Below are 212,108 nucleotides of genomic sequence, written 5' to 3' on the forward strand. Positions count from 1 at the left end.
CCTTGAAAGGTAGTTTTTAAAACAGTCAAAGGTGGTTTGCAGGCATTTTATATCCTTCCCCTTTCCTTATCCTAGTCATCCATTAGTAACATTAATAACATTTCCCCTCCTTCTCTTAGATTCACTCTTTTAAAGCACACTCATACCCTTTCCTCACTGATTAAAATAATACAGATCTTAATGAAGCAATTCAAGACCGAGTCTCATATGTTTTCAGCTAAACTAATGAGGAGTCATGATGGAATTTCACACATGTACACAGCAGAAAGAAATTTCTAATAATAATAATAATAAATTAAATAATTTCTAAAAATAATAATTTTCTAGTTGGCAGGCTAGGTGAAGGAGGAAGCTCTTCCTTCTCCCATGAAATGACAAGATTTTGGCAGTCACTTACAGGGAAAGCTGCTCTGGCCCCTTATAATGACTTAAGTTCTTTTAAACATAATATCCTTCTTAGCTGGTTAGAACATTATCTGAGAGATTTAACCAGAAATAACTGTGTCCTTTGGATCCACAGAATCTAGGCTCCTTGAAAAAGCTTGTTTCCTTGGACTACATAGCCTTGACCACCTCAAAACACCACCCTCCAAAGCAACTGAAAAGAAATGACTCTGTCCTGCCTTATTCAGCCCTGGGCTGATGCATGCAAATTCCACCTGAAGTTTCAACCCACTCTGACAGAATGTAGCTAACATTCTAGATCATTCCTGCTGCTAAACCATTTCAGAACTTAACACAATTCTTAACACAAGTTCTTCTTCACAATTCTTCTTCACTGTGTTGTAGTATTAGTCCTCAGTACCCACCATTTGCCCTTGCCTTGCACAGAGTTTTACACATTTTTCAATAAATATCTGTCACATAAATGAATGAATAAAAGACTCCCAATCTCGGTGCTCCATATGCATCCAGTGTCCCTACTTTTGCCCCATTCTCTGAGAAACTCAATCATCACCAATGTCTGAGTTTCTCATCCCTGGTGTTTGTCCTCAGGCACCATCTGGATGGCTCCTATACTTGAAGCTCACAGTATTTCTGTCCTGTCCTGAACTGAAAGCACTCACCCTGGAATTCTAGTCACATTTCAGAGAACACTTTCCTGTCTTTCACAATCACTCCTCCAGAGTTTAATCTTGCTATCTGGAACACAACTTCGGGTACATTTTCCAGAAACCATTCCCTAGAATGACCTTGAGCCATATTTTAAGGTTCAAACCCTTAGATTCTACTCTCTCTACCAGATCTCTTAGTCTCTACCTGCCCCCTCCCAATATACATTGTCATTGTCCAGTGTCTGATTAAACAGGTGGTTCTTTTCTATTTTTATATAGAAGGATCAGACAGATTTCAAATATATTGGTTTCTACAACCACCTTTAGCAATACATTCTAGTACATCTAGTAATATAAAACATTTAGATTTGGGGGAAGGGAAGCATCATCTAGATCATACCAACATTTGGCTATCTCATCTCCTATCTCAAGCTGTTAAGTATCTTATTAATACAATATCTCCTATTATGTGTCAGGTTCTCTGGTAGATTTAGGAGGTACAGATTTCAATTCAAATACTATCTATAAAAAAATACTATCTATATACTGATAATATCACAAAGGTATATTTTTTATCTTCTATGATAAAAGGCCAAATTAGGTACATTATACACAAGAACTAGGAGAAAAATAAAAGCATTCCATAGTGTCAAGGGAGCACAGGTAATGACTCTGTTTAAAATAAATAATTTTTCTGAAGGTAAGTAAATAATTAACAGCTAAAGAATCACCTACTCTTTAAGAACCTTTATTCTCCCAATTCTTGCTCCTATCTGATGGAATCAGATAGCTTATCTGATGCAAATTAAGTAGTGCCCTTTTTAAAACTCTAAAGCAGTAGCTACAATCTACATGTCATAGACTTTTGACCAATAATCTCACTTTTGGAATTCTATTTTAAAAAAATCAACATAATCTATGTCAAGGGGCTTACTACCTATGTTTTCTTCTGGGAATTTTATGGTTTCAGGGGCTACATTCAAGTATTTAATCTATTTAAATTAATTTTTGAATATGGTATAAGATACTGGTCCAGTTTCATTCTTTTGCATGTGTCTGTCCAATTTTCTCAATATCATCTATTGAAAAGACTATTCTTCTCCATTATTTACTCTTGGCTCATTTGTCATAAATTAATTGGGTTTATTTCTGTGTTCTTTATTCTGTTTCATTCATCTATATGATCTTTATGTCTGTTTTTTGGCCAAATACCATACAGTTTTAATTACTATAGCTTTTTAATGGATTTTTTAATAGGATTTTAAATAGCTTTTTAATAGGATTTTAATGGATTTTTAATGTAGTTTGAATTCAGAGTATGAAATACTTCCAGCTTTGTTCTTTCTCAAGATTGCTTTGGCTATATGGGGCCTCTTATGGCTTCATATAAATTTTAGGATTGTTTATTATACTTCTGTGAAAAAAATGCCACTAGAATTTTGATAGGAATTGCTTTGAGTCTGTAGATTACTTTGAGTAGTATATGCACATTTTAACAGTGTAGTTCTTCCAACCCATGAGCATAAAATATATTTCCATTTATTTGTATCTTCTTCAATTTCTTTCATTAATGTCTAGTAGTTTTCAATACACAGGCCTTTCACATCTTTGGTTAAACTTATTCCTAGGTCTTTTATTCCTTTTGATGCAGTTGTAAATGAGATTATTTTCTTAACTTCTCTTTCTAATAGCTCATTATTAGTGTGTAGAAATGCAACAGACTTGTGTATTGATTTTGCATCCTGCAACTTTACTGATTCATTGATTCATTTTTTTCATTTTGGTAATGTGGTGCCTCACAGTGACTGATTTGCAGATGTTGAACTACCCCTGCATCCCTGGAATAAATTCCATTTGATCACAGCGTATGATCCTTTTAATGTATTGTTGAGTTTGGCTTCCTAATATTTTACTGAGGATTTCTGAATCTAGTTCATCAGGGATATTGGCATTTCATTTTCTTAACTTGTGGCATCCTTGTTTTGATCATAGTATCAGAGTAATGCTGGCCTTATAAAATGGGTTTGGAAGAGTTATCTCCTTTATTATTTTTGTGAAGCATTTGTAAACACTGGATCGATTGGTAATAAACCATCTTTGAATGTTTGGTAGAACTCACCAATGATGCTGTCTGATCCCAGACTCTTGTTTTTTTGTTTGTTTGTTTATTTTTGTTTTTGTTTTTTTGGAGGTTTTTAAATTTGATTTAATCTCTATACTAGCAATTGATCTGTTGAGATTTTAGCCTTGTTAGATTTGTGTGTCTCTAGGGATTTATCCATTGCTTTTAGGTGTCCAATGTTAGCATATAATTGTTCATAGTAGACTCTTATGATCCTTTCTGTTTCTTATGGTATCCACTGTAAATCTCTTTCATTTCTTATTTTACTTATTTTAGTCACCTATCTTTTTTTTTCTTCATGAGTCTAGCTAAAGGCTTGTCAATTTTATCTTGTTTCAAAGAACCAGCTCTTTACCTTCATTGATCTTTTCTATTGTCTTTTTAGTCTCTATTTCATTCATTTTTGCCCCTAATCTGTGTTACTTCCTTCCTTTTACTAACTTTGGGTCTCATTTATTCTTTTTCTAGTTCCTTGAGTATACTTCAAATTAGCTTGTTTGAGAATTCTCTTGTTCCTTGAGGTAGGCATTTATTGCTATGAACCTCCCTCTTAAGACTGCTTTTGGTGCATCCCATAAACTTTGGTATGTTGTATTTCCATTTTTCATTTGTCTCAAGGTATTTTTTCTTTCTCTTTGATTTCTTCTTTGACCCATCAGTTGTCCAGTAGCATGTTGTTTAACTTCGACATATTTGTGAATTTTCCAGTTTAATCTTTAGTTTCATAACATTGTGGTTGGAAAAAATGGTAGGATATCAGTCCTCTTATATTTATAATTACCTATTTTATAAATGTTCCTTGTATACTTGAGAAGAAAGTGTATTTTGTTGCATTTGAATGTTCTATATATATCCAAGTCCATTTAGTCTAACATGCCATTTGAGACTGATGTTTCCTTATTGATTTTCTGTCTGAATTGATGTAAGTAGAGTATTCAAGTTCCCTACTATTATTGTATTGTTGTCTATAACACACTTTAGGTCTGTTCACACTTGCTACATCTCTTCAGGTGCTCCTACATTGGGTGTATAAATATTTACAAATGCTATATCACATTTTTGGACTGACCCCTTTATCATGATATAATTCCCTTCATTGTCTCTTACTACAGCCTTTGTTTTCGAGTCTTTTTGTCTAAGTATATTTATTTTTGGTTTCCATTTACAAGGAGTATCTTTTCCCATCACTCCACTTTCAGAGTGTGTGTCCTTTATCTAAAGTGAGTCTCTTGTAGGTATCATATAGATGAGTCTTGTATTTTTACCCATTCAGCTACTCTATGTCTTTTGATTAGAGAATTTGGTCCATCTACATTTAAAGTAATTATTGATGGCTATGTACTTTCCAATAATGTTTATCCTTTTATATGTGTTCTTTTTACTAGCAGTGCCCTTCGTTTTCAGCTTAACAAAGCCCCTTTAACATTTCTTTTAAGGCCAGTTTAGTGGTGATGAACTCCTTTAGCTCTGGCTTGTCTGGAAAATTCTTTATCTGTTCTCACATCTGAATGATAATTTTGCCAGATGGAGTATTCTTGATCAGTTTCTTTTTTTGTTAGTACTTTTAATATATCATGCCATTCTCTTCTAGCCTACAAAGCTTCTGCTGAAAAATCTGCTAGTAATCTTATGGGAGTTCCCTTATACATAAAAAGTTGTTTTTAATATTCTCTCCTTGTTTTTAAATTTTGGCATTTTAATTAGAATGTGTCTGATGTGAGTCTCTTCTCATTTCAGACATGTTTTTCAAACAATATGAAAGATTATCATATTCCATTGTTTTGTGATAAACGTTTACAATCAGAGGAAGGAAATGTTATATTCAAAAAGAAAAAAAAAAACAGGGGTGCCTGGGTGGCTCAGTCAGTAAGTGTCCAACTCTGCTCAGGTCATGATCTCAGGATCCCCATGTCTAGCTCTGAGCTTGGTATGGAGTCTGCTTAAGATTCTCCCTCCCTCTCCCTCTGCCCCTCCCTACCCTGTGCATTCTCTCTCTCTCACAAATAAATAATCTTTTAAAATATATATATATATATATATATATATAAGTAAATTTTAAAAAGAGAAAAAAAAAAACAGGGGCACCTAGGTGGCACAGATGGTTAAGCATCCAATTCTTGGTTTCTGCTCAAGAAACCCCCTTGACAGGCTCTGCACTCCACATAGAACTGCTTGGGATTCTCTCTTCCTCTCCCTCTGCCCCCACCTCTCAAAAATAAATAAATCAATCTTGAAAAAAAGAAAAAATATTCCATCCTCAGAATAAATATTTGCCACAATAAATCTACTAAAAAATAATTACACATGCACACAATTCTGAGAATGATTTGAACAACACTACCATGAACTTAGAATCTTCCAACATGATTATTCTGAAAGTGACTCTTTAATATGGGATTTTGGGATCTTTCTGGGATGTACAGTAATGACTGATTAATAAATATTTAGGAATTTATTTAAATAAAAATCAGCCTATATCAAAGATGTTAGAAAACTTTCATTGAAATGAGGGGCATATAAGTTGTGTCAACATGTGAGCAATCATAAGCCATCAGATTCAGGATTAAGGCCAGCTTGAAGAAACCCAAGATTCCTAGGCCTTGTCCTGGTCAAAATTGTTATCATTGAACACAGAAAAAGAATGAGGGAATTCAAATTCCATTCACTTTTAGGCACTATTACAATAATACCTAGTTTAAAAGCTTTCTTACAGCATTTATATCATGATTTCATAAGTTGAAATGATTCATAAATTGAAGAATTTGATTTCATAAATTGAAAAAAGGGTAACAAACAGAAAGTAAAAGCATACAAGGAAATGTATTTGACTCAGCAGTATTTGACAATGTGATTGCCCAGAAAAATCCACTACGTATTTTTAATTATGCCCATAACTTGCTTGCCCACATATTTCTCCTGAAACTGTGTGACAAAAGTTTGTGTATTGTCACTTCTCTAGAATTGTATTTGTTGCTAACTGTAGTTTCATTTACTTGAATATAGCTTGATTTATATGTTCTTGTGTTTAAGACAGTTGAATAAGACTTCAAATAAGCATACTATAAAACCCTTCAGTAAAGAGATTTGTTTTTCTAAGTAGCATTTGGCCTTTACCTAAAATTGCAATCAATCACACCTGGAAAAATGCATCTATACATCTATATTTTAAGTGTAACTTTCCATTATTTTACCTTAATGTATATTTCAGAATCTAAAGCAAAGAAGATGTACAACTTTCCCTGGAAAAATAAGCCACCTGTTTTGCTTTATATGTGAATTTTCCCCTTAAAATGTTTAAGCATGTATGGATAATTGAGGGACTTTTTAAATGATTTTCTACTTAAAATTACCCCCCCAAAATATGCTAAGCAATAAAAATTCAATGTCAAAGGCATAAAATAATATGCAGCTTGCTAGTTAGATCCCATATACAATACCAAAAATTACCAGATCAAAGCTTAACGACACTACAATGTTCACCACAATAAAAGTACTAGGGAAGATGGGTTGAGGAGGCTTCCTTGGAAGTAATTCCAGTAATTAAATAACTTTTGTATTATTCAATGGAGCCAATGCTATTCAAAACTAAAGTATTTTACCAAATTTATTGATCATACCTTTGTTTTGCAGAATATAAGCACTGAAAATAAACAAATACTGCTTTTAAAAGAAATGGGCTTAATTATACTGAGCTAAACATCTAGAGTAATATTGTTAACAATGGCTGAGATATCTGGTATCTTAATTAAAATTCCACAAAATCTAGCAAAGCTAAGGAGCTTTCTTTCTCTAGGAAGCTAAAGAAAATATATAATTCTATCTTTTGGCTAGCTCCTAAATGCCAACTCTCTTTTTGTGAGATTATGAGATATACACAAGATGTATTGGATAACACCCTGTCAAAACTCATCCCCCTTTTTTCATTTTGTTACCTCAATCCCTCTCAGGGGTAGCCTGTCCGAGTTCTTAAAAGTGCCCCTGTAGGATGGATTTTGGCCCATTCTGTTTGCCCTGGCTGATCCCTTCACCACCCCTATACATCCTCATCTTACCTACTTAACATGAGGACATACAGATCCAAATATAAGTGTATATAGCATATTTACCTGTTTCTTATTTTCCACAGTCTGATTTTTCTATTCTTTTAATTTTCAAATTTATTTCTATTTCTGACTTTTTGCATTCAAAGCCTCTCTTTTATCTTGGACAGCTGAAATGTATACACCATTTACTGATAATGTCTAAGACTTGTTTCTTAATAAGTTATTCTGAAACATTTTTATGTACGTATTTATTTATTATTTATTTTAGAAAGAGTGGAGGAGAGAGAAGAGAGAAGCAGCCTCCCCACTGAGTGTAGAGCCCAACACAGGGCTCAATCTCACAACCCCGAGTTCACAATGTGAAAAGGTGATGGAGAAAATCACTCAACCAGAGTGACCAGACTCAATTTAAGTTCCTTCCCACTAACTCCAGACATCCCTCCGTGGAGTCCATTAATAATCCTCTGCAATTTTCACATCTTCTGTTCTCTCTTCAAATTATACCACCTCCTGCCTGTTCTCATACTTATCTGAATGAAAAAATAGAAAGATTCAGAAAAGAACTTGTGCAAACTGCCCCTACTATATTTACCTATCTACCAGCATCTGTGTTCCATAAACTCTGTCTTCCGAAATGAACTGCCCAACTGCTATCAATGGCCAAACCCTACACTTATAAATTATGTGCATGCCCCACCCCAAAGATGATATTTCTCCAGCAATTCTTCCCTTTCTTTTCTGAAACTATTTTGTCTATTTGGTTATTTCTATCACCATACAAACTTGCTGTATTTCCCACCTTCATTTTTTTCTCCCACCTTAAAAACCCTAAAAAACATAATCTGTTTGTTCTGGCTTTAGTCACTAGCTACATCTCTATTTCTCTTGTCCCCTTAAGCAAAACTCCTGGAAATTCTTGTCTATACTTAGTGTCTCCAAAGTTTCTCCACTCCTTTTTCTCTTATAGCACTCCAGTCAGTCCATTGCCCTGTACACTCCAACAAAATTTATCTTTGACCTCCACAATGATAAGTCCAAAGAATAATTTTCTTTCATCTTCTATTTGAACTATAAACAGCGTTACACACTGTCTATCCTTCCTTTCTTCCCAAAACTCTTTCTTCATTTGACCTACAAAAACATCACATTCTCTAGTTCTCCTTCTATATCCCAGGGCGTTATAAAGTCACCATTTTCATCATTATAGGAGCATTACTAGATCACCATTTTCTATTATTTGATACTTCTGTTATTTTCTATTTTTTTATTTTTTATAAGATTTTATTTATTTATTCATGAGAGACACACACAGAGAGAGAGAGAGAGAGAGGCAGAGACATAGGCAGAGGGAGAAGCAGGCTCCATACAGGAAACCCAAAGTGGGACTCGATCTTGAGATTCCAGGATCATGCCCTGAGCCAAATGCTCAACCGCTGAGCCACCCAGGAGTTCCTATTTTCTATTATCTTTAAAACTCTAGGCAAGTCAATAAAACATAATAAAGAAATAAGAAGTACAGATATATAACTGGAGAAAGCAAAATTATTGTAATATACAGAGAAATTATCTACCTAAAATCTTAGGTACCCAAAAACAACTTTAACACAAAACGTGCAGGTTCTAAATGAAGAAAACTATAAAATATCAGTGAGAAATATGAATGATATCATGATAAAATACAAAGACATAATTGTAGAAACTTAAAATGGGAAGTGAATAGCTTATAGGAGGCTAGAGACTGCTTATGAAACCCTTAGTTACTAAAATAGATACCATGGTTCTGGATTAGAAACCTAAGTATCATAGAAATATCAATCTTGATGAAGTCCCAATAGTTCATTTTTGCTTTTCTTTCTTTTGCCTTCGTGGATGTATCTTGCAAAAAGTTACTGTGGCCGAGTTCAAAAAGGGTGTTGCCTGTGTTCTTCTCCAGGATTTTGATGGAATCTTGTCTCACATTTAGATCTTCCATCCATTTTGAGTTTATCTTTGTGTATGGTGAAAGAGAGTGGTCTAGTTTCATTCTTCTGCATGTGGATGTCCAATTTTCCCAGCACCATTTATTGAAGAGACTGTCTTTCTTCCAATGGATAGTCTTTCCTCCTTTATCGAATATTAGTTGCCCATAAAGTTCAGGGTCCACTTCTGGGTTCTTTATTCTGTTCCACTGATCTATGTGTCTGTTTTTGTGCCAGTACCACACTGTCTTGATGACCACAGCTTTGTAGTACAACCTGAAATCTGGCATTGTGATGCCCCCAGATATGGTTTTCTTTTTTAAAATTCCCCTGGCTATTCGGGGTCTTTTCTGATTCCACACAAATCTTAAAATAATTTGTTCTAACTCTCTGAAGAAAGTCCATGGTATTTTGATAGGGATTGCATTAAACGTGTATATTGCCCTGGGTAACATTGACATTTTCACAATATTAATTCTGCCAATCCATGAGCATGGAATATTTTTAACAGATTAATCTACATATTTAATAAAATTCAAATAAAAATTTCAAGAAGATCTTTTCTACAAGTGGTTCTCAAGTTTACCAAGAAGCTGTGACAATCAAAACAAGAGAAAAACTGTGGAAACAGTAGGAAAACGGGAAATCCAAATAGGTTCCAAAGTTTAATTAGTAATGTACCAATGTCAATCATACAATGGACATGAACACAGAATCACAAGAGAAATCAAAGTGTTGTTTTATTATTTTTTTAAGTTTTTATTTAAATTTTATTTAAATTCTAGTTAGTTAACACACTGTGTGATATTAGATTCAGGTATACAATATAGTGATACAACCCTTCCATACATCAGCCTGTGCTCTCATCACAAGTGCACTCCTTAATCCCTATCACCTATTGTACCTATTCTCCCAATAGCCTCCCCTCTGGTAACCATCAATTTGTTTTCTATTGTTAAGAGTCTCTTTCTTGGTTTGCCTCCCTCTCTCTTTTTTTCCCCCTTTATTCATTTGTTTTATTTCTTAAATTCCACATACGAGTGAAATCATAAGTATTTGTTTGTCTCTGACTGACTTATTTCACTTACCATAATACACTCTAGCTCCACCCATGTCATTGTTGTTGCAAATGGCAAGAGATTCATTCTTTTTAATATATGAGTAATATTCCAGTGTGTGGATGTATAGACCACCTCTTCTTTATCCATTCATCAGTGGATGAGTACTTGGGCTGTTTCTATAATTTGACTATTATAAGATAATGATGCTATTAACATCAGGGTGCATATATCCCATTGAATTAGTATTTTATAATTTTATTTTCTTTATATTTTTCTCTGTTCTCTAAAGTTTCTCTAATTTTCTTATAATTAGGACAGGAATGGAAATTTTGACACTGAGAAAACAATGAATGTAATACACAGAGTAATATACAAATTTTTTAACGCATCAAGATTTTTTTTAATATTTAAAATTTAAGAAACCAAACAAATGAACATAGGGGGAAAAAGAGAGAGAGAGAGAGAGAGAGAGAGGCAAATCATAAAGCCGACTCTTAACTTTAGAGAACATAGAGTTGCCAGGGGGTGGTCAGAGGGGGGATGGGTTATAGACTTAATGGGGATTAAGGAAGGCACTTGTGCTAAAGACCAGGTGTTATATGTAAGTGATAATCACTAAATTTTACACCCAAAACTAATATTACACTGTATGTTAACTAATTGGAATTTAAATAAAAACTTGAATAAATAAATATATAAATAAAACATGACAAGAAATTTTAATGTTGTCTGATATTTTGATATTCCATAGAAGATGATAAAATAGATTGCCATATTAATTCTGAGAACATTTGAAAACAAGAAAACATGCTGGGCTATTTGGCATATTCTCATTTTAGGAGTGAACCAATCAATAATTATATAGTTTCTGGGTCTTTAGTCTCCTATTTCAGTTGACCCAAATCTGTGGTTGGTAACTTCAGATCTTTCCCTAGGCCCTCAATTATTTCCTGAGGCTGCTGGGGTGCTCACGCCACTGAGACTTTTTAGGGCTGGAGATGGCTGTATCAGGTCCAGTATTACTGGAGATTCCAACTTGCTCCACGGAGTTCCTAGTTCAATAAGACTTTTGTCCTCAAACATACAATAGTAGAAATTTGCACAATCATCCTCATAAACATGAGAAAATTGCTACTGGGTTTTCAGAAATAAGTGACAATTTTCAGACTTTTTTTGGACAGGGAGACAAAAGTTTCACAAAATACCACTTAGCTTTACTGTGAAGTAAATATTCTGATGTTTTCTACTTTTTTCTATTTCTTTTTTTTAACCCATTAAATTGATTTCCTGTCCTTCCAGTGAACCCTGATCATAAGGGTAAAAACTCTGAAGAGAATATATGGAGAATGCTAGCTGACCAAAAAAAAAAAAAAAGCAAATAAAATGTTCACAGTCAGGTGTTTAGAAATGGAGCACAAGACAAATCTATGGAGAATGGTTATTCATCAGGATTAGTTCCTTTATGCAGAGTTTTTAGAAGTGTGGATTTAAAAAAGTAGCAAAGATGGTTTTAGCAACTAACATTAAATATTAGAGTGAGGCAGCTATTCTTTTGTTCATTTAATTCTTTTTGATTATCATGTACAGAAACCCACAGTTGTCGATTCTTGCTAGAAAATACTTGGTAAAACGTATTTGGGTTTTTTTTTATTTTGCTTTAAAGATTTTATTTAATTATTTGAGAGAGAGAATGCATGAACAGTGGGGTGTGGGTGGGGGGCCAAAGGGAGAAGCAGACTCCCTGCTGAGCAGGGAGCCTGAGGACTCAGGGCTCTAACCCAGGACCCTGGGATCATGACCAAAGCAGAAGGCAGACACTTAACCAATTGAGCCACACAGGCAACCCAAAAGTATTTGTTTTTTTAAATTGATCAAATAAGCACATGGAACAACAATAAAACTGCAAATATTTATATGGCCTTGCCACATGCCAAGAACTGTTCTAAACCCTTTCCACATATTTTATTTCATCTTCATTATAATTTCATGAGGTAAGTAAAACTAATATCCCCATTCTATAGATTTAAAAACTGAGATGGAGAGAAATTAAGTAGCATGTTCAAGGTCACATAGCTAGTAAGCGGCAGAAGGAGGCAATCGAGTCTATACCCTTTAACTGCCATTCTGTGATTTACAGTGTCCAAAAGGATAAATGGTACAAAGGATCCCTTCTGCTCCACTCTGAGCCATCTACCCACACTTTTCTCCCCACAAGATACAACCACTATCACTAGTTTCTTAACAAGGCTTCCAGAGATATTCTATACATATAATAAATAATAGTATATAAATAATATATACAATAAACAATAATACATAAAATATATACATACAATATATAAAACAAATGTTTTTATAAAATATATAAAAATCTGTATGTATAGGTTTATATTACAAATGAATCTTTTTTTTTCTTTTTAGAAAGAGAAAGAGAGCGTGAGGTGAGAAGGGGAAAGGGGCAGAGGGAGAGAGAGAATCTCAAGCAGGCTCAATGCTCAGCACTGAGCCTGACACAGGGCTCCATCTAACAACCCTGAGATCATGACCTGAGCCAAAATCAAGAGTTGGATGCTGACTCGACTAAGCCACACAGGTGCCCTTACAAATGAATCTTTTTTCATATAACAATCTACTTGACATAAAATCTTCCACAGAGTTTTAACAGTTCCGTTATATTCTATTGTGTAGATGTACCATCACATTTTACTAATCGCTATCAATAAGCATTTATTTTATACTAATCTTTTGCTATGTCAAACAGTGCTTCAATAGATAACGAGGACATAGGTCATCTGGTGTAGTCATAAACAAATCTCCAGTCTATATTCATAGAAGTTACATTTGGTGGGTAAAAGGATATGGGCATTTTTTATGCTTATTTTAACAAAGAGTGAGTATGCCTCAGAATTAGAGCCTTTCACAAGCCAAAGTAGCTAGCCAGACTTTAATAACACTTCTTTTATTTTCATTGCTTTCACTTTTAAGTAAAGTTACCAAGGATTTATGATTAGTGATATTAGCTTTCCATTTATGAAAATTATATAAACTTTCTTTAGTGAAAAAATAAGTTTTAAAAATATTTTATCATATAAATATGAAGGTGGTACATGAAAGTGGTCCTTGGACCATTTATAACAGAAACCCAAAAAAGGCAAAGGCAGGGGAGAGGAGTGAATATTTATCTTAAAATGCAACCAGATTCACTTAATATTTTTAAATATTTTCATGATGATAAGAACAAGTACCTCTTCTTTGGGTAAGTATCAAGTGGCTGACAGTCATTCTTTACAACTGGTTTTGGCAACTTGAACATTTTTCACAATGACAGGTCCTCAGATGCTTCTGCATGGTGATCTCACTCCCACACCTAGATTATACTGACCTCTTGATCTACCTCATGCCAACTCTTTCCATCTCCTTCACTTCAACACCTAGTAAAAGATACTCCATAAATGTTGACTACCTCATATGTTTCAAGTTTTCTACAGCTGACTGCATGATCAATTTCTATCCATTTACATGTTTCATAGATTTTTACAGAGATTGCTGGTCCTATAATTTGTCTACCACTTTCAGTTTGCCAAAAGGCTCAAGTTCAACTGTGCTGCCAGATCTAATAAACCTTTTCTATGTTTAAGGTACCCTTAGGATCCAATACTTTCTCTTTCTTACATAGGTCTTTTGAAAAATAATACATGATTCCACAAAGCATTTTAAACAGAGTCTTGCCCTGTGGATCCACAGAAGTTCTAGATAAGAAGCTCACCTACAAAAAAATAAAAATACATACCTAAGCAGTTCCTTGATTCTTTCATAAAGTATGCCCTTTAGTAATATCAAAAAGTCTCACTGTGAACTTCAAATTGCGTTGGTCTTGAAATTTGTTTCCAAGTTATATTCTAGATTGGGTATTCTGTTGCCACATATTCCTATATTAAATCATTAGCCAAATCTACTTATAGAAACTTCTGATCTTTGTCCCAAAGACCACTTTTTCAAATCCCAGCTTGAAAACATTTACTTATACAAACCATGCACTGTGAACTCAAAACCATACCATTTCCAAGTAACCTTTGTTTTCTTTTTATGTTCCCATAAAGACTAAGGTTTAAAATTTTGTAGGAGTCCAAAAATTGTTCAAGTTATTCTAAGTGCAAAGTAACACTGCTATTTTTTTATGGCACTGGGGAAATGCCACCATAATTGTTAATTCTAATCCACGAACTATTATTTTTCAATAGCACCTCGATTCTTATTCAAATTTTATATTGAATATATTATGTTTGCCGTTGGACAAAAATAAAATATTGGCAGAATTATTAACCTTAAGGCTAATAATACCAACCTCGAGGTCGACAATCCACCAAAGAAACATAAACTACAAACTCTCCAGAGAAAGAGGTTCTTTAAAATTACCACATAATTTCATTTCAGTGTGTCACATCAGGTTTCAGTTTTATTCCAAATATCTCCTAATACAACCTATGTGTGTGTGTCTTTTCTTTTCAATCACTTTGCAAATAAATAGAAGTATCCTTTTAATAATTCTTCAAATCTCCTTTAATTTTATTTAAAATACTAGGACACATACCAGACTTTCTTTTTCTTGTCAAATAATGCATATCCTGCATGCCCTTTTGACAGTGATAGTCAGTTCTTTACCTTATTCTTAAGATTGCTTATTGAAGAAATTCATCAAAATAAAATTCTTCCCATTGTACTTACCAGAATGGATCTGGACTGGTGGGGTCACTCATTTTGTTTTTCAGGTTTTTAAAAAAGATTGTATTCATTTATTCATGAGAGACACAGAAAGAGAGAGATGCAGAGACATAGGCAGAGGGAGAAGCAGGCTCCATGCAAGAAGCCCAAAGCAGGACTTGATCCCAGAACCCCAGAATCACGCCCTGCGTCAAAGGTAGACGCTCAACTACTGAGTCACTCACGCATCCCCCAAGTCACTCATTTTGTAATAGCAATTGCAGCTACCACTTCCTGAGCACTTGCTATGTGGCTGGTGCTATTATAAACAGAGAAACATAGACTATTTTCTATAAACATTGCAGTGTCCCCTGATATGAATAATATTATTGTCTCCAGTTGTGGATAAAGGAAACTGAAGATTTGAAAGTAGCATATTTTCCCAATGGTACATACCACATTTGAAGCTGAACTGGGAGTCAGGCCCAGAGCTGTCAGGCCAAACCCTTAAATGCCATGGTTATTCACACTGCCACACTAATTAAAATGGATCCTATATTCGACTTATATTTGGTCTCCCAGTAGGTGAGGGAAAAAACCTTTATTCCAAGGTTACATGTTACAAAATTAATATGAATCAATCAGTAAAGTACAGGTAGATATTATTGATTTAAAAGGAGATAACTGTTTTTAATAAATAACATATCCCTTAATTCTGGAAAAAAACTAAAATATATCCTTTCCAACAATTAGCCAGGATTGTTTATACTTTTATCTAAATTAATTTATTCTTCACTTAATTCCATTGCTTGCTGATTCATTTTCAATTTTGAACCTCACTATGATCTTTATATATTTTTTTCTTTTTGCCCTCTTAAGTCTATGTCAGACATTCATGGTGCAGTAATGCAGAATTTCATTCCAAATAGAGATGGATTTTCACACATATTATGACTGTTTGCCTTTCTCTATGTACACACATACACATAGGCTGTACATAAAATTCTTTTTATGATACTAAAAAATGGTTTATCCAGAATTACATCCTCTACAATTTGAAAGCTTTTAGATACCATTTTGTATTTGCAGAGTATCTTAATTGTTTTTAGTGGCTTTTCAAAACAAGACACTACAGCACAAATGACTTTTTTGCCAAGGGGCACCTGGAGTTAGAGGCAGAATTGGCACTGAAACTCTGTCTATTAAATCACAACTCCCCCCATCTGTTCCTTAATCCACCCAGCAGCATGGACGCCCAAAGGTTTAAATAAACAGGAGAACTAGGCATTCATCAATGGGATAAATTTCTCACTTATCTTTCCTCTTTGAATATGGCTCATTATCACTGCTGTATTATACTGTTACTCATATAAAAACATATGCAACTAAATTACAACTGCATTAATTTTAGATACTACCTGGAAGTGAAACATATAGTAGAATATGATACTAGAACAATATGTTGGTTTGGATAGCCTCTCTTCAAATGCATTTTGGTTTTGGTCTGCAGTGTGAAAAAGGAATGTAACAGAGATTGAAAAGGTATTTGTTTTGGGTGGGTTTTTTTTTTTTTCAAAAATTTTTTATAGATGTCATAAAAGGATAGCAGGCATTGGTATAGTTGGGTTTACTAAGTTTTTCTTTTAATTGTGCTAATATTTAGCTATCAAAGACTTTACGTAAAAATGGATTTCCAGATCTTTTTACTCATAAGGTCCCATTATAGTAGGCACCCAAAAAGCACATGGCTGAATATCGTTATCCCTACCAGACCGAGGCTGTACCTCCAGTGTACCCCCATCTTCCCTCACCTGCTTCACTGATTTAGATTGCCAGACTAATTTGCATTGAACATGGAATCTGTGGCTTTGGAAGAACTTAATAAGCTCTGACAGGTAGCATAGGAAACGTGACTCATAGTCACGTTTTCAACATAGTGAAAAATAGTGAGTCTGGTGAGAGATAAAGTCATTACAAAATCTCCATGAAATCTGTTATTCAAAATGCCCAGGCCCAGACTACTAGATGGATCTAAAAACATGATCCATGAAAGTCCTGAGAGGACTAGATTTCCCCAAACCTAGATGCTCCCTTCAAAAGTATCAAAAACAAGATAAACTAAGAAATCATTAAAAATTTAGTAACTTGGCATGTCAGATTGTCTTTGCAATAAGGACTGAAAATCCTTGACTAAAATTGTTAGCCTGTGATTCAGTCATTTTAATACCTAAGGCAACTGTAAAATGCATCTATTCTTAAAAGTCCCCTGGGCCAAAGGTGGCTGCTGTAGAAAATACAGACTCCAACAGAAAATACAGACTCCAAGAAATAGAAGAAAATTCCTAAATCTAAGCCCAAACCAGATTATGTCAAGACAGTTCCTCCAAGTAAATGAGAAAAACAAAAAGAAAATACCCCTCCACAAAAATCTCATTTTTTAAATACTATTTGTGAAATAAGAAATATTCATAAGAAATAACGTCCTGGTGTCTTCTATAAATACAATCCTGTCTTAAATCCCAACATGACGCAAAACTGTCAAGACTGAATAAAATTTGACCTAATTAGAAGAGTGGCTTTTCATCATGTTGGCACTGATTAAGGGCTTAGTTTACATTTAGGGAATGCCCCGCCTTCAAATGGCATAGCCATTAATCTGTTCTATGGTGCTGACAGAAATGCTCAGTCATAACTCATTGTCAGGTATTTTTACCTCATGCAAGAACTTGCTCTCATGAGCAATTACAATCTAATTAAAGTCATTAATGTTTACTCCTTTGGGAAATACAGTTATTCATAGAGATCAGAATCTTTTATGTTTTTCCATCTACTCTACAATTTATTTTTTGTTTCTTACTTCTGAGAGTCTTCAGGAGTTATTCTCCTGTCACCCTAAAATAGAAACGTACCCTGTGGCAATGTTTTCAATATAGCTATTTGCAGTTAAATTGAATAAAAAATGAATAATGTGTTTATTAAGAGTATCAGGAGTGGAGATGCAACTTTTCTCATTATGTTATATTACTGTTTCTGCTGAGCTACAAGATATTAATAATTTTATAACATAAATAGTAGATTAAGTTTTGAAAAGTTATAACATCTACAGGCACATACCTGGATAGGAAATTCTTCCACACAGTGGCAATATCCTTTAAATCAAAGTAAAATATAAATATGGTACAGACTTTTAAAATTTTATTTTCCTGGGAAGTGTTTTCATTTTTTAAAACAAAACTGCATTTTTATATTGATATTATAATATTGCTATGATCACATTCTCCAATATATCTAGAGGTCCTTAACCAAATAACATATGCATTAGAAAAGACAAGATAAAGAAATAGTTTTATGCTGTTAACTTGGCATTGCACAAGCCATATACTCTATTTCAAAAGACAAATAAGCTTAAATATTAATGGACAATAATGACTTACACCTTTTTGCAGGGACTTTGTCAGGCACTGGTTAAATACTTTGTATCACCTCATTAGATCCTCATACCTCATTCATTTTATCTTCTTTTAACAGAAGAGGAAACTGAGGTACAGAAGGTTAAGCAATTTGCCAAAAGGTAACCAGCCAGTAAATGATGGAGCCAGGATACAAACCTATCGATTTGACTCCAGTGTTGGACTTTTGCTGTCTTTTCCTGTGCTTACTGTCTCTTAAATATAGGACTTCTTCTTTTCAAAGTAGTAGTCACTCACATGGTATCTATGCATTTCAAACTCTCCTGCTATCCTTTCAATGTTTCTGTGACATTATTGCAAAGTAGATTTTTTTTTTAAGTCTATGTCAGGGGCACTTGGGTGGCTCAATCAGCTGAGTATCTGAATCGGTTTCAGCTCAGGTCATGATCTCAGGATCATGAGATTGAGCCCCACACTGGGCTCTGGGCTCACTGTGGAGTCGGCTTGAGATTCTCTCTCTCTCCCTCTCTCTGTCCTCCCTTTACTTATGTGCTCAAGCTCTCTCTCTCTAAAATAAATACGTAAGTCTTAAAAAAATTTTTTTTAAATGTCTATGCCAGACACCAGGCTACTTAACAAATTGCATGGATCTAGGCTTCTCATCGAAACTCTCTAAGCCTCAGTTTCTTCATCTGCAAAATGGTACCTATTTCACAGAACTATTTGAATTAAATAAGGAATACAGTAAAAGCATTTAGCTGAGCGGTACCTGGCTTGGAGCAATCACTTGATAAAGGCTGACTATTCCTATTACTATAGTTTTAATGTTCAACAAAGGGAGGACATGCATAGGATGCTCTGTTAAGGAACCAAGACATTTCCCTACATCATTAAGCCAAACACAATTTCATATTTAATACACAGCTTTGTTGGTTTTAGTTTGGGGGTTTTTATTTCCATAATGTGAAAATGCTCCAGGAAATAACCAATGATCTAATTGATGGATTTGCAGATATTGCTGATAGGTTAAGAATACAAATTAAATAATAGGAAAGTGTGACTTTTAAGCTAAATTTTTAAATGATATTTTAAATGGTATATAACATGAATGACAGTGAATGAGAAAAATATGTAAGAATTAACTTCCAGTGTTTTTATTTCCTTCAGCACTCTTTGTTAAGGCCAACAAACAATTCTTAAACAACAGTATCTTGAAATAACATTCTTATGTGTATCCTGCTTATTCGTATGAGAAATAATTTTTGAGGATAATTTGCTCCAAACTTACCATCCCTTTGTTTGTGAGTGTTGTTAGTGTTAGTGGTGTCCAAATTTTTAATTACCCTAAAGACAAAGACCACTTTAACCAAGTGAGGTACAATACAATAGAATGATTTTTAACGGGTAGAATTCCTGGGGAGCTACTGAAGTTTATATTTCAGGGCTCTTCTTTTGCATGGGACTCTTCTAGAACCCTGAGATGTTGAGTTGGGGATACATTTAGTTTGAAATTCCTGGGAGTTATTTATGTGGTTTGCAGTAACTTTTCTGTATAGTTATGTTATTACTGGCTATCCTGACCCACAAATGAATCCCAAAAGATTCCTACTGACCACTATAGTGAATTGTTTTGTTATGGTAAGATACCATAAATATGGTATCAGGCACTGGAGTTACATGTATTGTAGAGAAGCATTGTTTTGTTATGGTAAGATACCATAAATATGGTATCAGGCACTGGAGTTACATGTATTGTAGAGAAGAAACAAGATTGCAAATATTTGGAGCCAAAAGCTAGATTGGAAAATTATTATAAAGATATGTTAGTAGTTCATTAACAAAAATATTGTTTCTATGGATCTGGGTGATGTTTTAGGGGTTTTTCCAACTTTTCTAAATTTTCAACTTGCTACTTTTTTCAACTTTTAAATAAAAGTGGACTCATGCCTAATTCTGCATTTCTAATTTTATGTTCTTTTATATAAAAGAGCCCTAAACTACAATAGGCTTCAGAATCAAGTCCTGGACCTACCAGAACTGTGTAGGAAAGAAAGCTGTGTAAAAAAAAGCTGTGTAACAGAAAGCTTATTAACCTATTTCCACACTTCTCCCTGATACAGTCACCTACAGTGTCAAACGAAATATTTCACACTACAAAAAAAGCAAGCCTTCTATGAAAACAGGAAAGATACAAATAGGAGAGTATCAGAACCAAGCAAAATTAAGTAATCTTTAAAAATCCTCAATTATTATTTTTCCCATATCATTGTCATGTTCTATATCTATGTTAATTTCATCATTTCATTCACATAGTCAAAGCATGCAATGGTTTTACCTCAGTTAAGATCTAAGTATGAAAGATATTAATTGTATTTTAGATTCAATCCTTTTGGAATATATCTACTAGATGAGAGGAAAGTTTGGTAAAATGTAACCTTGATAAAGGCACAAAACAATACCTACCCACACATCAATATAAATATAAACATTTCTTTGATTTTTCAATTCTAGAAAGATCAAAGTAAGAAAGGCTCTCATCCAGAATCTTTCAAAAGAGTTCAATCATTCCTGGAAAGGATTCCCCAAGTCTAGAATAGTCTTTACCCTTTATTTATTTTTTTAGAAGATTTTATTTATTTATTTATGAGAGACACAAAGAGAGAAGCAGAGACCTCGGCAAAGAGAGAAGCAGAGACATCGGCAGAGAGAGAAGCAGACTCCCCGCAGGAGGCCCAATGTGGGACTTGATCCTCAGACTGCTCAACCCTGAGCCGAAGACAGACGCTCAACCGCTGAGCCACCCAGGCTTCCCAACAGTAGCCTTTATTTAAAGGCTACCCTAAAATTTCATCTTAAAGGTTTGGTCAATTTTTGGAGGGGCCCTATAATCTCCAATATGCCCAGTGGATCCCTATCAACAAACACTTGTGTGAACATCTATTGACCACTTTGTTCAAGGCATCATGAAGCTACCTAAAAGCCCATCCTGATTTTACAGCAAAATTTTAACTGATTTTAGAGCAAGTGAAATGACTGTGGGTTTTTAAGTGCCAAATGAAATGTGCTGAGATGTCACTGAATCAGTAGATGATATACCTATGTCACTGACTCCTGGGGTTGAGGGTTATACATAGTGTGGAATTCAGCTTGATGAAAAGACTGCAATTTAATGGCTGCAATAAGCAAAACACCTTTATGCCCATTAAGTTTGATGTTTATTTAAACTCTATCACAATTTTTTAAGTATTCTTGAAAGGTTATGTATCCTGGTATTTGGCAATTGGGGGTATTAGTCTTAAATTTTGTCATAAGACCATTTTTCCCAGGAAATTTGCTGTATGAGTATATTAGAATAGTATAGTATTCTAGCTCCACCAAGTGACGGCTTTGTATAATTGCTACATTGTTGCTGTTCATCTGCTAATGTCTGAGGGGGGTGCTAAGGAAAGAATACTTTCTACATACAACCTGCTCATTCCCCTGGTCACACTCGAAGAGATTTTTCTCTATTTATTCATGGTTCCAAAAGAAACTTGCATTTGAACTTCTAAAATTCTATCCTTCACTCTGTCCTCCTAAAATATACAGTGTGAAATAGAAAATCATTTAATAACAGAACTTTTTGAAAGTCATTATTTTACATTCCATCCTGAGTTTATGATTACAGTTGTTGAAGAAAAGTTGCATGCAACTTTTTCTTATTCTTGTTCTCCCCAAATATTTGTGTTTTACAAATTAAAATCTATATAACTCAGAGTAGCCATGTTGGGGGTGGAGATTACTTAAGATAATAAAATAAAATAAAATAAAATAAAATAGTTAAAATGGCAAAGATTATGTGTACTTTACACCAATAAAAAAAAATTTTAGGGGCGCTTGGGTGGCTCAGTGGTTGAGCATCTGCCTTTGGCTCAAGGTGTGATCCCGGTCTTGGGATCAAGTCCCACATCGGGCTATCTGAGGGGAGCCTGCTTCTCCCTCTGCCTGTGTATCTGCCTCTCTCTCTCTCTCTTTCTCTCTCTCTCTGTGTCTTTCATGAATAAATAAATAAAATCTTTAAAAATTTTTACACTGCATATAAGAAAGTATAATGAATATTTTGAAACTGTAATTTTTGAAGAGTAATAATTTCTCTAGCTAAAATTCCTGTTCCCTTTTTTGTCATATAAAAGGATATATTGTATTTCTATTAAGAAAAGTAATGCATGATCATTATTCAAAATAAATAATATAGAAATACATTTTTGAAAGAAAACAAAAGAATTTAGAAACCATTCATAAATTCTCCACCAAATGTAACCAAAATTACATTCTAGTTGGTAACAGGTTATTTGTTGTACATATATTCATATAAGTTTCTAGAAGGTACAAAAATAATATCAATATAATACAGCTATTTTCAAGCTTTGTTTTTTCTTTTTTTAAGCTTTTTTTTCTTAATAAAGGTTATTATGTATAATACCATTTGATATAGATGCATAGTTGTCCAAAATATGAACATATTATCTTTTGTATATCCAGTGTCCAATTGTTCAACATTGTTACTGCTGCCAATATTTCCTCTGTAACAGAAAACTATAAATATACAATTGTGCAAGGTATAGCTATGTTAGTATCAGATAATCTTGTAGCAAAAAAGCATTATTATAAAAAAGAATCACAACTTCATAATTAAAAGGGTTACTTCACCAAAATGATATCAAGATTTTCAACATGTACACATCAAAAGCACAGCGTTAAATTTAAAAGAAGAAGTCAACAGGGGTACCTGGGTAGCTCAGTAGGTTAAGCATATAAGTCTTGGTGTAAGCTCAGGTCGTGATCTCAGCGTTATGATCTCAGGGTCATGAGATGGAGCCCCGCATCAGGCTCCCTGCTCAGCAAGGTGTCTGCTTGAGATTCTCTTTGCCACCCTCCCCCTGCTTGCTTGGTCTCTCTCTAAAATAAATAAGTCTTTAAAAAACTGACCACTTGCTACCTATAAAGCAAAATTCAACAAAATTTTAATAATTTTAATTTAATAATGTAATTTTAAACTGACAATTACAAAGAATTTTTTAAATGTCTGTGGAAATGAAGAAATTTTCTATACAATTCAGGCTAAAAGAAAACATCAAAATGACAATTAAAGTAAACACAGAACTGAATTATAAAGAAAATAATACCTATGCAAATTGTATTATTTAGTTTGTTAGAAAAGAAGAAAAGTTTAAAATTAATTCATTGAGCTTTCAACTTAAGATGTTAGAAAGGAACAAAACAACAAAAGTTAAAAAGATGGGAATAAAATAATAAAATAAGATAAAAATTAATTTAGTAGGGTAAAATAAATTAGAGAAAGAGGATCAGTGAACTAAAAGTTGGCTCTTGGAAAATATTAATAAAATTGACAAACTTCTAACAGATTGATGAAGAATAAAAGAGAGAAGCCGTCCCCAAAAATGTTAAGAATGAAAAAGTAGACATCATTACAGATGCATCAGTACAGAGATTAAAAAGAGATTATTATGAATAACTTTATCCTACTAAATACAAATATTTAAATAAAGGGCACAAACTCCATTACATACATAATATTTATGTACATATATATACATATACACCCACATAATCACATATATATGTATAAAACTTTACCCATCTAAATCTAAGAAAAACTTTTAAAACCAACAAGTTTGTGGGCAGCCTGGGTGGCTCAGTGGTTTAGCGCCGCCTTCAGCCCAGGGCGTGATCCTGGAGACCTGGGATTGAGTCCCAGGTCAGGATCCCTGCATGGAGCCTGCTTCTCCCTCTACCTATGTCTCTGCCTCTCTCTCTCTGCGTCTCTCATGAATAAATAAATAAAATCTTTTAAAAAATCGTTATTTAAAAAAGAGAGTCAACAATGCACAATATTTACACACACACACACACACACACAGGCCTATATAACAGGTGAGTTATGACCAAAAATCTAAATATTTCTTGGTTTGATCTCATACAAATTCTTATAGAGACTGAAAAACGGTATACTCCCTACTCACTTTATGAGGCTAGTATATCTTTTATATCAAAGGCAGGGTAGAAGAAAGGGCAATACCACTAATGAGCTTAGATTAAAGCTTAGACTAAAAACACTGGCAATCTAAATCTAGCAATTAATTTAAAAGATAATACCACATGACCAGGCTGTGCTTCCTCCCAAAAATGTTTAAGCTTGGTTTCAGATTAAAAAGCTATTAATATGGCAGCCCCAGTGGCTCAGCAGTTTAGTGCCACCTTCAGCCCGAGGTGTAATCCTGGAGATCCAGGAGTCCCACGTTGGGCTCCCTGCGTGGAGCCTGCTTCTCCCTCTGCCTGTGTCTCTGCCTCTCTCTCTCTCTCTCTCTCTCTCTCTGTGTGTGTGTGTGTGTCTATCGTGAATAAATAAATAAAACCTTTCTTTTAAAAGCTATTAATAAAAATCACTGTATTACTATTTAAGGAGGAAAGATCACATAATTATCTCAATAGTATTTAAAAAAGCATTAAGTCATTCACTCAATAAGTATATATTACTGCTTACTATATGTTCCAGGCAGTTCTAGGTGCTGGGAAAAAAATCTCTGCCTCTGTGAGGTTTCTATTTCCCTGAACAAACAAATGAGATACACAGTACAGCAGATGGTGTTATATGCTATGGAGAAAAATTAAGCAAGGAAGGGCATTGTGGGAAGCCCAAGAGAGGTAGGAAGTTGAAATTTTATGTAAGATATTCAGGAAAGGCCCCACTGAGAAGGTGGCATCTAAAAAGACCTGAAGGAAGTGAGAGATCTGTCTGGAACAGAGTGAAGGAGGGACATTGAAGGAGTTGGTATCAGGTGACAGAGTATACATCAGAGAGTAGGAAATGAGATCAAATTGCACAGGGCATTGTCAGGACTTTGGCTCTTACTGCCAGGGAGATGAGATGCCATTAAAAGAAGTAAAGCAAAAACAACAACAACAAAGGGACAAGATGTGATTATACTTTGACAGGATCATTCTGACAACTGTAGCAGAATAGATTGCTGGAGGAAAGTATGAATGCAGGGTGACTAGTTAAGATGCTACAGCAAAAATCCAGGCAAGAAATGACAGGGATTGGACCAGGATGGGAATACTGAGCGAATGAGAAGATACTGAGTTCTGAATATATTTTGAATGTAGAGACAACCTCTTTTGCTGACAGATTGAGTACAAGGTCTGAGAAAAAGAGGATCCAAAGATGAATTCCAAAAGTGTGACCCGCACAACTAAGAAAAGTTAGCATTAATTTATAATTGAGTGCTTTAAATTAAAAAAGAAAAAGAAAGAGAACCCTTTTACCAAAGTACAAAAATAAAATGTCATTGCATTAAAAAAAAAAAAAAAAGCTTTAGGGCAATCAAGGGTTGGGGGAGGAATAGAAAAGAAAATAAACCCCCTTACCTGACTAAAGAATTGCATACATTCGGGATCCCTAGGTGGCGCAGCGGTTTGGCGCCTGCCTTCGGCCTAGGGCGCGATCCTGGAGACCCGGGATCGAATCCCACATCGGGCTCCCAGTGCATGGAGCCTGCTTCTCCCTCTGCCTGTGTCTCTGCCTCTCTCTCTCTCTGTGACTATCATAAATAAATTAAAAAAAAAATTAAAAAAAAAAAAAAAAAAGAATTGCATACATTCAACCTCCTAAACCAAGTAGGGAAATGAGGATCTATGTAAATGCCAAGTTGACCACCAACTCTCCATTATGCCAACTCCACATCAGTTCCCCTGTTCTTGACTGAGAAATGGGTTGCCTTCCAAACATTTTAAGTCCATTTTTTGTACCTCGGGATACATTATTCTCATAGAAAAAATGTTAAAGACAGTGTATTACAGCCCACAGAAGTCCTCTTAACCCATACTATAGATGAATTATATTGTTATTAATAGGCCCACAGAATCTAATCATCAATGACAGTATTGTGTCTCAGGGAAAACTGAAGCCACTTCCACCCCAAACACCGTAGTGCTTATTTCCTCTTAATACAGCTCTAGGAAAGCGAAGGTAAATTTCCCCCTGCCTGCTATCCAAAGCCACAGGGGTGAGATTCCAATTGGCCTATAAACAGCAGAAAGAAAATTTAGGAAATAAAAAACATCCTATAATCCTAGACCTCCCCAACTCCCTCCCCCAATAACATCTCCACATAGTCTCAGACATAACCAGTGACAGCAAGGAAGAGCCCAGAGCAGACCTGGAAGCCACAGAGAGCAGAACTTTTGAACCACTCCCAGCATGCTTTGTGAAGAGCACTTATGGCAGCCAGGCCTAGGAATGGATCCTTTGGTCAAGGTTCCTGTCTAAGATAAGTTTTTGAGTTTTGTATTCAAGAGCTGTCTGAAACTGTAACAAATAAATAATATCAATAGGAGGTGAGGGGATAATAAGACAATCCCTTCCCTGAGGCAGAAGAAACCAGGAATACATTATTGGGCCAGAGAGGCCCATTGGCCTGTCATTCAGAGCACAGGATTGTGGGTAAATGGACTTCCTATACATGCTCTACAACACCCTCGGGAGACAAACGGGTGACAGGCACAGTTCTTCCCATTTTTCATGAAGAGGAAATGAAGCCCAGAAAGTGTAAATGGCAGACTTCCAAAAAGCTTTTCAAATAATAAGAAGCAAACCTTCCAAAGTTGGCCACTTCTCCGTCTAGGTAAAAAGTCCTGCATCAAATACAAGCATTTCCTGTCGAGACTTGCTGAAAAGTCTTCTGGGATTTGTTGATGAAGCATTTCTCAGGTCTCATGGGGGGAAAAAGTTGCAATTCATAATTGTGACATTTTGCAAATGTTTCAACCTTCTGCATAGCTAATTATGCTTCCTAGGGCTTTTCCTAGATTTTTCTTGACTATTTGAATTAGTGATGAATTACTTGGCATATTTCTTCTGATTACACTTGAAATTAAATCTTCTTATTTCTAGTGGGTTTTTCTCCCCTCTATTTCTTTTCTAATTATCTGGACTACTCAGAAAGAATATTGATATCTACTCTCATTTCTCACAAATACATGTTATAAAATTTTTAGGCATACATGTCAGACTTACCAAATTCATCTTCCAACTCTAAAAAGATATTCTTGTAGTCTACTTTATGTTCAAATTATCTTTATGAATTACATTTTATTATGCAAGTTCATCTTTCCATTAAAAACAGAACTTCTCAGAAATCTTTTTGGGTTGAAAGATGTAATGGGTTTTGAAATATAACTTTTAAAAAAAAAGATAGACGCACAACACAGAAAAGATAAAGAGAAAAAAATGGACAGGATAGTAACAATAGATGCCTCTTACTCTGCAGTTATTTAAGCCATAAGAAATTCTTGTTACACTTTTATCTGGCATCTCAGTTGAAGTTCTTCTTTAAGGCATTCAGCATGCCAGCCTTCTTGGAACTTTTCCTTCTTCTAATGAAAAGAGTAATGTACACTTCAGAAAAGCTCATTTTTTAAAAAAATTCATTTCTGAAAACAGAAGATGCCATTTCTGACTTCATTTGAAGTCCAATGTAAAGCCCTTAATGCTCACTGTCTCCCTGGATAATTAGAGAGAAAGAAAAATTAAAAACAACACAATGCCAAAGAAGAATAGTAAGAAAGACTGGCCATTTTCTCTGTTTGAGATATGGTTTCCTATGTCTCTGCTGTCATTTGGAATGCGTGAACCATGCTGGTAAGTAGATGAAAAAGCCCTAGGTGGTCTCACAATCACAATGGTCAGCAACAGGACAATGGAGAAGGGAGAATAAGCCAGAACAAGAAACAAAGAAAGGGACTAAAGACAAAATAGACTTCTTTCTTTTCATTAATCACAAGAGCCTTTGCTTCTTTCTTTCCTGTGACACACAATCTCCCCCCAAAATCTGAAAATGATACCTAAAAATAAAAAGTGTATTTTAGTCTGGAGCCATTTAATCATCAACCAGAGGACTAGTCAACCATGGAAACAGGGGCAGGGGCCAGGAGGACGAGAAGCAGCTGGTTTTGTTCCCCTTTAGGGAGAAGGGCAGCTGCTGTTACAGATACTTTCAAGACAAGGAGCAGCCACTGCATGAGAATGGATGACCCCAAACAGAATTGTAGAGGGGTTCTGCTACATACCAATGACTGAGGAGAAAAAAGTTTAAGTTCTGTAAGGCTTCTGTTTGCAATGTTATTATTTCAATATATAATTCAGATCTTTTATTCTCTCAGTTTCTCTACCACTGTTCTTTTAATATAATAGTGTTATATATGAATATATAACTATGTAAATATGTATATCCTAGTGATGGGAGAACAGAGGACTAGCTGAGGACAAAGCACACTGACAAGTCCTTGAGGGAGAGTGACATTCCTCTACAGACTCAACTGTTCATACTTTGCTAAGGGCAGAAGGCAATCTTAGCCCAACCCCCAGGACCTGTAAGCCTACTTTAACATATAAAAATTCCTTTAGAAATTTCTTTTATCTCTAAAACCCCAAGATACTTGTTAGCAATTATCCTCCAAGCACATGGCCCACCGATACACATCTGAAGGGTCTCATGACTCAGGTTTTATTAAAGGTAATAAGTGACATTTTCCCAACAATAACTAGGCCGTCAAGGTCCTGAAAACCTTGCTTCCAAAATTCCTTGGGGAGTACCCTATCCTCAAACCCCTCCCAACTCCGAGGTATATAATCAGCCACCCCTCAGAGGCCTGGGGCAGCAGCTCTTCCTGCCCACAGGTCCTGTCCCTGTGATTTAATAAAACCACCATTTTGCACCAAAGAGGTTTCAAGAATTCTTTCTCGGTCATTGGCTCCAGACCTCACCTATATTCCAAAACTTCATCAGAAACTGTTTGAAATCAAAAACTTTCAGAGATATAACCATGTCAAAGAATATTTATTTATGTGACAAGATGGACACAGTATATTGCCAAGTTAAAAACACCAAGAGCTTATCACTGTCTACAAAACAGTATGCCACAGTATGTTACTATTTTAATTAAAATTATATATTCATTCCTTCCTTCATCAAATATTTATTGACAATCTACCATATACCAATCACTGTTATACTCAAAAAGATCCTTTGGCCTGTAAGAGTTTACATTCTAGAAGGTAGGGGAAGCAAGGGAGGTAGAAGAGAAGGAAAGCAAGCCTGGCAACAAACAACAGATGTAATAAAATAATATGTTCTGCTATATGTTAAAAAAAAATCCTAAGTTCTTGAAGAAATGCAGTGTGGAGCAGGCTAAGGGGAACTGGAAGTGGTGGGCTTAAGGAAATGTGGAGGTGGGCTTCAGTTTTAAATAGGGTTGTCAGGCAGGGCTAGTTTGAGAGTGTGAAATCTGAGCAAAGACTGGAAGGAGAATGGTATTTAGGGAGAGGGTCCCACTTGGAAAAGAGCTAAAACAAAGGCCTAAAGGTAGAGTATGTCTGGTGTACATGAACAATAGTAATGAGGTGAGTGTGGCTCAAGTAGAGGGAACCTGTAGAAGAAAAGGAAGTCAGGAGTGGCTCAGTTATTTGAGCATCTGCCTTCAATTCAGATCATGATAGGAGGGTCCCACGATGGAGACTCACATTGGGCTCCCTGCTCAGCAAGGAATCTGTTTCTCCTTCTTCCTCTGCCTGCTGCTCTGCCTACTTATGCTCTCTCTCTGTCAAATAAATAAATAAAATCTTTAAAGAAGAAGAAGAAGAAAAGGAAGAGAGTACTAAGATGGGGGCAGATGATGTGAGTCCTCCTAAAACAGGTAATACAATTTAGTTGACCCTTGAACAACATGGGTTTGAACTATAGGATCCACTTAATCCTCAAAAAAATATAGTACAGTATGTATAAATATAGTACAATAAATATAGTATAGTACTGTAAATGGATTTTCCTTATGATTTTCTTAACATTTTCCTTTTTCTAGCTTACGTTATGTAAGACTACAGTGTATGATACACAGAACATAAAAAATATGTGTGGATTGACTATGTTATCGGTATGGCTTCCTTCCAGTCAAGAGTAGCTTATTAGTAAAGATTTGGGGAATTCAAAAGTTATAAATGAACTCTTGTCTGTGTCAGGATTGGGGATAAAAGATGTCAACGCCCCGAACCCCTGAGTTGTTCAAGGGTCAACTGTATTATTTTCTCCATATAAATGCCAAAATAGTGTAAGCCAAAAAGGTTAATTTTTTTTGATGGATAGGATTACAAATATTGTATATTTTCTTTGTGCTTTTCTTTTGTTTCTAGTTTTATTGAGATATAATTGATATGCATTAGTGTATAAATTTAAGGTATACAACATAATGGGTTCTTACATTATGAAATGATTATCACAGTAAGTTAACTTCCATCTTCTCATATAAAGAAAAAGAGAAAAGAAGTTTCCTTGTGATAAGAACTCTTAGGATCTACTCTCCTAACTTTGCTATATACTGGGATGCCTGGGTGGCTCAGTGGTTGGACGTCTGCCTTTGGCTCAGGGCATGATCCTGGGATCCAGGATCAAGTCCCACATCAGGTTCCTTGCATGGAGACTGCTTCTCCCTCTGCTTATGTCTCTGCCTCCCTCTCTCTGTGTCTCTCATGAATAAATAAATAAAACCTTAAAAAAAAAACTTGCTATATACCATACAGCAGCATTAACTATAGTCATCATGCTGCACATTACACCCATAGTATTTATTTATCTTAAGACTACAAGGTTGTACTTTCTGACCACCTTCCTACAACTGTGCTTTTCTGTGTACTGGTTTCACCGCTGGAAAAAAATTTATTATAGGAACCCACTTTAATAAGACCTTTGAAGAAATTCAAGATATCTTAACCCCTCATTCTTTGTCACAGCTGTGAGCAAGGTACACCTATGGAATTCAGAGCTCCCCTTGGCTATGAGTGCACACCCTGCAAGCCACAGTCTCCCTCCCCACAGCAAGAAAGATAAAAGAAAATCAACAGCCTCAAGCAGCCCAATGATCAAAGTGACATATCACTGCTTGTTAGAGTCAGCCTGTCCAGGGGTTTGATATGATAGGTCCAGGGCCCCATCTAGACCTGTGAGTCCCACCTGAACAATTTCCACCTTAGCCACTCATATCTATGAACACTGACTGAGCACCAGTGATATAATCTCTGCCACTGTGCATTTAAAATTTAGGAGAGTTTGGCAAAAATCTCTACAATCTATTGGCTAAGCCTACAATGACTAATATATAATAGGGGATATAGTGAAGGTAAATAGAGGTTGTCCCCAGAATAGCCAGAGTATGTCAAAGGATGAGAATGTCTTCCAGGAGGGGCATGCCTAAAGTCAATCTTAGAGGATAAATGGGACTGAACCAGCAGGGTGAGTCCGATAAGACAGTTTCTGCAAAAGCATAAGACATACACACAGTGCTTCCCAGATATTAATGTGAACATAAATCACTGGAAGAACTTGTTAAAATACAAGTTTTGATTCAGGAGGTGTGGTAGGGCCTGAAATTCTGCATTTACAACAAACTCAGGTATGCCAACACTGATGGTAGGAAGACCACATTTGCTGGACAGAAAACAACATTTTGAGTATCCAGGGGCTAAGCAGTCTGTTTCCAAGCTTAACTGCACACTGAAATCACCCGGAAACTTTTTAAAAGTACTGATGCCTGGCTCCACCTCAGACATGCTGATATAATAGGTATGGGATGCCCAGATTTACAACCTGGGGATTAGGATTTTTTAAATCTCCCCCTGGTGGTCCTAATATGCAACAACACTTGGCATTCATCTATAGATGACTGAAAACTGGTCCTAAATTAATAATCTTTTTGAAGATGGGAGGGACTTATTAAATTGTTCTCTCAATTTTTTTTATATATCAAAAGCTTTCCACCATGAAAAGTTTACATCTATATTTGCACCATCTTCATCACCACCTCAATGGCCTAAGCAACCACCAGTTCTTACATGGATTATTGAAAATGCTCCTTAATTGCCTCCAAACCCCTCTCTAATGGGCTCTGCCCCATTTCCATCTATTATCCACAAAGCAGCAGAGATCTCCAGTTAGGTGAGTTCACATTGCTCCACTGCTCAAAACTTCCAATGACTTCCCATCTCACTCATGGGAAAAACCGAAGACTTCACAACGGACCATAATCTGCTCCATTTCCATAATCCGCTACATAATCCATCCCTACTCCCATTTCTTCTTACTCCTTTGATCTTATTTCCTATTTACTTCTCTGTTCTAAACATATAAGTCTTCTTACTTTTTCTTTAAACCATGAGGCACATTCCCTCACTTTCTTCACAATGTTGTTCCCTGCACTTGGGACACTCTGCCAACAGATATCTGCAAACCCTGTGCTTACCTCCTTCAGGTCTTCATTCAAATGCCATTTCCTCTGTGGGACTTCCCTGACTTCTCTATTTTCATGGTAAAATCTTCCCTCTAGCACTTCTTTCCCTGTTTTATTTTTCATACATACCTGTCGTGAGCTATGTAATACTTGTTTTACATATTAATTCTGTTATTTCTGTCTCCACTTAGGGCCTTCTATCCTGACCTACCATGGCCAACTAGAATGTTAGCTCCACAAAGACAGTGATCTTTGTGTGTTTCGTTCACCCTCTGAATTCCAAGCCCCTTACACTTGTTGCCTGGTAGATGACTGGTGTTCTATAAATATTTGCTGACAGAATGAATGTTTCAACCAATCAACTAACATTTGTCCTGGCCATCTTGGATAAGAGACTTCTACTCCATATAAAGTACTTTCTACAGTGTGCCACAATATTGATAAATGGTAGCTCTTTTTATAACACATATTTCCCCATAGCAGACTTTGGCAAACTTTTTTATCTATATGGCCAGCCTTTCCATAGGAGTCATACAATCTCTGTTACAACTGTTCAAATCTGCCATTGTAGCACAAGAGGAGCCATATACTACAGACAAGCTAAAGGGCATGGTTATGTACCAGTAAAACTTTATTTATAGGTATGGCCCACAGGCTCTAATGTGCCAATCCCTACCTTATATCAGAACTTCCCAGTTTTGTTACTGAAGTATATATAAAAAGATTGCCTATCTCATGCCAAGCAATGCAACCAAAAGCAGAAGAAATTTCTCAAAATAGATTAATTTCAAAACAATAAAAGACAGATATAATCAATTTACTCAAGATTTATTAAGGCACATAGATGATCCTAGAGAGTATTATGCTAAGCGAAATAAGTCAGAGAAAGACAAACATCATATAATTTCACTCATATGTGGAATTTAATAAATAAAGCAGATGAACAGGGGAAGAGAAAGAAGAATAAAATAAGATAAAAACACAGAAGGAGGCGAACCATAAAAGAACAAACTGAAGGTTGCTGGAAAGGAAGTGGGTGGGAAAGATCGGCTAAATGGGTGATGGGCATTAAGGAAGGCAGTTGTTGGGATGAAGCACTGGGGGTTATATGTAAGTGATGAACTACTAAATTCTACTCCTGAAACCAATACTATAGTATATGTTAACTAGCTTGAATTTAAATTTAAAAAATAAAGACTTACTAAGGCCATTTTGCCATAATTTAATAGCACTTTGTATTTCTTAGAAACAGTGGTGCAAGGGGCACCTGAATGGCTCAGTCAGTTAAGTGTCTGATGCTTGGTTTCAATTTAGATCATGATCTCATGGATCATAGGATCGAGCCCTGCATGAGGATCCATGCTCAGCAGGACATCTGCTTAAAGATTCTCTCCTCTGCCTCTTCCCCCGCTCTCTATCTCTGTCTGTCTGTCTGTCTCTCTCTATATCTCTCTCAAATAAATAAATAAATCTTTACAAAAAACACAGTAGTGCATCTAACAGTTGATAAGTTTTGATGAAATATGATAAATTCTTTTCTGCTTGAAATACCTAGAAGAATTACTATTTCCAGCACCTTGACTAACATAATGCATTTATCTAATCTGCTTAGATGAATTTTCTCATATTCTATCTATAGCATTCCTGATATCAGTAAATTAACTAGGATAGATAACTTGCTTTTTTGAAACAAGGTTAATTCCTAAGAGCTTCTTAATTGTTAGTACAATTCTTAATATAGTTATTTTAAGTTATCTTATTTATCAAGTTTATAATCTTTTCCAGATAGTGAGCAAATTTAGATTATCTGTTTTATGGAATAGTTTTATCTATTTATTTTTTTCAATCAGGTCTCTTTGCCCATCTGTAGTTTTCTTATTTCCCTCTAGGCTGACCATTAGTGGCTCAGTGATCTAAAATGCAGCTTCTTTCTTTCTTTCTTTCTTTCTTTCTTTCTTTCTTTCTTTCTTTCTTTCTTTCTTTCTTTCTAAGATTTTATTCATTTATTTGAGAGAGCATGGCGGAGAGGAGGTGGGAGCAGAGGGAGAGGGAGAAGCAAACCTTCAGCTGATCAAGGAGCCCAATCTGGGGCTTGATCCCTGGGATCATGACCGGAGCCAAAGGCAGCAGCTCAACTGATTGAGCTACCCAGGCACCCCTAAAACGCAGCTTCTTTCAGTATTAGGAAAATGTACCCTTTATCAATAAGAAACCAGATTCACTTAGGATATCAAAGCATACCACATGCAGGAATAGCCGATAAAATAGTCTGCCCATAGAAATCCAGACTGAGAGGAAAAGGAGCCAGAATTTGCACAGGAAAGCAGAACAATGGATGGGAAACTAACTCAAAACAGGCTTTCTACAGAGAAGAAGCCAGATGGGCAAGGTGCAATGTCCACAGGCAAAATGAAAGTAACTGCATCACCATTTCCAATTAGATCCATCTTCCAATGTATTCAGTCTGTCTTCAGCTGGGACCAACTACTGTTCAATCTGTCCACTGAGTTTATAATGTAACTGTATTTTTCACTTCTAAAAGTTCTGTTTGATTGCATTTGCTTCTTTTTTTTCTAATCTTCTTGGACTTTTTCATGGTGTCTACTTTTTTCTCATGATTTTGATTCTGGTTACATCCTTAACTGTTTTAAGCACAGTTATTTTATCTTTACTGTTCAGTAGTTGTCTTACCTGAAGTTCTTGACAGGATATATGTACACTGACTCTCAGTGATGGTATATTGTTTTCTTATGCGCTTTGTAATTTTGTATTGTGAATTCTTCAGGATGCTTCAGGATGCAATTGGTGGAAATCTTGCACAATCTGGATTGACAGTATTTCTCCAAAGAGATTTTATATTTACTTTGCCAAATGCTCAGGGTTTTCACATACTCAAGCCACTCTTACCTTAATTTATTGGCCCAGAGTTTCTAAAACTTGGCAACTAGGAATATTTTAATCCCAACTGTGGGTAAGGATAGGGATATAGTTATTAATTTTCATCAAAGACTTTTTCTATCTAAAATCTATATGAAGACATATAAGTGCCCTTCAGACACGATTCTGCACCATGAGTAGACAGTTTTTCTAGTATGAATCTTCAAAGGCCCCAGCTTTCTATGGTATCTCAAATGCAATCTTTAAATTCATAAAACCCCAAGACATTATCTTCTATTTCTGTGTAGGCACTAATATCTAAACCTCTATGTGACAGAGACAAGGATTCCATCGCTCTTTCTCAATCCCACTGCCCAGGCTGTCAAAGCACGAACCAGTGTGGTTTGGCTCTAGTTTTCAGTTTGTACTTCATTTTTTTGCTTATTGGGAATTTCCTTAATGCTTTCTCATTCAGTTACATATTTTAAAATGATATTGTCTTATATTTTATCTAGCATATGTGAGTGTTTTACAGCAGAAAGCTTTCCAGATAATCTAGTTTGTCATACTGCCAGAAATAGAAGTAGCAAATGGTAGCATCATGCCATAAAGATTAGTGGGATATGTTAAAACTAAGCATCTCAAACCTGAAGAAAAACCATTACAATTATTCAGAGATTGATAAAGTCATGCAACACTAATATAGAATTTTACAAAGTGTCATAAAATGTGGTAATAAATATTTAGAAGCTTCTTTTGAGGTTTCTCATTTTAAAGCAAAGGTAAAAGGCACAGCCACACCCAGTGGGGAAATACTTATTCTTTCTGTTACAGCTAAAATGGCTGAAACATAACAAATCAAAAAGCATGTAGAGAAACCTAAAATGCATATTTTTGTCAGCAAATATTGTTGAATGATATATGGAAAGCATTATAGAAGAGTGAAGAAACAAATGTTGGAACAAATTACCTAGTGTTGAAGGTTTGCTATATACTTGGATGAAACGCTGATACCTCTAACACATTTCAGCTATGGTATTTTCTGGATTCTGTTTCCAATAATAAAACATATGAGGGGCTTTTGTGTGTGTGAGCTACCAAAAAAAAGGACCAAATAACATTTTCCCTCAATAATAAATAACTTCTAAATTATGACGTCTACACTATTTTAGGCAACTATCTGAATCAGAATTTTTTTAGTTCCCCAAAAATGGTATAAAGTACTGCACATGAAATGCATTCCCTCTATCATTCACAGGCAAGCTATTGCAACAAAGCTTTCAAAGAAGCTTTATGAAATCAAAGTGCTACAGGATAGGGGCTCCAAGGTGGCTCAGTCAGTTAAGCATCCATCTCTTGATTTCAGCTCAGGTCATGATCTCAGGGTCGTGAAATTAAAACCCCTATGTGGGGCTCCATGCCCCAGCATGGAGCCTGCTTAGGATTCTCTCTCTTTCTCCCTCTCCCCTACCTGCTCATGCACATGCGCACTTGCTCTCTCTCTCTCTCTCTCTCTCTCTCAAAAAAAAAAAAAAGAAAGAAAAGTGGGCAGCCCGGGTGGCTCAGCGGTTTAGTGCCGCCTTCAGCCCAGGGTTTGATCCTGGGGACCCAGGATCGAGTCCCACATCAGGCTTCCGGCATGGAGCCTGCTTCTCCCTCTGCCTGCTTCTGCCTCTGCCTGTGACTCTGCCTCTCTCTGTTTTTCAAATGAATAAATAAAATATTTTTTAAAAAAAGAAAAAGAAAAGTGCTATAGGATACCATAGGGAACCTTAGCTTTCAACACAAGATACTTAAAAATGTAAGGGATTCTGTACATCTTTATAGAACGTAACTTTCTTAGATCAGATTCCCTGGGAAAAAAATTTTCCTGGAGAGTGCCCTCAAGATCAACCATGGGGTAAGTACAGAAGGCAAGATTGAACAGAGGGAGAAATTAAATTTAGATGGTTATCACAATGTCCTCAACCAATCCCATGGGGAGCTCTGGCATTGGGTTGGCACTCTAGTTTTCTTACACCTTGCAGTAGACTGTCTGAGCCTTTATATCAAGCACTGACCAGTCTTTAGATGAGAGCTGCCCCATGGGAAGGGGTGATACATCTTTCCACTGAGTGCAATGCCTAGAGAATGACCTCTCAGCCACCAACATAGTGGAAACATAGCAGTGCATCACAGCATCCAGTAAAGCAATCAAACAGAGAATTGCAGGTGAGACTGGCAAAATCCTTAAGAGTTGACTGACTAAAAGATGAGTTCTTCATTTTTCTCTAACAACAAAAAAATCAAGTGATTCAAATGTGCTGACAGTTGATGGACATGAGAATTCTACATACCACAAAATATTCAATTTAACAATAAAGTGAGAAAATAAACTACTTTTTGAAAGACATTTATGCTACAGAGAGAGCTTTATGAAAGCAGAAGTTTGGAAGTGTTTCCATTATTACATGCTATTGTTACCAAAACTTATATAGCCCATCAAAACTCTAATACATGCACACTTAAGAAACTTGGAAAACTATTTTAACTTGTTAAAATTTTTCAATAGTTTCAGTACATATTAAACATACATATTATTTTTTTGAATTATAAACCTTCCATAGGTAAACATTTCCTTTTTTTTAACAAAAATATTTATGTAAATTTGTATTAGTTTTGAAAGATGAGTATCACAGTTTGTAAAGCATAATCAAAGATACACTCTTTGTATTTGAGTTTATATACTGTTGGAAGAACTTTTTCAACCATGACAGCCATTAAAAATCAAGTATCTAAATAAATGGAAAACATAGGTTTTTAAATTTCTACATCACACATTTTGAAATTAGAGTAAAGCATCTGATCACACAAAGATGTGAGGCATAAAATTATGGTCTTAACCCAGAACCAGAATAATTCATTGGCTCAAGGTTTCTGGGCTCCACAATGCCCATGTTAAAAAATGCTCAATCTCTTCTTTCTAGCATTCAGCTCATAAACTGTGGCTGGTTTCCCTAACTATCACTTAGCACAGTGTCCTCCAACTCTTTATCTTCATGTATCACCATTAGTAGAAACATTTTTGTGCATGGACCTCCATTTATTTGCTTATAAATTATATACACATGCTACTCTTCTGACAAATTATCTATATTATGTAACACACACAAAAATAGAAATTAAAAAAGATCCTCTTGCCCCAAATGCATAAATTATGAGGAAATATCAGGTGACCTCAAATGAAGACACTGCAATGTCAGTAGCATTTACTCTTCAAAAATGTCAAGTTCGTGAAAGACAAAGCTTTAGAAATTTTTCCAAGCTAGAGTAACAACTAAATGCATACATGATTCTGGACTGGATCTTGGACCCTTAAGGAAATTTTGGAGGAACTAGGCAAACTTTGAGTGGGATTTATACATTAGATGGTAATATTAGATAAATGTCAATTCCATGATTTTGATTATTGCATAGTAAATATACTCTAACTATTAAGGTTTTCCAGGGCATCATGTATGCATCATATTTTCAAGTAGTTCAGAAAAAAACAAAGCCCACGGTAATATGCATGTGTACATATCTGTGTGTTTGTGTGCGTGTGCGGAGATAGAGTAAGAGAATGCAAAAATGCTAACGATTAGAAAATCTTGATAAAAGCCATACAGAAGGGACACCTGGGTGGCTCAGTTGGTTGAACGTCTGCCTTTGACTCAGGCCACGATCCTAGGATCCTGGGATCAAGCCCCATGTCAGGCTCCCTGCTCAGTGAGGAGCCTGCTTCTCCCTCTCTCACTCTCCCTGTTTTTGCTCTCTGTCAAATAAATAAATAAAATCTTTTTTAAAAATCCAGACAGAGGTCTATGGATCTTTCTACTGCTTTTGCAACTTTTCAGTAAATTTAGAATTCTTTCAAAACCAGATAGGTTAAAAATTAATATAAAGAAAAGAAAGAATCCTCTAAAAAGATGATACAAAAATAGAAACTAGTTTTAAAATAGTCCATCTAGGGATGCCTGGGTAGCTCAGTGGTTGAGTGTCTGCCTTCAGCTCAGGGCATGATCCTGGGGTTCTGGGATCGAGTCCCACATCAGGCTCCCCACAGGGAGCCTGCTTCTCCCTCTCCCTATGTCTCTGCCTCTCTCTCTGTGTGTGTCTCTCATGAATAAATAAATAAAATCTTTTTTAAAAATAAAATAATAGTAGCTTTTTAATATGAGAATATTTAAGATTTTGAGTATTTGTCCCATCCTTTTTATGAAACTGCTCCAGAAGAAAACCTTCAGTGATCTTTTTACTAGTAAAAAAAAAAAGAAAGAAAATTCTAAATTGTAAAAACACATGCTCTTAAAAGATTCAATTTAGTAATTTAAAAGTAACAAGTAACTTTTTACTGGTTAGCATTTAATGCCTGAGAATTAATGAATCATAAGCAATTTGACAAATATATTCAATATCTATTCATAACTACTCAAAAGGTTTAACTTATTTCATTTAAGATAATGTTACAAAACAAAATATAAATTATGTCCTAGTGGACACTCAAAATCTTGGTTCTTACCATTTTTTACATTCCTGGTTCTCTCTCTTCCCTGTTAGTATTAAAATGGAGTGACATCTTCAGAGTATCCAAGATTTGAAACATTACACAAGAGGAAGTGATAGTTTTAGCTGCAAAAAAAACTGTTTTTCCTTAGACCTTCTCCTCATTCTGATCCCCATCCTTATTCTAATTCCTAAACAATGGTAAAATGGTTCTTTAGCAGCCAGTGTCACATAATAATCACCTGTTGATTCTTTCATCATGCTACTGGCTGACTCGCAAAGGGGAGCCTTCCATCCAGAAATATAGAGGGGTGGGAGGATGGTACACTGACTAAAGAAAAGTACATGAAGAATGAATATATAATTACTTTAATCATACAAACACCCAAAATGCATGTAAAGAAAGATGGTATTTTCATTCGAGAATTTATATTTCACCAGCATGTAATATAAGTTGCAGTAAGGGTTGTGTAATTTTGAAGTAAGTTTCCTTTGCAGCATTGCATTGCAGCATGCCTCCCCACAGCACAACACTCAAACACAGAAAGCCATCTAATGTAGGTACTTATAAACAGCCCATCTTCCCCAAAAGTCTGTCTCAAATCTACTGTATACAGGATGTTGCTGGGTACTGTGTTCTATACACCAGAATTCGCTGAAAGAAAGCAATGTGCAAGAAGTCAGCCTGCCCATGCACGAGTAATGAACTATCAGCATTATCCATGAATACTTAACCACAGACCAAAGTTCCTTTGGGAATCTCTCACAGATGTGGACAAACTAAAAATCTTCAGCGCAAAAGAGCCACTTTTGCTGAAGATAGAAAAGCCTCATTATTATGAACAAGCAATATGATTTGACTAAGATTGTTACACTTTTCACATTATCAATTTGCATAATTTTCCACTTGCAAAATGATAACAAGAAAGTCAAAGATTGTTGTCAATGATTATGTTTCCCCTGACATAAGAACTTGGTGATATAAAAAGACAAAGAAGTAGGCTACAATGTTTAATCAAGAACCTGGCCAGAATTGCTGTGATTGTATAGGTGTCAAGACATCGCATATGAAATTAGAAGATATCAGCTATATGATATAGCAGAATATAGAAAATGTGAATTTTTTAAAGATTTATTTATTTGAGAGAGAGGGAATGCGAGTGCAATTTGGGAAGGGGGGAGGGGCGGAGGAGAGAGAATCTCAAGCAGAGTCCCTGCTGAGTGTGGAGCCTGATGCGGGGCTTGATCCCAGGACTCTGAGATCATGACCTGAGCTGAAACCAAGAGCTGGAGGCTTAACCGACTGAGTCACTCAGGTGCCCCTAAAATTTGAACTCTTTATTCCAATAGCAAAAGGGTGGGAAAAGTACAAAACCCGCAGACTATTCCTTATGCTTACTAATGCTCTTGAGCCAAAGACCAGTGCAAACACCTATAGTTGAAAAAGCTGGATTTCTTGACTTGTTGCAGGAATGGAGAACACACCTATGGGGAACCACAGGTCAGCTCCCTGAAAGGTATTATTAGAAAGGCTTTATTATAGAATTTAGGCTTGTGTTAGTTAAGTGATATGGGGGAGAGTTCACAAAAGCAAAGTTACTCTGGATTGGATGTTATCAGGATGTGGGTAATTCATGATTGGGCATCTCTATAACTCTAATGTAGAAGCTAAGAAGAATGGAATGATACCAAGGCTGTTGTTGGTAAAGCAGCAGCAACCATTCCCAGCAGCCAGGATATGGGAGATATTTGGTTGTTTTTGTGGTTTAGATATTGTTCATGTTTTCCCCTGTGCTTAAACATGATTACTAAGTGGTCTTGTTTTTGTCTGGATCCACCATAGGCACAGAGTGGTCTTGTCAACGGTTGTTTGTGTTCCACAGAATGCCAGGGCCTCGCTGTGTGTTCCAGGGCTATTCTAGCTATCCAGATCTGCTTCTCTCTTTCTCACACTGACAAAATATGTAAATGCTCCAGGAAAACTTCTGGGAATACTCAGTGCTCAAGTTTGGGATGACTTTTAAATAAAAATATATCCTAGTATTCACAAGGGATATACTAGGCAAATGTACTGTGGAATAATAAATTATGAAATAGAAAATAGTTCAAGAGGTCATTGGATTCATCTTCTTGCCTCCAGGATGGATTTCTCCATCCTACTTTAAAAGCTCCTCATTTAAAAATCACACAGCTTCTATTTGGCAGGTCTATAACTATAACAAGTAATCCCAAATTCTCCCTCATTAAATTGTAAGATGATTTCTTCTTTCCTTCTCTGTGGAGATAGAAGACAATCAGCCAATATCCTCTTCACTCTAAAAATAAAACCTTTGCCTTTCCTTCTCTGACAAAAGTAGCCTTTTTTCCCAAGGGAGCTATTATAAATATCTCAAATTGGTCTATGGCGCTCTTCCTCTGCTGCCACCACCTCAGTGTATGCCCCTATCATGTCTTAACTGGAACACTACAGTAGCTTCCTAACAGGTCTCTCTTCTTCATTCTGGCACTGTTCCCCACCTCCTTCCACACTGTTGCCAGAGTGATCTCTGAGTTCATTTCACTAATGTACATTGGCCTCCCCATTTTTTTAAAGGCAAAATCCCAACTCCTTAATTTCACCCAGAAGGCCCTGCCTTACTGGCCTTCATCCACATCACAATCACATTCTGAGACATTGATTCTTCTCTGTATTCCAGCCACACTAAACATCTTTTTAGTCCTGGGAAACCCATGGTCCTCCAACCTCAAGGCCCTAACACATGCTCTTCCTGAAGTGCTCCTTTTTTCCCCCTACTTTACCCAACTAACTTCTATTTATCCTTCAGATCTCATTTTAAACACCCTGACAACCACCCCTAGATTAGACCAGATCCCCTTATTAGCTGCATTCTTAGCATCCTGCACTTCATCTAGCATGTATCACAATCATAATTCACTAACCAGACATGAGTTGCTTATTTGACTCCATAAGAGCAGAGACAATCCCTATCTTATTCACCTCCATTTCCTTGGGGCATGTTGGCACACTGCCTTTACTGGAGAAGCATTCGATAAATACTTGTTAAACAAATAAAAAACATAATAACTTATGAGCTGAGTCCTCTTTAATTTCTATACATCATTTTTAAAACTAGAAAAAGCACTCAAAAGTGATCTAACATTCTGAATACAGCAATGGAATTACATCTAGGATCCCAAAGGTCCAATTCCTATTAGAAATAATACAGTCCCTTCATGCTATTGGATGATTGGCATATTGACCAGCTCAGTCCACCAATGATTTAAGAAAATAAAGTACTTTATCCTTTTACTGACCATAAGTCAAGTTACCATGTCCAAGTCCGTAGTCTGGTAAAGCTATTACCTAGTTACTCATTAGTCTGTCTGTGAGGATTCTCCAATTTCTCTTAACTATATTAATAATTAAAGTATCATTACCATTATTGATTATGATATTAGATTCTCTTCACATGTAAGCAGTTTAGTTAATTAACAATCATTAAGAATCATTATCTTCATTTTATAGAGAAGAAACTGAGGTCACATAGATAGATGAAGCTAGGATTCAAATCCAGGTATGTTTCATTAAAATAAGCCTCTACCAACCAGGAGTCTTCTTCAGTAGTGAAGGGAGATCCTGACACTCACCTGAGTCTGACAGGCCTTCTTCCCAAGGCCACCCATAATCGAGCAGGTAAGTGTTAATCTAATTCAGTGTGTGCAGAATCCCTTGCTTTCACAATTGCACTTTCCTGACTGCCCACGGACTGCTACCTGGGAGCGTTTGCTGCCATATTCTCATCACCTTATCCTGCCAAACACTGAGCTAGGTCTGTGATTGTTGTGACTTTTGGACATTGCACTTGGAACTTTCTGGCTCTCCTAGCCTGCATCGACCTCACAGCAGCTTAAGTCCCATCTTACTAGACACTAGCCTAGGTCTGGCTTTCCAATCTTCCCATAGAACCCAACATTACAAAGGTTCCAGCAACCTGCGTAGCAAATGCATTTCCAAAGAGAATTGTGTGTGGGTATTTATGTATATGTTTGTGTGTGAGTGGGGGAAGGTAGAAGCTGATTGAAATTCTCATTGAGAAAATAAAATACACAAATGATACAATATTTAAACAAATAACAATACTCCAATGTCAAAATACAGGATTCAGAGAAGATACACCATGCACAGTCAGGATGGGAATAGATAAATAGTGATGAGACAGATTCTTTAGGAGGATTGAGAAAGAAAAGTGTGACTTTACACAGATAAGGAGCTGGATTACAAAGAATCTTGAGTGCCCTAAGCATGTGTTTCCTGAGCTTAAAGTATTTGTGTAAACTTACCACATCTATCAACTACCTGTACTGCTTTTTTATAAGTTTATTTATTTTTAAGTAACATCTACCCCCAATGTGGGGCTTGAACTCACAACCCCAGGATCAGGGCTTGAACTCACGACCCCAGGATCAAAAATTGCATCCTCTCCTCACTGAGCCAGTCAGGTGCTCCAGCATTGCTTAATATTTTTCTTTAAACTGATTCATTTTTTCTATTGAAATAAATTTATTTCAAAAAGAACTTTATGCTATATTACTTTTATATCACTATGAATGCTAGTTGTATTTTTCAAAATACACCGTGTGCTCACAGTATGACGACTAAGATTGTCCAAGCATGTACTGAAGTACTACTGAAAACCATCTCACATACCAACAGCAGTATGTTAGACACATTTGGAGAGAAACCCACTCAAACACTTGTAGTTGATCAACAAATGCATGACTCTTCCAGGCAACAATGTTATACATTTTCCTCCTTCCTCCTCCCCAACAACACCTCCTCCATACCCCTCTCATTTCAGCCTTCTTAAAAGAAAAGTATGGACTCCCTCTCTCCAATTTCTCTTCTTCACGTTCTCTTAAACAACACTCCAATCAGGCTTTCACCTCTACCACTCCACCATCTAAAGCACCATTGCTTGTCAGTATTTTCTACCTTACTGGACACTACCCAGCTTTCTTTGATTTCCCCTTTCTCCCCAATGTCAGGGAGTCCTTGGGCTCAGTCTTATAAATTCCCTTGGTGATCTTATCTCAGCCATATGACTTTAAATATATTAAGCACAGTACATATACTGATGACTCCCATATTTCATCTCCAGGTCGGCTCTCTCTCCTGAGCCCCAAGTGTGTACAGTGCCCACCTAACATCTATACTTGGATATGTGGTAAATCTGTCACATTTAACACATTTAATGATCAGTTCCCAACTCCCAATCTTTGCCTTCATATCTGCTCTACTCACAAGTCTTTCCATCTCAGTTGATGGCAACTCCATCCAGAATCCTATCATTTCCTACCCAAATCTCTGCTCCTATCCTGGTCTAATCCTTCATCACCTCTGTTCTCAATACTGCAATTCCCTTCTGCCCTGCTTCCTTCTACTGTATAATTTCAACACAAAAGCCCTTTTTTTTTTAACAAAAAAAAAATACATTAGATCATACCACTTATCTGTTCAAAATCCTTAGCAGTTTCCCATTTCCCTCAAGTGAAAAAACAAAATCTTCACAATGGCCTACAGAGTATCAGACAACCTGGTTCCTTACTCCTCTGACCTCCCTTCCCCTTTCTTGCTCTTCCTTGCTTACATTGCTCTAGTGCGTGCATTTCACACACTGTCATAGTCCTCAAAGGCTATGATCATATCCATTTTGAAGATGGAAAAAAAAAAAAAACTAGAACTCAGAGAAGTTCCTTGGCCAAGGTCAACACCAAGTGCTAAAATCAGAATTTAGTCTTATTTCACTCCAAACATGCCTCTCAAGGATACCATGCAGTCTTACATAAACCTTTATTCTTCTAAAATGGGCCTAAAATAGGCCTGGAATTTTATTTATGATAAAGACAACGTTTCACATCAGTAGCTAAGTGGTGCTGGGACAATTGAACATCTATCTGCTAAGAAAATTAAGCTAGATCTCTTCCTCACCTCTTATACCAAATTTAATTCCAAATAGAAAAAAGATTTTACTATTAAAATGAATTCCAAAAACTTCCAGAACAAATCACAAGTAAATAATTTATAATATTAGAAAGTAAAAGGAACAAAACCCCAGAATCATAAAAAAGAAAGATTAGTAAATCTAGAACAAACTTTTAAAAACTGCTACATGACAAAATACTATAAACAAAGTCAAAGACAAATAAATAATGGGAAAAAATATTTGTAATGCATATATCAAAGAGCTAATTTCCTCAATTTACTAAGGGCTGGTACAAACTTTAAAAAGAAGAAAAAGATAATCTACTTTAAAACAATTGTTTTAAAAGTACATGAAAATATGCCCAACCTCACTTGAAATTAAAGAAATGCAATTTAAATCAGCAAGGAGATATCATTTTTCACCCAGCAGGAAAGAAAATGATTCTGATTCTGTTAGCTGCTATCTGGCCTTAAAAAAAAAAAAAAAAGTCATTAGCTGCTACTCATTAGTTCCTACTCATCCTCAAAAAGTAGGTTTGAGAGTTAAATCCACTTTGGCTCTAGTCCTTGCTTTAAAATATCAATATCCAAAATGTAAACCACCCCCTCAACAACATTTCAGGATACCATCCATCCCTTAATACTTGTACTGCATGGCCCATGACCTGGTCTCATATCCTTTGTCCACTTCCCTTCTACAAAACCTACTACACCTGTTGAACACCTGGTGATTCATAATCAACAAACTCCCTATAATCTCAGCCTGGCCCACAATCCCTCCTCTATCTACCACCTTGACTTAGTTGAAATTGGACTTCCCCAAGGGTACTGCTGGCTGGCCCTATAGCCCTCTTGGGTTACCGTAGATTATCCTCTGACAATCCAGACTATTGTTCCTCTCATTTCTTCCTGTTTTTCCTTTTTTAGGTCATTCCCCGTCATTCACCTGTGACTTGGCACATGACTCACCTCCAAGCTCTGCCATAAATAAATGCTGGGGGAGCTCACTGTCCACATAGGCAATCAATCGAATAACTGACCTCAGAGGTCCCTAACTTCTTCATAACTTTATCCTAGCTACCTACTCCCATGGTGATACTTTGAACTTTTTCATTTCCTTCAATTGCTTCATTTCAAAAATCTCTGTTTCAAACAACCCAGGCTCTTTTAACAACCTCTCCTTCCAATTAGCATTATTAACTTTAAGTTTATAAATGTCTCCATTTTCTATCCGTCCTAACAACTCACCTTTTTTTTTAACTTCCTTACTTAATTTCTCCATCTATTTCACTTAGCATAATACTTTCTAGGTACATGCATATTATTGCAAATGGCAAGATCATATTCATTTTTATAGCTGAGTTACATCCCATTTTATTATATATATAATACCTATTATATATATATGTGTGTGTGTGTGTGTCTGTGTGTGTGCACACACACACACAACACACACACTTACCCATATATCACCTATGCCATTTAGGTGACTTTCATAATTTGGCTATTGTAAATAATGTTGCAATTAACATAGGGGTGCATATGTTTTCAAATTAGTGTTTTCATTTTCTTTGGGTAAAAATATCCAGTAGTAGAATTACTGGATCATATGGTATTTCTATTTTTAATTTTGGGGGGAAACTATATACTGTTTTCACAGTGGCTGCTCCAATTTACAGTCCTGTCAACAATGCATAAGGATCTCCTTAATTCCATATCTTTGTCACCACTTATTTCTTGTCTTTGTGAAAGTAGTGCCATTGTGACAGGTGTAACATGGTATGTCATCGTGGGTTTGATTTTCATTTTCCCAGGGATTAGTGATGTTGAGCACCTTTTCATGTGTCTGTTGGCTGTGTGCCTTCTTTGGGAAAACATCTATTCAGGGGTGTTTAGTCAGTTAAGTATTCAACTCCTGATCTTAACTCAGGTCTTGATCTCAGGGTTGTGAGTTCAAGCCCTATGTTGGCATCCACACTGGGCATGGAGCCTACTTAAAACAAAACAGAAAAATGTCTATTCAGGTTCCCTGCCCATTTTTAAATTGGATTATTTGGGGTTTTTACTGTTCAGTTGTATATGTTCTTTATATATTTTGGATATTAGTCTCGTCAGATATATCATTTGAAATATCTTTTCCCATTTGTTTTGTTGGTGGTTTCCTTCACTGTGCAAAAGCTTTTTTAGTTTGATGTAGTCCCTCTTGTCTATTTTTGTTTTTGTTGCCTTTGCTCTTGGTGTCAAATCCCAAAAATTATCACCAACACCACTGTCAAGGGGCCTCACTGCTTATGTTTTCTGCCAGGAGTTTCATGGTTCCAGGTCTTACATTGAAGTCTTTTCTTTCTTTCTTTTTTTTTTTTAACAAATCAAACTTTTATGATATGGAATTGGCTGCACAGTATCTAAATAGAAAGTAATGTGGGAGAAACAGTCTGCCACCCAGCATGCATGTAAGAATCTGGGGGGAAGAAGAAAGTAGACTGATGTGTAACAGCATCAAGGAGCAGGGTGATGTGAGCAGCCAGATCTAGGGGACTAGAAGCCATTAGCCTTTGGAGTCCCTGGAGCTGGAGGAGGGCTGTCCCCAGCTTCCTATTTCTCTCACAGAAGGCACTGCCCTCAAGTTGGGAGGGGGCTGAGGACTGGGAGAAGGATGGGTAATAGGGCATCCTTTGCCCCTCCTCTATTGGGGGAAGAGAGACCATGACATACTTCTGGACAATACCAGGGACCAAAGGAAGGTGGGGGTGCAATTGTGGCCATGGAGATCAGTAGTATAACAGTGGGCTGCACACTGGGGATAGTGGTGGTGACAGGAGAGGTAGTGCTAGAACCTGCACCAGAAGATGAACAGCTGAGGGATAAGACCTATTGGGTATAAGAGTCATGGAGGACAATGACATTATCCTAAACTTGGTTAGAGGAGGGGAAGAGTAAGATGGAGCAGCAGTTCACAGACACACCTGTGTCTGGATGGGCAGTATGGTGGCACCGGAACCTTTAGCAAAACAGAGGTCCTAGGACCAAGCTGAGGGGCCCGTAAGAGGTCATTGTGGACCAATGATGAGGGGTGATCAGAGCAGTCCTGCTGACCTACTGAGCCTGTAGAGCAACCTGGCCAGAGCTCTGCCACATGGGAGGAAAGGAGGAGTCCAGGGCCCCAAATTCTGCCCCACAGGAATCCTAATTATCAGATGTGGGAGCAGCTGGTACTAAGGCATAGTGTTTCAGGAGGAGGCCCTGCATGTGGTCAACTCAGATGCAGTTGATGTTGCTCAGCACAGGGCCATCCAGGACACTGCAGAGCCACTTCACTTCCTGCTGTAGTCATGGTAGAATCAGAATCTTAATCACATCGTGTCCCAGCTCTGCCAAGCCTGAAATGGAGCCACCATGAGTTATCCACAAGTCTTCTCAGTCCACCTAGCTCTTGGTGAAGGTCATAGTGACCTGGGACTGGATGTTGTTAGTAGTTGTGCAGAAATGTCTACAGATCTGGGCTATGAGGCAGGTGGCAAATCACCCAAGGATTGTCCACATCTGACTGCAGGCCCAGATGTCTGCCTGAAAGGCAGGTCCTCACAGCTGGAATCAATTCATGTGTGGAGTTTTCTAAATCCAGTGTGGGGTTATCCTTCAGTACCATCACCATGCACATTGGAAAGATGAGCAGATTTTGGAAACGTCTGCTCCCTTTCCAAATATAAATCTCAGTCTCAAACTGTACACTCTAGTACTGCTGTAGAGACATACAATTATTTCCTAGTTCATATAATCTTGGGTTTTATATATACATACACACACACACACATATACACATATATAAATACCTGATGCCAGATTTTTTCATAAATACTTCAGCTACTGTAAATATTGTCTCTGAATCATTTTAGAAAATCAACACAATGTATTAAAATCAAGTGTTGGGAAATTTCATGGTCTCACAACTTTTATTTTGGAGTTGCGCTATTATTACATTTTATTTAACTCTGGACTACAGATCAATTATACTTAGTAGTTCCTAAGGCTTCATAAAGTAATTTTTCAAACTTTAAAGAAAAAAGCAAGCCAGTTACAGAGCCACAGGGGTCATGAACTCTGACCTTGCATTGACAAAAACAATAACAATCTTTCCTCACAACCCCGGGGTGCTCACAGCCATCTCCTATGCCCTCTGCCCCACAACCATCCCCTATGCCCTCTGCCCCCTGGCCCACAGCCTTATCAGCCCACCACCCTAGGCTCCTGCCACCAGCCAAATGCCTGGGAGCTGGGCCTCTTGTGCCCTACCCTCTGCCTAGGGCCTCCACAGACACCTTACCTGCTTCTAGGCCACTTGGGTGCCAAATCTCGAGTTTCTCTGGTGATTTCGCTTCCCAGGCAGCTACAAATTTGGGGAGACTGGTTCAGTGCAGGGTGGCTGAGGCACTGCACACAGATCTCTTGCAGGAATTTCCGGCATGAGAAATTCAGGCCGTCCAGGTGCACCCAGGTAACCTCCGCTCACTCTGCTGTAGCCTGGCCTCAGTGTGCTCAGGTTGCTACAGACCAGCAGACAGAAAATCCAGATAGTCACCGTGGTGGTAGATACCTCTGGATTCTGAAAGCACCATTCCAGATGGAGCTGGGACTGAGAAGGGGATCCCAGCTTTCCTGGAGACATCCAGTGCCAGGTAGCTCATTCTCACCACCTGGGATAACCTCATCCTTGGCAGGATCCAAATCATAAGGGACTCTGCTTCTGCAGAGCATTTCCTCTGGAAGGCCCACATACTGCGGCCCCAGGGGGTGGAGTACTATATGGTCTGTGGCCACAAAGCTCCTGGTTGTTGCTATGGATGGAGATGTCAGTTGTGAAGAATGCAAAATGTATTCAAAAGAGGTACAAGGAAAATTTGAGCTACATCTGTCAAAGCAACCAAGACTGTATCATCAATAAGCATCACCAGCACAGCTGTCAGTTTTGTTGAATAAAAAAATGCTTAGAGACGGGTATGGAAATGTAATCTATACAGTGAGAACAGAAGCCCTTTGGGGGTTAGGGGGCATTTAATGTGCAATGGGAGAAACCAAGCAATTGTGCTGCTTTAACTAAGAAACTTGAAATCATCCAGGAGCCTTTGATATATGCCAGGATGGTGTAGTTCTCCTGACCATGTATTCTAAACCTGAGACAAGCAAGGGGGCTCTGGGCATACTAGCAAATATAGTAACCTCCTTTGTAGACCTATATAAACCCCTTAACAATGGTAATGCTTTGGAAACACCATGGGAGAACCAGTCTGAAAGTGAGATTCTTTCAGCATTTGATATGTTAGCAAAAGCACTAATACCACAGACAGCTTCATGTCTCCAAGCCTAGCAGGGAGGACAGACACCAGTGGAGGATCCATGGAGCATCCATGTTATCACTGGAGACCAGTCCCCACCCACCATTGAGGTCAAAGGCTTCCTCCTTTTAGACACTTAGAACACATGTAAGCTCATAATGATACGAGTACCTCAACATGGGCTACATCTGCAAGTCTACATCACACTTGCTTTTCCTCCCCATGCATCACCCCAGGCCAATCCCAGCAGTTCAGACACTTGGTCAGGGATGCAACGCCAGCCTCAAGCTGTCCTGTTGGAATGAGCTCTTCACCCTTGGCCTGACCCAGTGTGCTCAGGTTTAAGTCTCTCCAATATCCTGGCAGCTACCATCAACCACCTGTAGAACTGCATCAATGAAGATAAACTTTCTGGTTACTGGATAAAGCAAGTCAAGGAGCACATCTGGAAGCATCAGTAGGACTTCTATTAACAGTAGGGTGAAGCTGAACATAGACAGCGGTGAGTATGCACACCTTAAAGCTACAGTTCTCTTTAGTCCTGACCATCCAGGTTTGACCAGCACAAACCAGACTGAAAAAGTCCAAGAAAAAATAGAGATAGACTTACAAGACTATGTTCAGAAACCCTACTCAGAAGACACCTTCTGAGTGGCCCAGATTCTCATATATCCGCTGGCCACAGGCTATCAGCTCCAACAGTAACAGAACTTAATTTATTTCATTTTATTTATTTGTTTATTTATTTTTACTGGCCTCATTGTCAATATTTTGATAGCATAATTCCCTACATCCTCAAGATGGAGATGACAGAGTATAATGACCAGATCACCAGAGCCAGTCTCTGGTGCACTGCACACACCTGCTGAGGAACAAAAGAATCTTCCTATTTTTTTTTTAAGATTTTACTTATTTACTCATGAGAGACACAGAGGAGGAGGCAGAGACATAAGCAGAGGGAGAAGCAGGCTCCCTGCGGGGAGCCCGATGCAGGACTCAATCCAGGGCCCTGGGATCACGCCCTGAGGTGAAGGTAGATGCTCAACACTCAACCGCTAAGCCACCCAGGCATCCAACCTATTTCTTATTTTTAAAGACAAGAATTACCTATACCCACAGAATGCTCTTAATTCATCTGGCAATACTTGTTATGTTGTCCTTTTATAGAGGAAAAAAATTTTTTTTCAAAAAGTGACAACCACTAATTGGGCAAAAAGAGGAAAAATAGCAATTTCTAAAGATTACTAATTTTAATCAAAAGTTTTATTGACATAATTTTAGATTCACATGCAGTTCCAAGAAATGATACAAAGATCCCTGTACACTTTGCTCAATTTGCCATAGTGGTAACATTTTATAATACTATAGTATTATATCACACCAAGATATTGACGATACAATCCACCAATCTTAATAAGATTCCCTCAGTTTTATTTGTACTCATCTGCTGTGTGTGTAGGTGTGTATATGTGTATTAAACTCTGTATTTTTACCTGTGTAGGTTTATGTATCCACCAAAGTCAAGATAAACCACAGGGACTTAAATATAAGAACTAAAACTATAAAACTCTTAGAAGAAAACATTGGTGTAAATCTTCGTGACCTTGAATGAGGCAATGGTTTCTTAGATATGACAATAAAAGCACAAACACCAGTGGAAGAAAGAAAAGAAAGAAATTAAAAACGTTTGTACTTCAATGTATACCTTTAAGAAAGCAAAAAGACAACCTACATAGTGGGAAGACATTTTTATATATCATGTATCTGATAAAAAGAATTTATTCTAAAATACACCTTGGTGGCTCAGTGATTGAGCAGAGCCTCTACCTTTGGCTAATGTTGTGATCCACGGGGGGGGGGGGGGGGGGACCTGGGATCAAGTTCCACATCAGCCTCCCTGCAGGGAGCCTGCTTCTCCCTCTGCCTGTGTCTCTGTTTCTCTCTCCCTGTGTCTCTCATGAATAAATAAATAAAATCATTAAAAATAAAGAACTCTTACAACTCAATAACAGAAACAACCCATTTTTTTTTAACGGACAAATGATCTCAATAGACATTTCTCTAAAGAAGACATAAAAATGGCCAATAAACACATGGGAAAATGCTCAATATCATTAACACATCAGAGAAATGCAAATTAAAAGTAACTGAGATACCATGTCACACCTGTTAGGATGGCTAGAATCAAAGAGAAAGATAGTAACAAATGTCATGAGAATGTAGATAAATCTGAACCCTCATATTCTACTAGCAGGAATGTAAAATGGTGTGGCTGCTTCAAAAAGCAGGCTGGCAGTTCCTCAAATGGGTAAATGTGAAGTTACCATATGACCCAGCAGTTGTACTCTTAGGTATAGATCCTAATAGAAACAAATGAAATAGAAACAAATGCCCACACACAAAAAAATTTTACATAAATGTTCATAGCAGAATTACTCATAATAGCCAAAAAGCAGGAAGGACCTAAATCCAACTTATGAATGGATAAATAAATGTGGCATATCTATACAATAGCATATTACTTAGCAATAAAAAGGAATGAAGAATGCATTTGTGCTACATCTTAGGTGAATCTTGAAATCATGATGCTAAGTGAAAGAAGCCAGTCACAAAAGACCATATATTATATGATTCCGTTTACATGAAATATGCAAAATAGGCAAACATATTGAAACAGAAAATAGATTAGGGATTGCCTAGGGCTGAGGAAGGCGGTTGGGAGAAATGGGGAATGACTTCTAGCAGTTATGTTTCTTTTTGGAGTGAAAATCCTTTAAAATTGTGACAATGGTTCCAAGTGTCTGTGAATAGACTAAAAACCATTGATTTGTATACTGTAAATGGGTAAATTGTATGGTGTGTAAATCATAACTCAATAAAGCTCTTATTTTTTAACAGGGAAAAAAAGTAAATCTCAAGTGTCTTTCATGTTGCAACTTTATTTATTTATTTATTTTGAAGATTTTATTCATTCATTTATGAGAGACACACAGAGAGAGGCAGAGACACAGGCAGGGGGAGAAGCAGGCTCCATCGAGTGAGCCCAATGTGGGACTCGATCAGAGGTCTCCAGGTTCACACCCTGGGCTGAAGGCGGAGCTAAACTGCTGAGCCACCCAGGCTGCCCCATGCTGCAATTTTATAAGCATACTCACCTTCTTCCCAACCCACTCTCTATCCCTATTTCTATTCAGTGACAATCAGGAATCTGCCTTCTATTTCTAAAATTTTGTTATTTCAAAACTGTTACATAAATGGAATCATACAGTATGTAACCTTTAGGTATTGACTTTTTCCACTCAACATAATTCTTCAGAGATTCATCTAAATTGTTGCATGTATTAAGGTTCCTTTATTTGTTACCCTTGGTATAGGTATACCACAATTTGTTTAACCATTCACCATTTGAAGGACATCTGCAATGATTCCAGGTTTGGGTTGCTACAAATAAAGCTTCTATGAATATTTATATACAAGTCTTTGTGTAAACATAAGTTTTCAATTCTCTGGGGGGAAATGCCCAAGAGCACAATAGCTGAATTATACAATAATCACATATTTCATTTTTTAAGAACTTACCTAACTTTTTTCCAGAGTGGCTGTATCATTTTACATTCCTACCATTTTACATTCCTAATTTGGATCATTTATACATGATTGGATCATTTATACTGATTTATCCACATCCTCACCAGAATTTGGTGTTGCCATTATTTTTTTTATTTTACTCTTGCTGATAGGTGTAGAGTTGAAATTTCATTGTGATCTTAATTTGCATTTCTTTGATGGCTAATTCTGTTAAACATCTTTTCATGTGCTTTTCTGCCATTGGTTTATCCTCTTCAGTGAAATAAATGTCTGTGCATGTCTTTTGCTTATTTTCTAATTAGGTTGTTTTTTACTACTGAGTTTCAACATTCTTTATATAATCAAGATGTAGCTCTTTATTGGATTGGTGTTGTATTGTTTTCCTATAGCTGCTGTAACAGATCAACACAAAGGGAGTGTCTTAAGACAATAGAACTCTGTTTCTCCCCCGGTTCTAGAGGCTAGAAGTCGAAAATCAGTGTATTAGCAGGATTAAATTACCTCTGGAATAAAAGACTTTCTTTGCCTCTTCCAGCTTCTAGTGGCTGTTAGCACTCCTAAATTTACCGTCACCTCTCTCTCTCTGCTCAATCTTCCCATCTCCTTCTTCCTCTGTGTGTTTGCCTGGTGGCTGCATCACTCCACTCTCTACTACCATCTTCACATCATCTTTCTTTCTTTGTGTATTTGTCAAATCACTGTATCTCTCTTATAAAGCTTCTTGTAATGACATTTAGGGCCCACCTGGGTAACCAAAAATAATCTCCTTATCTCAAAATCTTTAGCTTAATTAATTAGGTGTTCATTATACAAGAAAATTACCCCTTTTCTTGTCAAATTCTATGTATTTTGAAAACATTAATTAATAAAAGTTTTTTTAAAAGATTTTATTTATTTATTCATTTGAGAGAGAGAGTGTGTGTAAGCAAGAGCATGAGCAGGAGGGAGAGTCAGAGGGAGAGAGAGAAGCAGACTCCCTGCTGAGCAGGGTGGTGGATGCAGGATCCATCCCAGGACCCTGGGGTCATGACCTGAGCCAAAGGCAGACGCTTAACCCACTGAGCTAACCAGGTACCTCTAATAAAAGTTTTAAAGGAAAAAAAAAAAAAAAAAGACCCTTTTTCCAATTAACATTTACAAGTTCCAGTGATCGGACTTGGTATTTTTAAGTACCCATTTTTCAACCTACTGCAAGTGGTTTGCAAACATTTTCTCCCAGTCAGTAACTTGTCTCTTTATCCTCTTAACAGGACCTTTCACAGAGCAATTTTTTTTTTTCATTTGAATAAGATACAATAGATGGCTTTTTCCTTTCATGGATCATGTTTTTGGTGTCCAGTAGTTTACCTTTTTTTAAGATGGCCTACCTGAAAAGCATATAGGTGAGACTCAACTATTTCACAGGGCTCGCTGAAGAGCCATGTTTGTAATCCAAGACAGTTATTGTAGGAGTAAATGTAGGCTGAAATGGAAGTTAAAGCAAATTTATTTGTGGCTTTTTTATATGTAAAGACTTTGATGGCAAGAAGGCGTACTAACACAAATAAAGCTATAGTTTGAAAGGCAAAAGACAATTAACTAAAGGGGACTGAACCCAGCCAACCTGTTCTAGCATACTGTAGCAAAGGAGTTAGAATCAAACTGAATCTTGAAAAACAAACTAATAGAGTAATTCTAGATTAGATCATGAACCTGAGAAAAAATAAAGCTATAAAAAACATTATTGCACCAATTGATGAAATACATATTGTAGGCTTGAAAATATTGTATCAATGTAAAATTTTCTTATTTTGCTCACTGTACTGAGATTATGCAAGAGAATATTCCTTTTTCCTAGGAGAGATATGTAAGGTTTTTAGCAACAGGAGCACAGTGTCTCCTACTTACTTTCAAATTGAATAGATCTGTTCCCAGGTAGAGATAGAAAGGTAGATCATGCTCCAGAAAGGAGATTACAATCTAAGTGGTCAAGAGAGTGGATTGCCTAAGGAGACCAGTTGTTCCAGAATTGGTCATTTAGAGCAGTGGTCCTCAGACTGGACTGTATGTTAGAATCTGCCTCTTAGGTAAGGTAAAATTTATCTTCCCTCAGTGCACATTTCCATTCTCCCAACCTGGCAAAGTTAGCCAACCACTGTCAGATGAGATAATTCACTAATGTTCTGTAAATGAGGTAATTTGCTAGTAAAATCTACAAGTGCCTAGAGTAAATCATATTTCATTTTTATTATAACTCCATACTAAATTGTAATCAAAATTTGATGCTATCAATAAACACTGCATTTCTATCTAAGCAAAATAATATTTAAAAGACAAGAATGCTGGAAAACTAGTAAATTGAAATTTTTTCTATTGTTTCACTTTGCACAAGAAGCTGATAATTTCATATGTAACTAGACATGCTAATATAATAGCACTGCCATAGATAATCTAAGAAATAATTAGTTTGGAATATTATAAGTATGTGCACATCTCTTGACTATTCTAGAAACCTCATTCTACTTGTTGTACCTCCTTCACTATAGGCCTCTTTCTCAGTCATCAGCCCCTTTTTACTTTGATACATAGTGCCATTTTACAGCAAAACTTGCCTTCTCTTAGTGTACATTGCCAGTCTAGTCTTTAAGTATACCCAAGAAAGATCCTATTTGAAGAAAGTTGTTTATGAAAGAAATTATACAATAACATCAAATGGAATTGAGATTTCCAAGGATAAACACAAATGTGTCAAAATAGAGTATCAAATGTAGACACTTGAGAATATTTGTATAATAGAAATGAATGTTGAATAAACATGCTTCTAGTCAAAATGAATAGAGTATGTATGATTCAGGAAGTTTTTTTTAATGACAAGAAAAACTGTATGAGAGTTTCAACCTCTATTTAATTTCACTTAAAAACTGGAGTGAGAATGTATTGGAAGAAGGTTGCAACTGAAATTTCAGAGTTTTAGGTCTTTTCATGCAATTTCAGAATAATCTTTCTGATTCTGTTCTCTTTAGCCCTCCTTTGCACCAGAATAATTAGCCATACAGCTCTGTAATGGGTGGTTAAATTAGGTGAAGTCATTAATAAGGTGAGGCAGGAACATATTGTCGGAAGAGAAATACAAGAAACCACTTCAAGAAACTGTGAAACTGGGATGCCTGGGTGGCTCTGTGGTTGAGTGTCTGCCTTCAGCTCAGGGTGTGATCCCAGAGTCCTGGGATCTTGAATCCCACATTGGGCTCGCCACAGGGAGCCTGCCTCTCCGTCTGCCTATGTCTCTGCCTCTCTCTGTGTCTCTCTTGAATAAATAAATAAAATCTTTAAAAAAAAAAAAAAAACCTGTGAAACTTTCAATAAATCATGCCTCCAAAATCTAGAACTTGAACGAGATTGAACAAAACAAATTTTAGTTAAACTTCAACATTCTTACTATTTCTATAATACTTATAACTGTTTTACTGATCTATCAGTTCTTCCATTACATCAACACATAACACAAAAGCAAAATTAGCCATCAAATAACATAACATTAGTGATTTGTGTTTATAAGATAAAGCTTTAATGAAAATGACACATGTCTGGCAGGTACGTATCCCCTCTCCTATGGCATGCCTATGACATTCATAACAAATTGACAATGATATTATTTCCCCTCAGTATAATACTAACTCAGAATCCTTCTCAATACAAAGTTCAGACAGTCGTTGCTTCATTCATTCATTCATTCATGAAGCAAAGATTTATTCTGTGCCTCTTCCAGGATCCAATATTAAACAAGACAGACACAGCCCCTGTCATGATAGAGTTTACACATTTTAGGGAAGAGAGACATCAAAATAAGTAATTATGGCATGATGTAAAGTGACATGAAAGATGGCCATTTCTGCTATACCTGGTTTAGGATTTACATTTTTCATAAGCTAGAAGCCTAAGACAATGTGTCATGAAACTTACATAGTTCCCTATACAAGGACTTCCACTCATATTAGATATTATTGTAAAAGGGAGGTTTGAAATGTTTATTAAAACTGTACATATTACTACTCCAATAATAGAGTGGTTCTATTATGAAGAGGAAAGAAGGGATGTTAGGTAGGCAACAGCAGTCTCTGCCTTAGTATTTAAAAATACATTTGTTCTTTAAGGCCCCTGGGTGGTTCAGTCACTTAGGTATCTAACTCTTGATTTTGGCTCAGATCATGATCTCAGGGTTCTGAGAACGAGCCCTTCAAGGGCTTCATGCTGGGCATGGAACCCACTTAAGATTCTCTCTCTACCCCTCCCTGCCCCCACCTCACCACTCTCTCTCAAAAAAAATTGTTCTGTGAATGAATGAAATCTTTATTAAAGTCGCTCCATTGTTTCAATTTCCTCAACTAAAAATTTTTTTTAAGATTTTATTTATTTATTTATTTATTTATTTATTTTAGAGAGAGAAGGAATGAGAGTGAGAGAGTGGGGAGGGAAAAGTAGAGGGAAAGACTCAAGCAGACTCCAGGCTGAGTTCAGAGCCCAATGTAGGGGTTAACCGCATGACCCTGAGATCATGACCCTATCCAAAACCAAGAGTTGGTCACTTAATCAACTGTGCCACCCAGGTGTCCCAACATTCATTTTCTAACTCACATTTTACAATATTAATTTCCTTTTTATCTTAGGTCATTAGCATTCTTAGTTATTACCTAATTGTTATATAACTTTACATAGGTGTATACCTTGTTTTCCTAAATAAAGTCCTATGTATACCTTTTTCTCTTTATTTATAGATTATCAGTGCGCTATAAATTATTTTACTTAATAAGAGTGTTAGTCTGTTTAGGCTGCTATAACAAAATATCACTGTCCTAGTGGCTTACAAACAACAGATTTTTATTTCTCACAGTTCTAGAGGCTGAGAAGTCAAGGATCATGGTGCTGCCAGATTTGGTTTTTAATGAGGGCTCCCTGGTTCACAGCCAGTGACTTCTCCCTGTGTCCTCAATGGTGGAAGGGGCCAGGGAGTTCTGTGGAATCTCTTTTATAAAAACATTAACAACCCCATTCATGAGGGCTCTGCCTCTGTGACCTAAATACCTTCCAAAGGCCCCACCTCTTAACACATTCCCACTGGGAATTAGGATTTCAAACTTAAGAATATGGGAAGAACACAAACACTCAAACTGTAAGCAATTCCCAATATTCGAAGGAATAATATACATCAGAAAAAAAAGAAGGGAAATAACCCCTTTCTATTGTGACAATTAATTACTACATATCTCAAATTGTTTTTAGTGTGCTCCTACCATGGATTTTTAAAAGTAAATCAACATTAGTGAAAATAAAAATCAGGAACGTCTAGATAAGTCTAGCTAATCATAACCCTATTAAACATATTTTAAAAAGGTGGAATTTGCATACATGACAAAGTAAAGGGATAGAAAAATATATTCCACACAAATGGAAACCAAAAGAAAGTGAAGGTATCTATACTTAATTCAGACAAAATAAAGTTTAAGCAAAAACAAGAGACAAAAGGTCATTATATAATGAAAAAGATGTCAGTTCATTAAGAGGACATAACAATTGCAAATATAAATGTATCCAACATTGGAATACCTAAATATATTCAACAAACGCTAATACATTGAAGGTATTAATAGGCAACAATTAATAACTGGGGGTGGGTGGGGGAGGTTTAATACCACACTTTCAACAGTGGATGATAATCCAGATAGAAAATCAAAAAAGAAACATAGGACTTGAACTATATTTTCAATGGACCTAACAGACATACAGAACATTCCATCCAACAGCAGCAGAACACACATTCTTCCCAAGCACATCATGGAATATTCTCTAGAATAGACTATTTCTTAAGTCACAAATCAAGTCTTAGCAAATTTACAAAGACTGAAGTCATACCAAGTATCTTTTCCAACCACAATGGTATGAAATTAGAAATCAACAGTAGGAGGAAAGCTAGAAAATTCACAAATATGTAAAAATTAAAGCAATCCTGAACAACCAATGGATTAAAATGAACTCAGAAGGGAAATCAGGAAAAAAAAAAAAAAAAAAAGGGAAATCAGGACACCTGGCTGCCTCAGCTGGTAGAACATATGATCCTTAATATTGGTGTTGGAAACTCGAGTCCCATGTTGGGTGTAGAGATTACTTAAAAAATAAAAAATAAATAAAATAAATATTTAAAAACTCTTTAAAAAAAGGAAAATCAAAAAAATATCTTGAAACATATAGAAATGGAAATACAACATACTGAAACTTATGGCACTCAGCAAAAGTAGTGCTAAGAGGGAAGTTTATGGCAATAAATGCCTATAAGAAAAGAGAAGAAAGAAAGAAAGAAAGAAAGAAAGAAAGAAAGAAAGAAAGAAAGAAAGATAGATTTCAAATAATTAAGTTTAAACATAGAAAAAGAACTAAGCCAAAGTCACTCTGAAATTAACAAAAGTTACCTATGCTTCTAACTCTGAAATTTTCCCTCTTTGGTGGATCAGAGTCCCCCAGGCTCAGCCATTTTATTCTTCCACGCCCTATAAAAAAGACTTAATCTAAAGTTTGACCATTATCAAAATAAGAACGGGCAAGGCACCTTCCAAAGTCAGAACCTTCAAGACCTTGCTCAAGGCCAGCTACACAATTTGTACAGACCAATACAAAATGAAAATGTGGGGCTCCATGTTCAAAATGTAAGATGAAAGTGCAATTAAAGGTACTGGAATACAAAGCTTTTCCCTTTTTTCCATGGTTTCTCTCTCAATTTATCATTGTGTTTTATTCATTTGACATTTAATGCCATTCTAAGTAAAAGCGAACTTCAAATTTCAAACATTAGCATGAATTGTACCATTCATCTTTATATTGTACAACACTAGTTTTAAATGCAAACATAATGGCATTTAACTTAAATGTGCACAATCACCAAAATCACATAATTCACATCTTAATAGCTCTTGCCTGCATATGTATTTCATTCTTACCAGAACAGTAGAAAAGCTGCACGAGACTAAACTGTTTTTAGTTTTTATGTATGTACATTCTATCAACACTTTCAACCTTCAGCTTACTTATAGGATGGACTGAAAAGAAAAGGAATTAGGTTGTCCTGTTTTTTTCTTTCTATGTCATCATTTTCAGTGTTAGTTGTTAGAAAATAATTATGTTCTTCATTTACGTTTTATAGAACACCATTGCCATTCTGTGTTTGAAGCAAGTTTTGGTTCAAATGAAAAGCATGGTTTCTGAGTGCTGTTAGTCCCCCATATACCAAGATAAAGAGGTACTGACAGGGAACCTGAGCACTGCATTTCAGAGGACTCAAAACACATTGCTAAGAGAAAATTCAGAGAGCTTTACTTGATATGAATATTTTACCGAGCAAGAGACAAACTGAATCGGCAGACTTCAAACCAAAAGTGTTTTGAAGCTCAACTGTCAGCAGTTACAACTCAATTCATAAGGCATGAATGAGGGGGTACTTTGTGTGTGTGTATGTGACTGGTTACTAGAAACTTACATTTTTTATAAAGTATAACTGCTAAGCTTACTTGTTTGTAGCTGATTGTCCAGGAAGCTGAGAGGTAACACTAACATGAAGAAAGCTTAAGTTTTATTTAAGCATCTTGGGGGAATCAAGATAAGCATTAAAGACTCTTGAGACAATAGAATATATAAGGGATATAAACAATATCCTAACAACAGGATAATACCAAGTGTTTGGAAAAATACTTCCAAAAGCTTAAATACTTGTCAGCAGCTACTGACTTATCAGGTGATCTTTATGAGAACAAAAATTACATGAACTTGAATGATCAGTACTGAAATCCTGGTTCGTGATCTTCAAAAGACCATGAAAACAACACGGTGACCAAGAGTAATGCTAAAGTGTCCATTCATCCAAACTTAACCAACTATAAAGATCAACTGGGTTACAATTAGATTCAAATTTTACTTTTCCAAGTCAGTCTGCATTTTGAGGGGGATAAAATGTAATCGGGTTTCAATTTCCCCCAAGTTATTTACATAAGCATAACATGATTTATTAATAAAAATACATATTCTTTCTTGTTCAGCTAGTAAATAACCTAAGGCTATGTGGTTCTCTAATATAATGCTGGCTAAAAATTTTATAGATTTTTGTTGTAACTGTAGAGATTTTGTAGTAGATAAGGTCTCTTCTAATAAGGTTCAACTGCAATCTTTCATTGATGTCTTTTCCAATAAACCAAGTCTCTAGATTTTAATATATGGACCCATTGTCTCCTTTTGGAAGTGGATCTCAGAAAACTTTTTGGATTGGTGGAAATAAGTATCTGAATATTGCATTTGTGTCTTACAATAATGAATCATGGCATGACTATTCAGGACAGGATAAGTAAGATGATGTCTCACTTCAAGAGACAGTATTGCAAGTAGGAGTTTCTTCTAAGTAGAACTATTGCTATATAGTGTGAGCAATCAGGTATTTAATAAGAGATACTTCTATGGAAACAAAAGAAAAACAAAGGTTAATAGAGCAAATTACAAGCTAGTTTAAAAATTAGTTTCTGGTCTAAAGAGCAGTCAGTGAAGAATATTTCTAGACTTGAGCTGGAAGCATCTCTACATGGTGGATTGAAGATGGCAGTTTCAATCTGATGGATTTTCCTGGTTTGCAACTTTAATGTCTATGACGTCAAGGTGTTTTGGTGAACTCTCTAAGTGGCCTATACAGAGACAGGTATGAAGACTGTACATATATGATCTGTTGTGGTGATACCTCTGAAGCTTTGCATGTTTTCCTTTGTTTTTTATTTTGTTTTGTTTAACATTCCAAGTTATTCTTTCTATCTTTATTGATTTCAAGATTTGACAGAGAAAACTCTTTGGGGACCAGGACAACAGCAATCATATCACATTATTTTAAAAACTTCAAGTTTCAAAAGCAAATTTTTTTTTAAAAAAATACAATTTTGAAAAAAGTAGAGTTTTGACTTGAGTTAGATACAGGGATTAAAAATAGCACACACTTCAAGGTCACATGGTCTACAAATGGTGGAAATACCTTTTCAGAGTAGTTTTATTGGTATATATTTTTAAAATATTCAGAAAGGCTCAACCTCAAGCAGTCATAAACATAAGCAAAAGTGATTTAACTCTTAAATATTCAGAAAACCTCTCTGTCCACACAAGTTAAATTACATTTTCACATATGTACATACATACAGACATACATACAGATTTGTTTGTGGTAGCTAAAATCTGCTATTCCAGCCCACATGTAGTTGTCCCCCTTTATAGGGCATGGAGAAAAGGGTAGTTTTGGGTTTTAGTGATTCTAAGTCACAGGTGTAGGAGAGAATTGGAAATGTGAGTTTGAAGAGTTTTGGCCAGATATGAGGACACAAACTAGAAGAATCAGAAGAATTCAGGGTACAATACAGCTTACAGGTTAATAAGAAAACCTCAGAGACAGTGAGCAGAAATAGAATTGGGCACACTATAGTTTTCTATTGAAATGGGCACACTATAGTTTTCTATTGAAATACAATTTTTTTTCTCTATAGTCACCCCATTTTTACTAAAGACAATTACAGCAACTGAGTTGTTTGTGAAATAATCTCATTAAATTTGGCCTAGTCATTTACACAAGTGCAGGAAGAATAGTGATTTTATGCACATTTAAAAACATTAAATTTCAGTTAAAGTTTTGCTGATGATCCAACGGGCTTCATTGACTCCATAAAGTCAAGTTTAGCTTCTTAAAACTATCTGGTAGTAATCAATGTCAGGTTAGGTTAAGAGGTGTGAAAGTTCAGTGAGACCCAGAATGAATATACAAGTTTAAAGATAAAATCATTGAGACTTTGAAATAGAATAGAGAGCCCAGAAATAAACCCATGAAAATCTGGTTAATTAATCTTTGACAAAGGAGGCAAGAATATACAACAGGAAAAAGACAGTCCTTCCAACAAATGTTGGGGAAACTGGACAGCTACATGCAAAAGAATGAAACTGGACCACTTTCTTCCACCATACACAAAAAAATAAACTTAAAATGAATTAAAGACCTCCATGTGAAACCTGAAACCATAAAAATCCTGAAAGGAAAGGTAATTTTTCTGACATAAGCCATAGCAATATCTTTCTGGATATGTCTCCTGAGGCAAGGGAAACAAAAGCAAAAATAAACTATTGGGACTACATCAAAATAAAATGCTTCTGCACAGCAAAGGAAACAATCAACAAAACTGAAACTACTGAATGGAAGAAGATATTTGTAAATGACATATCTGATAAAGGGTTAGTATCCAAAATATATAAAGAAATTATACAACTCAATACCAAAAAACCCCCAAATAACTCAATTTAAAAAACGGGTAGACATTTCTCCAAAGAAGAAATATAAATGGCTCACAGACAGATGAAAAGATGCTCAACATCACTCATCACCAGGGAAATGCAAATCAAAACCACAATGAGATATCACTTCACACCTGTCAGACAGCTAAAACAAAAAACTCAAGAAACAAGTCTTAGCAAGGTTCTGGAGAAAAAGGAACCCCTGTGCACTGTTGGTGGAAATGCAAACTGGTACAGCCATTGTGGAAAACAATATGGAGATTCCTCAAAAAATTAAAAATAGAACTATCGTATGATCCAGTAATTCAAAAGACATATGCATCCCTATGTTTATTGCAGCATTATTTACAATAGCCAGATTATGGAAGCAGTCAAGTGTCCATCTATAGATGAATGGATAAAGAGAAAAATACACAAACACACACACATGCACACACACACAAACACAGTAGGATATTAGTCATTAAAAAAAGAATGAAAACTTGCCGTTTGCATCAACATGGGTGGATCTACAAAGTGTAAAGCTAAGTGAAATAAGCTAGTCAGAGAAAGACAAATACCATATGATTTCACTCATATGTGGAATTTAAGAAACAAAACAATGAACAGAGAAAATGAACAAAGAAAAAAAGAAACAAACCAAGAAACAGACTGTTAACTATAGAGAATAAACTGGTTGTCTACCAGTGGGAGTGAGTGAAATAGATGAAAAGGATTAAGAGTACATTTATCACATTACTCAATGTACAAAAACGTTGAATCACTATATTGTATACCTGAAACTAACATAATGCTGTAGGTCAACTATATTGGAATTAAAATCTTTTAAAAATTGTTAAGAATTTCAAGAATTTCAGTAAACCAGGTTATGAAGCCCTTCTCAGCACAGAGCTCCAAGTATAAAGTATGTGTGCCATGGAAGCCATTTAGCAAATCTCCTGAACACGATATGGCAATGGGGCAACAAGAGACAAGATGGTCACATATACTGCATGTTATCTCATTTGTTCATGTGCATGTTCCATTGTCTTTTCAGACTTCACTTACAAATCACAAGCTCAAAGATACATTATTAAGCATTTCAAAATGGCAAGAGCAGAACATTAAACCAAGTGCAAGACTTTTCTGAGCATAGGTCACATGCTCAGAAAGCCAGCCCTGCTCTCACTTTCCAATTCATAACCTCTGGCCTCAAGCAATGTAAAAAATTTAAAAATTAAAAAAATTTTCTGATCCTTTTTTATCTTCTCAAATGACTGTCAAATTTAATCATAAATATCCCAAACTGCAATGAGTTTTATCATCTTTTCAAATCAAACAAGCGAACAACTGGACACACAATTTATATTACCTCTTAATTTTTCCCATGTTAGAGGTATCTGAGTGGCTCAGCCAGTTAAGCAGCTGCCTTTGGATCAGGTCATGATCCCAGGGGCCTGGGATGAAGCCCCATCTTGGGCTCCTGGCTTAGTAGAGAAGTCTGCTTCTTCCTCTCCCTCTGCTCCTACTCATCTGTGCTTGCTCTCTGTCTCTCTCTCTCATCACTCTCTCAAATAAATAAAATCTTACAAAAACACATTTTTTGTATCTTAAGTGTCTTTTTGTATTCTTTCTGAGTAGTGTTGAAAGGCAACATCACCTACCATATTAGGTACCTTCTTCATGGACTACTCTATTGCCTATAACTCAAGTCCATTTTATAAAAGTCACACATTAACTCACCATTGTGTGTTCCATTAGAAAAATATTTCTCAACCAGGAATTACCAGAAAGACTTAGGGTGGGGCAAGGGGAGTCATCAATGAAGGCTGTCATGTTATGAGTGCTAGGATTTTTCTGAAAAGAAAACCATACCTTCAGCAAATGTGTAAACGGGTCCATAATCCTCCACGCCTCCAAAATTTTAAGAAGCACTTCCCTGGATTCTCTTATTTTATAAAACTTTAATGTATAGGATTTGTCAATATAATTCTACATCATTCAGTATATTATCCTGTTTTCCAAAGTTCTGGCACCTCTAGTAATTTTATAAGCAGAACCAGACACTTTGATTCTACTTTTGTATTTTTTAGGATTTCATTTCTAAAATTTTCTTTACATTTCTAGCATTTAAAAGATTTTAAGTATTGTCAAATATATTTTGATTATATCTTAACGTACAGCACTTCACACAATTCATGATTTTAAATACAAATTAAATCACATCTGAATTTCTAAGCCTAAATCTATTGTGATAGTGACACTGCAACTGTTTGAAAATTACTGAAAAGCATGTCATTTTCTTGAAATGAACTTAGTGTAAAGGCAGCAAAGAGGTCCTTATAAGGAATGTCTGAATCTGACTTGGTCACCAGTATTAGGCAAAGTTGGCAAAACCTAGCAGAACACATCAGTAGGTTCTGTAAATGTCCCGTGAAGCTAGAACATCACCAGTGGAAGACCATCAATGAAGGTACTGTCACAGCAGTTAGAATCATCAACACCAATACTGTACAAAGTGTGCGATGTATGTCTGAAAATGAGACATTCCAATTTTTTGCAGAGCAAAAATCTCCACGATGACACCAGTGGAGACAGGCAGAACCCCACTAGTACAGTGAGGTCAGGAAACTCTAGCACCCCATCGATAGCTAACTGGTTCCTGAACAGCAAAGTTTGCTCCTGAATATGTTGCCCCTGTGACAGAATTCCAGAGAGCAACAGACATGAAGACCCACAATGGAACCAGAATCCAAACCAGCTCATTGGCTCTAAAGGGGTGGCAGTTATGCCAAACATACAGCTCTGAAACAAACCTCTGCATATTCTTTTTAAGAGAGCCGGAGATGGGGATCCCTGGGTGGCTCAGCGGTTTAGCACCTGCCTTCGGCTCAGGGCGTGATCCTGGAGTCCTGGGATCGAGTCCCACATCGGCTCCCTGCGTGAAGCCTGCTTCTCCCTCTGCCTGTGTCTCTGCCTCTCTCTCTCTCTCTCTTTCTGCGTCTCTCATGAATAAATAAATAAAATCTTAAAAAAATAATAATAATAAGAGAGCCAGAGTCAAGGGGGGGGAGGGGCAGAGACAGAGAGAGAATGAGAATCCCAGGCTGACTCCACCTGCTCAGCGCAGAGCCCCAGGCTGGAGCTCTTTCACACAACCTGAGATTGTGACCCAAGTCAAAATCAAGAGTTCTCAGCTTAACCAACTATGCCATCCGGGCACTCCACACCTCTGCATATTCTTTAGATAAGTGAGCCTAGCAAGTCTTTTGGACCACCTCAACTGATACGCATGAACTGCAACTTCTTGGTTAAGATGCCTTGCAATGTTTCTCATTTCTGGCTACAAATTTTCCACTGTGGCCAGGATGTCCTCCTGCTGGTAGGTCCATGACTGCCTGACTCTGCTGTGCAGGGTTATGACCGTGACGCCCGCAGACCTACCAGGGCAGTGTGCAAACCGAGTAGCATCTCCTCCCCACCCTGCACCTGTGCCAATCTTGCCAGGGCCACTGCCCACACCTACAGAACAGAGTGATTAATGTCATCAGTTGAGGTTGGTGTAAGTGGCAGGCCCCATACCCTGAGCTGCAGTGCAAGCAGCAGCTGTACTGTACCTACCACTAAGCCTTTCTTGATGCTTCTGCACATATAAGCCACACCCCAGGAATAATGGAAGTGATCCCGCTCATAACACTTGGAGAACAAGTTGTTGGCTAAAGACAGATGTTCTGATCTCTTCCATCAAGCCAAGAAGGCATGAGGGTGAGGTCTAGACAAGACTGAGGATGTGGGGGCACCTGGGTGGCTCAGCTACTTAGCATCTGCCTTTGGCCCAGGGTGTGATCTCGGGGTCCTGGCATCGAGTCCCACATTGGGCTCCCTGCATGGAGCCTGCTTCTCCCTCTGCCTATGTTTCTGCCTCTGTCTCTCTTGTGAATAAATGAATGAATGAATGAATGAATAAATAAATAAATAAAATCCTTTAAATAAAGAATAAGGATGTAAATGTTATCTAAAAAACAAATTTCATGATGAATTGAATGCCTAAATTCAGAACAACTGCTTACATTTCATTTACGCATTCTTTTATTGTCTCGGTGAATACTTACTAATGGCAAATTGCTAAGTAGATGCTGAATATTTAACTACATACAGGCACATATAGTTTCTACCTTTATGCAAATTGAATAAACAGACAATGAATGATAAGTCAAGGCCACAAGGGGTACGAAAGGAAAAGTAGGAAAAGTGCGTGCACGGCACCAAGGATGAACAAAGCAGGCTGATTAAGGAGGCTTTAGGGGCAGATAAGGCTTTCTGGAAAAATTTCACCTCTACAATAAGACCTGCAGCATGAATACGACGAAGGCAACCCCGGTAAAGGAAAGACTGCTCTTGACAAACAAACAAACAAACAAACAAACAAACAAACAAAAAACCCAGCATGGGCAAAAAGTAGCAAGACGAGTTACAAGGCAATGAAATTCAGAAGTGAAAGTAGAAACCATAGGGCTCTCTAAAGCCCAAAGATCTTTGGGAGTTTGAACTCGATCTTAAACGCAGTGAAGAGCCACTTAAGAGTTTCGCACTCCATCATATTTGCTTTATCAAAATATCACTCTGTGAGGAACAAAAGGGAGTGGAGGCTGCGGTCAGAGTAGGTACCGCTACAGTTCACAGAAAGGGAGGAGGAATCCGGCCGGATTGGGGTATGGAAAATTGTGGGGTTTGCACGTGAAAAAAAAAAAAAAAAAGTTAAAAGGCAGAACTGACCGGACGGGTGATCGACGGGGCATGGAAAGGCTGGGGGAGAGTTTAAAAATCAATAAGGAAAATTTCCCAGGCTGCTGAGGCGGTCAGTAGCCATGTGGATGCTCGCGCTGAAGAGCCACAGGCAGCCAGACGAAGAACCCGGCGCTGAATATTTCAGGTATCTGGAACTTCCCTAATAACGTCCCGTTAATCCGAAATTCGCTTCCTACTTTGGCTTTCATATCCCTCCCAGATGCCTCTCTTCAGCAGGCCGACCGCTTCGGCGGGCAAACCACTCTGGAGATTCTCCTCACAAGAGGGAGCCCGCGAGCACGATCTCCAAGACGGGGAAACCGCAAAACTAAAGTGAACAGGAAGCTCGTCGAACGCTCCGAAATACCCACCCTTCACGATCTCCCGGCGGCTCCGCCCCTAAAAGCCAACGACTGCGCGCAGAAAAGCGCCCCCAGGCCGACGCGCTGACTGGAGACTCCGCCCTCCAGAGGCCGGGGAGCTGCAGACGCCGGATGTGGAGGCTCGGGTCGGGTCACGTGGGCAGCCCGGCGGGGCGGGGCGGGGCGGGGCGGGGCTCTGCCGCGTCCCTGGCGGCGCCGGCGCCTCACGTGACCGCCCGTCCGCCGCCCAATGGGGGAGCGCGGCGGAGAATTTCGAATGTGCTCGCGTTAGCTGGCGGGCGACCCGCTGGCGGAGCCTAGGGCTGGAGGGTCCGAAGCTCGGGATACCCCGGCAGGACGGCCTCGCGGAACTCTGGGATGCAAGGAGGGCGACAGCTGCGGCACAGGTGGTGACCAAGGTACTGTTTGGGACGTACCTGCGGGAGGAGGATTTCCGGGCCTTCTCCGGGCGACACCCCCACGTCCGCTTCGCGGGAGCCTCTCCGAGAAAGAGGAGGCCGCGGGTCTTCCAGGTGTGGAACGGGGGTGTTGTGGCCCCCGTGCCTCTTCCTCCAGGGATCTCTCTGTCGTTCTGAGTTCGGTGTGGGGGCCGTGGAGTCGGGTTGACCCGGTGCCTTTCTCTGCTCACCCACCCGGCCTGAGCCTTCCCACGCCCCCGTTTACTCTGGTTAAATACACGGGTACGCTAACTTTCCGCCTTGCAGGATTTTGTGGATTCGGTGATGTGTAGAGGCATCCATGGCACCTCCAAAAGCCGCGCTTAACGTAAGGGCACACAAACTGGCAGCTCTTTGTGCGGCGCGATTCCGTCGGTGTCCTTGTTTTGCTGTTTCGGTCACCCTTGATCGCTGCCCTACCTGGCTGCCGCGTTCCGCAGCAGGAATGCTGAAAGAATGATGGCGGAGATCAAATATTCTAGCTTCTTCTGAATCTAGACCCCTCACCCGAATACAGACGGACTCGTCCTGCGCTGTGACCTGTTTCATGCGTTGTCTCCACCGTACCCCATGTTAATGGGCTAGACAGGGAACTTTGGGTACACCAAATCTCTTCTGTGATTTTAAGTTGCTTGAAGGGAATCACGAAAGATATTTAGGTAAGGCTTTGCTAAACTAACTTGATCGGTCACTTAATCTGTATGGCTATCAAACATCTCCGATTAGAACTTCAAAAACTCCATTGTGGGGACGCCTGGGTGGCTCAGTGGTTGAGCATCTGCCTTTGGCCCAAGTCGTGATCCTGGGATCGAGTCCCGCATCAGGCCACCCGGGAGCCTGCTTCTCCCTCAGCCTATGTCTCTGCCTCTCTCTCAGTCTCTAATGAATTAAAAAAAAAAAAAAAAGAAGAAGAAAGAAAAGAGAAAGAGAGAAAGAAAGAAGAAAGAAAGAAAGAAAGAAAGAAAGAAAGAAAGAAAGAAAGAAAGAAAGAAAGAAAGAAAGATTCCATTGTGATACATTGTTTTGTACAACTTAACGTTAGTGCTTTAAAAAAAATAGTTGTGCTTGCTTTACCAGAAACATCTCAGTATGTGTTGTGCCTCCACTGTCAGAAAATAATAAATGAGATCTACATATCTATAGTTAATACCTCCAGACACTGTATAGAGGAAATTAAGTAAGGTCTGGAGAAGATATCTGAGAAAAGATAAGGTACAGTAAAATATTTGACTAACTTAGAGGAGATGGAGGTATCTTTTGTAGTGAAAATTGTGTATATGGTTGTAGGAAATAAGAATTTTATTCTTATAAACTGTAAGAATAAGAATTTTATTCTTATAAACTGTATTGCCGCTTTCCTTTTGTAATTTTAAGATCTGCAGAGTGCAATCTAGGTTAAAAGATGCTCATGAAAAGTAGTTTGATAGGCTTAGTAGCAGAATATTGAACCAAATCTGACTTGCAGCATTGAAAAATTTAAGTATATTCATGTATTAGCATATGACACTATCAGCACTTGTTTTGCCACTTTTAACAGTATGTAGAACAACCATTATTTAATGGATTGTTTGCTATATTCATGACTTACTAGGAGCTAACAGACCTGAGTTTTAAAAATAAACTTTGAGAAAACTAGCATGTTCCCCTGCCTCAGTTCCTATTCTTTCTAGCTCTATAATTGTTATGATAGCCTATTAAAACTGTATATAGTGCTACATAGTTTAAAAACCTGAAGATCACCTTGACTTTCTTGAGTGTGTGCATATCTTAAGTGTTGGGTTAAAAGAGCATGGAAGAAAGTTAATCAAGTGAGGGAAGAACTGGAAAACAAAGCCCACATATATCATTACCTCTAAATTAATGCTGTAAGTCTAGTAAATACTAAAACAGTAAATGTTGGTCATAAACATGGTCTGTAGGAAACATAACAACATCAAAATAGAATACTAAATATTTCCCATAATGCCTACTATATAGTAAGCCCCACGGGATATTTGTTAATACATAGTGGCATATTACAGAGTCTTTGAGTTGAAATGCACATTTATTAACCTTCCCTATAAAGTACCTGAGGAGGATAATATTATGCCAAAATATTAATGAGATTTAAAAGCTGCAAAATGTAAGTTATTACCAGGTTAGCCACCTTCTTTAAGCTAATTCTACAGTTATTAAGTCTGTTTAATCCATTTTACAAACAGCCTGTGTTTTCAGTCTTGTTTTGTATTTGATATTATCTCTTAGAAAAATTAAATGCTTTTTATTGTTTTAAGTTCCTAGGTAGAAGATGGCCAAGGAAAGGTGCCTTAAAAAGTCCTTTCAAGATAGTCTTGAAGACATAAAGAGACGGATGAAAGAGAAAAGGAATAAAAATTTGGCAGAGATTGGCAAACGAAAGTCTTTTATAGCTGCGCCATGCCAAATAATCTGTAAGAGATTTTCGTGTGCTTTTGCATCACTTTTTAAGTTTGGATTTAATACATAATAAAAAAATTTTTTTATTCTCTTTTAGCCAACGCTTCTACACTGCTAAAAAACTACCAAGACAACAACAGAATGTTAGTTTTAGCTTTGGAAAATGAAAAGTCTAAAGTGAGAGAAGCCCAAGATATCATCTTGCAACTGAGAAGAGAATGTTATTATCTCACGTGTCAGCTGTATGCATTAAAAGAAAAACTGACTTCACAACAAACAGAAGAAACTTCTCAGGTATTTTCATTACAAAGACTGAAGTTCTTAGGAAAAAGTGTGACAGCCATGAGTTGATAGATCAATTAATTATGTTTGATTTAAATTAATTACTGATAGCTCTGTTAGTAGAGAATTGATCAAAACCTCTTTCTTCAGTGCCTCAGCACAGCTCTTGTTTGTGGCCAGTTAAAGAAAACTTCAAGCACATATGTGATTGAGGCTTGAGCTTGTATAACTTGGTTCTGAAAGTAGGTAGCAAGACAAAGTACAGAAGAATGAGGTTAACCTGTTGCACTGCTAGTCCCTTCAACTGTTCAGCTAAGTGAGTCAAAGATAGCTAAAGGTCTAAAAGCTTGATGTAGACCAGAAGTTTTAATCAGTGGTATAAATCTTATCTCTTCTATGTAGTTTTGTTATATCTAGTGAGGTTTTATAAGAACTCCCTTACTTTGGGAGGGAAGAATTGAAGTGCTCTCTTGGAGAGTCATTTTTACCTACTAGTTGGTTAAGGAAAAGTATACATTAACTCTGTATTAACAGAAAGTTTACTTTGTTTCTGGGTGGTCATCTGTTTGCTATGCTAGTAAAGACATTTGTATGGATACTTAGGCCAGGAAACCAGAGAAGAAGGCCAGACCATAGTGATTAGGGGAAGGTTATAGACTCAGGAAGGGAATTAGTCAGCTCTCTGCTGCCAGGGGGAGTCAGTGAAAGAGTTCTTGCTTCCCTGCAACTAACATGATTCCATATTTTGTCTATCATATAGAGAATATACATACATATATACAATATATGCATATAGAGTGTAGCAAAGAATTGTCTATAAAGATTTGATATAATTGCTTTTTCTTCATGTGAGGGTTAGCTTGCTTATAAAGGTTGGTTGTGTTTTTTTTTCCTTCAGAATATAATCTTTCCTGATTTTTTTTCTTTTCCTTGTTCGGTCAACTAGTGAGGGAAAAAAAAATCTCTCCAGAGACATTTGAATCTTCCTTTTCCCTTTCCTAAGTTTTTGGTGAAATCATATATAGAATAGTGAAAAATGAGTACCCGAACAGTAGGAAAAAAATTGTTATTGCAGGCATTTTGACATTTACAATGATTTTTGAGTATTCATTAAACCATATTATTAGTTGCTGGGCAAAAGTGTCCTTAGCATTTAAGATATCAAAGTTTGTTTTCTGCCATATAGTTGCTACATGTGTCACTCCTTTTCAACCATCATTCTATACTCATGCTTCCGTGTTTATCAAGTCAATTTATCAGTGATGGAAAAGCTTAAAATGCTTTGATAAGAATATTTTTCTTGCCTATCAATAGTTAACTTAGTTTATAAGGATTAATCACAACATAATTTTTTTTTTTAAGATTTTATTTATTCATGAGAGACAGAGAGAGAGGCAGAGACACAGGCAAAGGGAGAAGCAGGCTCCATGCAGGGAACCCGACGTGGGACTTGTCACGCCCTGGGCCAAAGGCAAGCGCTAAACTGCTGAGCCCCTCACGGATCCCTACAACATAATTTCTAATAGCTTTTTATTCCCTAGCTTTTATAATGAATCATTTTAGTAACTTGTTATTAAATTATATTATTCTGTAATGAAATAGTCTCCTTTATTTATCTTTAGCAATAATACTACTTAAATTTAGAATATTTAGCTATACTGAAAATAAATTTAAGACTTTTTTAGATTGTATTTATTTATTAGAGAGACACAGAATGAGCAAGGCTCAGGGCTAGATCCCAGGATTCTGGGACCATGACCTGAACTGAAGGCAGACACTTAACCGAGCGATCCAGATGCCCCTAAATTTAAGACTTTTAACAGGATTAAATTTCTAGTTGTTTTGTTTCTCTTGAATAGTTTTAAAGTTTTAACCTATCATAATACCAGCATCTTATATATGCATCAAATCAAAAAAAACAGGGGCACCTGGGTGGCTCAGTCAGCTGGGCATCTGTCTTTGGCTCAGGTCATGATCCCAGAGTCAAGCCCTGCATTTGGCTCCCTGCTCACCAGGGGTCTGCTATGCCCTCTCCCTTAACCCCTACCACCTGCTAGTGCATGCTTTCTCTCTCTCTCAAATAAATAAAATCTTTTTTAAAAAATTTTCAAAAAACAACTGAACTGAATTAGAATGACCTCTATGGAATTTGTCTGGAGCTTTCACCTTCCTAATACAAATCGACAAATCTGCCTATGTCTACCCTGTGTTCTTCATCTTCCCTCCTGTCACAGTGGTAGAAGAGCCTCTGCTCCTATTGAAGGCTGAGCCCTCCCCTGTGCTTCAGATTCCCTTTTTCTCATCTCTAGGACTTTCCTCTAGAAAGTTTGTGCTCTTTCAACATGTATTTCCCTCTTGGCTGAATCATTCTAGCTATCATACAGATGTGCTTTAGTATCTCTTGCCTTAAGAAGAAAAGAAAATAAATAAAACCTCTCCTGGTTTCATATCCCTTAACTCCTCATTTCTCTGCTTCCCTTTACAGCAGATGTGTAAAAGAAGAAATACTGGTTAAAACAACTTTCACCTTCTAGGGTCTTTTTAAATCTTCTGTCCCTTGTAGTTCTCAACTGCATATACCAGGCTTCTAGAAACTAGTAGTGAAATGAACCAACTGGATGGGAGTAGCCACGGATAGGGCTTGTTTTCCAAAGAAGAGCGTTGTTTAGCGAAATTCTAAGCCTCCTTAAGCGTGTTGTGAAGCTATTCAAGAAGTAACTCCCCAAGTTTTGTGAGTGGAAATGTAGTGCTCAAGTCACATTCTGCTTTAAGAGGTTGTAACAAATACAAACCAAATTTAAAAAAAAAAAAAAAGGCAAAGAGAACAGCACTTATTATCTTCATTTCTTCAGTTTCTATTTACATTTGAACTCACTCTTGTATCCCCATCATTCTATGGTCATTGTCCAGGTGCCCACAAACCCCAATTTTTGTGACCAAATTTACTGGCCATTTCTCTTTCTTCTTGACCTTGTATTAATAAACAACATACTTTGATCTCTTGCCTTTCTTACTATCATACTCTCCTAAGTTGTCCTGCTTTTCTGACTATTCCCTGTCGGTCTGTTTTGCTCAGTTCTTTACCTTCAAATGTCATTTGTCCTAGCTAGACCTATCTTTTCCTCCCATGGCTTTAAATACTGTCTGCTGATGACCTCCAATTTATAGCTCAAGACTTACAAAGGCACACACACATGACTAGTCTTTGATATATTCACCTAAATATTTATAAAGGATTTCAAACATATTTTGTATGAAGCCCAACTCTATTTTCCCTCTCCCAAAAATATTGTGTAATTCTGCCTCTCTGTAAGTCTTATCTCATAAAACAACCTATCCATTTGTTCAAGTAAAAATAGAGAGGCGGGGATCCCTGGGTGGCTCAGCGGTTTAGTGCCTGCCTTCGGCCCAGGGCCTGATCCTGGAGTCCTGAGATCGAGTCCCACGTTGGGCTCCCTGCATGGAGCCTGCTTCTCCCGCTGCCTGTGTCTCTGCACCTCTCTCTGTCTCTCTCTGTCTCTCTCTCTCTGTGTCTTTCATGAATAAATAAATAAAAATCTTTAAAAATAAATAAAACTAAAGAGGCTTCCCTCTCCCTCACTGTCCCCACCTCCATCTCTGTTCACTCTCAGCACACTTTGGTCTTTCAACACCTTCCACTGGGCTTCACCTCTATAGTCATAGGACTGAAGTCCTATCTAATATGCATGTCTTACTAGATTTACTACAATGACTTCCTCACTCTTTCTGCTCTTGGTCCCTTTCAATCCCCATGTTTCACACAGTGGCCAGACTGGTCTTTTTAAAACTTAGATCATTTTACTTCTTGCTTAACATTTAAGTGACTTCCCATCACACTTAGACTATAATCCAAACTTGTAACTCTCAAGGCCTCTGCATGCACATCCCCTACCATTCTTATTAAGAAAGGTCATAGATGACTCTAGCCACAATGGCCTTTCTTTTCTAAACACAGCAAGGTTTTTCCTACATCATGACTTTTGTATTTGCTGTTTCCTCTGCTTTTTCTTTCCCTGCTTTTTCAATGACTGGCTCCTTTGCATTCTTTACATTTCAGATGAAAGTCATGCTAAGAGAACCCTCCAACTTCAAGTACTCTGTCACTTCAACTCTGAGTATTTCCTGATTAGCACTTTATCAATATCTGAAATTATTTATGTTTCTCTTTCCTTTTGTCTTAAATTTTTCTCTCCCTACACTATAATGTAAGCTTTAAGAGGGTTAGACTTAAATCTATTTTTTAGCTAAATCTATTTTTTAGCTGCTGTAGGTCTAGTTCTGAGAACAACACCCAGCACCACAGTAGACTGCTCATCCATTTTTATTGTTGAATAAATGAATGCTTTGTTATGAGTATTTCAATTATACCAATGTTTTCTTTGTTTTAATATATTAACAGAACCGAGAAGTATGTCCCTCTGGAATGGACTCCAATAATGACAACAGCCTTGGGGATTTATCTGTGAAGGATTTACCGTTAGTATCAAATTCATTATTATGATTACTAATTACAAAAAAAGAATTAATTCTGTGATACATTTATGAAAGAAAATTTGCATCGTATAGATTCTGGTGTTTGGAGTCTGATGTTTTTCTCTACTAAAAATGCTTTTTAAAAAATTTGGTACGTTGATACTCTGTTACATATAGCCAAGCCAAACCTTTCTTATATTTTACTTTTTTGAGTCTAGGAATAAGCTAGTTATGTAAATATAACTGAGTTTTTTCAGTTATATTTTTCTTGTGTCATGTTTTAATTCTAAGAAGGATTGGTTATTCATATGACCATATTTTGCCAGTACTACAAATAATGTGGTTTAGAAATGAAATAAAACATCATGTTTAACACAGCTATCACCCTGTCTTGCTAATCCGGTTCATTCCTAAATAAGGTCAGACCCCCATATACTCTCTTCCCCTTCTCTTGGATCAAGTATACTTTGTTTAGAATTACTGAGATATAATTGCATACAGTAAAATGCACAAATCTTAATTACACAGTTTGATGAGTTTGACTAATACATACACCTGTGGAACCAAAATTTCAATTATGACATAGAGCACTCCTCCTTCTTGCTGGGTTTTCTCAGTTTCAGAATCATTGACATTTTAGGCCAGATCATTCTTTGTTGTGGAGGGCTATCCTAAGCATTGTGGGACATTTAGCAGCATCCTGGGCCTAAGCCACTAAGCGTCAGTGGCACTTCCCTCCCCCAGTTATGAGAACCAAAAATATCTCCAGATAGTACCATGCATCCATGTAATTATCCCCAATTAAAACTACTGCCAGATGCCATCTCCTCCTGTCCCTTTCAAGTCTGTGCCCTCCTCTTCACAAAAGTAATCACTAAGACGACTTCCATCCCCATATTAATTTTAATCATGAATTGTTTTAAAACTACTGAACTGTAAGACCTGACAAAATATTTATGTAATGATCAAAAAGGAAGATGGGGTAATTTACTTCTTATAAGATTCCCGAAGTTGTTACTAATTAGTTACCTTAACTCTATTACCTAAACCTATATTTAATTTTTGATGTTTAGAGAAACATTCTGTATAATAAACAAAGAATAAAATTAGAATGAAACAGCCAGTAATAGTATGAAAGCATAAAGGAAATTCTTTCATGAGCCAAAGAGGGAGAAGATTTTTAAAGAAAATAAGTAGTATTAATTTCAGAGGGGTCAGTAGTTAGGCACCATTAAAGATACATACTACCAAGAGATTAAAAAAAGAAAAAAAAAAGAATCAACAGCTCAGCTAATGATGAAGCAGGCTGCTAAAGAGTTGAGGAATCAAATTGCATTTCTGTAATATATTTTGTAAGTCAGTACTGATTGGCTGTTTCTCCAGCTAAATGAAATGAGGAGTTATGGCATGTCTTCATTGATAGGCAGTTCTTCCAGTGGGAGTTGAATGTCATTCATAACAAACCAGCCTCTGTATCAGCTTAATTTTTTGTTGTTGTTTTCTTTGATAATACTGAACAGATACACTGATTTAGAATTATGAAATGATACTAAAGAAAGAGAAAAGCTTAATTTTAAGAAAATCTTAAATTTTTTTTATTATATTGTTAAGTAAATTTCTATTTTTCATTGGCTAGACAAGTTCCTCTTCAGGAAGCTCACCTTCCAGAACAAGGAGAATCATTCCAAATAGAAGGTAATTCAAATAAAAATTAAAAATATTGTTAAGGGCAAGATGAGATCTTTGTGAACAAGTAACATAGTTAAATTTCTCTAATTTTTTTCTTTTTAACTTTTAAACTTTGTTTATCTGGCATTCTTCTGCTCAAAGTAAATCTGTTTATTTTACATGGACTAATGACAGTTTTAAAATACATCCATTCAGGGATCCCTGGGTGGCTCAGCGGTTTAGCGCCTGCCTTTGGCCTAGGGCGCGATCCTGGAGTCCCGGGATCGAGTCCCACGTCAGGCTCCCGGCATGGAGCCTGCTTCTCCCTCCTCCTGTTCTCTGCCTCTCTCTCTCTCTTTCTATGTCTATCATAAATAAATTAATAAATCTTTAAAAAAAAATACATCCATTCATTTTGCCAAATCTATAATCAGTTATAAACGGCTGGAATTTACTGAGCCCTACTATGTGCCAAGCTCCTGTGTTAGCTATTTTATATACACTTTTTCACTTGACCCTCACAACAACCTCAGAAAGTAAGTGCTGTTGGTCCCATTTTATGTAGACCCAAAGAAGTAAAGTATCTCACAAGAAGTAGCCCAAATGGTAAAAACTAATGTTTAAACTCAAAGCTGATCTCCAAAGCCATCGCATTCTTTCTACTTCTAAATTGACATGTCCCTGTTCTCAAATATCAGTCCTCTCTATTTGAACTAAGCTTTGAAGAAGGAATAGCATTTGAATAAGCAGAACCAAAGATCCTCACTTTTCCTAAAAATGCAGATTATATTTCTTACCTGAAGGGCTTTGCAATTATCTCAATCTTACTCATTTTTCGAAGAACACTTTAGCTCCCACTTTCTCAGTATGCTTGTTCTACTTTAGAATATGAGATTCTTTCCCACTGAATCCTATATACATAGATACATATAGCCTATTAGTTTTTCTTTAAACCAGGAACATAGAGAGACCCCATTTAGAATATTTTTGAAGGTTATATAAGATTCTTTCACAAGTCAAGTAGAAACCATTAATTGAGCATTGCAAAATAAATGGAGTATTAAGTTCCCCAGATTTGTATTTTACTTACAGCAAATGTGGAAGAACTATAGAATGACTTTTTATTAATTCCATTTTTAAGTTTTGAGTTCTAAGATTACTAAAACGTAAAACGTTTTCTCATGTATTTTTTAATTCTCAGAGCAAATACTTGTTTCTCAACATAGCCTGGAATTTGATTTGGATTCAGAGGAAGATAAATCTACTTACGACAATGCTTTACCTAGAACGGTATCTGTCCGTCGAAGTTTAAAGAAACATTTTAACAATCTATGTCAGTTCAATGCCTTGGATGGTTTTGAAATCAGTCATTTCTCACAGCAGCCCTCTGAATCTGAAAGAATTAGATGTGAAGACCCACTAGTAAACATGCACATATCTGAAAATGTGGAACAAAGTGTTTGTCAATGGAATAAGGATCAAATTAACTTATCACCAAAGCTGACAGACCCAGGAAGACCTAATAAAACAAAAGAAAACATTTTACAACATAAATTTGAACAAGCTAAAAATAAGCATAGAGGTGCACAAGGAAGAAAAGAGGAGAAAAGAAAAGCTAACAGAAGGAGAAAATCAAAATCTGGATCAAAGTATAAAGGGAGCAAAAGTGAAAATAAAAAGACTGTTTCCAAAAAAAAATTGGATGAATCTGTCACTTCCAATGATGCTTACAATTTTAATTTGGTAGAAGGTATTCATCTCACCCCTTTCCGGCAAAAAATGAACAGTGATTCTAACAGAGAAGAAAACAATAAGGAATTTGAAGTGAGCATCTATGAATCAAGTGATTCAGGAGATGATTCTGATGACCTTTATTTGCCCACTTGCAAGTACAGTCAAGATCTCTCCAGTGAACCAGATAGCCCACTTGCCAGGTCTCGACCTAAAAGAGCACAAAAATACAGAAATGAAAAAGAGATGGAGGATTCTAAGCTTACAGAAACTCCTATCAGTAAGTGATCTACTTGTTCGCTTGCATGTTTAATATTTATAATAAATGATCACTCCTGATGCTTATATGCTATACTTACCATCTGTTTCTCTGGGGGAGGTTAGAGACTTGCCATCTGTCTCTTTGGGGGAAGTTACAGTTTGATTAAACAATGGGGGCTTGGGGGTGGAAATCGCAATTGTATGGCTATGACCTGCTTTAAGCTAATTTAAATCTTCTTTAAGAAAAATACTACTTGTTACAGAGAAAGCATTTTTACTTTCAGTAAATGAAGGCTTCCAAGGTAAGGAAAAACTTTTTAGTGGAGCTAGATCGAATTAAAACATCTTTTATACACTTATCTGAAACAGGCCCTTGAAAATGAAAACAAATTTGAATCCAGTAACCTGTCATTTTAATGGCTTTGTTTTATATTCAATATAACAGGAACTATGATTTTAAATTGATTCATTCTAGTTAATGAAAGGTGACCAAACTTTTTACTCAATGGGCTTCCTATTCTTCTCTAAGACATTTGTAAGACATCTAAAAACTATTGCTTAGAAAAATCTTGTTTTTATTAGTTTTATCAAAAGTAGGTATGGTTCAAAAAGTTGATATAGGGATCCCTGGGTGGCGCAGCGGTTTAGCGCCTGCCTTGGGCCCAGGGCGCGATCGTGGAGACCCAGGATCGGATCCCACGTCGGGCTCCCAGTGCATGGAGCCTGCTTCTCCCTCTGCCTGTGTCTCTGCCTCTCTCTCACACTGTGTGCCTATCATAAATAAATAAAAATTTAAAAAAAAAAGAAACAAAAAGTTGATATAGCCTACATCTGGCCACAAAGATTCTCATCTGGGAAATTTAGTTAGTGTATAGAACTAATACATATAGGTTGTAGCATTCCCAAAACATTATAATGCTATTTCATTTGATACTCAGAAAAATTCTATGAAGTGTATCATCATGTTTGTATAGTTTATAAGAGATCTTAAAGCCTAAAAAAATTTTATTTATTTTTTTTTAAAGATTTTATTCATTTATTCATGAGAGACACAGAGAGAGAGGCAGAGACACAGGACGAGGGAGAAGCAGGCTCCATGCAGGGAGCCCCACTGGGTCTCCAGGATCACGCCCTGGACCGAAGGTGGCGCTAAACCACTGAGCCACCTGGGCTGCCCAAAGCCTAAAAAATTTTAAATGACTTTCCAAGGTCAACCAGTTAGGCAGTGGTAGTAGGCAAATACATTTTTTTAAATATGCTATTATGTTACAGTAAATCAAACAAGATTGGCAAAAGGTTGGTAATTACTGAAGGTGGGGAACTGGGGTTTCCTTATATTGTTGTCTCTGTATTTGTGTATTCTTGAAATTTTACACAGTAAGTTTAAAAAAAAAATAACATTCTGATATAGTATTACTGAGAGTTTAATCCCCAGATCATCAGCATCACCACTGCATTGAAACTTCTTAAATATGCAGAATCTCAAGACATACCCTTGAATCAGATTCTGCATCTTTTTAACAAGTGCTCTGGGGGAATTTATATATACAAAATTTTGAGAAGCATTGTTCTAGAATATAACCATGGATTGGATGTTGCTTAGCCATATTTTCCAATCTAAAAATTGGAATAATTAGTGTAATATAATACATTTATGTGGGGTCAGAAGAAAGACAGAATTTGAAACCTAGATAACCCTGGAGAACATGGTTGCTAAATATAGGCATTTACAGTTATAATTTAGTTTGTCTTGGACAATTTGCCTTTTAAAACTGTTTGAAGAGATTGTCTTGCATTGTCCTTCTATGTGCTGGGTGCGTACCTGTCACCCAATATAGATACAGCTTCAAATTAGAAAATTTGGATGCTTAAGATAGGAAAAACATTGGTTAACTTTTTAACATGTTAGCTTTACCAGAGGGAACCCATTTCCTGCTGGTCTCCACAGAGGCTATGATAAAGAATTCTCATGGATTTAATAAAGTTTAAGTGGCTTTTTAAGACTATAGGAAGCCACCTGATAAATGTTGATATTGATGATTCTGTGGAGCAAGGTGGAACTAAAATGAAATTCCATAATTTAAATTTAAATTTTAAATTTTAATTCTTCTTTATCCTTAAAAAATTATAATTTTTTAAAAAGAATTTTAAGTTTAGTAATCTGTTGCATCAGTTCTTTACATCTACAGTAATATTTAGGTGTTACTGGGATGAAAAAATGATAAATAGATCAAAAAATCTGTACAATAAAATGCTGGATTCTGCATATGTTTAGGATATGTAATTGCACACAATTTTAGTTCCTGTGTTTCTTTTTTCTTTCATTTGGAACCATGTTCAATAAAAGCTGTTTTCGTAGGTGCACTACCTGAAACTCACTGCTCAACTCATTTTAGCCTGAAGGATATCACCAATGTCCCCTTATATCCTGAAGCAAAAATCAGAAAACTTTCTCTTTCTCCAAAAATGAAAGAAAGCCCAGCAGTGTCTCTGCCAAAGCGCAGGTGTGCAGTCAGTATGAACTATAAGGAACCCACACTCGCTTCGTAAGTATCTGATTTGTGGAACCCACTCTTAATGGTACATGGTGAGGGGAGTAATATTTGGAGCTTTGTTCAAGAGTGAGTCTTATTGAAATATAAAATTTTGATTAAAAAGTGAAGTGGGAAGATTAGCACTGGCATATTTTACAATAACTTTATATGAAGAGTGAGTTAGTATTGAGATGCTTCTAATTATGCCTAAGAGTTCTTTTTATCCTTATAGGAAACTGAGAAGAGGAGACCCTTTTACAGATTTGTGTTTCTTGAATTCTCCTATTTTCAAACAGAGAAAGGATTCCAGACGCAGTTCTAAAAAAAAAGTATGAAGCAAATACAGTGAAGTGTTTGTTGGATGCTGTTTAAATTCATCCTATACCATATTGCTCCATCTCTCCAATAGAGAGTCTCTAAGATAGTACACAATAGGGTTCAACCATTGCCATGGAATGTTCTGTGACCGAACTCTAGACCACGAAAATCTCAAAACAATACTTCAAATGTGATGCTTTTTCTTCATACCACTAATACATTTGGTTTATTTTTTTTTTTAAAAGAAAAATTTTTTTCTTTTAAATATAAATAACTGGGCCTAATCCTTATTTCTTAAACTGCCTAAAACTCTTCATTTTACTCAAAATGTATCTTCTGCAAAAATTTTAGAAATGAAAATCAAATTAAGATGTTTTCGTTATAAGCTTCTGGTGTCTTTATTTTTGCCTTTAGTGGGAATTAATTAGAATGAATGATTTTTGAAGACAAACCAAGGATCTTTTGAAACTCTTTATATAATATTTGAATAAAATAAATCCTTGACATGCATAGTACGGTATACCTTAAGTTGTTTGTAGATCCCTGATATCACTGTTGTATTTAAAATTACAAATAAAATAGGAGATCATTATTATAGAATTGATGGTTGTTTAGGCTCAGTAACTGGGTAAGTGACTAGCTCTGAACATCAAGCTCTTATGTGTACATTGTTCAGTGATACCTCAGCAAAATCCCAAATTGTTATGTCTTGGACTTAAAGAATAGTTCCTTAATTAGTGGCTACCATATTGGGATAAGTGCAGTTGCAGAACATTTCCATCACCACAGAAAGCTCTCTATTGGGTGATTCCAAATGTGTACGTTTAATATTTCTGTATTCTTGCTGTAGTGTTTACCCATACACTGTTAAAAATTGCTTTGCATTTTAACATTTTACATGAATGTTACACTGTATATATTTATTTTGCAGCTTTTAATTCACCACTGTTTTTGAGATTTATCCATGTTGGCAGATGTAGATCATTCTCATCATTGTATAGTATTATGTAAATAAACTAGATTTATTCTTCTGAGAGACAATTTGCTTCCACTTTTTCATAATTACAAATTAGTGCTGTGGTGAATATTCTACATTCTTGCACACATGTGAATAAGTTTCCATGGAGTTGGTACCTAGAAGGGGAATTGCTCCCTAAAGTGGTTGTACCAATTCACCTGACACTAGAAGTGTATCACCCTATCAGCAATTTATAAGTTCCGGTTTCCTCACACATTATCACTCAGTACTATCGGACATTGAAATTACCTAAAGTAATGAATGTGAAATGGATTCTCTTTGTTTTACTTGCTTATGAGATGTTATTTCATTGAGTTAATTACTTGGAGAATTCAAATGTTTTATTAGTCACTTAACCTTCTATGAATTGCTTATTGTGTAATTCGCCCACTTTTCAATTAAAAATGTCTTTTTCTTAATAGAATGGATTCTTTATATATTATAGCTAGTATTCCTTGTTTTTATTTACACGGGCTTTAACTATGTTTCCACTTTATTTTTACCTTTTTTATGTTTTTTGATGTTCAGGAATTTTAAATATTAATGTTCTCTATCACCTTTTCCCTTAAGGTTTTTCTCTAAAATTTGTAGTTTTTCTTATTCATGTAGGTCTTTAAACCTTATGGTATTTTGTCAGATGAGGATCTGATTTTATTTCATTTTCCATGAGAATAGCCCAATTGTCCCAGCACTATTCATGGACTAATCTATCTTGCTGTCTTTGACATACATCGAGGTTTCTTTCTCTTGGTTTCTTTGTCTAGCTATGGGCTGGGTACTGTATAGTCACGTTTTTTTGTTGTTGTTGTTTATATACATTAAGTGTATAGTTCAGTAATATGTACATTCACATTGTTGTGCAGTCATCACCATTATCCATTTCCAGAACTTTTTCATCATCCCCAACTGAAACCCTGTACCCATTAAATAACTTCCATTTACTCCACCCCCACCGTCCCTAGTAATTACTGTTCTACTTTCTATCTCTATAAATGATTGTTCCAGGGACTTTATATAAATGGAATTATACAATCCTTGTCCTTTTGTGTCTGCTTATTGCATTTAGCATAATGTTTAATCTATGTCCGCACCTAACAGAATTTAATTCCTTTTCAAGTTCTCAGGTACTAGAATACTGAGTAGTATTCCATTGGGTATATATACCACATTTTATGTATCCGTGGACATTTGGGTTGTTTCTGCTTTTTGTCTACTAGAAATAATACTGCAATGAATATATGAGTATCTATGTACATAGATCTGTTTGAGTTCCTGCTTTTAATTCTTTTGAATATATATATCCAGAAGTGGAATTGTTGATCATATAGTTATTCTATATTTTGATGAAGCAACATTTTGTGTTCCAGGGTGGCTGCACCATTTTATATTCCCACCAGCAATGCACAGGGGTTCCAATTTTTCCATATATTTTTTTAAGATTTTATTTATTCATGAGAGACACAGAAAGAGAAAGGCAGAGGAAGAAGCAGGCTCTATACAGGGAGCCCAATGTGCAACACGATCCCGGCACTCTAGGATCATGCCCTGAGTTGAAGGCAGATGCGCTTAACTGCTGAGCCACCCAGGTGTCCCCAATTTTTCCATATTCTTGATAATACTTGTTTTGTGTTTTCTCATAATACCCAAATGGTGTGAGGTGGTATCTTATTGTGGTCTGACCCTAATAACTAATGATGTTAAGTGTCATTTCATGTGTTTATTGTCCATTTGTATACCTTCAGCAAAATGTCTATTCAAGTAGTATGCCTGCCTTTGAATTGGGTGGTTTTTGTTGTTGAATCTTAGGAGTTCCTTAAATGTTCTAGATATTAATCCCTTATTAGATATGTGATATGCAAATGTTTTCCCCATTATGTGGTTTGCCTTTTTATTTTTGCAGTGTCCTTTGATGCACAAAAGTTTTCAATTTTGATTAAGTCCAGTTTATCAGTATTTCCTTATGTTGTCTTTGCTTTTGTCTACCCATGAAATCATTGCCAAATCCAGTGTCACGAAGTTTTTCTTCTATTTTTTTCTTGAAAGACCATTTGTTTTTAAAGAGGTGGAATTGGTTTGCTAATATTTTGCTTAGGATTTTTTATACCTATGATCACAAATAAAATTTGCCTATATCCTTTCCCTTATATATTTTTGGTAGCAAGGCCATACTAGCCTCATAAATTAGTTGAGAACCTTCTATTTTTCCTGTATGGAACAAATTGTTACCTATTCAGGTTCAGTGAAACGCTATTAAAACTATCCTGTGTTTTGTGGGCAAGTTTTTGTATTATTTTTTTAAATAAGTTTCCTAATTCTTGATTCTATTTCATTAAATTACCTTTTCCTTAGGAATTGCGTATTTATCTGTTCTGTTTAATGGCATGTTACATATTTTTTAAAGTGGAGATTTCTACTGTTGTTATTGAGTGCTGCTTTTTTTGGTAATACATCAAAAAATTATTTGTACAGTGTTGATTCTTTGGTATTTGTTAAATCTTTTCTAACTAGTAAGTTGTCAGATTTTACAAATGTTTAACGGTGTGTGCTAGAAAAAATATAAATTCTTTAATTGTTGAAAATAGTGTATAACATTTTCAAGTTTTTTTATAGCCTTAGCAATTTTGTCTCGTTTCATCATTTGCTAAAAAAAACATAAGATCTTCCACAAAATTTCTGGATTTTATTTTGTTTTCTAGAATAGTTTCTAAAACTATTCCTTTTATTACTGTTGTAATCTTTTTCCCTCATAATGCTTGTTGTAACGTCTGATATAGGTAAGGCAACTTATATATGGTTAATATTTGCCTATATATAGTTAATATTAGTATACTGTATCATTTTTCTTTCCATTTCTTTAAGCCTTCCTATGTTAATGTTTTAGATATAACTAATTAAAGACCACGTTACTCAATTTTGGTTTTGGTCCAAAGTGAGTTGTAATTTTTTACCTAGCAAATCCAGTCCATTTCAGTTTATTGTGATAACTGCTATAATTTATTTCTATCAATTTTCTTTATGCTTTCTATTCTGCCTTTTTTCTTCTTTATTATTTATTATTGGATTCGTGCATTGTCTTTATTTCTGCTTTTATTAAGTGGTTATCCTGAAATGGTTTAATTTGTACACTTGACTTTCCAAAGTCCAAGTTTCTGAAGCATCTCTTTTATAAGTTATTTTGATGAGGGTCAAATTCTTTTTTCTAGAAATGAATTTAATTTTTCCCTCACTCTTGTTGATGTAAATTGACAGTTACTTATCCCAACATTTCATTTTCTTATGGTCTTAATTTTACTGTTGAGAAGTCTTGTCTAATTTTTGCTCATATTTTGTTAATATATCCTAAGCATTTCATATTGACTTATTATAAGTGTATTTTAAAGATTATTTTCCACTTGTTTGTTGCTAATTTATGGATATACAATTGATTTTCATATATAGACCTTGCTAAAATCACTCACTAGTTTATCTTTTTTTGTAGATCCTTTGAACTTTTTTATGTACATGACCTTATAGTCTAGAAATACAGTTCACTTCTAACTTGTATACCCTTTCTTGCCTTACTGCACTCACTAGAACCTCTGCTATGTTGAATAGAAGTGATGAGAGCAGACACCTTTGCCTTGATCTCAACCTTCGAAGCATTTGGTCTTTCAGCATTACTGTGATGTTGGCTGTAAGTTTTTATAGATAACCTTTGTCATATTGAGGAAGTTTCCTTTCATTCTTTGTTTGCTGTTTTTCTGTTAAATTATGAATTACTGTTGAACTTTGTCGAATGCTTTATCTGCATCTATTGAGATGAACCTGTTTTTTCCTCCTTTATGCTGTTCATACAGTTAATTACATTAATCAGTTTTCAGTGTTAAATCCACCTTGACTTAATCAAAAGTACCCCACTTGGTCATGATCTCTTAAAATTTTTATATACTGCTGAGTTTCATTTGCTAATATTTTGTTAAAGATCTTTGCATCTGGGCAGCCCGAGTGGCTCAGCAGGTTAGTGCTGCCTTCAGCCCAGGGCGTGATCCTGGAGACCCTGGATTGAGTCCCAGGTCAGGCTCCCTGCATGGAGCCTGCTTCTCCCTCTGCCCGAGTCTCTGCCTCTCTCTCTTTCTGGGGGTCTCTCATGAATAAATAAATAAATAAAATCTTTAAAAAAAAAATATCTTTACATCTGTGTGTATGAGGGTTAGACCAAAGTTTCTCTTACAATTTTTTTTTCCTGGCTTCAATATCAGGATAACAATATTGATCTCATAAAATGATTTCAGAAGTCTTCCCACATCTTTTCGAAAGAGTTTGTGTTAAGATTAATACTCCTTTTTCCTTATACCTGAGACCTGTATATTCTATTGTATTATACGTGTTTTGTATGATACTGTGTATTGCATGTTTATGTTCATTATACTTCAATTTCTTTTTTAATGTTAAAAATATAGGAGGAATGTTGAGTTTACCACAAAACAAGCTACAGCTGTACAAGTGAGTGTGTTGAGTAGAACCGTGCTGGCACACTGAATTAATAGCATTGTATGGAGGGGAAAATATGAATTAGAACTTGATCACAAAATCTATATAAACCATGTGTGTATTCTCTTCAACTCTTTAAAATAATCAACATTAACCAAACTTAAGCACTTTCTTATAGCCCTTTGCTTATTCTGTTGCTGGACTGCTCTGTTGGGGGAAAAGGGCAGATTTTCTGTTCTTAGATATTTTAAGCATAAATAGGATACCCATCTCTTAACTGTAGAAAGTGGGTGGTTAACAAAGAGCAAATAACAGAGACCAATGAATTTTAGAAAGGTGATATGCAGAAAGTGCATATGCATGAACATGTGCATGACTTTGAGAAGGTCCCTACCTTCCAACAAATTCTCCAAGGGATTTCTCTTAAAGAACTTCAAACCTTCATCAGTTAAAACTGACAACCTTCGATTCAGCTTAGATTATACATACACACGTATATATACAAATTAGACATGTAGTTTCTCATCTTTTTAAACTAATTCTACCAAGGTTGTATTGGACTTCCCAATAACAAGGAAGAGTAGGAACACTGCCTTTTGGTTTCCTTGCTTTTCTCTGCCTTGTTGAAATATACTACTTTCTAATAAACGCAGAGAAAATCTCTAGCTTTGTTAGCTTTTTTCCACAAAAAAAGTAAAGATACTCCCATAAAAAAACCAAGGCATAAATAAACTACATTAGAAAGCTTTTCATGACACTTATGGGTGTTCTCTCACCTCCTCTCAGCATCTTCTCTACTTTGTTGAAGCCCTCCCTCCAAAGTATCATTTCTACTTTGCTAAGAGGAGATTGCTAATTAATGAGGGCTGGAACAGACCAGTCCAGTACAATATGGAAAAGACCACAGGCTGCCTTCCACAACCCTGCCTTATATAGCTCTTAGAATCTCTTAAAATAGTGAGGTTGGTCTGAAGAATATCAGCTAAAAGCAGTGATACGTTATTAACCTGTCCAGAGTGCCTCAGTCTGATCTTGTTTCTACTTCTTAGGTTTCATAATTCTAAATTTCACTTCTAGGTAATATGAAAACCTCCAAGTCTTCTTTTCACTATTCTAATGAATACAACCAGTTTTTACATGTGTTGAATAATACAACTTTATAGCAATGTTTTATATGAATATACGGGAATGGAGTGGAAAGGAGACATATTCTACAATCCAGATGTTTACATTTCTTAGAAGGAGGGACATCACCCTGTGGCTTCCCTCTGCCTTATTTATCCCTCCCCTGTAAGGGACTTACCTAATTGAGTTACATTTAGGCCCTGGACTGCCCTGTATGGCTGCTCCCTCACCTGTGCCTCTTCAGAGTGGGCCTTCCTTCAGAGAGCACCATTGTTGTTGGCTATGCACTAAATTTAATGGCAAAGGCCCTGCCCTTGGAGGGGAAGTTGACAGGGGTGCAAAGCTATTGGTGAGCCAATCACATTCATCGGTTCCATATTAGTCCCATTTCCCACAGATATATAAGCCATATTCTCCAATGTCCATTTTATTATTAATAAAGATATTTTTGCCATCATATGCCTTATTCTTTTGACTTCTCACTTGGTTCAGGATTCAGAAAGAAAAAGTATTCTTTGGTGGGTTCTCTCATACTCCCAACAGGATACAGTATTCCTTCATGCAGTCAGCATTTTGAATGACATTATAAGCTCTTTATGAAATATGTAAGAATCAGCTGTATTTCTTATGTCTTCATTGATCTATTTCACAGATGCACAGTAGAAAAACTGGGAAAAAACTTTAATTTCTAAACCAATAACACTCTTCTTTCACTGGGATTTTTTTTTGTTTAATGAATGACAGTGGGCAAGATGCACAGTGGACCACCCAAAAAACACAGACACACTCAAGTGTCTCATGAACTTTTCTCACTGGTGGGGCTGTGAATTCTTATGAAACTTCTAACAAGCGCAACAATTCTAAACATCTTCAACAAGACGCCTAAAATCTAAGAATTATGGACATAGTCGATGGTCATCAACCAGATCATACACTTGCCCTGTTAAATTTAATGGGCTAGAAGAAGAAAACACAACACCAAACTGAGAGCTTTTTAAAATATAATTTAAAACTATGTTGTACCAGTACAATATATTAATTTTACAAATGTAAAATTTTATCCGCTGTTAAAGCATTTGCAAAAACCACACATCCTACTTCAGCTTTATTGCACAATATCTATAAGAAAATATTAATTTTTAAATTAGAAAACATAAAAATGCTTTCAATATAGAAGAGACAATCTGATTTTAAAGACAATACTCTATAAGAATGTCTACCCAGAAAATAACAAACTTTCACAGGATACCAAGCTGGACAGATGCTTCAGCAGATTCAGTACAAAGCACTGTTTAAAACCAGTCCAAGATACTTAATCCAAACTGTATCATCATTCTTCATTAGAAATCTAGATGCCACTCAGGGTGGTTTCTTATACTTAAAAAAGTTGAGGCAATTTTCAGTGTGAGCATTCTGAATATCTCTTACATCTTAAAAACATAATACTTCCCACTTAACAGCCATTTGCAGATTTTCTTCCTTCTTGCAGATTATCTCTGGCAACTGTTTTTAACAACTATTAAATGATCATTTTAATTCATTTATGCTGATAGAAAACATCAAGTTAAATATACTTTTAAAACCTAGTCCTTTACAAAAATCAGTTTATAAATTTGTATCATAAAAATTAGTGTCAAAGACCATCAAAATGGCCTTCATTTGTTTGATATTAGTTGGTTCTCCCAGAGTTGGGATGGCAGATGTCCCACTTTTCTATGTAGTGTTAATCAGGAAATAAACCCAAGCACTAAGCCGGAATCCCAAGACCAGTTAATAAGGTTGCATGATGGACTTTAGTGGGATATTACCCTGGGTCTGTCTTCCAATGTAGGTGTTAAAATACTGACAGCAAATTTTGGTGATTTAATTCACCTCAGACAATGAATATAATCTGGAGATGGAAAAGGAAAAATGTTCACTTAATACATTATCAGTGGGGTTGTGTATATCATAGAAAAGGAGAAAAAAATCCTTATTCGTTAGAACAAGGATTCACCAAATTTGATACATATGTAGATTATGCATCTTTTCTTATTAAAGCATGTTGATTCAATCTCAAGTGTTTTTAAACATATGCCTCTGTGCATCAGGAGATTGCCTTTTGGAACTTATGGCCTGCATAAGCAAAGTCAAATATAATATTACACATTTGTGTACAGAAAATAATTATTAAAATAGTGGTTATGTGCTCACAAGTTTATTGTAAGTAGACAGAATTATCAAAAACCCAGATGCTTATAAAAAAGTTTGCATTATTTAGAATTTCTTCCTTAGGAATCAAGGCAGTTGCTTTTCCGGAACTGCATTTTTCAGAACTGCTCAAAGCACCTCATCTAGATGAGTGTTTTTAAAAATATATATATAAAATGTCTACAATGAGACTTCAAACATCACATATTTCACCTTTTACAGGCTTTATCATGTATCCCTTCCTTAAAGTCCTTCAGAATAAAATAAAAATAAACTCTCACATTCCATTAGAAAAAAATGGAAACATTCATGGTCTGAAAGGTTTCTGCATTCCCCCAAATCTTGGTACTATGTGCAATTTCCTCATACACAGGTTTTGAGGAAACCCCTGATCATCTATTATTGAATATTCAGCTAATGGACATGCCATAGAAAATTTACATTAATAGTAGTAAATAGATTAAAATCTATTCCATAAAATAAAAATGTTCTATGACTTCACTTTAAATACATATCTGAAAAGCTAAGAGGTTTTTTTGTTTGTTTTTCGAAAGTGCTAATTATTACATTTACAAGTATCTTCAATACATCATGTCCAATTCTTTATAAAACTAAACAACCTTGCTTTAGGCACACTGCTTGATGAGTTTCTAAGAAGCAGAGGGGGAAAAAATTACTTGTCAATTAATCCAGCTTCCTTAATTTTACTGAAGAAGAATTTCTCCAGGATATTGGCACATTTGTAGTATTCACTCTCAGGGGGGTTGTACTCTTTGCAATTGGTAAAGACTCGCTGTAAGTCTGCCATGAATAATTTCTTAGACACGTAGTACCTATTCTTGAGCCGTTCACTCATGGTTTTCAGATCTGCACAGGAAAAAAAAATATTAGCAATCTTTGACTCCTTTTTAAACACCAGTTGACAAAAGGGAGACAGGGAGAGAAATGTATGTCATCAGTTTGGCTACATTTTTACCATCCCAATGCCCTCCCTTAGGAGACGTTCATAGGATCAAGGCAACAGTTCTTAAATCTTATGTTGTTTCTGTTGTGAAGGCTTCTTGTGTAAAATCACAGCATTTTCACATTGAAGGGACCATTATTAGTCATCTGGCCCAATCCCCTATTCAGCACAAGGAAGCTAAGTAGATTAGCAGCGAAAAGTATAAACTGAGCACTGTTAGCTATTCATTCAGAATTATACAGAAGAGGCTCTATCCACACGGAGTACAGCAGGTGGAACATTTGTCTGAATCGTTTCATTACTTAAATCCAAACAATAAGACTGAGTTTGTTTCATTAAATTCACAGTTTTGGTGCTGTAGAGACAGAACTAAAGTAGAAAAACTGATCATAAATAAGTCTACAGATAAAACAGTATTCTTGCATATGAAATAGTTCAAATGAATTTAGTTTCATGCTCTGTCCATGAAATAAGAATCACAGGCAGTAAAAAAAAAAAAAAAAAAAAAAAAAAAAAAATCACAAACAATTTATTTTCTAAAGCAAGTAAGCCTTGAGAGACTATTATAAAAATATTTCCCCAGTATATTTATTTGCTTTAAGTTGTTTTACAAATGAAAACAGTACTTTATCTAAACTTGTAAGAATATTCTGGAGCTTGTTTACTCCTCACTCTTAGAACTGATTTAAAGAATTCCATAAAGATTAAAAAATGTTAACATTTGGGTGTGCCTGGGTGGCTCAGTTAAGTGTCCAACTCTTGAATCCAGCTCAGGTCATGATCTCAGGGTTATAGGATTGAGCACTACGTCAGGTTCTGCGCTGAGGGTGGAGCCTGTTTGAGATTCATTCTCTCTCTCTCTCTCTCTCTTTTCCCCTCTGCACCTCCCCCCATGTGCACACACTCTCCCTCTCCTCTCTCATATGAACAGGGGCACCTGGGTGGCTCAGTTGTTATGTCACCACCTCTTGGTTTCAGCTCAGGTCATGATCTCAGAGTCCTGGGATGGAGCTCTGTATCAGGCTTCCCGCTCAGCCGGGGTCTATTTCTCTCTTGCTCCCTCACCCTCAGCTTCTCCTCTGGCTCTAGTTCTCTATATCTCTCTCAAATAAATAAATAAATCTTTTTTAAAAATTATAAATAAAATCTTAAAAAAGAAGATACTAACATTCATTTAGTTATTGGTCCCTACCTGTCTCTAAGTCTGGTTCTGTCATTAAAAATTATATTAACTGTGCATGGAAAAATAAGTCAAAATTACTAAAGAAACACCTCTACCAATAACCCCAATTCCCACTATATTATCAAATTTTCTAGAAGGAAAGAAACTTACTAAATACATCAGGGTCATCTGTTAGTGAAATATATAAATTTATGTGCAACATCCAAAAATGGGGAGAATTCATTTACATCAAAATCTTAAATCTACCATAAAACACCAAAGAAAAAATGGGAAATGTGTACTTTTGCCTTTGACTAAAGCTTCTCTTGGGTAGTGGTATGCCATCACATCTGTAAGTACAACTTTTAATTATCTTTCTTCTCTAACTACAACAGTTTGGAAGGTGAGATAAATTGGCAAGTGTTAAGATACTTTATAAAGGCTCAGCAAATAACCCACTAGATGTCTCACCTCACTGTGAATGAGAATAAGATGTCTTCTTATAAAATGAAAAAAAGAGCAATGAAATTAATTGTGCCTCTCCAGGTAAAGTTAGATATTTACCTTACCACCTACATGCCTACCACTTAAGATATGCTGTCCAATATATAAAGAGCTATATAACCAAAAGGGGAAAAAAAGAATAAATACAAAGATGTTTATCCAAAAGCTTTCAAGCTATTAACCGGAAGAGAGGAAGTAAGAGCTGAGGAGAGCCTAAAATATAGCAGAAACAAAATGAGAGTCATATAAGTTTTTGGATCTTTCAGAATAATTACAATCTATTCTGCATATTGCATATTTCCTTTCTATATTTCTATTCTATTAAGTTACAAATAACATCCTTCTCCTCTAGCTTTATTGGAGGGCTTAGCTGATCAAATGACATGGGTTTAAAAAGGTGATTAATTATCAGTGATACCACGTATGTCTCCATAAAACTATTCTACTCATTAAATTATTCTACCTTCATCCCTCCCACCAACCCAGGAGTTCTGGATAAACAGGAAAACCCTGTGTAGCAATCCATGCATGGTAAGAAGACAAGCTTGGGCTAAACTATTCAGACAATGTTCTGAATGAGATTCCCCAAATGACACAAGTTAGACCTCATTCATATGGGAGAAAAAGAGTTTTTGAGAGCACAAGAAAAAGAGAAGAAAAATATTTTAGAAAAAGCTGAGAAGGCAATAATGGAGGAAAGTAAAATTACTGTTTTGTCAATCTTGTTCTCAAAAACATGACTATCGTAAGGGCAAGACTACACATTTCACTCAGCAGCACCTAAAGGCACCCAAAGAAAAATATTATTGCTCCCCTAAACAGCACCGTCCACTGTTTTAATTAACTATGTCTAGAACACACCTCAGTCCACCACTGGTCTTGTTCAAAGGGGCTGACATTCCCCTCATGAGCATTCAGCTATGCACATAGGTGGTATCCAACTGGAGAGGCTCATACTCTTCCCAGGCTGGACCAAGCAAAACACTTCCAGAAAGCAGGCTGAGAGTAGGCGATGACAGACAAGACCTTCTGGACCTACCTTTGCAGGTCTTCACAGTGTACATGAGCAGGGCTGAAAGCTAGTTATTCTCCCCAGAATCATACAACCTCCTATGAGAGTTTCATTAAGAGAAGCTGAGACGGTCCAGGGGATGAGGATGCAAAGGTCAGTTAACTTAAGTTTGGAAATGGGCATAAAGAGTTTTAACACATTTTTTACATGATACAAAACACTGAGGGCCATGTGACTGGCTCAGTCAGCAGGACCTGCAACCCTTGATCTCTCAGGGCTGTGAGTTCGAGCGACTGTTTTGGGTATAGAAACTACTTAAAAATAAAACCTTTAAGAAAGGAAAAAGAGAAAAGAAAATTCCCCAAACTCTCTTCCATTCCGAATTCTAGACTCACTCAACCCTCACACTTCAGTTTTCATAACTGAAATAAAGAGAAGGCAGAGAGAAAAGAGAAAAGCATATGGGTGTGGGTCCACTTTATGGAGTACAGACTACCAAAACCATTATAATGACTCTATAGAACATTCATGTGAAAATTAATGCTATCGAAAACACCTACAAATAACTCTCTTATCAGGGAGCTAAAGTATCCCTTTTGTTCTTCCTTTCAGATTTTAAAACCTTCTTAGTACCAAGAACAGACTACAAGTAGAAAAGGAACAGAAGACACAGGCTGTCTCCAAAATAATGGCCACACCACTGACTGAAAACATTTCAGCTAGTTGTCTGTCATCTACACAATGCCGAACTAGTTTAATCGGATGCTCAATTACTTCAATTAATCACTTTAGCATGGGTCGGCACAGCAGCAAATTCCACAACTCTACATTTCTAAAGGAATTTTTTGTTTGTCTGGTATTGGATGTGGAACAAAGCTTTTAAAGGGAGTATAAATAGTGACACTAATAGTATCCATCAAGAGCATGGAAAATCGAGAACCGAGTTACTAGACTTTCTCCCTCCACTAGTACAGCAGGCAAGCAGCTTAATCCAACTTTGTTTGTATCGCTTTTAAAGACCCTCAAAGGGCTCAAAATACATCAGGACGATAACCTAAAGTCTTCCATTTGCAACCCATCAGGTAGAACAGAAACAAAGTTCTGTCCAAACAGCCGGCTTCACATCTCGTGCTGCGTGCAGTTCCCCACCTGGGCTGTCTGCCTCCAGTGCTGTCGCTGTCGGCTGCAGGCACATCTAAACAACACAGCCACCCACCTGTCCTTTATGACTCTGCTATATACCACTGCCCCTCAGTGGGTGCAGGAATCCCACCACCCAGCACACACCCTACCCTACAACAGAAGAGCACCAATCAACCTCAGCAACATTTTGTCCCCCACACCGCCATCCAGAGAGTGTTACATCTATACTTAGAAAAGGTTAATGGCATTACCCATGGGGAACCTTATAACTTCATAATATCCCGGAGCTTCTGTTCTCTTCACAGGTTCCATGAAGGGCCAAGCGCTTTGATGGCTCTTGAGTAAAGAAAAAAGTAAGGTATCTAATATGGAAATTCCATGTGGGAAATCATTTCAAAAATATCTGCATGAAGTGAATGAAAAGAAAACACCCACCTTCACCTGCTGGAGGATGCTCTTGAGAGTGCTGTAAAGCTGGTCAGGGTCTTTGGGCTCTTTACTTGAAAGGAAAGAGTAACAACAGGGAACAATGATTAGTTTTTTGCCCTCTTGCCAGGGGATTCCTATTCCGCTTATTTTTACAAAAACCTAAAATGGGAACCATCCCAGAATTTTTTAACGAAAACTGAAACGTAGCAAGTGCTGTAATGGGTGATTACATGCAGCTTGCCCACTTCCTCTAAGGTGCTGAGAGGAAAGAAAAATCACTTCCCTTCATGTCCTCTCACCCATCTTACTTACCTTTTCTCTTTTCCACTCGGCTTCCAGCCTGTCTCTCCTATATATCAACGAAATTAAACACTAAATGAGAACTGCTTTTGGTCAAGAGAATAACAAAATACTTATCAAAAATAAGATAAATTATAGGCATGCCTCAGTAAAAGTCTATTTCTGGGAAGAGACAGAAATCAACTGCAATTAGTTACTTCCTTCTACAGTTAGCAGCGTGAAACATTTCCAAGACGGCCAACAGCACTTTCTGTTAGTGTTTTTTAAAGCAGGAACTCCCAACTTTTCAGAGGAAAGCATAAAAAAACAAAGACATCCAGGACTGGGGGTGTATGTATATTTTAAACTCTAAATCAACATTTTTTGCTAATCACCAGGTGAAAGAATTAAACCGTTATTTTTAGGTTAGGACAAACTTTGTCCCGGTCTCTGTTTTATTTGGCAAAGACCCTATTTTAATAGAAGATGGCTTAGTGCAGCAGAAAGAAAACACAGCCTAAGTCCAATCGACCTGGACTTGATTTCTTGCTCTCTCCTTAAAAGCTAATTTATTGGGGCAGCCCCAGTGGCTCAGCGGTTTGGCGCCGCCGTCAGCCCAAGGCCTGATCCTGGAGACCCAGGATCGAGTCCCGCGTGGGGCTCCCTGCATGGAGCCTGCTTCTCCCTCTGCCTGTGTCTCTGCCTTTCCCTCTCTCTCTCTCTCTCTCTCTCTCTCTCTGTCTCTCATGCATAAATAAAAGTCTTAAAAAAAAAAAGCAAGCAGAAACTTTAAAAAAAAAATGCTAATTTATCCTAGATAAGTTACTTAACAATTCACCTCTATAATTTATCAACCTATAAGGCAGAACTCTAAAGATTAGATGCCGTCATTCCTTTTGAGAAGAGTGGATGTATGTAAAAAACTAAACAGAAGAATGCCTCGCACACATAGGCATTCAGCAATATGACAGCTATTCTGCCCTTAACAGGGATAATATAGGGGAAGTGAAATTTCTAGGTCTAGAAGTAAAAGTAAGATCTGTTATAGGGTAGCTATCATATTGAAGGAATATCACTTGCCCAAATAGGGTCTTATTTTTTTTCTGGAGAACTGTAGTGTGTTTGGTTTTGTGTCGTGTATTAAATCTTCAATATACTAGAAGATCCCGGATTTGAAATGGAAGTGTGGCTACTCAATAGCTTTCAAAAACAGCTATATTACATATTTTCATCAAAGAAGATTCATCTCTAACACTCACAGGTAAGAACCCTTGGGGAAACTACTCGAAAATAAGGAACTCCAAACAAATGATATGTTTTCCAATCATCTTTTTTCGAAATGTGGAGAGAGTAATCTGGCCAAGCAGGGGCCTGTGCAGGCTGCAACGATGACAGCGATGAGCAAGGATGCAAACAGTAACAGGTTTGCAGAGTAGCATGCCTCTGCTTCTCATTCTGACAGCTGCAGGCCATGTGCTCTTTGAGGTCAAAGGACTTAACCATTCTGCAACTCAATTTCCCCATTTGTAAAAGTGGACTTCCCCCCAGGCTATACATAGCCATCTCTGAAAAAAATGATGGATATTAACAGCTATGAGACGGGGTCATCTATGTTCTCCTTGATTTGTTTGCACTGAGTAGAGAAAAGACAAAGGGAAAGCACATCCTCCCTTCTTAAGACTACAAACACCACAGATGGAGACAGGCAAGGCAAAAAGCTCTCCAAATCGCTGCACCCAGGCAATTGTTTCAAACACATCTCATGGCATCACCAAAAGACTTTGCTTCGAACAAAAGGTCTGTACGTACTAATTCCAGGAATGCTTTCTATTGGGATCTGTCGAACTCCATCTTTGAAACAGGAAAGTCCAGGGTATACTTTTCGAATCTGGGCTTGTTTTCTTTCTATCAGCTTTTTAATGATCTGTAAAGCACAGGAAGAGAACACGTTTATAGTGACAGAGTCTGTGGCCATGGATGAAGTCAGTCAACCCAAGAAGTCTTAGTCTCCTAAATAAAGTCTTCATTCAAGACACAAAAAGGGCGAAAGAGTGAAAGCTACTGAACAGGTAAGGTATGAAAACGTTGCTATGGGTCGCCCCCTCTAGTGGCATTTACACAACCGCCTTTGAATACTTGTCCCCAGCCATCAAAGAAGCCAATATTGAGAGGACACACTGCCCTTAGGGCACACTGTCCTCTTTACCACAGAAGCCAGTTACTGTGCCCTGTCTTCTCTGGGGAACAGCAAAGCGGCCCTGTGCATCAGCTACCCAGCCCAGCCCCGGCCCCAGGATCTCTTCACATTCCCCAACTGGGAACTAACTGTTCCCTTTTGGATTAGAAAGCACACATTATTATTTAAAAATTCCAAGGCATGAGCCCTAACCCATACTGTTTACATCAAAAAAGCAGCTCCAAATTGTTGAGGCAACACAACTCCTGGTGTAAGCAGCCAGGATGGATTAAGGATTTTGGAGAGGTGTTTGTTTTGTACAATAATTCCTAATGTACTGAGGTTAACTATTTCCAAAACAGTGCAGTTTCCCATTTAAAAAAAAAGAAAATAATTAAAAATAGCTATCCAGAGATTAACGGTCATAACTGCATTTTAGAAAAGAAAAAACAAAACAAGAGAATGAAAGAGAGAGAGAGAGAAAAAAAAAAAACAGACCATAAGAGACTCTTAACAGTAGAAAATACACTGAGGGTTGATGGAGGTGGTGGTAAGGGGGTGGGTTAGATGAGGGATGGGCGGACACCTTAAAGAGGACACCTGTTATGAGCACTGGGTATTGTATGTAAATGACAAATCACTAAATTCTATTCCCGAAATCAATATTACACTATATGTGAACTAATGAGAATTTAAATACAAATCTGAAGAGAGGAAAAAAAAAAAAAAAAAACCACTCGGTAGCAGTCCCTAATTGAATGTGCAAAGGAAAACAAAAATTCCAATTCCTAACAGCTTGATCTCAAACGTATCATCATTGGTAAAGGCTCCAGCATGAATGCATTTTAATCCTAACAATTAAACAAAGAGCTTCCTAAAGTGAATGGGACTAGTAAAAGTATATTCCTGGTAAATCTAGTTTACTGCTGTGCAACAGAAATATAATGCAATCTGTTTATATAATTTTAAATGTTCCTGTAGCCACATTTTTTAAAGTAAAAAGTAACCGGTAAAATTGGATCTTAACAACACACTTTTATTTAATCCATTATGTCCAAAATATTCTTGCTGCACCATATAATCTATAGAAAAAAATGTGTATTTTACATTCTTTGATTCCTAACAAATCTTCAAAATCAGAGTATATTTTATATGTAAGTGCATCTCAATTTCAACTAGCCACATATCAAGTGCTCAAAAGCCATATATAGCTAGTGGCTGTCACTTTGGACAGGACAGATCTAAATGGATGTTCTCCCTTTGTCTATTTGAGTCTAAGTCTTTTTATTTTTTTCAAAAAAGATTTTATTTGGGGGGGGCACCTGGGTTAAGTCGGTTAAGCAACCCCCCCTCCTGATTTCAGTTCAGGTAGTGAATTCAGAGTTGTGGGATCCAGCCCCGCAAGGCATCCAGCTCAATGGAGAATCTGCTTGAGTTTCTCTAACCCTGCCCCCTCCTCCACTAGCACACATGCACACTCTCTCTTTAAAAAAAAAAAAAAAAAAATTAATCGGAAAAAAAAGAAAAATATTTTTAAGTAATGTCTACACCCAATGTGGGGCTTGAACTGACAACTCCAAGATCAAGAATTGGATGCTCTTCTGACTGAGCTGGCCAGGCACCCCTCCCCAGTCTAAGTCTTTTGGAAAGAGAATCCCAATGGTAGTCTCTTAATTAAACACCTTTAGAAAATATAATTTTGAATATAATTGTAAAACTTTTTCTCTTTATCAGGGATTTTTCTCAGATGTGATAACCCACCCCAATGGCTTCCATAAACCTTGTGAAGCACCTTGAAAGTGAAGGGATCCTGGTGAATGACTCATAATGACGTCTTAACCCCTCTGTGCCTCACACAGTTGCTCTGGAGAAAGGGGACACTTTACTTCTGTTTCAGTCTTTTATCTTTACTTCCTTCGAAAATGTGTCCACTTCTCCACCATGTCATCATCTTTCTTCAGATCCTTCTCCTGTATCATCCCTTCAGTTTTAGTCTTCCCAAACAGAAGATCTGGGGGGACTCCCCCATCTTTAATATGCTACCAAGTCTTAGCAGGTGTTCTTACAAAGAAATCACATTGGCTGGCCTCACGATTACTTTGGATCCTCCGAATCCAATCCCTTGTTGTCTCACGCTTGGATGAAGATTTGAGAAGTATCCCCTCCCAGCACTCCCCGCCCCACCCCACCCCCGCTCCCACATATATACACTCAATTCCACCGGCTCATGACCTACTCACACTTTCTCATATAGTGGCTTTTATTACCAGCACACCTATGATCCTAACTGCCCATGAATCTACTTATGTTGGATTCTGAATCTTCGCCCATGCTGCTGAGATTTAGCAGGCTTACTACAGTTCAAAACATATTTCCCATGAAGACACCTCTAATGAAGCTAGGCCCCTATGGAACCCACTCTCCCCTTGGAGTCAACACTCACAAAGTGGCCCTCAACTCCCTGCTCCCCTGTCCAACTGTACTAGCTTTCTCTCTCCATCTCTACTAGCCACAACCACAACTTACTCTGCTCTTGCATGCTTTCAGGGGCCAGGAAAGCCCTCCATATACAAATAACTTATTTGTTACTATCATTAGTCCCTGTCTTTGGCAAGGGGGTTTTCAAAAGTTGGAATAAAGACCCTTGTGATAATCATTTGAATTCTGTGGAAGAAGATCCTACACAATATTTTATTATGGTGACTTCAGGTTTCTTTGAAAAAAACTAGGTTCACAGGTAGCTCCCAGCCTCCATCATCCACTCAGGGGTGGGTGTTAAGAATGGAGGCAAACAGGGAAGGTGAGGAGAGAGGGAGATGAGATCCAAGAGGAGAGGAGAAAGAGGAAGGGGAGGAAGCATTATCTTCTAAACAACTGACTGCTTTTGCTAGCTATTTGTGGCTTCCCCCTGTACGTGGTAAGAGCTAACAGATCTGGACTAGGCGAATCTGCAGGGGAATCCTGCTGTCTGCTTCCACCAAAGATGCATGGGTGCTGTCAGAGGAGGAAGGAGGGAAGGGCAGCTGACTGCCTGGTGATGGCTCTAGTTGGCCAGCAGCCCCTCAAGCTGAACACAGAGCTGTTGAATACAGACCTGCTCATTAAACTCCAGAGAACAATGAAGAAAGCTAGCTCTTCAGAAGGAGACAGAGAAAGGAGCCTGCTGTGCTTTTATTAACTCTCCAAGTACCCTATTTGGAATTCTCTCTAAGGCTGGCATCTCTGAGCAAGACACAACAAAGGTTGTTTTTATTTTCTATTACCCCCCCCCTCAAAAAAAAAGGCTTTCACTCACATTCATAAGAACAAGCCTGGCCTTCCCCTCTTCCCCTTTAAGAAAAAGGGAAATATTTATTGAGCACCTACTATGCACCAGACCCTGTGTATGGAGTTTTATGCCTGTTATGACAATGATGTCTGACAAACAACTAAGAATTGGGATTAAGGGACATTAGTAGAAACCAGAAAACAAAGATGGGTTGAAGACAGATGTCTTTTTTCAGTTATTTGCTAGGGAAAAAGGACACTAGAATGAATAACGAGGTATAAAGTGGAATTGATGAGGGATGTCACAGCCTCAAAGCCCATTGCTGAACTCCAACAAACTAGGGGTAGCAAGAAGGTGATCCTGGGCTTAACATAAAATTCATTCATTTAATAAACAGCCTCTGCACCCTCCCCAATTATGCTCTTTTTATGGTCTTTTCTTCTGTCTTAGACAAATGTAAAATTACCATGTTGTCATATCTATCAACCTGTCCTCTCACTGTTCCTCTTTTTGTTTATATGCATAAAAGACCTCACCCCAAAATCAGATAACAAGTCACTGAATTCCTAGAAATACAGGCCTTCAGAAGTTGCAATGTTAAAAGCAGACATGAATAAACCGTGAGATAAATACCTACATAAGAGGATAAATAACAAAAATCAAGTAAGTGGAACAAACTCGTGCTAGAGAAGTTCAAAGGAGAAACTGAACACAGGCCGCAGCGTTCCAATTTGTGTGTGTGTTGGGAGAGTGAGGGGAGTAATGTATTAAGACCAGGCTTAAAGCATCAGTAATGACTTTTAGAGACGAGTTTAGATAAGCCAAGAGGGAAATTTGGGAAGGGTCGATGAGGCTAGAGTGTAAAAGGTCTTGAAGGTACAGGTAAGATATCCTCACATTTTGTGTTTTACACAAATTTAACAAGTGTTGACCCTTTTAGGAATGGTGCCTAGAGAGGAAACAGATCAAGGATACCATCAAAGAAGAAATCTATACAAACCACAGCAAACTGAAATTATGATATGCAGTAGAGCCATCCACACACAGCCCAGAGATGCACAACTCACCCAAAGAAGACTGGCCTGCATGGAAAGGAAGAGGAGTTGGTCACATGTTTACCTCCTTTTGCTTCTTAATGATGACAGAAAATTCTGTGTATGGGATCCGGGGATTTAGCTCACATCCCATTAAAGTGGCCCCTTCATAATCCTTGATGTAGCCAACATATTTGGTTTTAGGTATTTTAATTTCTTTGGAGAAACCCTGCAAAGCAAATAAACTCATTCATAATGGCTGTTGTGCATCAAATTTCTACTGCGTGTAAACCATATGGTAGGCAGCAAAGTACACTTCTTTCAAGTTGTCATCATACCATTCTGGAAAGGATTAACATGAAACCCCTCTGTGGAGTTCAGAAACATTAAAATCAAACTGTGCAAACAGGAAGACATTAAAATAATCCTAGTAAATCACAAGTTATACTAAATGATTTTTAACAGAATTAATATAAGATTGAGTTTTATATTAAACTGCACAATTTGGGCAGCCCCAGCGGCTCAGTGGTTTAGCGCCACCTTCAGCCCAGGGCCTGATCCTGGAGACCCGGGATCAAGTCCCATGTCCGGCTCCCTGCGTGGAGCCTGCTTCTCCCTCTGCCTGTGTCTCTGCCTGTGTCTCTGCCTGTCTCTCTCTCTCTCTCTAATAAATAAAAAAAAAATCTTAATAAAATAAAATAAATAATAAACTGCACAATTTCTCCCAAACTAGGAAGGGGACCCCAGGATTCTCAACAAATCAAAACTGATCTAAGTTCTGAAAGAAAAGCTTATCAAAAAAATATAATAATTAGGGGTGCCTGGCTGGTTCAGTCAGTATAGCATTCAACTCTCTCTCTCCCTTTTTTTTTTTTTTTTTAAGATTTTATTTATTTGAGAGAGCAAGAGAGTGCGAGAGAGAGAGCAGGGTCAGGGGCAGAGGGAGAGAGAAACTCAAGCAGACTCCATACTGAGCACAAAGCCTGATGTGGGACTTGATCTCTTGATCTCATGACCCTGAATTCACAACCTAAGCTGCTTAACTAACTGAACCTCCCAGGCATCCCAGAGCATAATACTCTTGATCTTAGGGTTGTGAGTTGGAGCCCCACTTTAAGTATGGAAATTACTTAAAAATAAAATCTTAAAAAAAAAAAAAAAAAAAAAAAATATATATATATATATATATATATATATAATAATTAGAACTTTGATGTTGAAGAAATGAAACCCCTACTGTATAGGCAAAAACTTCTAGACCATCATAATGTATAGTTGTGTCAGTAACATTTACTTGCAATATATTCATTTATATACTTTAATCTGCAATAACCTGGTGCTGTAGGGCATATATTCATATATTTATAATATAAACATAATTTTCCTTATAGTACCTATTTCAGTTCTTTACAGTAAGTTATTTTGGAATCCAGAACTATCATCAGCAGTTTCCTGCCTCCCTTTCAGCAAAAACTGATTTTCCAAGCAATCATTGCCATCATCCTCAAAGAGGACTACAGACAAGTTATTTAAGAACCATAACCAATTTCTTATTTTTTTAACTTAAATTCAATTTGCCAACATATAGTATAATACCCAGTGCTCATCCCATCAAGTCATGACTGATTTTCAAGCTTCACAAGACATTTGCAGTCTAAGAAAGCTGACACTCAAAACTTCAGTTGACAATCCCAATGAGTTCTCCCTAATGAGTTTTATTATAAAAGTCAGAGACACATCCCAAAGAATGAGAAGAAAACAAATAGGAGATTAACTATCTGATATCAGAGGAGGAAAAACTCTCCAGTCACATAAAACTTATTAAAAAAAAAGATAATAGATTTTATGTAATGAAATCTTTAAAAATCTGTACACCAAAAGTCATAGCAATGTTGAAACAACTGACAAATGGGAGAAAAATCATAAAAGGTTGATATCCTCATATACAAAGAGTTCTCATAAATCAATGTTGTATACTTATAATGTACACTTAATATAAGAAACACCCGAATGTCCTAAAACTGTAGTATTGGTTTAATGAATTATTTTCTAATTATACCATAAAACTTCAGAGAACCATCAAAAATTATATAAATGATAATCAGAAAGTTATTAAATTACATATAATATGAGCCAAGCTTTATATTTATATATACGTATAATATACATATATATATATACACACACACACATGAACACACACATAGAACAATTGTTAGAAGGGTATATATATCAAAACATTAACAGTAAATCTCTATGGGTGGTAGAAGTACAAGTGATTTTTCTTCATTCTGCATTACTGTGTCTTCCAAAATTTCTACAATAATTTTACTTTTGTAGTTAGAAAACGAAATGAAAATGTTTAGGAACTATAAAGCACTATTTAAAAAAAAAATGCAGCTGGGGCCACCTGAGTGGCTCAGTGGTTGAGTGTCTGCCTTTGGCTCAGGTCATGATCCTGGGGTCCTGGGATCAAGTCTCACATCGGGCTCCCCACAGGAAGCCTGCTTCTCCTTCTGCCTATGTCTCTGCCTCTCTCTCTCTGTGTCTCTCATGAATACATAAATAAAATCTTTATTAAAAAATATGCAGCCAGAGAATAAGCATTAAAAAGTTGAGCTGAAAACTTCTGGTAAGAAAGGACAAAGACAGCCAAGCTCCTAGCCTGCTGCATGCTGCCAAAGGACTGTCAGGAGCCCTTTATAAACTTCAGAATTTTCTTTCTGCTGTCATAAATGGAAGCTTTCCAGAGACTGAATCTATTTCTCTCATTCATGAAGAACTCTACCCACCTAGCCCGGGAACTTCTCCTTAGTCTGGGGATACCACGTTTTAGAATTCCAGAATGCAGTATTATACTTCATTTATAGATGACATTCATTCATTCACTCAAAAAATATGTATTTAGTATTTACTATGTACTGGTCATACCCTTTACTACAATCTGAAGCTTACTCTTAAGGATTAAAAAATAAATGTATGTCCTTTTAAGTAGAAAATTCTAGGGGAAATACTTATTTGGATGAAGGCTAACCTAAGTACATATTAAGAAAAGAAATGACAGAACAGGGCTGCACAGTGAAAAACTTACCTGTTTCTTGAAATAACCAATAGCATATTCATCTGCATATGTAAGGAAGTTCAGGATATCATGTTTTATATGATATTCTTTCAAGTGATTCATCAGGTGTGTTCCATAGCCCTATGTAGAAGTTAGTATACAGATAAATATATTAGGTTCTGGAGAAAAGACATTCTTACAAATTCACTGGGAAATGTTGGCAAATTTAGGAGTTGGTACTTTGATATATTTTACCAATATAACACTAACACCCTTTCTTGCATTCCTGAACTTTGAAAATGACCTACAAAACCAAAAAATTCAAAATCCTTGAATTGAGATAATAATCATCATCTTAAAATACAAGTTTCTGGTTCTTTGAAAATAACACACCAAGGCTATAAGCTGCTGGTTCAATCCTAAAGAGCATGTGCTGAATATTAATAAAGAAGTTTAGGGAGTTAATATTGATTATGATTTCTGCTTATCTTTAAAGTATTTGAGAACTGAGATGCAAAGAGCAATATAAATGAAAAGTGCTAATCCTTATTAGAATATTAACTAACCTAAGTGTTTCCTGAATGTGTATACAACACTAGCAACCCTTCCAAGGAAATGTATCATTATCACATACACAGGATTTTCATCTTTGTCTTATCAGGCTTTTCCAAGCAAGGTCAAAGAAATCCAGAATCTCTGAGTGAGCCAGAAGATATAAGGAAATAAGACAGTGAACAATATTAAATAAATTAATGGCTGAAATATGAAAAAAATGCAAGTACCAGGTTTTTTAGTGACATACAAAGGTTAGAGAAAATCTATAAATTTAAAGTGATTGTTTTAGAACCTCTTTAAAAGAGGTAAAAGTATATTCAAACAGCCAGACACAAATACCTTCATACAAATATTTTAGAATTTGGTGACAACTTTTCTAAAGAACTCAAATGTGCTTACAGGTATGATCTCATGGAACTGCAGTAGACAGGGGGAGAAGGATTTGTTCTCACTATCCCATGTGATGCTAGAAGTCTTCTGCCATCTATACTGAAAAGGTGAGCTGTTAGAATCCTCCAGTAAGGTGATCCCTTGGTCTTTAGATAGACCAGTTCATTTTCAGGGATTGTTATGGTTGAAAAATCATTCCTAAAGTTTATCTGAGGTCTGACCCCTTGTTATTCCTACTAATTGACCTTATTCTACTCTTAGAGTAACAAAGACTCATTCCTGCTCTTAACAACTCTTCAAGCCCTTTAAGACTATACTCTCTAATGCCCATTCCTACCTCCCAAACCCTAAGTGAAATAGAGGTTTCAGCTGTTTCTTAAAGGCATGATTGGAAGACCCCTTATTAATCTAATCACTCTTTTCAGGGCTTTATCTGGTGTAACAATGCCCTTCAAAAGCATGGAAGGACTAGACATAATAATAATTAGGGGATGGTCGGCCTGGTAAATAGGAGAACAGTATTAACAGCTCATTATTCTAGAAGCTATTCTTCCATTGATGTTACCCAAGGACATTTTAGCTTTTCCCAAACATTTCACAATACTAATATATTCTTAGTTTCAATAAAACTTGGATAAAAAGAGGAACAAAATGTCTCTCTTCTTGAGGATATGGTAAAATGGGAAAAATAAACATATAAATACATAATAACAGTATAGAGCTGTGCTGTTAAATATGGTAGCCAGTAGCCACATCTGGTTTTTGAGCAATGGAAATGTGACCAGCTAAACAGAGATGTACTAGAGTGTATAAAATACACATCAGGGGGAAAAAATAAAATAAAAACACCTCAGTAACATTTTATCCTTATTACATGTTGAAATGACAATATTTTGGACATATCAGGTTAAATAAAAAATATCAAAATTAATTTCACCTATTTATTTTTACTTTTTAAAATATGGCTACTAGAAAATGTGGCTTGCATTTGAGACTCAAGATATATTTCTATTGTGTAGCATTGGTGTAGAGTGATGTATTTGTACTTATAATGCAAAAAAGTACAAGTCGGCTAAGCACCTGACTCTTGATTTCAGCTCAGGTCATGATCTGAGAGTTGTTAAGCTTCAGCCCCATGAGAGGCTACACACTGGGTGTGGAGCCTGCTTAAGATTCTCTCTCTCTACTTCTGCACTTACCTCTTTCTTAAAAAAAAAAAAAATACAGAAAAAGGCTTTAAGATAACTAAGAGGGGGAAGGAGGAGGGTATAGAAGGAAAATAACAAGTTTAAGCTAGGCCTTAAGAGTTTGTCCAATGGAAAACAAGGTAAGAAGATAGATTGGAAATCTAAATGTATAGAAAAATAAACCTATACATAAGTATTATAAAAAGATACAGAAAAGTGTATTTATAATGTAAGGATACAAAAAGGCTTCCTTAAAAATTACAAAATGCAAAAGCATAAAGGAAAAAACTGATTATTATGTAGATTACTTCAAATTTTAAAACTCCTTAAAGATATTATAAACAATTTAAAATACTATAAACAAAAAACAAATGACAAATTGAGAGGGCACAACTGTTAACACATATTACAAAGATTTAATATCTTCTATGAGATCAGTACAAAAATGGAAAGACATCCTAAAAGAAAAATTGTCAAAGGCGGAAACAGACAGTAAATATAACCAACAAAAATACATAAAATGCTCGACCTCAACAGTAATTAGAGCTCTCCATCAAAAGATGTGATATTTCACTCAACCTTATGCAACCATCTTTAAGGTTGATGGTACCCGGGATGCCTGGGTGGCTCAGCAGTTGAGTGTCTGCCTTTGGCTCAGGGCATAATTGCATCCTGGGATCAAGTCCCGTATCGGGCTTCCCACAGGGAGGCTGCTTCTCCCTCTGCCTGTGTCTCTGTGTGTCTCTCATGAAAAAATAAGTAAAATCTTAAAAAAAAAAAAAAAAAGTTGATGGTACCCAGTGAGTTTCAGTAAAGTCAGGAAACAGTACCCTCCAAAATCACTGGTGAAAATGTAAATTGGTAAACCCATGAGAAGGGTAATCTGGAAATATTTTTTTACATTTAGACCAGTCATATTCAATCCTGCAGCAATTTCACTTCTCAGTGTCCAGAAAAACATTTCCAAAGAGATCACTGTTTTGTGACAGAAAACAACTATAAATTAGCATAAATATCTTCAACAGGAGATGATTGTATAAATTATGGTACTTCCATATTATGAAATATTATAGAAAAAGCATAAAATAGCTCTACATCAGGAGTATCTAATAGAAATTTCTGCACTGATGGAAATGTTCTTTATCTCTGCTATCCAACATGGTGGCCATATTGGAAGGGAGAGTGAAATTTTTGTTTTACCTGAAAATGTATTTATCAGTGTAAATGAAAATGATTTTTAAAGAAAATGAAAAAAATCGAAAAAAGGGAAGTTGGAGAGAACTGCATGTGCATAGAAGAGCATTATCTAGGAATTATTAAGAAAAGTGCCTTCTGGGGAGCCTGGGTAACTCAATTGGTTAAGCATCTGACTTTTTTTCTTCAAGTTTTATTTACTTTTTTAAAAGATTTTACTTATTTATTCATGAGAGACACAGAGTGAGGCAGAGACAGGCAAAGGGAGAAGCAGGCTCCCATGGGGATCTTGATGTGGGACTCCATCATAGGACCCTGGGATCTCAATCTGAGCCAAAGGCAGATACTCAGCCACTGAGCCACCCAGGTGCCCCTCACTTATTTAGAGAGAAAAGAAAGAGCAGGTGGAGGGGGCAGAGCAAGAGGGAGAGAGAGACTCTCAGATTCCATGCTGAGCACAGAGCCCAACACGGGCTCGATCTCACAACCCTGGGACCATGACCTGAGCCAAATTCTAAGTGTCGGACTTTGACTAAACCACCCAGACGCCCTCCAACTCTTGACTTCCACTCAGGTGATATCTCAGGGTTGTGGGATCAAGCCCAGCATCAGCACGTGCTGGGGGTGGAGCCTGCTTAAGAGTCTCTCTCTCCTTCTGCCCGTCTTCTGTCTCTAAAAAGGTTAAAAAAAGAAGGAAGGAAGGAAGGAAGGAAGGAAGGAAGGAAGGAAGGAAGGAAGGAAGGGAGGGAGGGAGGGAGGGAGGGAGGGAGGGAGGGAGGGAGGGAGGGAGGGAGGAAAGAAAGAAAGAAAGAAAGAAAGAAAGAAAGAAAGAAAGAAAGAAAGAAAGAAAGAAAGAAAGAAAGAAAGAAAGAAAGACCTTTTGACTAAACTCACTGTAACAGAGACATGGTTCATGGAAGGGAGCTAGGTTTTGTTCCATTTTGTAAGGAGTTAACAGATTATAAATTTTCTACCCTCTGCCCACAATCCAATGATTTTTCTAAGAACAATGGTTCTTTTGTAAATAGCTTCTCAAAACCTGCATGAGATATTTTGCATCATTGGCCACTAATTTGTCACTCTCCACAGAAATTTTGCAGATTCTATTCACTTGAGAGTACAGTCTATATCCTTTAACTTGAATCCTCTATCTAGTATGAGGGCAGTAGTGGTAACTTAAATATTTGCTTGGTTAAAGAGACATTAGAAATATTAAGATTATTATATGCAAATGTTTAGATTTTCACCTAGAAACATTTTTCTTTCTATGCCTTCAGTTCTTCTTTTTTTTTTTTTTTTTTCTTTTTTAAAACATTTTTTGCGGGTAGGAAGCATAAAAGGGGGGAAGAGAGGAACAGAGGGAGAGGCAGAAGACTGCCCACTGAGCAGCAAGCCAGATGGAGGGCTGGATCCCAGGACCCAGAGATCCTGACCTGAGAAGGCAGATGCTCAACTGACTGAACCACACCCCTCCCTTATATTTTTTTCTTTTTGTTTTTTAAAGTAGGCTCCACACCCAGTGTGAACCCAATGTAAGACTTGAACTCAATGACTCTGAGACCAAGACCTGAACTGAAATCAAGAGTCAAGTGTTCAAACGACTAAGCAACTCAAGCACTCCCTATATACCTTTATTTTTAACTATCCCCAAAGGGTTTCTTTTCTAAATCCATCTAGCAACTTCAATGTTTATTTAAATTTTTTTTACGATATTGGGGTGCCTGGGTGGCTCAGTGGGAAGTCTGCTTGTCCCTCTCTCTCTGCTCCTCCTCATGCTTGCTCTCAAATAAATAAAATCTTTAAAAAATAAAAAATATTTATTATAATATATAAATATTAGTTATGTAACTTTAAATTTATATAATTTCAAATCCAAATAGTTCTTAGATAACAAGCTAATTCTAAAACCAGGTGATGAGTTTTTCAAGTAAATTCTGAAATGTTATCTTGTGTGTGCTTTGAGCAAGAAAATTCACATACAAACTTCTTTAAAGCATTCACAGGAATTTATACATAAGCCTGCCTCTCTAAAATAAGTGGATAGAAATTCTAAAGCAACATTTAGGCATGATTTTTAACATATTAAATAAAAATATAAAACCTCCACTTATGAGTTTGACGTTTTTTCCAAATAGGTACCACCAGCACTGGCTTTCATCAAACTTAACCATTCCATTCAGTTGTGAAAGACTAATCTTCATTTTCTAGAACTACAGTTTCAAATCATTTACAAAAACGTAGCTTTTTTCTAGTTCTTCCTACTGAGTTTGTAATGTTTGGCCACCTTCCTGCAAGTCTTTAGAAAATTACATGGTTTGGGAGAAAAAAAAAAAGAAAATTGCCCTTCTGGGAAGTAATAAGACAAAGCAACCAATTCATATTAAATACCTTTAGTTTTCCTCTGGTATCCCTAAAAGTGTCCAAGTCAACCTTAATCAACCTCTCCAAACAAGGTGCTTGGTGTAGCTTTCTCTGAAAACAAAAATTTTGCAACCTTTTTCTGAAATTATAAACCAAGGACATATTTTCCAGCTCCCTCTCCCTATGAAAAGCCAAACAAATTTTCCTTTTAAGCAAGTTTCTAAAGTCTGGACACTTGAATTGTTTTTCACTTTGGCTAGGGAAAAATAAGAAAGTGATAAGCATAGCAACAGCACCATCTAAAGACACACTGTCAGAATTTCTTGTAAAAATGCCAGACATCAGTTTCAAGCAAGTCTGGGCTCTCACCTTCCCCAGTCAGAATGACAGACGTATGACTGATGGATTTTGTTTATCCTTGGATGCTTAGTACTATGAGTCAAAGACAAAAAGCCCCATTTGTGCTTTGTGAAAAGAAATCACAACAGCTATAATAGGCATCGTGAGTAGGGTAAAAGCTATTAATGAAAACAGAAGTGCCGGCAGCACTGGCTGTAGCCCTCAAGCAAAGAATGATTCCTTCCAGTGACTTACTATTACTTTTTATAAATGACACTGCTTCATTGCAGCTGGAGAAAGCAACCACATCCCCAGACCTGTACTGCCCAATATGAGAACCACTGGCCACATGTGCCCAGTGAGCACCAGAAATGTGGCTAGTCCAAATTGAAATGCGCTGTATTGTTAAATACACCCCACATTCTAGAGACTTAATACAAAACAAAGAATATAAAATGTCTCATTAGTAATTCTCTGTGACATCAAGTACCTATTGTTATAGTGGCACCACTTTGGTTACTGGTAAAATAAAATGTTTTCAAAACTAATTTTGCCCATTGCCTTTTTTCTTTCTTTCTTTTTTTTTTTTTTTTAAACATAGCTACTAGAAAACTTAAAATTACACACATGGCTCACATTTGCAGGTGACATTGTATTTCATTAGGTAACGGGGCCTTAGACCTTCCGGTCATTTTTCTCAGCAGCTATCTAATCCTGAGCTACTAATCTTTCTACCATTTGCCCTAGTTTTGCATGATACTGTTTAGAGTTCCCAAAATACCAAATGAATAATAGTTTAACCAGACATTTCCTGGTTCCACTTTCCTAAAAGGCAGCAGAGCAGAACACAACTACACTAGACCAGAGGTCTTTCTGCCAACAGGGAGTCTACAGTTTATGCCAGTCATACTGCAACACCAACTGCAGTTTCAATAAAACAGCCTACCTCCTGGGGAGGAAGGGACCAGTGCCAAGGACAATTGGAAAGGTAAATTAGCCATGAGCGCGTGCACACACAGACACAGACACAGACACACACACACACACACACACCAAAACACCCTCACATTCCAAATCCTGCATGGATACTTCTAAATTTTAGTCATAAATTTATTCAAATTTTTCATGACTCCCTTTATAGAATTTCTTTAGCCCTTGACCCCCTTTAGGGACAAAGTCATAAGACATTTTTCTTAAGCGTAAGACACCTATATCATGTAACCTGCATCACACCATATCCTTTCTCATGGTTCAGTGTCACTAGCTGGTGTGTGTACATGTATGCATATGTAAATTAAGCAACAGTGAGATTTCTTTTCAAACCTCCCTTCACTTGTCATTGACTATACTTTAGTTACATTTGGGGCTGTGTGGTGTCCTTGTGCCCAACCTGACCTATTGGGATGTGGAACCGTTTGTTCTCTTCACACAGATACACAGACATTTGCAGCAAGAGGATTCTTCTCACAAAGTCCTGAACTCCACCTCAAACCTTCTACAGACATGGCAAAGACAGATCTGACTAAGCTCTATGCACTAAAGTGAGAAGCACCACATTCTGCTTTTCTTCTGACACCTTGGGTTACCCTTACCTTGACTTGCTCATTTGAGGTTACAGCACAGAAAACAATCTCTGTGAATCCTTGGGATGGGAACATACGGAAACAGATACCACCAATGACACGGCCATCTTTAATTAGGGCAAGGGTTTTGTGTTTCCTGAAAGAACAAGATTATGGCAAAGTTTTACACCTATTTCAGTTACATTAAAATACTTTTTGGAGTGTTCCTTATCAACCAAACAGGAAAGGAGGAGAATGTCCTTATTGAGTTTCTATGGAAGCCTCCTCTATCTAGACACTATCTCAGTAGAACATTCTTAATGTAGACTTTTTAGAGCAAGCTTGCCTGGGCAAGATTTCATTTATCAGGGCGTTCAGCAGAACAAAATGTCAGCCACCTAAGAAGGGTCTGAGGTTTATAAAGAACAAAATATGTGTTGAGATTCTGACTGGTACTGGAATGGCAGTACACCCACTGCCAAGGGACCCACAAGGGAGGGAAAGCACTGCCACAGACAAATGTGGCTTTATGGACATGGACATATGTTTCTGAAGGGTTTACTCTGATTCAAAAATATTACAGAAACATTATGGAAGAGAATACAAAATCCACACGTATAATTTGCTGAAACCTCCAATATAGAATCCTGTCAGAACTTCTGTCTAAAGTGACCAAAGGAATCACAGTCCACATAGGCTGCTAGGCTATATATGTTAAAATACATTCAATTAGAGAACTTTAGGTTTTCTGTTGTTTGAGTTTTGTTTAAAGCAATGGATTTTCAAATGTAACTATCTGATACCCCAATAAATTTCCCCAAAGTTAAGACCCAGCAACAGTGATACCTAGTTAAGATACCAAAATCAAGAATATTTTGACTTTGAAAAAGGACAACTTTTTGCTGTTTATACTTCTTCACTGCTATAATGAAAGAACCATAGGTCACCAGCAACATAAAATACAAAGTTTCATTATTATTAACAAAAAAGTATATGAATTGTTGAAATATTAATCTTACTGCTTTTGGTCATGGCAATTATCTTGATGTAGCTCTGTATTCCCCAGTGTGCCAAGATGCAGCAAGATTTGGTAGCTGACTCAGGCTGGCTTCCATTATCTGAGTGGTTCCTCCTTCATTTAAAAGGGAAATAAGAAAGAAGAGCCAAATACCACTTACGGGTCAAAGACAAGCCGTGTGATGTACTCTTTTGGCATCCGGGGCAGCTGGTGTGAGAACACGTTCTGTAGACCTACTAGCCACATTAGAATCTTCTTGTTGGGTTTCTGGTTCAGGGAATTGCCGACCACATGAAATTCAATCACACCCCTGCGCTCCTCCAGCCTTGCTGCCTCATCCCTGGCTGAATGCGCTGACAAGAAATTGGTCTGTGATGTAGGAGACAGGAAAAAAATTACATAGAACTCTTCTCTTAAGACAACGGGGATAGGACATCTCCATGCTTCTCTTATTTGTTCTAATTAAGATACACATTTGTGGAGTTTCGGGGACCTGAATAACACACAAGTTACAAAAACAAAATGGCAAAGGGAGGTAAAGCATTTTGAAAGATTAGAGTATTAGAATTACATGTGTACATGGATATATGGTATAGATTAAGAGTCATCAAACCTTCCTGGAAAGTGCTACATAATACATATAAGGACTCTGTGGCAACTAGTCAACACAGTTGTAGTATGAAAGCAGACACAGACATACATGAATGAATGGGGGGGCGCCTGGGTGATTCAGTCAGTTAATCACAATCTGACTCTTGATTTCAGCTCAGGTCATGATCTCAGGACCGTGAGATCAAACCACATGTGGGGTTCCGTGTTCAGCAGGGAGTCTGCTTGGGGATTCTCTCCCTCCACTTGTGCAAGCATGTATGAATGCATGAATGAAGTAGTGCTCCAATAAAATATTATTTATAAGAGGAATAGGGCAGACCAGATTTGGCCTGTGTGCTAACCACCTCTGGTTTGAAGGAATCCCATCTGGTTGAACTTTACACGACCCTCAGGATGACAGATCCCCAAAATTCTCATTACAGTCCCAATAGTGGCAGTCACATTTATAGTGTTGGTACCTCTTTTTGGAGGGCAGTTTTCTTTCCGAAGTATCTGCAGACCAACTCTCAACCACAGCTGGCAGCACAACATTTTGCCAGCACTTAATGCTCCCCATCCTATTTAATCCATCCAGGGGTATATAGGTAAATGTTCAATAAATAGTTCCTCAGGGAAGAAAAGCCCCAAATGGTAGCACCTGCTCATCCCGTTGGTCTACAGCTGGCTGATCAGGTGACCAGGTGCCACTGTGGTCAATTTCAAGCTACCAACACATTTAACAACTCGCTCACAAAACTCTTGAAAATTTAACAACTGCCTTGTGCACACCTGTACAAGCCAACTCCAGTACACTATAAAATTCACTCAACAAATTTTGAAATGTGTGATAACATCCTCACTTTGCAGATGAAAAACCTGAGCTAAACTAATCTGTAAGGTTACTAAATCCTTGAAAGACAAGTACGCAAAAGATATTATTGCCTAGATCCCAGGACTGGATATCTAGCAGGAAATGGGAAAAATAATCATCTTACAATGAGATCTTTCTCTTAAAACAGTCCAGTTCTTTAAATTATCCTCAGTACCATAAAATGAGTATCTCAGGAAACATGACAAATTAAAAAATGATGTAGCAATGCCATGCTAAAAAAATTTTGAAAGATATTTTACAAAATAATCTCCAAGCCATTTCTTCATTTCCTGAAAGCTGTCAGAAATATCTTTTTGTTTTTTCCTAAAGTAGCTCCAAGCCCAGAGTGGAGCCCAACACAGGGCTTGAACTCATGACCCTGAGATCAACAAGAGTGGGAAACTTAACCGATTGAGACATTCAGGTGCCCCAGAAACATCTTAAATTGCCTTGCCCCTGGATGCAATGCAATAACAGCAGAACTTTTTAGCAAAACTGGTTTACTTAATCCAATCATGAGTAAATAAACAAATTCAAAAAGGGGTCCTTATGCAAAACCAGTGAGCAGGATTCTTCAACAATGGCACTACCATTTAAAAAAAAAAAAAGGACTGAGGAACTATTCTAGAATAAAGGAGACTAAAGAAATGAAGAGAAAGGTGTAAATGTAATTCATGATCCCTGGCTGACTCTTCAATAATAGCAACAAATGTTCTAAGGACAAACAAATACATGGTTCTTTGGGGAAATGAGATGTGGACTCTTAATATATTAGGCCAGGGGTCAGCAAACTTTCTTATAAAGGAGCCAGATAACAAGTATTTTAGGTTTTGCAGGTCATACATCACCTGTCTTAATTATTCAAATCTGCTCTTGTAGTGTAAAACAGACATAGAAAATATACGTTTAAATAATACTTTCTTTATGGAGTGCCTGGTGGCTCAGTGGTTGAGCGTCTGACTTTGACTCGGGATGTGATCCTAGGATCCGGGATCAAGTCCTGCATCGGGCTCCCTGTGGGGAGCCAGCTTCTCTATCTGTCTATGTCTCTGCCTCTTTCTCTGTGTGTGTGTCTCTCATGAATAAATAAATCTTAAAAAAAAAAAAAAAAATACTTTCTTTACAAAAACAGCCAGTTGGCCAGATTTGGCCTGTAGGCTATAGTTTGTCAATCTATATGTCAGAAAACATAACCTAGCTAAATTTTCTGATTGTGGCAACTACACTGTGGTAATGTAAAAGAATAGTCTTCATATTAAGAAATACAGGTAAAAATAGGGGTGAAATGTTGTGACACTATACTGAATTCTGAAATGGTTCCAAATGGTTCATAGGAGACACAGACAGAGGGAATATATGTGTGACATGTTAACAACTGGTGAATCCAAATTAAATATGGATCTCTATCATGAAATGTTTCTAACATTTATGAAAATTTAAATATTTCCAGATAAAAAGCTGAAGTGGGAATGCCCACAATTGTGTGAGATTATTAGTTTGTTTCCTTGATGTGTTATTCATCAAGGGGAATCACCTTTCTACTAGCTTGTTTTGCCCTCCATACATTGACCACCTGGTTAAATGCAAACCAGGATAGCAAAACCTGCTATCTCCCATAACACCCCCATTTCCAACAATTGAAATGACCGCGGAATACAGAAGGGGTCTACCAGCTGGCTGCTCTGGTTTACCCTGCTGACCTCTGGTCCAAGCATTGCTGCAGGGTCTGTGATGGTAGACATAACCTCGTCAATTAATTCCATTGGAATATCCCCCATAACTCGAGGTTTCTTGGCCTCCTCCAAGGCATGAGAGTCATTCATTTTCCTCTTTTCTCCTGTGATGATCAAAATAAAAGGGCAAACAATGGATGATCTTAAACACAAAGCAGTTAATACATGCCAACTAATCCAACTAATTTTCTATGAACATTGATGGGCATGGAAGTCAACTTTCCATTTACCCAGGGAAGAGGTGGCAGTGCAAGATGGGAAAGAGAAGGGTGGAGGTCATAATAACCACCAACCACAGATCCATTCCAAATATTTCCTATTTTCTCTGGTAATTTTTTAACTTGCTATATGAGTTATGTGTTTGTTCATTTGCACATGCAAGGGGTGATTTTAGTTATGACTTGTTATTAATCTCTAAATTTAGTCCCTTTGTGGTCAAAGAACATGGTCCATGTAACAAAATATCAAAAATTTTTGAAACTCCTTTAGAACCTAAAATACTACAGATTATTAGTAAATGTGTAGTGTCTTTTTAAAAATAATGTGTATTTTCTGACTCTTAGGGGTAATGATCTCTGTACATCCCCCTTAGATCAAGCTTACTGATTATGTTTTCAGCACTTCTATATCCTTATTGATAGCTTTGTCCACATGAACTATGAATTACTCAGAGATGTTGCTTCAAGCATTCAACCACTGGTTGATCAGGTTATTTCTCTTTGTGGTTCTGTTCATCCTCTTTCATGTATGTATACATGTGTTTATGTATAGATATGTGTATATTGTGTATGTTTATATGTATTTGAAATATACTAATGAAATCTTATATTTTGCTGGTAAATTTATTTTCACTATAAAATAACCCTCTTTATCTCTCACAATGCTTTGTTGCCATAATATGATACCTCACAAAGTGAATAGGGCCATTTTCAACATGCGGGACAGGCCTTGCGAAGGCAAAGAAAACTTTCTCCCACTTTCCTCCTTAGATTATACGGTAGCTTTCTTTCCTTTCTACTGTCATGCTTGGTTCTTTCTGTCATAATATGTATTAATTTTTATAATTAAAGTTTAAAATAATTTTTAGATGTTCAAATCTATTCCTCGTGTCCGAATCCCACTAAGCATACTTCCGTAGAACATTCTCACCATCCTCAGGTAAAGGACCAGAACAAGGTAAAGTATCTTATCTATATGAGGTGCTTCCATAAACATTATGTGTCACTTACTAAATGGCTTTTGCTGAGTTCTTGTTTTTATAACTTTTGTAGTTGTTATTGAGGGTAAATGAGAATATTTTTAGTTATTTGACCAAGAAGCCTTCAAATTCCATAATTCCCCAGGAGTAATTCTATGAATTACTTATTTTGTAGCTGAGGTTTATAGTTAATATGCCCCAAACTTGAAAAATTGCTAACAGTGTTATGATAAGAAAGGATATGACATCCAAGCTCACTGGCAAAGAGTTTTTGGAATGATTAGTAATGTCTCTCTCAGAAGTGAGAGATAGAGTAAATGGTGGCACACATGCTAAATATGTGGCCCTACATTTAAAATTTTCTTCTTTCCCTCTTTTATGCTACTTCTTTAATGTCAAATTTTGGTCATATCCAAGATTTGTTTGATGTCAAGCCCATGGACAGAAATGCAACCTTCAGAACATCCTACAACTGTGAAATGCATGTAAGATTAAGATTTGGCAAATTACATTAGTGGCTAAAGTCTTTACCCTCCTGGTATCCACACTCTGCCATGTGACTTTGTGGGTCTTCTACAAAAGAAGTAGAGTACATTTTCTCCACCTCTTGACTCTGAATTTGATCATGTAATTGGCTTTAAATGGCAAAATAAGGCAGGAGTGATGGTATACCAGTTCTGAGTCTAGGCTTCAAGAAACTATTTCTACTTGTTCTCTGGCGCTTTTCCCATCATCAAAAGGACATATTCTGCCCCAAGAAAAAGAAAAGAAGCCCAGTGATCTCAGGAGGATGAGAAATATATGAAGAGATTCTCTAGCTTAAGTGTTCTAGCCAAGCCCAGAATAGAGCCCCTGGTCAACAGGTAGACTCATGAGCAAGCCTAGCAAAGACTGAATGAGGTTGGCTGAGATCAGCTACCTTCCAGAAAACACACAGAATGAGTTAACTATGATAATAAATGATTATGGTTTTAAGCCTCTGAATTTTGGGTTGTTTTGTCCATAGCAATAACTAACCAATACAGCTCAAAGTGATTTCCAGCCATTATAGTCCTGGACATTCACAATTTGTAGTTGGCCTAAATCTACCTTTGGCATTCCTATAACGGAACTTCTATGGAAAACCATAGCCCTTTCTTATGTCCCCTTAAGAGCTTACCTGGGTTTGCCTCAAGCCCAGAAGAGCCTTTGCAGGAAGGACTGGTGCTCCCTCCATTAGGTTGCTCAAGGGAAGATGAGTTTGAATTATATGAAATGGTCCCAGCTACAGGAGGTGGACTGATAACTGGCCCCAAAAAGAAAAAAAGGTATTAGGTGACTCCTTTCTTAGGCAATAAGGAACCACGTGCACATGCAACCATCCCATTCCTGCCCAACACCACAACAAAGTCATTGTCAAAATAAATGCCATGGAGGGGCACCTGGCTGGCTCAGTGGATGGAGCATGCGACTCTTGATCTTAGGGTTGTAAATTCAAGCCCCACACTGGGTATATAGATTACTTAAAATATTTTAAAAATTAATTAATTAAAATAAAAGCCATGGGGCCAATGTGAACATGACAATAAAAAAAAAAGTAACCAATTATGGCCCATTGAATAGAGTAAGGATATCTGAGTCCACAATGATAAAACAACAAATGAATAAATAAATAAATAAATAAATGGGCAGAAGGTAAAAGTCTTCCTTACAGGAGAATACCAAGAAATAAAAAGGAAGGAATGATGGGGGTGGGGGTGGGGGAGAATCATTTGGTAGCCAGCATAAAATAATTGATTCAGGAAAGAATCATCTGTGCAGGACAAACCTTGGGAGTGTAATTTTGATGAAGACAGGATAATTTTAAAGTACATCTCCATAAAAACACTTTTTTATTGCAAAAGGAAAAAATAGTAACACTGCAGTGGAGAAATCATGTACACACTACGTGTGATCAAGCTTATACCAACAAGAAGGAGAGAGGCCAACATCATGTGCCTCCTGATGTGACACAAAACTTGCTATAAACCACATGATTGAGATAAGAGGCAAAAATGGAAAACAGTCTACAGATTAGATAATAATATTGCATCAAGCTTAAATTCCTTACTTGATAACTATACTGTTGTTAAGTAAGAGAATGTCCTTGTTCTTGGGAGATACCCACTGAGCTCAGCAAAGGGGCAGGATGTTTGTAACTTTCCAATAGTTTAGAAAAAAAAAAAAAAGAGAGAGAGAAAGAGAGAGGGGAGGAAGATAAAGCTAATATAACAAAATGTTAACAAGTAGTGAATCTGGGCAGAGGATATACAGTATATAAGATTTATTTGTCCTATTCTTGTAACTTTTCTGTAAGTTTGAAAGTATTTACAAATAAAAAACTTTTGTTTTATAAAGCCATTGGAGGAAATAGCATGTTGCTTTGCTAGTGTGCTGCTGATTTGTAGCTAGTGGGGTGAGAGGAGATGAAGGATACAGACATTCTCAGTGACACTGGTCATATACAGGACAGAGTATGGCAGTGCAGCCAGATGCCCAGAGAGAATGTTCAACTAAATTTCAACACAGCCACAGTTCAGTCCCCAGAGAACATTCCAAACAGCCAACAAAGTGATGGAATAAGTTAATGGAGCAATAGAGAGACACCAATCCATTGCACTCAGAATATACTATAGTGCCAGGCTATACGGCTTTCCTTCCAGGAAACAGACCTACTGAATCTCAAAGTACACTGGAGTGATTCCACACAAAGAGGAAGCTCTGGTGACTCTGAAGACATCTGAGTATCTTGCAAACCTTCAGAGCCATCATTACGAATGTCATTTATCACAGCTGCATAGACGTGCAGACATGCCAATTAAGTAGATGATTACACTCTTCTTTCCCCCCAGAGAACACACTGCAATTACAGGAGAACAGGAGAAGGCAGCCTGCTTCTGACAGCTTTCAGTAATAGTAAAGAGGACAATACAGTTCAACTGGGTTACAACCGTAGTCACAGCAATAAATACGAAACCCCAAGAGCCAGAGACAATGTCTGCGTTCTCTATCATATGCTAAGGCATATAAATGTACTGGAAATTGATTGGGAGGCATTTTCAGCAGGAAAGGGCGAATGGGAGTTTTCACAAACAGAGGAATCCTTTCAGGAAGACCTTGCAGAAAAGAACGAGGTTGACCCTGTTGTCAACTTTGATTGTCAGCTTCGGTGTCCCCCTGCCTGAAGGAGGAAACTGTGTTCTTCACTCATTCCTCCCACAAGCATTTGCCTGCACATTCGCAGCACACGCCAAAGTAAGGCAGTGTGGTAGTGGCTGGCTAGAGGTCTGGCTCTTCATGTAGTAAAGTAGTTAAGGAATTCCACAGCCTAGGCATGAAGCCCAGTTCCAATGCTTAGGAACTATGATAGTGGGCAACTTGGTGCTCCTCTCTGAGCTTCGGTGTCTCACCAATTTCTCAGGGGATATATGTTATTTTTATTGTGGCAAAACAGTCTCTGACCACCCAGGAGTCACACCCATAGGAAACACAAGACTTACAGAAAAATGGGGTTAGGATAGCATGAGGTAAGTGTTCTCAAATATTGCTGCACATCAGAATCACCTGGGGAGCTTTTAAAAGTCTCAACGTCTGGCCTCAACCAACTCTATCACTCTCGAGAAAAGCCTCAGAAATCAGTATTACTTTAAATCAACACAAGTGATGCCATAGCGCAGCCAAGTTAGAGAACCCAAGATAAGATATAGTCAAGGTTCTATGAAAGTCTGGAAGAAAAGAGATCCAGTCCTTGCTAGAAGGCATAGGAAGAATAAGGAAAGAGTTTGTGGGAGAGATGCCACTTGAAAACCAGACGAAATAAAGACAAACTGAACAGCACAGGGACAGACAGAGCAATAAAGAGGATAGATATGTCCAGCCACCACAGAGAATATGTCCTGTAAATGCTAAAATCTCAAGTCTCTAAAAACAAGAATTCAAACAAAAAGGATTTGATCCAACCCAAAATACCTCATTCCCTAAGTACTGTGCTTCGCAGAGATTTAATTATATTTATATCCAAACTTGGGCTCTAGGTGAAAAAAAAAATTAATCACTACCTCAAATGTATTCTGCTGAGTAAAAGAAGTCAGACTCAGAAAATGGTGTACCATATGATTCTATTCATATGACATTCTAGAAAAGGCAAACTCCAGGAACAAAAAACAAATCAGTGGTTGCCAAGGCTGGAGGTACAGTAATGAATGGGATGGACTACAGAGGGTTACAAAGGAATTTTCTGGGGGGAAGCCACTGTTCTGTATTTTGATGGTACTGGTGGTTATACAACAGCATGTGTTTTGTCAAAATTCACAGAACTGTATTAACTGTATTTTTTTTTTCTGGAGGCAAAAATAATACACACTGAGCTAGAGATCTTAAAAACTCTGACATCAAAATTCTGCATTCTTTTTCCCCATGACCACATACAAATTACCGTTTTGGCATCTCTTGCTAAACTTATCCGAGTCTTCCTAGTGTCAAAGGCAGCAATTCAGATCCTCTCTCTGGGATCAGAAGTCACTAGTCTTCCTTCACCATAAAATACCAGCTGATGCCACTCAGGGCAATGGCAACGGTGCTCTCGCCTCACTGGAAGTCCTTCACGACCTGAGATTTAAGACTACTCTCTTCCACTCACCATCCTACCTTTATCCATGATAGTAACTTGATGCAAGAAACAGACATCACAGATTCAGAAATTAGACCAAGACTTGATTCCTGGGCATAATTGGACATTGACTGAGACTTAAAGTGTCTTTAAAAAGAGCCAGGGGTTGCCTGGGTAACTCAGTGGTTGAGCATCTGCCTTTGGCTCAGGTCATGATCCCAGGGTCCAGGGATTGGGTTCCACATCAGGCTCCCTGCAAGGAGCCTGCTTCTCCCTCTGCCTATGTCTCTGCCTCTCTCTCTCTCTCTCTCTATCTGTCATGAATAAATAAAATCTTAAAAAAAAAAAAAAAAAAGCCAGCGTTTGACTACAGAGCTGAGCTGTGTGGTATTTTACACCTCCTCTAAGATTGTAATGTGCAAGCAAAGCAAACCTAATAGCACAAGGAGGAGTGGTTTTAACTGATTTGCACCTGCTCTCCTTGATGCAGATGCAAGATTCGCCAAACTGTTACTTTTTTGTTGGCTCTATTCTTCAATTTTTTGGTGAAAAACACAAATAAATGCAGAGTTGAGCTGTGACTAACACTTCCTGATTGTTCTTGGATTTATGCAAAGAGAAATTTACCTGTTTGGATTCCTAGCTGGCTGGTTCTGGTAGAGGCTGAGAGAAAATCCTGATCCCAGATAGGAGAGTTTTGACTATAAACTTCTTCTTCTAACATGGACAGAAACCTAGACACAAGAGTAAAAGCAACAGTAAGATAAAAAACTAATATATTACCAGAGGGACGAAAGCCCTAACCATCTATGGCAAGCACCCCAATATCAGCATCTTACCTTCACTTCAGAAATACGCTCATGAATTATGACTCAAATAATGACTTTGTTAATGGCCTGTATATTCAAACAAGGAAATGCATTTCTACAAATTTATTCTCTTTTGATTCTCCACGGATTGACACAACATAGACTGCACAGTGTCATTAACTGTAGGAATGCATTCCACTAAGTGCTCCTCAGCGTCAGAGCAAGATTTCCACCATTCATGGAGCTGTTATTACCACTGTCATTATCCACCACAAAAGCTAATATTTATCAAGTGCTTGCCATGTGCCTGCACTGTTCTGTGAACTTCTTACTGAATCCTCACATCAACCCAATGGGTTACGTATTTTTATTATCACAAACCTATGAAATGGAACCCATTATTATATCCATTTTACAGAAAAAAAAACTTAAGCATGATATTAAATAACTGGCTCAAAGTTCCACAATGAGGAAATTGCCAGGCTAGGATTAGAATGTGATTGATTGCTATGTTATACTTATGTCATAAACCAAATTGATCTCAAATTTTGGGGGTCCACAGAAATCACAGGGAGACTTTGTTAGAAATATAGATAGCCAAGCCCGGGCTTACTGAATCAGAGTCCCTGAGAACAGGCTTGAGTGACTAAATTTTTTGAAGTACCTTAAACCTATGTGTATCAAAAGTGAAGAACAATGATTAAAATAGCAACACAAGACTACACATCTGGTACTGGAATACCTTCCTACAAGCCTCTTTTTAAGGCACGTTAATTCCAGGGGAGAAATATAAGAAAAGGCTAAGAGCTTGGACTCTAGAATCCATTTGCCAAGCTCACCACTTAATTTCTGTGACCCTTAAGATAAATTATTCTTAACTTTCTTCTTTCTCAGATTCCTCTTCCATAAAACAGAAACATCAACACTAATTCCTGCATAGGGTCATAGTGAGAAATAAGCTAATGTGCATTCATAAAATAGTGCCTGACCCCAAGTAAGTACTCCATTCATCCTTTCAACAAATACTGGTTGAATGTCTGCCCTGTGCCAGGCACTCTATTAGGTGCTGTGAGGGCAAGGCGAACAAAACCACCATCTTGCCCCCATGAAGTTCACACTGCAATGTTGTAATAAAGGTTGAATATGATGAGTCCACTATTCTGTCTCTGAAATTTTGAACTCCAGAAGTTCTTAAAAAAAGATCTCCCATAACCCATTTGGCAACAATCTAACCTGAACATACATAAAATTATCTATAGTTTTTACAATTAAAAGTGGATTTGATTTAGGGGGATATCCCCTACCCTTAGTGCTGTGATATATGTGTTATATTACCTTGACAAAATATTTTAAATCTTGAATTTTGGGGTGCCCTGGGTGGCTCACTTGGTTAAGTATCTGCCTTCGGCTCAGGTCATGCCCCCAGGACCCACATTGGGCTCCCTAATCATCTATGGCATTTTGCTCCCCTAACCATCTCAGCGGGGAGCCTGCTTCTCCCTCTCCCGCTGCCTGCTGCTCTCCCTGTTTGTGTTTTCTCTCTCCTTTTGTCAAGTAAATAAATAAAATCCTTAAAAATAAATCTTAAATTTTGAAACATCGGTATCAAAGTTTTGGATAACTGACCAAGGATCCATATCATTATCATAATCACTAAAAGTACCACTGTTCTTCCCATTTATCAATGCCTATAAGAATTTAAATTATTTCAGGGTGGGAGAGGTTTGTTTTGTGAAAGTGAAAACAGATCGGGAAAGGTCCTAGGCATTTTCTTACTTGCTACTCAGATTAAAACTCAGATTTAGGGTCACTTAGGTGGTTCAATTAAGCGTCTGACTTCAGCTCAGGTCATGATCCTGGAGTCCAGGGATTGAGTCTCCCCCATGGGGCTCCCAGCTGGGTGGAGAGTCTGCTTCTCCCTCTCCCTCTGCCCCTCCCCCTACTTGTGTTTGCTTACTCGATTGCTCGCACACTCTCTCTCAAATAAATAAATAAATCTTTTTAAAAACTTAAAAAAAAAAAGAACAAATCTCAGATTTAAGAACAAGGTACCATTTGAATAAGTACCTACCCGCACATGATAGTTTAATTCATGGTTTATAGAAACTGCATGAGTCACTTCCTAAGCAAGCCACCATTAACTTTTTAAAACATTTTAGTATGTTTCTTACCAATCACAGCAAGACTGACAGCAATAGGAGGTAAGATCCTTACTGATATCATGTCCTTATCTTGCTATGAAAAAGAAGGTGCTTGAGGCCTTTTCTCATTTTCCCATCTTACACAGCCCTCCAGATTTCCCCAACTGCCCTTCATCATGGAGGTAAATTTCCTTTCCCTTTTCTAGGCTCTTCTCTATCAGTAATTGGTTAGAACACTGTTCACAAAGCCCTGCAGAGGGGTGGCTCAGTGGTTGAGCATCTACCTTTGGCTCAAGGCGTGATCCCTGGGTCCTGGGATTGAGTCCCGGCATCGGGCTCCCCATAGGAAGCCTGATTCTCCCTCTGCCTATGTCTCTTCCTCTCTGTGTGTCTCTCATGAATAAATAAACAAAATCTTATTTAAAAAAAAAAAAAAAAAGCCCTGCAGAGATTCACCAAGGAAGAGTTCCATCACTAATTTAAGAAAAATAATTCTATATACATATATGCGTGTTATATATGTATATATAAACAGAGTTATTTCATTATAATAAATAGTCTCATGCAATGATGAGAGTACTTGCTTTGTGTATATATACAATACAAAACTGCAGAAATAAAGAAAACAATCCATGGAGAAAAACACTAAAAGTAGTTCCGAGTGGTAGGGCTTGGGGGTTGGAGGGAGGGGGAGCATCTTTTGCTTCTTTGTTCTCTCTTGATCAAATTTTCATCTGAATGTGCATTCATCACTTTTAGGATAAAATATAGATACTAAACCCTTCTAAAAACCACCTTGTATGCTAGTGGATGGAGGGAAAGGCAAAAATTTTGTTTTTGTTTTTTAATGTATACATTTTTTTCATATTTCCACAGGTTTTTTGTTTTTTACATTTTGTATACATATTTTTAAAGACTTATATATTTGAGAGAAGGAAGAGCTCCTGCCAGTGCAAGGTGAGGAGAGGAAGAGGGACTAGAAGAGAAGCAGACTCCCCACTGAGCAGGGAGCCTGACATGAGTGGGACTCAATCCCAGGACCCTGAGATCACAACCTGAGCCAAAATCAAGAGGTAGATGCTTAACTGATCACACCACCCAGGCACCCTAGGAAAGGCACAAATTAAAGCCACGTATTAGAAAGGGCACTTATGAGGAGGAGGAAGTTAAGGATGTCAACCTTGCAAATGCATGTGAGAATCACAGCGATATCAAGGAATGGTGTGCAGCCAGCTATAGCTCTCACACTGTGACAGTGCCCAAGACTCAAACAGCACCTGAAGCTTCCATATATGTGATTCCGCTGCCAAGGCTATAGGTATAAATCCTTATCAGCCTCAGTCTTGTCATATTCACTGACAGGGGGTTTAAAAGAAGAAGTGGGTGGTAGTTTTACCCTACCATTAGTAATAGAGAAGAGAAAAAAACAGCATGGATTTTTTTAATCCAACAGCATAAGCATGCCAGAACTATGGGATGAAGGAACATAACACACTATAATTAGCAAATATCTGCAAGAAGCAAAATGAATTTGCTATGGGGAAAAAAAAACAACCTGTTACTCTCTAAGGTAATTAAAATTTCTCTTTAAGTACCATAGAAGATGGGGGAGGGCCCCCTTTGTTCCTTGGCTTAGAAACACAGAATGACAACTATAATCTAAAAATATAAAAATGCTGCTTATGTGGCAATGTAATAGAGAAATAAGAAAACTGCTGTAAATCCTGAACGAAAGGAGCTCAGACCAGCTAAAAGGCAGCTACTGTATACACGAGCATGCCCAGAGATCATAACCCATGTAGGCACAATACCCAAATTGCAGCTTCAAGTACTTCTGAATCTTCTTCCCTGGAGAATACCAAAATGTTCATGTCATGCCTCAGTCTCCGGTAGCGGCTGCCTTAAGAAAACACCGGAACTCAGGATGCTAGGATTTATGTGCAAATATTGGGAGTTCAGCTAAAGCTCATCAGAATTACCCATGACATCTTCTATCCACAGCTTGGGATTTGTGTTAAACTGTAAAGGAATTTTCAGTCAATTTCTATCAGAAAAACATTTTTTGTTGTTTTTTTGGACCTTATTCTTAAAAATTAAAGCTGTCTTTCCTGAGAAACAAACTGGGTAATAAAATAATAAAACTTAATAATAAAAATCAAGTTTCTCTACTAAAATAGGGCATCATCAGTCTCTGGTTAAAGAGAATACCTCCTCTCTTAAACTCTTCTCTACACCAGCAGTTCTCACGGTATAAGGAAGGAAGGCTCTATCATACCTAGAAAGCCCTTTCAAATCATACCTTCGACCTTGTCCACAATAAATGCTGGTCTAGGCAGCATGACGCCCACAAAACAAACTGTCTCACTCAGTGTCTTGCTGTCACTGGTCCATGACTAATAGGCAACTGCACCTGCAGCCCCTCTCATGAGCAGCCAGGCTTTTAGTTTAAAATTTTGGTCTTAGCACTGAAAATGCATTTCCAAGGCCAATGGTACAACACTGCAACTTCCTATTCCTTTTTTCTTTTTTTAATTTATTCATGAGAGACACAGAGAGAGGCAGAGACAGAGAGGCAGAGGGAGAAGCAGGCTCCATGCTGGTAGCCCAATGTGGGACTTGATCCCAGGACTCCAGGATCATGCCCTGAGCCAAAGGCAGACACTTAACCACAAAGACACCCAGGCATCCCACTTCCTATTCCTTTAACACATTTCCTTTGTTTGAAAAATATTTCCTTGATTATTTATATGTTGGAGCTCTGGCAGGTACACAAGAGTTACATATATTCTACAAAAAACTGAGTAGAGAGGTACAAAGATCATTCTGAAGGAAGTCTCTCTATTCCCACCCAGCCCCGTCCTTGGGGTCTAGTTTTCAAAGAGTGAGGGGCAGGTAGACCGTAGCTGAGGCAGAAGTGATTCACCAGACTTAGAAAGGGTTGGAGATGTGGGATGGAAAAAAAATCAGCCACTTGGGTTGTCCTGCTGAGTAGATGGAAACTGTTTCTACCACTCTCCTCCATCTTCCGCTAGCTCCCTGGCAGCTGAATATACCCAACAGAGCACAACCCCATTCCGAGACCCAAAGACAAGGACCCAGGTGAGATGAGGTGGCACTACAGCAACACAAATCCCACACTAACAACAGATACACTGTGTAGTACCTAAAAAGGGAGCTGAGAAGGAGAGAGTACCTTCTCCCTCTTCCCTGGGACGCTTTTCCTATCATTCCTGATCTTGTTACTGATACAGGCTTTGGTGAATGTCTATCAATCTCAAGCTCCACAATCAAAGACCTGCAAGGGCGCTCTCTTACTTTGGGAAATGGGTCAGGATGAGAGTTCTTTTTTCAAGTGGCAGTTTGTCTTTCTCCTGTCTCGCTTGTTCCAGGAGTTGTCTTCTCATGACTGTGAAGACTGAGCGCAGCAGTGTTCTCCCAAACACCTGGGTGGTTTCATAGCGAGGTAGACTGTCACAGAACTGGGGCACATTGCAATAACACAGCCACCTGTGATAAGAGGAGACAAGCACCATCAATATACCTTAAGCCCCCAGGTCCATCTGAAACATCCATTGATGGATGTCTAACCACAGCAGAAGAAACTAGGTCTGCATTGACGAGTAGTAGTACCACTGCCAGCTACTGAAACTTGGAAATTTGTTTAGTTTGCCCATATACAAGCATTTGGGTCCAGTTCTGTGAAAATCATTCCATTCTGCAGCATCATGCAGGGAGTCCTACAGTCACACGGTCCTGGGGTCAAATCCCTGCTTTGCCACTTAACTGGCTGCATGACTTGGGGAAATGTAATCATGTTTATAAGTCTCCTAGTCCTTACCTGTAAAGGGGGGGGCAGCAATAATACCTACCTCGTTGAATTGTTATGAGCATGATATGGAAAGTGCAAGGTGCAATTCGAGTTTCTGGTATGTAAGTGGTAGTTTAAATAAAAGAAGATATTAAAGGAGAAGCTGAGGAAGTCCCATTTGTGAATGACTCAGAATTCCAACATCTAGTTCTCTGGGTAAAATTTAAAATGCCTACACAGCACTCACATACCCCTGAAGCTTTGATGAGAAGATAAAGATCTTCAAGACTATTCAAAACTCAGTCAAAACGCAGGAAGTAATAAGCTTCACCATCTGTCGCTTAAGTGTGTCTTCAATGACTCAGCCTTCAACTTAAAAATGCACTTCGGCATTACAAAAGCTGGACGAGTGCCCAGGCCCAGGGGGAAGCCAGAGGCTTTCTTGAGATCTGACCGCGGTTCTGGGGTACACTGGCTATGTAGGGCAAACAATGGAGAAGGCTCATTCAGCCAAGAGAAGCTAGAGAATCAAAGTTTATTCAAAATCGACCCTCTTTCTTTATAGTCTCCCAGGATGCAAGGTCTCAAATTCCCAGGACCCAGTAATATAACTGTACAGTAGGGGTCAGAAGATGTTGCCAGACCAGGGGTCAGAAGCTTCATCACACAAATCCTCATTCCTTGGCAGCAGATCCAAACCTCCTTTTCCGGGACAGGACTGCTTTCCAAAAAATTAACACCTCTCTTCTTGGTGTGCCTTCCTGATACCTTTAAAGTGGGAGGAAGAGCTCTAATATGCCCAAACTGCTAATGGGAAGCTCCTGATGAATGTTCCAACCCTTAATAAAGAGTGGAATAATAGTAATTAACTTGTACTTATTGCTCTCTTTCTCTTATTCTGTATCACTTTGTATCTTCCCTGTGGTGTGATGGTGGTAGTGGTGGTGGTAGTTCATCTTTCGGAAAGAAAATTTTCATTAGTTCACCTGCCTAAATTCAAAATTGACCTTAAAACCCTGCTACTATTCCAACTCTTCTCTCAGCTTTTCTGTCTTAATAATTTATACCCAAATGTCATTTTATGATTACAGTACCAAAATGGGCATCTTAAGTGTTCTACTGTATCTTGTCAAACCAGAAACAGTGGTCCTGGTGGCAGACAAGTTAGGAGGTGCATTTATTTTGTAATTCATAAGGCACTTCACATAGAACTGCATCACCTTCAAGGCTGGATATTAGTCTGTGGCCACCTGATGAGGTTATAAGATATTTGGGGCTGAAGGGTGGCCAGCTCCCAAGTGACTAATTATGAAACAACAAACGTTAATAGTTAAAATTACAAACCTTAATAATTCAGAAATTCAGTTTCACGAGACTTAGGCCATCACAGGACTATAATGTTAAAAATATGTCCAATTTTCTGCAATGGAAGGTTGAAGATTCTCAGAATTTAGATCAGTACTGTCCAAAACACCCATCTATGCTGATGGAGATGTTCTCTATCTGTGCTGATACGATGGCTACCAGCCACGTGTAACTACTGAACATCTGAAACATGGCTTGTACAAGTGAGGAGCTTAATTTTTAATATCATTTAATCAATTTAAAATTTACTTTGACATGGAAACAGTGTGAAATATTTTTCCATGAAACATAACTTTACTGCTTCCATAGGAACTCCATTTAGCTTTAGAGGGAGTGAATTGAGATGTGCCATAAGTATAAAACACACATTGGATTTTAAAGACAACACAAAAGAAGATAAAAATGCAATCATTAGTAATTTTTCACATTGATCACACAGTGAAATAATATTTATATATTGGGTAAAATAAGACATTATTGAAATTAATGTCCTGTGCCTATTTACTTTTTTAAATGTAACTACTAGAAAATTTTGTGGCTCACACTATGTATCTATGGGAGGCCCTGTTTTTGAGTCTCCTTTTTTTTTTTTTTCTGTTTTTGAGTCTTAAGAGCACTTCCATCTGTTGAGGGGTCACAGATGTCCAATACTCTACTTAAAACTGCTGTTATTTCTGCGACAGCAATGGTAGGTCATAAATATTATCGTAAAATCATAAAGTGTTATAAAGAAGTGCTTAACAGGCCATGCAATCTTCCAGGGGAGGGGAAGGCAACACAAACTGTTACTGCCTAGTAAAATGTTTCGAATAATAGGCTTCCATTCATTTCCTCTGAAAGTCATTTTATAGACTACCGTTTATGCTTTTTAACTTTGTTTTGTTTTTACTTGCAAGATTAACTGCATTTTATAAATCTGTAAGGTACACAGTATGGTAAGACAGAGACTGAGTCAATGTGTGGTCTTTTGGTGCTATTTCAATAAATGCTACTACAGTCATTGGGAGTAGTGGGATGGAAAGAAGAAATGGGAATTTATGTGCCTCGTCTCTGCACACACATTCCTCCAAACACTTAAGCAACCATAGGAAAAGATTTTACCTAAATGACTGGCTTCAGGTCTTCTAAAAAGCAGTAAAAGGACAGTTTATTCATTTTCGTATGCCTAATAAAAATGGCACGTGTATGCAAATAACTCAAGAGTTTTGACAGCACTATGATAATTTGCAACTACCTTACTTTCTTTAAAATGTGAACAGAACAGGGCACCTGGGTGGTTCAGTCAGTTAAGCATCCACCTTCTCCTCAAGTTATGATCCTGGGGGTCAACTAAGCCCCATTCAGTGGGGAGTCTGCTTCTCCCTCTACCCTTCCCCCTGCTCATGCTCTCTCTCCCTTGCTTTCTCTCCCTCTATAATAAATAAATTAAAATATTTTTCTTTATTTTATTTATTTATTCATGAGAGACACAGAGAGAGAGGCAGAGACATAGGCAGAAGGAGAAGCAGGCTCCCCAAGGGGAGCCTCATGTGGGACTTGATCTCAGAACTCCAGGATCATGACCTGAGCTGAAAGCAAATGCTCAACCACTGAGCCACCATGCATTCCTAAAATCTTTTTTTTTTTTTTTTTTTTTTTTTTAATGTGAACAGGACTGGAGAACTTGGGCATAGACCATGTCATCCTACTTGCTGGAATGAAAATCCTAAGGTTTGCAGGAATTAAGTGATCTCTCCTAGTTCACCTGAAATAAATGGAAGGATCTTCTATCCCCTAGCCCACTGTTCTTTCCATGCTTCCTGATAAGTGCTGTTCTAGACTTACATGATGAATGCTCAGTAACACAGAGCAATGGTTACATGAAACTGTTTCACCGAAATCAACTTAGTTATATCCAACTTGCACTGTATTCTTATAGAACATCTCCCCAATACAGGGGCGACCATTACACCTTTCAGAAGGTCTGCACAACTCAGAATCTAAGACTAATTATTTGCTGCTTCCAGTAGCCAATTCTGTTGGCCAGAATATTTTAAAAAGTCACATTCTTCTGACACTTTATTTTCATGTTGTCTCTTCATGGAATTATATTAGTGCACCATCATGAAATTCGGGGAACTTCAAAACATTTGTCCAGAGCTTTTTCTAAATCCAGTGATTTCCAGGGGATATATACTTCTAGTAGGTATCAATTATCTGTTAACATTACAATGTCAAATATTTTCAATATGTAAAATATTTGTAATTTTCCTTTACTCAGAGCAGAGAGTCATTTAAGCAGTTCTACTGTTCAATGAGCACTTAATTTTTATTGGAAAATCTTCACAGGTTGGGTCTGCAATAATAATTTTCTCAGTCTGATCTCTTCCACAGAGTCCTATTTCCCCCATTTTCGTGCTGATGTTTAAGCTCCAGAAGTAAATGTTCCGCCCCTTCTAATTGCTACAACTGCTGTCAATTATATGCTGAACCAGCATTCCAGGTCCTGTGGTTCACTTACACATCAAGATAAAACCTGCAGCCTGTAATATTACCCATTTTTGAGAAGATTAGTATCAGTGAGACACCATGCTGTAGTGGAATGTGGTTTATTAAAATCCTAAATTGTCATGACAATGAGATTTTACTCTGAAACAATTACTGATTCTCATAATTTTCACAGGTTGCTTCTCTGTACTCTCCTTTCATCATCAACATGGTGTGATAGCAGGCAAGCAGAGGAGGCGAGTGTCGTCTACCTTCATTTCCTTATTTATTATTAAGAGGCTCTTGGTCTACATTCCACCTAGAGATCAGCAGGTTTCAGAACTCATCAGGGTGTATTCATTCGAGTCTCTCAGCAGGTTTCTCTTCACCATCGTCGGACTCCACTCTTCTACCCTCAGTCATTGGCTCAAGATGCTGGGCCAACAGAAAGGAATCTGCTGCTGTCTTTCTATTCCCTGTTATTTTAGTTTCTAAAGTGATATTCAAATAATGACACTCTCATGCAGTTGTACATGCTCTCACTTAAGAGTCCCACGCAGTGACTGAGGTTCAGAGAACAACATGTGTGGGAGGAAAATGATGACTAGCTTCTTCCGAGTGCCTGCTCTGTGTGCCAGACACTACACACAACACTCACAGTACTCATGAGACTCGGACAGATGAAGAAACTGAAGGTCAAGGAGGTGACATGACTGGTCTGAAACATCCAGAACTAGGGAGGGATAGAGCTATGATTCAAACCCACTGTTCATTTCACAGTTTGATTTCTAATTTCACTACTCCATAAGTATTTGGTAATTCTTGGTAATTCCCAATTCTTGGTAATTCCCAAATGCTACATAGCATTTTTACTGGTTTGTAAAATACAGTGATCTCTTCTATGTTGCCTTACATTTAATTCTCCTTCTCGATGAAACAACTTTTCCTCTGTTAAGAGTATATGTAAATACATTCAGTGGTCTGCCTTTGGCAAATATTCAGCTTAGCCAATTGTTCATAGATGGATTTAAAAGACAGATAGATTTTTTAAAGTAATTTCTGCACCCAACATGGGGCTCAAACTCATGAACCCAAGGTTAAGAGTTGCAAGGTCCTCTGAGCCAGCCAGTCATCACTGTATTTTTGATAGATTTATTATTTCTACCCTTATTATAAACAAGTTAAAATAATATAGGAACCATATTATTTCATGAAAAAATCTGAAATGAAAGTATAGAAAAAAGATAGAATTTAAGAAACTGATATTGAGCGAATCTGTAATTCCCATAAAAGTCAATTAGTAAGGAAATACTTTATAACTCAAATTATATATATTTTAAAAGAAAGGAGGAGAGGAAAGGAGATATCACTCATGAATATCTGGTCAATGATCAGAGAGGTAGCTTATCTTAAACTATATTCATTTCTACAGGTCATCTGCTGTTACAGAAAATAAGCTGGAGGGGTATCTAGGTGGCTCAGTCGGTTAAGCATCTGACTCTTGGTTTCAGCTCTGGTCATGATCTCAGGGTCCTGAGATCAAGCCCCTCATTGGGCTCTGCACTCAGTGGGCAGTCTGCTTGAAGACTCTCTCCCTCTACCCCTCCCCTTGCTCACACTGCCTGTTCTTTCTCATAAATAAAGCTTTTTTTTTTTTTAAGATTTTATTTATTTATTCATAAGAGACACAGAGAGAAAGAAAGGTAAAGACATAGGCAGAGTGAGAAGCAGGCTCCATCCAGGGAACCCAAAGTGGGACTCAATTCCAGGATTCCGGGATCACGCCCTGAGCTGAAGGCAGACACTCTCAAGTGCTGAGTCACCCAGGCGTCCCTCAAAAAAACTTAAAAACTTGAATACAAGTGCTCTCAGGCTTTCAAAAAAACATTGCCTACTTTAAGTCAGGAATACCTTCTGAAGCAAGCTTACTGTGCCAATAAAATATAAAAGAGGATGGGGTATCTGGCTGGCTCATTCAGAAGAACATGTGACTCTTGATCTCTAGGTCATGAGTTCGAGCCCCACAGTAAGTATAGATTGCTTAAATAAATAAATAAAATAAAAAAGGGGAAAGTTATAAAAAGGGAAATAGAATGGATAATTCAAGACACTCTCATTCAAATAAAAATAAATGTAAGTCATCCAATTTTGTGTGGCCCATGTCAAAGATTTTTGAAGTCAATTCTATTATTCTGTAATTCATAAACAATAAAAACAAATTTCCATGTTAGGGGGAAGAAATGTGCAATCCAAGAATATTCGCACAGTCTGAAGTCCACCAACAGGGAAAAGGTTGTGTAAATTACAGTACATCAACTCAACAGACCATAATGTAACCAGTAAAATGTTTGATATGATGTTAAGTAGGGGGACAAAAGAATGCAAATTCTATATATATATATTTTTCATTCTAACTAACATAAAATAATTATTTAAAGGGCAAAGACTGGAAGACAACATGTGTAATGATATCAGTCTCAACATGGTGCTAGGACTAGGGTGATCACTCCTTCTTTATAAAAATTTTTTAACATTATTATATTCATATGTCAATGTTTTTTTAAATGAGTGAAGTTTCTATATAATAATTGCAGAGTCATAGTATGATTACCTAGGTCAGTGATTTTCAGTAGAAATACAATACAAGCCACTTTAAGTATTTTAAGTTTTCTAGTAGTTATTGAAAAGGTAAAAAGAAATAGATGAAATTAACTTTAATATCTTATTTAATTGTATATCCAAAATATTATCATTTCAAATGTAATCAATATTAAAAAGTACTAATGAAATATTTTACATTCTTTTTTTTGTATAATCTTCAAAATCTCAATTCATACTAGCCACATTTCAAGTGCTCAGTAGCTCCATGTAGCTATCACTCTCACACTGGATATTACGGGACCTCATCCCCCAAAATATCATGATATTAATAAAAAGTTAAATTATAGAAACATTCTCTCTGAATTGATGGAGTTTCCATGTAAGAGGGCAACCCTCTGCTTGCAGAGACAAGTAGTAATTTTATGTCTACAACAGGCTCTAAGAGGCCAAAAGAAAAGAACTGGTCATCTGATTACCTTGTGTAGTTCTCTTTGTATCCAGAAATATCATCATTGGGAGATCGCAGTCTTCGTTGAGATGGTGCCTCCAGGTGCCAATAGTTGATGCGGTTTAGGAACATTTTTGCCAACTCAACTATTGTTTGCCTTTCTTTGGATGGCAGGTGACTAAATTTGTACTGTACAAAGTTATTCACACCCTTAAAAGGAGGGAAGGCAATTTATTCGTACAGCTATGCAACCATACTAATTCTGAACACCCACACAGTCAGTACCATTGGTGGTTATTAGCTAGAGAACAGACATTTCTCTATTCACAAAAATCTCTTCCTTTTCTCTATTAGAAAACGCAAATGCCTAGAGGGGATCATGCCACAGATCATAGTGGATGAAAAGTGACAAGACAGAGAAGCTGTGGGTTGCTCTTCTATGCCTGCTGCAATTCTCAAGCATTAAAGAGAAAATCAAAATCACAGACAGAAAAGGTCAAAACCTCTTAATAAAATATCAGTATTTTTCAGAATAATTCTTGTTGCACTATCAAAATAGTAGGTCAACATATATAATGAGGTTCTTTGATAAACATTATGTTTTTATATTACCAAAATTTTAATCACAAGGCTGGGCTGCTCACAGGTCTTCCATTGAACCAAACCACTAAAATTTAAACTCTTTACTATCACTCTTTTGGCTTTGGCAAGCTTAACAAGAAAAAAAAAAAATTCTTATTCAAAATTATAAGCTTTTAAGAGAATCTGTAGATTAATGTTTCTGTAAAACATCCCATCTAATCTAATTTCAAATAAAAGAGCAATAAATTCTTATTGAATAGAGTTTGGAGACAAATAAGAAATAAAATTTCTTATTTGTATTTGTAGTGACTCTGATGTCCTAGCTTCTATAATCATTCCCATAAAGAAATTCAGTCAAGAGTGCCTGAGATTTTGTTAACCAAATAATGGTAGACTAAAAAGTGACTTTGAGGAGAGATACAATACCTCACAAAAAAAGTCTATATGTGTCAACAGATTCCTCAAGTAAACCAATGTCTTTCCAGGAATCACAATGTAACAGGAAGTCAATTTCTGGATGCAAAGTCTCATTTCTTTTTTGTGTTTTTTGCTTGACTTACAATGTTTGTCACAATGCTCCTGAATTCCCTTCACCTCAATAGGCTTTTTCAGACAGGGACAAACAAAAGGACAAAGACTTAATTTTAAAATATCAACATCAAGAAAAAGCACATTCCATGTGTTCTTATGACCTACATGTTCTGCTTAATTTTTTTCTTCCCCAAACACAGTGAATTCTGAGTATACAGCAACCATAAAAGACAAAAGCTAAAAAAAAAAAAAAAAAAAAAAGACAAAAGCTAGATCATTTATTAAATTAAGTATGCATTTCTGATGCAAAAAGTCCAAGACAATCTACAGACTCAGTGAGCATCTCTAGCCAAGTATAGAGAATGGAAAGAAGACACATATAGAGATGGAAGATTAGGTTTGTTCAGCCTCAAAGCAATAAAAAGGGGCTTCTCTTTTTTTTTTTTCCTAAATTTTTACCTGTTCAATACTAGGTTTTTCAAATGGGGGTTTCTTCTCCAAAGAGCCTTCAACCACAGGTTTTCCTCTTTGTAAAATAGACTTTCTCAAGAGCTGCAAAAAAAAAAATCATTAAGAAAAAAAAAATCAATGTCTATCTCTCTCTCTCTCTCTCTCTCTCTCTCTCTCACACACACACACACACACACACACCTCACAGCCTCTGAAGGGAAGTCACCATATTCTAATAATCTTATCTACATGTAAATAAATCCTTAAATCAATAAAATGGGTTACTACCAGGTAACCCAAATTTGCCTTCATACTCATGACCAGAGCAGCCTAGAGCACCAGCAGTAGCCATCAGGCACCCCTATCCTACTTACTTTCCCTTCTCCCCACCATTTCTAGATTCCCACTGACCCAAGGCCTGGTATACAACACTCACACTTTGCATGTGCCCGTCTAAGCCGCTGCAGGTATGCTGATGCTCTGGAGGGTTTTCTTTAAGATTTATTTATTTATTTTAGAAAGAGGGCACATGGGGAGGAGGGACAGAGAGAGGGAGGGAGCATCCTAAGCCGGCTCCTCACCCACACGGGGCTCCATCTCATGCAGATTACAACTGGTGTCAAAACCAAGAGTCGGACCCTTAATCGGCCGCACCACCCATCCAGCCCCTAAGTAGGTTCATATTTAAGCCCCTGAAAAGCAGAGATCCATTCTGCACGCTTGAGGCCAGAGGAGAGGGCTGTTTGTCCCAGCTGTATGTCATATGCATAAACTAGGGCCTGGGCCCTTCAGGAAGGAATTCTGCAGGGCTGTCAATTGGCAACTTTCAGTGTTGCGGTCTCTTTTCATTTCCTCTCCATGCACAGAATACAAGCCAAGTGTTCGGCATCTCAATGCCCACAAAACAAAACACTGCTCTTAATCCTGCCACTGGAATTTAAAGCCCTCAAAGAGCAAATATCTGAGAGAAAAGGGAACACAAGAGTCACTAATCAAGACCTAATCTGAAAATAAATTTGATATCGAAATCCTTTGCCTTCAACTTTTGCTGGAAAATTCTGTAACCTTTCCATGTGGGCCAGGTATGACACGACCATGCGTTTATTTAAGTTACATCTTTCTCTCTTTTCTCCACTTACTGCCTTTTCAATAGAAGCAAAACATGGCAACCATGCTCCCAGTAGTTAATGGAAATGGACAAACAGCCAAGGTTGAAGATCCCCATGTGTCCCCCTGAGCCATGTCTTACAAGGGTTTCAATTTCTTCTAGGGGTGCCATATACATTAGTAGCACGGGGAATCTGTTGATCCTTTCAATGTATTATGCCCATTTTTATAAAAATAAACATGCAAGAATGATACGTCAATATATGTGTTTCTAAGGATATGGAAAGATTGAGTGCAGAATTTAAGTACAAATAATTCTGGCTGCCTACTTTGCCCACTTTAAATATGACCATCTAGGAACGTGGTCCACTGAGAGTTTCAATTTGGAGAGAAACTGATGGTTAGGGAGACGCTGAATCTCAACTTCTCCATCTACAAAAGGATGGAGCCGGGATGAGTGGGCATATAAAAGAAATTTAATAGTAGCAGCAAACATTTGCATCCTTCACTTTCACCAGGCACTCTTTATAGTTCTTTATAAGTCTTATCTTGTTTAATACTCCTAACAACCTTTAGATGTAGGCTCTATTACTGTCTGTATTTTATAGATAAGGAAAGTGGGGGATGACAACTTGCCCAAAGTCACATTTCACATGAGATGGCGCCAGGACTAAAGCCCAGAGAGTCGAGCTCCAGAGCCACATTTACAAGCTCTAGGATACACTGAGCTTTAGGAAGCAGCTTTCCACTGGGTTTATTTTCAACATTGAAGCCTGAAATTTGTTAAATGTTACTTAGATGTAGAATATATTTCATTCTAATTTAATTATAGAGACATATGAGACACAAGAACTGCTTTACAAAAGCCAAGGAATGGATGATTTATTACCTATTTGCCCAAAGAACGACTCTGGGAGGAGTTGGGGGAGACTGCTGAATATTTTAGATTTTGTTCCCATGAGTAAATATATTTGCGCTGTTAAAGATGAGGGAGGTTATGAGAAGGAGAGACAAAACGTACTTCAAAGCCAAGCAATGCTGTCTGGCCTATTTGGTTAGTTATAAACGGAATCAAGAGGAGGCTGGCAGGATGGAAACCTTGACACCACCTTCACTTCCAGCAGGGCGGTGGGGCTGCCAGGGCGCTTGGTTCCAAGACAAATAATCGCTGCAGTCATGCAGACGCTGTTTTTCTTCAACTAAGATCTTTTTCCAAAGAAGCTCTAAACAGCATGAACCTGCCAGGGGGTTCAATCTGGATGACTCAGGCCTCAGGGCCATGTCAACAAGTTGTCACCTGGAGTAGCCCAGGGCCTGATAATGGTAGTGGGGAATTCAGGGGTTCCTCTCTTTCTGCCCACACCTGTCCTCTCATTCTCTCTCTTTCTCCTCTCCCCCACCTCCCATTAATCTTATCAGAACTAATATCCCCACATGACCCCAAAGCTTAAAAATACAATTCTCACTCCCACACCTGTCTCCTCTCTATCCTCAAACCACTCCCCCCACCAAAAAAAAAAAAAAAAGATAAAAGCTAATAAATAGGAAGAAGGGAAAATTATGTATCAGGTAAATTCAGACTTAAAAAAAAAAAAAAGGAAAAAACAGCTACAGGAACTGGGATACAAAATTTGCCTGAGATCCCTAGCAGTCAAAGGCAAAAGAGGGAACTCAATGGAAAATTTTCCTATCCTTGTCATATAAAATGAAGCACAGTGGTTATTAAAGAGGCAAACCTTTCCTAGCTATAAACTGAGTAGAGCGTTTTGTTTTCTTTTTTAAAGAACCTTATAAATATTATACAATACAACATAATCAACAGTGCCCCTCTGTTTTTGTTTTTTTTAATTACGTCTTCTGTCAGCCCCCTTTAAGAATGTATTTTTGGCAACCAGAAGTCTTTCTGTCTGTTCCCACCACCAGTTTCTCTCCCCCATCTGTCCAGCCTGACAGCAATCAGAGCCTGGGGAGACCTATGTCTGTAGGAAGGGAGTGGATGTGACCTAGGTGGAGCTGAGGCAGAGCCATGAAGAAGAAGCTATAGGGAGTGGCAGCAGAAATCGGGGGCTGCTGTCAACAAGACACAGAGGACAGTGGTGAGATGCCCAAATTTGGAAATTCTTGATTCCTCCCCTTGAAGCCTGAGAGTCAAAGGCCCTGGCGCCACCCTCCAACCACATCTCCTCCCACCCTCCCCTTGCTCACCGGGCTCCATTACACAGGCCTCCTTGCTGTTCCCTCATCACACCAAGCTCAGTCAGGGCAAGGCCTAGATGGCGTTCCTTCTGTTGCCTGGAAAGCTCTTCCCTCAGCCATTTTCAGCAATGGATCCTGGCCCCCAACTCAGGTTTCTGCTCAACTGTGGTCTTCTCAAAGAGGCCTTTCTTAACTGCTCTTCCTTATTATTATGTCCTCCCACCCACCACCATCCCTGCCATTCTGATTCCACTTACCCTACTTTGTTTCTCTTCACAGCACTTATCACCACCTGCAAATATATTATTTATGGGTTGATTGTCTGCCTCTTCTACTGAAATGTCAACTCCATGAGGGCAAGGACTTTGTTTGCCCACTGCTCTATCCCTCATGCCTACATGAGTGCCATGCACAGAGCAGGTGTGCAATACATACTTGGATGGATGAATGGATGGGTGGATGGAAAGAAATCTATAAGCATAAGCAAATAAAGATATTCAAATCTGCATACAAATATGAAGGCTTTCAAGGAGAGTGATGTGTTCAACACATGGTGGGTCATTTTAGAGAATCCCTCATGAAAAAATGCATGCTTCCATAAACCCTGAAGGCAAACATATCATTCCCACCCATGACCTGGTGTGCAGAAACTGAGCACATTTGAACAATGAGAGAAAGAAGAAACACCTTTTTATAATGGTAAAACCTCACCTTAAATAGATAGAAATAAACTTGTTTGGTATCTGCATCTTCTTCCTTGTGGACGCAGGTAAAGAGATATTCCACATCCAACACTATTCCCAGGAGTCTGTTCATTTCTTCCTCTGACACATTTTCCAGGTGGGAGACATGAGCAGCTGAAGACAAAGATCAAAGGAACATAGGTGACACATCAGTTGGAAACTGCAAATGTTCTCAATTTTAAAATAGAAAAGGGTCTCTCTCCAAACCTTCTGGGACACCAGTCCATTAGATTACATTGTAGACAGAGGAAATATCTGAACTCTTCTAAGATCTACATCTTCTCACAAAGTCGACTTATAATTAAAAGACTGACACCTTGGGGCACCTGGGTGGTTCAGTGGTTGAGCATCTGCCTCTGGCTCAGGGTGTGATCCTGGGGTCCTAGGATCAAGTCGCATATCAGGCTCCTACAAGGAGCCTACTTCTCCCTCTGCCTATGTCTCTGCCTCTCTCTCTATCTCTCATGAGTAAATAAATAAAATCTTAAAAAAAAAAAAAAAAAAAGACTGTCACCTTGCTGAGCCTTAGCCTCCCCTTTCAAGACCAAAAATAGGCCAGTGGCTAATGCATCCTGATAATAGATTGTTTAAGATCCAGTGTTGGCACCACTTGTTGGTCATCATAGTATTAAATTCTTTTTTTTTTTTAAGATTTTATTTATTTATTCATGAGAGACAGAGAGAGAGGCAGAGACACAGGCAGAGGGAGAAGCAGGCTCCATACAGGGAGCCCAATGGGGAACTCGATCCCAGGACTCTGGGATCATGCCCTGAGCTGAAGGCAGACGCTCAACCGCTGAGCCACCCAGGTGTCCCTAAATTCTTTTAATTGAAGTATAGTCAACATACAACATTACATTAATTCCCAATGTACAATATGGTGATTTGACAAGTCTATACATACATTATGCTGTGCTCACCACCATGGAGCTGCCATCACCACACAACGTTATCACAATAACATTGGTTATAATCTCTGTGCTATACTTTTTATCCCCATGACCTATTCATTCCCTAACTAGAAACCTGGACTTCCCCTTACCCCCTTCACCCACTTTGCCCATCCACCCACCTCCACTCCTCTGGCAACCATCATTTTGTACTTATGGGTCTCTTTCTGCTTTTTGACAGTGTTTAATTCCTGTGTTTCCACATAAGAATATGGCTGGTCTCCACCATGGCTGTGAAAGCTGTGAGCCAAGATTATCATATTAGTGTGAAGACTGACATTCCTTCAGCCTCTCCTTGTACCAGAATCCCAAGGCCTATTTGAGTTTGAGATTCAAAGCCTTCCATGATCAAGCCCACAAACCCATTTTTCTGACTTAGTTCTATAAGATCGATAGTAAGTGACCTCACCATCAACCTTCCCTCCCAGGCCCCTGTCCTCTCTTCTACACAGATCCAGTCCACTTATTAAGGTTATTGCATTTAATCCTCAAATAATCCCATGAGTAGGCATTAGCGATCCCATCTGACAACTGAGGAAACTGAGGCTTAGAGAATAGATGCTGTTTTATCCAAACTTAGTGAACAATGCAGGGCCAGGTTCCAAATGGGAAGAACACTTGAACCAAATTCCACAGCACCCACAAGCACACTTTTTGTTGATCAGCTGATTCACTTCTTTTCTCACTTGAAAAGAGTTTTCTGGATCAGCCACTCAATAATCAGTCCCTAGCTCAGGAACTCCTCTGGGTCAGGATCATGTCTCTTACCTCTGCATCTCCAGTACTTATCACTATGTTTATCACATAACACTTCAAGGGGAAACTTATTGGATATAGCTCTTGGTGTGCTGGCTTCAAAATGCTGAAACACAGAAGTTAAAGACTAAACTATGTAGAAGAGTAGTGGGCTTTTGTTTGCCTTCTTAAAAGGAGATAAAACTAAAGATTATTCAGGAATACTTGTTAGGTGTCAGGCATGGGTCAGTCTACTCCAGAGACCATGGTGCTCTTGTCATTAAACTATGAAGCCTGGGGCACCCAGGTGGCTTAGACGGTTAAGTGTTAAGCGTCAGACTCCTGGTGTTGGCTCAGATCATGATCTCGGGGTCCTGAGGTAGAGCCCCACATAAGGCCCCCACACTCAGTGAGGAGTCTGCTTGTCCTCAATCTCTCCCTCCCCCTCTGCCCCTGTCCTCAGCTTGTGCATGCTCTCTCAAATAAATAATCTTTAAAATTTTTAAATAAACCATGAAGCTCAATCAGGAGACTGGGACAGAGAATGCTGCTGGTACCTTCCCATATCCCCTTTCTTTCCCACTTCAGGGCATACCTCCTAGCATCCAACTACCAACAGCTCTGTTTCTCTACCTAAGGGCTTTTTCTGTCACTGTAATCTGCTCTGCCACCTACCTGCCACTCAGCAGCAGCCTTCAACCCAATACTAAGACATTAGCCTAAAAATAAATACCCTAGATCTCTCATCCCTCAGGTTGAAAAACTGACTCCCAAAATTTCCCCCACAAAATTAAGTAGCAGTTGCCTAAGGTGGGAAGCCGGCTCAGTAATTCACCCTTTATTGGCCACTTTTTCCTCCTCATTTAGCTTTCCTACTCCCCTCGCTTCATGCCAAATAAACTACTTGCACTCAAATCCTTGTCTTGGACTCTGCTTCTGAGGGAGCTCAAACTAAAATATCCGATAAGAAGCATTTTCAGAGAGTCAAGAGGATTAAATACCAAGAGATTGGGACTTGTAAGTGTACATGAGGAAGCCAGATTAAAGAACTCATAATTAGAGGGGCAGCAGCCACTCACTTTTCATTCCTTTCTTATGCAGAGAAAAAGAAAAACAGAGTGATGGGCCCAACGTCACAGGCCACTAGTGATGAGTGTGATGTGCACATATCTAGACCTGTGTGTGTGTGTGTGCATGTGTGTGCATGCACGGGAACCCCATAAAGCATTTTTAGGGGTAAGAGAAGAGGAAGGAAATTTGGTGATCTGTCTACCTTAGAAATTGTGGAATAAATCTAGTACATACATCTAAACTTGAAAACATCAACATTACCAAAAAGAGAGTAACTGACTAAACTCAGAACATAAGTAACATATCATGGAAAAATTACACATATATACATGTGTGTAAATAAAAAATTAACATGCAAATCTATTACTTTCTATTGGTTATACAATATATGACTTCATCATTTTCTAAAAGATGTCCAAAATTAGACTTCCTTTTAGGCAGACTGTTTGCCAGGTCATCTTTTTTTTTTTTTTTTTTTTTACTTAAAAAATTTTCCTTGAGGTCAGTCTGAAGCCTTTGGGACATAGGCCTCATTCTGGAGACAACTAGGTCAAAATTTTTTATGTCAGTTATTTACAGAAATAATTTTATTGAAGACTATTTTTACCTTGTAATGTTTAATTGCTTTTCAGTGATAAGCTATGAAAGCAGTCAGTTTACATCAATTCCTTCAGATTCTCTACAATATAAAACAGTGTAACTAAGGTGCTAACATTAAGTGGGTTTACCTCATGGAAGTACAAGCTATGATTTATTTTTTAAACCAATGGTTCATTTTCTTTAAGTTACAAAACGCTTAACCCAAATGAATTCTTAATCAGAATTAGAGCTGTTCTGATTGAAACAGAAGTGGAAGTGCCTATTTTTCAGAAGGCAAGGTTGGGGGGCATCTCCTCCCTGTGTGAGGGGGCTCTACAGTTTGAAAACCACTGTTTGGGAACATCTCCCAGCATATTCTGAAGAACAGACCAGATAAAAACATCAATATGCTTAAGAAGTGAGACCTGAGGAAGTTCATTTCCTTCTGATCCTGTGCATAATGAAATCTGTGACCTCTCCTCAAAGCTGTGTGTGTGTAAGCTAAAGCACACAGGACTCAGGAGGGAGGATGAATGGAACAGCACGTTTCTCAGAAGGAGGGAGGGAAATTCAGCTGTGCTGGACAAATGGGGCTAACTTTGCAGCACAACAGCATCAGTATCTCTTCTTCTGACACTAAAGGAAAAGTGGGTCTGGAGTGAAAGGGGGTATACTGAGGCAGAAGGATAATACTATATGAAAAAGGTTAAGCTTCCTAGAATAAATGATGGGGTGGGTGAAGACAGATGACAGTAGAAGGGTGGACCATCAGCTTGAGAAGGGAAAGTAGAAGGTCTATACAAGTTGCTAGGAAAGAGAAGCTTCCCTGGATGAGAAAGCTAGACAAGCATGTTATATCTACACTGTACAAATACTTAGTTGTTTGGACCTGTCATGTTCTCAGATTCTCCAACTATGGGCCCCTTCTGACCAAGAGTCCTTTTCTAGTCTCTCCATCTAGCTGTCAGCTCTCTCTCTCATCAGATCCACCCTACCAACTAACTGTACCTTAGTGCCTCCCCATCCCAACAACATCAGTGTATACCATCAAGACAACCTTGACCCTAGGGTCAAAATCCTCAGGCCCTCCTCAAGATGGCAATTCCTCCCAGCCAGCCCCATGTGTGACAAGAAGCCTGTCATTCATTCCTTCATTGTCCTTTACCTCCTTCATCTTCCCAGTCACCAGATTCAGGTGAGCTTCCTCACTGTCTCTCAGAATCACCACTTCTCCATGTGGTGACTGAGCTCTCAAGCCCAGAGTACCAAAAGAGCCCCAGACCGTTTTCTCTGAGTACAGGGTACTCTTCCTAAAACATCACTTTCTTCAAACAACCCCATCTCCACCAAATCCAAAGACTGACTCTTTGGAGCTATTGGCCAAAACTGGAAAGGACTTACTCAGGAACCCACAGTGCAAACATCCTAACCCATGCAAACATCCAGGTGTACTTCATTCTAACTACAAAGCCAAACTATTTATTGTACTGATAATTCATTTTTAATTAAAAAGGGTCACTCATAATGGAAAGAAACCCTCCTTTTAGTCTTTTCTAAAGAAGTCTTTTTTGATGCCAATAGATTACCTTCAATTATCTAAAACTTGTTAGACATCTAACATATACCTATAGAGATATGCCCCTATCGTGTAATTTGAAAGCACATTACTAAAAACTAAAAAATAAAATTAAAAACCTGGGACACCTGGGTGGTTCAGCAGTTAAGCACCGCCTTCAGCCCAGGGTATAATCCCGGAGTCCCCGGATGGAGTCCCACATCGGGCTCCTTGCATGAAGCCTGCTTCTCTGTCTGCCTGTATCTCTGCCCCTCTCTGTGTCTCTCACGAATAAATAAACAAAATCTTTTTTAAAAATTTAATTAAATTAAAAATCTGTAAACTACAATGCACAAATCTGCAGCAGTTAATCTGCCATAGAACTCATAACACTGAATCATTGCCCTTTAAAGCTTTCGTAGGGGTGCCTGGCTGGCTTGGTTGGTAGAGCGTGCAACTCTTGATCTCAGGGTTATGAGTTTGAGCCCCAGGTTGGGTGTGGAGATTATTTAAAAATAAAATCATTTAAATAAATAAAGCTTTTGTATATGCTCCCTAGTTTACCTTCGCCCATCAATGTACACTCTATCAACTGTGTGAAAGAATGTGCCCACTCTTGCCTATAGTGAGGAATCTTTCTCAGTAATTAAGTAAATCTTGAAAATTAATGAGTCCCCAGCAATTTTGATTTGCATGTCCTTGGCCATGCAAGGTCACTCACTGGCCATCTGTATTGGTTCTTTTGTGCAACTACTTATTCAGATCCTTTGCTCCTGTTTTGGGATGGTAGTCTTTTTCTTACTGCCTTGAAAGAGCTTTGTGTCTCTCATCTTCTTTGTAAATGCTTCTGGATTTTGTTGGGTTTTGGGTGGGTTCTAAAGGAATTTAAATTTTTCATAAAGTCAAATCTAGGTCTGGCATTTCTTTAAGGTCTGGCTTGCAAAGGTCTTCCCTTCATACACAAGAGATGACAAAAATGTATTTTCTCCTAGGCTCTTTAACAGGTTTGTTTTTAAAATTTAAAACATTCCTCCACCAAAATGTCAATGTCATAAAAGACCCGCCGCTCCCCCCCAAAAAAAACCCAGAAAAAAAAGCTGAGGAGCTGTTCCAGATCAATAGAAATATTGATATTGCTGTGATATTGTAACTTATAATAACTTATAATAAGAAATATATATTTGCTCTTTGTTGCTGATATAGTGCTTCTTTTTTTTTTCCCCCTGGCACTGGGCTTCTCTAAAACCCTTGGAATGTCATAAGTAATGAGTGCAATAATGTGAAGGAAGTGTCTTTTGTTTTTCATAACAAGTCCCTTGCAACCACATCACAGCTTATGTTAATGACCTTTAAAAGTCCCTAAAGGATGGGGACTGTTTGCCTAAGGGTTGGAACTTTCAGCCCCTTTTCTTCTACCTGTGGTGGGAGGAGGAAGTCATCTGGAAGCTGAATTAATCACTAATAGCCAAAGATGTAATCAATCATGCCTACATAATGTGGTCACCGTTAAACCCTAACTGAAAGGGTCTGAAGAGAGGTGCCTGGGTGGCTCAGTGGTTGGGTGTCTGTGTCTGCCTTTCTGCTCAGGTGGTGATCCCAGGGTCCTGGGATAGAGTCCCACATCAGGCACCTTGCAGGGAGCCTGCTTCTCCCTCTGCCTATGTCTCTGTCTCTCAGTCTGTGTCTCTCATGAATAAATAAATAAAATCTTAAAAAAAAAAAAAAATGAAGGGGTTTTGAGAGCTTCCAGCTTGGCATGCACAGGAAGGTGCTCGGAGAGTGGCATACTTAGAACTCCGTGCTCCTTTCCCCCTGCCTTGCTCTGAGTGACTGGCTATTCCTGACCCCGTATCCTTTTATGATAAACCAGTAATCAAATAAAAAACTGTTTTCCTAAGTTCTGTGAGCTGCTCCAGAAAATTATCCAACCCCAGGAAGAGGTCATGAGAATCTCCCATCTCTAGCCAGCGGGTCAGAAGCACAGGTAAAACACGGGCTTGCGATTGGCACCTGAAGTAAGGGGAAGGAAGGGGACTGAGCCCTCACCCTGTGGGGTCTGCACTAACTACAGGCAGTTAGTGTGAGAACTGAGTTAAAATTTGCAAGACACCCTGTAGCTGTCCACTAGAGAGCTGGAAAACTGCTTGTGTGTAAAACCCCACATATTTGGTGCCAGACATATCCTGGAAGTGTTGAGTATTAGTAGAGTAGACAAAGTGTTCTCCTTTCACATGACAACTAACTACACATGTGATTCTAGACTGGCTGCTTAATGTGAAGGAAAATATGCTATAAAGGATATTTCTGGGTCAAATGATAAAAGGAGAATACAAACAGTACATTAAAATATTACATTAACACAGAAACTTACTTAAGTTGGTAAATGAACTAAAGTTATATAAAAGAATACCCTAATTTTAGGAAATATACATTGTATTCGGGGGGGAAAGGCCAACATGTCTATGCAACGTATGTTTATATGGTCCAGAAAAAAATATATATATACAACTACACACAGACTTATACACACACACAGAGAGAGAGTCTGTACATTTGTAGATATATGAGAGCAAAAAACAAAGCAAATAGGGCATAATCCTATTAACAGGTAAATCTGAGCAAAATGGGACTTTGCTTTGGGATGTCCTTTGTTACTATTCCTATTCCTATGACTTTTCTATAAATTTGATACTATTTCCCAATAAAAGGTTTTTTAAAAAAAAAATTTTCATCCACCCGGAATTTAATAATCATATATAAAGGACCCTTTCATTTCAAATAGTCTTCCAAGAGTATGGTACAAAGCATCAATATAATTACTCAAAACTGGCCAAGCCTTTACTTGTGGGAAAAGCTCACTCTCCTCAGCCATGGTCTTCCCCCAGTATCCACCCTGCACAGAGAGCAGAGGGAAACAGAGGGAAGGTGTGAGCCAGAAGACTGGGGGAGGTTTTACTCTCTTTATATCTCTCCAGGAGGATGTACCTTGGCGCCTCCCAGTGCTGTGCCAGACTCGCAAAATACCCAGGGTGCCACAGAGAGACCTGCCAAACGCACGCTGCCAAGGATCACGGTGCAGCTGTTGCCTTGCTGGGAACAGGAAGCACACTGTCACCATAGGCTGTGACCCTCTCTGAGCTCTGGCTCCCTGTATTACTGGCCTGCACTTCTCTTGAGGACAGCCTGCCAGTCCTCACATGCCCTGCAGTGTGAACAGGCAGCAGCTGGGCGGGCAGCTAACATGTCTCTGCTCCTTTGGACTGGAAAGAAAGCAAACAGCAGAGCATCCGTAGCATTTGTAAGCTGTTCAAATACATTTTTTGCTCATGGGAATTTGAGGTCAAAGCTAGAAGAGGTAAAACAAATTCCTTCAATGAAACCTTTTTAATATACTAATGTGCAAAAGTTTATCATTTAAAAATGGTTTCCTCTTTTATAGTCTCAGCTCTGGATGGAGAAAAAAGGGAAGTTTAAGATTAAGAGCCCTTTACATGAGTTCAGTCCAATAGAAATATAATATAAGCCACCTATGTACATATAAGTACTCTACTAGCCCCCTTTAGAAAGGTAAAACAGGTGAAATTAATTTTATTCATATTTTATTTAACCTGACATACACCAGATTTTTCATTTCAATATGTACTCAATGTAAAAAATTATCAATATTTTACATTCTTTTGTCATACTAAGTCTTCAAAACCAGTGTGCATTTTACAATTGCAGTGCATTTCAGTTCAAGCTAGCCATGTTTCAAGAGCTCAGCAGCCACATGTGATAAGTGACTAATGTTCTGGATAGTTCAGGTACAGATTATAAACTATGTAAGCTCCCCTGCAAATAAATGCAACCAGTCATCTTTTTAGTTATTCCTGAATTCAGTGAGTGTTTATCAATGAAGGAATAAAGCCCAGTTATGCTCCAGGAACTAAATCTATTAGGAATTAGAGAAAAAGTCAGTCCTTAACCTTAGCCTACTACAGAAAACCTACAATAAATTACTATAAATTATATATTAGATAATTACATATTATAAAACCATTTATTATATATAGTGTATATATATAATTATAAATGATTATAGTTATGCAAGGAACATTGCAGTAAAGCCTCAAGAAAGCCTTTATTCTCTCTACCAAGCTCTAAAAAGTCAAACCTGGGAGGTGAGCAGGGTTCCCCTGGAGGAGAATGAAGAAAAAGCACTGTGGGTGCTGCGAGCCTCTGCATCTACTGCAAGGGTGGGAGAAAGTGTCAAGAACATTCGAAGAACATGGAGCGGCGTGGTGGCCAGAATGCAGCATAGACGGTTGGGGGAAGGACCAGATGGCAGAGGCCAGAACAATCCTTCACGCTCTACAAAACCAGGATTTCGTTCTGAGAGTAGTGGGAGGCTCAGAGGGGTTAAACAGGAGAACGTTTAGATCAGATTAGATCACTACTCTCTTGGGAAGCCAGGTGCACAGGGATGGAGCTGGGGACTCCAGGTGCTACTGCAGCTAGAACTGAAGAATACAGAGAAGAAACCTCAATTCAGGCAGAGCTGGGAAGAGGCACATGGAGAGAAAATCAAATTCATGACCCAAGGAAGGTAGGGAAATGTAACTTATAACAAGTGACCAGGAAATATATTACCAAACTATACCCTTAACTCCTGCTGTACCAGACTCACAGCTCCTAACAACTCTGAAACCTATGTGTAAAAGATGGCGTTAGTAAAAACACGGACAGCTGGGTGGCTCAGTTGGTAGAGCATGCAACTCTTGATCTTGGGGTTGTAGGTTCAAGCCCTGTGTTGGGTGTAGAGATTACTTAAAAATAAAATCTTAGGGGCAGCCCCGGTGGCAGTGGTTTAGCGCAGCCTGCAGCCCAGGGCATGATCCTGGAGAACCTGGATCGAGTCCCACGTCAGGCTCTCTGTATGATGCCTGCTTCTCTCTCTGCCTGTGTCTCTGCCTCTCTCTCTCTCTGTCTCTATGAATAAATAAATAAAATCTTAAAAAAAAAAAAATCTTAAAAAAAAAAAAAAAAAACAGAAACAGAAGACACTCAGCCAAAAAAAAATATGCTGACTTGATTCACAAAACTGTATCAGGGTGCTGGGCACCCTATTTATATCATTTAGAATCTGCACAACACATATGTAAATTGGAACTGGGGTGATTAAGTGGTGGAGGTCTATGCAAATGTGGTAAGGCTAAAGAAAATGATTTGGGTCAAATGATTTACCTATGATTTCAATGTTTGAAATAGTCCATGAGAAAAACTTCATACTTCCTTCTATTCAAGAAAGTAAGCTCTAGCATAACTGGTCAATGTTAGTCTTTACTTTCTTTAGAAAGTTTCTACTGTAAATAAGCAGGTAAGCAGAGGTAACCATAGTAGAAAACAAAAAGCTGTCAATTTCTACCACTGTGATGCTTAAAGATGAGTGTGTCTGTGTGATGTATGGATGTGTGTATGTTTATCAGAAAAAAGCGAAGGCACTGAAAAATAACCAAAAACCTCCCACACACAACTGCAAAAAACTATCACTAGTCAAATGTAATAATCAGTACGTCCTGGCACAGTTCAGAACAATGGAATCCAAAATGACAACAAAAGTTTCAATTGTGTTTGATCACAATGCTTTATTTCCTCCTTCCTGATCATAGAAGCAGATTGCTATTTAAATAAGTAGTCCCAAGATAAGGAATTTTTATTAATACTAAAATAAGGAGAAATGTTTGGGCTACTGAAGTGTTTTGTTAGTACCCCCTTTTAAATTTTTGTAAAATGAACTTGATTGTAACAATCCCAAATAACAATTTCAGAAAATGGACTAGAAAGTTCTCAGACAGCACTATCCAAAGGAAATATAATTTGAGCCATATGTATAAGTTTATAACTAGCAACACTGAAAATGAAACAGGTGAAATTAATTTTAATTATATATTTTATCAACCCAATATTCCTAAAATGTCATTTCAACATATCAATATTCATGAGATAGCTCACTTTTTCTTTATACTAAGCTTTCAGAATCTGGCATGTATTTTATACTTAAAGCTCATCTTAATTTGGAGTAGCTATATTTCAAGTGTTCATTAGCTCATGTAGCAAGTGGCTATAACATGGATGAAGATACTGAACTGCAAAGCATTTACGGGACTGGTAAACTGCTGACCCAGGCCTAGAATTCTTGTTCCCTAATTCCCAATTGAATGTTTTATACCCAGGAAACACAGAAGAGCATCCAATGATGGCAGGCCAAGGATACCTGGAAAGAAGTAAGTGTCAGGAGACCACATGAAACCAGAGCTCACTGTCAAGAGAAAATGTATGGCTGCACCAAAGAAAGGGTACCCAACAGCAAAGCAACAGAACAGATATCATCTCAATTGGGAAGCCTGGAGGTTATTTATTTATAAGTACAGGAATGTTACAAATTGACACATGCGCATGATCTCTAGGAACTAAATCCACCATACTCAGCATAGTGACTGTAGAATCAGGACAGTGTACACAAATTCAAATGCATTTGAGAATTCAGGCCTGTGTGATGACTAACAAATTCCATATGCCCTAATATCTCTACTTCATTGGTAATATTTAAAGAAGTAATATGCACAAATAGGAAATATGTGTGGAACTTGATTTAAATACTCTGGACAAGAAAAAATGAGGGGAAGGAAATTGACAAATCTTAATTTAAAGATTTGTTTGTTTGTGAGAGTGCGTGCAAGTGAACAAGCAGGGATGTTGGGCTAGGGGTAGAGGAAGAAAGAAAATCCTGAAGCAGACTCCCTGCTGAGCACACAGCCTGACACAGTGCCTAACTTAGGGCTCTGTCCCAAGACCCTGAGATCTTGATCTGATTCAAAATCAAGAGTCGGATGCTTAACCACCTGAGTCACCCAGGCACTCCAAAAATTGGCAAATTTTAATAATTATTCAAGCTGGGTGGTAAGTACAATGCACCTATTAAGCTATTCTTTCTACCTTTATATATGCATGAGCTTTTCCATAACAAAAGTTTTTTTTTAAGTGGAGGGATGTAGAGGAGAGGAAGCATAACCTCTGAAAAAGGTTTTCTAGAGCCCTGATGATAAAACCAAGAAATAAACTATGGCATTCCGACAATAATTCCAAGAGCACTTGAAAGTGTACAGACATTTCAATTTTAAGAAAGCAGACTGAAGAGAGATAGAGGGGAAAGAGGGGGGAGAAAGGAAGGAAGTGGGGGGAAATATTTTTAAAACGCCTACAAACCTCCATACCCTGAGAAAAGCATTGTGAATAACTCAACATAATCCTTCCAGATCCATTCCTGTTAGTACCTATTAAAATGTAATATTTTCTCAACTGATAAATGAGATTATACTTATGATGCTGTTCTTAAGCCCGCATGCCTGCATGGGAAAGACCGCCTTCCATGCAGGTCTCTAAGGGTGCAACTGAGGGCTCAGCACATCACATATGCTACACCAATCAGACTCCATCCTCTAGGGATGTAAATCCTTCTAAGTCAATACTCACAGGGACAGGGGCAGGTGGAGCTGAATCATCCAGTGTTGAGTGTCCTGGACAGAAGGCTTACAAATTTTTGCAGCTAAGGTTCCATGGACTACACTGAAAACTGGGTTTCCCTTTGTTTTCAGCTTCTGGGTACTACCAGTATCCTTTTAAAACAGTTTTCTTATTTGAGCAGAATTCATATCTGTTGGTTGAAGTGAAAGAACTCTAGTAGCCTGGTAATACTACTACTAACAACAAGAGCTAGTAGTAATGATGAAGGAGCAGGGCTAGCTGAGGACAAAGCATAGCTGATAACCCACAAACAACCCCTACCCAGAGTGGGATGCCTGTGACATTCTTCAGGAAGCTTCCAGTTGTCTTAATGTTAATGCCTTGTTATAGGGAAAAGCAAGGCCTCCAGTACCTTGTATGTCCTCCTTAGCATATGAAAATCTCCCTTTTGCTTACCTCCCCCAACTCCTGGGTATATATAATCAGCCACTACTCACAGGCCCAGAGCAACAGCTCTTCCTGCCCGTGGGTGCTTGTCCCTGTACTTTACTAAAACCACCATTTTGCACCAAAGATGTCTCAAGAATCCTTTCTTTGTCATCAGCTCTGGACCTCACTTGTATTCCAAAACTTCATCAGTAATGCATAATAATTTGCCAGGTACTGTGTTTTATCTCATTGAATCCTCACAACAATTCTATGAGATAAATACTACTATTAACTTCGATTCAGAGCTAAGAAAGTGGAGCTCCAGATGAAATAGCATGTCCCAACTCACAGTGACTGGTTGCAGAGCCAAGATTTGAATTTGGCCTGGTGGATCCTTAATTTAGTCCTAAATTACAAAACCTCCAATTAAATTGCTTTATGACTTGCTTTTTTTCATTAATAATGTTAAGAATGTCTTTCCATATTGGAAAATATATCATCTTAATAGCCATATTGAATTTTTAATATAGATTTTCATAATTCAAGCAATTATCTCCTAACAGTGGGATATTTAGGTTGTTTCCAGTTTTTTTAATATCATTGATATGGCTATAATAACTTTATAGTTTAATTTAAGGGCACATCTTAATTTATAGGTAGGTTAAATTTCTGGCATGGATTTGCCAGGTCAAAGGATATGTACTTTTTTTTCCCATTCTTGATTATGTATCATCCAATAAGGGTATTTGTTTTCAAAGCTTGTTAAGAAATATAAAAGGGAACAAAGTTGGCTTTTCTTTCCAAAAGGCCATTTCTGCCTTTGGGCATTCATGTGTGTTTACATGCTCAGAATGGAGACAATCTGTTCAACTAAGAAAGAAGACTTCTGTTTTTAAATGTTAATTGATGTAAGATAATTGGATTTCCCAATCAATACCAAATACAGTTCAAGCCCAGTGGTTAAGAAGTTTCTGAGCCAGTTTTTTATTGCATCATATTTCCTGAGGCAAATTCTAAAGGGCAGTCACTCAAGGATCAATGGTGAAAAAGGTAAGTTATAAGCAAAGGTATTCTGTGACTGCTGGAATCCTTCCTTTGCACGGCTGTTTCAAACATCAAACTTACACTATTTTAGACACCAGTTATACAACGATGTAATTATTAGTGTGTTTATTTCTTTTGAGAGATCACGGTTCTCGATTTCCTTTCTCAGAAAGTCTAGTGCAGTAACTTCCAGGGAAGATCACATTATCTACTTTTTTGCTCTATAAGTATTGAAATACTCTCCAGCTGAGTACAAAATAAAATTAATTCAGACTTGGCCTGACACCATGCTACCTTGAAGCCTGATGCTGTATCATTTGATATCACCAGGAAGATTGAGAGATGATGTCAAAAGAAGGCACCGACTTAGAAAGGGTGAGGGGGAAAAGCCACTTCATTGAGAATGTTCTACATGGAGCAATACTAGACAGTAAACAGGACAGAGATGTTCTATAGGAGACTAGATAACTAAAGGTGGAAAAGTAAGTATAATATGCCAAGATGATCCTGTATGAACTAGAATTTTAATATCTAGGGAAAGCTACCCGTTAACTTTTATCTACTCTAACCAAAGACAATTTTAAAAATTTTATCTTAAAACTTGTATCAGGACAAGAACATATTAGCACAGTCCCATTGAGTAACTCTGGCAGTCTATCTTGCCAAACTGACAATGATTATCTTGCAGGGATAGAGATAAGAAGGTTGAAAGGGAAAACACAAGTAAACATTCACCAAGCACAACCCCAATGAAGAAAGAGCTACCAGAAGCAGGAAACTAAAGAATATAAAGATAAAATGTAGCACTTCCAGAAAGTTCAGGGAATCAGAAAATAAAATAATAATAATAGTAGTAACAATTAGACAAAGAACCAGTTGGTTGAGCTTTCTACCCTGGAGATGAAAGACCCTCAGGCCCCCATCAGAATGAATCAGGACGTGTTACACTTCATTCTAGCTCAGTTGACCTGTTTCATCTTATCTGGCAATCCCCCAGTCGAAGCCAGCTCTTAGGGAAAAGGGGAAGAGATGGATAAGGAGTCAGTGCAAACAGTGCAGGGCTTGTCTCCCATAAGTAAATTCATGAGACTAAATAGACTCTTTTGTTACTGCCTCGCTTAGAGGTAAATAGCATGCAAGTTTGGCTAACACACAGAATTCAGCAAGTTAGAACTTTCAGGCAACATTAAAGTTCCCTTGAAGATTTAGGAACTCACCTAGGGCATGGCTACAACTCCGGCAGGATTCTGTTAGACTGACGATTATTTGCTGCAGATCAGCTCTGGGGGGAGTGGGAGAAGGGTTGGGATTTTTCCAGCCATTACATTTACAAGACTCCTCGGCCTGAAAAGGGAATAGAGAGAAAATTAGGTAACAGCCAGCAATGGGCTCAATGCTTTACCCAAGATCAATACACACTAGTTATAAGACAGCTCCCCTCCCCATTCCTGACTAATTTCCTACATACGCACAAGAAACAAAAACAGAGAAAAAGGCAAAGAGGCTGTTTGATCTAGACATTTCAGTTTTTAATGTCTTTTTGTTGGTTTCCTTTCTGCTGGCTGGAATCCGAGAACTGCAGCTTACACAGCCACCCCGTGCCCTTTACTACCATTGCCCCCAAGCAAATGTCCTTGGAGTGGTGAGTTCCAAGAGAGTCCATCCATAAAGCTTGCCAAGGTGACAAGCCAGACTGTCCTGATGTCCCTGGAACACAGCTGGGGCCTCGGCCATTACTGAGCCTTTAGCACTTGAAGGCCCCAGCTGCAACTCTGCCCCATGGACCAGAAGGGAAACTCGCCAAACTGGGGAAGTTAGCAATCTCAGGGACACGAGGAGGGACACACCCAGCTAAAGCCACATTTGCTGGCTCCTCCGGGTCCTTAGTAGGCTCCCAGTTTTAGAAATGGAGAGGGCCTCACAGTGCAGTCTGGGGTTTCCATCTAGGATACTTCTCAGGTTCCTTGTACTAGAACACCAGTATGTATTATTTTAGCAACGCTTACCAGAAATCTTCCCTACTCTTCACATTTCCCTACCTTTTCTGAGAACACTGAATATGGTTTATGTTTTAGCCTTTTTGTGGTGACTTGGGTTATAAAGTGGAGGGCAGAAAGATATCAACTATTTTTTTTTTATATCAACTATTTTCAATCATAAAAATAACATGTAACATAGCTGACTGTGGGTAAGAGCTTTCTGTGTACACTGTCCAATATAGTAACCACGAGCTGCAATTGGCTGTTAAGCACATGATATATAGCCAGTCCAAACTGAAATATGCTGCAGATATAAAATATCAGATGTAGAAGGGTAATGTAAAAACAAATTGGTTACATGTTGAAACATTAATTTCACATTGGTTACATGCTAAAACATTAATATTTTAGATGCATAGAGTTAAATAAAAGATATTAAAATTCATTTGACCTGTTCATTTTTACTTTTTTAATGGGGCTACTGAACATTTAAAATTACATATGCAGTTCACATGCTACTTCTCCTGAATAGCACTGGTCTAACAAAACAAATGGCACAGATTTTTGTGCTTTGGTTTTGAGTTAGATCTTTGATCACAGGTGTTCTCTTCCTGCTTCTTACCCTTCCCAGTCTCCAAACCCCATTGCAGATGGCTGAAGTTAGTAAAAGTCTTATGTATAGAAAATGACAGGATAGCTGCTACTTTAACCTCATGCAGAAAATTCTCCAAGACAGGGACAGTTTCTGAAAAGTGTATACATCTAGAAGAGTGAGAAAAGAAAGAATAAATAATTGGCAAAGGCAAGATGGCAGGTGAAAGAAGGAAAATATGTTTCTGAAGATAAGTCCCTATGCTTTTGAAGATAAGTCCTTTTCAGTAGGCCCTGCAAATGCTGGCAAGCCCAACCTGACTGCTTCTCACATTTTATCATAGTGAGGATGGAGAAGGCAAGAACAAAAACAGCAATTTAGTAGCACAAGCCCCAATGAGTAGTTCAAGTGACCCTCTTCGGTTTGGCCAGGCATCAGGCAGGACCTGACTGCTAACACCACTGCTCAGTTAACTAAGCTGAGCGGGACCTTGAAATTCCCTACTTCAAAGGATGAGCCATTCACTTCTTTAGAAATCAGAAAGCTCTCAAGGGCCATGTTTTTGAGAAGGACTCTCATGAGAACTTGCATCCAAGAAAGCATCCCTATAACCTTTGTAGGGATGGAAGAAACCACCCCTACTATGGACCACTCTTCTCCTAACAGTGGCCTATCTTCTTCAAGGGACTCCCACAGCCTCTGGATTTTCTGAGTAGTTGGTCTGATTCAGCTACCCCCTTCCACAAAAGCCTTTGGTAAAAGAAAGAAAAATGATGACAACAGTCCCAACAAATCAATTAAATACAGTCGGACAAACCTAGAAGGAGAACCAGCAATGGCCCAAAACCTTTGAGTCTGTAGAACTAATTTCCAAGCCAAAGAACTACAATGAATATTGAATCATTTCATTTAACAGTATGTATTGAGGGCCTACTCTGTGCCAGGTACTTTTGCTAGGTATAGAAAGGAACAAATAAAGACCCTGCCCTTGGGGTGGTGATGGATTGGGGAAAATAGGCAACACAAATTTAACAAATTACATAGCATATTAGAAAGTGACAGTGCCAGGGAAAGAAAGATGAAGAGATGTGTAAAGTGGGGGCTGAGGGGAAAGTAGAATCTGGGGAAATCTGAGGGGAAAGAGGGTAGAATCTGCAATTTTAAGTAGGCCTTTATGAGAAAGTGGCAATATAGCAAAGACTTGAAGGAGCAAAGGGAGTTGACCATCAGATATATGGTGGAAGAACATCCCAGACAAGCAGAACAGCCAATGCAAAGTCAAGAGTGGTGGGCTTGCTCAATGGAGGGCAAAGGCCAGCATGGCAAGAGCAAAATGAGCAAAAGAAAGAGCTGAATTGGAAGTAGGAGGAATTCTACAAGGCCTCACAGGCAATTAGAAGGACTTTAACTTGGTTACTTGAACTGTCATCTCTCCTTACCCAACAGGACCCTCTAGTCTTGAAACAGGGATAGGAAGAGAATACCAGGACACAAGGCCAGATGTTTCCAAACTCATTTCTTTCTTTGATTTTTCTCCTTTCCTCATTTGTATAAAGACTGCTCATTTTCTCTTTTCCTTCAGCATTACTCGCAGAGGCATCCATTTTTCTGTCACTAACTTATAGTAGCAAATCATCCTACTCCCTTTTTTTTTTAAAGATTTATTTATTTATGTATTTATGTATTTATTTATTTATTTATTTATTTATGATAGACATAGAGAGAGAGAGAGAGAGAGAGAGGCAGAGACACAGGAGGAGGGAGAAGCAGGCTCCATGCCGGGAGCCCAACGTGGGACTCGATCCCGGGACTCCAGGATCACGCCCTGGGCCAAAGGCAGGCACTAAACCGCTGAGCCACCCAGGGATCCCCCATTCCTTTCATTTTTAATTTCTAATCCAGGACCAACTACGCATTCCGATACACAGGGAAGCACAATAATTAATCATACATTCCAGAATTTATAAATCCCTTTGATATCTAGATGGAAAGCAACTCTGATATCTTAGTCAAGGCCCACCAAGAGAACACAGGATTCCCTGGAATTACCATAAATATGCCAAGTTGTCTAGTTAAGAGTATCATCACTTACTAAGGCCCAAGATTAACTTTAGGGCTAGAGATCCAGTGGGTAATAACTTCAGTTCAAAACCCCAGGAATTATGTAATCTGGGATTATGTCCTCATTCACCTAGGTAACCACATTAACTTCTTACAAAAGTGATAGATTTTGCATCTGGGCACATTAGCAATCATAGCCTAGGTCTGTATGGGCCAGAATAAAACTACTCACAGCCAGCATTTATAACTCCAGATTCTCAGACAGTGACCCAGTGAGACATGAAGTTCCTCATTACAAGGAAGCTTGAGAAGCCAACTTGCCCTGAATCAATCAAGAAGCATTGTTGGCCTATGTACTCCACCTCTGCAAGAGCCATCAACTTTGAAAACAAAACACTTTGTGGTTCAAAGGTACGAGTCTATGGGTAAGAAATCTCTCCATATTGTGCTTGGGGTTGAAATCCATGGGATCGTACCATAGCTTTTCACTTAGGACACTGTTAGGAATGAATTATCTCAGAAGACAATGCTAACGGGGAATGTTTTCTCTGCATTTGGAGGCTGGGCGAGAAGAATGCAGAGGCAAAGTGAACTCTTCCCACTCTCTAATGCACTATTTATTTCTTCTTCAAACACTGAGAGCCTACTACATGTCAATCATAGGACCAGTTACCTCAGACACAACAAATTTCTGCAGAAATAAAAATCTAGGGGCGGCTGGGTGGCTCAGTCAGGTAAGTATCCGACTCTTGCTTTTGGCTCAGGTCATGATCATAGGGTCTAGGGATCAAGCCCCACATAAGGCTCTATGCTGAGCATGGAACCTGCTTAGGATTCTCTCCCTCTGCCCTGTGCATGAGTTCTTTCTCTCAAAAGAAGACGAAGAAGGAGAAGGAGAAGGAGGAGGAGGAGGAGGAGGAGGAGGAGGAGGAAGAAGAAGAAGGAGGAGGAGGAGGAGGAGGAGGAGGAAAGGAAGGAGGAAGAAGAGGAGGAAGAGGAGGAAGAAGAAGAAGAAAAATAATCTATACAGTGGTTCTCAACCTTTGAGGCATATTAGAATTACTGGGGAGCTCCATTAAGCCTGATACCCACAATTGACCCCAGACTAATTAAATCAAGATCTCTGTAGATAGATCCCAGGCATCAATATTTTAAGCTGATTGAAGCACATTGATTCCCATGTGTAGACAAAGTTGAGCATCTCTGATCTAAAAGGAAGAGTTACTAGTAATGGATCCATGAAAAAAATGCTCACTTGGAGCATCTGGCTGACTCAGTAGAGCATGCAACCCTTGATCTTGGGGTTGTGAGTTCAAACCCCACCCTGGATGTGGAGATTACTTAAAAATAACATCTTAAACACAAACACACACACCCTAACTAGAGCATGTCAGGAAGATCTCTACAGACAAGGAGCCCTTCAAATGGGATGAGAGGAGGGGAAGAACAGTTCATTTCAGAACAGAATATGTGTGCTTGGGAGCATACTTCTTATTCCTCACCTCCTGTCAAGTTAAATATGTAGGTGCCTGCGCTCTCCAAAACATGTTTATGTAATTTGAGACCAGTGGTACTGCCCTGAAGCCGGGTGATAGAGGAAAAAAGAGGCAGGTTAACAACTTCTCTGTGTCAGAATTTTCTAAGATTTTTACGAAGGGGATAAAAGAACATGTATAGTTTAAAATTCTAAAATCATCAGTATAAACAAATATAAAATTACTTTTTCTTTTTTAGAGCCTGTCTGCTTGTCCCTTGCTTTTTTTAGTCATGACACTTATCTTAAAAATTCAGCCTAAATTAAAAACCAAAGGCTGAGAACCAGTGGCCTAGGAGAGATAAGATTTTGATACTGAATCAAATAGGTGAATACTTGTGCCTCCTGAAGCTCTGCTCAGCAAATAGATTCCTGGAAATTTTCCCAGATAGTCGCGTGGAAAGAGACAAGATCTTCCTGCAGCAAAATCTATGAACTAGAACGTTCTTGCAGGCTCTACTGCCTTCCTTAGACTGTGGAGGAGCAAAGAGGCCAGGGATAGAGAAAAGGGGCCGGTGGAAAAATATGAAGTTTGAGGCTATCCGCCCTCATACAAGAGATCGGCCGCCAACTCTGGGAAAGAGTTCTTTCTGTGCACTCTTGCAAGGGCTCTTTCGCTTTCTCCACTGCCCCTCAACACCCTGCCCTCAACCAACCCACAGCAGCAACAGGAGAAGGAACACAGGCAAAACTGGGACAGCAAAATGTTTCAGCTTAGTTTGAAGTTGGTAGAAAAGCCTCAGGTGATAGTATACAGCACAGTTGCTGTGGTCAAGAGGAAAGGACTTGTAGTTTCAGAAATACAGTTTCAAATCTCCAACAATCACTAGGTGAACTTAGGTGAATCACTTAACTTCTCCAAGCTTCCTAATCTATAAAGTGGGTTTTAAAATACCTATTTCAAAAAAAATAAAAAAATAAAATAAAATAAAATAATAAAATAAAATAAAATAAAATAAAAAATAAAATACCTATTTCACAAGACTGTTGGGGCCTTAAGCAATTAATGTGGGTAGATACTGAATAAATGGTAGTAATAATGATAATATGCTAGGAGTACTCTGTTAGGTGAATGGTGAGGTCATGATGAATTATGACAATTAATACCTTAAAGAAAGGACTTGAGGATGAAACCAATGGAAGCAGTTTGAGGATACTGGCCCCAATTACTATGAAAGAGGCTATAGCTCTTACCTAACAAAAGACAGGACAGCTTACAATTTACCTAAAAAGTTATGCTCCTTAAAGAATAAATCAGCTCCATTTCCACTATAGGTGAGAGCAGTGGGAAGTTACTCAAAGGCTCACTGGGTGATCTTGGTGGACATTTTTATAACAAAGCAGAGGTGAAGAGAAAGAGATGGCCAGATTACATATACACAATCACCTAGTAAGAATACAATATATCAAAACCTATGGGGTATGGTCAAGGCAACACTTTAAAGAGAACCATACATCCCTAAATGCATTTATGGGGAAAACGAAGATTAAAAATAAACCAACTATTCATTCAATTCAATAATCTAGAAAAAAAAGTAACAAACTCAAGAAAAATTGACAAAAGGAACTATGTTAAAAAAAAAGGGGGGGGGGAATCAATAACAAAATCACATACCTAACCAGTATAATAAATTATTGATTTTTGAAAAGACCATTAAAATAAACTCTTGGGGCACCTGGGTGGCTCAGTGGTTGAGCATCTGCCTTTGACTCAGGGCATGATCCTGGGGGTCCCGGGACTGAGTCCCATGTCGGGTTCCCTGCAGGGAGCCTGCTTCTCCCTTTGCCTATGTCTCTTGCCCCTCTCTCTCCCTCTTTCTCTCTCTCGGTCTCTCATGAATGAATAAATAAAATCTTTAAAAAAATAAAAATAAAATAAAAATTTAAAAATAAACTTGATAATTCTAATGAAGGCGGGGGGGGGAGAACAGTGAGAAAGGAGACAAAACTACAAATATTTATTTATTTATAACTAAAATAAGTACTATAGGGGTGCCTGGATGGCTCAGATGGTTGAGCATCCACCTTCAGCTCAGGTCATGATCTCCAGGTCCTAGGATCCAGCCAGCGTTGGGCTCTCAGCTCAGTATGGAGTCTACTTCTCCCTTTCCCTCCGCCTCTCTCCCTGCTTACACCCTCTGTCTCTGTCTCTCTCTCTCTCTCAAATGAATAAATTTAAAAAGCTATAAAAATAAAGTAAGTACTCTGTAGAACTTTACATCAATAAATATGTAAAACTAGATGAAACAAGTTACTACTAGGAAAATATAAATTATCAAACCTGATTTAACTGGTAGTAAAGTTTTCTGACAACCCTAGAAGAAGATAATGAAAAGGTAAAGATCTAAAAAAGGCCCAGGATCAGATGTTTATATAGTTAAGTTTCAGTTAACTCTCAAGAATGATCCAAAATAAATACCATGTGAACCACATATAAAATTTTTAATTTTTTTAGTAGCCACATTTTAAAAAGTTAAAACAGTAAATTTAATTTAAGTAATAAAATTATTTAATATAACACATCTAAAATATTACCATTTAGACATGTAATAAGAATTTAAAAATTAAAAAAAAGAATAAAACATTACTAATAAAACATTTTACATATTTTTTACACTAAGTCTTCAAAATCCAAGGCATACATGACAGCACATTTCAATTCAGACTAGTCATGTATCAGGTGCTCCATGGTCATCTGTGGCTAGTGGCTACCATTGTGGACAGCAGGGGACCACATTATTCCTTTGAACTGTACATTGTTTCAGAGCATTAGACAAAGATGAAAAATTCTTGTCATTCTATGGATCCAGTATAACCCTGACACAAAAACAAAGATAGCAAAAACACTGAAAAGGTCACTAGCCCAATATCACAACAAAAAAAGAAAACTAAAATAAAATATCTGCAAATTAAATCCAACAGTACAAAATTAAAGTCATGTATTTTAACTGGCACATAATAACTAAGTAAAGTTTATTACAAGAATGCACAGATAATCATTTTAAACAAATTATTTTAACAAATTAAGAAAAAACAATTACAATTGATGTCAAAAAAGCTGATCAATTTCTGATTTTCAAAAATAGCAAATTTGCCATAGAAAAAAATTATCTTAACTTGAAAACAAACATTATACTAAATAGACACACGTTCCTATTAAAGTTACCAAAACAAAGAAGCTCTCATTACGTCTACTGTTCAACACTGTCCCGGAAGTACACAAAAACTATAAAAATTGCTATACAATTCTTAGAGATTATCAAAACCTTTATAAAGAAAGCAATAAATTGGCTGGATAATAAGATCAACATATAAAACTCAGCAAATTTTCTTTATATCAGCAATATATATCAACCCCTGGTAAACGTAACAGGAAAAAAATCATCCTAATAGCAAAAGCCATCAAATACTTAGGAAAAATCTTTGAGGAGATGAATACTAATGGCCAATAAACCTATAAAAATTGGTCAAAGTAACTAGTAATGAAGAAATGAAAAATTAAAGGCCCTGTGCATATATTCTCAGACTAATTAAATTGGCAAAAATAAATAAATAAAAGGTTGATGCTGATATCTAAAGGTGACCAAGATGTGAGGAAACACACACCCTCTCATATATCATGTGTGGGAAGAGACACTGGTACAGCCTTTCAGAAACCAAACTGCAATGTTCATGGCTCTTTGGCCCAACTGCACTACTTGGAAGTTTTCCTACAGAAATACTCACATGTGCTCAATATTTGTATACCATCTATTAGAGCAAAAGAAAAATATACATCGGGTAAAATGTGATCAATAAAATAATTTATTAAACTATAGAGATTTGTACTACAGACTATTTTGCCACTTTTATCCATATGGCTGGGTAGGCTTGGAACCTCTCTAGGTCCTAGTAAAAGGCTGAAAAAGCAAACTATAGAACAATACAAAGCATAATCCAATATCTCTTATTTAAAAAATAAGTGAATAGGCAATTTAAACATATATGTATTTGGATATACAGAGAAATGAGACATATAGACTTACGGGAAGAGGAAGAGAGACAATCACATTGTACTTTATATTCTTCTCTATGGTATTCATATTCATGGGTTGTTAATTTTCTTTAACATTAATTCATCTGAGAAGAGATCGTAATTCCAGAAAAATTCCAACAACAGTAACAGGCTCAGTATAAATCAGTTGTGGGGGAGGAAGGGTAGAAACCACATCCTTATCACAAACCACATTTAAGAATTCAAAGATCCAAATTTTTTTCCCCGTGGGGTTGCTTATAAAACCCTTTACTGAGGTCCAAGCCAAAATGTAACAAGCCTGCAATTCTTGGAGAAGACAATATAGATTTCCTAGAGATATAAATCTTAACTTCACTATTGCAACAGACTTAGAGTCATCAGCCCAGAAAGAAAAAAGTTTATTCCCCTTCTTGTCTTAACATGACAAGAGAAGAATGGCTGTGTTCATGGGGGGCTGAAAATGGGTCACAGATCTCATGGCAGAGAGACTGTCGAATAATAAAGACTTATATTGCCTTTCCTAATAAAAAACGTTACATCCCAAATATTAACCACACTTGTTTAATAAGCTACTTGCCATAGAAGTGCTTAATGAATTCAACGAACAATAAACACTTAAAAATGTAACTGAATAAAGGACTTTTCTTTCAGAACTGGCTCACTTTGCTTCCCCCGCTGAGTCCTGGGATCCCAGTAGCTTTCACAATGTAGACTTTTATTTCCTTTGTTCGGAACAACTGAGACTTTCTCCAAATAAAGAGAAATTCCCTGAAAACTAATAAGAAGATAAAAGGACAGAGAGCGCAAAGGAGAGAGGAAGAAAACACAGGCAAAACACTGAAAAGTATAAACGTTTTGTCAGCCCCACGGCACTGCCACTGTGCTGGCCAGTATGTGGCAGCCAGTCACAAATGGGTATCCTGTCTTCAAAAGGTAGCAGGTCCAAGGTGAGATGCTTTGTTAAGTGTAAAATAAACACCAGATTCCAAAGGCTTAGTGTCAAAAACAAAAGAATGTTAAAATATCTAAGAATTATTTTCTATTGATTACATGTTATAATGATATTGTGGAAATATTAGGTTAAAGAATGTATTAGAATTAATAAAATTCAATGGTTGGTTTTTCTTTCTCCTTTTTTAATGTGTTGGGGTGGGTGGAACAGTGTTCCCCTAAGTGCATGTTCATTGGAACCCTAGATAGGCTCTTTTTGAAAATAGATATGATTTTTTTGTAGATACGATTTACTTAAGGATATGGAGATGAAATTACCCGAGACTTAATCTGGGCCCTGAAACCAATAATTGGTGCTTTTATAAAAGAAAGGAGAGAGAGATTTGAACCAAGTCATACACACAGGCCAAGTGAAGACAGAGGCAAACACTGGACTTATGCATCTATACATCAAGGAATGCCAATGACTGCAGGAGGCAAGAAAGGATTCTTCTGAGAGCCTTCGGAGGAAGTATGGCCCTGCTGATATCTTGATTTCAGACCACTGGCCTCCAACACTGTGAATAAGGCAAGTTTCTGTTGCTTAAAACTCACCTTGTTGGTGATAATTTGTCACAGCAGTCCTAGGAAACTATTACATGTAGCTACTAGAAAATGCTGAGTTACATATGTAGCTCATATTCTATTTCTATTGGACATCACTGCACTAGAGTTTAAGAGGAATCTATCCTCCAAAACCCAAGTATTTGCTATGGACCCTAACAGCTTATGCCTAAAATAGTCCCAACATTTCCTAAGTGGATCTAAGTAGTTCAGGTTATACCTCTCTGAGATTATCTGGAAATTCCTTGAGCTTGGCTCACTTGTTTCAGGATATTTTTTTTTTTTTGGTAGGATATACAAAGTACTTCCTACATGTGTACATTCACCATGGGACCCTTGGAAATCTAAGTGCACAAAACTTTTAATAAGTGTGGGACTTCTTGCCCAATTTACTAAAGAGGACATGCTAATGTTTTGTCCTTTACAAAACATTCAATGCCAGTATCCTTGACTGCCAGCAAAGCACCTTCTGCCACGTGATCCAAGCCACAGCCCCCATGCCCTCTGCCTTGGCCTTTATATCTATCATCTATCTCCTTTCCAGAAGTGCAGGCCCAGCCCTGTTCTTCCAGATAAGAGGTTTTCCTTCAAAACACCTTTCCCATCTCTCCTTAATTAGGCAAGACAGCTGCTAGCTACAGGAACTCCCAAGGGGATTGGCCTTGCAGCTTTAACAAAGTACCAGCTGAAGGACAACCTTTTAGGGAGAGCGCTGCCAAGCCAATTACTGCAGCAGCTAGCAACCTGGGCACAAAGAGGGGAAAGCTGCCCCGATGACTTCATCTCCCCCAGGAGCACGTCTCTGCAGACATGGGAGAACCAAGAAAGAAGCAAAGGCCACTGGATTGCTCCAGCAGGCCCGGGATAAGAATGGGTTTGCCCCAATAGAATCCAGGGTTAAATGGCAACAGCCCTTGTTGTAGTGTGCAGAAGCCAGGACAGAGGATGAAGAAGAAACTGAACTGGATAAACAGGCAATCATGGCTCAGATGACAGATGAGGGAGCAGGGTGCTTACAGTTCACTCAGTGTCGATGAGATGGGTGTGAAGATATTTGGGTGACATCCAGAGGAACAAGAGAAAGACAGCCAAGCTGACTCACAGGATTCAGTCATGCTTAAAACGCTGGGAAGTCCTATTTGCTGGAAAACTTAACCCAGTGACAGGGATGTCCCACAGCAAGAACACACTGAAGGGAAATTTATGGAGTAAAACTGTGAATCCAACATTTATTAAGCCCCTCAAGTGAGAAAAACACTTGTACACTTGTTCTTATCCTGTATGAGGAAGGTATTCATTATTCAGAATAGGAAGCTGAGGCTCTAAGATGTTAAGAGATTTGCCTGAACTTTTTCAGTCTTCTTCTGCAAGAAGCCTTGAGTATATTCAGGCCGTTAACTGGAGTCCCGTGGTTGTGTGTGGAGGTCTTCACTCTATTTAACTACCTCTCTGCCCCATGTTAGACAAAAGTAGAATGTTTAAAAGTCAACACCAAAATCATTACAAGATACAATGGCTCGAGGATGGCTATAATCAATAGCCATATAATCTGTCAGATAATAATAAATGTTGACAAGGATGTAGAGAAATGGGAAACTTCAAACACTGTTGGAGAGGATGTAAAATAATAGCCAAAGTCAAAAAGAGTTTGGTGGTTTTGTAAAAAGTTAAACATAGACCAATGGAATAGAATAGAGAGCCCAAAAATAAACCTTCACATAAAAATCAAGTGATTTTCCAAGACCATTGAATGAGGAAAGGACAGTTTTTTCAACAAATGCCGTTAGAAAAACCAGATACTCACTTGCAAAAGAACGAAGTGGTTCAACCCCAGACTCATACCATACACAAAAATAAACTCCAAATCCATCAAGGACTTAAGTCTAAAACCTAAAACTATAGAATTCTTAAAAGAAAACAGGAAGAGCTTCATGACATTGAAATTTGGCAATGATTTCTTGATAGGACACTGAAAATACATGCAACAGAAAAAAAATAAACTGGATTTAGCCAAAATTAAAAACTTCTGTGCATCAAAGAATACAATCAATAGAACACAACTCACAGAATTAAAAAAAAAAAAAAAAAAAAAAACGCTGCCAATCAAATACCTGGTAAGGGGTTAATATTCAGACTATATAAAGAACTCCTACAACTCCGCAACAAAATAACATACAACCCAATTTTTAAAAAATGGGCAAAAGATATGAATAGACATTTCTCCAAAGACATACAAATAAATAAATACATAAAAAGATACTCAAAATCACTAATCACTAGGAAAATGCAAATCCAAACCACAGTGAGATATCCCCTCATACTCATTAGGACAGCTATTATCACAAACACAGAAAACAACAAGTGTTGGTGAGGATGTAGAGAAACAGGAACCTTTGTGCATTATTGGTGGAAAGGAAAATTGGTCAGGCACTATGAAAAAGTTATGACAGTTCCTCAGAATATTAAAAATAGAATTACCATATGATCTAGCAATTCCACTTCTGGGAATATACCCAAAAGAATTGAAAGCAGGAACTTAAATATTTAAGTTCATAACCCTAGTTCACAAAAACATTTATAAAAACCAAAAGGTAGAAGCAACCCAAGTGTCCACTGACAGAAAATGGATAAACTGTAGTATATGAATACAAGAGAATACACTATTCAGCCTTAAAAAATAAAAGAAATTCTAACACGTGTTTCAACATGGATGAGCCTTGAGGACAGTATGTTAGGTAAAATAAGCCAGTCACAAAAGGAAAAATACTGTATGGTTCCACTTGTATGAGGTACCTAGCATAGACAGATCACAGAAAATCAGTAGGATTGTAATGCTTGCCAAGAGATGAAAGGAAGGAGGAATGAGAATTATTGTTTAATAGGTATAAAGTTTCAGTTTGGAAAGATGATATGAGTTTGTAGATAGTGATAGTTGCACAACAATATGAGTTTCTTTTCCTTTTTTTTAAAGATTTTATTTATTTGAGTGTCCACGAGTGGGGATACAGGCAGAAGGACAAGCAGACTTCTCACTGAGCGTGGAGTCTGACTATCCCAGGACCCTGAGATCATGACCTGAGCCAAAGTCAGACACTTAACTGACCAAGCCACTCAGTTATCCCGCTGAGTTTCTTAATACTAATGAAGTATAACTTAAAAATGGTTAAGATGGTAAATTTTATGTGATGTGTATTTTATCACAACTTAAAAAAAAATAAATGTTTTTAAAAGTTAAACATGAATTTACCACATGATCCCACAAACCCATTCCAAAGTATCTGTCCAAGAGAAATGAAACATATATCCATGCAAAGATTTGCACACAGATGTCCACTCAGTGTTATTCATGTCAGTTAGCCAAAAGGTGGAAAGCATCCAAATGTCCATCAACTTGTGAATACATAAACAAAACATGCCATATCCACACAGGGGAATATTATTTGGCATTAAAAAAGAATGAGATGCTGATTATATGCTATATGAATGAGCCCAAAAACATTATCCTAAGAAGCCAGTCCCATTCTGCATAATTCCATATATATGAATTCCAGAAAAGGCACGTCTATAGACATAGAAGTAGATTGAATAATCTGAGACTAAAATGCAAAGAGGCCTGATACCAAATGGACGCAAGGATCTTTTGGGAGAGGTAGAAATCTAAAACTCAATTTCCTAAAAGTCGTTGAATCGTCAACTTAAAACCACAGACTTTTGGGGCATCCAATTATATCTCACTAAGGTTTTTTAAATTTTATTTATTTTTTTAAAGGTTTTATTTATTTATTCATGAGAGACACAGAGAGAGAGGCAGAGACATAGGCAGAAGGAGAAGCAAGCTCCCCACAGGGAGCCCAATATGGGACTCAATCCTAGGACCCTGGGATCATGACTTGAGCCAAAGGCAGATAGATGCTCAGCCACTGAGCCACCCAAGTGTTCCTCACTAAAGTTTTTTTAAGGCAAGAACTGGGGCACCTGGGTGGCACAGTTGGTTGAGTGTCCAACTCTTGGTTTTGGCTCAGGTCAGCTTTGGTGGTGATCTCAGGGTCATGAGACCAAGCCCTGTGTTGAGCTCCAAATTCTCCGTGGAGTTGGCTTACATCTCCCTCTTTCTCTGCCCCTCCCCTCACTAAAATAAGTCTTTAAACATATAAAAATTAAAAGGCAAGAAGTGCTAATTACTAATTATCACTTCAAATACAGGTCTTCTGCAAAGTTTCACCAAAACTCATCCCAAAATTGAGGTATGTTTTCTCCTCACAAATTAAAAAAAAAAAAGCTTAATAAGCTACATTTGGGGGAAAGGAAAAAAAAAAAAAAAAAGGACCAGCAAATGGGGGCCTCCATCTTTGTCCTTTTCTAATCTAAAAAAGCAAAAGAAGTTAGTGTCTAGGTGGCTACGACCTCCACTGTCAGAATTTGTCTTGGCCAAAGGGAAATGATGGGAATAAGTCATTAAGTAGGTTGCCCTGCTTTTAAAATGAATGGAAACTTTTAAATAATTAAAACTTGCTAATAATACAGCCTTATCTGCTGGTGCTTCTTTTGGGCTCCTTCATTCAACACCCTTGACTTGCTGACATCCAACTTTCTGGCATGTTCACAGCTTCATTTGACCCTAACTGGAATCTAAATGGATTTCTATACAATGAATCTAGTTCCCCTCCTTGGATTGTAGTATAAACTGTAGGGTGCAGCCTCTGGACGGCAGGGGAGGGGGAGACTGACTCATTCTGGAGGTGACAGAAAGGGAGTGAAAGCCAGGATGGAGGAAGACAGGGGAGAGAACCAACATTCTCATTTGTCACTGTAGCAAGCTGCCTGAATTCTGTTAACGGTGTGCATGTGTTACTCTGGGGGGAGGGGGGAGGAATCTTTTAATCCTATTTTATTTTTTTAAAAGATTTAATTTATTTATTAATGAGAGAGAAAGAGAGAGAGAGGCAGAGACTCAGGCAGAGAGAGAAGCAGGCTCCACCCAGAGCCCAACATGGGACTCGATCCCAGGGCTCCAGGATCACGCCCTGGACCAAAGGCAGGCACCAAACCGCTGAGCCACCCAGGGGTCCCTTAATCCTATTTTTAAAACACCACCACTGAAAGTCCCCGTAAGCTGTTGTGATCTCAATAAATTTGGAAGGGAACTGCTTTGGAAGCAATTTGGATAAATAATGTTCTTGTGATTGGAAGCAGTGCTTCTCAAACTTTAATCTGCCTCCAGATCACCTAGGAAATCTTAAAATGCAGATTCAGATTCAGTAAATCTAGGGTGGGGCCCAAGGTGCTGCAGTTCTAAAAAGTTCCCAGCGGGACACCTGGGTGGCTCAGCAGTTGAGTGTCTGCCTTTGACTCAGGTCGTGATCCTGGGGTCCCGGGATCAAGTCCTGCATCAGGCTCTCTGCATGGAGCCTGTTTCTCCCTCTGCCTGTGTCTCTCTCTCTTATTCTCTGTCTCGAATGAATGAATGAATGAATGAATGAATGAATGAATAAATAAATAAATAAATAAATAAATAAATAAATAAATAAATAAATAAATCTTTTTAAGAAAAAAGTTCCCAGGTGAGACCCACCCAGTCACATGCTCCACCAACTGAGCCAACTGAGCCAGACAGGTGCCCCCAAAATCTGGGTATTTGGCCTAAGTGAAAAAGAGAAGGCAGGAGTGGGGGCGGGAGACAAATTTGCCTGGAATTGAAAGTAAAAACAGAAGTGGAAGGGAAGATAAGTAGCATGGTAATTCAGGCAGAAACATCTCTGAAGACATTAATGAACAGTGCCACTTTGGTCTGGAAAGTCACAAACCAAATACTGCAGAGTGGTCAAGGATAGAGGAGGAGAATGGAAAATATGCCACGAGGAGATGACCCGGGTATAATTCAAATGCTGCTCTTCCAAGCTCTCCAAGATGACTCCAACATCAAATCTACAAAAAACCTTTCTGACCTTGCTGTCTGGAAGACAGCCTAGGCCTGGGCTAGAGCTCAGTCAGGAACCTCCCTCTTTATGCTAATTAATGAGGTCTGATGGAATCAAAAGCTCAACCCTCAGGCATTATCTAAAAAGGTGCTAAGTGACTCCAGCACTACCAAATGGCCTAGGGAGGGACCAGACCCTGCCTCACATCTGAGTCGCATCACCCAAACACACATCATCCCTGGAAGGGCCTCAAGAAGTCCTGAATGACACCAAGACCAAGAAACTTGGTGCCCCAGAATCCTAAATCCCAGACAATCCCTGAATCTCTTCTAATATACACAGAATTAATCTCAGAGTTTATCGGTGAACTTGCCAACGCAGACAGCTCAGTCTTCAACACTGGAAAGACTTGTCAAACTGTTTGGCTGACATTGAGCAGGCCAGACAACCAGCTGACAAAATTTTTCACTCTTCGGTCTGTTGTTCTGGTACCAAGTCAGCTGGGATGAGCAAAATAAACAGCGCCATATATGTTGCTTCCTTGGACAGCTCACGTTCTCATGATATCCGTCATTATCCGGGCTGATGACTCGCCAATCCACATAACCAGCCCAACCTGCAAAGCAGAACTCCAGCCTGCATTCCCAACTGCCCACACCTGGCATCCCTGCCCAGGAAGCTTGCCCTAAACCCCAGAACCCCTTTGCAACTAACCTATTCCCTTCAATGGCATCCGCCTTTCTCCCAGCTCCTGAGGCTCAGTATATCTGAATTCATTGCCCTCACCCAAGGCCATCTGATTCTTCTTTCGAAATCTCTCCCAGATTTATACCTTCTCCATTCTCACTGGTGTGGCCCTGGGTCAGGCCTTGAATAGCCAGTTCGAAGAAACAGCTTTCTTCTCACTTTCAATACATCCCCACTCCCACTCCATCTAACAGGCATGGGACACATCACTCGCCTCTAAATGTCATCTAACAATGTCCAACATTTCTGCCCAATACTTTCCAAGGCAATTTTAGCCTACATCATTTTATTTTCCCCTCCCAATAACCCCACAGGACAAGTAATTCGATGCTTGCAGAAGGGGTGTGGCTTGCCTGAGTTACCCCAGCTGGCAAAGGAGCAAGGAGCCAAAACCAAAACCTAAAACTTTTCGCTGGCACTCTAAAATATCTCGGGTCTCCTCCTTCTTAAAGTGCAATGACTCGCTATTATTAAATGACTTCAGTCCAAAATGTTCTACCTGAAACTCAAGACTTTCTATCGACAGGTTTCTTCTTTACCCAGAGAGAGGTTCCTATTTTCCCCCGATTTGTGTATTTGTTTTTCCTTTTTCTTCAATTTGGCTGGTCTCTTTATTAAGATCAGCAGTTACTTTTAACTGTAATAGTAGCTACTATTTTTTTTGAGCACTTAGCATATTCCAGATACTAAACCAAACTGCCAAGTGGATTATCTCATTTTATTATCAAAACAAAACTTAACTACTAAAAGACACACCTAATTTAACACATCCAGGAAAAGGACTCTTGATTCTCATCCACTCTAAAGCTGCCTCTCTTGTGGTCCTGCCCAACCTCGTAAATAGAGGTTTCCATCCTTTCCATTGCTTAAGCCAAAATCCTAGATATTAGGTTCATTTCTATCTTTTTCTCACTGCCACCTCCCACCACAAATCAAGTCCTGTTGCCTTCACACTCATAATATTGCCCCAAACTAGCTATTCTCACCCTCTCCACTGTCATCACCCACACGCAAGCCATCACCCACTTACACCTACACTGCAGTAACTTCAACTAGCCCTCTTTTTTTCTCTTGTACACTGTACTCTTCTCAAAGCAGTGAAAGGGGATGCTTTAAAACCCAAATCTTATCTGAATCCATCTGAAACAGCCCAGATGCCTAACAGCAGGTGAACGGATAAACAAACTTGTATATCCATACAGTGGAATACCTCTCAGCAAGAAGAAGAAATTAACCACTGATGCATCTAACATGCGTGAATCTCAAAACTACACTGAGTGAAAAAATAAGAGTATGTACTGTGTGGCATCCTTTACATGAATAATTCTAGAGTATCAAAAATGAATATATTGTGATACAAAGTAGATCAGTGGTTGCTTCTGAGGGGGAGGCATTTGAGTGGCAAGGAGCAGAAGATAACTTTCTAGGGTGATTTAAAATGTTCTGGGTCTTGATACGCATTTGTTGGAAATGATCAGAACTGGAAATGAAATCATTTCACTGTGTGAAAATTATACATGCTCAGCCATCTGGCCCTATCAACCTCTCCCACTTCATCCCCTACACTCGTTCCCTTGCCCCCCACCTGGCCACAAGGGTCACCTGGCCACCCTGGAGCATGCCAAGCCATTTCTGCCCTGAGTCTTTGCACTCCCCACCTGGCACCCTCGACACACGTAAACAGACACACATACCCTCCCGCCTCCAGTAGCTTGGCTCCTTGTTATCAGGCAGGCCCCAGACCATATCCCATCCACAGAGAGACCTTTCTGGGCACGTATTGGAAGGACTCCCCAGGCACTCTCATTTACTTCTCTGTTTTCATTCTGTGTGGCATGTGGCATTTACCACTTTCTGTTATTTTCTTGTTTACTGTGTCTGCTTCTGCTACCAGAAGCAAGCTCTGCAAGAGTAAAAACCCATCTGTCACTGTATCGCCAGCATCTAAATCAATGCCTGGCACATGATATAACAGTTTGTTGAATGAATGGGTAAAGTTGACAATATCACACTCTCCCATTTTTCAGTTATGAAATCACAGGCTTGTAAAGGGTAAGTAATCTCCCCATGGTCACACGGCGAGAAAGCAGCATGTCAGTATTCAAACCCAGGCAGTCGGTTCCCTAGGTCCATGTTCCAAGCCACTCTGACGTCTTGCTCCCTTCGCTTCTGCTTCTCTGCTGTTTTCTCGCCTTCACTCCACCTAGGCTGAGCCTCCCCCCTACACTTCCACCTGCCCCAGCTGATGGTTGTTTTTCTCTGAGCTGACTTCATGCTTGATTATTCCCTTGAATTTTTCTTTCCCTCTCTGTCTCCCCAGCAAGATGAGGGGCTCCTTATGGCTTGCACTTCCCTTTGTCACTCACCCGCCACCAGGACAGAGCCTGGACACAGGCACCTAACCAGTACTCATGGATGTGTTCCCTTGGAGGTAGGGTGAGTCAGGTAGTCCTGGGTATGTGCAAATCCTGGGTTACATGACTCACTTTGCTATTTCCAAGTAAGCTGACCTTGGCTTCCTTGGCATCCTGCCATCCGGTTTCAACACCAGCTCGTTAGAGCTAATGCAAATTAGAGCTGCCATCACCAGTCACTATGATACGATTCAGGTCTCATCCCTGCACTTCTGGAATCTCCTGCATACCACAGGAGCCTGCACGGGCCAAGAGCATGCAATGATGGGGGCTTTTCCAGAGAGTATAGAGCTAATGGAAGCATCCCCACCATGTCCAGCCCTGAGGTCACTGCAGAGGTTACTCAAAGCCTCCTCCTAAGGGTAGGTAGTGTATCACTCCAAATGGATCATTAGGAGACGTTAGTCACACTTTTGTGCAAAATACATGCATTCATTCATCTCCTGATTTTTTTCTTAAAAGATTTTGTTTATTTATTCATGAGAGACACAGAGAGACAGAAAGAGAGAGAGAGAGAGAGAGGCAGAGACACAGGCAGAGGGAGAAGCAAGCTCCATGCAGGGAGCCCGACGTGGGACTCAATCCCAGGTCTCCAGGATCAGGCTCTGAAGGCCGCACTTAACTGCTAAGCCACCGGGGCTGCCCCAGATTCTTTTTTTTTTAAATTTTATTTTATTTATTTATTCATGAGAGACACACAGAGAGAAGTAGAGATACAGGCAGAGGGAGAAGCAGGCTCCACGCAGGGAGCCCAATGTGGGACTCAATCCCGGGACTCCAGGATCACGACCTGGGCCGAAGGCGGGCGATAAACTGCTGAGCCATCCGGACACCCCCATTCATCTCCTGATTAAAAAATAATAATAAGCCTTGTGACTGGGCTTCTGGGTACAAACAGAACAACAAATTAAAGAAAGCCTATGGTAACCTTTAGTTTAAGTGGGCAGCAAAGCAACAAAATATAAGTAGTAGTTAGAAAACATGTCTTTGTAGGTGATTTTTTTTCTAGTTCACAACACCATATAGACTTTTAAAATATATGATAAGAGCCTTTACTCACTTCATAGGTTTTAACTCACTAGTCTCACAATACTTACAACTCCCTTGTGAGAATTTACTTCCATTTTTTTTTTTTTTTTTTTTTAATTTATGATAGTCACACAGAGAGAGAGAGGCAGAGACACAGGCAGAGGGAGAAGCAGGCTCCATGCACTGGGAGCCCGACGTGGGATTCAATCCCAGGTCTCCAGGATCAAGCCCTGGACCAAAGGCAGGCGCTAAACCGTCGCGCCACCCAGGGATACCAATTTACTTCCAATTTGCAGAAGAGGAAACAGTGGTCAGAAGTTCACATCATTCCCTCAGAGAAGGATCAAAAGTGGATGTGACCCTCCTTGCTCTATATTGTAGGAGAAATCCAGGCCATCAAACAAGTACTGCAGGTCACCAGGTCTGTTGTAAGCTCACAGGGAACCACACTTAGCTACAGAGTCGGGAAGATGCTGTTCTAGCCTCAGCCCTGGCTGCCCTGCCCCTGGGACTACGTGGCTTTGGACAAGTTACTAAACCTCTCTGAGCCTCAGTTACCTTGTCTCTAAATCTTCCTTCCAATCTCACAAAGCCTCTGAATATGAAATGCACTGTGAATATGAAATTACTCATTTATTCAACAAATACATATTGAGCACCTACTATTCACAAGGCACAGTCAGCAGACCTGGGATACAAAGCAAACCAAAGTCTCTGCTTCATGAAACTTCTATTGTCACAAATGAAACAATATTATAATATATATATATGATTTCCAAGTGTTGAAGATGAAGTAAAGGAAAACAAATAACCTTACAGAGTGATGGGGTGCTGCTATTTTTTGACAGGGAGGCATCTCTGAAAAGTTGGTATTTGAGAATGGACCAGAATGACGCTTGACAATAATACCACGTCAATACCCAGAGAAGAAAAGCGTGCAGGCAGCCCGGGTAGCTCGGTGGTTTAGTGCCGCCTTCGGCCCGGGGTGTGATCCTGGAGTCCTGGGATCGAGTCCCACATCGGGCTCCCCTGCATGGAGCCTGCTTCTCCCTCTGCCTATGTCTCTGCCTCTCTGTGTGTGTGTTTCTTATAAGTAAGTAAATAAAATCTTAAAGAAAAAAAAAGTGTGCAATGCAGGGAGTATCAGCATGTATAATTAAATGCCAGAGATGAAAACAATTCATTACAAAGATTCAAGGGGCACCTGGATGGCTAAGTTGGTAAAAGTGACTGACTCTTGGATTTGGCTCACGTCGTGATCTCAGGGTCCTGGGATTGAGCACCCTCTTACCCCCCAGCATCAGACTCCACACTCAGCAGGGAGTCTACTTAATATTCTCTCTCTCTGGGACACCTGAGTGGCTCAGTGGCTGAGCGTCTCCCTTTGGCCCAGGGCCTGATCCTGGAGTCCCGGGATCGAGTCCCACATCAGACTCCCTGCATGGAGCCTGCTTCTCCCTCTGCCTGTGTCTCTGCCTCTGTGTGTGTGTGTGTCTCTCATGAATAAATAATGAAATCTTAAAAAAATAAATAAATAAAAGATTCTTTCTCCCTCTGCCCCTCCCCCGTGTATGCTCGCTGTCTCCATGTGCACTCGCTAAAATAATAAATAAATCTTTAAAAATATATAAGGATTCAATGTTATTTCAATTGTGATGAAAGGGGATGAACCATCATAAGGAATTTAGACAGGAGCTACTTAAGTAGAAATTTAAAGCAACCCATGGAAATAAATGAAGAATAAATAAATGGCATTAGGTACAACACCCCCATGTACATGTGCACCCAAGTAAAAAAGACAAAAATCCTGTTGCATTAAATACACCAATTACACAACAGATTACTTCATAAGTGGATAGTCCATATGATTCTATTAAATAATAAGCTTACATATCACACATGAGTTTTCAAGGATGAGTTGTTATGCTGAAACTGCGTTTTGAGTAATAGAGTAATCTGTGCTCCTCACTGCCACTCCTGAAGAGAGGTGGCCTCACACTTTCGGAGATTAGGGCCATGAGGGGAGGGCCGAGGAGGATGATCTCTTTCCTGCATCTCAATCCCACAGGCCAATAACACAACACAGAGGTGTTGGAGCTTTATTGGCTGGGTTCTAGCCAGCCTTCTAGAGACCCTGCCACAGCTCCCAACACGTATGGTTCTGCATGGCTTGCAGAATACAACATATAATTCTAGACATCTTCTAGAACCAAAGATGTGTGACAGGAGGGCTTCTTCACATGGATATTTACCAGTAAAGACTCACCAATACAGACTCCAGAGGAGAAGATGTAGGCTACACATTTTACCAGCTGTGACATCACAGGCCCCCAGCACCCACCTCCATCCCAAAGCTTATCTACAGCCCCCCTTGGTTTCTTGTCCCATTCTTGCCTTCAAGGGTTCTTCCCTACATTCCAAAAACATTCACATATGCTAAATTCGGAAATATCAAATTCTCATCTTTTCTTCCAAAGATTTAATTAAAATTCATTTTATGAAGTCCGCATCCAATGACTTTCATCCTGAAAATGGTTGACAATTTTTAAAACGTTTTAGTTTAAAAAAATGTGTCTTTACAAACTACTTCTATATGCAGCAACAGGGATGCAGCTCACAGACATCATGTGAGTGACAAAAGCCAGGTTCAAAAGAATTCATACCACACCATCCCATTTGGGTCAAGTTTAAGAAAAGCAAAAGTAATCTCTAGTATTAAAAGAATAAGGGGGGCAGCCAGGGTGGCTCAGTGGTTTAGCGCCGCCTTCAGCCCAGGGCGTGATCCTGGATACCCAGGTTCGAGTCCTACATCGGGCTCCCTGCATGGAGCCTGCTTCTCCCTCTGCCTGTGTCTCTGCCTCTCTCTCTCTCTGTGTGTGTGTCTCTCATGAATAAATGAATAAAATCTTAAAAAAAAAAAAAGAATAAGGGTTACTCGAGGTGGGGAGGAGGCACAAGCGGCCTTCAGCTTCATCTGAGTGGCAGCTGCATGGCTGTGTGCCTATGTAAAAATTCATCAAGCTATATATGCTTATGACATAAGCACTTCACTGTCTGCATAATAAAATTAAGTTAAACAAAAATGACTTTCCTCTGAATTGGGCTGAAACACTGCTGTGTGCAGTCTTCTGCAGAGCTGTTTTTGGACTTCTAAATGTCCAGGACAGTCAATTCCTTGCCTCTCTGGCATATCTGGCACCTTCTACAGCCTCTGTAGGTATCACTTTCATCTTCTTTCAACAAGGAATTCTAATGGGCCAGCATAGTGGCCATCCTTGATTGTCAGCTTTAAAACAATCAAGGGCATGCATCTGTCTGTCTAGGCCCATAATAAAAAATGGTTATTTTGTTTGCTTTATGGCCTGCACAGTCTCAATGAACTAGGAAAGCCTTTGAACATACCTCACAATAGGAGTAACAATAAATGTCAAATGAGAGCCATCAAACTCCTGAAACTAAATCCTCTCTGTAAGCCACCGAGAACACCATCCCCTCCACTCCCCATATTACGGAAAGGGGATGCAAAATTGTGCACTAGAAAGATCTACTTTGGGGGCAAGCTCTTCCCTGAGCAACCACTGCTGCTTGAGGAAGTTGCTTCACCTCTTTGGGTCTCAGTTCCCTGCTAGTAAAATGACCTTCCTCACCCTCTTCTTGCCCCAGGTAGAAGGATCAAATGACAGGAGGCTGAACACTCTGGCAAAAACACTATCACAAAACTGCTGATACCCACAGAAGGTTTCCAGAAATGAACTAAAATAAACATAGGTGGGGGGGGGGACACCTGGGTGGCTTAGTGGTTGAGCGTCTGCCATTTTCTCAGGGCATGATCCCGGGGTCCTAGGATCAAGTCCGGCATTGGGCTCCCCACAGAGAACCTGCTTCTCCCTCTACCTATGTCTCTTCCTCTCTCTCTCTCTCATGAATAAATAAATAGAATGTTAAAAAAAAAAATAGACATAGGTGGGAATACATGTATTCCAAGACCTTTCATACATGCTACCGTATTCCATCTTCACAGCGAGTCAATGAGGTGGTGCCTTGACTCCCACTTCACCAGTAAGGAAACTGAACCCCAAGGCTGTTAAGTGGCTGCCCAAAGGCACCCAGCATGGAGGGAGAAGGAGGGTTCTCCAAGTTTGCTCCAGGTAGCCAGGCAGTCAGTGCGCCTACTATCCTGCCACAGGTGCTTTGCGTTTGCAGCAGATTAGGAGTAGGAAACCATGAAGAATAAGAAACCACTGACAACCATTCCTAAACAACTACCTTCCTCTCCTGGAGAGAGGGACAAACTAAATCAGAAGCCACTAAGCCTTGGACATCCAAGTTTTATTGGCACTGCACAGTGTATCCAAATCTTTAATCTGAGAAGCAGATGTTCTGATTGTTCCAAGGTACCTCACATGAAATGTCTGTTTTACCCTCGACATTCCCTATGACGGCTTAGACTTGTAGATTTCCCTGATAGACACAGAATTAAATCCTGCCTATGTGGACAGGTAACCAAGTTTAAATCTGCTCAGTGGTTTAAAGAAATAAAACAAACCAAAAAAAAAAAAGAAACAAAGAAAGAAACAAAGAAACAAAGAAAGAAAAGGAGATCAAAAAACACACCAGCACTGCATCACAAAATGCTAGTTGCAAACACATGCTTCCTAAAACAAAACACTCCTCAGCAGATTTTTGTTCTCTTTTGCCCTATAAACCACTTTCTCAGTTACATAAAACGGTAAATTGCAATCTGAAGGCTTTGCAGGCTTGAATTTCCATCTTCCCTGAAAGTTTATGAGGAAACAATTAAATTTGGTCATCTTTCTCTTTTTTTTTTTTTGTTTTTTTTTTTTGTTTTTTTTTTTTGGTCATCTTTCTCTTGGGCTTTTTGTATTGTGCCTGCCAAATGAAATATTTTTCCTATGTGTGCCTGACTCCATGCTCCATGATACCGCCTCTTAGAGAAGTCACCACGCAAGACATAATTCTATGCTATAGAGTTATGTGGCTAAGGACCACTCTTAGAAAACATTTTGTCGACACCCCTGCATGTTTTGTGCTTTCTTATATTACTACTTATCTAATGAGCTCCAAAAAGATATTTTTAATTTGGTTTCCATTTGCAAACTGTGAATTAATACAAAGTATCACTTTAAAAAGATGCCCAGGGCAGGAGGAAAGTTTTTAGGGCAATGGAAGAGTTATAACACCAAACTGTAGTGATGGAGGCATAACTATATACTTTTACTCAAAAGCATCTGACTGCACGCTTACAGCTGGTGACTTTTACGATCTACAAATTATACCACAATAAAGCTGTTTAGAAATATGCCCCATGATTCACAGTGACATTTTCAGGTTTTAAGTGTTATGCAAATTAGCCTTAAAAGCATTAATTTTTCCTATGCTGCAAATGTATTCATGGCACTACAGGTCAATACAATTTTCCTCTAAAACAGGGTTTCTCAACTTCAGCACTACTGTCATTTGGGGCCAGATAATTGTTGGGCAGGTATGTCCTGTGCAGAGTGAGATGCTTAGTAACATCCTGGGCTTCTACTCACTAGCTGCCAGTACCACTTCCTCCCTCACATTAACAATGACACCAAAAATGCCTCCAGACATCGCCAAATACCCCGGGAGAGGGGGGGTAGGAGGGGCACGTGCAAAACAGCTCCTGGGTAAGAGCCACTGTTCTAGATATTGACAGCTGAAAAAGAAATTTGCTCTCTGGAGGAGTGACCAACAAATGCAAAAGTGTTGGAGGCTCTCCCCAACTTTAAGAACTTGCTCTCCCTGCCCCATTCACCAGCTCCTGGCCAACGTAGGAGAGTTTTTTCTCTGCCTCTGTATGTTCGACAATCAGTGTTACTTTGATTATAAACCATTATGTTTTAAATGCAGCCTAATTTTATAGCCTGTGTCACTCACCAAGTATGGCAGTCAGCCCAGAATCAAAGCAACTGGGTTCTGAATAAATGCTCTTTGGCCATTGACTCTGACAGACAATGCAGCAACTCCATTCACCCAGCATTAATCCGACACTTTTGGGTTCCAGGAACTTTGGAGGACCTCTTCTCTTTTAACTTCAAGGTTGAAGTTTTAGTCTCCATTTTATAGAGGAAGTCATCAAGGCTCAGAGCAAAACTGGATGACTTGTGCCCAAGATCACACGAGTGGCAGAGCTGAGATTTGAGATCCTCTAAATCCCACGGTCTTTCCAGACTTCCACATTAACAGTGTATTCCCTACTCCGAGCTGCTGTAGGGGCTTACCCTGGGCCAGACACCCAGCTGGATGCCTTATACAGATTAGCCCAGTTTAAACCCTCCCTGTTATGCAATGAGACAGTATCATTATTGACAAGGAAATGGAGGCTGAGGTAAAGTCATTGTCCAAGCTCACACCCCTGGATATCCTGAAGTCTGAACTCAAGCACATGCTGTGGGCCACTATACCCTACTGCTTCCTTGCATGTATAAATGGCCTATTTCATTAGGAAGAGTCAATGGGGTTTTTTAGTAGATAAATTATACTTAAACTCATGGAGACTGAGATTTGACCTACTTATATATTTACTTAAGTTTCTTCTATAACACTAAAAACCCAGTCCTGTGCACACCTGTGAGATACCTAAAAATGCACTATATGAAAGAATTCCCTCTACCTGACTGTCAAGAAGCAGTCAGGCTCAAATTTCACTACCGCTATCCTGAAGAGCTAACCTTTTCCTCAGTTCTCTCCAGTTCATTCACCCAAGTCAATAACCACACCACTTAGAATCTATTCAGAGACAAACACATATCAAATAATCACACAATTAAAATTTGGGATAAAAGCACTGGGAAGGAAAAGCAAGCACAAGGGGGTTCCAAACAATTTATAACAGAAAGGCTGGTCAAGCAGATAAAGGAAATGCAAGAAATGTGAGAGTGGCAGGAAGAGTTGGGAGTTAATGTGAAAATGAGTTGAGAGAAGAGCTTTCAGTTCCAGTGGACAATATGTGCAAAGGCCCTGAGGTAGAAGGGAACCATGCATGCAGCGCCCTGAAAAAGGGCCAGACATAGCAGTGGTCAGGCCCTGCAGGGCTTTGTGGACTCCAGCAAAGAGAAATTAAGGGACCCAAGTAGAGATATAATGTGGTCAGATCTACATTTTTAATGATTACTCTGGCTGTGTCACACAGAAGCAAAGGGACTCTCTGAAGCAACCTTTGCCAGAACATAGTTCAAAGAACTCTACTCTAGATCCTGCAAAACAAGTTTGTTTGTTTCTTCTTTTTTCTTCTCTCCAGGGTGTGGCATACCACCCAGGCTGTGAACTAGCTCCCTCCTCCTGTTTCGTTTGTGAAGTTTAAAGGCCAGATCTTTTATCAGGTCTGGGACCTGCTTTTCTTCTAATAACCCCCAGTAAACTACTCCTCTCTTTCCTCCTCATTCTCTCACCTCTCTACTCCCTCCACTTTGCCAAGGGGCCCATCAGTGACAAAAGGTAGAGGAATCTGTCCTTTGGGGGCTTTCTTATATGAAGGATAGAGACAAGCTGATAAAGAACCACAGATCTGCTCTCTCACACTCCCCTCACACCCAACCAAACAGAGGTTTTTTTGTTTTTGGTTTTGGTTTTTTTTTTTTTTTTTTAAAGCAAATCTGAGAGAATGTTACTCCCCACGTTAAAATTCCTGGATTCCACAATGCCCTCTTGGCCACACACATTGCCCCCCAACCTGGTGGCCTCAGCCAATGCAGCTTTAGCTCCTGCTGGCCCAGGTCCAAGCTTTCACAAGTGCTTTCAGTTTCTCCACTTCAAGAAGCTTCACGTCACCCCACCCTGCACTGCCAAGAGTCCTAAGCACCCACTGACACTTCCTCCAGGAAGCCATTCCTACCCCACCCATGCTCCAGCCCTAGAACTGCCCACCTCTGGGTTCCAACACCATCCTAAGCAAGCAGAGTTTTCTAACAACATTGTAAACGGTCTACTGCCTACATCCCCGGGCCCCAAACAATGCATGCACGTGCATGCACACGTACACATACGCTCAGCAGCTCCAGAAGAACACATTCTGGGTGTCACATCCCCAGCATCTAGCACAATGCCTGGCACCTAGTTGTGACCCCTCTAAATATTTACTGAACGAATGAGCAAATAAAAATGGACATGTCCAGAGTCTCCCAAGAGCAGAAAGAGAGGCCTTTAATGAGCAGCTTTCCCTTCCTAAAAGTTTGTGCGTGTGAACATGAAACCACGCAAGTCACAAACCTGAGGAAAGGTGCTACACCTCACTCTCAGAAATCTGAAAGGATCAAAGACATCAGTGCAGGGCACATCACATAGGCTCATGGTTCTTGGGACCAAAACTTCAGGGAATTTTTCAGATATTAAGGCAGGCTGCTGGGAGAGAAGGTGTTGGTGTGGGGAACCTAATAAAAAGTGACTGAACTGACAGTTACTACATGAACCCATTCCAGCTGCAGAATGTCAAGTCCAATAAATAAATGACCTTGTTTTCCATTCTGGGCACAGTTCTCCCATCTGCCTACTAGACTCCATGCCTTGTTGCCACTAGCCTTATGCCCCTTATGATCACCTTGTGGCCTTTCACCTTTCTTAGAAGTATCCTCCCCTCTATCTTTTTTGCAGTCCTTCATAAACACCAACCCTGTATTGCCCTCAGAGGAGGGCAGTTTGCTTTCTTGGCTGAATTCAAAAGGGATTAATAAAACATTGCCCACGTCTGAACCAGGGACTTGCTACTTGGAGCGTGGTCATTGGACTGGCATCACATCATCTGAGAGTTTGTTCGAGATGCAGAATCTCAGCCCCACTCCAGATCCACCGATTCAGAATTTGCATTTTAAAGCTCCCCAGGTGAGCAGCCTGGGTGGCTCAGAGGTTTAGCGCCACCTTTGGCCCAGGTGGTGACTCTGGAGACCCGGGATCGAGTCCCATGTCTGGCTCCTCGCATGGAGTCTGCTTCTCCCTCTGCCTGTGTCTCTGCCTCTCTCTCGTGCTCTATGTCTCTCATGAAGAAATAAATAAAATCTTAAGAAAAAAAAAGTAAAGCTCCCCAGGTGATCCCTATGCACCTCAAAGTTTGAAAAGCAGTAGAGCTAGATCCTACTACATTCCTTCAGCAATTATTTATTACACCCATGTAGGGGACACGGTGGGCATTCATCCCACACACGAGGATGTGAATGGTGTGGGGGAAAAGGGCAGTTAGTAAGCACAGACATTCCCGTGCGCTTGAGAAGCTCCAGTAAATACTGAAAACGGCATCACTGTAGGGAGAGAGGTTCCAGCAGGATGAACAATCTTTACGTCAAAATCCAGAAGCGGTCGATGCAGTTTGGCCGTGGGAATCTGGAACCTGGGAACTTGACCCTGTTTGCAGCAGGCGGGAGATGCACAAGGGAGGTGTGTGAGTGTGTCTTCCCGGCCTCAGCCACAGGCCGCAGGAGCTGACAAGGCCAAGTCCCCGCCCCCCTCAGCTGTCACCCTGTCAAAACAAAGCCGCTGCTGACAGCGCAGGGCCAGCCTGCCCCGCGGCCTCGGGCGATCCTCCCACCCCGGGAGCCCGGCGCCCACATCTGGATCTGCGGCCGAGGGGCTGCGGGGGGCCGGGAGCTGCGGTGCAAAGGGGGCGGCGAGAAACGCGCGTCCTCAAACTGAGCAGCAGCGCCCGCCGCGCAGGCTGTCACCTTGCCAAAGCCTGTTTACACCTCGAGCAGCTGGGACAGCGTTTGAACTAAACAAGTAATAATACAATAATGACGGGGCTGTCACGGCGCGCAGCGGCGCCCCCGCCCTCAGCCTGGGGCGCGGGGAGCTCCCGGACCCTGGCCCCGGGCTCCCAGCCCGACGGCCCACCCCGACGGCCCGCCCCTCGGATCCGCACAGCGCCCGAGCCCCGAAGCCGACTTCGCTCTCACTCCTTCCACCCAGCTCGGCTCCTCGCGGCGGGGCGCGCGGGGAGAGGACGCGCGAAGACGGGGGGCACACATCCCCCCGCCCCCCCCCCCCAAAAAGAGGTTTCCTTAGCCCCGGGGCGCTCGCCGCTAAGCCAGCGCCGCTCGGCTCTCGGGAAGGTGCCTCCGGCGAGCTCCTACAGAGCAACAAAGCCCCAGGGCAGCCCAGGAGCGCAGACGCAGAGGCAACTCCTTCCGAAGGGGAAGAATGAAAGGCTCCGACCGCGGTGATCCCCTCCGTCCAGCCCCACGGGACTCTGGTCCGAGAAGCAGCTAATTGGGCGCGGGCGACAGCAGCACTTCCGCGGTGCAGCGGCCCCGGGCGGGAGGCGGGCGCGGGGGCGGGGGCGGGGGCGCGCGCGGGAGGGGAGGGGAGGGGAGGGGAGGGGAGGGGCGGGGGAGGGGCGGGGGTCCCCGCGGCAGGCCCCAGCCCCCCGCGGCGGCCCGGCCCGGCCCGGGAGCGGCGGGCCACTACCTTGCAGGCGGAGTACACTCCGAGTTTCTCCAGTTTCTTGGCCCGCGGAGCCGAGCGCAGCTGCGCCTTCTTCACGGCGATCCGGGCCGAGCCGCCGCCTCCCGGTCCTTCGGCCGTGCCCGCCGCCGCCACTGCCGTCGCCGGTCCGCAGGCGCCCGAGCCCCCGGCGGCGGCGGCGGCGGCGGAGCACGGGGAGCCCTGCGGCGGCGCGGGCGGCGGCGCGGGGGGCTGCGGGGGCAGCGCCCCGAGCCCGGCCCCTGCCCCTGCCCCGGCCCCGGCCCCGGCCCCGGCCCCGGCCCCTGCCCCGCCGCCGCCCGGCCCGGCCCCGCCAGCCTCGGACATGCCGCCCCGGAGCACGGCAGGAGGCGCAGAGTGTCAGGCGCCGCCGCCGCCGCCGCCGCCGCCGCCGCCAGGGTCTCCCTCTCGGGCTCTGGTCGCCGGGAGCGCGAGACCCTCCCCCCACGCCCTCCCGCCCCCCTCCGCCCACCCCCCTCCCCGCCCCCGCCCCCGCCCTCCCCCGCGCGCGCCGCTCGCCGGGCTCGCTCCGGCCGCGGCCCGCGCGCTGATGGTGGCGGCCGCGGCAGCTGCTCCCCCAGGAGGGAGGGACTAGCGGCTCCTCCGCCGCCGCCGCCGCCGCCGCCGCCGCCGCACACGCCCTCCCGCGGCTCTCCTCCCCGGGGCTCCGCCGCGCGCCGCGGCCGCGGGCATGCTCCTGGGCGCGCGCCGACGGGCCGGCCCTCGGGGGTGGGGGCCCGGCCGACCCCGGCCTCCAGCGCGCCGCCCGCGGGGTCTGTGCCCCCCGCCCGCGCCGCGGCACCTAGCGCTCGCCCGCCAGGGGGCGAGGCCACGCTCCGGGGAGGGCGGGGGTAGGGGGCTGAGCCCAGGCACCTGCCGGCCGCCGCGGGCTGCGCCCCCCCCGCCCCCCGCGAGCCGCCCCCGCCCCCGCCCCCGCCCCCGCCCGGGCCGAGCCTCCCCGCTATTTGTCCTTCCCTCCATCCCACCCTCTCCGACCCGAGGCACAACTTCCTCCGCCCTAGCGGGAGCCGGAGGAAAAAATATTTATTTTTTTGAAAAGGACCCGTCCAAGCTAATCCTTTTCTTTGTTGCTAATTCACCAAAATGAAGGCGTAATGTTTTCTCTCTCTCTCTCTAAGTACTTTTCTGTGCTACTGTTTTTGTTTGTTTTTTTTTTTTAATTAACGGTTTCTTCCTACCGCAATTTTTGGATCCCATCTGCTAGATGACGACAAAAAAAAAAAAAAAGACAATACTTTCTGTAATTTTTGTTTAAAAGCCCTGGTTGTTTAAAAAAAAAAAAAAAAAAACGGTTATCTAAGTGCGCCCTCAAAATGAAAACCGTTCGCAGCGAGGAGAGTTTGAACACCGAAAGTTTGTTCATGGGGCTCAGCTCTGCGCGGTGCGATTATAACCTTTTGCTATTTTCGTTTATATAATGTCACAAAGTTTTCAAAGTTGGTATCGCTAGCCTTCACGTTAACCGGGAAAAAATGTAAGCAGCCTCCAAAAGAAAGAGTGTTGATTTTTGGCCTCACACTTAAAAAAAAAAAAAATTAAGATTTTAAAAACCTCCACTCAGCGTTTTCAACTGTTGTCGAAAACTGTCGTTTTCATTGTTGATGACAACGAGGAGGGTGGCGTTTGGAAGGTGGAGTGCACGTCCCAGTTTTTCATTTGAAAGTTGTGCACCCTCGGTCGGCCTTTCTGAAACAGCGTTTGAAAACCCAGCGCTGTTTCTCGGGACCCTTCACAAGTGCTGTGCTTTCGTAATATGAGTCATAATTTTGTGTAATATGGGTCATAATGTGCGTATTATCAAATTCTTTGCATGCCTTCTAGCTCTCAGCCAGAGATGCCTTAAGGAATGTGCTTTTGCCTGGAAACTTCCCCAGCCATCCCGTTTTTCCAGTTAATTTTCTCTTTTTTTTTTTCTTTTTTTTTTTTTTTCCAGATTCTCTGGAAGTGCTTGTGACTTTTAATGCAGAGTAATAAAGTGAAAAAAAATAAAAGTTTGTATATTTAAACAATGATGTGAGATAGCACAAAGGGAAACGGCATCTCCCAACTTGAGTCCAGCCTGATGAGGGGAAATGGCAGACTCTGGTCAGGTTCCATCAGGACAGTCACTCGTGTGGCTTCTCTTTCCCATTATTCCTCTCTCCTACTTCTGCTGAGGTTTTGCAGACTCTTTGCCATTCTCACCACACCAAATGGGAATCTTAAAGGCTGTGATCCACTGATCAGTCTAACAGATATTGATAGGGGCTTGGGTTCCACGTGTAGGTGCTTGTCAGATTGATGAGATGGTCCACTTGAGATTTGTGCACTGGTTATAAATTTCCGTCAAGTATTTTTTTTAAGTCATAAATATTAAACTCCAGTTAATGGTGCTCATGCTGAAAATTTAGGGGGCAGTGTCAAAATATAAAATGAATTGGGGCACCTGGGTGGCTCATAGGTTAAATGGCTGACTCTTGATTTGGGCTCAGGTCATGATCTTGGGGTGCTGGGATCCAGGCCTATGACCTGCTGTGCACTCAGCTGGGAGTCAGCTTGAGGATTCTTTCCCTCTGCCCCTGCCCCTTCCCCTGCATGCCCTCTCTCTCTAAAATAAATTTAAAAAATTTTTTAAGTAAAAAAAAAAAAAAAAATCTCTCTATCTATGCCCCTTCTTCCCTCTCTAAAAATTTTTCTAAAAATTAAAAAAAAAAAAGATGAACTGATGCATCTGTGAATGGGCAAATCAGCAGATGAACAGATTAGGTGATAAAGCAATCAGCAAAATGTTAATAATTGAATCTAGGTAGTGGGTATAGGAGTGGTCACTCTGCAATTCTTTCAACTTTTCTGTATGTTTGAAATTTTCCATAATAAAATGTTGAGGGAAAAAGCCAGCTTTAATATTAACTCACCCATCACCTTCACCCTCCACAGTCAGCCTCAGAATTCAGGAGGCAGGCTATTTCCAGGATGTTTTGAAGCAGAAGAAAGCAAACTCATTTCAGTCCACCCTGAAAAACATCACTGTCTGAATGGTGAATGGCTTGTGACATCAACTGAACATTATTTTTCATTATTTCCCTGCTCAGAGCACCCAGATGACATCCTGCCTTAGGCTGCAGGCCCACAATTTCAAGGCCTATTCAAATTGTGTTATGAACACCAGGCAGGGGGACATTTCAAGGGCAAAGGATTCAGGAGGCTTGCCTCTTCACAATCAGACTGTTGTGAGCATTCAGTAAGTTCCTGTGTGCAGAGCCCTTTTACGAAGTGAGTACCAAGAAAATAAAAAGCAGTGTTTGGGTTTATGAAGTATTTACAACTGTGAAAGGCTTTCTATCTAAAATGGAACCAGAGGGGGGCGCCTAGCTGGCTCAGTTGGTAGAGCATGTGACTCTTGATCTCCAGGTTGTGAGTTTGAGGCCCAGGTTAGGCACAGAGTTTATTTACTTCATTAAATAAAGAAATAAAATAAAAATGGAACTGGAGGATATGAAATGGAGAATCGCATGCATCCTCAAAAGAACAGAACTTAAGAACTGAGGATGCTTTCTGTAAGTGCATGATTTATAGAAGACCTGTGAACATGCACTAAGAATCTCTTCCTACCCTCAAGCCAATCAACTTACCTGCCTGGACTCTGGCCAGACTTCCACCTTGCCGGTAAATATAGCCCACCCCAAGCATTCAATGGATTCACCTGTAGCTTGCTACAGTGTGTGTTTCCTGAATGGCAATTCCTCTGCTATTCCCAAATAAATTCAATTTCTGGTAATTTGATCTTGCCTCACTTTACCTCTTTATTGAGGTTAACACAATTTACTTAAGTAAGGAAGCCACAATTAGAAAATGAAGGGCTTGGAGAGTGGGAATTGTAGGGGGCAGTTTGACCACTGGAGTTTACTTCTGGCATATTAATATTATAGAGTATTATGTTGCTGTTACAAAGAATGATCTTTATACGGATGTAATAGCATAGATAGATCTCCAAGAAGTACTGTTGAATGAACCTTGTATAGTATAATACCATTTATATTAAAAACAGCCACACTGACATGTAAGCCCAGTTTTGTATATGTTCAATAAGCACCTAGAAAAAAGCAAGAGCAAGATTTAGAGAGATCCATTAGTGGGACACCTGGGTGGCTCAGTTGTCAAGCGTCCGCCTTTCGCTCAGGGCGTGGTCCCGAACTCCCCGGATTGAGTCCCACATTGGGCTCCCTGTATGGAACCTGCTTCTCCCTCTGCCCATGTCTCTGCCTCTGTGTGTGTGTGTGTGTGTGTGTGTCATGAATAAATAAAATCTTTAAAAAAAAAAGAAAAGAAAAGAAAGATACATAGCAAATTCTTAGATGTATTTATCTTTCACTGGCCATCCTTGAGAGTAAAAGCTGATTCTTCTTGGGTCTCCTGGGTGGCTCAGTCAGTTAAGTGTCTGCCTTCCACTCAGGTCATGATCCCAGGGTCCCGGGATAGAACCCTGCTTCGGGGTCCCTGCTCAGCTGGGAGCCTGCTTCTCCTTCTGCCTCTAAACACCTCCCCCCTCCCCCCAACTTGTGCTCATTCTCACACAGGCATTTTATCTCAAATAAATAAATAAAATCTTTTTTAAAAAATAAATAAAAATAAAACTGATTTTTCTCATTTTTTCATATCTCTAGTTCCTCAAAGTTCTTAGTAAGTACTAGTAGTCATTTATCCCTATAAACTCTATATCCCATCTGTTCATATTTATCTCCACCACTATTATCTCTTCCCGGACTACTAATAACAACTTCCTAATCGGTCTCTCTGCTTTTACTCTGGCTCTATCACAATCCCCTCTTCAAAGGACAGAGTCGTGTTGTTTTTTTTAAAAGGTTTTATTTATTTATTCATGAGAGACCACAGAGAGAGACAGAAACAGAGGGAGAAGCAAGTTCCCTGCAGGAAGTCCGATGTGGGACTCAATCCCAGGACTCCGGGATCACGCCCTGGGCCAAAGGCTCTCAACCACTGAGCGACCCAGACGGCAGAAGGACAGTTTTAAAACTGTAAGTGCAAACCTGATCCCACAATTCCCTGCTTAGAACTCTTTCATGGCTTCTCATAACGTTTAAAATAGTCTCAACTCAGTCAGTTGATTGGCAAAGTCCAACCTCTCCCACCCCTTCTCCCCAATTAATTGTTTACTTCAGCCAAACTCTGGAAGCTCTTTCCTGCCAGGGAGCCTTCCCCTTGGCAATATTGCCTGACTCCCTCCAGCAGACGGTATAGCTGGCCCCTGTTGATCTAGCATCCCTTGCTCAGACATGCCTTCTTGTCTGAGAAAGTCAAATTTTGTGACCACCTATTGTTACTGCAACACCCAGCACCTTTTTGCCATATTCTTTCCTACCAAGGCAATACAGCTTCTGCAAAACACCAACAAGCCTGAAGCCACAGGTAGATTGAAACTGCCCCCTCTGAGGACCCAGACTCCAAGGGCTGAGTCTGGATCAGGTGATATCAGAGCAAGTTTGGCCCAGTGTGTGGCCAGTGGCTGGCATCCTTTCCGGCACAGCCACCTGTTTCTAGAGATTGCAGCTTGATGTGATGGAAAAATAAAAACATGGAAGGTACCTACCTGCCTTAGTGCGGAGCTCTTTGGACTAACTTCCCTCTGGAACAAGTTGCTGTAATTACTGGACATTTATTTTAATAACCTCTAAAATAAAATTTTTCCTTCTAAGGAAAAATTATCGAAAAACAATTATAAAATGATTCCTACTGTACAGAGATATAAATTATTTTTCCCCAGTTTTCAAGCATTTATGCAATTAAATCCTCATTTCTACAGTGAGTCTTAGCCATGCCCCCAAATACCATTAGTGCCATCGTATTCATTTTTATTTTTAATTGTTCTTAAAAACAATTTTTCATATTTAATAATAGGCCTAAATGTGTCTGGCTGAGCACTGCCCTTGTAAAAAGAGATGGTTTTTCCCCATTGTCATTGTTTTCTTCTTAAATTTTAACACATATGTTTATCAGCCTACCTACCATTTACAATAAAGATACAAAGTAAGTAAAAGAAATAAAGACTTTTTTCTTCTGAATTCAAGTGAGTGGCTGACTACTTTTCTAGGGCATTATGTGAGTATCTATCTCTTTGAATAACTTGAAAATTATATTAAAAAATCAAATTTGGTATGCCTGGGTGCCTCAGAAGTTGAGCGCCTGCCTTTGGCTCAAGGTGTGATCCTGGATTCCCAGGTTCAAGTCCCACATCGGGCTCCTTGCATGCAGCCTGCTTCTCTGTCTGCCTGTGTCTCTGCCCCTCTCTCTCTCTCTCTCTCTCTCTCTCTCTCATGAATAAATAAATAAAATCTTTAAAAAAATAAAAATAAAAAATAAAAAAATAAAAATAAATAAAAAATCAAATTTTGCGATATGCAACTGGTGTAGTCAGTAGAGCATGCAACTCTTGATCTCAGGTTTGTGAGTCTGAGCCCAACTTTGGGCATAGAGCCTACTTTAAAAAAAAAAATCAAATTTTCAAAGAACCAAACTTTGATATGACCTAAATTTTCTGCAACAATTTTCCATATCTGAATAGAGGTATCCTCCAATTTTCAGAAAGTTCACATTCCTCCCCTTCACTTTTATGAAAGACCTAAGTTAGTTTGATAATGGGCTTTTTTTGTAAAAAGCAAAATCCTCTTCAGATTTCTTTCAGTTGGTGAAAACAGGTGCTGGGATGTCATTCTGGGATATTTATTCTATTTTCTTTGAGTAGACTTTTAAGATATAACATCTATTAAGTATACTCATTGTAATGGTGCCTCTCAACGAATTTTTTTATATGTGTATACTTGGCTACTCACCACCCAGATGAAGATATAGAGTATTCCCAACACCAAAGAAGCCTCCCTTTCACCACTTTCTAGTCAGTGCCCTAAGGCAATCATTATTCTGGCTTCATTATCATAGATTAGTCTTGCCTATTCTTGAACTTCATGTAACTTTAATCATATAGCATGGACTCTTACTGTAAGGCCCCTTTGTGAATATGGTTATGAATATGACATCATCATGTTGTTCTATGTAGCCATATGTCACTTCTTTTTACTGTTGTATAGTATTCCATTATATGACTATATCATTGCTTATCCATTCTCCTATTGATGAATATTTCCAGTTCTTTACTTAATATGAATAAAGTTTCTATGAATACTCTTTTGTTTGTTTGGTTGGTTGAGTTTTTTAAAAAGATTTATTCAGGGGATCCCTGGGTGGCTCAGGCTGCATGGATCCTGCTTCTCCTGCTGCCTGTGTCTCTGCCTCTCTCTCTCTCTCTCTTTCTGTCTCTCTCTCCCTGTCTTTCATGAATAAATAAATAAAATCTTTAAAAAGAAAAAAGATATATTCATTGTAGAAAGTGTGAGCATGAGAGCAGGGGAGGAGCAGAGGGAGAGGGAGAAAGAATCTGAAGCCGACTCTGCACTGAGCATGGAACCTGACACAAGGCTAGATCCCACAACCATGAAACCTGAGCTGAAACTGAGAGTCAGACATTCAACCAATGAGCCACCTATGTGCCCCTGAATGTTATTATAAAGCTCTTTTGTGCTCATATATGCTCATTTCTCCTATACCTAGGAGTACGGTTGCTGGATCACAGGGAAAGTGTACAATGACCTCTAATAGATTAATGCCATTTTTCTAAAATGGCTGTACCAATATATGCTCCTATATGCAGTATATGAAAATGACAGTATTCCACATTATTATCAAATTTTGGTATCATCAATCTCTTTCATTTTCACCATTCATTTTGGTGGTTGTAGAATGGTATCTCTTTGTGGTTTTGTTTTGTTTTGTTTTGTTTTGTTTTGTTTTGTTTTGTTTAAGACTGTACTTATTCATGAAAGACACAGAAAGACAGAGACATAGGCAGAAGGACAACTCCCTGCAGGGAGCCTGATACAGGACTCCATCCCAGGACCCCAGGATCAAGACCTGAGCCAAAGGCAGACACTCAACCACTGAGCCAACCAGGTGCACCTCTTTGTGGTTTTAATTAGCATTTTCAGCATGCATAATAATGTTGAGCACATTTTCATTTGCTTATTGGCATTTTAGATTTCCACTTTTGTGAAATAAACGCCTATTCAAGTCTTCTACACTCTTTAAAATGTCTTTTTTTATTATTTAGTAGATTTTTAATGTGTATTTAGTATTTGAATCTTTCAATGGATATATATGTTGCAAATCTCTTCTCTTAGTCTGAGGCTTGACCTTTCACTCTCTTAATAGTATCCCTGATGGGGCATCTGGGTGGCTCAGCCATAGAGCATCTGCCTTCGGCTCAGGTCAGGATCTCTGGGTCCTGGGATCAAGTCCTGCATCAGGCTCCCTGCAGAGAGCCTGCTTCTCCCTCTGCCTATGTCTCTGCCTATCTCTCTTTCTCTCTCATTCGCTTACTCGCTCCCTGTGTCTCTAATGAATAAATAAATAAAATCTTTTAAAAACCCCAAAAATCTCTTTGCCTACCGCAGTTCATGAAGATACTCTTATACATACTCTTTGAGTTTTTTTGTTCTTATCTTTCACATTTAAGTTCTGTTGCATTTCAGTCAATTGCTGAGTATAGTGTGAGGTAGTGGGCAGCATCCTATTAAATTTGTGTCCTTGTATACCATTTGTAAACTATCATTGTTAAATGTTTGGAGTAGAAGTGCCTTAGAGCATGAGCTTATAGGTCCATCTTTATAGCAAGTTCACTGTAGTGCTTTTGAAAAATAGTCTGGTACTCCATTAACGATTGAATGTTCTCTAATTAGTTTTTCTTTAAAAAAAAAAAAAGATTTTATTTATTTATTCATGAGAGACACACACACACACACAGAGGCAGAGACACAGGCAGAGGGAGAAGCAGGCTCCATGCAAGAAGCCCGACATGGGACTCGATCCGGGGTCTCCAGGATCACGCCCTGGGCTGAAGGCAGGCGCCAAACCTCTAGCCACCAAGGCTGCCCAGTTTTTCTTTCTTTCTTTTTTTTTTAAGGTTTTATTTATTCATGAGAGACACACAGAGAGAGGCAGAAACATAGGCAGAGGGAGAAGCAGGCTCCATGCAGGGAGCCTGATGTGGGACTCAAACCCAGAACCCCTTGAGGACCCTGGGATTAGGCCCTGAGCTGAAGGCAGACACTCAACCACCGAGCCACCCAGGCAGTCTCTCTCTAATTAGTTTTTAAAACAGCATGGCCCTTAGCCTCCGGCAAGAGGAGTCTCTACTCTGAGACCCGGAGTTTATAGCATCTCTCATGCCATAAACACTCAAAAGCAGACTGGAGGAGGGGAATCTCTGTCATTTGTCACTTGGTAGGCGCTCTAGACAACCCTGTAAACCTATACATTCATCCTTTTGCCTAACCGTATCATGCCCTAAGAGACACACTTCCTTGCCTTTCTTGTCCTAAATCCTCAAAACAGAAGGCGCCTGCATTAAAATATTGAGAAGTTTGAGTATGAGAGAGCACAGTTTGGAAGTGCAGGAAGGATCTGAGTGGCAGGAATGCTTAGGTAAGAGAAAAGACAAATTAACTTGTCAAATCCTCCTTCTTAGCGTGAATGCAAAAGACTGTTGCATATAAAGTATTGTTTCCCAGCATGCCAGGCAGCTGTTTTCTTGCTTCTCTTTGTGCTCCAATTCATGCTTCTGAAGATCTTCCTAAATTAGCACAAGTATTGACTAACATTGCAGTGTCAGAGGAACATTTTGTAGTATTAGTCAATTTTTTACCCTTAAATGTGTGTGTATATAAATCTAAACATTACATATGGGAAGAATGACAGATTTTTCCATTGGCAAATAGATGAGTAGTAAATGCAAAACTGTAAACAGTTCTATAAAACTATGGAAGACTGGGGATCCCTGGGTGGCTCAGTGGTCTAGCGCCTGCCTTTGGCCCAGGGCGTGATCCTGGAGTCCCGGGATCGAGTCCCACATCAGGCTCCCTGCATGGAACCTGCTTCTCCTTCTGCCTATGCCTCTGCTTCTCTCTCTTTCTCTGTGTCTCTCATGAATAAATAAATAAAATATTTTTAAAAAAATTATGGAAGACTTAACTGAAATTTCTAAGAAGCTAATAAAACATGCAATTTGTTTAATACCTTTGACTAGAAATTTGATAGTGATTGACTGTAACTTCACTTTGTCTTTTAGTTTTGATAGGTCATTCAGAATATTTTGGAAGAAAGATAGCATTTTTTAAAATGCGAAAAATAATTTTAATTTCTTTTTTTATATTTATCATCATTCACATTTTTGGAAGAAAATACATTCAAAATTGGTAAATTTTACATACAATTACATTTTGACTATGTACATGTATTACTTTGGTTTTGTTTTTTTTTTTTAAGATTTTATTTATTTACTCATGAGAGACACCGAGAGAGAGGCAGAGACACAGGCAGAGGGAGAAGCAGTCTCCCTGCGAGGAACCCAATTTAGGACTTGATCCCAGGACCCCAGGATCACGACCTGAGCCAAAGGCAGACGCTCAACCACTGAGCCACCCAGGCTCCCTGTTCTGTTCATTCTAGAGCAGCACTACTATTCAATAGAACTTGCTGTGATAATGGAAATGTTCTACATTGACACAGTCCAATATGGTAATTATGGACCACGTGTGATCATTGATATGTGGAACATGGCTAGTTGGATTGATAATTTTTTAACTTGATTAGTTGATGAAATTTTAATTTTATTTAATTTAAACTAGTTTATTTCTTTTAAGTAGGCACCACACCCAACATAGGGCTTGACCTCTTGACCCTGAGATTAAGAGTCCCATGGCCTACTGACTGAGCTAGCCAAGTGTCCCTTAACTAGATTAAATTTAAACAGGACACATGGCTAGTGGCTACCATGCCAGACAACACAGGTGTAATTATAAGACTGCTTGGTGGCCAAGTTCCCAGCAGCAGAGTCTAAGAGCTTCTGATACTACATTGTCCTTTTTCTTAGTCCTATTATTGACTAGCTTCAGGGAAGTATATCTTCAGACTAAGGCACAGCTAAGAATTGAGAAAGGGGGAAACTAATCAGGATCTTTTTTTACTTCCTTTATTAAAAATTGAATATTAAAGTGATCAAATGCTTATTTTATAGTCTCCTTACAAGGCAGATATATCTACTATAAGTCTATGCATTGGCTCTGGAGTGAAAATGGGAAGCAAGACAGGAATGGAGAGACAGACATTAATTAAATAATCATACAGATACATCATTAGAAATTCGAATAAAGGAAAAGTATAAGGAGTTGGGAAGGTGATGAGGAGGGAAGATTGATTTGAAGCCCCTGGAAACACTTTTTTGATGATGCTGAAGTCCAGCTTGTAGAAGTGATGTTTTAGCTGAGAAATGAATAATGAGCTAGAATTTTTGACAGTGGAGGGAAAAGCATTCCAGGTGGAGGGAATAGCATGGATAGGCCTCACGTGGGCAGAGCAGGGACATGTTTAAGGGACTTTAAAGAAAAAGAATGTGGGAAGAGATGAAACTGAAGAGCAGGCTAGAGAGCCTCATCTGCCATATCAGGGCTTTTGACCTTTATCCTAGAAGCAGTGGCAAGCTACTGAAAGGTTCTGAGCAGAGGAGTGACATGATTAGAAAATAAACTTAAAAAACAAAACCAAACAACAACAACAAAAAACTTGGCTTTTAACAAGGGCTTCATTGTTCCCTGTTCCTTCCTTCCTTCCTCTTCCAGCAGCCAGGCAGGTGACTTCCCCAGACACAGGGCTGCAGCTGGCTCCAGAGGCAGATCCTCAGAACAGACTGGAAGTGCTTGGTCGTGGGCCCAGAGGATGAATGGAGCTAAGCTGTGTTCTTTCCTCTAACACTCTGTGTGTTCTCTCTGTGTGTTTCTACCATTAAATAAATACTGGGGTATTTATAAAAACTTCAGCAAACCACCCACTCCATTTTCTCTTGCCGCAGGCCCAGAAGCCCTCAAACAGTAACAAGCTGTACCAGAATCTCTGTGATATCCAAAGAGACAGCTCCTAAAAGACAACTAAATATAACTCTCTTCCACACAGGCTGATTGATGATGCCTGCTGCCTCGACTTTTACAAGCATAGTTGTGGAACATCTAGGAAACTTGAATTTGACAGACAGGTTTAAGGTGAACAAAGGAAGCCTGCTGGAGAGCTTGGCTTTCAGTATTTTCTAGTCTGGTCATCTTTCTGTTGAGCCACATGCAGTAGTTGATGGACCTTCGGTTGGGAGAATGACAAACCAAAGAATTGACTCCAGTGGCAAGAAAAGGCAAGAATCTCGAATAGAAGACAAAAGACCTGTTAAGGTATTTGAACTTCAAAAGTTTCAAACCAGAATCCAACTTTCTTAAGCAACATAACCACTGATTGTCTTCTTCTAAAATGAATCGACTTTACCTCTGTCCCTGGCATGATTGAAAAGTCACCCATTTTGCTGGTCAACACACTTGAGCTTGATTGTCAACTCTGCCACTTACTCTAAGCAAGTTAATTCACCTTCCTGAGCTTAGTGTCTTTGCCTGTAAAATGGGTTAATAGTTTGTTTGCAGCATCGTGTGGATGCAATACAATGTGGACGAAATGATTAGAAATAGTCCCTGGGCTGACAGTATTGTTATCCAGTACTGCATCTGTGTGTCTATCTTCCTCATGACACTGACGTCCTCAAGCAAAGACACCTGCTTCTGGCCTTTATGTCAAGTGCTGACTCCTGTAGGTATTTAGTACATAAAATGAATAATTGATATAGCCATCTTATAGGAAAGGGTTCTCCTCTTATGTGGTCAGCCTTCCTAAGATAGGCTTTTAATTTCCTACAGCCTGTACTGTTTGTCTGCTTTAGACAAGAATTAGGAAAATAAAATTATTGGATACATTTCCAGAAAGATATTTTCCTAGAATGTTTCTACTTACACACACATATTATTTAATTAGTAAGCCTATTCTTGAGCATTTTTAGAATTACAGAAAAATTATGCAGAAAGTACAGATTTCCAACTAAAATAAAAGGAAAATGAAAAGAAAAAAAAAAGCACAGATTTCCCATATGCCCCCTCACTCCCTTCCCTCCATATTGCTAACATCTTGCATTAGCATGATAATTTTTAAAAATATTTTATTTTATTTTAATTTTTTTTATTCATTTTTTATGATAGTCACAGAGAGAGAGAGAGAGAGAGAGAGAGGCAGAGACACAGGCAGAGGGAGAAGCAGGCTCCATGCACCGGGAGCCCGATGTGGGATTCGATCCCGGATCTCCAGGATCGCGCCCTGGGCCAAAGGCAGGCGCCAAACCGCTGTTCCACCCAGGGATCCCTAAAAATATTTTTAAAATATTTTTAAAAGATTTTATTTATGTATTCATGCAAGACGCAGAGAGACAGGCAGAGACATAGGCAAAAAGAGAAACAAGATCCATGCAGGGAGCCGATATAGGACTCGACCCCAGGACCCCAGGATTACAACCTGAGCCAAAGGCAGACATTCAACCACTGAGCCACCCTGGTGCCCTAAGCTTTATTTATTTATTTATTTGTTTATTCACTCATTCATTCATTCATTCATTCATTTGAGACACAGACAGAGAGGCAGAGATATAGGCAGGGATGGGGGGTGGGGGGGTGAAAAGCAGGCTCCCCACAGGGAGCCCAATGTGGAACCCAATCCCGGGACCTTGGGATCACGCCCTGAGCCAAAGGCAGATGCTCAACCACTGAGCCACCCAGATGTCCCAGCATGATGCATTTGTTATAATTAGTAAACCAATATTGATACATCATTATGAAATAACCCATCATTTACATTTTAAATAATTCTTTGTGTTGTACATTCCATAAGTTTTGACAAATGTATAATAACTTGAATCCACCATTACAGTATCATTCAGAATAGTTTTACTGCTCTAAAAATCCCCTGTGCTCCACCAATTCATCTCTTCCCTCCCAACTTCTGGCAAGCATCAATCCTTTTATTATCTCCATGGTTTTGCCTTTATTCTAGAGTGTCATGTAGCTAGTCATAGGATATATAGCCTTTTCAGATTGATTTCTTTCCCTTAGTGATATGCATTAAAGATTCATTCATGTCTTTTCCTGACTGATAGCTCATTTCTTTTCATTACTGAGTACTAATCCATTGTATGCATGTACCACAGTTTATTTATCCATCACCTGCTGAAGGACATCCTGGTGGCTTTCAAGCTTTGGCAATTAGGAATAAAGCTGCTGTAAACAGTCATGTGCAGGTTTTATGTGAATATAAGTTTTCAACTCATTTGGGTAAATACCTAGGAGTGTGATAGGAGTGTGATTGCTCTATCGTATAGTAAACATATGTTTAGCTTTGCAAAAAACTGCCAAACTGTCTTCCAAAGCAACTGTACCATTTTAAATTCCCACGGGTAAGAAACGAGAGTTCCTGCTGCTCATCATCTTCTCCTTCATTTGGTGTCATCAGTGTTTTGGACTTTAGCCATTCTAATAGGTGTGTAGTGATAGCTCATTGTCTTCATTTGCAATTTTCTAATGACATACAATATTAAACATCATTTCCTATGCTTGTTTGCCATCTGCATCTTTTCTTTGGTGAAGTATCTGTTCAGATCTTATGCTCATTTTTAAATCAAGTTGTTTGGTTTTCTTATGGGGGTTTTTGCGTTTTTTCTAATAGATTTTCTTTTTTTAAGATGTTTATTTGTTTATCTATTTATTTGACACAGAGAGAAAGAGAGGACACAAGTAGCAGGAGCAGGAATGCGAGCAGGAAAGGAAGAAGCAGACTCCCGCTGAGTGGGGAGCCCAAAGCACCCTCAGATCATGATCTGAGCTGAAGGTGGGCAGTTAACTGACTGAGCCACCCAGGCGCCCCTTATTGTGGGGTTTTAAGAGTTCTTTGCATTTTTTTGAACACCAGCCATTTCTCAAATATATGTTTACAAATATTTTCTCCCAAATTGTGGTTTGTCTTTCCATTCTATTAGTGTATTTTGCGGAGTAGTTTTTTATTTCAGTGAAGTTCAACTTGTCAATTTTTCTCCCATGGGTTGAGCTTTTCATATCTAAAAAGTCATTGCCTAACCCAAGGTTACTAGATTGTCTCCTATGTTATCTTTTAGGAGTTTTATGGTTTTCTGTTTTAAATTTAGTTATTTGAGCCATTTTGAGTGAATTCTGTGAAAAGTGTTAGATCTGTGTCTAGATTTTTATTTTTTTTTGCATGAGGCTGTCTATTGTTCCAGCACCATTTGTTGAAGATTGTCCCTTTCTTCGTTGAATTGCCTTTGTTCCATTGTTAAATATTAGTCAATTATATTTGTGTAGGTTTATGTCTGGGCTCTCTGTTCTGTGCCATCGATCTCTTTGTTCTTTCGCCAATACGACATTTTCCTATTACTGTAGCTTTAGAGTATGTCTTGGTGTTGGACAGTGTCGATCTTCTAACTTTGTTCTCCTTCAATATTGTGTTGGCTACTTATATATTTAAAAGTAGATTTATTTTTTTCAGAAAAAAATTATGCATGTATTAAGGAAAAATAAACAATACAGAAAAGTGATACATATAGTAAAAGTTTACTATTATAGGGATGACTGGGTGGCTCAGTGGTTGAGCATCTGTCTTTGGCTCAGGTTGTGATCCAGGGTCCTGGGATTGGGTCCCACCTCGGGTTCCCCACGGGGAGCCTGCTTCTCCTCTGCCTGTGTCTCTCATGAATAAATAGTCCTTTTTTTAAAAAAGATTTTATTTATTTATTTGGGACACAGAGACAGAGAGAGGCAGAGACACAGGCAGAGTGAGAAGCAGGCTCCCTGCAGGAAGCCTGACGTGGGACTTGATCCCAGGTCTCCAGGATCACGCCCTGGGCTGAAGGCGGCGCTAAACCACTGAGCCACCGGGGCTGCCCAATAAATAGTCTTTGAAAGAAAATGTTATGGAAGGTAGGTGTCTAATCAATGAGAAAAAGGTGAACAACAAAATAGGGGGGGAAAGTATCTGAATCATCAGTTTCAGAGAAAAAGAAAGTTTAGTACCCTACAAATATTTGCAAAAATGTCAACCTTTCTCTTAGTTTAAAATGAAAAGAAATATCAGTGAACTATTTTTCTCTTTTATGCCCTTTATTAATCAATAGAGAAAAAATAAAACACTCCAAAATAGTATAAATTGATATCAAATATATAAATGGCTATTTGGCCAAATTTGGAATGTGTGTTCCTTGCATGGATACATTTATTTTCTTCATGATATCCCTAGGCTAAAAACAGAGCTTGACACATAGTATATCTTCAATAAAGGGTTGTTAAATAAGTTTGAAAAATCCAAAATGCATTTAGTCATTGATAGAGTAATTCTACTACCAGGAATTTATCAAATGGGTATATGTACAGGATTTTTTATTGTTGTAACATTGGATTTTGTTTCATTCTGTTTTTAAAAGATTTTATTTATTTATGAGAATGAGAGAGAGAGAGCACAGCTGCAGGGAGGAGGGGGAGGTGGGGAACAAGCAGACTCCCTGCTGAGCAGGAAGCTGGATGAAGGGCTCCATCCCAGGACCCTGGGATCCCCACCCAAGCTGAAGGCAGATGCTTAAGCAACTGAGCCATCCAGGTGCCCCTTCTTGCAGCATTGTTTGCGAAGGCAAATGCTATTACCAGACTAAATGTCCATCTATAGAGGAAACATTAAATAACTTTTTGTACAATCATACAATAGAATATTATGTAGCTATTAAAGAAGAATGAGGTAGATCTAAGTGAACTAATATGGAACAGTGTCAATAATATTACTGCTAAGTAAAAAAAAAGCAAATTCTAGAACAGTATATGCATAACATGAGAATATATAACATACAATCAATTTGTTTCCTGACCTGTGTTGGAAGGATTCCTGTTGTCCGGGGAGTCTCTCCTTGGATGATAGGTTGAGGAAGGAAAGAAAGAACACTTTCACCAGTGAGTAAGTAAGAAACCACTTACTCACTTATATTTTCTACTGTAATAAGAAGCAAGTACAAGTTTTATGCTCTTTTCTTTTAAATTTTTTTAAAATTTTGTATTTAAGTTTATCTCTACACTCAACGTGGGGTTCAAACTCACAACCTTGAGATCAAGAGTCACATGTTTCACCAACTGAATCAGCCAAGAGCCCCAAATTTATTTATCTTTTTGTTTATTTATGCATTGTTTAAGTATAATTTTTTTTAAGATTCATCTATTTATTTGAGAGGGGGAAGAGAGAGAATGAGAGAGAGGGCACAAGTAGGGCAAGGGGCAGAAGGAGAAGGAGAGAGAGAATCTCAAGCAGACTCCCTGCCAAGCTCAGAGCCCAATGTGGGGCTCCATCTCATGACCCCAAGATCACCACCCAAGCCAAAATCAAGAGTTGGATTTGTGCAACCATTTGTGCAACCAACTGAGCACACAGGCACCCTCATTTATTTAAAAAAAATAAAAATGTATGGAAGTTTTTATGTAAAAATATAAAAAGGGTATATAGATTGATTTATTTGAAAATACCATAATTATTCAGGGGAAATAATACATTTCATTAAAAATCTAAATAAAGAAGCAAATATGAAAGAGTAAAAATCTTATACAATGATAAAACTAATATTAGTTTGGTAAACATTTTTCCAGATATTTCTTTACGCATGTGTACAATTTACAAAAATATTTATGCTAACTCTGTAGTCTGCTTTTTTTTTAAAAAACTTTGTTTTAATTATTTATTTATTTATTTATGATAGTCACACAGAGAGAGAGAGGCAGATACACAGGCAGAGGGAGAAGCAGGCTCCATGCACCGGGAGCCCGATTGGGATTCGATCCTGGGTCTCCAGGATTGCGCCCTGGGCCAAGGGCAAGCGCCAAACCGCTGCGCCACCCAGGGATCCCGTTTAGTCTGCTTTTTTTTTTTTTAATTTTTATTTATTTATGATAGTCACACAGAGAGAGAGAGAGAGACAGAGACATAGGCAGAGGGAGAAGCAGGCTCCATGCACCGGGAGCCCGACGTGGGATTCGATCCCGGGTCTCCAGGATCGCGCCCTGGGCCAAAGGCAGGCGCTAAACCGCTGCACCACCCAGGGATCCCTGTAGTCTGCTTTTTATCAAAAGATATTCAGTGGATTTTTTTCTAAATAAGTCAGTTTGTTTTTATAGGCCTTATAGTATGCCAATATATTTACAACTCACTTAGTAAACTAGTTACTTATTTTTAAGCACTATAAATAAAGCTGCCTCATTTATCTTTAAAATAATGAATAGATACAAAGTCACTTTTTAAAATTTTTTTAAAGATTTTATTTTTTCATGAGAGAGAGGCAGAGACATAAGCAGAGGGAGAAGCAGGCTCCACACAGGGAGCCTGATGTGGGACTCCATCCAGGGACTCAATCCGGGAACTTCAGGATCACACCCTGAGCCTAAGGCAAATGCTCAACTGCTGAGCCACTCAAGGCATCCCACAAAGTCACATTTTAGATCGCTTTATAAAATATAATAGTGATAACAACTCTATGAAGAGTAATGGATTCATTACCTAGCATTCATTACCTATTCATTCATCCAGATTTTCTGTGGTTTGGATATCCAAAAAGCACCAGCTTGTGCACCCGGCCTGCATATGTGTGTTCATATTCATTGTGACTTTGATTATTATAGCAAAAAAAAAATTCCATCATTATAGGTAATCTATATCTTTATATTTTTTATAGAATATAACACAACAGTTAAAAAGAATAAAGTGAGGGTGCCCGAGTGGTTCAGTCAGTTAAGCATCTGCCTTCACCTCAGGTCCTGAGATTGAGTCCTGAGTCGGGCTCCTTGCTCAGGGGGTCTGTTTCTCCCTCTCCCTCTGCCTGCCGCTCCCCCAGCTCATGCTCTCTCTCTTTCTCTCTCTCTCTCTCTAATAAATAAATAAAATCTCGGAGGTCGGGGGTGAGAATAGGGTAAGTTGATAGGTCCTGACTTGAAAAATCCTCACCCCTGACCACTAAGTGACAGAAAGCATTTACAGAATAATATTGTGGTTGTGTTACCAAGCTATTTTTTAAAATACAGGAAAGCGATTTATTTTTTTTTTTATTTTTATTTTTTTTAGGAAAGCGATTTAATACAATCAACAAGTGTATTCCCATAGTTCATCATGTTATACATTTAGAATTTGTGCCATTGACAGTATGCAAATTAAGCCTAAGTTTAAAAATAGGCTATATCTACCTCACATTGTGGGCAAAGTTTACTTTAAAAAAAATAGGTTGCTTCTATATATTCGTGTATATATATGTAAATACATAGGAACCGCTCTGGAACAATATACACCTGATTTTTTGGCAGTGGTTACCTTTAGAAAGGGAGACCTCTGCTCTTCCTTTACATACTTCTGTATTGCTTGACTATTTTAAAAAGGAGAAGGCATTAATTGGGTATCTATCAATCAATAAATATAAATACAACATGTTTTTGAGTCAGTGAAATAGGTAACATAATCAACTGATAGACAAAATTAACAGACCACAAATGAACTTTGGAAGAAAACAATCTGCTGAGAACCTATGTAGGGATAGACCCATCTTCTCCTTTGGGAAGTATTTGAGGAGTATATTTTCTCCCTTTTTACCCCTCTAAAAAGATACCGTTAAGTCACCAGTAAGGCAGCGTTTCCTACTACTCTAATCCCTGCGGGGCTTGATGGCTGCATGTGGAGGTGAGATATGAATACCACAGCCACCCTGCAAGTTGCCGGACCCCATCCCAGGAAGTGAGAGCCTAAAGGAGACTCAGTACTTGCTTAAAGAACATGCTTCACTCCTTCCCAATTTGTGGCAAGGGGAATGATGCAGCCGATGGAAATGAATATGCAGTACTGGCATATGTGGTATGAATTAAAAAGCAGCTGAATAATAAGAAATTCAAATAAAAACAATTAACTGTCATGTCCTACCGAACTAGGGAAGGTTTCTTTAATGGCTCTGCACAATATTGGCATGGGGTGAGGGGGCAATGATGAGAGGTGAAGCTAGACAAATTAACAGAGACTGAAGGAGGCAGAGCTTTGTCAAATACATAAGGGAGTTTATCCCAGGAACCAGGGCAAGCCCGTATCAAGCCTTAGGAAGCTGGATCACCTCTGGCTACTCCAAGGAGAATGCATTGAGAAGCAACCAGCCCAGACATGGGGAGAGCAGCTAGGTGGCCAGTGTAGTAATCCAGGCAAAATATTTTTGCACCCTAAAACAGTGAAAGCAGTGGAAACGGAATCAAGTAGATGAGCTGAGGGATATTAAAGAGAGATGTCTAACAGATCTTGGACATCCAGAAAAGGAGAACAGGTGGTGGTAGTGAGGCATCTATATCATCTAGAGTTCAAACAGTAGACCCTGAACCCTCAGACATGGAATATACTTATTGTTGTTGAAATTAGGCCTTGCAACTGTGTGTGGAAGCAACTGAACATCTGGGTAAGGGAGTTAAAGCTCCCACCAGTCAGTCTGAAAAGCCAAGGATGTCCAGCTATGGAAGTAGGAACTCAGAGACTGATGAAGTCTAGAAGAAGCATTTGCCTTTATGGGTGTAAGGGCAGGCATTTGTTGAT

General features: G+C 38.7%; 2 protein-coding genes and 3 pseudogenes across 11 annotated transcripts; 2 read left to right on the plus strand and 3 right to left on the minus strand.

The window, feature by feature from the left end:
- Nucleotides 1-48,619: 48,619 nt before the first annotated feature.
- LOC112661031 (transcription initiation factor TFIID subunit 6-like) lies at nucleotides 48,620-50,236 on the minus strand (annotated as a pseudogene).
- A 32-nt stretch (nucleotides 50,237-50,268) lies between these two features.
- Nucleotides 50,269-52,273, plus strand: LOC112661032 (nuclear receptor subfamily 2 group C member 2-like; annotated as a pseudogene).
- Nucleotides 52,274-67,595: 15,322 nt separating this feature from the next.
- Nucleotides 67,596-68,124, minus strand: LOC112661099 (cytochrome c oxidase assembly protein COX18, mitochondrial-like; annotated as a pseudogene).
- Nucleotides 68,125-70,658: 2,534 nt separating this feature from the next.
- SGO1 (shugoshin 1) lies at nucleotides 70,659-88,540 on the plus strand. Of its 3 annotated transcripts, XM_049100007.1 has the most exons (9): nucleotides 70,659-70,869; nucleotides 71,426-71,567; nucleotides 73,182-73,337; nucleotides 73,421-73,617; nucleotides 78,026-78,102; nucleotides 79,736-79,794; nucleotides 80,969-81,778; nucleotides 84,119-84,305; nucleotides 84,526-88,540. In XM_049100007.1, exons 3-9 carry the CDS (start codon nucleotides 73,196-73,198, stop codon nucleotides 84,626-84,628), a joined length of 1,575 nt encoding a protein of 524 aa, XP_048955964.1. In that variant the 5' UTR covers nucleotides 70,659-70,869; nucleotides 71,426-71,567; nucleotides 73,182-73,195; the 3' UTR covers nucleotides 84,629-88,540. The 3 variants fall into 3 exon arrangements, with proteins under 3 accessions (XP_048955964.1, XP_025304777.1, XP_025304775.1); XM_025448992.3 differs by lacking the exon at nucleotides 71,426-71,567 and having other exon boundaries at nucleotides 70,659-70,983; XM_025448990.3 differs by lacking the exon at nucleotides 71,426-71,567.
- A 3,668-nt stretch (nucleotides 88,541-92,208) lies between these two features.
- Nucleotides 92,209-191,822, minus strand: KAT2B (lysine acetyltransferase 2B). 8 transcript variants are annotated; one of them, XM_049100005.1, is made up of 20 exons: nucleotides 191,466-191,586; nucleotides 186,951-190,406; nucleotides 160,403-160,529; nucleotides 145,288-145,433; nucleotides 141,283-141,375; nucleotides 140,719-140,895; nucleotides 139,739-139,920; nucleotides 132,338-132,529; nucleotides 126,700-126,806; nucleotides 122,605-122,730; nucleotides 120,215-120,351; nucleotides 117,213-117,421; nucleotides 116,065-116,191; nucleotides 108,477-108,587; nucleotides 105,471-105,614; nucleotides 100,717-100,831; nucleotides 98,941-98,977; nucleotides 98,635-98,698; nucleotides 98,451-98,535; nucleotides 92,209-94,281 (listed from the first exon to the last, which is right to left on the minus strand). In XM_049100005.1, the coding sequence occupies exons 4-20, from the start codon at nucleotides 145,390-145,392 to the stop codon at nucleotides 94,088-94,090; spliced, it is 2,205 nt and encodes a 734-aa protein (XP_048955962.1). In that variant the 5' UTR covers nucleotides 145,393-145,433; nucleotides 160,403-160,529; nucleotides 186,951-190,406; nucleotides 191,466-191,586; the 3' UTR covers nucleotides 92,209-94,087. The 8 variants fall into 8 exon arrangements, with proteins under 8 accessions (XP_048955962.1, XP_035561110.1, XP_035561105.1 ...); XM_035705217.2 differs by lacking the exon at nucleotides 191,466-191,586 and having other exon boundaries at nucleotides 186,951-190,830; XM_035705212.2 differs by lacking the exons at nucleotides 186,951-190,406; nucleotides 191,466-191,586 and adding an exon at nucleotides 179,280-186,945.
- Between the last annotated feature and the right edge of the window lie 20,286 nt (nucleotides 191,823-212,108).

The sequence above is a fragment of the Canis lupus genome, chromosome 23 (genome assembly GCF_003254725.2).
Source record: "Canis lupus dingo isolate Sandy chromosome 23, ASM325472v2, whole genome shotgun sequence".
Lineage (NCBI taxonomy): Eukaryota > Metazoa > Chordata > Mammalia > Carnivora > Canidae > Canis > Canis lupus.

Excerpts from the sequence above, each read along its gene's own strand:
- SGO1 (XM_025448992.3), top strand. The coding sequence starts at position 73,196 with ATGGCCAAGGAAAGGTGCCTTAAAAAGTCCTTTCAAGATAGTCTTGAA. Across the intron at positions 73,618-78,025 it reads AAACAGAAGAAACTTCTCAG|AACCGAGAAGTATGTCCCTC; the intron begins GTATTTTCATTA and ends ATATATTAACAG. Across the intron at positions 78,103-79,735 it reads TTATCTGTGAAGGATTTACC|ACAAGTTCCTCTTCAGGAAG; the intron begins GTTAGTATCAAA and ends TTCATTGGCTAG.
- KAT2B (XM_025448829.3), bottom strand. The coding sequence starts at position 191,807 with ATGTCCGAGGCTGGCGGGGCCGGGCCGGGCGGCGGCGGGGCAGGGGCC. Across the intron at positions 132,530-139,738 it reads TACAAAGAGAACTACACAAG|GTGGCTGTGTTATTGCAATG; the intron begins GTAATCAGATGA and ends CTCTTATCACAG. Across the intron at positions 105,615-108,476 it reads TTGGTTATTTCAAGAAACAG|GGTTTCTCCAAAGAAATTAA; the intron begins GTAAGTTTTTCA and ends TTTGCTTTGCAG.